The sequence below is a fragment of the Phalacrocorax carbo genome, chromosome 25 (genome assembly GCF_963921805.1).
Source record: "Phalacrocorax carbo chromosome 25, bPhaCar2.1, whole genome shotgun sequence".
NCBI lineage: Eukaryota > Metazoa > Chordata > Aves > Suliformes > Phalacrocoracidae > Phalacrocorax > Phalacrocorax carbo.
This window is the reverse complement of record NC_087537.1, coordinates 2,249,619-2,487,387: the sequence shown is the minus strand read 5'-3', so window position 1 is coordinate 2,487,387 and position 237,769 is coordinate 2,249,619. Positions and strand designations below refer to the sequence as shown.

At 57.0% G+C, this 237,769-nt stretch overlaps 7 protein-coding genes and 1 long non-coding RNA gene across 16 annotated transcripts; 3 read left to right on the top strand and 5 right to left on the bottom strand.

Annotated features, from left to right (window-relative positions):
• Positions 1-9,904: 9,904 nt before the first annotated feature.
• KPNB1 (karyopherin subunit beta 1) lies at positions 9,905-36,302 on the bottom strand. 2 transcript variants are annotated; one of them, XM_064473600.1, is made up of 22 exons: positions 35,985-36,301; positions 35,626-35,684; positions 32,356-32,538; positions 30,714-30,914; positions 28,950-29,102; positions 27,787-27,846; positions 27,369-27,458; positions 26,834-26,944; positions 25,136-25,237; positions 23,736-23,960; positions 23,122-23,313; positions 21,632-21,762; positions 20,249-20,396; positions 19,158-19,229; positions 16,679-16,823; positions 14,511-14,593; positions 13,774-13,881; positions 13,372-13,515; positions 13,156-13,261; positions 12,687-12,801; positions 11,925-12,086; positions 9,905-11,253 (listed from the first exon to the last, which is right to left on the bottom strand). In XM_064473600.1, coding segments are annotated over exons 1-22 (2,631 nt in total). In that variant the 5' UTR covers positions 36,025-36,301; the 3' UTR covers positions 9,905-11,252. The 2 variants fall into 2 exon arrangements, with proteins under 2 accessions (XP_064329670.1, XP_064329669.1); XM_064473599.1 differs by lacking the exon at positions 9,905-11,253 and having other exon boundaries at positions 11,921-12,086; positions 35,985-36,302.
• A 914-nt stretch (positions 36,303-37,216) lies between these two features.
• Positions 37,217-41,237, bottom strand: LOC135317362 (uncharacterized). 2 transcript variants are annotated; one of them, XR_010376336.1, is made up of 3 exons: positions 40,686-41,237; positions 40,072-40,163; positions 37,217-38,721 (listed from the first exon to the last, which is right to left on the bottom strand). It is a non-coding gene; the product is annotated as an uncharacterized LOC135317362 (long non-coding RNA). The 2 variants fall into 2 exon arrangements; XR_010376335.1 differs by lacking the exon at positions 37,217-38,721 and having other exon boundaries at positions 39,973-40,163.
• Positions 41,238-44,184: 2,947 nt separating this feature from the next.
• NPEPPS (aminopeptidase puromycin sensitive) lies at positions 44,185-83,820 on the bottom strand. Its single transcript, XM_064473601.1, has 23 exons — positions 83,495-83,820; positions 74,502-74,586; positions 65,826-65,903; positions 64,650-64,771; positions 63,615-63,722; positions 62,447-62,647; positions 61,904-62,000; positions 61,765-61,798; positions 60,223-60,337; positions 57,429-57,593; positions 56,235-56,339; positions 55,872-55,932; positions 54,945-55,054; positions 54,239-54,302; positions 53,488-53,627; positions 51,832-51,966; positions 50,237-50,456; positions 49,437-49,579; positions 48,576-48,632; positions 47,981-48,088; positions 47,569-47,724; positions 47,412-47,459; positions 44,185-45,587 (listed from the first exon to the last, which is right to left on the bottom strand). Exons 1-23 carry the CDS (start codon positions 83,615-83,617, stop codon positions 45,435-45,437), a joined length of 2,628 nt encoding a protein of 875 aa, XP_064329671.1. The 5' UTR covers positions 83,618-83,820; the 3' UTR covers positions 44,185-45,434.
• A 5,814-nt stretch (positions 83,821-89,634) lies between these two features.
• On the top strand, positions 89,635-93,898 carry MRPL45 (mitochondrial ribosomal protein L45). Its single transcript, XM_064473082.1, has 8 exons — positions 89,635-89,774; positions 90,064-90,259; positions 90,739-90,856; positions 91,251-91,349; positions 91,986-92,034; positions 92,261-92,410; positions 92,491-92,664; positions 93,175-93,898. The coding sequence occupies exons 1-8, from the start codon at positions 89,718-89,720 to the stop codon at positions 93,232-93,234; spliced, it is 903 nt and encodes a 300-aa protein (XP_064329152.1). The 5' UTR covers positions 89,635-89,717; the 3' UTR covers positions 93,235-93,898.
• A 1,025-nt stretch (positions 93,899-94,923) lies between these two features.
• Positions 94,924-108,122, bottom strand: GPR179 (G protein-coupled receptor 179). Its single transcript, XM_064473084.1, has 11 exons — positions 107,148-108,122; positions 106,205-106,313; positions 105,124-105,226; positions 104,751-104,959; positions 104,481-104,549; positions 103,962-104,071; positions 103,643-103,881; positions 103,068-103,206; positions 102,764-102,869; positions 102,525-102,671; positions 94,924-102,215 (listed from the first exon to the last, which is right to left on the bottom strand). The coding sequence occupies exons 1-11, from the start codon at positions 107,975-107,977 to the stop codon at positions 96,774-96,776; spliced, it is 7,503 nt and encodes a 2,500-aa protein (XP_064329154.1). The 5' UTR covers positions 107,978-108,122; the 3' UTR covers positions 94,924-96,773.
• A 1,235-nt stretch (positions 108,123-109,357) lies between these two features.
• On the top strand, positions 109,358-132,888 carry SOCS7 (suppressor of cytokine signaling 7). Of its 3 annotated transcripts, XM_064473634.1 has the most exons (10): positions 109,358-110,327; positions 115,632-115,696; positions 118,862-118,966; positions 119,798-119,899; positions 120,725-120,855; positions 121,286-121,454; positions 125,211-125,339; positions 128,095-128,230; positions 128,589-128,746; positions 129,038-132,888. In XM_064473634.1, the coding sequence occupies exons 1-9, from the start codon at positions 109,465-109,467 to the stop codon at positions 128,707-128,709; spliced, it is 1,821 nt and encodes a 606-aa protein (XP_064329704.1). In that variant the 5' UTR covers positions 109,358-109,464; the 3' UTR covers positions 128,710-128,746; positions 129,038-132,888. The 3 variants fall into 3 exon arrangements, with proteins under 3 accessions (XP_064329704.1, XP_064329706.1, XP_064329707.1); XM_064473636.1 differs by lacking the exon at positions 119,798-119,899; XM_064473637.1 differs by lacking the exons at positions 118,862-118,966; positions 119,798-119,899.
• Positions 132,889-136,816: 3,928 nt separating this feature from the next.
• Positions 136,817-174,144, top strand: ARHGAP23 (Rho GTPase activating protein 23). 4 transcript variants are annotated; one of them, XM_064473643.1, is made up of 24 exons: positions 136,817-136,909; positions 156,526-156,705; positions 159,942-159,966; positions 160,915-161,007; positions 161,346-161,424; positions 161,606-161,660; positions 162,664-164,116; positions 164,898-165,053; positions 165,190-165,301; positions 165,393-165,450; positions 165,614-165,751; positions 165,851-166,150; positions 167,329-167,390; positions 167,738-167,865; positions 168,040-168,158; positions 168,240-168,395; positions 168,869-168,947; positions 169,370-169,443; positions 169,565-169,654; positions 169,859-169,984; positions 170,121-170,162; positions 170,279-170,372; positions 171,858-171,889; positions 171,983-174,144. In XM_064473643.1, the coding sequence occupies exons 1-24, from the start codon at positions 136,901-136,903 to the stop codon at positions 173,009-173,011; spliced, it is 4,689 nt and encodes a 1,562-aa protein (XP_064329713.1). In that variant the 5' UTR covers positions 136,817-136,900; the 3' UTR covers positions 173,012-174,144. The 4 variants fall into 4 exon arrangements, with proteins under 4 accessions (XP_064329713.1, XP_064329711.1, XP_064329712.1 ...); XM_064473641.1 differs by lacking the exon at positions 136,817-136,909 and adding an exon at positions 138,656-138,859; XM_064473642.1 differs by lacking the exon at positions 136,817-136,909 and adding an exon at positions 142,820-143,112.
• Positions 174,145-174,422: 278 nt separating this feature from the next.
• Positions 174,423-235,281, bottom strand: SRCIN1 (SRC kinase signaling inhibitor 1). 2 transcript variants are annotated; one of them, XM_064473638.1, is made up of 21 exons: positions 235,112-235,281; positions 224,298-224,581; positions 209,978-210,001; positions 194,521-194,713; positions 193,943-194,141; positions 193,672-193,765; positions 192,429-193,258; positions 191,986-192,078; positions 191,742-191,785; positions 191,227-191,405; positions 190,841-191,016; positions 190,437-190,567; positions 189,261-189,408; positions 188,091-188,403; positions 187,307-187,556; positions 186,916-187,070; positions 186,647-186,799; positions 185,782-185,910; positions 182,663-183,940; positions 180,557-180,694; positions 174,423-178,043 (listed from the first exon to the last, which is right to left on the bottom strand). In XM_064473638.1, the coding sequence occupies exons 1-21, from the start codon at positions 235,227-235,229 to the stop codon at positions 177,918-177,920; spliced, it is 5,055 nt and encodes a 1,684-aa protein (XP_064329708.1). In that variant the 5' UTR covers positions 235,230-235,281; the 3' UTR covers positions 174,423-177,917. The 2 variants fall into 2 exon arrangements, with proteins under 2 accessions (XP_064329708.1, XP_064329709.1); XM_064473639.1 differs by lacking the exons at positions 182,663-183,940; positions 185,782-185,910.
• Between the last annotated feature and the right edge of the window lie 2,488 nt (positions 235,282-237,769).

Below are 237,769 nucleotides of genomic sequence, written 5' to 3'. Positions count from 1 at the left end.
CATCCCCCGGGGCGGCGGGGGGACACCGGCCAGGCGATCCCCTCTGCCCTCGCTGGGGGAAGTGGGGGGACGGGGGACCTGGCAGCCCCCCCAGCAGCGGCCATCACCGCCGGGGACCACGGTGGGAGCCGGGATGACAGAGACTGTCCCCGACAGAGCAGCCCTGGGGGGACACAGTGACTTTCCCCATGTCCCCCCGGGAGCAAGCACCAGAAATAGCGGCCGGTGCCGCTGCCTCCCGCCCCGCGCCGCACGCGAGCTGCTTCCCGCCCTCCCACGCCTCCGCGGCGGCACGCAGCCCGCGCCGTGCCCTATATACCGGCGCTGCCGCTCACCCCCCGGGGAGCCACCTGCCTCATGGCACAGCCCCCCAGCTGGCACCAGTGGGGGCCCGATCCTGCCCATCCCGCTCTACCGCGCCGCCCGCACCGCAGGATTTGTTCCCGGTTGAGGATTTTGAGTGGTCGAGGCTCTCAAAAGCTGCTGCCGCTGGCAGCTCTCCCGCAGCTCCCGGGCCGTTCGGCACAGCTGGCCCGGTGGGGAAAACGCGCCTCGAGCCGGTGAGGAGGCCGTGACTGGGGTGCTGAGCCCCGGCACCCGCACGCGGTGCTCTGGCACCATCCCTCCATCCCGGCCGGGCACCCTGCGGGCACTGGGGCGGCCGCCGGCCGTGCGCAGCCTCGCCGGCTCGGGCAGACATCTGGGAGCTGCTGCTGCCCAAATAATTCATAGCACAAAGCCGGGAGAGGGAGGCGATATCTGCAGGGTGACGCAGGGGGGGACAGCCTGAGCCCCCCCACGCCACTGCCAGAACTGGGGGCCAGCCCAGCCACGCTGGCACCCCGGTCCTGCTCTTCCCCAGGGGGCAAAGCCCCTCCTGGCTGCGGGGGCAGCCCCAGCCCAGCCGGGGTCAGGCCGTTGTGGGTTGCTGCAGCTGCGCATTTTGCAGCCTCCGCTGGGACAAGGAGCACGAAATGCAGACAGACCCTCCAGCACCGCGACCCCTCCTCTGTTCCCCCCGAGAGGGCTTTAAATCCACCCCCACAGGGCAGCGATGGAGGGGACAGGGCACCCAGGAACCACCTCTGCTCAGGCGGGGAGGGCACCATCATCAACCCCCATGGGGAAACTGAGGCACCCTCATAAGCCAAAATAAGACTCCCCAAACCTCTGGTGACCCCCTCAAAGAAAGACCCCAGAAGTCCTGGGTCATGGGGCTGGTGTGTGTCCAGAGCCCTGCCTGGGGGTCCTGAGGGCACCACACATGGTGGAGGGGGAGCTCCCTGTGCCGAGCGGGGATGGGACCCTCTCCCTCCCTGACACACAAGGCCTGGCAGCAGCTCTGCACCCGCAGCCTGGCCTCGAGACCCCTGGCCTGGCCCTGCTGCTCCCCAAACCGTGCCTCAGTTTCCCCATCTGTATCACACCGTGACACCTGCCTTGCAGCGGGCCCCGGGCGCGGGGCGAGGCGGTGCGGGCTGGGCAGGGCTGCGGCGCAGGCACGCGTGTCTCAGGCGTCGGCGGCGCAGGCAGGGAGCCACGGCGGGCAGGCGCTCGGGAGATCAGCCACGAGAGGGTCAGCGGGAGATGGCGGTGCCGTCATTAGGCTCCAGGGGCAACGGCGGAGGTCCCCACGGCACCGCACCAGCGATGCTCCTTTCACGTTCCCAGCAGTCGGCCCCTCCTTGAGGCCTACAAATACCTTTAAAGAGAGCAAAAACGGGGCTGCAGCTCCCCAGCACTGGGATGCTGCGGGAGGGCTCGGCCGGCGAGCGGCAGCTCACCGCCCCGGTGCACCGGCAGGGATGAGAACGGGCTGTGCCGGGCAGTGGGTACCACCGGGCTGCCGGCCCCCAGCTGGCATTCGGGGAGAGGCACCGCGCAGCTGCCTGGCCCCCCAGTATGGCCCCACTGGGGGTTCTGGGAGGAGGTGCTCAGTGGGACTGAGCTCCCACGCAGCCCCCAGCCACACGCCCCCTGTCCCGAGCCTTGGGGGGGGGGTGCAACCGGTACAAGCCCCCTCCCCATCGCTGTAACCTCCCTGGATGCTTTCCCCACCGCCAAGGTGGGAGTTGCGGGGGGACCTGGGGGGCTCTGGGGGGCTGCGGGGATGGGGCTGGTGGAGGCCAGGACGTGGTACCACTGCTACGGCCCCGAGTGAACGTGGCCAGGCTGCAAAACTGCGTGTAAACCTTGCGTGCAAGGGGGGGCCGGGAGCGAGCGTGCCCCCCGACCCCGGGAGCGGGGCCCGGGCAGGCGGGTGAGCCCGGGCGGGGGTCGCGGGCACCGGCGGGCGGGGCTGGGCGGGGGGGGCGGCCTGCAGCGGCCCCGGCGCCTCCGGTAAAGCCTCCCCGAGCGCCCCCGGCCCGGTCCGGTGCCGCCCGCCCCTCCCCTGCGCCCAGCCCGGTGCCGCGCCGCGCCGGGGGTCGCCGGGCAGGGGACGGGGTCGGGGGCGCAGGAGGGGTGCGGGGCGGAGCCGGGGGTGGGGATGGAGCCGGGGATGGAGCCGGGGATGGAGCCGGAGCCGGAGCCGGGGCTGGGGCCGAGGATGGAGCCGGGGATGGAGCCGGAGCCGGGGATGGAGCCGCGGGCGGCGCGGGGAGATGGGGCCGGGGGAGGCCGGGAGCCGCCGGGCAGCGGGGGCGGGGGCAGCCCGGTTCCCCCCCCCCCGGCCCTGGCCCAGGCCCCGCACTCACCGGCGGTGCGATGCGGTGATGCGGCAGCGCCCGCCGGGATGCGGCTCCTTCCCCGCCCCGGTCGGTGCCGGTGTCGGTGCCAGCCCGGTCCCGGCCGCCCCCGCCGCAGCCCCGGCCCCGCCGCCGTTTCTTCCGCTCCGGAGACACCGAAAAAAACCACGTGGGCACCGGGCGGCCGCCAGCCCCTCCCCCCGCCACGCGCCGGTGCCGCCCCCGGGGCTGCCCCCCCCCCATCCCCCTCCAACCCACCCCCCCGGGGCACGGCGGGTCCCCGGGATGCTCCCGGGGGGACACACGGGACGGACACACGGACACACGCAGCTCCGGACCCCCGCCCCACTGCAGCTCCCCCCCACCCGCAGCCGGCCCCCCCCCCCGCCCTGCCCCGGGGCGGGGGGACCGGACCCCCCACCCCCCCCGTGGGGGTGACACCGGGGATGGGGGGCTTCTCCCTTCCCGGGCAGCCCCGGGGGCGACGGCAGAGCAGAGCCGCAGGCACAGGCTGTGGGGGCTGGGCTCGGCCCCCCCCCCCCCCCCCCCGAGAACATTTTATTCCCTGAATTGTTCTCTCGGAGCCGCTTCCATTATGGAATTACATTTTCTCTCCCTTTGCTGCGCAGGGTTATTAATAGCTGCTCTCCTTTCGCCGCTGCCGCCGCCGCCGCACGCTCCACCAGTGAGTCCTGTGCTTGGGGGACAGACCCCTGCAGCCCCCCCGGGCGGGGGGACCACCGCCACCTGGTACCCGCAGACCCCAAGGACTGGACGGACAAACCCACGGCGCTGGCTGACCCCAACGGCACGAGCATTCCTGCCAGGGCCTCGTCCCAGCCCACCCGAGGACCTGTGGGGGGAAGCGGAGCCCCATGGATGGGGACTGGGACGGGGGGCTTCGCTCCTGCCCAGGCACCGGCAGCAGAGGCGACCCGGGAGGCGTCAGCACGGGGCGATCCTGCGTCCCAGCCATCTGCCTCCATCACACGACGGCTCGTGCCGCGCTGGGGGAAAGGGCGTCAGCACAAAACCGATGAAAGATGGGGCTTGTCTTCACCCAGCCCTTGACCCCCCCTTCAGAGACCCAAAGGGACCAAAGCCCCCGGCCGAGGAGCTCTCATGGGGCCCCCAGCCCAGACCCCCCCCTTCCCGGCGCTATGTTTAGCGCAGCTGTATCATCGCTTGGATGGAGCCTGGGCTGCGCCGGGAGAGCGCGGCGGTGATTCAGCGTGCGGAGCCTCGCCGCCGGAGCAGGAGCGAGGCCGGCGGCGGCGCGGCCGGACCCCCGCCAGCCCCACGTTGGCATCGGTGGGTACCGCTCGTGGGATGTCCCACCACTGCCTGACTTCCGTGGCTGGAGCAGGAGCCGGGCACCGCACCAGGGGTTTCTGAGCCGAAAAGGCAACGTGAGGCCCATGAGGTTTTGGGAGGCCGACGCCAGGCGGGCACCGGCTGCTCCAAGGCTTCAGCAAGCAAAGCATGGCCGTTTCCATCTGAATTCCTGCCAGGGAATCAGCGCGTTGCCTTCAGCGCATGGCCTGGAGAAATCAACAGCTCTTGGGGGCTGGGGAGGGGGGGGTCGAGATGCTGGACTAAAAGGCGAGAGCACCAACAACCCCGGGGGAATCAAACGGGTGCAGGCAGGAGCTGCGGGGCCAGGCTCTGCCGCAAACAGGGCCCCGGAAAAATCCTGAGTGCCAGCTCTGGCTTTGCTCACGCTGGCAGATTGCTGCAAAGCACTTTGAAGTGCAAATTAAGGTTTTCCATCAGGTTTGAAGTTAATTTTGATGCAAAGAAAACAGCACGGCCTCAGCCCCGTGTGCGCGCGATGGAGGCAGGCGGGGTGCGGGGGACGGGCAGCCCGGCGGGGAGTGGCGGGCAGGGGGATGCAGCCCAACGCCCCCCGCGAGGGGCTGCACGCAGGGCACGGGGCACAGAAGTTCGTGCGTGAAGGAAAAGCCTTGCAGCCACCCTGGGAGCTGTTGCAGCGTCAGCTGTGGAGAGGAGGAAGGCAGAGGGAGACTTTAGAGGCAGGACAAGCGATCCAGGCTCCTGTGATCGTCGCCCATGTAAGCCAGGCCCCAGGATTTGGGGTCCCCATTGCACCTCCACAGCCAATGCACCATCCGGGACTGCGGGTACGGGCAGAGCCGCATCCAGCCGGGCCGCCCCAAGGGATGCTCTGCTCTTCCCAAGGCTGCAGCCTGTCCCCTGCGGTTTCCCCAGCATCCGACCCACCGCCCCGGTGCAGGAGGGATGCCGGCGGCAGGAGCCGAGGGGAGCAGAGGGCATCCCCCCCTGCAGCCTTTTCTCCTCCTCCCAATAATTTCTGCAAAGTTTTAAGCCGAGAGCAGCGTCAGGAAAGGTCCCCAACTGGCGGAGGTCCCTCGCCCACCCTCACTGCTGCCTCTGGGGCGCTGGGGACCAGCTTAATCCTGCAAAGGGAAGATCACCCAATGGCAAGGGCAGGCTTGCAGCACCCCCAGACATTTGGGGTGCAGTGGTTGAGAGATGCAATGCCCAGAGTGATGGGAATGGCTCTAAAGGCGCTTCCACAGCCAGCTTTCACAGTAATTATCACAAAGCCAGGTAAAATCCCTACTTCCCAGCAGCGTCTGTGCATGGGAATGCACCAGGCAACCACAGTTTGTGTGGTCTGCAGGGGTCCTGCTCACCGGCTGCCCCGGGCAGCCGAGCCTGAAAGCAAAGGCACCTGCCCAGGCTGTGCCACGGGCAGGGATGCTGGCAGGGCTCCACGTGCTCACCCCATCAGCCTTCGCCTTCATCTCCCGGCTTTGCAAGGAGCAGAGGAAACACCAGCGCCCACGTCCCTGCCCAGGAGCTCTGCCGGCTTCTCAGCTGCTTCAAAATCTTGCTTAAAACCACATTTTTCCATCCCTTCCAATACGATGCGTGCCTCCGCTGCCTGCCCGGGTCAGACCCTCGGGCTCCCTTCCCCGCTGCCCGGCCGTGCTTTCGCCCTGCAGCTGGGGCTGCCTCCCCTGCCTCTCCAAGCATCTCTCACACCCGCCTCTCCCCCAGACCCCCACGTTAACGCCGTAAATGAATTATTTAACTCTGATACATCTCAGGTACGCTCAAAGTCTCGGCTAACTGGTGAGCTCCCACAGTGCCCATGGCAGGGAAATGGTGGGGAGCAGGGGAAGAGCAGGGGAAGGCGGGAGGGGAAGAGCAGGGGAAGAGCAGGGGAAGAGCAGGGGAAGGCAGGAGAGGAAGAGCAAGCTCTCCTGACCCCAGCCTGCATCTCCTCCCGTGTTCAAGCTGTAAACTCCCTGAGTTCACACGAGGCCTGAGGTGTGCTAGAAACATCAGTTGAACCCCCAAAACATCGCCTTCATCATCCTCAGGGACTGCCTTTCATTTGTGACCCCCATTAACCACATTCAGAAGGAACAAAGGAGCCCGCCAGATCCCTCGATGCCTACACAAAATTATTTAGTGCATTTGGGGTGGAGGCAGCGTTGGGCTCTTTGGTTATTACCAAAGGAAAAAATTAGCCCGGCTGCCTTTTGGCAGGGGACGCTTAAAATCCCCGCCGGTGACGCCCGGCAGCGTTAGCCTGCAGCCGGCCGAGGTTTTCCCTTCCACCCCCCTCAGCTCTGGCCGCCACCGGGCCGAGCAGTCAATTCATCCATCGGTTCCTGCTCACAAACAGGGTCTAACGGGGAACACCACACTCCATTCCCACCCGCAGACACGGCTGTGGAAGTGCTGTTGTGAGCAGAGGGGTTAGAGCAGCACAGAGACGCCTTCACGGAGAGAACCTCATCCCCCTGCCACGCAGGGTGGAAAACCCCAGACCATTTTCCACTTGGCTCCTCTGGCCCCGCTGTGGAACAGCGCTGGCTTGGAAGAATGAGTCCCGCGTGTTCAAAAAGCCAGCGCTGAGCTCGTCTCCCACCTGCACAAGGCATCCTCGGGCTCCCCGGGGGTGTCCGAGCACCCCGCGCGCCCCCACCGAGGTGTTCCCCCCACCGTGCATTCAGCGCAAAGGCCGCAGCAACGCTCCCAGCCCCGTGCTCGCATCGGCGCCCGGCTGGGGCCGCGACCCAGCAACCAGGACCGGTACGTCACGCTCTCAAGCTCCCCAAAAAGCCGCGGCTCTGAGCACGGAGCGACTTCGCTAAAACAGGGGCAGCTGCACGCACGGGCGAGTGAAACCGTGACGTTAGCCAGCACCGGGGAGCTGCAGCGGTGGAAGCCTGCGCCCGAGCCCTTCCCCGCTGTCGGCTCCAGCTCAGCCTGGCGGGACGCAAGTGAAAGGCTGCGGGTCCTCGCACAACCCTGCGCCTGCCCGATCCCCTGTCCTGGCCCTGGGAGCAGCAAGCGGAGGAGGACACAGCGGAGCATAAGCAGGGGAAAGCTGCGTCCTGTGACCGGAGAGGATAAAGCTCGCTAAGTCCCAGTGCTGGAGCCTGTCCCTGATCAGCACAGCCCTTCCATAATCGCGCTGGTCCCAGCTAAGCGCCTGCGCGGCCCATCCAGCCCCGGGGCGCTCGCAGCAGGGGGGCTGGACGGCTCCCGGCTGGACTGCCCGGGATTTCGGTTGTGGCAGGAAAGCCTGGTGGCCCTGCCGGGTGAGGGTACGCCAGCGACGCCGCTGTAGCCACGCAGCGCCCGGGTTTCGCCGGGGGGGACGCTCCCCATCGCAGGAAAGCGTGGTTTCCTCCGGGGTCCCCCCGGTAGCCGACACGCGGACCATTCACCGCCACGAAGTGCAAGAGCACCCGCTCCGCTCGCGGCCAGCGCCTCAACGACAGGGTTAAGAACAGCTGTAAAATTAAGGTCCCCTCAGCTAGAAAGTTTCATTCCAGAGTGGTGACCCCAGCCCAAGGCCTCGCTGACCACCCTGTCCCCCTGTGCTGCCATCGTGCCACCCCCCCGGGCGGGAAACTGCTGCCTTCAGCAAGTGCCGGCGGTGCCAGACAGCGACTGCGAGCTACAGCAGCCCTTCACAGGAGGGTGCCGAGGCCACGGTATCACCTCTGAGACTAGGAAATTCAAGTTGTTAGTTGTTTTTTTCCCCACACCCCCTCCCAAGGCTTCGGGGAAATTGGGTTTTCTCTCCTCCCCGTAGGGACGCAGCCATCCCAGGGGAGCTCGGCTCATCAGCCCGCTCACCTCGAGCCACCCATCGCCAGAAAGATGCTAAATAATAAAAATCCAGCGTTGGGAGAAGAGACCAAGCTCCTGCTCCCAGAAATAGTTCCGCACGGCCCCGCTATCCTCGGGCGCCGGAGTGGCACATATGGCTGATGACACACTGCTGTCACCTCCGGCTCCCCCAAAGAGGAAACGGGCGATCGTCACTCATTGAGCGCGCACCCACACAGTCTCTCCGAGCCACCACGGCGGGGGAAGATTGCTGGCAGGAGGAGACGCGGCGGGCTCTGGGAAAATGAAGCAGCAAGAAAAAAAAATAAATGGTAAGGAAAACAAAAATAAAGCGGCTTTTATTTTATTTAGAAGGTAAATAAATCGGTCCTACCGATTCGTTAGTAACCGGGTCCTCGGTATTACCGGCGGGGAGGCGGCGGCGCTGGCGTGTCAAAGCCTTTGCTATCAGACGGCGGACGAGCACCGAAGCGCCGGTTCCTTCGCTAGGTACGACCGACAAATCGACAAAACTCAGTTAATAAAGGAACTTGGTTCGGAGCTGTTCGGGATCGCATTAAACGGGCACTTTCAGAGGTTAATCTTTTCCCCCACCTGCACCGAGAGGTTAGTTTAGGAGAGGGCACGCGAGCGCCGGGGAAGCGCCGCTCACCCCCGCGCCTTCGCAGCCCTGCCCGGCGGCGCCGGGCCCAGCCCGGGCTGCCAGCTGAGGCAGGCTCCGATTCTAATGCTGAAATGGTGCTTCAAAAATAAAGAAAAAAAAAAATAATCAAGGATTTAGTCTATTAACTAAATCTGCCAAGCAGTGAAACCAGCTCTTAAAAAAATAGAGTATATAAAATCAGCGTTTGGCCCTCCCTCGCCAGCCAGCGGTGACGGGATTAGGGGTAACAGGCGGCGGGGAGGCGTGGGGCACCTCCTGCTCACGCCGCTCACGTAAAGCCGGCGCCGCTGCAGTTACTTTGGAGAACTGGTTCCCCCGAAACAAACCCCCCCCCCCAAAATGAGAAACCAGAAAAAAAAAAACAACCCCACCCCAACAGAAACAGGACAGACACAAGGTTTGTTTCCACTACTGTCTCAGTGTACTTTATTCTCCTGCTGTCTACAGCTGAACAGCCACACAGGACAGAAACAGGTAGCACTGAGGAATGATCAGATTTCTTCCCTCCACGCCCCCTCCCCAACTTCAGGAATGGCTTTTTCTTTTTTTATAATTTTTTTTTTTTAGGAAATCCCACCCCACCTCGAGAAACAAAATAAAAAGAAAAGGCATTACTAGAAACGTGACCCAGGCCTCTCCCTAGTCCGTGCTCCGGAGCTGGCTGGCTCTCCCAGTTCACAGAGCTCCTCCTCTCCTCTAAACACCTGGGATTTTCTATTTTATTTATTTTTATTTTTTTTATTTTTTTTTTTGTACACTGGTTCAAAGTCGGCACTTCGACTGCAATCTGAACCCAGCACTGAAAGGCACATATCTGATACCCTGTACAAGAGCTATTGTGGATGCTGCAGTGCAGATGGGCAACAAAAGTGGACTCCATTGTAATGGATCCTAGGATCAGACCGGGAAAAGGAAACTGGGGAATAAAGCAGATCCTTGCCTGCTTCTTAGGGGAAAAAAAAAAAAAAAATTAAAAGAAAATAAAAGAAAAAATACTGGCTAAGGTTTTCTACTCTCCCTCCCACAAGCAGCTTTTAAAAATGCCCATGTTAAACTGCAGATTCGAATGCTGGTAGTATCAACAGCTGCATTAATAAAAAATGAAATGAAAAATAGTCTCACAACCCTGCACCTCCTCCGTTTGTTTGTTTTTTTTTTTCCTTGGCTTATTGCTGACAACCTAGGGGTAAGCAAGGGACTATTCCTCAAAAGCAAAAGTCTCATTGGAAGGGACACAGATTCTGATCCTTCACGTGAAAAGAAGACGTTGCGTGGCTGGGGAAGCAGCAAACAGCCAGTTCATTGCCGAGTTGCCCATCAGACTGTTACTACTCTATTGAAAAAAAAAAAAAAAATAAGGTTATCGTTAATGGGTTCCCCTTTTACTGGAAAGACCAAGAATACAAAAAGGAAGTATTGGGGAATGTTTGACACCATTTTATTAATCTTCAACTGCAGTGGAAAAATATAACCTTTTACAAGTGCCGTCTTGTGTAAGCTCAAGTCAGTATATATATATTTTATATAAATTTCTTTTTTCCTTTTTTTTGTTTTTGAAGTGCAGCAAGAGACCAATAACCACATTAAATCTGATCAAATAAAGAGCACAAAAGGCCAAGCAGTTTCCAAATGGCATTTTATCAGATTTTTTTTTTTGTTTGAACATTGAATTTATCCTCATTTTGCAATCCAAAATATTACCTGAAGTTTTCTTTTGTTTTTCAACTCTTTGGCACAATTTTTTGTGGGTGTTCGGGCTGCTACAGTACAAGTCAGGAGAGATCTTTCCCTTTGCGTTCTCACTGCCAATTCGGAGCACTTTAACGTTTGTTATTTATTGTGTTTGGTTTGTTGGTTTGTTTTTTTTTTAAGCCTGAAATCATGTTCGACAATTTATTTCTATTCCCTCTAACGCGAGAGTTTTGTTTTTCCATTTCTACATTCACAGTTGAACAATATTAAGGAAGGAAAGGCGCTTCGATGAAACGAGATCATGAAAAGCGTCACTCGGAACGGGAGCTCTGAACATTCGTCAGTGTTTCCCTAAAATAAGAAGCCCTAAAGAGCGACTTTCCTTTTTTTTTTTTCTTTTTTTTTTTTTTTTTTTCCTCTTTTTTACATCTCTTATGCTGCATCAGTAGACTGAACTTCGGTTAGTTTATGAAATGCAACAGCTAACCCTTTTATTTTTGGGAAAAAGATAAACTGCAATGACTTGAAGTTGAGAATGTGGATACCGCCTCATTCACACACACTCACTCCTAGACTGAAAATCCTTCACCCCTTCCTTTTATCCCAGGCACCGACAGCATCGTGCGGCAAAGGTTACAGCGGGCGGCTGGAGACCCAGGCTCCATCTCTCTCCAGCAGCCAAAGCCAGACCTCAGACAAAGAGCACCACAGTTGAACCCAGTTTCCTCTCCTCCGAACCGGCCGTTCCCCTTCTGCGCCGGCCACGACAGAGAAGCCAGTCCTGGTCTGTCGGAAGAAGAGACTTGCTCGTTACGTGGACAGAAATCGGTCGTTCCCTCTTCCCGAAGATGGCCGATGCCAGGTTTTCTACGCAAGTCAGTGCTCAGCTCGCTAACGGCGCTGCTGCTGTTGCCGTGGCGGGATTTTCAATGTGGTGTGTTTCAAGCCTCACTCACTCATCCTCTCATTCCCAAACATTCAGCATCCGTGCACACTCCTCACTTCCGGGTTTTTTCAAAAGATTGGAGATTTCCAGTGGGGGTCTCAGGTGTCATCCCAATGGTAACAGATCTGCAAGCAAAAAGGGTCCGTCAAAAAGCACCCCCCGACGCCACAAAACCCCATATTTGGGAGATAAAACTAGTAGTAAGGGGAAAAAACTGACTAAGAGAGAAATAATAGGGACGCTAAGGAACCTCAAGGTGGGGTGACAAAGCTGTAACAGACTCATCCTCCCAAGCGCAGATACACCATCACGCCCCCCTCTACAATCTGCTCCTCTGAAAAGGTGTTTCAGTAGATCCACGGGGTATCGCAAAGCCGAAGGGACCCACAAGGATCATCGAGCCCAGCTCCTCGCAGGGCTACCTACCACTAAACCCTACGACTAAAGGCATCGTCCAGACGCTCCTCGAACTCCGAGTAGGACCAAGGAGTCAACGGGCTTCAATGATACCGCGTGCGGAGCGGCGCGGGACCGTCCCCACTAGCGAGGGCGACCGCTTCACGGCGTCAGGGCCCTCCGGCCTGCAGCTGCTCTTGCGAAAGCCAAGCAGCTCGCCCTGTGTCTCGGTTTGGGTTTGTTCTGATAGACAAGACCACAGATGGGGCTTGTTTACAGGAAAAAATGAGAAACAAGCGTCTAGAGAACAAGGCTTTTGTGAAGCATCTCTTTCAGACTCAGGAGTTTAGCCAATTTCGTAATTATGCAACATGAAAAGGAGGTGGGTGTAATCCCTTACCAAGCTTGATTCTTCAGTTTTCTCAGTTCTTTAGTCGCCCAGGTAGCGAGGGTTTTTGTTTTGTTCGTCTTGGATCTTCTTCCTTCAGTTAGCAGTTCATGTATCATGGGTCTAGCTTCTACTAATTTCAGTACATCTTTTCCAAATGCTGTACACAAATCCCTGCAGAAGAAAGAGAGGCTTTGAGGCTGAGTGCCACAAACAGATGTGCCAGTACCACTCCGATCGGCTCTTGCTAGCAAAAAGAAATCTGACTCACAGCTAATGTCCTTTTTAAAACGCTGCATATGGTCACTAATTTCAGCAGGAGGAGAGCTGAACAGTTTTCTGAAATTGTGACTAACCGGAGACGTTCAATCTCCTGTCCAAAGACTGATCTCCCTGATGTTCCCATCGGCTCTCCCGAAACGCAATAGGAAAGACTAAAACACCCCGACCCGCGTTCCTCGCACCCAGGGAACTGAGGGTGCGGTGTTTTGTTTTTAAGCCCAGGTCATCCTTGCAAAATCCTCCATCTAGAATTTCTGTAACACACGCCCAACTTTCACTTCTACCTACTGGTTTTCACCCTGTCAGTTAAAGGATCTCACCTGCCTAACCACTTCACACCTCGGGTTAAACATCCAACACTAGACTGAAAAAACCCAGAACTGACGTTAAATACTTCAGTCACAAAAATGCAGCTTCAAATATGAAGGCTGTGGTACAAAGATTTCTACCTAACAAGCGTGCCGGCGATTGAAATAGGATCGGGAAGCTTACCCTATCAGTCCAGCAGCACATGCCACTACTCCATCAGTGTGATCCTCATCTCCAGCAATGTGGTCAATGTAAGACAGAATAAATTCTACTCTGGGCTGCACCAGCATCACATCAGCTGAAAGAAAACAGCTTTATCACAGCAGGGTGAAACACAGTTCCTGTTTAATAGTCTGTCCTGTAAAAGGGCTTCCAACGTACCCCCCCGCCACCCCAACAGCCAGAACTCGATCCCAGAAGAGCTCGCTGAGATAGGGAGGGGAAACGCTGCCGGAGGAAGAGGAACCACAGCGAAGGGCTCTGAACGCTTTCCCTGCTCACGGCGGCAGAGCGCTCACCCCCACGCAGGCAGGAACGAACACGGATATGCCCACGGAGGTGACAACCACCGCGAAGCAGCTTGTCCAGAGTCCTTCCCATCTCCCTTTGTCGTTTCAGGCACAGAAACACCCCGGCAGGACAGAGTACTCACGGTGCACGTTCTCTTGGTCTCCCTTCAGTCCTTGGATGATGCCAGTGTAAGCTTCCAGGCAGCCCTCCCTCAACTCATTCAGGTAATCCACCATGTCATAGTCAGACTGGAAAGGCAAGGGGAAGGCACACTTCAGCAACGCCCTGATGACGCGTGCACAGCCCTTACTCGGTTGTGATTTTAATGAAGGAACTGGAGTGCGCGCCACCGGCTTACCTTATCGACCTGCGCCTGGGAAGCCTGCTGGAGGGTGTTCAGTACGACATCTAGGTACTTCTTAAATTCTCCTCCAATGGCAAGGGCAATATCGCCAAACACCGAGAGAATCTGCGGCTTCACAGACCTATGGACGTTTTCATTCTGGAAGAGATTTCAGCACCATTACATTCAGTTGCACGTCTTTTTAAGGTGGGAGGAGCTAATAAATCAAGATATTTACTGGAAATGTAAATCCTTACCCCCAATAAGTTTGGATTCCATTCAAATAGCAAGCAAGATAGTTGTCAAACACGAGATCTTCAGGGCATGCCTAACACTTCTGCTTCTCCCACCTCCCACTTTCTTCTCAGTGTGCAAGCCAACTGTTACTAACTGGCTAATGAGAAGGTAAACACTCACCCCCAAGTTCTCCAAGAGCAGCTGCATAACCTCATCACAAAAAGGCAAGATGTTGGATTGCAGGGCTCTGCATAAGTCACCAACCAGGCCCACTGCAGCCAGACAAACCTGCAAATAGAACAGCAAGTAAGACACCCACCCAGTGAGTCAGTCTTCCACACTCTATTCTTACAGCTTCAGCTTATTAAAACACTAAAGTAGTGGTGAGAGTCTGCAGCCATTAAACTACCAAGAATAATGACCCTCATATAGCAGCCGACGAGTCCCTGCTTCGTTAACCACTTCTATCACAAAGCTGCACAGACCTGAGCTTGCTTCACCAAGGGGGAGGGCAAGAGATCCAGATGCCAAAGAGAGGTACTTGGTCTGAACAAACTCTACCAAATTCAGCAGCCGGGTGGTCTAAACCATCCACCCCACGGCGTGTACCACGACGTGACTGTCTAATGGAAATTCACAGCCAGTAGCAACCTCTTTCCTCATCAAGGCCAACTAATATGCAGCCACTGTGAAAACACAGGTGTCAAGTCAATGAAGGCCTTCTGCTGAATTAAACAGAAGAGAGTCCAAATTTGTGCGTGCGGCCAGTAATTAGAGAAAAGTCTACAGGGCTCCAATTTTTGTTTCGTCACCAGAAGCTGCGGTATTTTACAGATGCACACCTGCTGAACTCAGCATCTGTGAGCAGATGAGAATTTAGAGATTGTGAACACAAGGCTGCCTGGTTTGACCTCTACCTGGTACTCAGCATAGTTCTTCAGTCCAATGCCAAGGAACGGTTTGAAGGCATCCATGTACTTCAGAAACTCTCCACCTAAGACTGTGCGCAGAAAATATTCTCGTTAGAGAAAAACATCCCCACCTACGATGTGTTTGCTGGAATGCAACAAAACAGAAACCCACCATTATATTCCACCCAAAACCAGTGCCTGTATGTTCCACAGAAGCACGACAAATTGATTCTCACACAAAAACTGAGCATCAGTGAAATAGGTCCGCCCGGGCTAAACTGAGATTGGAAAAAGCTCAATTCTTCGCAGGCCTTTGAAGACAGACGAGCCCCTCCTGTGCTGAGAAAGGGTGTTAAGATCTGACCGAGCAGACCCATCAGAAGGACGCGGCGGCCCGCTTCAGACAGGGTTCAGCACTGCTACGCTGCTTTGCATCAGCTGAGAACTCTACGCCTTTTCACATCGCTTCACTGCCTTAACGGCTGTAACGGCCTCATTTTGGAAACAGCTGCTCGGCCTCTCCGGAGCCCCGCAGTTCAGGCAGGGCACTCCTCAGTATGTTTATATTTAAACAGTATTTCAGGTAAAACATTTCTGGTCTTCTCCGCTAACTCCTACCTTCCCCGAGTCACTTGCATTACTAAGACTGTGCATGCAGACTTATCGAACCAAAAGTGAGAAGGCCTTTGTCCCAAGAGGTTCCACACTTGCGTTTTTACTTGCTGGTTAGCTTGCAATGATCCCACTCAACCTTCTCATTCGCCTCCCAGCCTCCTCAGGCGATTCCGCTAAACATTCCCAAGACCAGAGGGGCACCCACCAAAGACCTGCTCTCCAAAACACGCTAGTGTAAGAAGGGGCCACTCCAAAAAGCCGAAACTAACTCTGCTGCACTTTGTCATGTGTTCTCAGGGCAATCAGGCTTGTACTTCTGCTAGAACTAGGCCCTGTCGCCTGCTCAGACCCTCAGCAGGCTAGCCAGGGTAGCACCCTCAGGAAAAAGTGAAGACTCAAACAAGCCTCCTTACAAACTGATCTCCCTGAAGACCCATTTCTAAACCACACAAGGCTTCTACTGGAGGTAAGGCAGGGACGTTAGGCAATGAGGTAACACACGGACTTTCATCAGCACCTCAACTTTCACACTCACACGTAGCATTTGACAACAGAGTGTGTTCGTAGAGCTCCAGATGATGCCACAGCCACCGCCTTCTACACCTGAACCACGAAGCTCAAAGTGCCTGGAATACCACAACCCAAATTTGATTTTGCTTCCCCCGTTCTGACCCACTCTAACGCTGATCTTTGCCTCCGTAATTTCTTTTAAACAAGAGCAATGACCTCAAACCCACCACTGACAAAACTCCGCAAGACAACCGTGGGTCACAGGCAGCAGCAAGTACGAATCACAGAATCCCAGGTTGGAAGGGACCTCAGGGATCATCTAGTCCAACCTTTCTAGGAGAGCAGAGTCTAAAGAAGATGGCCCAGCACCCTGTCCAGATGACTCTTGAAGGTGTCCAAGGTGGCCGAGTCAACCACTTCCCTGGGGAGATCCTCACTCGGCCTTCCCCAGGGCCATCGCCAGCAGCTTTAGCAGGGGAGGCAGCTCCTGCCGCAGTAGCCGCTGCCAAAGCCGGAGAGGCCAAAGCCCCCGGAGGAGATGGGCCCTCCCTGAGAGCTGAGGATGCTGCCAACGGCAGCGGAGGTGGAGGATCCCACGGCGGTGCTCTGTGGGAAGGAGCTGAGGATGGGGCCGGGCAGGGTCACCACCACGGGGGAGGGCTGGATGACGACGGTGGAGTCCTGGCACTGCCAAATCATTAAGGTAACATTAGATCTCTTCTGCAGCAGCACGAGGAACCCAGGTTCCCCTTGTGCTGGGCACTGTACGAGAAGCACTAGGGTTTTTTTTCCTGGGAGAATTTGCATGGTAGCTACGTTTCTAAGGGAAAACACACCATTCAGTCACAAAACACAACCTAGCATAACCAGCCAGTCTGAGAGCTTCACAGATAGATGTGGTGAGATGTGTGGTCAAAACCATACCTCAGGCAAAACCAGGAACTAACAATGTTTTTCACTATATAGTCAAACAGAGAAGGAAGCAAACCAGTTCTGTCCCAGCTCTGCCTCCCCCCGAACACAACCCTGTTCTGCAGCGCAAGACTGACCTTCTACCAGGGTGCTGACTGCCATCAAGGCATCCTCCTGCACGCCCCCCGAGCCCGCCGTGCTCTGGAACATTCTCAGCAGGGATGCCATCACCACGTCGGAGATCTGCAAAGCATCCTGGTGCTGGACCTTCCGGAGGACGTTCTGGGTGGGAACGGAGAAAGAGATTGTAATTGCTTCCATCTCTGCAAGGCTGCATCGCGCCTTTACATCTCCTGCGCTAGCTCTGAACACTCGTGACCACATTGGGCTGCTAAAAGGGAAGCCGCTGTTTGAACTCTGTTGCTGCAAAAATATGCTTTGTCAGTGCAAGTGCAGTCTCATTCATTTTAGCTGCATTCAATTTTCCAGCTACAGAACAAACTGAATTTACCTTTCCTGCTGCATAGGCTATTCTCCCAGCTTTCCATTTGTAAGCTGGCATTAAATGTGACCAGCCCAAATTTGGCCCTATAGAAAAAAGCCCTTTTCCATCACAGCAACGTGACTGCAATCTCTTACTGCCAAGTACGGGCTGTCCATAAGCTTTGCTTCTAAACCACAGAATTAAACTTAGAAATCCGACCTAAGAATGTCCTTACTGCTAACTGCAGTCCAACCTCTCCGACCCAGGATGAAGACAGAATAAAGCAAGGTACAACCAATGCAAAACAGGTTTACAGAAACATGCTTAGCACTGAGGTGTTTGAAAAGCAAAACCGATTTCTGGAGAGCAGAGGCAGCCCTGCACACGAGCAGAGCAGGCTGGGGCGCGGACGTGGGCTCTGTGTTACCCAGCACGTTACGGGGAGCAGAGGGGCCAAGGGAACACCCCAGGTAAACACCTGAGCTTCACCGACGCTCTGCTCCCACTGCACAGCTCTGCCCATCCCCTTCAGCGCGTGAACTGCAGAACACGGCTTCGACGTATCCTTATTTAAAATAAATTTGCATTTTCTATGAAAAGAAAAAGGCTGATTCCTTAACCTGCAGAGGAAAACAATTATTTCAAGCCTGATTCGTCAAACTGAGTCACTCCAAAGAGATTGACTTTGACTGTTTAAATAATTGGTCCTGATTTTCTCTTTCCATTTAAATATTAACAGATGTTTTTCCTCTGCTGGATGTTCATAATTGTATTTCCAGCAGAAGCGAAAAGTTATGTAACAAAGTAGTATATTTGACTATGGAACGCTGGAAATCATCTCCCTCCTGATTTTTACTTAGTGGCATTTAAGTATCTGCTGCAACTACTGTAAATACTAAAGGTTCATATTTTGCGATAATGAGGAAACACATGTTCACAAATTAAAACTAGCAGTTTAATTCCACCTGTATTACACTTCCCACAGGCAGAGCTGTCCTGAAAGAGATCAGCGATCACACTGTGCTAAAAGGAGAGAGTCTAGATACTGAATTCTCCCCATTAAGGCCCATCGTAAGGACAGATTATTCCCATCTACCCATTATATGAAAAATTACCCTGAAAATTGGAGAGTGAAAGTAACAGCTGACGCTATGGGCTTTTGAACAAGAAGGATGAAGTTAATGATTTCTCAAAACAACCTGGAGACAACACCCAGGAGACCTCCTAACCTCGCTTAAGAGAGCGAGAAGCTAAAAGCGATAGAAACAGGCTGTTACCTGCGGGCGAGGAAAAGGCTCCCTTCCCTGGGCTAATAGGAGTGGAAGAAACAAGCTGCAGGGAACAGGTAACACCACCCAACGATGGAATAAATCCGAGTACAGACACTCCGCTCTGCTTTTATTTCAGATTAATAGTACTCTGTCACAGCTCCAGAAGAAAACACCCCCTTCTTCCCCAGGCTGCACAGAGCTGCGTTGATGCTGAATCTATGTCTGCAGAGTTTTAAAGCAGCTCCTCGTAACTGTTAATAAGCCAGGAATGACAGCACATACCACCCTTTCCTGCAGGAAAGCTTCAATATCAAACATCACGTATTTCTGAGGATGGTCTGATCAAACTCCTGAGCAGTTCCAGGGGAGAAAAAGTGGCTGTTTTCAGTGGACTTCGTAGGAGTAAGCAAGGAACTGAAATGTGCTAGTACTCCAAGTCACACGGGCTGCTATTACCAGATGTTTAATTTCAAGGACACTCGGTGCATTTTAACTAGTGCCACTTTAAGAACACCAACCACAAGACGCAGATGAACAAATTAAAGCTGTTAGAGTTTTTTGTCTGTACCAACCAAAGCGATTGTTCAGCCTGTAGCTAACATAAGAACCAATCTCAAAGCATACACAATCTTTAACGTGCTGCATGCAGTGTTCTTTATTCATATTGCCCTGAATTTTGTACGTCGTACTCTACTGAAGCCTTCTGAACCTTGTGTCCCAGCTGATATGTGGGAGGTGATACAAGATCCCATTTCCTCACTCAGATCTCATCAACAGGACCAAGTCAGCATCCTCCAGGGCACAGAAATGTCTCTAAAACTGCCTCTTTCCCATAACCACAACGCAGAGACAGGAACTTACCTGTAGAGTAGCACAGAGAAGAGACTGAAGATCATTGAACTGGATTCTATCAGAAGTGCTCTGGATATGAGACTGAAAAAGAACAAAACCCCACACGTGAAAAGCCTGCATCGCAGTCTGTGCAAACCCAGTGGATTTTGACAGCACTACGAGTTGCACGGGTTCAATTTTAAATATTTCACAGAATCCCAGGTTGGAAGAGACCTCAGGGATCATCTAGTCCAACCTTTCTAGACAAGATGGCCCAGCACCCTGTCCAGCCAAATCTTTAAAGTGTCCAACGTGGCCGAGCCAACCCCTTCCCTGGGGAGATTATTCCAACGGTGACTGGCCTCACTGTGAAAAATTTCCCTCTCGTGTCCAATCGGAATCTCCCCAAGAGCAACCTGTGTCCGTTCCCCTTGTCCTCTCCATGGGACTCCGTGTAAAAAGGGAGTCTCCATCTCCTTTGTAGCTGCCCCTTAAGCACTGGTACATGGTGATGAGATCCCCCCTGAGCCTCCTTTTCTCAAGGCTGAACAAACCCAGCTCTCCCAGCCTATCCTCGTATGGCAGCTTCCCAGTCCTCTGATCATCCTGGTGGCCCTTCTCTGGACCCCTTCCAGCCTGGCCACATCCTTTTTGTAGAGCGGGGACCAGAACTGGACACAGGCCTCCAGGTGTGGCCTGACAAGCGCTGAGGAGAGCGGGATGACGACTCCTTTCTCTCTGCTGGCGATGCCCTTTTTGATGCAACCCAGCAGCCTGTTGGCCTTCTCGGCCGCAGCAGCCACTGTTCGCTCATATTGAGCTCCCTGCCCACCAGGACCCCAGGTCCCTTCCCACAGAGCTGCTCTCCAGCCAGGTGGATCCCAGGCTGTGCTGCACTCCCAGAAAATGTGTTTCTTCAAATTTAAGACAAGACGTACAGTTCAGAAGCTTAATATATCTACCTATCTATAAAAATGCATTATACTGTACGATAACGGGTGAGCAACAAACCTCATTTTTATACCTCAGGTGAAGCCACGGCACAACAGCAACACCGCACCTACTGAGCTTCCTTAAACCCCTGACCCGTAACAGCGGGTTTAAACCTCGGCTTTACCTACCTCCATCTGCAGCACTTGCTGAAGTCGTTCCATGATGACCAGAGTTGTCTTCTGCACAGCAGGGTAACAGTCCTTGGCGCTGTTTTTCACTATTTCCATCAGAGATTCATATGCAGAACTCCTCAAGTTGTTCTGGTGTCCATCAGGCCTGTAACAGAAGGAATACATTTGCAGCTCTCAGTGCTCAGGCTTGCTTAGAAGCAGACTTTTTAAAGTAAATTGGTAACAGCTGAACTTCAGTGTTGTGACGAGCAGAAGTACTTGCATTCCTGTATTCCAAGACCTGAAAGTAAATGAAATTTTTGAAGCCACTTTTGGAACATTTTTTAATTCACTATTAATAATGACCTCAAATATCTTCAGTCACTGGCAGCAAGTACAGGAGCAGAAAAAGCCTCAGACCCACATCTTCCAGCGTGCCGTTATCCTGCCTGGGAAGAGACGGTCTCAGGAGGTGGGCAGCATACGTTACCAGCGCTCTAATGTCCTTCTGAGATGTTGGTGAGGGTGTTAAATTTGAAATAAAGACAGCTGAGATCTACGCTAAGATGACTGATGGACTTCAGAGCCTTGAGCTAGACACTACGCTTCTGGTTGGATGTAAATTATACGGGATGAGTTTAGACTTTGAACTGTTCAGACAGGGACACCATTTAAGAAGAAGTCCTGCAGCAAAAGGCTTCACTGACGACCGAACTGATCCAATGATTGAACTCTGAGCTGTCAAGATCTATGCGACCTTCAAGGCAGAATACGACTTCAGCATTACCCTTATTTTTGCATCTGTAGAAGTGAGAAAATATTTTGCCTCGTCTATTTATATTTCAGCTTAGTTGGGGAAAGCACAGTATCTAGCCTAACTGGGTCCTCAGCTCTCCTGGGAGTACCTGGTGCTAATGTGAATGGATGCAACGCTACAGCCACAACCGCAGCATGAAATAATCACAGTAAAACGAACTGTACGATACGCACAGACTTCTAATTATCGCTTGCTGCAACCCTGACTATCCAGTGGCCTTGCAGCCAACCTTGAGGAGTCCTATCACTACCGGAAAGAGATGCGCACGGTCTTCAACTGTGCTCAGAAACTTCAAAGTAAAACATGGAAGAGGCATTCTTGGAGGAAACCCCAGACTTACTAAAAGCAGATATGGACAAAATACTGAGAAATTATTCTGTGTGAATATCTTTCTTCCTGGGGATTAGCATTCTATATTCCACATGGTGCCAAAAAAGCCCAGTTCTGGTAAGAAAAAAGCCTGGTTCTGATAAAAATGCCATTCAGATTTAAGCTGCAAGAAAAGAGCAAACCAGCAGTCTGAAGTAACAACAACAACAGAAAAAGCATCTTTGCAGAGCTTAAGCCAGCCGGTTTAGCGTTACCTATCTGCAGTCTCCAGAAGTTTCTGAACTATTAGCTCAAACGAAGAGGATAAGCAGTAGGTTGCTGGTTCTTCCTGATCATCAGCTACATCTGCAGCTTCATAGGCAGCTTCAGCAAGACTAGAGAAGGCCTGAAACACAGAAGAACCATAGCTATTACACATATGAGCTTACCCTGACAAGTGCAGAAACCTATATTCCAACGGTTTTCATTCTAAAACAGCTCCCCCCCCCCCCCCCCCAAAAAACCCCAAACGTGTGCAGGACTAACAACTCCCTTCATGAACAGCTCATTGTTCAATGCACTGAACTTTAGTGCAACAGTGGTGAAAATTTTAGAGACTTAAAACATAACATTAACATGCAAGGCAGTCACCCCGTCTGCAGTCAAATGTCTGCACAGCACTACTGGTCTCAACAACCGGTAGCTGTCAGGAATCAAAGTGAATAAAGGCAGATTGCTTGAACCTCACGGGGTATTAACAGAGTCTACCCACTATCCAGCATCATCATCACAAGTTAAAATCCTGGTTTAGACAAGGCTGCAGACCACTCAGATTCCCAGCTGCAGAGCAATTGTACTTGCTCTGAGACACAGGTGGATTAGAAGAGTTGAAAGCCTCCTCATTTTCATTTCAGTCTAACAACATACAGCAGCCATCGTCTTCAGAAGGCAAAATCCACAGCTACACGGACTTTTGCCAGAATCAACTGTTGTGGAAAAGCTTCCGTGCTGACTGAAGTCTTCAAACCTCTGGACTATGAAGAGAACTAATCCTGTCATTTCTAAGACTTGTTTTGACGTGCAAATACTCATCTCTAGTGCAATTCTTTTTGAGCAGCTCTCTTAAAAGGCAGTTAAGGGACACATCCTTTTTACAGTGGAAGATCAGATATGCCACTTGGTAGTAGACATGCATCAAGACGATACTACAACTGAAGTTATCAAGGCAACCCAAGGGGCTGCAGCTCTAAGTGAACACAGAAATCTCACACTCCTTAATTTAGTGCTGGAACTGCTGCAGAAGCGGGCTTAGATAATGGGAAACAAGACATCTCGTCTCTCCCTTAAGATTAAGGGGGCAATCCAGCTGCCCTCAAGACAAAAGCTAAATCCCAGCATGTCTTTTCTAAACAGCCACCACACCTGTTAGCAAGGACAGTTTCCACAGCATTTTCAAACCAAAGGCAACTTCTACACTCAGTGAATATGGGCATTTTTTTCTCCTTAGAAATCCATTTCTTCCTTTATTCTTTCCTACCGGAGCCACAAACCAGACTCGAGATAACTTACAGTTAACAACAGTTGGGTGTGCTGGATGACTAAGCCACGAGTCATCTCTGAAATCCATTTAAGTGTGTGAGTATATACATGTATGTGTGTGTATATATATGTCTGTGTGTGTCTATTCATATATACGAATATGAGCTGCGTTCCCCTTGTTGATAGAAACTTAATCATACGTCCAGCAGCGAAGGGGCTGCCTCACCCAGCACACGTTGGAGGCCACTCTGGGCTCAGCGCTCAGGCCCTCCATCAGACACTGCAGCAGTGGAGCGAGGTAAACGTCATTGATGGCAGCTTCGGGAAGCATCTCACAGATCCTGCCCACGGTCCAAGCAGTCGTGTCTCGAACCACAACACTGGGGTCCTTCATTAGTTCTATTAAAGTTGGCATTGCCTAAAACATAATTGCAGTCAGGAGAAAGATGTGATCAAAGGCAATACATGGAAATACGGGTTTGCCACTATTTCTGATTTTAATGTGTTCCCGATGAGATAGTGATAGGCTGGGGAGGACAGTCTAGATCCAGTGCGGCCATTTTTCTCGTATTTTAAGATTGATAAAGTTATTTCCCAGGAGGAAAGACTTGAGAACTGATGCATCTGGAGTCAGGTATTCTGAAGTCCTGCATGTCACTGTGACTCAGAGCTGTGTAACCGAACTGCCTGCCCTGGGCCTTCCAAATCTCTCTAAAACATGATTAAAAGGTAGCATCCGTTTGCTTTTCCTCAGATTAAGGTGCAAAGCAAGCATCCTCCTCCGCATAAATCAGAAAGGTTTTGCTCTACAAGCCTCCAAGAAAACGCAATGAATCTTACCTGTATGACTAGTGGTTTGAGCTGGTTAGGCTCTGGTCCTTCCAAAATGCACCCAAAAGCCATCACAGCTGCATCTCTGTATCGCCAATCTGGATTTTTAATATGTTCTTTAATAAAGGGCAGCACATGAGGAACAATGTCATCTTCACAGCAGGTCGCCAGGAGCATGAGGCAGACTCCTGCTGCTTTGCAGGGGTTCCAGTCGTCGTCGTCATCATTTTCATCCTAGGAGAACAGCACCCCTGGTCAGTCTGGGGGAAAACACCCCTTACCGCTCACTGGCAGTGGCATCTTGCTGGATTTACTGCAAGTAATGTTGTCGTATTACCAGGTGTTATATTTAGAAATTAATTCAGGTCTGGCAGTACCAGCTACATCTCTGGCAGAGAGGCAACCTGAGTTACTTGCATCATCTGTACCTTTCCATCCCGGTGTAAGGCTGCTAGCTCTTTACTGACGCACCTACAGTAGCCTCATACATCTTCCAAACTGCTTCTCTCTCATCTAAGTTGAGATTTAGTTCCTTTGATCCATGCCGTCTCCTTGCAGAGCGGCCGCTGTACCAATTAAATAGCTTCTCCCCACCCCCGCCACCGTTAGCTCAGCCACTCACCAAATTCCTTTGAAGCTGTGTACCTGCGATTCTCTTATCTGTTTTATCTTTCCTGATTTAACAAGCACTTTAGAACCTCCTGCAATTTAACTCTCCGCATCCAAGTGGACAGCGATACAAAACAGAGGAACAACTCCCTGGATTTGCTAAGAGCACCGAGCCTTTCTCCAGTTCACCGCAGTAAGCCAAATGAACTCTGTCCTGTATGGCTTAATTAACAGTTTTATTTTATAATTAGACTTGCTGTAGCAAGTGATTCCATTAATTTTGATTAGACTGTGAAACACAGTCCAAACAAGTCCCTGTAAAGTGCTTAATAGCTGCTAAATAAACATGGACTTCACAGTGCAAAAAGTAAAGCTCAAGAATTCCAGAAATTGGATCTCTAATGACGCAGAGACTGTATATCGGTTTTAACTTCACAAACATTTCGTTAGGAATATGGACAACTATCAAACCTCTTCCAAAACCACAAATATAAGCACGCGTTAATAGAATTCGGCACAAAAATGACTCTGCATGCAGTCTCTCGGTCTCAGCCCTAAAAAACAATGCATCATTCAGTCAGAGTGGTGCATGATGTCTCCTCACAGACCAAGGACTGCCACTACAGGTGCTCTGAATAACTGCACCAGGGGACGTAAAGCACCTTTGGGACCAACCATACCAAGAAGTCACCTACGCAGGGGAGCTTGCTCTTCCACGCCACAGTAGCATCACTGTCCCAGAACTTGAAAGCAGGCAGAGCACATGGTTTCTGACATGCAGCAGGGATTTTGCAACTCACCTGTTTTGTTAACGTTTGTGTTAGAATCGGGACCAAATACTGTAGTGCTCCCTTCGCATAAAATTTGCTAGTGTGCTCTGGAGGCCTTCCTTGCTCTGCTGCCTAGAAAAAAAGGTTACAAAATGATTCTCAGTGGCTATACGGGCATGAGGTCTGAAATATGAACTCCAGGAGACACAAATTCTCTTTGGCATGCTTTCCTCCCCTTCCCAACACAAACTTTAAGTTACCATAACACACAGGAACCTCAAGGACACCTTGCACCAATCCCAGCTAAATATTCAATAAGCCGGTTCAATTTGCCATTCCACACACGCGTAGCATGTACACAAGGTAAAAATATAAATATTTTCAGTTTGCAGCTATGCATAATTAACAAGTGACCCCAAAAAGAAGCAGCAAAAGGTCTTCAGCATATAAACTAAACCTACGTGCTACTGACTGTCCTTTTATCCTTGCTATCCTTGCTTTTTGGGCATTCAACATAAATATATATTTAGCTGCTTTTAAAGATGGATCTGATTCATCTAGAGCCCTTCAAAGTTTAAGCTATTATTGATCTCTGCAGCTAATTTATGCAAACAGCATCTGCATGCAGAACAATACCCCAGATTCATCTCCAGCTCCGTCCATTGTAAGGGATAATGATTACTTTTATTTCATCCCATAATTTTATACTTAACTCATAAATAATGTATTGTATAGAACGTGATCAATCTTTTTGCGCACTGGGGTAGGACTATGTTGCTCGTGCCTGTAACAGGCCCCAAAATCTTACATGTCAGTGTAACAGAGTCCACAAGGCCTCCAAGGCAGCAGGTAATTCAAGAAATGCCCTCTCTTCAATGTGGAACATACACCTCAACGATCCGAGATGGTGGCTTAATGAAGCAACAGCTCAAAGATCTTCATGATACTGAGAATTTTCTGGTATTACACTGTGCCTAGTATACGTGCTTAATGCACATTTAGGTTAACCTTGCACAGGAGCTTGAGTTGACTTTGGAATGCTACAAAGAAATCAGGTAGCTGTCACGAACCGTTTGCAGAAAACTAGCACTTACATGTCACAGCGTGTTCTCATCAAACCTGTCAGAGACTCGTCATCTCAAGTGGTTTCAATTCCCAGCCAGGCCGGCACTAAAACCATTTTGCTCACTTAAAAGCTCGTCCTAATCTAATCTAGTATCAAAAGGGGTTATATTCAAGCTAACCTAAGACCTCTACATTAGGCTACAGAGCCTAGAAAATAACCCAAAAAGCGATTAAAGGGAATTCCAAATGGCAGCCCTGTCAAACTTAGCTACAAGCTTCACATTCACCTTGAACGGCAGAATAAATTAATCAAAGCTGAGCCCTGGGTAAGACAGCTCCTAGTACCCAAGCTCGCAGCTAAAAAACTGAGTATCACAACACTGTGCCGATGCCTGCAGCGCACGTAACACCCGCAGAGTCAACCAGCCTCGCGGGCTTTGTGCAGCCGCAGGTCTCGGCTTGTTACAGACGTGCACCACATCGCATCAGAGCGGCGCGTGATGTCCCATCCTGGACCCACGATTGCTGCACAAGGGGCTCAGACGGGCCCTTCCACGCTATCCCACTCGGGAGGAGGACTTTCAGATGCGGTTCAAAGACAAGTTCAGCGTTCCCGAACACGGTCGCAGGCATGCGCCGCTTTTCAGCGGTCTGCGAGCTCACCTCAGACGCCTCTATAGCCAGGTCCATCTCCTCGTCGCAGACGTTTGACCAGAACTCTATCCCCTGTAGAGCCACCTCGTCTATGTCACTTTTCATTGCTTCAATAGTTATCTTTAGAAACATGAAAGAAAAGGAGGGGAGAAAAAGGGCCTTTCAGCAAGTCATTCCTCCTGAAATACGTGCCCCAACTTTTGGCCAACTGGTACAGGATTCGAGATTGTCTGAAATAGGACGCCACATCAGAGTTACTGTTCTTGAAGACAATCTCCTCATTTAGAAGTTTATCAGCTATCTATCAGCAGCTCGGGAGGACTGCGGAGCAAGTCAAGCAGGCGGCATTGTCCTGACTTTTGGAGTCTCAAGTCTGAAACAGCCGACGCTGGTATTAAAGATTTTGCTATGAGAGAGGGATTCACAGCGTGCAGTCACTGCCAAAGAAAAACAAATCGGGAACCTAGGAAAACAACTCCTCTTGGATTAGGACAAAGGAGTACAGGAAGATCAGACAGCTATATATGAGAAACCCCATACTCACAGCAAAAAGCGCAGGGCCCATATATGTCTCCATATACTGATAATAAAGGGACATTATCTTCACCAAATTCTGTAAGGCAGCCACTCGTACCTGTCAGAGTAGAAAATGGACCAAAGGTGTGACCTTTGAAAACCAAGCACGGCCATAGCCAGATTAACAACCCAGGCTTTCTGCTGATTTAAGTTTACTCCATACCTAACAAGGTCTTTCACAACAAGCGACATAAATCCTCCCAGTAGTTTAATGCTTATCACTTTAAGTATGAAACTCACTTTGCTTGAGTACTTACATACGCGCCAATCATTTAACAGAATACTGTTTCTTTCATGTAACACTTTTCAACTGTTTGTTGGTGCTAGAGGTTCTGGTCAGCTTCCCCAAAAAGGTGCAGACAAATCAAACATTTAATTTCACTCACCCTTGTGTCTGGACACTGCGTTGCTTCACAGACTACTTGCATAATAAAGTGCCTTTCAGACTAGAAGGAGAAATAAAAGAACATTAGAACTGCCTTACAAAAGCATGACAGTCTTTGCAGCCCTTCCTATGGAGGCTGTATTTTGAGTCTGGACTAGTACAGTCACTCATGCACCACTTCTAAAGATCAAGGGACAGTGCAGGTTACTGTTCACTGCAGTATTTTAAATCATTTCTTCTCCAAAACAGGAATCTCAAGCTTCCATTTCAAAAAGTGCTTAACAGGCTGTCCAAAAGAGAAAGATACAGCAGAACTAAAGACACTAGCTTTTCAGGGGGGAGAAAGAAAAACCCCTGCTGTTTTCTGAACTGCCTTTCAGCAATTGCTTCAAGAAACCTCAAAACTCAAGTCAGGACATAAATTTCTTGAGGGGAAGTACCTGCATACTTGCATTTTAGCGGGAAGGAACGGACTTATGCCCAGGCTATTTACGGCACTGAAGCCCAAGAGAAATATGGTCTGAATGGATTGTGCACCTCCCATCTCCAATTCTGAAAGACTTCAGTTGATCCCCATCAACATCAGCCGAATGGGTGACTAGGGAAAGTTTTCAGTAAAAGACCTTCTAAGCTGAAGGTTCAATATTAATTCCATCTTCCGCATACTCTCCCTGGTAGAGACCTAGAGGATAGGCTTAATCCAAGAAGGAAAAGAAAAATCAATAGATTTCTCTGTTCTGAAAAGACTCTCATTCCGAGGCCCCTATTCTGAAGGCTCTTACAGGCCTTCCTCCCCCAACAATTTGCAGAGTTAAATCTGGATTGCTGCCACACCACTTGAAAGAAAGTGCTGATCCAAGCTTGTACTCTTACAGCAGCATTATAGAGTTTGATTAGGAAGCAGATCATCTAACAGGCTAAACTCTAAGGTTAGTTCAAATTTATCCAAAAAAAGCCAACGATGCTTCCTTTCCATTGATGAATCTCTGAAGATTCCCACAGTAGTTTTGCATTACAACAAGAACACACCGGATTTACAGAAACGAATCCAAGTCTCAGTTGCAAGAGAATTATGCATCAAAATTCAGCGTGGTGCATGATTTCTCATCACAGACCGTGGATTCAGCCCTTGCATTTTAGGCCAAGAATCGTTACCCCCCTCACCTCTTTGTCAAAGTTTGCTTTGGTGAATTCCAAAGAGTTCAGGAGTGCATTAGTAGCTGCTAGCTTCACATTGTTGCTGGGCTCTTCCTTTCTCATTCCCTGGATGATGGCTGTCAGGATCTCATTGGATTTGTCCTGAAGCTGCTCTGGATCCTAAAAGAAATATTGATGAAGTTATTTGCCAGCTGAACAACCTTCTCCGTATTTTAAAGCAACCTCAGAGTTCGATCCTGAAGTCTACAAGCAGAATTTTAATGACATTAAGGCCCAGAAGCTCTTTGTTCAATGGGAGGACCAGAACGCAAGTACAAGGACTTCGTACACCATTATGTCTTTTGAGCTTCTGGGACTGGAAGGAGAAGACTGAACCGAGCACAAATACCCCAGATATCCAGGTGATAAACGCCAAATAAACTCCACTGTTTCAAACAGTAGTTCAACAAGCTTCAGACTGCCTGACTTCATTCAATTAGCAAGTCAAAAAACACTGACTGTTTTCCAGTTCCTTTATATAGGGGGGAGAGGTCTACGCCAGCAGTTGAAGTTAATTTCATCGGTAAAATTGCCAATCTTTTTTGGACAAAGGGCAAAAATACACTGCCTGGACCAGTAGCAAGGTCTTACTTAACAGGTTACTTGACAGGTAACTCAAGGCTTAGAGAATAAAGCTGTGAACATAGACTAAAGATTAATTTTTCTTCATGGTTAAATTTAAAGACTGCAAGATCCCCAAGTAACTGTATTAACTGTTAGATCAGAATTTATCCAGCAGCAGATTCCCAAACTAGTCACAAACCGTGTCACAAAGTAACTGACAAACTACAAAACTCCAAAAGGAATTTTGGTTACAAAATACCCGACCAGCAAGCCAGGGCATCCAAAAATCCAGAGGCCAACGACACATGTCACGAAGAAACAACCAACACGCACCCAAGTCTTGCACGGACACGTAACCAACAACGCTTGACCTGGAGCACTCCCCCTACGCGACTGTATGTTCTCTCTTTTATTTCATTGACCCTCCATGAAGCAACTGACCTCCCCAGTAAAACCAATCCCCTGCAGCCTGAGGAAAGCACCAAAGAGAAGATTCCTCTTTCTACCTCGCTATACCGAGGTTCAACCAGCAATGTGCCGCACATACATCCTTGGAGGCATTCAGCGGCACCAAAAAAGCAGCAGCTCATTTTGTTTTTCAGCGGCAGGTCAGACAGTGCGGAGGGTTTTTGCAAGCAGTCCACATCAGCTACCTGATGCAACACGTCGCCATACAGCAAACTGTATCGCTATAACCATGAGACCTTCTGTAGAAGGTGCCTCAAAGAGCTACATACTCTTGCCTGTGCATCAGAAATTCCAAAATCAATAATAAAGGCACTCCTCAGGCAAGAGGAAGGTAGTTGTCAGGTCTCCCCAGCACAGAAAGGAGACAAACGCTTATCATTGCCTATAACATTTTGCACAAAGTTTCATAAGGGCACCCCTCACCACCACGGGACAGCAGCGACATACAGACTTAAATCTGCACCTTACGAGAGGTGACCTGCATTTGTGCTGCAAAAGCAGGTCAGTCCTTTCAGACACCACCCGTGCGTGTTTACTGCCCATCGTTCTGTCAGCACGGAGACATGCTCCGCGCGGGTATTAAAAGACAACCGCAAGGAAGCATTACAGCCTACTAGGCACAGAGGTGTGAGAGAGGGGAGGCTGGAAGAGAAAAGGTGCTGGGCAGAAGCTGGGCAATAATACTTAAAATACACTCACGATATCCTGACAGATGTACCCAATGGCCTCCAACGTCGATTCTTTCATGTGCTCCGTACTGTGCTGATTCGTAACGTTCGCTACCAACTGGGGAATGAGTTCGGGCCACTGGTTCATGGGGATCTCCGCGCATGCGATGCCGGCCACGCACTGAGAGGCTGAGCTGGGCCTGTATGTTTCTGTCCCCAACGTCTGCAAAACCTGCGGGAGAGATTAGCAGGCGATGGTTTGATGTCACCAGAGAGAGCCGGGCGCTGGCTTCCCACCGAAGCCTTGGCGTGATGGTTTTCCAAACACACCCCTTCCCCACTAAAGCCGTTTGCTTGTTCTGCTTTCTCCCGCTGCAAACGAGGCCGTGACCACGGACAAATAATGTTTGAAATGAACTTGGCCATGGCTGCCCCTTTCAGGAAGTGAGATAGAGCTGTGTGATTACACGTACTTCTGCCACATCCTTTAAATCCCATACACAATGCTACGCGCCATAACGCGCAGCAGTGACTCACCGAACAATTCCTCCCGGCTCGTATTAGAAAGTAAAATTGCAAAAGCCAAACAAATTGTGGTTAAACCCCCTCCACCCCCCAAATACCGGACTGTTTATGCCAAGATAATCTGAATAGGATTAAATAATTTTCTTTCGGTTTAACTGCAATCAAAAGAATAATTTTTTTTTTTTTTGTATACTTCAAAACAGTTTCTTTAAAAAAAAGGCACGGATCTGTTTCACCATTTCCAGTTATACATCCACATTTTCCATATACCCACCCAACAAATACTGTATTTCTAAAGGTACTGGACAGAAAAGAGTAATAAACTGGTTTTGCAAGCTCCAGTACATGACAATATGACAGCTCCTGTTCACAGTATATGCTCCCCTTTTGCTTTCATTGATGTAAATAAAAGATTAAAGTTGTATCATCATCACTTGCCCAACCTTGTTCTTCGATTAACACAAACACATTACATGAAGTATGGCCAACTTGTATCATCTACAAAATGCTGTGTACATCCAAGTGCACCTTTGTTCCCGTTACCCAAAAAACGGTAAGCTGCCAGCTCTGCCACTGCAAGTCCTGAACTGTAGCTATCAAAGAACAAAGGAGTCCTCAGGCAAATTCACCAACTGCACAAAAATTTAAGAATATAATTTCCTATTTGGAACTTACAATTTTTTTACCATATTCTACTCTTAAATTTCGCTAGGCCTCGTGTAACCGTATGCGTTCAGACACGGAGAACGCTTCAATGATTGTTGATGCGGATTGTAACACAGTCGAGGCAGCTGTTCAAGTATAAGAAAAAGCAAACCCCAGCCCACCTGCAGTCACCCAGGGGGGAAGCCATGCCCATGAGCTCCTGCAATCACTATTCAGAGGCTCCTTGTAAATGTATTTACAGGTGTGAATTTAAAAGCAGCAGCCTCATACCTGTTTGGATTTTTGCCCTAATAATTCCACCGATTAAATAGTCTACACGCAACAAAGCACCCAAGCGAGCACGATGACGACGCTTGCCTCACGAAAGGGAGCAGCCGGCCAAGAGAAGACTCCCCGGGTGGGAAAGGACGGACAAGACGCCCATCGCCCATCCACCCCCGCGAGAAAACAACAGGCGGAGAACGAAAAGTCACAAAACTTACGTAGTTCTTGACTTCCCTGCGGGCGTTGGCGTCGATCGCGAGCCATCTCTGTTGGTACTGAGCCTTGATGTCGGGGTCCTTGGACGTCAGGGAGTTCTTGATCTGCAAGCCGGCCGCCACACGGGCAACTTGGCTGTTGCCGGGGTTTGCCAGCACTCTGGACAGTTCCACCAGGAAGGTCGGCTGAGGAGAGAGGAGGGCTCAGCACCCACGCCTGCCCCGCCCCGCCAACGAGGGGGGAGACAACAAAAATGGTCCCCATTCACCCAGCAAAACGAGACCACCACTCGCTGAAGCTCCTTCTCTCCCAGGCCGACTGCGGACGGCCACCGCCACGCGACGACGGCGGCTCTACCCCGAGATTACGGGCGTTAAGCTCCTAATTAGAACCGCTGGAAAGTGACGTAAGTAGGCATCGACTCGGCTGGATTTTTTTTTCAGCTTACTTGAGAGACTGTTACCTTCCGTGCTCCTGCCTACTTTATGCGTTCCTTTAAATAAACTACTCAGGTCGTATGCCAAGATACGTATTTTCTGGATGGATATCAAACACGGTGAAGAATAACTCTCTGCTGCTTATTTCCTTGCTTCAAGGCAAACACCCAAACCATAATCTAACACAGGAATTATTAAAATGCAAAATCAGATGCTCCTCTGGTGCGTTACAAATAAGTTTGCAAGATAACAAACTTGCTTCTCTGAAATCAAAGGTACATAGACATATATGAAGACCTCCCCCCGCTCCAAAAGCACGTACACGTGGAGAGAAATACACGGCATTTGCGCCACTTGCTTTTGGTGAGAGCTAGTGAGAAGTGCCTCCGCATTTAAACCCTTTCCTCATTTGACAGCTTTACATTTCAGAGACTTCCGCTGAGTGCTAGATACAGCTAAAGTTTCAGCAGTGAAGCTTTTTCATTTCGCTGGCCTTATGAAGCATTTTGCCTACTAAGAAAACCTTTCTAGGAAACAGTGGAAACAGCTGTGCCGTTTCCGAAACTGTTTCGCACCAAGCAGGACCATGGTTTTCCTGAAAACGTTTAACGTCCAGTTAATGTGTTACCCATCTCTGTAACAGAACTTAGGATACATACAAAGATTTTAGGGCACTAAAAAGCCATTTTTAAAACCGACTTCCCTTTAAAAGTTCAACAGAAACAAATCTTAGACTCCATGTCTTCAGTGACCAAGCGCAGCTCTTCAAAAAAATATTTAGCCGGGCTCCCCAGTGCTCAACAAATTGTGAAATTTGGAAACAGAAACGTGGGACAACTTAAACTGATGAGCGCAAGTCGTTAGAGATACTCTGCAATTTTAATGCAATAGGCAAAACCCCTACGAACACACCACACTAAACCACTTCCCAACCATCGAGACTGCTCACGTTTTATACACCGATTTTATCGAATATGGGAAACCATTCAAAAAAAGTTCACAGAACAAAACAGAAGTGTTGCTGCCACCTTTGAGAAAAAAACTGTACTAAAATTCAAGGATGAAGCAGCACCCTTGGATTTTCCACTCATAAATTAGCAGAAAAAATAAAAAGGTCTTTTCACGGAGCTTTAAGAATAATTCTAGCTCAAAATGAGAAGCGTCACATTAAGCGTTCCAGACTTGAGGCTCAAAGCAAATGCAGATGCGTATGACCTCAGCTCTCACACCTACAGAAGTGTCAATGAAAATCCCAGAAAAGGGTCTAAATTAACTACGGGGAGGAGGGGATGAGGAAGAACAAGCCGCTCTGCGGGTGCATCTCCATTAACTAACTGGGAGATACTCCCAGCTCTGGGTGCTCAGCTGCGGCCCTGGGCACAGAACCTCTCGCTCGACCCCGTGTCTCCTACCCCTTCCCAGACACCCTGTACTGTGATGGGAACAGCCCTCAACCTCTCATCCTCATCCTCCTGCACAGCCGAGCCATTAACTGCCCTCACAGCCTCCGTGGAGCTACTCAACCCCTGCCCTTCCCATGGCCGGACCGTTCCACGTCCCCATCCCACACCAGGGCGCAAACCGCAGCCCTGGCGTAAGCTCCACTTCCCCGACCTGGCTCTCGCAAGGCAGCAAATATAAACAAAATCTTGAAAAACTGGCGTTATCCCTCAGCTGTTGTAAAAGCCTGAAACCCAGGATCGCGAGCAGCTCAAGCACATCGCCCCGAAACACCTCACATAACACAGCCCAGGAAGCTTCAGGCTAATCAAGAAGATCCTAAGATTTAACAAACTGCAATTCAGAGAATTTTGACTCAAAACCGACATTTAGCACAAAGGCTACATCAATTCTGGTTCTGTGGGATGCTTCGCACACCTTAAAATGGAGCAACAGAAATAAAGACTCTGTGGCTTTCCCAGCTCACACCAGTGCAGACCGGTGTCTGTAATTGCTTAAAAGCTGAAAGACGCCGGTTCTGCTCGTGACAGTAACGCGTGCGTGACACCCCACGGCCCCAGCGCCAGGAGCTGACACCCCCCCGTGGCCCAGCGCCACGGCAAACCCGTCCCCTCCCGGGACCGCCGGGCAGCTGCGGCACCACACCTTGACTAAGCAAAAATCCTCATCCGACGTGGGGAGTTCAACTTCCCCGCGCCGCTCCCGTTCCAGCACATGGATGACACACGGGTTGGGTTTTCTCTTTTTTCCCTTTTCTCTCCTTTTATGCCTTTCCTCAGGATTTTTTTTTCCTTCCCCCCCCCCCCCCCCCCGTTTTTTAAGGTCACGGGGAGAACTCCAGGCCCAGCTCCCCGGTGCCCAGCAGCACTCCCCTCCCTTCGCTCGTGGGTGAAGCCACCAGCCCCTCACCCCCCTCCCCGGGCGCCCCCCTCCCCAGGCCGGCGGGGCTCCGGGGCCGCTCCGGCACTCCCGTCCCGCCGCCACCCAGCCTGCGCGGCGGCCACAAGGCCGATGCCGGTACGGGGAGGAGAAGGAAGGGGAGGAGAAAGGCTGCCCGCGGGGCCGGCCGGGGGCCGGGGGCTCGGGGCCGGGCGGCGCCCGGGGCAGCGATGGCCGCGGCCGCACATGGCCCGCGGCCGCTCCCGCAGCCGGCGCCGCCCCCTCCCCGGCGCCGCGCTCCGATTGGCTAGCGGAGGTAGAGGACGCGCTGCCATTGGCCGAAGGCGGCGGCCGGGCGCGGGCAGGGTAGGCTGCGCTCCATGGCGGTTCGGCCTGGCCGGGCGGGGCGGGGGGGGGGAGGGGAGCGCCCGCCGCCGGCCCCGTTCGCGGCCCCACCGCCCTCGCCCGGCCCCGCCGCCGTCCCCGGGCGCTCACCAGGTTCTCGATGGCCGCCTGCTCCAGGAACTTCTGCGCCGCTTCAAGCTCGGAGCGGTCTGCGGAAAGGCGGGGGAGGGGAATGGGGGGGGGGTTTGGGGGAGAACCGGCGTCAGTCAGCGGGCGCGCGGGGCCCAACCGCCCTCCCTCAGGCGCCGCCGCCGGACACCGCGGCCGGGCCTCCCCCGCCGGTTCCCTCCCCGCGGCTTTCCCCGCCGCCGCCCACGCCCTCCCGGGGCCGGGGCCGCCGCCTCGGCCGCCCCAGGGGTGCGCGGCCCCCGCCCTGCCCGGCCCCACCGCGGCCTACCCACCGCCTTCCCCTCCCTCCCGCCCTCCTTCAGGCCGCCGCCGCGCCCTACCCGGTGAGACCGTCTTCTCCAGGATGGTGATGAGCTCCATGGCGGCGGCGTGGCGGCTCCGGCGCCGGCGGAGAGGGGAGGGGAGGGGGGGGGAAAGCGGGGCGGGCCGGGGCCGGAGGAGGGGAGGGAGGGGAAGGGAAGAACGACGGGGCCTGCCCCGCGGAGGCGGCGGAGGGAGGGGTCCCGCGCAGAGGCCTGGCGGGGTGGGGGGCGGCGGGCGGCGGCTCCTGCTGCTGCGGGCGGCGGAGGGAGAAAAGGGCCGCGCGAGCGGGGCGGGCGCGCGCGCGCACACCGAGCGGGGCGGGCGGCGGAGGGATACCGACCGCGGCCCGCCGCCCCGCGCCGCCGCGCTCATTGGTCGGCGGCACCCGGCGGCGCGCTTTTTCATTGGAGGAGGGCACCGGGGAGAGACCATTGGCGGGTAACGGAGAGGAAGGGAGAGGGCGGGGCTTCCGGCGGGGCGCGCGTTCATTGGGCGGTGCCGGGAAGGGCGCCCCGGCGGCGCGCGGGGGGAGGCGGCCACGTGGGGGCCGCGGCCGGGCGGGGGCGACCGCCGGTACCGGTATCGCCATCGTCACGGCCCCGCCGGCCGGTCCCGGCGGCCCCCAGCCCGGGGAGGCGGCGGCCCCGGGGGCGGAGCAGTCGTGGGGGAGCGCCTCTCGCTCCCCCGGAGCCGGCCCGGGGGGAGCCACGTGCTGTGCCCCCACGGGAACCGGCTCCCTCAGAGGGAACCGGCCTCCGCCTCGCTGCCGCCCCCGCCGGAACTGCCGCGAGTTTAACGCTGCACCGTGTAAATGGAAGGCGGGGGGCGGCTGCCCTTCCGCGGCACCGGAACCGGCGCCTTGCAGGAACTGGCGCTGCCGGCCCCGCCTTGGTGCCGGTAGCCGTGAGTCAAGGCTGTAAGGCGGGGACAGGACAGAGCCCCGGCCCGGGCTGATGCTGTAGAGCACCGCCGCGAAGAGCACCGGGCCCGGCCCCAGTTCATGTATTTAGCGGTTCCCCCTGGGCGGCGCCCACCGGGGCGACCCCGCCGCGGCAGCGGGTGCCGACATCCACGTCCTGCCGTGGTCCTTCCCCACGGGACCCGGCGGCCAGTGGGCGCCCTCTGCACCCCGTGTGGCCTGACCAAGGGGGGGACATGGCCGCAGATCCAAGAGCAGGGGGGTGTGGGTGTGTAAAAATAAGGAAAACCTAATACCGGGGGTCAAAAAGGGAAAAATTAATAACTGGGAGGAAAAAAAAAAGGCAGAAGGAAGGTGTAGCTGAATAATTAAAGCCGGGTGAAGGCAGACTCTGTGACTTGCAGGGCTGTAACTTGCTCACCAGGAGAGAGCAATTAGTAACACAATCAGGCTGCATTGTGGGACGAAATAGAAAGGCCACAGGGAGAAGGGACAATTACCTGGCGACCCAGCCCAGTCCGCTCCTGCGGGCGCAGGGAAGAGCGCTGCTGCCCTGGGAGAGGCAAACTCGGCTCTAGGCTCCGCCCTGGCAGTCCATACGCTTCCGTTAATCATTCTTTGCTCTGAATATATTTTGGTTTCCTGGGAAAGGGACACACTCCAGAAACGGGATCTGCTCAAATGTGGCCATCTCTGAGCGGGGGGAAGAGGGGAAGCTTAGCTGACTGCAGCGGGGGAAAACTCTTGAGTTAGGAATCCTTGGGAATAGTTGACGTTATCAGTGTGACAGAGTCCGCACCATGCAGCGTACGCAGAGTCGGTCCTGCAGCTAAGCCTTCAGTTCAGTTCCAAGAACTGCATTTATGAACCCGCCGCAAGAGCTGTACGTCACCTGCGAGCACACCACCACCTTCCAGGCTTCAGCTGCTCCGTCACCGTCTCAAGCCCAGGACACGCAGAGGCGGGGCGGCTTCCAGAGGGCCGCATCACCACCGCTGCTTCCTCCTGTGGGCCGAAGCCCCGGGCAGGTTCTCTCCCCTATCCAGCTGCAAGTGGAAGGTGGGGAAAAGTAGTCTAACTCATCCTTGACGTCCCCAGGCGCTCCTATCCCATGCTACTACTGTTCTTCCTCCCCGTGCCACAAGCCGTTGCCCAAGGAAAAGTCTTATGCTGTGGAGCAAAGCAAGTGCTGGCCCTTGAGGGCTGGTCATACTCATTGCTGAGGAAGCGGACTCGTAGTCACAGCTGTGCAACACAAAAAAGCCTCCTCGTTCCCCTGAAGAAATCCAGGTTTCAGGGACAGACCAGTACTCTGGGGCTCAGGAGACCTAGATACTGGCCCTGCCTTTGCCAGCGGCCTGCAGGAGACTCTCGGAGAACACTGTGCCTGCTTACGCCTTGAGTCCGATTTTAAAATGGGGACAAATCCATATCAGCTTCTTTTCTAAAGTGCTTTGAGATCTCTCTATGAGGAGTACTTAAGTATATATGCCAGCAGGTTTAATGCAGTTACAAGCAAAGAAGAAGGGGCTAAAAACGATGCAGACATCGGGATTTTTTATTTCTCTTTTTGAATTCTTTTGAGTCCTGCTGCCATCATCTTGTTGCGCGTTCTTACGGTGTCTCGCCTGCAACTGTCTCAGCTGCTCCAGCTGGAAAAACAAAGCTGAGACTAACCTCCGGAAGGTGGACGGGGACTGCAAAGCTTTGAGATCCCCGAGATAAGACAGCGAGGGAGCGCAGGATGCGGAGGCACGGACAGTGTGACCGCGGCACGCGGTGCCAGCAGGAGAGAGGGGTGCTGCTCCCTGGTGAATTCGCGCCGGCGGAGGACTCTGGATGGGCAGAGTTGTAAACGGTTCCCGTCATTAACTCGTTTAAGACCAATTACTATTTACAGCTTGACTCACGGAACAGAACGGACACGTTATTCAGCCTGAAGGAATGGAGTTCGCTTCGCGTACAGCCCTCTTCGCTGCTCTGTAGCACGCCTCTGCCAGCAGATAAAAGCCAACTCACTGAGCAGCATTTGGGTTGAAATCGAGTGAAATTCACTCTCTTGCAGCTATTCGCCAGAGCGGAGGAGGGACAAGACAGGAACGGAGGAGCCTCACACAGCTGCGGTTCGCTGCTGGGGTTAGCCGAACGCTGTCCTGCTCCAACATGCTTCTCTGCTCCCCTCCCCACCCCTAAGCTCCAGGACAACCCAGAAGCGCGTGGTGCTACAGCAAGCGCAGTTTCACTGATCGTTACAACCCTTCCGTGCTGCTGATGACTTTCCCTGGGGGATTCCTCCCGAGCGGAAACGAGGGAGAAAAAGAAGGATTAAAGAATTTTGTACAAATCTGGGCTCTGTAGCAACAAGAGCCTGAAAACCCAGTGTAAAATCAGGATAAGTGAGACTGTGGAGTCCGCTCCCCCCGGTAGCGCTTAGGCTGGAGCTATAAACTTGAGCTAGATGCACTGGTTTTCTCCTCATTGCCATAAATGGCGTAATCAGCATTACAGAGGCTTATATCATCTCCTGCTTTCACAAACTGACTATGGAAACTGGGCGAGAAATGCTGAAAAGCTGCTGACCTTTGGAACAGTTCTAGAGACCGGCAGGGCACTTGGGGTTATTGCAGCAAGGGAGATGGGGTTAGAACAGGAACTAGGTGACCAGGTTCCCCTTCCCAAGCCTACCGAGGCTCTCAATACCTTCAGGTTTCTCAGGAAATCCTACATAAATTCCAGGGAACAAGAACTATCTGTGATTTTGTATATACCCAGAGCTTGGAGTTCAGTGGAAGCCTCTAATAAACCACCGTAAATCAAGCAGAGCGTAGATGATGCCAGACTTAAGACGTTAACGCAGGAATCCAGAATAAGGTTATTTACAGGAACGAGCACGTGCGCTGAAAGGGCAACGCCAGGTGCGGCCCATCCTCTGCAGGGAGCAAAACGTTAAAGGGCCGCTTTAACGCTCAGCGTTTCTCTAGCACCGAACTGCAGCAACGTGGTGAGTGTCTGTGCGCTCGGTCCCCCCTTGCCGGAGCAGCCCAAAGGCTGACTTCCGTGCCGCCCAGAGAAGATGCGTTTTTCTAACAGTCAGGTGATGAAATCCAGTTTTGAAAAAAACAACCTGGATGAAATCCAGCCAGCACAGATGACTAAGTTACACAAGGCTGAGCAGAGACACTCACCTGGTCTTCCTTGCTTAGAGGGAATGATTTCCAAGCCCTTTGGTTATGTTCAGTCTTAAAATAACCTCACTTCTCTTTCCTGGTTTGTGTCCCTATAAGAGGAAAGTTAATGAGTCCACGATATCTACTCGGTGATAAAGATTGGAGCGGAGCACAGCACCCTGTCCTCTTTGGCTCTGAGCTTTGGTTGCACGTGTGCATTTGCCCCACACATTTATTTTCACTTGAACGTGAATAATTTTAACCTTACAGCACAAATTTAGAGCAGCAAATTGAGCTCTTCCGTAATAAAAAGAAACTCTGAAGGAGCCCAGGTAGAGGTCACTGAGCCAGCCACGTCTCAGCCTGATTTTTGATCTCTTGTTACTGCTTGGCCCTCCCTTCACTGGGGTGGAAGGATGCTCTTCCTGACATCGTCACCGAGGGACAAGCCACACGTGATCCTCCTTCGCTACCCAGAACCCGCTCGGCAATAAAAGAGGGCTTCACTCAGGCTGTAACAATCCTACAGCTGCCGTGAGCCTTGTTCTGATGCTGGTGGCCAAGGCTCATTTCTCCCTCGCCTGTCACGCAGCATTTTCACTCGTACGGGTATTTCGCATGGGTTAAGGTACCTTTAACAACAGCACATGGGGGTAAAGTCTCTGCAACGCAGCGATATAACGGCTGATCGCAGGGCCAGTCAATGGTGGATGACACCGAGACCTCACTGCATCTCATGGCCCTGTACAGAAACAAGTAGGTACATGTTAGAGAAGGATTTGGGAAGTTCAGGGGTTTGCTGGTTTTTGATGGCTTTTCAGAGAGTTCACAAGTTGTTGGGGTTTTTTTTGCTGTACACCACTTATTTTTACTATAATTTAAAATACGGAACATATTCTCCGTGCGAGTACGTATGGGGAAAGAGCCTGGCATTTAGGAGAGCAAATAATACGTCTTTCCAGATGCTGCAGTTCCACTTACGCTAGAAAAAATTTTGGTCCGGAATCTGGGTGTTTTTGGAGAGTAAGCCGGATTCCGAAACTTTCTTTCCCAGCTAATTCCACATCCGCCTGGCAAGCTTGTGCCTTTTTCCCCGACAGATTAAATATTATTCTATCCCACATCTAAGAGTCTTGCAAATATCAAAGCAAGGCCTATATATAGGAACATATATTTTTGTTATTACGAAACTCGCCTTTTCCAAATCAGAGAGTTCACACGTGCAATTATTAGTTTTTAAACGGAGGGGACACTTTCCGAGCAAACCTGGCTGTTTCAGCGGCAGGACTGGATCTGCATCAGCAGCGGCAGGGCAGGAGGCCACCGGTCCTCCACCCACCGTTCCTAAAACCAATTCAAAAAACCTCCATTTCCAGCTTATTTGAAGCATTTTGGTATCACGGGGCCAAGCACAGTGCAGGTGCCTGACCCTTCCATACTGGCTCGGTATCAAACTGGCTTTTTATCAGGTTCCAGTGGTGACCAACACCGACTAGATTTCAACTGGTTTCATTATTTTCACCGCCCCTGCTATGAAAAGTGAATAAATGAACCCACTGAGATTTCCTTAAAAGTCAAGATTCAATCATCTAAAGCTGATGGGGGAGAAAAAAAGGACAGATCTCCCAGTGAAGATCCACCCGGCCAAGGCTGCGACACCTAATCGTGACCAACGCGGGGTGATAAAAAGAGAACAGCTGAAAAACGAACTATCGCCCAACCGTGCCCCTTCCTCCAGGCCCCCACCGGCCCGCAGCACGGAGTTGTTTCAGAAGTGATTTGAAATATGAATTAACCCTTTAATCTCAAGGCTAAAAGAACATCGCACAAATCACTCGTGCATCCTCTGCTCAAGATCAAGTAATTTACATTATTTCGATACATTTTTCTTCATAAACCGCTGCCTCGGTTCACACGTGAGCAGGAAGCAGCCGCCGCACGAAGGGCAGCGGCCGTCCCAAGCCTGATCACCTGAAATTCAAGCGAGAAGCTCTGGCACAGTTTTGCTCGCTGGGCAAAAGCCTGACTTGCAACCAGGCCCTATCAATCCGTGCCTTACCAACGGTCCACCTTAGCAGGAATCAAGCTCCTACTTCTTTAAAGGGGCATCTTTACGACAAGGCAGTACCTCGGACGCAGCACGGCCAACCTGTCTGCGGCACAAACCAGAAGCAAGGTCTGCAAGAAGTTCTGTTTCTGTAAGTTTACCTGAAACCGCGAAGAACAGGAGAAGGGCAAGGTAACAGCAACACGCATCGTTTATTTTGGAACAACTCTGCTGCCTCCTAGGCAGGGGGATGCTCCGCGAAGAGAGCTTTCTGGGGTTTTGCTGGGGGGGGATAGGGGGAAACAGAAGGCAAAAGGACAAGGTTACTTCACTTCTAAGTGCCAAGATTAAAGCCTAAAAATTACTAGTGCTGCATCAAAAAAAGTAAGTTAAAGGGACAACAAAACATAGACTCGTGGAATACCTCAAGCTGGAAGAGACCCCTAAGGATGAGAGTCCAGCTCCCTGCTCCTCGCAGGACAGCTACCGCTGAACCGTTAATTCAGAGCATCGTCCAGCCCCTCCCCGAGCTCTGGCAGGCCCGGTGCCCGGAGCACCTCCCTCGGAGCCGGCTCCGGTGACCGACCACCCTCTCAGCGAAGGAGCGGGCGCACGCGGTATGTTTAACCGTTGAGCAAACCTTTCTGTTCCAGGCGTTGAAGGAGATTCTCACCCCAATGTTTTTGTGAGCGAGAATCAATGTGTTTTTGTCATCGCTCAATCCCCAGGACCATCTTGCTACGCCCGACAGTGATAGGAGACATGGAGGCAAACTCCTCCTCCTGCTGCTGGACAACTTGTATTGCTTTTATTTCCATTATAAGCCTGTACAGGGAATAAAGGAGCCCACTATCACCTACATAGTTTAGGTCTTTATCTAAGATTTGACACAGAAACCACTGAAACTGCGTGAGAGGGAAGAAAGAATACGTCGAGGTTTCTTCAGACGTGTTTAACTTGAACAGATACAGCGGAGTCCTTGTTAAAAGGGAGCTTCTGCAGCATTTAGGTACCCCCAGCGTCTGCTGGGCCACCGCACCCTCGGCAGCCCTAGCGATCGCACTCAGTTCCTGTGGGCGATGTCCTCATCCACACTAACCCCTGCTGCCCGGGTCCTGGCCCTCTCCTCAGCATCCGCTCGTCTTCAGTAGAGGAAAAAAAAAAATAATCTATATTTCAAATTAAGTGGGCAAATCCCAAACTTACTTTCATGAAGAATTAAAATCTACTTTCTCTGCATGCAGAAGAGACGAGGACTAGTCAGCCTGCTCAGGCTATTCAGTTTGCTCACTGACCACGAGCCTGTTATTTCTGTCACTCTCCTTCAACCGCTTGCACGTCATTTGCATTGTTTAAAGTCAAAACAAAATCACCTCAACTTGCAGCTACAGTATTTCTTGTTTCATACATCACCAGTCATGCTGGAATCACAACTTTGCATGTTATTTTGTCAGTGTGCAAGAAGCAGAAGAGAAATCAGCTTACTCCTCTGAAATTACATCGGCTCTGCAGTGCTGACAGCAGGAAAACACATCCGTCAAGTTAACAGATACGACTGAGGACAAACCGAATTCCTGTTGCAGTCTCGTTTCTGACCATGTAGCCGCACTAGCCCTCGGGCTACCAACCAAAGCGATGACTGCTCAAGAGCATCGCACCCCCGCAGAACTGCCCCTTTCGGGGGCGTATCCCCGCCCCGGCTCATCGCGGCTGGCGTCAGCAGCGTTTGCACAGCGCTATCCCCTCTTGCAGAGTCCCTCAGCTTTGCAGGTGTTTCACAGAGATTTGTTTATTTGCAAATATTTCCCTTTGCCTTCCAAGTTCTGTCCTGGTGAGCTCTTTAGTGCATGACTCCAATCTTTATTCCGATTCCACAAGATCTACTTACGATCGGTATGGAACGTGCTCGTCCAGCTGCCCTAAGAGCTAGCACTGACAGCGGAAGAGGCGGCCGAGAACAAGGGTTTGCTTGGGGCTGTTAAAGGCACCATCGACACGTGCCCTCCGCTGTTCCCTCAGAGGTTTAGGTCCTTTGAAAGCAGCAACGCTCGTTCAAGCTTCAAACAGAACACAAGGTCAGGACGTGAATTTCACATTGACATTTTTATTAACGCCAACTGTTTTAAATTTTTTTTTTTTTTTTTTAAACAATAGCACAAAAAACTTCCAGGGAAGCAGTCTGACAGTTAGTCTGATGACCTTCTGAAATACAGTTAAGCCACACCAAATATGAATTCCTGTTAGAGAAAAAGAAAAAAATATGGAAGTCCAACCTTTGTATTAGAGGGTGTTGTGTCTGGTTAGTAGACCACGCTGCTTTGTGAAGTAAATGATGGCACACAGCTTACGACTTCATCATCACGCCAGTCATCACTAATTTAAGGCTTCTGAATCAAATTACCATCAACATCACAGAAAGGAACGAAAAGCTAGTGTTGCTACGGCCACGAGGAGATTGAACAAGCTGGATCTTTTAGACAAGTAACGGTGTCTTGAATAGAAGAGACCTGCCCTAACAGCAGCCGGGAGAACCAGCCACACAGTAGTCGTCTCCTCATTTGCATGCATTTTGAGGGTGCAATTTAGTAAGAAAAACAAAATAAAATTGCATGAATCTTTCTCTTATTTAATGTGGCTATGAAAGATGTTTCCTTACAATTCCGTTATCTCTAAGAAGGACATCAGCAAGTGGAACCAAGGAGAAAAACCGAAGAGCAACAGAACATTTTTCTTTTTGCTGAGAGGTAACACAAAAGGGAAGGAACCTACTATCCTCGGATTGGGGGGGGGGGGGGGGGGTTGCAGGAACATCTCCCCAAAACCTCGCGCTTAGAATGATGCACAGACTCTACGTTATACCAGCTACTGCCGTTCCGAGTCACCTGTTCCACACAACGCTCAGAGGCGTTAACCCATTCTCGCCCCAGGCTCTCCACAAAATTCCACTGACCTAGAAACCACTGGTTTCCTTTTTTTGGGGAGGGCTGGGGGAGGGTGTAAAAAACAGAACATCTGTCAATAAGAGTGTCAGGAGGGGGGTGTTAAATATTTTAACCACTGACAAGGCTTGAGGAAGATTCACAGTTTTGTTATGCTCTATTTTATTACTATCATATTTACAGATTTTTCTCTCTTTTTTTTTGCTGAATTGCTGATAATTTTAATAGAATTTAAATCTGGAGTGTGAGCAGGAACCAGTTAACTACATTCATTGTCCAATCCCCGTTGGTTTGAGAAAAAGACTCCAAATTCTTGGCATATGAATCAGCTGTTGGGTAGCTCCTCCCTCTCCCCATGAGGCGGCAGCAGGACTGCAGCAGTGGCATGCACAGATTCACACCATGGCTGGTGGGGCCTTGCGCTGCAGAAAATATTGGTGGATGTTCTCGGCGTCCCGCTTCAGCCAAGCTGCATTCAGCAGAATATTTTCACAGCACTGCTGGACAGTGCGTTCTGCCGATGGAGCTGGGTGGCTCTCAAAGAAGGCCTGGATAAAAAGCAGACAACCATCCATAAGGGTATAAACAGGCATAGGCAAGAGCATATTTTTAAGTTGCCCGATTCCCTAGGTCACATAGAAACGCTTTTGTGAATTCCTTGTCTGACTCGAGTTCATGCTACCTGCTCCCACCGACGTTACAGACCCTGAAAAATTTGCAGCGTGCTTGCTGAGTTTGCAGACGCGTCACCCCAAGTACGGAGTGGGAACAGCAAAATGCCTCCGCTTCTCTGCTAAAGGAAAGCCACGGTAGCGTTTCCACGAGCGAGCCCAAATGCTGCCTCCTGTCCCGGCTCGGCCTCGCTGCCAGGGACAGCGAGCGGCACTGGAAGAGATGAATTCAGTCCCTCATTGGGAGGCACCAAATGAGCAGCAAATCAAGTGTGTATTTCTGGACACTTGGAAGAAGACACTAACGGAAGCCTAAGGCCGTTTTGCAAAAGCATTTGTCCAGGTATCAGATTTCTCAGCGTTCTGCCTCGGCCTCTTTCCAAGCTGCGCAACGACCGCCAAGCACCAGCCGCACTCAGGAGTTTTGCTGAATATTCTCACATTTCTTCCTCCAGAATCAACAATATTGATCCACTGCAAATAGCTGAAGCTGAAGCAACTGCACCAGAGGCGACTGTGACTTTGCACTTTACAATTGGTTAAAGGGTAGAATAAGCTGGCATAGCTGGGAGCCATCCCCCGGCTTCACACAAGCAGGCTTTTCCTGGTATTTGGCAGATAACCTCACACTAAAGCACACTACAAGGTGACACCGAGACTCAGACACATTAAGTACTCCAGCTAAAAGCTAGGTAGACTGTCTCAGGAAGTTCTCTTGGAAAGCAGCTATTTAGTTATGGATGATTGTTCTGGTAAATGGGAAGCGTACTCTAAGAAAAAATGAACTATAGTGCAAGATTTCTCTGTAAAATCACTTATGCTACTAAATCTTTTCTGAGAAGAGACCACTAGATGGTAAAAAAGATAGCTAGAGCTCATGGCCTAGCATATCTTTGAAATAAGAATTCCTCCTGAGCGTTTCCCTAACAGGAAAGTGGTAATTAAGGGCCATATCTTTAAGTTTCTTCTTCCAAGAAGTCCTTGTAAAAGCGTGGGCAAAGAGTGAATAATAAAACCTACATGTATTTTTAAAACACTACCAAGACCAGCGCCTACGCTCCCAAGTCAGAGGGGATGCTTGAGCCCAGTAAGGAAACCACACCGCCTTGAGCCACCCACTTCAAGACAGACTCTCTGCGAACACATTCATCTGCCTTGTGTCAAAGCCTTGCTCCTGGTACACAGCGCAATGACCACATAAAACTTGGACCTATAATACGGAATTTAGCCAATTTCTTCCATGTTCATTCCCCCAGGAGTCCCCAGGTGCTCACAGAGTCAGCCCCAAACGGGCCGTATCAGTCTGGGGCGGAACAAAATGCTGGCGTGAGCCTCAGCTTACTATGGAAGTTGCCACAACTACGAATTTTGCTAGAATTATCTTTAAAGGTTGCCTTTTGGGGCATCTCAAAACCACTGCCACGAACAATGCTGGATTTTTTAATAAAATCTTTAAATGACTGAAGCTAACAAAGTAGAAACCGCTAGAAGTTGGACATCACTTTGTTAAAATGCTAATTTAAGACATTTCAATAAGATAACTCAAGCTAAAGCGGTGCGATTCGGGGACCAGGCAACAGTCAAAATAGAGGCAGAGCCACAGTTCAAAACCAAAAACCGCCTAGAAACTCATGGCTCTTCCATCAGGTGCCTACGCGCAATGTTTGTCACAGACTCACTTCTTTAATTAAAATTTCTTACCTTAACTTCTGCAGCCATTTTATCATTTGCAAATCCATCCACTGTTAGCTGAAGGAAAAAAAAAACATTAAGCGAGGGTAAGCGTTCAGCATTTCAGCCAGAACAGTTTCGTTTCAGTCATGTACGCGAGCAGGACTTTTCTCACAGTTGCACATACCTTTATTAGTCTGGATATTAAGAATCCGCCTTGATATCGATTATAAAGTTCCTCCCAGTTGTCCCTTACAAATTTCCAAGCAGCTTTCCTCCCCTGCTTGCTGCCTCCAGCTACTCCGCCAATAACAGATACCGTGTCCTGGGGACGTACCTCTTCCTGAGGATAAAAATGTGGACAAGTATTAAGACTGTTTCAACAAATACAGCACGTTGGCTTTATGCATTTCTACGCTGCATCCATCAGCGTAGCTTCCCCACCCCCGCCCCAAGCTTTAAGACACAACTCAAAGATTTAAGCATTACGGCTATTCCTCCTACTCTACATGTTATATGCGCACAGCGCTCCAGCGAGTGCTCCGAAAGCACTCGTCCTTCTCAGGGGTAAGGAAGAGGCAGCTTTTCCAATAACTTACTGAAAGTGCAAAGGTGAGAACTTTTTGAATCAGTTCTGGCTGAGAGATGGCTCCAAGAACTCGTTCAATTCGGTTCTTCTCCTCCTGCATGTCTGCTTGCTTGTGAAGCTTCAAAGCCAAAGAGAATAACATTAGCATGTGGTATTTAATGCTGACTTCTTACCCAGCACTACTGAACTTGCTGCATTCGCCAGAGCTGCTAGATTAGTCTTCAAGCCTAATATGTGACAAATTGACCCTGTCCATGAATCAGCCTGCAGCTACCCACATTACGGACCTCATTACATGTACATCAGCGGAAAGTACCGTTAGTAATAAACTGATCTTCACCACTGTTTATATAAGGTCAAGTAGGACCGTGCCTCCAAGCAATGAAAAATCATCCTAAAATGAGAGATGCAACAATCCACTAGGTGGCAATTTCACACTACGCACGGACCGAGGAACACCATAATGAAACCCTAGCGTTCACATCATCTGTAAAACATGGGATTGAGCCTGTGGGCACATAAACTACATCTTAGAGGAACATGTAGGGTGCAATATTTAGCTTTTCATTGCATGAGCTGGCAGTATTAACAGAGCGTGCACTTACCTTCAGCATAGTGTCTAAAGTAGTACTATCTCCATGCTTCAAAACAGTTACATATACCTAAGATAGAGCATAAACAAGGAAGGTCCTTCAAAAACCACACTTTTAGAAAGGCAACAATCAATTTCTACATATTTGCGTTAGATTTCAGACAAGTGAACAGATCTGGAAGATACCAGCACTGATCCCTTTTGTGTTTTAAGACTGGATTTTAAAGATGCATCAACTCCTTTACCTCTTCCTCAGTTTCAGCATAATTCTGGCCATTTCAACCACAGCAAAACACCAGAACAAGAAATAGTTGTACCACGCAACGCCGAGCCAGTAAGTGCTTCAAATACACTCAGTCCATGTCCACCATAGTTAGACTTTGTGCTCTGCCGGGCCAAGCTGGCACCTGCAAAGCTCTTCCATGACCCCTGTGGTTTACGACAGTCCTTTTAAACCTGGAGGATGTAGGCTGGTCACGGATGGATTAAATGAGTAGAAGTCAGCTCAGGTTCAGCGCTGCACCTGAACAGTCTTCAAAACCCAAAAAGCAACACAATCTAGAGACCAGAGCTGCTCTGTGGCAGTTAATATGGGTACAGCTGAGCTTATTAGTTATGACTAAGTACTGGCCGCGGCAGATGAGGCTTCCTTGATTCAAGAAACACAAGGATGTTTGTACCCTGCTCCCCTGTATCGTCATCTTCGTAACTGGACTTAACCAAGCTCCCCCCACCTCTGCCAAAAGCAGTTGTTCTCAGACCTCGACACTGGTTTCCTCCAGCCTCTCTATTCTTGGCAATACAAGAGTTCAGTGCACACAACGCTAAGTGAGCGGGAACAGCCTTTTGGGAACCAAAATTTACAGTAACCTACAGGACTCCTCAGATCAGCTGACAGGATATGTTTTCCTTCCACATGGTCCTTAAATCGGCGTCGGGCTTCTTCTAATGTTGCCTTGTGCCCAGCTTTTCCTAGTTTGCCCAAGACCAGACCTCTCAGAAGGGCATCTAGATGACCTAAGGAGCGAGTAGGAGGAAGAAAAATTATTATTTGGAGACACAATTCAGCAATTAAGCGTTCTTCCACCTAGAGTGATCAGGGCAGAGCTGTATAACAATCCTTCCACATGCTTGAAGACATCTAAAGAAACTAGGCCTTTTCCCACTATCCTTGCTGCCAGGTGGAGAACACGTTGGTTTGGGGTTTTGTAATTATTATTATATATTTTTTTACAGCAAGAGGGTCGGGAGAAGATGATTCCGACCCAAATACAAAAGGCTAGGCCTGTTTCCTGAGCTAAGTCAGTAACATTAACCATTTGCGTCCACAAAGGCACTGACTAGGACAAGTAAACATGCACATACATGGCCTCCCATCCTTATAGTCTAACTAAAGTTTCATGCACTCCAATAGATGCAAAGCTAGAGCAGAGAATTTTTATCAGTCAGTGAATAGGTAGGAAAAAGTTTTACCATTTTAACTTGCCCCTGATAACAGAGGGTTGTCTGGGGGTTTTGTGTTTGTCTGTCTGTTTTTAAGTACAGAAGTACCCCTGAATGCCTACCTCAGGCTCCTCTTCCTCCCTTCTCTCCCCTTTCTCCAAATCTTGATCGCTTATTTACACACGAGTTTTCCAAAACCACTACCAGATTTCACAGCATAAAGTTTCCTACCCTCTCCAGGTTTGGGGTCCCATCCCAGTCTCTCCCCTATTGGTGAAAAGACATCTTTCACGAACACCTGGATTTCCTCATAGAAGTCTGTGTGGGACAAGAGAGTTGAGAGGATCCCCAGGTTACAGCTGAGGTCGCTCCACACAGTATAATTGGGCTCATTCACAAAAGCTTCCATGACTCTTAGAACCTCTACAGTGCTAGTGATTCCAGCTCGGGCCTGGGAGAGGAAAAGACACAGATTAATCTTACTGCCAAACAGAATTAAGACATCTAATAGCACATCACATTATTTTTAGAGTTGTCCCTGTTCAATTTGCACAGCTTGCACATAAACTCTATTTTCTCTGTCGTGGGGTTGTGCCAAGGTGAGTTAACACTAGTCAAAGCACCTTAGTTCTCTGCTCATGGCACACAATGCTTTTTATACCCAGGTAAGCACTTTACAAGGAGACACCTATATAATTATAAGCACATTTTGCAAACAAGAAACAGACCAGAAGATTAAGTGATTTCACAAAACTGCGGCAGCGCTGGCAAGAAAAAGCAAATCCCCAGAGTGACTCTCAGCCAGATACTACACCCACCAAAATCTTATTTTAACCAAAAACTGTAAAGATTTAGAGGTTTAATTTTTGCTCTTCATTAAATTGAGAGTGTAAAACTGCAGAAGTCATTTTTGCTTCCTGCTTCCCTGAATTAGTACAAGTAGTACTGCCTTTCCAGCTCTGCCAGGAAAATTTTATGTTAACTGCTTCACAGCATCATGAAAACACGTCTCTACTTAGTGCAGTTGATAATACCTACAGTAGGTATCTCCGACCAGACTGCTCAGATTTCTCTTAATCTGGAACCAGACCAGTAATTTATGGTACAGGAAAAAGAGAAGATCAATTTTTATTATCTAAGCTATATTCACCTACGATAAACCCATGATTAAAACTGAAACCAAAATAGGAGTCTCGCACAATGTTCCTACACGTATTATTTGCTCAGGTTTTTTGTCCCATTAGTCTTGCAATATCTGGGAAATGACTCAAGCTACAGTTTCAAACCCTTCGACTAAGCCATGACAAGAGTTACGAGCTTTGAAGCTAGACAGGCAGGGTATCAAACCCACGTTTTTAAAAGTTTCCATATACTTGCTGGCTAGCAAGAATAAGAAAGTGCAGTCTGAAATAGAGTACAGTAACTAATTGCTCAGAGCTAGCAACACCTGCTTTGGGGGTAATCCCTTGCTTTTACACAGTAAGAATCCCAACAGCCGCGTCCTCCAGTGGGAGGGGGTCATTAAAATATCCTTATTTTCATGACTTAAAGGAAAGCAAGTTCTCAAAACACTTAATTTTGTAAGAAAACCTATAGTATAATACACCCCTACAGAGAACCATACAACAGGAGTTATAGACAGGCTGCTTCCATACGGTTTAAGCCGTACAATACAAGTTAGAACTTGTCAAGCTAATTAATAGCTAGATGTATGCAGTAATCCCAAAGGCACTTGGCCTCCAGAAACTGAGACTGACTCTTCAGACACCGATTTCTGCAGTTACTGTAGCTTTCATTATTAGACAGAACAGTAAAGTGTTGCTTACCAGAGAGAAAAGATCATTCTGCAGGCCAAGCCTGTCCACAGGGGGTAGGGAGAGGTCTTTGATCGCTGGTATTAAACTCTCCAGCATGTCCGGGCTATACTGAGTACGGTAAAACCCTACTGTTCCAAGGTTTAACTGAAATGTACCAAAAGAGTAAAAAAATTAAAAGTAAGGAACAAATAAGGAAATTATTTTTTTTTTTAGTTTTGGACCACTAGAAATTTCTCAAAGCGTCACAGCTCAGAAGTCAGTCACTACCATTTAAAGAAAAAACCAAATCATAAGACTTAATATTTCAGAGCAGAAATGCTCACTAAGAGGTATAGAAGACACGAGGGAGCTGACAAAGAGCCTAGAGCTAAAACTAGGAGCAAGGAGGAAAGGAAAAACTTCTCTTCTAGGCGTAACTCCTAACCAGCGTAAGGGTAGTCACGCACCGAGAAGATAAAAGGCAGGAGACTGCAGGTGCTAGGATCTTAACTTTTGTAGCCTCTCTCCCACAACCTGCTCCGTTCAATTTTGAGAGAGAGAACCATTTTCTTAAGAAAGGAGAGCAAGCACCTCTGCCCCGCGGAAAAGCAAATCATGGTCAGTGAGCTTGACAAACTCCAGTGGCTACTCGCAGCTGCCTACTAGCATTTTGCTGTAGACGGTCAATGCTGTGGTTGGTTGAACAGCAGTACCTGGCATAAACCAAAAACATTGCCGAGCTCATCAGGAAGTCACCCCCTCTGCTGCTGCTGCTGCTGTGATTTCGGTCAGTCCGATTGCCAGTCGTCAGGACTATGGCTTTAACCAAAATCCTTGCAGACTGACCACCTTTGCAGCCAGCAGTCCCACAGATTCACCTTGGACTGAGCTGGGTTGTTACCTTCTCGGGCAGAAATATCAAACTTTACCCTCATTTAGACAGGGCATTTTCAGGGTTGTTCGTTCATTTCATGCCCCTCTCTATTACCAGGGAGGACCCAGAGAGATCTGTTGATTCAAGAGAATACGCAGGCCTGATAGCTGGAATGCCCGTGTTAGTTAAATAGGAAGATTTAATTAATATTTTAAAAAGAGACTAACCCTTAATGTTATTTCAGAGTCACCTTTCAGAGTACAGCTCCAGCTTAAACACAATTACTCTTCAACCTCAGGAGTTCATACAGCAAGAGTCTCAGCCAGTTGCTGGCTTTGAATTTTTAAATTCCGTTTGACTGGTGTCTGCAGGAAGCTGCAACAGTGAATTTTTTCACTTGCAGATTTGTACTTATCTGGCCAGTCAAAAGCCTTCACACTAATGAAAGATAAACAGCACTATTTTTGCTCAGGATGGACTTCGACTAAACTGCGGTTGCCACGGGATACCAGAAAAGCCACCACATTTCAACTCAAAAGCTGCCTCTAATTGCACACTGTTTTTCCGGGCTCAGACTCCTAAAAGGTTCAAGTTTACATTGTCTAGACTACTCTCGGAAGGCAAAGGCCTACACTAAACAAGCATTACAGAGAGGAGCCAAAATTCAATACACAGAGAGGCCCCTCCATAAGAAATACAAGATCACAGGGGGGGAGGGGCGGGGAACTGAAGAGGAAAATGAAATGGAAGGGAACATAACAGCGACGATCAAACCTGTTCCCAGCAAGATGATCTCCTTTGTGACAACTCACCTTCACCCACTGGTCTGGTTTGATGTCTTTCAAAACCACGGTGAGCTCTGGCTTGTCCATCAATATTTGCATTTTGGCACAGGTGGGGTCATCACTTGTACAAATACTTATGGGGATCATCCACATGGGGAAATCCTCCCCTAAAGAAGAAACAATAAAAAGGAAAGCCTAAGGAAAAAAGTATGCACACAACACTGAGGAACTCTGCCTGATGTTCAAACAAGTTTCAGCAGCAGGTTAAGCAAGGTTACTTAAATTTAAAACTAAAAAGGCACAAATCTGAAAGAAAACAGTGGTTTTATGGTTTAAAAAAACCAAGAATCTTGAAATCACCTTTCAAGCCAAATGTTTTAATTGCCATAAGCACGGAGGACGGGTGGAATCTGTCTTAAGACAGAGCTGGCTTCCGTATGAGGCATTTTTATTTCAGCACTACTATAAATCCAGCAGCTTACAGAGCTCCTCTGACGGCAGCACTGGCCTCAAACTGGACGTCAGAAGAGAAGCATCTCAGAATGAAAACTGAACCAAAGACTGCAGATCGATGCCGTTCTCCAGGCAAGGAGGACATGGAAGCCACACGTGTGAGAGCATTCAACCTTAGATTTGCTAAGGTTTTAACAAATTCCTTAACACCTGAATCCACGCAAAGCACCTGCCCGCTTTGCAGTGCGGCTGCTTCACCTCAAAATTGCTGCCATTGCATGAAAAGCAACGAACACTCGGCCCCCACTCTCAGCACTCGTCTTACCAGTATATGGTCCGCTGGCACAGAATTTCTTCTGGACTAGCTTCAACACTTTGTCGTCTTCTTGCTGAAGGGGGGTGGGGGGAAAAGAAAGCAAAAGAAAAAGAAAAGGAGAGAAAAAGGAATTATCAGAACATCTAATCTGAATGTATTGTGATATACAGAAGCTCATGAGCCCTCTGTTAAATGGAGTAACTGGTCTCCTCCAGAAAAAGGAGCTACCTCAAGAATCATTCCAGCGCATTAATCAGTATTACTGTTAAAACCTACACGCCCTATTTCTCATTTGACTTTGTTTGACTTCAGCTTCCAGCCAGTAATCCTCCCTCACCCTGCAATCTTGTAGAATAAGCATAATTAAACTGGAGTGAGAAGCAAAATATGTGGCAAGGGGAGCTAAGTCAGATATTCCCTCCCCCCAGCACACATTTCACACACAAAGAGCAAACGGGCTATGTCAGCAAACTCCAAGCACATGATCTAGAGCGCTTGTGGAATAACTCCCCATCGCTTTGCACCGGGTTCCTCAGCGAGCTGCGCTTCCCCACCTTTAGAAACAGATCTGTCACTAAACAAAGCAACCCACTGTACAGCCCCCCGATCAAAGGGAACTTTTTAAATAATTGGGTACTACTAAATTTGATCCTGAAACACAGTTAAAGGCAGAACTTTTGATCTGAAGTGCTGGAAAACGCACGGTTGTATTTACCTGTTCAGCTTCCACGTAAATGAGCGGAAATCCCATTTGTTTGGTCCATGTATTCATCACAGCAGCAATGGGTTTACCACTAGCTTTTTCCAGGCTTTCCCAGAGGTCCTCTGCAGAAGAAAAGTCTGACTAAGGGCTCCCAGAGCCCTGACATGTCAGATGCCATTAAAGACACTAAATGGGCACTGGATGGGGGGAGGCTGGGTTATTACTCCAGTTTGCCCTTTGTGTTTTGGATTGTGTTTTTATCGAATTGTAACAGATGGTAGGCAAGAAAAAGGAAGCCGTTTAACCCACTCACGGGGGAGAGAGGGGCAAAGAAAGCTTCTTTACTACTAAAAAATGCAATCAATACACGTTGTGATAAAGTATAATAAAAATGAGCATTAAATGTCCAAAATGGTAAATAGAAGAATCTTTTCCTTAAGTTTTTCATATATTATGTCAAAAGAGCTGACCGAACACAGACTGCTTTTGGCCGACAGAGCACGACATGCCGCTTCCACATTTATGCCTGATACGCAAAAAAGGTTTAAGTAGAGGAAGTGCTGTGAGATGTCAGACGAGACTTTGAACTGTTTCATCACACATGCGATCAATACTGCAAAAGGAAGCTTGCAAAAGGCTTACACGGTAAATCAACATACTCTATTTCTAAATTAGATTACTGCACAGATGCCATTATCAGTGGTAAACGCAGCCCTTTCAGATTATCTCAGCCGCGCACTCCTGAGATAGAGAACCCCTAGAGGATCCTAAATTCTGGCTGTGCAGGGGACACATTGTATGGAACTGGAAACAAGGCAATTATTTCCTTGCATTTCAGTTACCTCAGGTGGAAAAAACAGCTGAGAATCCATCACTTTAGCACTACAAATTTTGTCTCCAGAAATCACTTTTCTTAAGGATATAATAACCACCAGTTACCTGTAGCGGCATTCTTCTGCTGGAACTTCGTTAAATACAAGTTCATTCCTTTACGAAAATCCTGGGAACATACAATTGAACATGTAATGGCACCGGAGCAGAGGTCCTTTCTATCCTCCCTCCGCGCTGCATTTACATTCAAGATCAGCTGAGGAATCTTAGGATCAGTATGTACACCTGTAACTCCTTCCATATTTTCCCACTATCTTATTTCTCCTAGGTAAGTTCAAATAGAGCCCAAATACAAATTGGAAGAATGTTTTCAAAATATAGAATATGCAGAGTTAAATTTTTTTGTAAATGGTGTTTTTAACTGTAAAAGGATTTGACAGTCTACATTTGGCCTTTTCACAATTTTTTTACCTCATCACCAATGTAGTCATGCAGCATTCGGATTACAGATGCTCCCTTGCTGTAAGAAATAGCATCGAATATTTCATCTACTTCGGATGGATGGCCAACACTGACCTGCGGTAAACAGAATAATTAACAGTGAGAACAATTTTAACTGCCGTAAGATTTTGATTTTGCTTGTTCTAGTCTGTTAGGAGCTGACTTTCCTCACTAAAGAAAGCACATGCTTATCCATCACTAAAGTGTCTTAGCAGAATCTCTCCACCCAGTCACTAAACTTATTCACATATGGCTGGGTTAGGATTGGTTTATAGGTTAAACATTCTTTAACTAAGCTTTTGGTATTTAATGGAATAGACTTGGGGATCTTGCTTCAGTCCTTTGGGTCAACACTTGCCCAAAAGCAAAAGGACAGTGGAAGCTGTTTAATTCTGGGACAGTGAACACCACATACTCAGGAACTGCACTCCATCACTAAGGCACTCTAAAATGACCTGTTATACAAAGCAAGGTCATGTCCCAACACCTCTTACATCAAACATTCCCTAAGCTATCTGAAACCTCGTCCATGGTGATCTCCAGGAATTACAGGGGAATATTCGTTTAGCACAGGTCCCAGTTTTGCTGTAATTGAGCTCACTGCTGCTGCCTTCTCTTCATCACTGAACTACTGCCTTGTTTCCAAAGCAGCAAGCCTGGCTAGACCCCACTTATTTCAAGACTGACTGCATCACGCTCACAGTTCTGGGAGTACACCGCAGAAACACCTATGGTGGCCTCGGAAGGAAACCAGACCAAGCCCAGCGAAGTTTAGTAGCCTGGGCTCTGGACTATGCTGCACTTTGTCTGGTTAAGCACTGGAGTAAGTCAGTAGCTACTTCACTGTGCTCAAGGGCAGAAGACTACCCACTCTGATCAGAAACCAAAACAAAACAAGTAATGACGACATCCAATCACAACTTTGCCATTTCAAGTCAGTAGAGCAGGAGAAACTCTCGAAGGAGCCATCTTCAGACCCTCAAACCTCACTTCCGAAATACTAATTCAAGTAGAGGAAAATCCACAAAGTGTAAACGCAACCTTAGATTTTCCTTTGCATCGTGAATGACTCCAAAGTTCCCTTTTTTCTTAATCGGGGAAAAAAGCTTAAACCCAGCTGACAAGAAAAAAAGGGAGACAACCAATGGCAAAGGCAGAACTTACTTCGATAGGATGACTGTTGTCTAAGGCATCAAGCTCTTGAGCTCGTGTGTAATCAGCAGAGACAAACTGAGTCCAGATATCGTACTCTGGGAAACAGTGATCTACACACAGGTACTCAATCCAGGAGGCAAACCCTTCATTCAGCCAGAGATGAGTCCACCATTCCTGGAAAGATAAGAAGGCAGAATAAACAACAAAATTCCAAGAGCTTCATTTAATCCACAAGCAGTTTCCAGCAAAGAAAAGCTGTTAATGGACTAGTTTAGTGCAAATCGGAGAAACCGGTAACACTCGTAAGCACAAGTGCCTCTCTATAAAGAAGTCATCAGCCCAAGAAGAGTAATCAGCACCCAATAACCATCTTTCCCCTCTGTCTTAAGTTTTAGCAGCTCTGCATGGAGGAGAACTACATCAGGTACGAACAAAACTCCTGCAGACTAGACTAGAGGCCAGAGCAGAGCCACTGAGGGAACAGCTAAGAATGTTAGCTCAGCTAGGGAGAAGAGTCAGTGACATGCAAGGCAATGCTCAGTAAAGCAGCAGAATTGTGGGCAACGACGACAGTATCTTTTTCAAACTGAATAGCAGCAGCTGCAGAAGGCTGATTTTGTTTGGGTTTGTGCTTGGCTTTTTGCTAAAGATTGTGCTTACATAAAGGAGAAAACCTGGAATCTGAAAAAGTGTTCTAGACTATGGAAACCTGAAATCTAGACAACGGTTACCAGTTGCTTCTCACCAGCCAAAAGTGGATTTGGTTTTTTTTAAGAGAAGAATGTTACATTGACATTTTAAAATCCTTCCTTTCGTTTCAATATTTAACTGAAGCAGGCGAGATAAGGAAACAAGCTGTGGATACTGGGGAAGAAAACACCCTTTTCCATAACTGCACTCACCAACCATTCTTTAAACGTAAATGGGGTGGTTAACCCTGACAAGCATGCCGTGATGAGATGGGCCCTAAGGTAAAAGAAACTGAACAGGATGCAGAATCAGCCCAGTAATCTGTTCTGCAAAGAACTACTGCTGCTACTATGAATGAAACATTTACCCCAGGGAGGGTGGAATTTCAATAAGGAAAGCTGTTACTGAAACTCTATGCAGATAAGCCCCACTTTATTTTTAGAGTGGAGACCATCCCATTTTGTTTTACATTTCTGATCGCATCTGTTTCCAAGACAAGGTTCCAATACATACAGATCGGCGCCAAAGGATTAATGCAACTGCAAAATAGATTCTTGGGCAATTAGGTTGGACTTCTAAATCTTTTCACCTCCCTGTTTTCCTCTCTTGTCCCACTGGCAACCTAATTGCTCACAAATCTATTTTTTCCCCTGGAAGTATTCTGATTTCGTTTATTTTTGCTACCGAAGAACCGGCATATTGTGCTGGCCAATAAGATCTGGTACTGGCAAACTAAGCCAGTGGTGCTACGGAGGCTGCCTGCTGCGCTGTACACACCTCAGATTATAGAGGAGGAAAAGCTAGCTTTCTGGAAATTGAGAAGTAACATTGGAATGTCTTCGTATTTCACAGTTGCATCACAGAAGATAAAATAACCAAAGAGAAAAAAATCTTAAAGAAAATTTTTTGAAGACCTAGATCTTCAGAAGGAAAAAAAAAAAAGCTAATTCACAATATAAATTTTAGAAATTCTTGTAAATGATACTTTCTGAAGCTTGCTGCCCCAGTTCTCACTGGTCAGGAGGACCACGAATGGTTCGTGGGTCACTAATGATCCCCAAGGCACTTGCTGGCATTCTACAGTGTTGTCCAGTCATGTGATGCTGGCTCTCCTTGCTTCCAGCTGCTCAACTGTACTAAAAGCTAAAAATATATTACTTTAGTATTACTTTTCCATGTAAATACTGTGTTGCTCTCCTACCTGTGCTACCACAAACAGGAGCGGACACAGCTGACTAGATTTTAAGAGGCACAGCACTGTGGAAAAATTTGAGAACCTCTGCTTCATGTTATTATAAATATTTACACTGGGGTTTTTCCTCCATTCCCTCACACTTCAGTTAGGCAGCCTAAAAGGTAGAACAATGGGGGTTTGGGGCTCCAGAAGCCACGCTCTTTTTGCCAAACACACTGGTTTCTTGCAACACAAGAAACTTCCTAACCTGTGACATATTTGGATTCAAGCATCTCTTTGCAGGGTTTTGGGGAAAGGAATGTCCGATCTAACTAACAGAGTGAGCCGAAGCCATTCGACAACAGCAGAAGCTCTGACAGATACAGGTTTCAGTTTTTAGCACTAAATGGAATTTTACAGGTTTCAGCCTTGCTGCCTCAGATATGCTTTTATTCCCACCAAAATGACTTAAACACCAAACCATTCAGACAGCTGGCTCCCCATATATCCACAATTATTCATATGAGTTACTACTGAGCAACTTTTCACCTACTGGACTGGAACAATTTACAATGCTGAGCTGGCACTGATACGCCTGCTTGGTATGAAAGCCTGATGAGTGAATCATGCCTACCTGAAAGTAAGACAGTGGATTATTGCTTCTAAGTAATCTGACCAGCCAAAATAATTTCTATGGAACACCTGCTCAACTCTAACTAGGACTATATTCAAACAACTAAACATTACTTCACATAGAAAGGACATGGGAATACTTCTAGAGAACATGCTAGTAAAGGAGAAAGTGGTAATAAAGCACTATTTCATTTTTTCATTGTCTTATTTTAAAACAGCATGCCTGCTATTAAGGGGCACTTGAACACACACATGGTACAAAGCACATGTCAAAGAAAACTAGAAGAATTTGTAACTGTTAGATACCATGGTCACAAGGTTTCCAAACCACTGATGAGCAAGTTCATGTCCTACAACCAGAGCGACCCACTGCCGAGATGAAGAACAGGAATTTTGGGGGTCAATGAGCAATGCAGTCTCCCTGTATTTAAGAGAGAAAGATAACTGAACAGAGTGGTACGTACTTCGGGAAAAAACACAAAAGTAGGTTAAATTACCTAAGCAAGCTAAAAAGCAATCAGTACAACTGAAAAAACCAAAAGCTATTTCAGTTTAGACATTAAATTCTTTTGGTAAGTTCCACAGCTGTTGGAATGCTTTGAAGCAATAATTCCTTATGGCATGCAAGAAGACAAGTGCAAAAACCCAGGCAGGAACAAGAAAGTTTATCCTTTATTTATAAAATAGCTCACCTACGTAATCTAGGAACCTTAACTGTAACTCTCTTTTCGCTGCATGATGTACGCGCAGCAAGTCTTCTCTGCCTCCCTCATCCCCAAAGGAATTCCAACTCTTCCAAGAGCACAACCAGCCGCGTCACACTCGCCACCGCAGATGCACAAGGTCCCCCACACAGGACACGCGCACACACGCAAGCGCTCCCTAGGTCAGGCACGCAACCTCCCGCTATAAACACCCCTGGCATGGTCAGGACTTAGTGGGTCAGTCAGAAAGGACTTCTGGGCTGCTGCAACTCAAAGGGGAAAACGTGCATCTCAAAACACAGACGGTGCCTGCAGGTTATGCCAACCTTCTGTCCCCGAAGGGTTAAAGCAAGCGTGCCAAACTAAGCATAAGCGGGGGCAAAATTAACAGCACAATTAAGAAAGGCTTCCAAAAATTCTACTCATCCAGGACAAATATTTTTTTTTCCCACAGGGAGTAAAATACCAGATTTCATCAGAATTGCGATAAGCAGACAAGTAGATTTTAAACCTGGGCTCAAATCTCCATTTCAATTTTTTTAAGGCCAAATTAAAAGTTTAGCAGAAGAAATTAAAACCCTTGCAGGATTTAAAGTCCAAAGCTTGCAAGACCAATCTTGTACAAAATGAATAAAATCATTTTAACAATGAGCACAGATAACGTAATAATATCAAGCAAAAGTACGAAAGCTTGATCAGATGAACAAAAAGACTGAAAAGGAAGGCAAGTTAATATTTTTGATTTACTCATATCCACATGGTTATACTGTGGTTGCTAAATTTACCAACTTGCCTACAACACAAAATAAGTAACTCTTCCAGCTGTGTCAGTAAATACGTAACTTTTATGGGGAAAAAAGCGGCCAAGAAAGTTCTCTGGCAGAACAGGCAGTGCTGCCAGACACTTAAAAAATCTCACACCCTTGGACGGTAGTTGTAATAGCTCATTCTTGCCTTCCTAAGATTGTACAATAATGCACGCTGCTGCAGAAGTTAAAATTATCCAAACCGAAGCAAGAGTTGAAGGTATTCACTCAGCCTTATTTGGGACGATACCCAATAATTACAGCTCCCTAAAACTAATCCAATTACTTCCAAGAATTAGTGAACAAAGAGGGGGAAAGACAGTATTTTAACAGCATACCTATAAGTAACAAGGCCCCAGTTCTCCATGGCACCTTTATAAAATAAATACAAAGGTTTATTGATATTGATACACACCTCTTCCTAAATGTTTAAAATTCAAATAAAAGACAGTTCATCAATAAAGTGAGTTACTTTACCAGCAGCAAAGTCTGCAATAGCTATGAGATCAATTTTAGGAAGAGGGTAAGGAACATTGAAGTAGTCCTTATAAAAAGGCAGAGTTTTAGCAGCAACCTGTAAGAAACAAAAGGAGAAATGTTAACTTGGAACAATTAGTAAAATTTGAAAATTTATGACTGAAGCTAGCCCAAGAAGGCAGCGTACACCAGATTTCTTCCAGAAGCCCAAATTCCAGCTTCTAGAGCACAATGGTTTGGAAGACTCCCATCCCCTTTTCCTCCCAGGCTGTAGCCCACCCTTCAGTACTTCCCATCATCTTTGGACCAAAGTCTACATCACCAAATCAGAACTGAATTAAACCATATGTTTTTGTCATCATGGACATTAGTTCGTCCACAGCTGAAATTCTGTTTAATATCGAGCCCAGCATCTCCGAGCCATTAAAGCAAAAAAACACCCTCATGAGCTTTGCATGGATTTAGGTGACTGAGCAGAGAGAGCTATCTCCAGCCTGCCGGAGAGTGCCGCAGCAATAACGGGGTCACCCTGAGCACATTTACCTCTAATGCAAACTTTCCTTGTTCCGCTTTGCCAACAGGAGTGTAAACACGCACTAGGACGCCATCAAGGGACCTGGCCTCTACGAAGTCATACTCTCCCACCACAAACGCTACAAGATACGTCGACATTATAGGGGTGCGAGCAAACTTCACTTCCACCAGATTTTCATCATCTGGGTACGGCTTCCGGTCAATGACATTCTTTCAACACAAAAGGGAATCAGTTAATTTCATGGAAGTGAAACCGTATTACGCAATACATCTGACTAACTATTCCATCATTATGAGTCACGCATTTAAAATGAAAGGACTTATTTTATGATTTAAAAAATACAGACCACAATGTAGTTCCTCTCCTAACTAAAAAAGCCCCATCGCACTGGCAGGTGTGCTTTTAATAACGTGTACGGTATATTTCGTCACTGCGAAGGCAGCCGAACACATCACCTATCAGCTGCTGTCCTTCAAGAGGAATATTACCCACATCCCAATAAGGCACCAGGCTCTCACTTTAAATTCTGAAACAGAAACCATAGCCATGTGGTCAGTGGGCAAGGCTAGACTTTACAGGTAACTACAAAAGTTAGCTACTGGAATTCAAAAAAAGTCTATTTTTTAAACCGACATGCTCTTCTCCAGCAACATCTTCTAGAAATATCTGCACCATATTTAGAGTAACAACCTGAAAATACCCACTTGGATCTGTGACAGAGGTACTTCTACTCGCACATTGTACCCCAGTTCTGGTCAAAAATTCTCTAGGGCAGAAAACATGCTTATTTATCTCAAGTGCTATGTCTGCTTATGTAGCTATCACAGCTACATAAACACGCCAAGGCACTTTTTTCCCCCTCAGTCACTCAATCAAGCAGCACGTGGCATGACATATGCTAAGACTTTTTTTTTTTCTTTTTTTTTTCTTTTTTTTTTTTTAAACAAACACCGCTGTGGTTTGTACAACCTGTTTAGGTCTTGTGCTACCATCTGACATCACAATATAATCTTTTAAAAAGTTCTCTCAATTTAGAGCTGCTTCGTAATTGCTAGCAAGACAGCTTATATTCCTAATTCTGTCTGTTACAAAGACACGCTGTTAACTATCAAATAATCAGCTGGCATTCTTACAGTTTTATTTAAAACACTGTTTACTTGCCCATAAAGAACTTACCATATTTGACAAAGCTACTCTGTCTTTAGGAACCACCAAAGAAATATCAAATGTTGCCTTAATAGCAGGCTCATCCCAGCAAGGGAAAGCTCTGCGAGCATCAGTAGCCTGAAGGAAATAAGAGCATTAAACAAATAAAGCACAAGAGATTGCGGCAATAAAACACACACAAAAATTCAGCATAGTTTACAGGCAAGAAGTTGGGTGAATAATGGGTAGTCATCGGTACAGAGTCTCCTCTCTGACACTCCTGACCTCCACATTACTGTGTTTTATTCTTACTGTGATAACTTATTTCCCTCTTGGTTTAAAAAATAAAAAACAACTAGAAGTGCAGCTGAAAAGCACTCGGTGCTCTGATGGAATTCTACAGTCTGAGCAAAATTTAGCAGAGTCATGACAGGAGCAAAGCTCAGTCATGTGAAAGGAGAGAGGGCACCCAGGCGTTCACAGACCGAACACGCAAGACCACCTCTTTACATTCTGTCAGTAGACGGCACCCAAGAAATGCGCTGTTTGTACGAGGTGGGTACTCCATGTTTTTATGTAACCAGGCAGATAACTATGAAATCACAATATGGTATAAAAGTCTGTCGCTGTGTCCAGGGTTTACATAACATTTGAGAGTATCTGGCTCACGTTTTGGATGTCATTAGGATACTAAGATAAAGGCAGAGTATCCTATTAAGAAAATTAATATACTTCATAAAGGAAAGTTATACAGAGGTATTTGACCACACCTAAATAAATGGCTCTTAAACATTGCAGCAACTGTATATATACAATGCATCACACTTCAGCATGATCCTTGGCTGGGAATTTGCCAAATCTAGAACTTACTGACCTTGAAGTTGTAATGTAAAGGCTGCTTTTAGTATTACCCATCCACACTAAGAGCAAGAAGCATATAAATATGGATTTTTGAGATTCACCCAGAGGGTATAGCTAAAGCTAGGAAATCATGGGTTTGCTGCTTCTAAGCGTAAATCCCACATTAAGAATGACATTCCCTAAAAACAAAAATATAGCCCATACCTCAAACTGAGTGACAGCAGCATAGCGTGTGTCTCCAGTAGGGGTGGTATATTTACTTCGGTAAAAACCTTTCATTTTATCATTCAGCTCCCCTACAAAGTCTATCTTTAGCATCCCTGTCCCTGTAACAGAAACAGATGGGGCATTGTTATTTGCGTGTGCCGAACAGAACATTTATTTGGTCTGGACCTTCAGGCCAGGCTATTCAGCTGGCCCACTGCCCTTCTGAAATAAGATGTCCCTTCAACTCATCTCCACCCATTGCTTTTTTGCCAGCCTCCCTCAAACCCTTCACTCTCCTTACAAAAAATAAGCTCCAGCAGAGCAATGCAGGCAAAGCCAGACTCACCACAGCACTTTAGCACTTGATCGGCAAAGGCTGCTGCAGTATTCATTCTCGTCTTCTAAACACAAGGTAGTAACCAGGAGAGACCTACCTTAAGCCATTTGAGAAGTCCGATCTTGCAATCCTTACCTTTGAGTAAAGTTTGCAGAAATATAGGGTGGCTGCTAAGTAAAAACAGCATCCTACAAAATCTACTACAAAAGCCAAGATGGAGCACTGGCTGCGTTCAAGCTTGTAAGTCAATTAGTCTCAGGATTTATTCTGCCCTCAATGTCTCAGTGCAGAAGGGGAAACCTGATCTTGATCGGAGAGGCAGCATGCCAGTACCCCACAGAATGAAACACTGAAGCTTTATCACCCTAGAATCTTTATATTTGTATTTGTCAAGATGAAATAACACTGCTTTATTCGAACTGAGGGGCTGAGTTTCAACCGACAAACTCCTCAGAGCAAAAACCTGTAGCAGTTTCAAAAGAATGAGTACATTCACGCCCAGGAAAATACTGCAGTAATTCAGATTAGCTCATTCTCAGTAAGAGGAAAACAGATCATGAGTAGGTAACATAAACAGCTTCTGAGCCCAAGTCCCAATAGCAGGTAAATAATTAGAGTCACCTCAGGTGTTGAAAGCAAACATCACCATTAGTGGAACAACATTTTCAATTCCAGAGGCTCACAGAGTGACTTACAGTGGACAGACTCCCTAGGGAGCACTACATTCACAGTCAGAAACTTCAGGGAAGACAGAGCTGTCCTACTCCAGCTTTTCCAAGTGCAAATGTCTTGAACACAGGATTGAAGCAAGCAGAAAGCATGAAAATAGCTCTTACCTTTCTGAAGAGTACTGGGAAAGGACAGAGTAACCTTTTCATCCTCATTTTGATAGTTGAACCCTGTGGCATGTACCTCTGAAACAGAAAAACAGACTACTTTGTTTGAAATAAGCCCCAGAGATGTTTTTGTAACATTTAAAATGAACTGAATCAGTTGAATCCAACAACACGCTGCAGTTACTGAACAAATCAACGAAGATTTTGAATAATCCACAGTGATATAAATGCAAGCAACCAAAGAAACGCAACCCATTGTCAGAGTTCCATGTTATATTATCTTGCTTCAGACAAATAAATCTACCACATTTACATCAGAACATACAGCCACAGACTCAAAGCACCACCGCCATGCTCCTTCCACCTCTGCCGTCCATCCCATCCCTCGGAACGCCGCACTCACACACGGCAGGGAAGTCTTCTGCTGTGCCGAGCAATGAGAGCTGAAGCTGTACAGTTAAACTGCAAACTTGCAGTAAGAACAGTATCCTGTACGACACCGGGAATGCTGGAAACAACTACTCCAATCCTGACAAACGGTAAAATATTGCACAAAACTTCCCCTCAATATTAAATGCTTGTATCAGTGCAGCAGGATTCTAATTATTCCAAATAGGGTGCTTATGGTTTAACTAATTTGTGGATCTTGCTTTGAAAAGCACACTAATATCCACAGCAAGGCGGTTTTGTTTGGTTTTAACCACAAAGAAAAACACAGTGTTGATTTTTATTTAAAAACCGTCTTCAGAACCAGGGGATGCTCTTGCTGAATGGTATATAAACTCCAAGAGCATCCACTTTCAACCAGAATATTAAGCAGTAAGGCATTTACACGGCATTGGATCTATTTGTAGATGCAAACAGCCAAACTATGAGGCCAAGCTGGATAGACACAGGGGAAGGAATCGGTATGGAGGAATTAAACTGTCCTGGAGCTTAGAGTTAGCAGAGCTCAGAGAGAACACCTGGTGTTTCTTCTTCCTTCCTAATTCATCAAGTCCCACTCACTGCATCCAAGGTGATGCAACGTCTACACTCCTTCAGCCAAAAATTCTAAAATAGCTATGTAGAACCTCGCTTTGCAAGTCTTGCCACCTGTGTCACTACACTCAACGACTACAATAACTACCTATCTTTAAGGAATTAAAATCTGCACAGAAACGAATGAGCAATGCTTTCTACCACATGTTGGCATCTTGAACTACCAAACTCGGTAAGCCTGGACACAGTAATACAGCTTTCTGTGCAGACATACTGACGTGTAATTCTAGTTTTAAATACGGTAAACATTTGGGAGTTTGGTATAGTTTTGAAAGATACGGGAAAAACACAAACCAGTTTAAAGTAGCAACACTCCCAGTACAAGCTGCCTGTCCCACCCCACTTACATCACTCAAATAGAAGTGAAAACCCACGTAGGATACTGAAATGCTAGTGAGGGTCTAGCAACCTCTTCAGGTATTTTCAAAATTGACCTAGGAAGAAAGACTCAGTAAATAGCTTCAGTTTTCTACTGAAATAGATAGTAGTTCGGAATGGTCACAGAAAAAAGGGGCAAAAAAGAATGCTGGAAAGTGCTGATACATAGAGGTAAATGTCCTAAACTAAAAACATACCGCTAGATCGACTTCCTCGTTATGTGGAATTCTGAATGACAAAGCTTGTGAAACAACAATTTAGTTTACAGAATGACCTGTCTTCCATGCTGAAGTATTGCTACAAGAATCCAGGTATTTGGTTTCAGAGGCAGCCTAAGCACAGTCGCAAGATGTTCAGCTAAGTTGTTCCATATGTGACAAAAGTAACTGGAAACATGTTTTTATTTTTATAAAATTTAAAGTGCTATTTATTTTGGAATAGTATGATTTCAGCCTTAAGTCAGAGTTAATACCAACCTCTGCTCACAAAGAACATAAATGCAGAAACTGCATGAACGCATTAGTCTTAACTACTGGTTTCACAGTGCTCTGCTCAGCGTTTAATCAGAGTTAACTACCACGCTAGGGTACATAATACATAAACACTTACAAGAATTCTAGCTGTAAAAAAAATACAGCGTAGAAACAAATTCAAGAAGAAAAAAATCTTTACAGGATCAAGTAGAAGAACTTTAGACTACTAGTCTGTACTGAGGAGTTCCAAGATTTTTAAAATCAACTGTAAGAGGGATGAGATAGACCCTTTAAACAGGATACGCGCCAAGGACATCTCAGTGCCAGCAAGTGTTGGGCAACAAGCAGCGAAAAGTAAAGGTTTAGCTTTTATTCTTATAACTGCGCAATCCTGAGGCAGAAAAGGAGACATTGTAAGAGAGCTGGGGAGAAGATACTCAGGGGAACAACGCTAATGTACAACACACTAGTCTGAAAGTGGGCTTCCAAGCAGCAGAGCGCGGGGCCGACTGCCGACGACATCGTTTGGATCCAATGAATTTTGACCCCAGCTATCTTCAGAGTCCAACAGACAATAAACGTGTTGTTCTGCGATAGCATGTTAGTGACCTCTGTCAGAGGGAAAGACGGGCTGAATACCTGTCAGAAATTTATGTTAGCCTGCCGGGGAGGAATCCCGCTGCTGGACAACCTGCAGATGCTGAGCTGTCAAGCCTGTGGTCAGAGGCTAAGTGAAAACCTGAGAAGCATCTGATAAAGATCAGTACAAGAATGCAGAAACACTTCCCCCCCACTCCATGTATTTTAAAATGACCACAGCAAACCAAAAACATTTGTATCTTTTTACAACTTCTAATGGAAACGATCTGATACCAAAGACAAACAATACCATGACTTCAGGATCACAGTTCTAACCTACTGAAACTGAGAAATACAAAAGAATGCGTATTATGCAGATCTTCTGCCAAAAGTCGACAATGAATATTAAATTTCCCCCTCCTCCTCTCCCAGATATGAAGTCCTCCTAAGTGGATTGGAATCTGTAGCTCCACTACTTTATAACCTTGTTAACCTGTACTAGGAAAGCCATGGGAAGGGCACAGGCAAACATTGCCAGTGCTAGAAGAAGGTGAAGACCTTCGGAGTTATTTTTACCCCTGCGACAGCCTGGGAAAGCATATTAACACATTGCAGAAAGCAACCTTGTTTCAAAGAGCTTCTCAACCTTAATTTTACGGTGTTAGATCCCAATTACCCTACGGATAGAAACAATGTTTAAACAAGTTATAGCTTAAATAGGCTGGAAGCGGCCATCTCCAGAGCGATGCTGCGCCCTGCCAGCACATACTGATCGCCATCGCCTTGCGGTACCCCAGGGCTGCCCCGCTCCCCTGACAAATGGCCTCTGAGGAGCACTTAGAAGCGAGGGCAAGGGTACATCTGGAACAAAAGGTAACACTCATTTGCAGTTGCACAAGACCTGTACTCATCAAGGAGTTGTTTCCACACCCAACTCCAGCAATTTTTTGTAATTCTCAAGGCAGCTGCTTATATATCAATTTCTGAAACAGCAAAATATAAATGCAAGATTCAAAGTTATATTTTTTTTTAAACTATTCAGCGCTAATAATTTAATCCAGAGCAAAAGAACCATGGAAAACCATCAACAATACTTTTTGTTAGAGTTTAAGAGAACTGCTTATAACAAAGATGTAATTGCAGTAAAAGGCTGTCTGAATTCCTAACAGCGTTGAACACAAAAGCTCCTGAAGAGAACAACACAATTTTGGCAGCCTACTAACTTTGGAGAGTTTGGCACTGCAAGGTTGCAAGTTAATCACTAGCACATTAGCACACAGCCTGGACCAAGTTGCATGAGAAAATAAAAAGCTGCTAGTGCTCCATGTCTTTGGAAAAAAAATGCATAAAAATCAGCTCTAGCAACCCTCCCAACCTCAGAGCACGATGTATCAAGTTTTACAATAGCATTTTAAATAAGTTACAGTCCTTCTACAGAGTACTTCCTGAAATTGCACGGTAACCAGATAGATACATCAATTATGATCCCAATTTCTGTATTACGTGCTTATAAACGTGGATCCTAGCCAAAGGTTTTAAGCAGTGTCAAGCGTGCCTGTATTTCGAAGTGAAGACAAAGCCAAGTGCAAGAACGGAATTTTTTCAAGTAGCCCTCATCCCATGGCATGGAGAAGTCACAGGCAATTAAGGTATGGTGGCTTAATGAACTTGCATTCATCAACCCAGCTGCAGCGACTGTGTGCACTCTGCCTACTCCATCTGCAAATTAAACATGTTAGCTCAAAACATCTACGTGTTGACATAGCACACGCTGTCCTCCTCCAGCATTAGCCACTGAACTCCGCCGATGCAACTCCCGAGAACGCTAACGCTTTCTAGCCCTTTCACATCTTTTCATGTGTTTCAAACCAGCGGCTGTAAAATCCTTTAAAGGAGTCAGAAGTATTCTCATGTATCAGATGTTCCCAAACTGTCCATGCCAACGCAACTCAGGCGTCCTTAAAAAAACCTACCGTTAAAAATGCTGTCACAGAGTCCTCTCCAGAAGAAAGGATGAAGATGAGCTTTTCCAAAACAAAGAAAGGTTTCACAACTGGCTTAAACAGATCCAGTCTGCTACAGGCAGAGACAGTAGTCTTATTTTTCCCACCTGGCCCCAGCTGCATGTTCCCGTTCCCTTCCTTCCACTGGCATTCACACACAGTCATCAGGATCAGGAAGATGATCTGCCTCCAAGCTGCCTTTCTTTTTAGCCCGGCCTTGTAGAGGCAGTTTTCAGCCCGTGCAGTTTCCTGATCCACATGGCTGCTCAACAGTACAAACGTGAATGCCAGCAGAAGGGAGGGAGTGAGGACGAGCGTCATTGCTCCTTTCCCCAGCAGCATCACTTCAGACTGCCTGAGGATCACTGTGAAACGGCAGTGCTCCCAGGCCAAGGAAAAGCACTGCGCGGATACACCTGGGTCACGCTGCTCAGCTCTCCATAGGCACTAGTGATCTTTTGTTGTTGTTTTTAAACATCAGCTGAGGCTCTAACCAGCATCTAGCACTAGCACCCAAGCATGTCCCTACCATACTAGGAAGGAAAAGACTAAAATATTGAGTTCTGGCCTTAAAATCTTTTAAAGGTTGAAGTGCAAATCAAAGTTCACTTGACTATTTCTGCTAAACAAACAACACTATGGTTGCTTGTAATTTCCTATGTGAAATTGCCAACTACTACCCTCTGAGCACCTCTATATTTAAGAAGCTGCTTTAGAACCCCCAGCTAAAGCTTCCCAAGCTAAAGACAAGGTAATTCACTGATTATGCTCATGATTTCACAGCTCCTTAAAGAGAGATTCACAGGAAGCTCAAACCACTCAGCATTCAATAAGTACGAAACTCAATACCCTGAAATTTAACTTAAGAACCAACTTGCTTACGAATGCCTTTTCAGTTCTTTGTTTAGCTGAACAAAGTCAATCCTTTGGACAAAGGTAGTGCAGCATGTGCGCACCGAAACACTAAGCCTGCACGATAAACGTTTGTCTATAAATGCTAAAGAACAGCTTCTGGAAAAAAACAAAAACAATTGCTTGTTATGATTAGTGGGAGGAGCCAGTCATGACTTCAGCAACGGAAAACTCAGTCTTTTGAGTAGCTTTGTTCCATTACAGCGTACCTGGCACAAACAGCAAATCCACAGCCTCCAGTTATAATAACTACACTAGTTTTATGATGAAGCAGAGAATTTTTCTACTCCAAAGTACTGCATAAATCTCTCCTCGTTTATTATTCACTATCACTCAATCATGGATTAGGCAGAAAAATTTTTTTACTTTGACTTTAAAGTTTCAAAGATCCTCCCTCAGCTTCCTGTCAAATATTGGGCAATAATCTGATTTCCCTGCAAATCTGCATTAAAATTCCAAAGACCAAGTTCTACCCTCTGCTGTATCCATCTTTAGAAGAGTGAATAGGAGGGGAGGGAAAGCACAGCCCGCAGTTCTAGCTAAGATTTCTGTTGTACGAGCCACAGTGCAGTGGGCTCTCAAGACTAACAAGAAGTATTAGGAAAAGAATAAACTATTCTGCACAAAAGTTAACAGACCACCTCCATAAACAAGGGAAAGGTATTTGTTGAACAAGAAGGTCTCTTTTTCACACAGCTACTTTTCAGAACAGAACCACACTTGAAAGATAAGTGACCGATTATCTTTTGTCTCACATTTACAGACAAGCGTGAGACAAATTCTTCCCCACTGAGGTACAGAACTAAAAGAGGTAACGATTCTTCACTAGAGCCTTTAAAGGAGAAAACGTCACTAACTTCTCGCTCGTTCTCAAACGTACCGTATAGGCAATTGGTACGAGGCTGAAAGTAACTAACTCCAAATCACCTGGCTGATATTTCTGTTGGTTCATTGGACTATATGTCGTCCTCTGTTTTTGAGGCCAGTTACACAATTACTATCCAGAAGCTGGGCACAATAGAAGCATTACTAAGACTGACTTGATCTGTATCAACAGGTGCCAGCAGATAGCCTGCCAATTGCATGCAATTTTACTTCCAAAGCCATTACACTAGTTGGCAGTTTACCAAACTGAAAAATATGTTTTAACCCCACAAAGCCTGAGTATAATTATAGTAAACAGGCAACAAAACTGCACCTCAAATATTTATGACACAACAGCTTGAGGCGAGTGCCTCTACGATGAGCGCTGTACTCATACTCCTGTGTGTCCAGAGCGCCACATCCGAGGCTATCTGAAAAAACAGAGTGAAGGAATTTAAGCCACAGAAACTCACTTCCAGTGCGCTTGGTTTTAAGTGGGTATTAAGCTCTACTATTAATCCTTTGAAGTTACAAGGAGAGTATATCACTGTTAAATAGGAAAACAGACCTCTATGAGAGGGAAATCAGTTCTGAAAACAACGATAACACTTTAAAATAGAGATCCTCTCTGTTTTATGTATTTTTTCCTATTTTGACTGGAAAGAGACTTTATTCCTAGGTACCTTTTCCATTTATTTTCATTTTCTCAATGACAACATGAAAAATTAATAGGTGGTTTGGGCCTACGACACAGACTCCATACACACTCTGCTATTACTACCACTCTTGTTATCGCCTCATTACTCAATATAAGAAATAGCTCCAGGAGCGCTTAGCAACACAGTGCATCCAATCAACTAAAGATCACTAACGGCAGCGTGTGAAAGGCACGCAGGAATGGAGCGCCAGGGTAAAACCCGGGAGCCCAAATCAAGCATGTAGGAAACGGCGCTTTATTCTTTCGCTATCAAAACTCGGTGGCCAGACTCCAAGCTCTTTGGCAATATTCTTCTCTGCCGCCCTCTCTCGCTGTGACTGCACTTCCTGCAGTGAGCTCTACTTTTCCACAACACACCCACCGAATGCTGCTTCCTTAGGACAGAGTTCCCCATCCACCCAAGTACGGTTGTGAGCAGCCGAGCGGCGCTTAAGCCCTCTGGTTTCTTTAATACTACATTAAAAATAAAGTAAAACCGATTTAAACGTGAAGACTCCTTGCAGACGTTCCACTTGTCACATACAAATCTATTAGCCACAGGATAACGTCACTACAAGAACTGAAACTGTCCCTACCAAACCCAGTCCAGAAAATTGAGTTTTCTTCCCTTCTTTAGGTGTTCCAACACAACCCTTCTCTTTAACTTCCTTCAGCTGTTGCATAAGCATACTAGAGGAGTTTAAACCTAATCAAAGGAACATCTTTCTCCTATCCATCATCAAGATAATTCCTTTAATTCACAATCATGGTTTTAACAAAGTGCTTCATGACATCATTGTGGCATTTTCCTTAAAGAAAGGGAAGCTCCGCAGAGCCTGTTGTCTTCTGAAGGACTTAAACAGTCGTACACAGTGCACCAAACAGCTACTGCGTTTGAGACAGCAAACACTCCATTAGAAAATCCGAAAGGCTCTGCACACTAAGACCATCACTCTGCTTCACTGAGCTTATTTTCCGCACCTCAATCATCTCATGCTTCAGTTGCTACAACTTTTTTTTGTCTCTGCTAAATCTCCTCAAAACGTGATTGGGGAAGATGTCAACTACTTTAACTGTGTCTTCCAAACAGGTACTGCTTCTTTGATTTCTCCAGCAAATTCCAGCCTTTCACTGAACTGGATACAAACCGTCGTCCCCTCCACATAATCACATTTTCCCCTGTTGTCCTACACTCAGAACGTCCTGCTAAATGTCAATTAAGTGTCTTCTGTAGCTTTTCAAATCCTTCCCAATGAGTATTTCCTACTGCAGGCCATTACTGATGCATTCCTTACCTAAGCCCTTGTCACAGACTGTGTCAACACCACGAAGTCCATAGGTACAGACTATGTTCTTACACAGTTATTTGGTGTAAAGATAAACAATAATGTAAAAACACTCAACCATCCTTTTGCCTAAAACACTCAGGCATGACAGAGTAAAATATAGGCTTCATGGAAGCTTGAGGTAACTTTTTTTAAAGATAATGCAAATGGTAGTCATGAAAGAATTTAGATAATTTTTGCTTCCATCTAAAATTATGTATATAATTTTTACATTATTTACATTTAATTTACATTTATATTACAATCATTTACATTATTATTTGCATTTAACAAAATTATTGCATAATTTTTCAATCTAAGTTGTTAACCGTTGGCAACAGCACCTCACATCAGAACTATAATGGATTAACATGTAAAAACTCCAGCAAAAAAAGCAATCCTACCTTCGTCTCCCTCCGGCGCATAGGAAGCTGTAATGATGTCAATGTCAGCACAGTTCATCACTATTTGGTTGGTTGCCTGTTTCACCTGGAAGAGAAATTTTATGAGCATCAGGAAGAAATGGTGCCCCCTACCCCCTTGAGCTCCCTTAGGTAGACGTTCCCACCTCCTTTTAATCTGAAACCCCCTCCGTCATGAAGTATTTGAAATAAAATTCAGTGCTGTAGAGTGGTAAAAAAGGAAAAGATATTCCACTGACTGCTCCCATTTGTTCCAAAACGGCATACTGGAATCATGTTCAAGCCATCTAGGCCTACTTATCAAGACTGTAAATTATTTAAGGAACAGACTGCCTGTTAAAAATTGGTATGTAAGCTTGACAATAGGGCCCTTGTACATGCCTGGGAATCCAAGACCAGTAAAAATAGATAGAGAGCCTGTAAGCTTCCTTTTAGAGATGACCTACAGGAGACTATAGTAAAAGCCTTTGAGCACAAACTTACATCTTTCAGAGGTGACCAGAAATACAGCCTGCGGTACTGTGTTCTAAACTGTCAACACTATAAGAACTTCCTAGGTTAAAAACATCTGCCAAGAAATTTGCCTTTACATTTTCCTGAAAGCTCTCCTTCTGCCAGCTCTTGGCTACACACACTTTGCTTTATTTAACAAGTGGCCTGCTCCCAGCGTAGTAATAAACTGTCTCGCTGTGCCAGCTTTCTATTTGGATGCAAGAGCTTGAATACAGAGGAATTCAAATTAAATATCAATTAATTACAAAGGGGTAAAATATTTGGGAATTAAACTAGGAATTATTTAGAAACTTATGGCTGAAACAACTAGAACCACCACACTGGATCGAGCTGGTAATCCTGCTAGTCCAGGATACAATTTCTAGCAGTAGATAATACCAGTTCTTTAAATAAAAGAGCAAGAATGCCTGTAACAGCCAATTGGAGTTTAACGTACACACAAAGGAACCACTTCCTACCCCAGAGAGTAAGTTCCTTAAAGGACTTTCATCACTTTCTGGGTTTTTCACTATTATAACCTTAAAATGCCCTGTTAACACCTGTGTCCATCACCCTAGCTGTCCATGTTTGAGCACAGCAGAAACCAACTGGACTTATTTGTCTGTGATGGAAGCTCGTTCCCATGAGCCAAGAGCTCCCTCGCCCCGTAGCAAACTCGGCAAAGCGCTCTGCGTGCACACGCCAGCTCACCATTCAAGCACCCGAGTGTAAATGCATTTATTGCGAGTAAGGCCAAAGTAATAAGCTGTGAAGTGTCATAGTTGAAACAGACACTTATCACCCTGCCATAAAGGAGCTGGTATCTACACAAGATGACTAAACGGAAGCAGACATTCAGTCTTAAGCTATTCTACCTAGGCTCACTGAAGAAATGGTTCCTTAGTCATTGTGTACATAAAAAACCAAATTCAAGTCCAGTCAGTGATGAGAGGCTTAAGAAATTTAAATGTATAACTTAATAGGCATACCCCCATTGTAAGAACGGTCCATCGAGCCTAACAATCTGTGAACTGAAGGGCTAATACCAGATACTCCAAGGAAAGCCGACCCTCACAGTGGATGGCCAACACAAGACCAACCTAACTCCGAAGCTTCTTTCCAACCTGAGTCACCAACTTTGCTTCTGAAGCGAATGTCTATGGCTTATTCCTACTAACGGAGTTGTCTGTATAATAAACATTACATAAGGGCTTCTAGTTTTTGACAAGCGTTAACTACTAGTGAATCTTCCCAAATCCTGGCTGTCGGTCACCCTGCAATGCTGTGTCCTACAGCACAGCGCGGAAGAGCTGTGTTGTTTTCACCATGCTGCCTCTTTATGGTAATAAAACCAAAATCAATGTTACCTAATGAACTTAGCCTGATTCTAAAACCAACGTGCTTGCAAAGCATGAAACTAGCAAACGTAACAGCTGAAGTGACACGAGTTAGATTTCAGGTTGTAAATCCGCACTAGAAGCATCGAATCTATTTTATTTTTCAATTTGGTCTGCATGAAACTAAAGGATTACACCACCTCCCAAAACCTAAGATCAAAGCTCAACAGTTTTCATCACAATGTTAGGGTTTGGGGTTTTCCAAGGTCTTCTAAAACACTGAAGAATCAGAATGAGAAAAGCTTTTTATAAATGTCTACTAGAGACCTTTATTCAACCTATAAATCCAAATCTCTCTGGATTAAGAATTCAAGATGCCTAAAGAGCTGTCCAAATTGCAGACAATACCAGGTTTAACAATAGGCTTGATCTTTAAAAAACAACCTCTTCTGAGGCCAGAAGAATTTTCAGCATAGCACTGTGCCTGCAAAATAAGAAAGTTTAGGTTTAAGCGGAGACAAACTTCAGAGGCTCCTTAGAAAGGCAATTACCTATTTTTAGATTTTTTTCTTACCTCCTACAAATATCAAGCCAGTTTCACAAAAGAGCGCAACATACTAGAAAACAATTAGAGGACTGAGTGAATCAGTAGCCTAAACACTGTTTACTCTCCAACTCCTGAAAAGCGAAGGGCAAAATTCCACGAGCAGATATGAATATTGACAGTGTACTGAACAGCACGCTTCTGAGGCTCTCCTAATTTAATTCAGTGGGGGGAAAAAAAAGGTTTCCACCTTGGCACACAGGCTCTAGCACAAGAGCCTCCTCCCTCTGATCCACTAAAAATAATGAAGTACAGAACACACCTGTAAGAACAAAACCAAAACAAAACTATAAACCGCCCAGCATACTTAACTTACGACCATTTTAGCTCACAAGAACCAATAGCCTCACAGGCACCATGTGTATCATGAAGATGAATGTGTTTTACTGTAAGCGATACCTCGAAACTGCTTTTACATTTGTGCTAATGCTGTGCTCTGGAAGACAGATACTCTGTTCGTGCAGTGCTTTTCACCAATGCAATCATATTAAAAGGCAAAAAAGCATCTCACTGCATAAGGTATAGCCCATTACAAAGCCGTACGTATGCTAACTGTCACCCTGCTTCACCTCGCTCTATAATGTAATAAATTTACTCTTCAACAAGGAGAGGCTAATCAAGGCAAGAGCAAGCTACAAATGCCCACAGTGAAAGCACTTTTGCCCTAGGGCTGACATGCTTAAAAGCAGACATGAACTAAGACCAATATCTGGAATGAAGGAATGTTTCAAAACTTTAAACCTGTTGCCTTTGATAAAACTCTAGTAACATTAATCAGAATTCAAATACCTACTGAGATTAGGCAGACATAGATACCACAAAGCAGGTCTGCCCTGCAATAAAACTGCAGACCTTTAAGATGTTTTAACTGTGCCAGTAACCTGTCGCTAGACTAAGATGACACACACTTCCCAACCCCCTACACATCCACACGTGTGCTCAGCACTTGTTTCTGGGAAGGAAAATCTCACCCAAGAGGAGATAACAGCTCAAGTTCCCCACACAACTTTTCCAAGGTAACATCATTTGATGGAAGAAGAGCTAAACAGGCTAATTATTTAGTTTTGAAAATGAAGGCATTTCATTTTCCAGTGAAACTCTGCCAAATAAGACTTGAAGGTGCTGTAAAGCTTTTGATTTTCACCAGTTATCAGAGCAGGAAAGGACTTGGCGCAAAAACCTTTTTCGCACATTAGAAACAAGAATTTGAATGGCTTCAGTGGAGTGCGAGCCTACCCAAAATACAGGATGAGGGGTACCAAAAGACACCTTCTAGAATCGAAACTAATTCTCTAGAGCCATTCATAAGACTAGATAATTAAAATCTTGTCATTCAGCTTCAGAGTCCTTTTCTAAATGCAGCATTATTACAAACATCTATGTTTTTAGCATTTTACTCTCAAAAATAGACAATTAAAATTACCTCACTTCTGTTCTAGGATGTATCTTTAAGAATTTCAAACTTCAATGAAAAAAAGAAATAGTTTTATGCATCTGCATCTCAAGCAAATTACAGGAGCCAAGTAGTAAAATTACCAGTGCCACAACTAATTGACCAACTGGAAAAATTCACTGCATTCCAAAGAGCATCCAACTACATTCATCGGCAGCAGGCACACATACTTCAGGAGTGTCAAATTCACACAGACAAGTAAACCCCTTTGGAACTACGATCAACACAATCATTTTAGCCTTGCGAATCACAGAACTGAGAGGCCTTTCCGCGAGGGACAAGAGCAAAGGCATTCCTGTTTTCAAAGCTGGTGGCGTAAGGGTACCCAGAGCCCCGAGGTCCTGACTTAGAAGCACCAGGCTTGAACACTCAGCACATTACCCCTTAACACTCGGATTCAGACCTAATTTTATGTGCTGGAAATGTAAGTTACAATGCTGGATAACATGACTGTATATTTATACTAGACAACTTCCCCTCCCTGAAAAAATACTGACCACAAATACTACACCCATTAAGCTTAATTTTTCAAGGTTTACATACAAGAGTGTCACAACTAATCTTTAACTGCATGCAGCAGGATCAGAAGACTACTTTAGTCTAGCAGATACTGCATAATTAACGTATAAGAAGCCACAGATACAGGTTAAACATTACTAAATATAACAGAGTATCCTTAAGACATGTTAAGGGGACTAGGAAAGATATTTAAAAGGGCCATCTACCACAGGTTGTAAATTCTTTAAAGTAAAGATAGGTTACCTTGCAACCAAGCAACACCTCAGTGTAGTTTCCAGTTAAAGAAATGAATCACCACACAACAGGCTCCAAAGAAGGCAGTTTATATAGAGGTAAGTACCAGGAAGCTAGACTACAACCACGCACCTTTCTGGAGCTCCGCACCACTACACGCTGCGCCGGCCGCACAGGTGATCGTTTGGAGCCATGACAGCATTAAGAATTTCCATTTAGAAGCTTAAAACAACCACTGAACTTTGGGAGCCAGATGTTTGTTTCTGTTGCTAGTCACTCGTGTTTGCCTTTTCAGCATGATGCTGAAGAACAGAACGGCCACACATCCCCTCTTTGTTCCAGCCCGTGGTTAGGCCTCCCAGGAGTCAAAAGCAGAATGGAAAAAAGTTGACCTAGACACTGAGTAATATGAGTGCGCTGCACTGATAACTGGAGCCTGAGAACCAGGGTTATAATAATTAAATTTCAAGCTAACAGATTAATAAAGTGGATGAAGTATTTCCACCAAAAAAACAAACCTTAATTGTGCTCATTCAGACACATCCCCACACACCCAACAAACGAAGAGTTTAAAATGCTAAAAAATGACATAACTGATGGAGCGATCACAGGATTGTGAGCAGGTGACTATTTCAGCTCCAGGTCTGCTACCGACACACAGTGTCCCATCCTCCCACAACCACGTTCTGTCCTAGCCGTGATAAGGGTTCCTTGTGAAATAGTTCATTTAAGGATTTGGGGATTTTTAACTGTGAAAAATGGCAATTATAAACTGCCAGTTTATATAATTGTTACACAATTCTACAGACTTCGAAAATGTTCACGTGACCACAAATGACATTATTTATTACAATATTTGAAATTACTTAATATATAGGTTACCAGATGCTTAACAAGCGCAGCTTCAAAAGGCTACAAAATTGAATTATCAAGACAGATTTCAGTATCATTCCTTTATCAAGAAACAACAAATCCCAGAGAGAGGGCCAGTTCCCTAACCCGAAAACTAGAAGTGCCACAATAAACTGCAAACACTTACCATTTCCAAGGCTTTGAAATCAACTTGGTCACTGCTGACACTGAAGCAACAGCCTTATCTTTTGAGTCATAAAAGGCTTTATCCTCTGAAGCTTATTTGAAGGAGCCATATATGTGAAACATTTATTATTGTGGCATAAGGACAAAATGTTTTCTCAAGTTATTTAGACGTACAAAAGCCAACACAACTGTACTGCCCCAAAGCCAAGACTTGAAGGTTACTTAACATTTCTTTAGGGCTTGATGCTCAAGTCGAAAGACTTACCAAATTCTACGCAGAGGGCTGCTAAATCCTATTTAATGGCTGTGAGTGAGAAACACAAACTGACTGATCAAGGGTTTACTTTTAATATCTTGACTAAATATCACAGCCGTCACTAATTCCAGTTTGCTGTTAAAGATGCAAAACAACAAAGCACACACTTTTGATGTATGTAATTAAACGTTTTCCTAATTTTGTGATTAATCATGATTTATTCTCATGTCAGAGTTTCAGTACTCACCCCGCAGGTCAGAAAGCCTCGCTGGTTTAAGTACTTGATATGGATTATGGCTTTTCCAGCCATTATCATACTGGAATGGAGCAGAAGGACTAATAATTATACTTCATTGGTTGGAAAAAACAATACCTGGATCCTCAAGAGGGGGCAGTGTATGCATTTCCCTACCCAAAATCTGGAAAATTCAAAGTTTGTGCCTTAATAGAAAATCACTTTTACCTTGATGACTGTACCGTGTATGCCAAAGCTCTCAAGCGCGCTGAAAACAGAATGCCTCCGATGAGTTCCGCTCCACCTTATTACTAGGCGCTAGCAGAAATGGCCAACAGGTCCTTAACTGAACCAATGAGATCCAAAAGCACATAAATGATTTTTTTATTTTCTAGATTCAATCCCAGCTCAATAACAAACAAGTAGGAAATCTTAGCATATTCTTAAGTAAGCCACTCCTTGGTACAAAAAGTATCCTGTCCACCAAGTAACGGAGGTGAGCTGGCTGTCCTTCTCTCCATGAAGGTGCAGAATAGTTACCCTCTAATTTTCTGGAATGTGCCTTTCCCATGCTTTGGACACTGGATTTCTAACTGGAGACAAGCATGTGAATACCCACCCCATACACACTCCTGCACCTCCCCTGTACTTGCTTGCACGCAGCTGGGTTGTGGCCTCATGATTTTTTGGTCTATAGTTCTTCAAAGTTATTTAAAATAAAGATAAATACTTTAGATGTGTTTTAAAAGCCTCGCCCTGTATATATTTTTTTTTTATTCTCTCTACCATAGGAACATCAGATCAGCTCACCATGATGCGCACAAGCGATTTTCACAACCTTGAACCTGCCAGATCAGTGTTCTTCCTTAACACATGCCCTCACTAGTAGGAGAGTCCAGGATTTCACTTTGTCAGGTGGTATCCACATTGCTCTAGGAATTCATTGAGCAATCCCCTCAACAGCAAACAATATTAAAAATATCTCAACAGGACTGAAACCTGCAAAGCAACTCCCATCTCCGCAAGAAGCCTCCAAATCCTCGTCATTCCCGGCTTTAAACTAAGTTTCCAAGGCTGCTGCTCAATACTACTCTCTCCTTAGTAGCAACGCTGGCTTAAAAAGCCACTACTCCCCTCCCCCCGAGTGTTATTTTTAACCTGGATGATTTCAGTGATCCCATTTACAGCACAGCCCCACAGCTGTAACAGAACTGAGGAGCAGCAACTTGGGTGCGAAGACAGGAATAGGTGGCTAGGATTAAGGCGGAAGAGACTGGGAATTTCTCAAGCTAGCATTTTCACCCAGGCTGATGCACCGTCAAACTGAGACACCCCCCCCCCCAAAGACAGCAGCAGCCCCTAGGACTTGAGCTCGGACAAAATCTGCAAGGCGATTTATGTTTTCAGTATTTCTTCCACATGACACAAACTTACTCATCTCTGGTCGTCTTCCTCCAGGTCCCAAGTCACAAGATTCACTATCATCCATGGCCTTTTGCCCTCCCCAACTTCCACGGACACCAGACACTTGCCCAGTGAGGCGCCCGCTCTCTTCTGTACCTGTGCTTCAGATTCAGCAGTTTTATTACCCTGACATTACCTCATTTTAAAACAAGGTTTTAACCACCTCTTTGGACCAATCTGTACACATCTCAGTATTTTAAACCGCCCTCAAATATTTTTGAGCTCTCAACACAGTCATCCTATTTTAAGAAAAAGTCCGGTAAGCCCTTACAAATCTGTACCTATTTCAAATCATTGCACAAGGAAAGACATGAAAGCAAATTTAGGAAATCTTGGCACAGCAGCCTGAGAATGACTATGAGACTTCAGGGCTTTCATCAAACATTCTGGCTTTGAAGAACGAACGTGGGGAAGCTTTTGCCTTTCAGAAAAGGCAGAAGACCTGGCGTTTTTAGTTTGCACACCCCTTCCCACTGTTAACTGAGCCTCTCGCTTCACCGACTTCAAGCTTTTCATGACGCTGAGGCCTACCAGCTCACCGTACTACACCGGGGGAGTTCTCATTTAATTGCATATGTGGTAGTTTGTCTTTCCAGCAAAATCCCGAGCCATCTGAATGGCTGGATATAGATAAAAGCAGCACGCTGGAGACTGAAAACAGGAACAGGGTGCTCACTACGGATTTGGGGGAAGCCGGGGATACCAGCCAGGCAGATATCCGCGGCTCCGACCGCTCCACGCCTAGCCTACATACAGACTTCGGCTGGCGGGGCCGTTCTGGCGGCGGGCAGGCGGGAGAAGGGCCGGGCCGGGCGGGGGAAGCGGGCCGGGTACCCCCGGCGGGGCCCGCGGCGGTGGGGCGAGGCCCCCGGCCCTTCCCGGGCCGCTCCCGCGGCTCTCGGGGGACGAAGCGGGGCAGGGCGGGGCCGGCGGGCTGCCCTCGCCCCTTCCCCGACGCCTGGCCCCGGGGTGGGGGGGTGGGGGAAATATACATATATATGTATAGGCTGAATGGAAAGGGAGGGCGGAGACCGCGGCGGGGCCGGGCGGGGGGCAGCTCCGAGCGGCCTCCCTGCACCTGCCCAGCCGGCTCCGCCGCGCCGAGGGCCGGGGCCCGGCCGGGTGGCGGTGGGGGGAGGCCCGCGGGGCCCGGCGGCGGGGAGGGGAAAAGGGGGGGTCGGGGCCCCGGTGGCTGAGGGAAGGGACTCCTTCAGGGCCCGGGTGAGGGAGGGAAGGGTCCCCTCAGGACCCTGGTAAGGGAGGGAAGGGCTGAGGGAAGGGGCTCCCTCAGGGCCCGGGTGAGGGAGGAGGAGGAGGAGGCGGCGGCGGAGGAAGGGCCCTACCTGCACGGCGGCCTCCAGCTTGCCCTCGAAGGTGAAGTCGATGAGGTCGGGCTTGAGGCAGAGTCCGTAGTTGAGGGGGGACACGTCGGCGGGCAGCCGCTCGAAGGGCCGCTTCTCCGGCATGGCGGGGCGGCGGCAAGGGGCGGGGGGGGAGGGGGGGGTGCGGGGCTGCGCCCCCCCGCGGCGGGGCGGCGGGGGAAGGAGGCGGCGCGGGGGGAGCGGGGAGGTTTCCTGCCGGCGACGCGGCGGCCCCGCACCGACACACCGAGAGAGCGGGCGGCGGCGGCGGCGGAGGAGGAGGTGGTGGTGGAAGAAGAGGAGGAGGAGGAGGAGGAGGAGGGAGGGAGGGAGGGAGGGAGGGAGAGAGAGAGGGGCGGGGGCGCGCGCGCGCTCCCGGCACGAGGTGGCCGGTAGCGCGGGGGGGGGGGGAAGGAGGAGGAGGAGGAACAGCGCGTGCGCGCGCGGCGGCGGCGGCGCCACGCGGCCGCGCACGTCGAGCAACGCGAGCGCTCTTGCGTAAGCGGCGCGGGCAGTGCGCGTGCGTCTCGCGTCGGTCGGCGTCCCGCGCGCTCGGCGGTGAGGGGAGCGGGGCGGCCCGCTGGGCGGGGGTCCTGCAGCACCCGGCCCGGGGGGGGTCTGGCACGGGGCGCCCCGATAGTGGGGGCTCCCGCAGTACCTGGTCCAGGAGGGGCAGGCACGGTGCACCCCATTAACGGGGGTTCCCACAGCACCCAGTCGGGGGGGGGCGCCTGGAACGGTGCACCCCATTAACGGGGGTTCCCACAGCACCCAGTCGGGGGGGGGGGCGCCTGGAACGGTGCACCCCATTAACGGGGGTTCCCACAGCACCCAGTCGGGGGGGGGGGGCGCCTGGAACGGTGCACCCCATTAACGGGGGTTCCCACAGCACCCAGTCGGGGGGGCTGGCATGGCGCACCCCGTTAACGGGTCAGTCGGCTTGCGGGGGCTGGCACGGTGCACGCCATTAACAGGGGCTCCTGTAGCACCTGGTCCGGGGGGGCTGGCACAGTGCACCCCACTAATGGGTCACCCAGCCTGGGGGGGTCTGGCACAGTGCATCCCATTGATGGGTCACCCAGCCTGGGGGGGTCTGGCACAGTGCACCCCTTTAAGGTGCTCTGAGGGGGCTGGGAGGCTGCATGGGGGCTCGCAGCGCTCCTGGGGTGGAGTGGTCTGGCAGCCCCAGGGGGGGACCAGGGTTGCACCGAGGCTCCTCAGCCCAGGGGGTGGTTGGGGGGTGCCCTGCATGGGGGGCTTTCCTGGGCAGGGGGTGGATGGGACTGGGAGATGCGCCCTGCGGCCGGGACAGTCACCGGTGCTCGGGTCCAGCGGGGCCAAGGGCACCGTGTTGGTGGCGGCTCCGTCCCCCAGCAGCGAGGCAGGGCCCCGTCTCCTCGTGGCACCCGTGGGTGCAGCCAAGGCCTGGAGGCTCTCGAGAGCCTGTTGGGTCCCATGTCTTCCAGCAACGCGTGTCCTGCCCAGCCTTGCCCTGCCACGGAGCCAGCAGCAGCGTGGGACTTGTCGCTCCTGCGCCGCGGCAGCTCGAAGCCCCGGGTTGGCTGGCAGCAGTGCCCGGCCGTCCACAGCAGCCCGGATCCGAGCTGGGACTCGCCTCTGCAAATGTTTAATGAGCTCCAATATGTTATCCTGCATTTTTCTATTGGTTTTCCCCCATGGAGTGCTTTTTTTATTGATTACTTTTTCCTAGCACTGAGCGGCAGGCAGGTCCCACGCCAGCCGCACACTGTACACACCGTCCAGGTTTGGGTTTCTGCCGGGCTGCTCGTCACCCTGTCCAATCTTCCGAGCACCCACTCGGCACCATGCAGCGTCTGGCCCTTGTATCTGGAGGGGACAGGTGCTTTTTATCCCGGGTTCAGTCACCTCTGTGCTCCCTGGGTCCAGATAAGGCAGCGCTGCTCACAAAGCTTGGGGTGTACCCCTATCATTAACCTCCAGTGCTAAAAGATCATGAGATCAGCTTAAAACCCCTTGGATTTTGCAGCAAAGACATAGCGATGTGCACGTGTGGAGCAGAGGGAAGGTGTCTCGTCCTCCAGGCTTGCTTTACCTTTGCAGACAGCGACGTGGGGTTGCTCTTCTCCCCACCCTGAACTAACAGCCGCTCTCCTGGTAAAACCCCAGGGCTGCAGGCACGCGTGCCGCCCTTCGTGGCCAGGCTCACGTCCTCGTAAGTAAAAAAATAAACCTTGAGTTCTTACGCAGAAAGAGGCTTCTCTGCCATTTCCCATGGCCAAGCAGCCACTGCTGCCCACCCCGGGGTACCGGTGCAGCGCTTCGGGGCTTTCCCGGCTCGCCCTGGGGTTGGCCATGCTGCGGAGTATCGCTGAGGCTTGTGGAAGATGCTATGTAAGGAATCCGTTTTAAAAAGCTATGTACACAATACAGCGAACAGTATTTACAGGGTAATAAATGTCCCAAGTGGGTGATGTTGGATGGCTATTTGGGTCCGTGACAAACACCAGCAGGAAGTTTAAAAATTCTTAATAAAGACTTTATATGGGAAAAAGAAGGGTGAAAAATTGAATTCCTCTGGAAGAGGGGAGCCTGCGCCGGCTTTCCCCACACCCAGCTTGCGGGGGTGAGAGCTGCAGCCCAGCTCTCGGCCCTGCGACCTGCCCCAGCAATCTCAGATCCAGCAACTCAGCCGCTGCCTCCTGCCTGTATTAAACACAGACCTGATTAAGTCTCAGCCCCCCAAAAGGAAACGTGCTGTGTCTGTGGGTGCCGCAACCTCGCTTGTTTTAAGAAGAAAGCGCAGCTGGCAGAGGCAGGAAATCATTAATTGCTTTCCACCACTAGAAACTGCAATTACTCCTTTTTTTCTTTGCCCCCCCCCCCAAGAGATTTATTTTTGCTGAAAGTGGTACCTTGCTGTTTAAAATACAAGTTGGCGCCGAGCGAGAGGGGGAGCGGTGATTTGCCGAGACCTGGAGGAGCTGTCAGCGCGAACTGGGGCACGGAGAAAGTACAGACAGCTCTTAGCACATCGTTATAAAAACCAAATGGCCGATGAGCCTGGGTTCATCTGGGGTTTCTGCGGGGCCGCATTGTGCTGCAGAGCCCCGAGGAGAGGAAGGGAGACAAGGAAACAGCTGGAGCCGCGTGGGGAGGTCGGGCGGCTGCCACCATCCCCTCCCGCCGCCTTGGTGGGGTGCAAAGCCCCATCGGACGCACGGATGGTGGCGGTGGGGACGTGTCGGTGCTGGGACGCAGGACTGGGGAAAGTTTCGTGGTTGTTCTTGCGAGCTCACTCGTGGCCACGATGCCAGCATGGTGCTGGGGAGAAAGTCCCGTCTCCCCCCATGCAGCGAGGGAAGGGCTGGAGCGGTGACCCCACGGTTCAGCATGGGTTGGGTGGGGAGCCTTTGTGCGTGATTTGCAGCCAGGCTAGGCAGAGGAGGACTCCTCACCAGGGCAAAAAGCCTTTCTCCTCCTGTCTCACCTCTACTTTTGATGCCCTGGTGCAGCTCGCGGCCACCGGTGCCTCTCCCTGGGCAGAGCCGTGGCTGGGCAGGCAGCAAGGTCAGGGGCAGGATAAACCTATTCCTGGAGCAGAGCCACTGGCCGCTGCGGGAGGGAGGCAGAGGGGATTGTCTCCTCTGAGCTCTAATTCCTGCCCCGGCTGGCTACGCGGGTCGCTGGGTGCCCTCCCGGTGGGTGCCCGGTGCTGGGGGCAGCGAGGGGGCTCAGAGGCCGCACCGGCTGCGGAGCTTGTGCTCGGCAAAGGGCTCCGGGTGCCTTCTGCGGCTGCTGGTCCGCGCAGGAGATATTGTTAGATGACAGATGCTGCTGTCAGCAAGAATCCAGAAAGAAAGAAAGGAAGAAAGAGCCTCTGAGGAGAAAGCCGGGGGGAAGCCGCCTCCTCTGCCATGTCCTGACCAAACCGGGTTCTCCTGCAGCGCCAGACTGGGGAGGGCCCAGGGACAAACGGACAGGGTGGAAGCCAGGAGCTGTAATTAGCCCAGAGTCTCTGCAGCCACCAACCGCTGTCAGTGCACCATTTTAATTAGGAAAACAAGGGGAAAAAAGGGGAAGAGAAGAAAAAGAAAGATCCCAAGAGAGGCTTTTCTTTTCTTCTCTCTTTTGCCGGAGTTTTTGCTGTTCCTGCTGAGAGCAGGAGCAGCCGGAGGGCACCGACTAATCCTGCCTCGCAGGTCTGGGCCGGCGGCTTAGGGCAGGAATCTCTGGTATTCGGGAGCACGGGGACAACAGCCCGCTCGAAGCTGCAAAGTGGCTCCCCGGGGCCTCTTGCTCTGCTGGCTGTTTCTGGGGGGTTGGGAGGCGTTTTGCATCGCTTCCCCCTCTCGCTGCATGGCGGTGCGTGCGTGCGGGTCTGCCCGTCGCCCTCCTGCCTCGCCGTGTACCTGGGGCGAGTTGCACAAGGATGTAGGCAAATGCGGCCAAGCCCATGCCTGGAGCTGCCAGGGATAGCTTAGCTTTGGGCGGGTGCTGAGCACATCCCACTTCTGTTGACGCTCAGGTCCCTCCAAACCCCAGCTCTGGTCCTGCTTTCCCATGGGGCAAATCCCAGCGTGGTGGTTTTGCAGGAGGAAGGTCACACATGGGCTGGGGGCCACCGTCAAGTGGCATCCCCAGGGACCATCACTGCTGGGGCAAACTCCTGCCCGAACCGCAGCAGGCAGGGATGCTCCTGGGCTGTGCTCCCCAGCAGCCTCCCACAGCAAGGATGTGGTCCCAGGGGGCTGCCAGAGCCCTGAAATGGCTGCCCACAGTGGTAAAACCAGCCTACATGGCATCACAGGGCAGCCGGGAAAGCCAGACAGGCTGGGAAAATCCAGCCCCACGAGTCCTGAGCTGTGGGAAAGCGCTGGAGCCGTGGAGTGCTGGGGCCAGCGACTCAGCCCTGGCTGCTCCGAGACCAGTTCTGCGGCCCTGGGGCTTCAACCCTGTTTTCTAGAGGGGAAACCTGCCCCAGTTTTCCCATCAGGGCTGCAGCAGGGAGGATCCCCCCTCTCCTATTTTTAAGCCCCCATGAGCATCGTGCTGGACTTTTGGAGCTGCTGCTGGGATGCAGATGCAGTCCCCCTACTGACGGGTGCCCAGCTCCCCCCGCGCCCCCCACGGCTGCCTCGGATCGCCCTGCTCACGCCGGCACAGATAACAGCGTGGGCTGGGATCAACGGTCTCGAGCACAGCAGAGCCGCCACTACACATTAACCAGCTGTCCGATGGAGCAACGCTTCCTCGTAGCCAAGATCAACAGTCCCCAAAGTAAACTGGGAGCATGGCCAGGCGGAGCGAGCGCAGCCTGGAGCCTCCTGATGAGCCCCCCACTCCCACAGGGCCATGCTGGGATCTGTACCCCGATGCTGTGTTTGCCTTTGGAACTGCAGGGTGGGCCAAGACCTCACCCTGCAGCTGTGGGTGGGTGCTGAGCATCCCCAGGGTGTCCCTGGGGTTGCCAGAGCTGGAATAAGGGATGGGGTTTTGGGATAAGTGTGGTTTGCTTTAGAGCATCGGTGCTGCGCCCCCAGAGCTGCTGCATCCTGGCGTGCCAGGCTGTCCCGTGGGACGTTCGGACGGGACCCGAGCCCCCGAGCCCCCCGGTCTGCCGGGCAGCGTGGAGCATCGCTGCGATTTGAAATGCCAAAAGCATCGGGCACCGACTGCTGCTGCCCCCGGAGCCGAACTGAGCTGCCAGGGGGGCTGCACAGGTCCCCGGGGGGCTGCACATGTCCCCTGGGGGCTGCACAGGTCCCCTGGGGGGGTGTACATGTCCCCGGGGGGCTGCACATGTCCCCGAGGGGGGGCACATGTCTGCGGTGGGGGGGGGCTGCATATGTCCGCGGGGGGTTGCACAGGTCCCCGGCGGGGCTGGGGGGCTCTGCAGCTCCGGGGAGGGGGGGGAGGTGGGTCCGACACCCCCAGCCCCCCCTTGCATGAGGGGGTGCGGGGGGGCCCCTCGCCTATGCACGCGGCGGGAAGGGCCGCACCCCCTTCCTCGGAGCACCGGGCCCCGGGGTCCCCCCGCCGCGCGCTCGGGCGGAGCCCCGCCCCTCCCCTCCTCCCCCTTCCCCTCCGCAGCCGATGGAATTTTCCACTCGCCGCCGCGGCGCGGGCTCCCGCTGGCCCCGCCCCCTCCGCGCGCTGCCGTCTCGGCCCCGGCCCCGCCCCGTCTCGGCCCCGCCCACCTCCCGGCGGGCTGCGCGGCGGGAAGATGGCGGCCGCCATGAAGGCGGGCCTGGGCAGGCTGGGCCTGCGGGTGCGCTGGCAGGTGGGATGGAGGGACAGAGGGACAGAGGGACAGAGGGACGCGGGTTGGGGGGCCGGGAGGGGCTGAGCGGCTGGGGGAGGGCTGAGGAGCCACGGCGTAAGGGATGTGGGTAGTCAGGGACGAGGAAATGTGGGCAGGGCCGTGGGACAAGGAGGGCTACAGGTAGTGGCGTTAGGTGTATTTACAGCTGCTCTGTGTTTGGGGTGTGCGAAGGGAGATAAACCGAGATGTCGGTGTTGTTTCTTGGCCGTCAGGCTAACTCCGTGGTTTTGTTATTTCTCTTCTTTAGAATGTGGAGTCTGTGCTCCGTCCTGCTGGAGCGGCTCCAGCCTGTCTTGTTGTCCCAGTGAGAACGAAGAAGAGGCATTTTGTCCCTGAATGGGCCAGAGAACTGTCTCCTAAAGAGAAGGAGAAGAGACTCAAGTCTTTGGGGACAGTATTTCCTGAGGAACGCATAGAACGGACGTTCTACTTGGCCTGCACAGGTGGTAGAAAGCCTGCTTTGGCCTCTTCTCAAGGGCGGAACTAGTGCAAAGTAGCAGCATGGAACAATTAGCCTAAGCAGTATGACCACGCTGACAGAGAGTGCTTGTCCGCAGTAGACCGAATTGTGCACTCTGCCTCCTAGTGAGGGATAGTAGCTGTCCACTTTACCTTAAAAGAGTGTCAAACTGTTGGCCGCTCCATGCCTAGGGATGAGGAATAGCAAGGGAGGTCACATTCCCTGCTGCTGAATGTGCCTTCTCCTATCCTGGACTGTATGGAAAAGAAGTGAGAGCAGGCTCCTGTCACTGCTGACACGCTGTGTTAGACTAGCAATTCTTTGCCTGCTCATATTTCATTTTACAAACATTTTTGGGAGGAATCCTGCCACTCCAGCCCCAGCAGCCACGGTGTTGCCTCCTTGTTTCTTTCATTTTGTTGTTTTTGAGCCTCCTCCTGACCTTTTTTCTCTCTCCTGCAGCTGATATTATAGACCCTTATATCCCTCCTGAGGGCGACGCCCGCTTGACTTCCCTATCCAAAGATGGGCTGAAGCAAAAGATGGAGAAGCTGAAGCAGACTGCCTCCTCCCAGCTAGCGTATGTACCCCCTGGTTAAAAAAAAACAGTCTGTGGTGCAGAAGTTGTGCTCGGTTCTATCTTGCAGTGGTGAGATGGCATGTTATGTCTTCTACCTGCTTCTTCCATTGTTGCTGTTGTACCATTTAACCTGGTGTGAAAATGAACGCTAGGCACCTGTCCTGGCGTGAACAGATACAGTGTGCACTCATTTTCTTGAGGGTTCTCTGGGTTTGCAGCACTATGTTTGTTTTATGAGCACCTAGAGGTTATGTCTTAGTGGGGAGTCTCCAGTTCTCAGCTGCTCCCTGGTAAAAGCTGGGCTTGAACTGGATAAGATCACTGTCACCTCTGAAATGTGCAAGATGGTTCCAAGCTGCCTCTGCTCACTGTAGAGTGTTTCTTGTCTTTTCAGTCTGCGGAAGATCAAAGATCACGAACCGGATTTCAGCACTAAAACCTTCCCACAGAAGGCGCAGGAGATATTTATTGAAGCTCACAATTGCCTGGCAAAGTAAGACCCCTTCTCTGACTGATGCATTATGTGGGACCTGCTTCTTATTGCTTTTATGCTCTGTTTTTCTTCCCTGTCTTTCTAATCCTCGTACCTCCTCTGCAACAAGTACTTCGTCTTGTTCTGCCCCCACCTCTGTGAAGAGTAGGGTGTTGGAGATTTGGTCAGCCCCCTCTTGCTTTCAGTACTGAAAAGCAGGTTGCAGAAAACCCATCTTGACCTGACCTGCAAAGGAGATGAGCTGTTGCAGCACTAGTGTTAACAGGAGATGAGTGGGTGGTTGGTGCTGTTCAGAATCACGCTGCAGGGAATTGTTTGGATATGAAACGATACTCCACTGGCTTGCTCCACTTTCCAGTAATAGAACAGATTTCAAAACTGCATCATTCTTGGTTACAATTCCAAACATCAATAAAAGTTTTAGGTCGTAACTGGCTTCCAAAGGATGTTCTGACTTTCCCTGAAGTCTTGTCAGCCAGCTTGCATTCATGTTCTGGTTTTGTGCTGAATCACAGCTGAGAATTTCTCTTCTTCTGTTTTGCCAGTAGACTCTGTGCCTGCTGGGGAAGCAGGAATTTGTGAGTAAGCCTCTGTACAATACGTGTATTCAAGTAACTGGGTGTGTTTCACTTGCAGTTTTAACAAACAGAAGCTTCACTCCCTGGTGACGGAGCGCTGCTACCCAGTAAGTGTTTATCTGGATGTAGCATGTCCTTGATGTCTTCCATGGTCTCTAAGGCTCTCTAAACCTGATCATCTGTCTCATTTTTTCTGGATACAGTAAGGACAGAGCTGGGAGGGAAAGCGGAAGGCTAAGCAATAGCTAATGAATAAATGTTTCACTATATATAGTAGTTTGCTTGCCATTCAGTTCGCATCCTAATTAAGTTGGTGCTTATTTTTCTTTATAGGAAATGGTCCGTGGGAACAGGTACAAGACCATCCGGTGGAGTTTTGTGGAGTCGCTGGAGCCTCCGAGAGTGGTTCACGTTCGATGCGACAGCTTTGTGAATCGAGGCAACCTGTACGGCCAGGTGACGGTGCGGATGCACACGCGGCAGGTACGTCCCCTCGTGCCCCTTCCCTTTCCCGCCTCCGACCTGCTGCCAGCCCAGCGTAAGTTTCTTGGCTCTGTTTACAGATTCTGGCAATCTATGACCGCTTTGGGCGGCTGATGTATGGTGGGGAGCAGGTGCCCAAGGATGTTTTGGAGTACGTCGTGTTTGAGAGGTACTTGGTCAACCCATACGGCACGTGGAGGATGCACGGCAAGATTGTTCCAGAGTGGGCTCCACCGAAGGAGCCCATTGTTAAGGTAACACCACAAAAAGAAGGCACCGGCAGGGCCGGCGTCTGTGAAATGTAGCTCCCCAGTTAATTCTGGACAAAACCAAAGCTGAGCTTCCTGTAACGGGAAGGTGGTGTGTTAACCTGCAACGAGACCTATTTATTAATGGGGGATTATCAGCCTCTAGCACCTGGACGCTCTAATAGGAGGCTGATGGCATTTGACATGTATCTGATAATTTAGGGGGTTACTGCTCCCTGTGCACAGCCTGGCAAAGTGATGCAGGTGCTCTCTCTTCCTGTGTTACTAAAAATAGGTCCTAGAGAGGAAGGAGGTGAGAACCATAGTGTAGTACGAGGCATGTCATCCCATTCCTGCTCTGTGCCCTCCCCCATGCTGCTGCCATCTGGTCATCTTCCTGTGCAGGCCCTTTGCATTGCCAGAACGCTCTGCTCACCCTTTCTCATCCTCTGTAACATGAAGAATCAGTTCAGAGCTGCTCAGTGTCACGCTGATTTTTGTTCCTTGCTTTTTCAGACTGTGATGATTCCTGGCCCAACCTTGGATCCCTCACAAGAGTATGAAGAAATGAAGTAGGAAGTTCCAGAGCCTGTACAGAGGCAGCCGTTCAAGCAGCCCTGGAGGGGAGAAGTGGAGAATGTCTGCGGAGGTGGTGGGTTGGGTATGGCTGTGCCTTTCCAGAGCAGTCAACAGACAAAGCAGCTTCAGAAATGGACTCCAGTCACTAAGAAGTTGTCTTTAAAGGAGCAAGAGGGGCCTGGGTGGGGGATTCAGATGAGCTCTGAGAAGAGCTTTACTCTGTCCAAGTAGACCTAGTGTGCTGCAGCTCAACCCCCTCTTTGTTTCTGTGAAGAGGAGAGGTGTGTTCCCTTCAGCACTGCTCTCTAGGCTAACCTCTGTCCTGAGCTCGCATCGTGAGAGCCCTTGGCAGCAGAACTCTGTCCAGACATGGGATGTTGGGCACTTCCATGGGAAGTGGCACAGACCTGGCGGGCTTTCATTAAAACTTGCAGCAGTAGGTGCTGGCACTTTCTTTTCCCATCTTCTTTCCTCTGTACTGATTCCCAGGCTGCCTTTTTTTTTTTTCCACAGAAAAGAGGGAAGAGCACACTTTAAATCCAGTTCTCTTGGGTGGGTACTGCAGTTGGACTCCTGCTGAGTGGGTGCTTGTTAATGGCCAGGCTTCCCAAAGGGGCTGCAGCACAGCACTGATAATTTAATAAAACGTTTTGACTCCTAATGTCAGCGTTTGTGTCAACCAAGGCTGCCTTGAAAGGCAGCATTTCTCATAGCTGGTGGGTTTTGGTACGTTTCTTACGGACGCTCGTGAGTTCAGGGATGGGATGTTGTTAGTGAGCGGCTGGCACCATCCTGTGGACACGATGGCATTCGCGTCAGGTCCCCGGGTTTTGCAGGCTGTGTGGGTCGGGAAAACACGTACCCAGAGGTTACCTCTTCCTGTGGCTGGGAGTAAGCCAGCGCTCTGCTGGCTTAGCACTCTGCTAATCTGGTTTTGCTCCGATGAGTTCCATTTACTCCTAGTCACAGAGCAAAATATTCACTAGTCATTAAACAACGAAGCCCCTTTTTCAACCTTGTCTTGCTTTTTAAATCAGCCATTTTCCAGAGCTCGTGAGAGTTAAGTGCATTTTTTTTCTTCCTGTGCAGTGAAGAGAGTTCTAGCTCTTTCTGCTTGCAGAGTTGTTCAGTGTTCCTTGTGAATGACGTTCTTTTGAAAGGGCAGAATATCATCTTTATGCTCTGTTAGGAGAGCAGCCAGCGATGGAATCCCTTTCATCTTTTTGGAAATCAGAGGGGTGTCACAATCTGTCTGCTTTTCCTGAAAGAACCTACTATACTGAGCCTTCTGCCTACGCCTCATTCATGAGCTGAAGTGCTCCAGCGTATGCGAGCTGGGCCAGGAGCTAAAATAAATTAGTGTGAGCTGCCTGGTTTGTGTCTGGTGTGACTCAGGCAGCTTATGAGCAGGTATGGATGTGACCAACAGACAAGGTTCTGGCTCTGAATGAAAAGACGGTGTTTTCCAGTGGAGTGGCTGGTTTTTCTGGGACAAGGGCCCTTCCTTCCAGCCTAGCAGTGCGTGGCTCCCCCATCTCCTTTACCAATATTCAAATATCTGCAACTAAACCACTTCTGTCCCTGGCTTTCTCTCGCAGCCTTGCTGCTTTCTGTTGTATCTCTTCCCTGAGCATTTTTAATATCTTACCCACACCCCGTAAATCAGCCTCGAGGCATGCACTCTGTAGATAACGGCTTTTATTTTCTGTATGTACACTTACTTACACAACTGGATGGCCGTTTGACGTTCAGCGCTGAAGACCACAGACAGCACGCTACAGCAACGCCACTTCCTAAGGAGAGTGGAAGTAAATGGCAAGGGAATGGCGGGACGAGCCCCGAGCCCCCTGCCTTATGTGGAGATGAGAGGGAGAACCAAAACCTTCGCTTTTGCCGTCTCTGGTTTTATTTGCTTCCGAGCGGAGCGGAGGGATGAATGTGGGGAGACCGGAGGCTTTGTTGTTTCCCAGCTTCCCGACCCTGAGGCTTCTCCCCACGCGTTCGGCTCCATCCCCTCCCGTGCGCGTTTGTGAGCGGGTGGGCTCACAACGGCAAACCCGGGAGCCTTGGCTGATGCTCTGGAGATCGTAGCGCCTCCGCCGTGTCGGCATCTTCTCTGTCATACAGGAGTCTATTTACCTCTCTGCCCCAAAGGAATGGGTCTTGCAATTACAGGGAGAAGTTGAAACGTGGGGTGACAAAAGGCATCCAGCGCTTCTACAGATGGGCTGTAAAAGCGAAGGCTTGCTAGTGCCCGTGGAAATGTTGATGGGAAAAACTCCAGTGATGGGAAGGCATGTTTGCACACATGGTGAACGTACACACGTGCACACACGGTACGAGCGAAGAAGAAAGCAGTAATGCCAAAGTGCTTTGAGAAGTTAGTGGCGTTGTTAGTTAAGACAAACACCTTTACAGCTGAGTTGCTGCAAGAATTAGAAGTGTAGCCGTGCCGTAAAGTTAGTCGGAGAGGAGGTTAGTAGCAGGAATACCCATCTCAGCCTGCATGGATGCGGAGGTTTCTAAAAGCAGAGCCGTGGGGCGGCCTGAAGGTTGGTTTTATCCCACCTAGGCTGGGCGATAGGCAAAGGCAGCTGGGAACAGAGCTGGTGGAGGGTATTGCCACAGTGCAGCGTTCAAGCACTGGGCTGGTGTTGCTGGAGCAAAGCAGGGCAGAAAGGTTGCATGGTGTGCATGGACGTCCCGTGGCTGGCTCGGTGACTTCAGAGAATGTTTAAAAATAAATGACGTTGTGTCAAGGAAGCAAAACATGTTGTGGGGTGGCTGGGAGCAAAGGCTCTTTATCCCAGGCTTCAGAACCTGCCTGGTCCTAGCAGTGCTTACAGAAACCACCCTGGATTAAAATGGAGGTGACAGGAGCACTAGGGGAGATCAGCTGGGCTGCAGAAGCCCCGGAAAGCTGATTTCCTCCCCAGTTTGACTCTCCCCTTCTCTTACTTGGCTTCGGTTGGAGAGCTTGCTGCCCGGTCCTCCAAGCGTCCAGCTTGCTGCGGCTGCAGGACGGCGTGTTTCGGGGTGCTAGGCAAGCCGTTCCTCGCTGCGCCAGAGGCACAAACCTCCCCACGTGGCAGGAGGACGTTCAGCTGCCGGAGAGCTTGCGGATGAGCCTCTCCAGCTTAGCAAGCCGCAGCTTTGTGTCTGCTGTGTTGGTGGAAGTCAGCGAGGCCGGCACCACGGGTTTTTTTAATGTATTCAGGTGCCCCGCTTGGGCCAAGGGGGTCCTGCGCTGGGCCAGGTACCCGTGGGGGTATGACGGGTGGTGTCTGCAGGCTACAGCCTGGCTTGAGAGCTTCGATGAAGGCAGGAGATGTTAACCGTCCCCTCGCTGCATTGGTCCCCAAGCCCGGCTGGTTGATGGCCACCACTGGAGCCTGCTGGGAGTGTGGCCGTGCCGTTGGCTTTGGTGGACGCTTCTGTCCCCACCCAGGCTGTGCAGGTAGGCAGCAGCCTTCAGCTCAAGATTTTCCATCCATGAAAGCTGTGTCTGCACCCAGCTGGTGGCCAGATGGAGGGAGCTACTCGTGGTCCCATGGGCAGATGTTGGATTTGGGTTCACCTGCAGACCCGCCTCTGTCCTGGGGGCTCGCCCCGGCTCTGCCCTGCCTGCGGAGGGTCGGGGGAGGATCCACGCTCTCCACCTCCCACGGACACACTTCAGAGGTTTTCCTTGTGTCTGTGCTGGTCTTGTCAGATGCTGATGGAGCCTCTTCTGCTTCCCAGGGACAAACCTCGGCTATGCCTGTGCCCGGGCTGGGGGTGCTGCCCACCGCGGAAGCCGTGCTTGCTCCCAGAGGCAGCGGCTCTGCCTTGGGGCCCCGTGGGAGCTGGATGCCTGGTAAGATGCGGCACAGGGGCTTGTGCTGAGCCTTGCCATCAGCTCTGCCTTTGGATTCTTTCAGCAGGGCTGTGGGAGACACGGCGCTGGCTCCTGCCACCAGCTTTGACTTTCCCATCCCCGCGGGCGATGCTCTGTCAGCTCCCTGTGGGTGCACTCCTGCTTTGAAGCTCTCCTCCTCCAAGCTGGTGGGCTCTGCTGCCTCCCAGGGGCAAATATCAGATTTCCTGCTCTCCGTGCTGTCGGACTTCTTGGATGGTTCTTCACCCATTGCCATTTTCAGGGAGGGCTCCTCTGTGCCCAGGCTCTCCCAGGGGCAGATGGCCTCGCGCTCACTACTCCTCTTCTCCGCTGCTTTGGAGGCACCCGCTTTTTTCAGTGGGGGGCTCACCTTACCCGGGGCTGCTCCGTTCTCCGGCAGAGATGCAGCCACCTCCCAGGGGCAGATTGCTGCTTTGGCAGCGGGTTCGAGCTCCTGAGCCTCCCAAGGACAGACCTCTGCCTTCAGGCTCTCCACGCTCTGGGATTTCTTTGAAGGCGATTGGGGCAGCGCTGGGCTCCCGGTGCAGGGTTTTGCTGGGGTCTGCTTCGGGCCCAGGCTCTCCCAGGGACAGACGGCCTCTCGCTCGCTGCTGCCCTTCTCCAGGGATCTCACGGGGCTGGCTAACGCTGCCTGGCGCGTGATGCGCTTGTCCCCCACTGAACCCCCGCCAGGACCCTGCTTTGCCTTTGGATGATCGGAGGGAGGTGCAGCCACCTCCCAGGGGCAGATTGCTGCTTTGTCACCAGCTTTGACCTCTTCAGCCTCCCAAGGACAGACCTCTGCCTTCAGGCTCTCCACGCTCTGGGATTTCTTTGAAGGCGATTTGGGCCGCGCTGGGCTCCCGGTGCAGGGTTTTGCTGGGGTCTGCTCCGGGCCCAGGCTCTCCCAGGGACAGACCTCCACCTTCGAGCTCCTCGTGGTCACCACTTTCTTGGCAGCGGCTTGCACCAGCTCTGCGCTCCTCGTGCCGTACCCCACGGAGGTTCCCTCCGTGTCTGTGCTCTCCCAGGGGCAGATGGACTCACGGTCTCTGCTTGCTTTCTCCTTCCTTGCAGATGTGCTGTCTCCAGTCTCTTTCGAGAGACCTTGACTTGTAGAAAGGCTTCTGCTCCCTGCGGACAGAGAATCTTTGTCCTTTCTTGATTTCTCTTTACTTGAAGGTGGAGTTGCCACCTCCCAGGGGCAGATTTCTGCTTTGGCAGCGGGTTCGAGCTCCGGAGCCTCCCAAGGACAGACCTCTGCCTTCAGGCTCTCCACGCTCTGGGATTTCTTTGAAGGCGATTGGGGCAGCGCTGGGCTCCCGGTGCAGGGTTTTGCTGGGGTCTGCTTCGGGCCCAGGCTCTCCCAGGGGCAGACGGCCTCTCGCTCGCTGCTGCCCTTCTCCAGGGATCTCACGGGGCTGGCTAACGCTGCCTGGCGTGTGATGCGCTTGTCCCCCACTGAACCCCCGCCAGGACCCTGCTTTGCCTTTGGATGATCGGAGGGAGGTGCAGCCACCTCCCAGGGGCAGATTGCTGCTTTGGCAGTGGGTTCGAGCTCCTGAGCCTCCCAAGGACAGACCTCTGCCTTCAGGCTCTCCACGCTCTGGGATTTCTTTGAAGGCGACTGGGGCAGCGCTGGGCTCCTGGCATGATGTTGTTCTGGGGCCTGCTCTGTGACCAGGCTCTCCCAGGGACAGACCTCCTCCTTTATGCTTTCCACGCTCTGGGATTTCTTGGACTCTGATTTTGAGCACTCCAGGCTTTTCCTAATGAGCCTTGCAAAGATCCCAGTGTCCCTGGGCTCTGGCTGACGGCCGCCCACCTCTGCCAGTTTTGCTTTGATGTCTTCAAGTCCTCTGGATCCTAATTTGTTTTCCCCTTTGGAAGTCCCATATGTGTCCTGACTTGGTCCCTCCTTCCCTGATGGAGCTGCAGGCTCTTCCCAAGGGCAGATTTCTGTTTTAGGAAGTGGCTCATCCTCCACTTCCCACGGACAAATGTCAGCCTTTTTGCTATCGAAGGTTCCTGCTTGCTTAGATGATGTTTTGGGCAGAGCTGGGTGTTTTGCTGGGATCCCTGTGCTGGGCTGTTCCACATCTTCTCCGGGGCTGGGGGATCCTTGCTGGCCGCTCCCCTTGTCTGCAGCCGGAGCCATCTCTCCCGTGCCCCTCAGGGACGCTCTCTGTGGGGAAATCCCATTTTTCACTTGGGAAATTTCACCATCGTGTAATTTTCCTGCATCAGATAAGGCTGTTCCCCTTTCCCAAGGGCAAACTTCTGCTTCGCTGTCAGCTCCAGCCGCTTCCCAGGGACAAACCGAAGCCCGTGTGCTTGCTGGGCTCCTCAAGGTCACTTCTGGCAGCTCAGAGCTTCTGGGAGTAGATTTTGGTGGGGGTCCCTTGCTGCTGGTGCTGCTCCAGGGCTGGCCGGGCACTTGCAGGCTGCTCCCGCTCTCTTGTGCTCTCAGCAAACCCAGCGATTTTGGTGTGATGCTCTTGGCCCACTTGGCCAGCCGCCTCCTCTCTCCCTCCTGCCTTTCTTGCTCCGGCTGAGCCCCCTCCATGTCCCAGGGGCAGATTTCTGCTCTGACGGTCCTTCCCTCTTCCCCAGTCTCCCACGGACAAACCTCAGCCATCCTGCCCTGCGTGCTGCCTGCTGCCTCTGAAGCTGCTTTGGGCAGCGCTGGGGATTTTGCTGGTGGTTTCTCCATGCCTGGCTCTTCCCCGGGGTGTCTGGGATCCCCCTCACTGCCGCCCTTCCCCAGGGCTCTGCCTGGCCCCCAGTGCTCGCTCCTGCTCTCCTCCCAGGGGCAAATTTCTGTTTTACTGCTGGAATCTGCCTGGGTTTCCCCAGGACAAACCTCTGCCCCCCTGCCTGCTGTGCTGCCGGCTTTCCCCGCTGCAGCTGGGGGCACCTCCATGCCTCGGCTCTTCGCAGGGACCCTCTCAGCACCCCAGCTCTCCCCGGGACCGAGGGGCTCTGGCTGGCTGCCCCCCTTCTCCAGCACCTTGGCCGGGCTCTCCCTGCCCAGCGGGACCCCGCTGTCCCCCCGGGAAGCAATCGCCTCCTGGCACAGTAAGGCTCCTTTTCCTACCGGGGCACCCTGAGGACAAACCTCAGCCCCCGGCTTCTCGGCCGCTGCTTTCCACACGCCGGCGGTGGACACGTGGGGGCTGCCTGCGATGGGTTTTGCATAGGGCTGCTCCACCTCCCCGCCGTCCTGGGGTCGGATGGGCCTGCTGCCCTCCTCCAGCCCTTCGGCCAGCCTGGCCACCCCTTCCTTGGCTGTGACCAGCCTCGCAATGGCCGCAGGAGCATCCTTCCCTGGCTCTGCCACGGGAGCCTCGGCCCCTCGCTGGGGATGTATCTCTGCTTTCCTGCTGCCGGCCACCGCTGGGGTTCCACGGGGATGTTCGGCTCCTTCTTGGTGCCCAACACTGGGTGGGATCTCGTGCACCCCTGAGGGTGGCCCTGAGCCACTGCCAGCATCCACGTCCCCCTGGGGAGCACTGGACTCCTCTGCCAGTCTCTCACCATCACCTGCCCCCAGGGCTGGGCTGTCCCACTGTCCTTCTGCTTCTTCCCGGCCTGTGGCTTCCCAGGCGGTGCCGGCGTTGTTGTTGCGCTGGCAGGGGACTGTCTCCCCCTGCCCCGGGTGGGCGGTGGGCTCGCTGCCGGGTCTCTGCCTGCTCCACTCGGGGCTTTTGGCAGTGGGTTGTCGGCTGATCCCCCCAAGGGACACAGCCGACATCTCCGCCAGGCTGGGTCTCTCCCTCCTGCTGCCCCCCTCCCGCCCCCTCTTCCTGAGGCTCCCCTCGCCCTCTCTCTTCCCCTTTAGGATGCTTTTCCCCCTGGAGCGGTTGAAGGCTTTGAGGGCGAGTCCCAGGCCCCGAAGGGAGGTCTTCTGGGAGGGTGGCTTGAGGCTGGGGGGGGTGGCTGCTGCATCACCGGGGGTCCCCGAGTCTGGTTCTTCGGCAGCTTTTTGCTTCCAGCTCAGGATCTCCTCCTGGACCAGCTCCCAGGGGCAGACCTGCGCCGGGACGGAGGCTGCTGTCACCAGCCTGCCCTTCCCTGGCGGGGGGGACGTGTGTCCCGGCTTTTCCTCCACAGGCCCCTCTGGCGTCCTCTCCGGTTCTCCTGCCCATGCCGGGGGGTCCGCTGGCGGCTCCGCTGGCTCCGGGCTGTCCCCGGTGGGTGCGGCACGCTGCACCAGGCTCTGGTAGCGGACAGGGGGTGGCGGCGGGGTCCTCCTCACCGCCACCCGCACCCGCCCTGGGAGGTGGGTGCTGTCGACACTCATGCTCTTGATGGGTGCGTGGGTGATGTGTTTCTGCAGCTTGCCATCACCCAGGGGGGACGTGTACTCCCGGGAGCACCCCTCGGCAAGGCTGGAGCCAGCTGGCGGGAGGGCATCAGCTGCACTGGGGCTTTGGGGCATGCCGGCGTCTTTGGGGGGTCCCTGGCCCACGGAGGGCTCTGAGGATGGGGCAGACAGGTGCTGGTGGATGTGCCGCTCCTCCCGTGCAGCTCGGCTGGCGGCGAGCAGGGCCTCTTCCCGTGCACCAGCGACGACGCTGAGTGACTTCTGCAAGGGGGCTGCGCGGGGCGGGGGGGACTGCCCGTGCCCCACCAGGTTGTGGGCGCTGGCCGACTTGCACACGAGCGGGACGGCGTCGAGGGACTCGCTGTCGGATTGCTCCGAGGCCATCGCTGCCATTGTCTTCCTCCCCGGTGCAAGCTCCCCGGGGGTGCCAGGGTCGGGCGAGCCTCCCCGGGGCTCCCGCGCGGGACCCTCGGTGCTGCGGGACTTGCGGAGGGCTGCGGTGCGGCGTCGGGAGCTGTCATCCCGCATCCGCAGGCTGGCACCGCCGGCGTCGGGGAGCCGCTTGGCCGAGGAGCCGCGGCGTGCCAGGGTGCCCACCCGCTGCCCCCAGCTGCTCCGGCGTGCCACGGCCTCCGGCAGCTCGGCGGCGCGGCGCATGATGGAGCGGCCCAGGCTGCGGCGGGAGCTGCGCTTCTTGGGGAGGTGGGGGTTGTTGGCTGCCATCCTCCACGTCTTGTGCACCTCCAGTTGCGTGTAAAGCTTCTTCAGCTCCTCCTGCGTGCCGTGGGGGACACACACACGTGGCAGAGAGAGGGGAGAGAGGAGAGCACGTACGATGGTACCTCACGGGGGCTGCAGGTGGGATGACCCTGCAAAGCCCCGGCTTTGTGCCCCCCGAGCCCCCGTGCTGCCCGTCCCTCCGACCCAGGTTTCCCCACCCATGGCCAGTGGTGGTTCACCCTGCACCCCCTTCTCCCCCCCGCCCTCTGCTTTGCATCAGAAGAAAGATTGCAAAAGGCACCTCTTACTCTGCGCGGGGCTGCATAGCTAGCGTCAAAAGAAGGTCCTGAGTGTGCCACCCACCCGAATGTCATCGGGGTCGAGACTGTGCTCGCTCCAGGCGGATGCGATGCTGCTGTTCAGGCAGGAGCCCGAGCGCCGTATGTCCAGCTCGTCCTCGTAGACCTCAGCCGCGATCTCCTCCCGCAGCGGCGAGCCGGCGTGCAGGAACTGGGGGTGGCGAGGGGTGAGCTCGCCGAGGGGTCCCTGCAACGCTGGGGGACCCCAGCCCCATCTCCCCGAGTCCCTGGGCCGAGCGTTACCTTCGGGATGAAGAGCAGCGCCAGGGTCATGGTGATGGTGCCGTGGGTGTGAGCGAAGAAGAGCAGCAGGGTCCAGTCGGGGTGCAGCGAGGGGACCATGATGAACCTGGAAGGGGCGAGGAGGGCAGCACCGGGTCCCGCCGAGGCACCCGCAGCCCCTTCCCCACCTCTGGACCCCGCAGCCTCTGCCCTGCCTGGGGACCCAGGCAGCGAACCCGCTGGCTTCAGGGCTTTGCCGTCGGATTTGCCTCATTGCCGAGGGTGGGAATCTCAGCCCCCTGCCCCTTGCGGCCCCTCGCCCTACCTGACCACGTGGAAGGCGGCCGAGATCATGAGCTCGTTGTGGAGTGCGATGCTCATGTAGCGGGGCTCGTGGAAGGCGGAGGGCACGGCACGCGTGGCGTAGCACAGGAAGCTGCCCCACAGCAGGAACAGCATTTCAGCTGTGGGAGAGAGCGGCGGAGCGATGCTGAACGTCCAGCCCCATCACCCTGCTGCCTTTGGCATGTTTTCCTGGGTGGTGCTGATGGGTGCTGAGCTGTGGGGTGGGTGCTGCTGCCCACCAGGACCTCCCTGCCTCGAGGCGCATCCAGCCCAGCACGATCACCCCAGCGGACAGTGGTCAGAGCCGGGTCTGGTGCAGCCTGCCCGAAGGCCACCGGGACTCACCGCCTGCGCTGGGTGATTTACCCTGTGCCAGGGCGAGTCCTAAGGATGCTCAGAGGAGAGGGTGGAAGGCAGTTCGGGCACCCCAGCCCTTCTTGAGGGCTCCAGGCGAATTAAATGGGCAAGGAAATTAAAACCCCACATGCCATGTTTATAGGATGGGGTGCTGGGGCTGTGGGAACCCCCCTGGGACACCACAGGGGCTGCTCTCACCGATGACCATCATGTAGTCCCAGCGGTCGTGGCCGCAGATGTAGAAGTGGAGCCCATGGGGGGTCTGGGTGCGGATCACCAGCGGGATGTTCTTGTCGATGTTCTCCAGCATCCCGATGGTCCAGGCCGCCAGGAACCACAGCACCAGGAGCAGGATCAGCCCCAGCATCTTCAGCACCCGCCCGCTTGACACATAGGGCACCCGCTGGGCCGTGCGGGACAGGAACACCTTCAGCACCCTGCAAGGCGCAGAGGGGTGAGCCCCCAGCTGATCCCCACTGTGGGGGTCCCAAGCGTTTGGCCCCCCGCTCCCGGCTACCTGTACAGCTTGAGGGTGATGGTGCCGTAGACGATGGCGAAGCCGAGCACACGCACCCAGCGCAGGACGATGCAGCGGAAGATGCTTGGCTTGAAGTACAGGATGAACACCTGTGGCGGTGGGAGAGGGGTTGGTGGGCAGCACGGGCCAGATCCTGCCCGCCGGGGCGGGGCAGCAAACACCAGAGACTCCGAAACCACCCGCTTTTGGGCCAGCCTCACCGCCTCCCTTCCCCCTTGGCTCTGCAGCATCCGCCGCAGCTCTTGTGGGAGGGAGAGGGGATTTGGGCAGGGATTAATTCCCACGGCCAAGAGGAGAAAAGGGATTTGGGTTCCTGAGAAGGTTTATACTGCTGGGGGCCATGCCAGCAAAATTAACAATTAGGTGGAGTTGTGCCTGTGCCCATGCCCTGCTTGGGGCCAGCTCAATGGCCTCTCCCTGGGGGCAGCTGCCCAGGCTGCAAACACTCTTAAACCTGAGCCCAGAGGTTTTCAGCCTCGGGGCTGGCTCGATACTCACGGGGAAGTAGAGGAGGAGGGACCCGAAGAGGATCGTCTCCAGGAGGATGACTCCCGACGCCCGGATCCTCTGCAGGGACAGAGGTGTGAGGTCGCAGCCTGGAGCCCAGAGGGGACGGAGCCAGGGCAGGGAGTTCCCCCCAGGAGCATGCCAGGGTGTTTTGGGGCTGTGACATCCCCCCCGTGAGCCCCCCAAGGCTGTGGCACCGGGCATGGGAGGGGAGCAGGGCAGGGGGTGACGGGCAGAGGGGGACACGTGGGGATGCCTTGCCTTGCTCCATCGGAAGTGGTAGGAGACGAGCATGCTGAGGAAGACAGCCAGCATGCAGCAGGCCTGGCAGGAGAGGACGGCTGCCCGCAGCGCCCGGTCCTCCTGGATCAGGCAGGGCGCGTCGTCCTCGCAGGTGGTGCATCCCCGGCGGCAGGGCTGACACGCCAGCCGGGACCCCCTGTCCGCCCCCGCCGTGCTCCCCACCACGCCTGGGGACAGAGAGGCGGCCAGGTCACTGCATCGTGGATGCGGTGCTTTCCTTGCCAGGGCATGTGCTCAGGCTTCCCAAAGTCCGCCCTAGCCCTGGACCCCACTGCTGTAGCCACATGCCACGGGGTGAAAAGGGGACCCCAGGGCCAGGCACGGCACCCACCTGCCTGGGCACTGCTGGCTGCTCCACCGTCCCCGTAAAAGCCCGGCTTGCACCGGCACAGGTACCTCCCAAGGACGAAGCCGCGGCTCTCCTGGGGGACACACTGAAGGAGACAGGCTGAGATGCATGGAAGGGCAGAGGCTCATCCTGCACCCCATATGCTCCCCCTGGCCCCGCACCCCCACCCCTCCCACCGCACCAGTGGCTCTAGCAGCCCCCAGCTCGCAGGAACCCGACCCCACGCCATCCTCCCCCACACCCAGGAGGAATCAGTGGTTAAACATTTAAGAATTAAAAGCCAAAGCTTGGCCCCCAAATCCCTCCCTAAAACCTAAATGGACACCTAATGCAGCAGAGCGCACTAATCCTGCCCGGCCGTGACGGCAGCAGCAGGCAGGGCACTGCTGCCCTAATCCCCGCCTGGCCTCTGCGGGGCGGCGCGGCCGGATCCTGCCCCAAATGGGCTGGGCTGGCAGTTTTTCTGGCTATTGTTGTTTTCTGGAGAGATGCCCTCTGGAGAGAGCCCGTCCCTCCGGAGGGCATCACCCGTGGGGCGCTGGTAGGAAGGAGAAGCTGGTGATGCCTTTCCCACTTGGGAATGGCTCTTTGCCTTCAGGCCGGGACCCTGATCCACTCTGAGCTGGGGGGCTGCGGGGTTTGGCCCGGCTGGGGATGCTGCTGGTTGTGCTGAGCCCTGAAACACGCTTGGGCATCACCGTCTTGCCCGGGTGGGCACCGCCAGAGGGGATGGAGGGCTGCTGGTTGGGGTGCTTCACCGGCCGGCTGCCAGCCCCCGGAGCCCAGGCGTCCCTGCGGTGCCCGGGCAGGGAGCAGCCAGGTCACACGCTGCTGCTGGCAGCGGAGAAGGAAGATTTGCACAATAAACCCCTCGGCTGCAGCGCCGAGAGCAGCTGAACGAAGCAGATGGATCGGCCCGGAGAGGATAAAGCTCGGCCCGGCCGGAGGGACACGCGGTGGGCACAGCCCGGCCGGGGGCACAGGGACGGTTCGGTGCGGGGGAGCCCCAGCCCTGCTGGACTAGGGGATGGGGTGCAGGGTGCCAGGTGCTGGTGGCCGATACCTGGGTGCTGTTGAGGTCGCAGCGGTGCGTATCCGCGAACCAGCCCGGCCCGCTGGCGCACTGGTCGATGGCCACGTCCCGCAGCTCGATGTCCACCCGCACGACTCCCCTGTGCAGGGGGATGGCGTTGGCCCTGGGGGCTGTACAGGGCGTCCCCATGCCCACCTCGTGCCCCCCTACCCAGCGTGGCCGTGCCCCAGGGCCGCAGGGGTGGCTGGTGCCAGTGCATGGACTGGTGGGACAACACGAGGTGTCAGCAGAGTCCCCGGGCCCCCACCCAGGGAGGTCCCCCCTCAGAGCCACATCTGAGGGAGGATGGAGCCGGGACAGAGGCAGGGGCAGCAGCTCCTGGGCGTGAATTCTGCTTCTCAAGAAGGGCTTTATGCAACCGATCACAAAATAGGTGCTGCTGGGGTGGCCCCTGCGTGTCATCCCTTGCCCTGTGGGACCAACCTTCTTCTCTGGGTGCTCCGAGGGGGCTTCCCCCTTGGAAATGGGGCCAAGTCCCCTCTCTGAGGCTAAGCCTGGCTGTCCCCTTCCCTTCCCAGTGCCTCCCACCGTGGCTCCTTGTGCAGTGTGTGCCGGGGGTGCAGCAGGGACCCACCAGCCCAGGGATGCCCCCCAGTTCCCAGGAGGGGCCCCAGCCCCACTCACCACCCTCAGTGTGGCCGCAGCATGGGGCTCTGGGGGTGGCAGCCTGAGGCGGGCAGCATGGGGACAACCAAGGGCGGACAGGAGGCAGCTCTGTGCCAGTGGACGTGCAAATACCCATGCACACACACGTGCACGCACACACACACGCTGTCAGGAGGGCTGGCACACACCTTGCAACCCACAGCCTGCACCCAGGGGTGATGCCTGCAGCTGCATCCCCCAGCATGTACACGGGGCACCCCCGAGCCCCCTTAGACACGCCCCACCAGCCCCTCCGGGTACCACTTACTTGAACTCGGGGCTGAGGTCCGGCTTGAGCCCGTAGAAGGCAGAGGAGAGCGTGACTGCCCAGGTGGGCAGGAACCTGCCGTCCCGGCACTCGAGGAACGGCGGGGACCACCACACGTGGTCCGGCTCCCCCACGTAGCTGTCGCCCCGCTGCCACTTGGGGGTCTCCATGCTGCGCAGGTCATTGCTGAGCACGCGCTTGCGGAGGAGCGGGGTCCGCCGGGACTTGAGGGCATTGAACCACTCGTTGTCCCAGCTGAGGTTGCCGAGGCTGGGGGCAGCAGCAGAGACATCCTGCAGCAGGATCTCGCCGTCCCCCTTGGTGGCCTGCAGCATCAGCCGGGGCTTGGCGGCCAGCGGGTGGGCGTCGAGGGCGAGCACCGCCCGGCGCACCCACGGGTGACCCTCCACCAGGCTGCGGACCAGCGCCTGGTACCACTCCACATCCTCGGCCACGCTGGCTTCACGGATGTCGTTGGTCTGGAAGATCATGTTGAGGAAGTTGGCGGCGTGGGCCAGCGCCTCGGGGGCGGCACGCAGCGCCGGGGGGGGGCCGGGGCCGGGTGCCCCCGCCGGGACGCCCCGGCTGCAGTTGGCCCGGGCCAGCTGCTGCACATCACCCGTCTGCAGGAAAGCCAGCGCCGCCGCCGAGCCCTCGGGGTCCCCCGACACTCCCGGCTCCGGCGTGGGTGCCCAGGAGGATGATGGGGCTGGGGACCATCCTGCCGGCTGGGGGGCCCTCTCCTGCAAGCGCTGGCCCCCCACGAGGATGGTGCCACGGACCAGCACCACATGCAAGCACCAGAGCAGCGGCCACTGCCACGGCCCCATGGCCGGGGCTCAGCGGAGCCCCCCGACCCCCTGCGGCCCCGCCGGCCGGCCCGGGGGGGGCATGGTGGGCACGGTGCCCGAGCCGGCCGGGAGCCTGCTCTGCTCCACAGGGCTGGACTCGCGCTCTACCGCCTGTTTTCCTCCCTCGGTGATGCCAGAGCAGACGTCACCAGCTACAAAACATGTTCATCTGCTGGCGTTGCCTGCCCAGAGCCCCCCCGGCCACCCCCCCGCCTCCGTGCTCCTGCTCGGGCAGACAGCAGTGCCAGGGAGCCCCCCACCCTGAGTCCCGTGGGGACCCCCGCACCCTGGCCCCCTCGGGCTGGCCATGATGCAAGCGCATCCTGATGGGAAGCCATGGCAACGGGGCTGGGAATTTTTCTCCCAGCATCCCCCTCCCCGCGGCCTTCTCTGTAGCCCGGGGGGGCCAAAAGGTTGCCCGCTGCTTCCCCATATGGTCCTGGGCTTCAATCCCGCAGCGCCAGGTGTCCCCCCCGGCCATGGGATGGAAATGGGGAGGATGGCACACACACAGATGTCCCTGCGGGGCTGGGGGTGGCAAGTGCGGTCTGGGGGTCAGCACAGCACGGTCCCCATGGCAGGGCCCGATGCCCAACCCCTCCCCCGGGCTGGGGGATCACGTCCTGGGTCCCACGCAGCACTGCCCTCGTTGTAGAGGGGAAACTGAGGCACGGGAGGCTGCTCAGCCTCCCCACACCCCCCCCGCCTGAAGCAACGGTGACTTCCCTCTTCACCAGCCCCCACGCAGGTGTGGGGAGAGCTGGTCCCCGTCCCCTCTCCTCCGCTGGGGCGTGCTGCCTGCAAGAACCGTGCAAGAGCCGTGCAAGAGCCGTGCTGTGCCTGTGCAAGAGCTGTGCAAGGGCCGTGCTGCAGCTGTGCAAGGGCTGTGCAAGAGCTGTGCAAGGGCTGTGCAAGGGCTGTGCAAGGGCCGTGCTGCAGCTGTGCAAGAGCTGTGCAAGGGCCATGCTGCAGCTGTGCAAGAGCTGTGCAAGAGACGTGCAAGAGACGTGTTGTGCCTGTGCAAGAGCTGTGTAGAGCCGTGCTGCAACTGCGCAAGAGCCGTGCAAAAGCCATGCTGCAGCTGTGCAAGAGCCGTGCAGGGCTCGCAATACAAAGGTGCCGGGCGCTCGTGCCTCAGTTTCCCCTACCACACCCCGCCGTACCGGGAGGAGCGTCCCCCCCGCCCCTCGGCCCCCCCAAACCGTGTCCCCCCCACCCGTGGGTGCCGGCCACCCGCAGCCGGGTCTGGGACTATCGGGAGGCGAGGGGGCGGGACCTGGAGGGCGGGGCGGGGCTACGGCCAGCGGGGAGGCGTGTCCAGGGGCGTGGCCGGCGGCGGAAGTTGGGGGGCGTGGCGGCGCCGGGCCGTCGCCGCGGAGGAGGGAGGGGGCCGTGGCGGCGGCGGCCGTGCGAGGGCGGCGGCCCGGTGCGGCCCGGTCCCGGCGAGCCATGCGGCGGCCGTAGCCATGCAGCGAGCCGAGCTGCGGGAGGGGGAGGCGGCGGCCGCGGCCTCCTACCGGGTGCTGAGCCGCCTGCTGGGCTATGGGGCCGGACCGGAGGCGGGCGCGGCGGGCGGCGCCGTTACCGGCGCGGCGGGAGCGGGGCCGTTGGGCCCCGGCGGCGGGCGGTTGCCGACAACGGCGTTACCGGGCGGCGTGACTCTGCGGGCCCCGCCGCCGCAGCTGATGGTGTTCCGCAACGCGGCGGAGGGGAGGCCCGGCGAGGAGGGCGGCCCGGCGGCGGGAGGCGGCGGCGGCGGCGGGGGGGGCGGCCCGGCGGGCGGCGGAGAGCTGCTCTGCCCGCGGCACCGCTGCGCCCTGGAGCCCAAAGCGGCGGCCCGGTGGGGGGCCGGGCCGGCGGGCGGGCTGGAGCTGCAGCTGGCGGCGCTGGGGCTGCGGCCGGGCGGGCTGGGCGCGAAGGGAGCGGCGGGCTGCCCCTGCCCCTGCCTCGGCCCGCCGCCCCCCGCCGGGCCCGCCGCCGAGGAGACCAGCGACGCTCTGCTGGTGCTGGAGGCCTTGGAACCGGACGAGGCCGGGAGCTGCTCCGAGGAGGAACCGGCTTCCCCCGGCCGCGGAGCCGCCCGCCCCGTCGGGAGAGGAGCCGCCGGCCCCGCGCCGCCGCCCGCCGCCGCCCCCGGGGGAACCGGCGGTAGGAAGGGCTCGCTGAAGATCCGCCTCAGCCGCTTGTTCCGCACCAAGAGCTGCAGCGGCGGCTCGGCTACCGGCGACGCCGCCGCCACCGAGGGTCGGCGTACCGGGGAGCTGCCCGCCTCGGCCGGCAGCCTGACCGACGTCTGCGGGGCCCGCGGCCGGGAGCAGGAGGCGGGCAGGTACGGCAACGGGAGCGGCCCCCCACCCCGGGCTGGGGGTGTCCGGTGGGGTGGGTTTGGGTCCGCAGGAGCAGGTTGTGGGGAGCAGCCGCCCGCCTTGGTGGCAGCCGGGAGACCTTGGGGGTTGTCACCGGTGTGACAGCGATGGTGTGGCCCCGTAGCACGGGGGGAGAAGGGATGCCGGTGCCCTGACTCCTTGCTGGGGGTGGAGAGTGACCGTGAGGGACAGGTGCCATCCCACAGACGGGCACTGTGGCTGTCTGTCGGCTCCGAGCTGGGCTCGGCAGCTGCTGAGGCCTCGTCTTTCCCATGGGGTCAGTGAGCACGGCTGGAGCCCGGGAGAGGCAGGCAGGGGAGGACACGCTGCCCTGGGCCCCCCATCTGCAAAGGGGATGTCGGAAAACCACCCAGGAGCGGGACCGGTGAGGTGGCGGGTGGCTCGGATGAGCCACTGGAGCCCTGGGGTGCTGCGAGTGCCAGCCAAGCGAGGAGGTGGCGTGCCATGGGCACGGGCCCTGGTGACACTGCGCCGAGACCCAGGGAGCTGGTGTTTCCTCTCGCCCTCCCGCGTCTTGCAGAATGATTTCCTGAGGCTCCTGAGCGTCGCGGTCGGGCTCCGGCCTCGGTGGTGGTGGGTGCTGCCACAGGGGCTCTGCTCTCCCGGTGCTCCACGGCAGGAGGTAGCTGGAGGAAGCATTGGCAGCCAGAGGTTGGCTGGGTCATGTGTTGGGTTGGAGGGACAAATCCTGGGACCCCGTGAGCCCTCCCTCTTCCTCAGCCCTGTTCCATCGACTCCGGCACTCCTCGGCTGCTCACCCTGCTCCAGCCTCGTGTTTTAGCAGAAGACATGAGCTGCTCGATACCGGCTGAGGAGGGTAAAGGAAGGGCTGGTCTGTACCTGCTGCCTAGGCTCCGGTCAGGGTGCGTCTCCTGTGCTCCAAAAACCACTTGCTGTAGCATTTCTAGCAGCAGAACTGAAATTTCTCATGGAGGAGGCAGGGAGAACCTGCCCAAGGTCTCTGCAGCCAGCCCGGGAGCAGCATTAAATAATTGAATGGACTGAGTATTACAGCACAGCCCTTTCCCTGTGGGGTTAATTAACCTTGTGTAAGGTTTTTGGGCTGCATTGCCTCCTCAGTGCAGCTGAAGACCTGTTGATGGGCGAGCAGGAAACATTCTCCAGGCTTGCTCGGAAGATGCTGACCTTGGGTCAGTGCAACCCACAGCACTGGGTTGTGGTGACCGGGCACTTCAGCAGCCCAAAAGGCAGCCAGGCTGTAGTGGGGGCCAAAACTACTTCTCCTTTGAAGCAGAGGATGGCTTCTGAGATGGGGCAGCCTCGGCTCCTGTGTCAGCTCCCAGCCCTGCAGCTGGTCAGGGTGTTTGGGTTCTCCCTAGAGCTCGTGTGCCCGCGAGGAGCCTTGCTTTTGCATGTGGGGTGCTGAAGCAGTTTTATACAAGGGCTTAATTCCCCACAAATGACTAAATAAGCCTCAAACGGTAGCGAGTTGCCTGTAATAATGCAATGTTTTGCTAATGGGCTTGTGGTTTATTTGGTCCTCGCACCTGACAAGAGTGAGGAGTCCCCAGGACGTCCCAGCGCTGGGATTAGGAGGTGGAGAGTTGGCAGTCAGGTCTTAGCAGGTCAGGAGCAGAAAAGCACTGTATCGCTGCCTGGGTCTTCCCTCTGGTCAGGGAGTTTAATGGTCACTTCTCGTGCTCCGGCATCGTGCAACTCCGCCGTGCTAATTAGGCGGTATTTTAGCAAAGGTTACTTCAAGGTGCCTGATGCAGCAACTCTTGTGGTTCAGGGACAACTTCGCTGCTTCCAATTCCAGGAGACCCCTCCTGCTGACGAGGGCTGGAGTATTTGAATGATGCTTTTTGCTCCCATGGGCGTGCGTGGTGCTGGCACCTCTCCTGCCGGGAGGCTGCGCCTCGATGGGACGGTCCCTGCCGGCCCCGGAGGTCTGGCCCCGCTCTCGTCAGTGAGGATGAATTGTTTGGGATGCTGAGATGCCCGTGCTTTCGTGAGCAGGTTAGACACAGTTTAGCTAAGCCGGGCTTGCTGGGAAGTGACCATTTGGTGTCAGCAGATGCTGTTTTTCTTTCCCTCTCCTTTCCCAGCTGCCCCGGTCCCTCAGTTCAGAGTTGAGTAGTGCAGCGAGTTGATTTTCTGCTGTGGTCTCTGCTAGACTTAATGCCACACTAAGAAAGCTGTCGGCTACTTTGCACCCGTCTTCATTGTTTGACTGGGCAGGAAAAAAACCTTTCCTTGGTTCTGCTAAGAGCTGGTGGTTGTTGCCTCGCAGTGTGTGGCCCCCACTAACAGGGCATGGGTCTGGTGTTCACCGTGAGTTGCCACTGCAGTCGCTTGTGGCTGACGAGGTGGGCTCAGAGCAATATTTAGGTTAATTCATGGCTCTGCTTGCTGTCAAGCTCTTGTTCCTGACCCTCAGGTCTCTGCGGGGTGGTGGTGAAGGGTGCTCCCTCGGTCTGCGGCGGGCGTTAGCTAGTCTGGCTCTTTGCTTTTTGCAATGCTTAAAAAAAAAGAATTCCTGGTACTTGGAGTTGCTGCCCAAGCTTCCCACCGTGCTGCTGGTCCTGCAGGCAACGCGGTGCAGCTTCGCCTCCCGCCTGCGGCAGCAGTTAGGAAGGAAACCAGCCCCATTATCTAAAATCAATAGCTGGGCTCTGCTGCGCTGCAAGAGGCTAAGAAACTAGATGTGGGGATGCCAATGTGCAGCTTCTCACCCTGGGCCTGAGTGTTGATATTTAAAGGTTGCATCAGTGAAATGGCCTTTTTTTGGAAGCGATTTGTACTGCAGAGGTAGTCGGAGGGAAAGGGGATGGGGTCAGGCACCAGTTCTGCAGGTGGATGGGGGCAGGCATGCCTGGGCTGCAGCCGCTTCTGCTGCAGATCGCGTGCCAGGCTGGCACCCAGCTCTAAGTTAGCTGTACGGATGACCTAGGGTTTTTTAACATGTCTGTACTATTACCTGCATAAAGTAGCCCGTTGCCAGCCTCAGTGGCCGGGTAAGACTTGCCTTAGTGTTACCAGGGCAGTGCTTTGGGATCAGCGAAGGCAGCACGGGGCAGCTAAGGCGGTAGCCGCATCTATTGCAGAACTGGTGGGTAACTGACCCTAAAAACCCTTATTTGCTGGAGCTTGAGGGGTTTCCCAGTTCTGTGCGTGCCCGAATCCGTGCAGAACCTGTCCGCAGCGTTCCTGAATGGCGATGCCCACCTTTGCCAGCTCTGCAGGGCTGCGCTGATCCGATGCAGCAGCGATCAGGTACTGGTCACGCGTAATTACTTCTCTGTGGGTTTCAGCATTATTTGGAGGTGGCTGCAGGAGGAGGAGGAAGTATGGAAGTACGTTATTTTGGTGGAGACTGAGTTGGGAAGTGGAGGATTCAGTCCATGCGAATTGCTTCTTGCTCTCGCCCTGCTGCTGATGTGAGCTTGCTAGATACGAGAAATCTCAGAAATCAATGGCTGTAAAATGTTGGCATAAAATGTAGCTGTTTTGGTAACAGCAAAATGCCAGCAATGCTCCTTTCCGTGTGGCTTAGTGGGTGGGAACGGAGCTGTTACTATATGATAAGGTTAGTTGATATTAGTCCAGAAGTGTAATTTTGTGTGTGTCTGGCTGATAATTGGTGAATTGTTCTTCTTCGGGGGGGAAAAAAGTCAAACCCTCAAATAGGTGCAAGAGCCTTAAAATATAAACACTTCCAAACATTTTAATGGGATTTTATATATCAGGATGATGGGTGCTCTTAGTATTTTTATTTGCAGACTTATAGTATCGAATGTTCATTCACAGCTGTGTGACCTGGTGACGTGTCTGGACACAAACAAGAGAAGCATTTGGTCTGCCCTGGGAGAAGATGAGGGTGCACCCATCTGCTCTGCACTCCCAGGGCTCTTCAGCACGGCAATATGGGACCGGAGCTCGGGTTTCTTCTCCCTGTAGGGCGGCTGAGGTGCATCTGCTCGGTGCAATCCTTCCTGGAGGGTGGCAGTCCTTGCTCAGAGCTGGTTTCATCTGAAGCTTTGTCTGGGTTTCGCAGGAGGCTGCGAGCGGAGCTGGGCTCTGAAGCACAAGACAGGTTTAAGGTTCAGGGTCAGCCGCTCGCTGGGAGGAGGTTGGAGAGTGAGGAAGACATCCAAGAGGAAGAGTGTCAGCCCTGTAACAGCCTGCTTGCAATGGGTGTTCTGGGTGGTGAGTAGAGCTGGTCTCTGAGTTCCTGTAAATCTTGGTGGTGCCGTCGCGTGCCTGGATGCCACAGGACCAGTTTCTCTGGCCAGCACAGTGAAGCTGCACCGTGTAACTCGGAGTAACCCTGTCTGACCCAGCACGGACCTGCAGGCTGATACGGGCTGCCCAGCGCTGGGCTGGGCATTGCACGACGTACGGTGGATGCTGGAAAGGCCTTTGTCAAAGCTGTGGCACGTGAGAGCTGCGCTGGTGCTCAGCTTTGTTCTCGTGCTCCCCTCTTAGGTGGGAGTGGGTTTCTGGCACCGAGGAAGCGTTTCTCTACTCACCTCAACCACAGATTCAAGTCCTGGGGGTGCCATACTCCGTGCCTCAGTTTACTGGCATTTTCTCTGCCTAGATCTGGATAAGGCCCTTCAGCACTGCAGTAGGGAAGGCGCTGGAAGGAGTGGTTTGTGTGGGGAGAGCACAGGGCTGGCTACGGCGTTGTTATAAAACCGCCGGTTTGGAAAGCAGGCTTCACGGGAACTGCTGGTAATGCCGGGTCCTCACCAGAGGTGCGTTTTCAGCTGTTTCCGTACATCTCGCCGGCTCCGGGTTTAGCTCGCCTACCCTTCAGCTGCATTTTGAATCCCTCTGGGGAGACGGCGTCCTCCGAACGCAGCGCGAGGGCATTCGATGCGCTCGCTCTAGGCGCAACCCCTAATTGCGCAGGGACCCAACCTGTTTGTCGAAGGCATTTGGCAATGCCTGGTCTAGAGAAATAGCACGACGTCTGTTGTGAAAGAGCTCCTTGGCTCTGGTTACCGTACTTGCTTGGGGTTTTTCTTTCCAAAGGCTTTAGTAATTACCTAGTTAGAGGTGTGCTTCATAGCAGGACAGAGACCTAGCTTTACTGGTTGACTGCCCTACTTAGGCCAAAGCACTGCTCTAGGAGCCGAATAAACACGCAGCGCTGAGCTGTCTCGCGCTTCTGTAAAGAATGGTGAAGGTTCTCCTTCACCATCAAATGGTGGTTTCTTCTGGTGGGATGTGCCGACTCTCCTTGTCTCTGCTGACTATGTTTTTCTTACTTCCAATAGGAAACACAGACTGACAAGAACTCAAAGTGCCTTTTCCCCGGTTGTGTTCAGCCCCCTCTTCACAGGTAAGGATTTGAAACGTTTACAGTATGGCATTTCATTTTGCTACGAAAAGAGCAGCGTGTGCTCAGCAGATGCTGAGTGTTGCCTCCCCGTGCAAACCGGGACCTCTGGGAAGGGTTCCTCTGTCCTGCTTGGCCTCAAACCCTCAGCAAGAGGAGCTGCAAAGAACGTGGCTGTTGCCCGTCAGCATTTTGCAATTCCTCCTGTTGAAACGCAAGTTTGAGTCGTGCTCTCGGAGGGGAACGTCCCTCCTCTGCGCAGGGCTGTTTGCATCCGAGTTGTTTGGAAAATCCCCTATAGAGCAAGTGCAGTTCGGTGCTTCCCTCCCGTGGTTTGCGAGGGGCTAAGACCAGCCCCGCTTCCCATCTGGACTGCACACCGGTGCCGGCGGCTCCGCTGCACGACAGCTATGGGAATTGAAACCTCTTTTGTGGAGCACGACCTTCTTCTGCATGTTCCCCCCACCCCCTCCCCATGTCCTGCTGGTTTCTGACCTTCCCTTTTCTGCTGGGGTGGGGGGTGGGGCAAGCTGGCTGGTTTATAAATGGTGCGAGGGGGAAGTCCTGCTCTGCTGGTGGCTGAAAGCTGTAGTACTGAAAAGCTCCTCGTCATGGTCATGTGCCTCTTGTGGTGGGCTAATAGTCAAAACAGTTGTAGCCACAGGGCCTGGGGGCTTGCTTGGAAGAATCCTGTCTCAAGACTTGAGAGTAGGAATGTACGGTCGGTCACAAGTTAGTATTTATCAGCTGTGTGGAGCTTTACGTGGCTTGATAGGAAGATCAGGTTCAAAATAAATTCATGTTGAGGGTCTTATTGCAGGGCAAAGGAATCAAAATATGGTTGTATAGCGATAGCTGTGTTAGGAAGAGTCGGTGTGTGGAGCTGAAAGCCGCCTCTTGCTGCTGGTGTAGGTGTTTGAGAGCAGAGAGCGGCTGGAGAGCTCTGTTTGTGTTCCCGAGTAGGGTGAAGCTCTTTGGACAGCAGCAAAGCCTTACTGAGAACTGGTTTAAATGTCAGAGAAGTGACCTTCAGGGCGGAGCGTTAGGGTTACCCAAGACTAGTAACTGGAAGCTGCTGGTCTGTTGCTGTGGTTTCTTGTAGCCCATTGAGCTCCTGCAGAAGTGGAGTCACTCCGGGGTAATTCAGCTGTGGTGCTTCTGGTTCTCTTCTCCATTCCCACACCCCTTCAGCTGATGTCCCGCTAGCGGGGCAGCAAGCGGAGGACGCGCTCCTTGCGTGATGCGACTGGCTTCCTCTAAGCATCGTGTGCGTTTTATTTAGCAAATCAAGGCTGGTGAAGACAAAAGCCGCTTCTGCTGCTTTGTCAGCTGTTGCTAGGGGAAGTTGTGAGTATAAAATCTGTAATTCTGTGGGCTGGTGATGGGGGTACGTGGATGTGTGTGCAGGGCTGCTTTCCTTCAAAAGAAACTAGGCTCCAGAACCTGGAGTTGACAAGTTTTTGCTTTAAATCTGTGAAATTGATTTGATTAACTGCTAGCTTATACTATTAACTGTTTTTAAAATTACTTATGTACATTTTTTCTGGTTGCTGGAATACCAGCAGTGCCCTCGTAGGAGCTTTTCCTTTGCAGAAGACTGTTGAAGTGTCCCCAAAGTGAACGTCTGGATTTTAATTGCTTTGGTTTGTTGTTGACTTCTGCAGTCGTACGCAGCTGAGGACTTGGTTTCCTTAATGGCTGCTGTATAGAGGATTTCCTGTGACTGGGACCACCAAAGTGAGACAGAATTCAAATGTCTGGCCCAGCCTGCATGGTTTTCTTGGTGATTTGCTTTCAGGTTAGCGTGTGGGGTGGGCGAAGGTTTCTGGGACCGCCTTTCCTGACCTCTCCCCGGGCACCTCTCGCAAGCGCTGGCTCCGTAAGTGCACCGCAGCCTGCCCTTGCAGCTCCTGCTGCGTTGGGAAGGCACTGAAAGCTGAGCTACTGCAACCCCTCTTAGTCTGGTCATCTTTTGTTTTTGTTTGTACGAGACGAATGCAGCCCAGCCTACGTGGCCGCTTCATTTTCAGGGTGTGGAAATGAAAGAGTGGCTGTGTGCGTGCGTGTGCGCTCACACCCATAAGTCCCCCAGGGAGCAGGTGCCTTGGATAATAACCAACCCTAAATACCCCTCTTAACATGGCTTATTACTAGATAGGACTTTTAAAAGCAGAAGGAAGCTGAGTCAATATTGTCCTGTGTAATGGACGGTAAATACGTTGTCAGGTACCTACCACGAGGCGAGGGATGCCGCGTGCAGTATCTGGAGCAGAAGAGGAGTTCCCTGCCCACAGGAATTGAAATCTAAGGCAGCCAGATTTCGCTGTCCTTGAGACCATGGTTGAGGTGTTTGGGGTGATTGTGGGGTTGGTGCTTCATCAGAGCCTGGTTAGACTGATTTTTAAAATTTTTTTTAAAATGCCTTGGCTGTGGTAACACCACTCAGGGTCTCTCTTTGGGATTTGGGTGTTTTCCTTCTGACTGTATCTGTCCACTACTGAGGCTGATGCTTTGACCTTGGTTTGATGACTTCATTTCTCTCCCATGATTTAAACTGATTTTAAGCTTTTCCGTTTTTAAGTTAGAAGTCTTTGTGTCATTTTCTCCAAGCTGTATCCTGGACCCAGAGCCTTTAGGAATTCAGTGAATTCCAGCTATTTAATATAAAAGCCTCTCCGGCTCCCTTATATTAATTTTAAGAGCTGGTACCTTCATGGCCTTTAGGGTAAAAGGTACTTCTGTTTGTTCATCTAAGGCGTTGGTAGGCAAACTCAGACTGGCATTAATAGCATTGTCTGAGACCTGTGAAACCACTTCCCAGGACTACATGAAGTGTCAGCGCTGTGCACTGTTGAACTCGGTGCTGAAAAGGTCTCGCAGTGCCTTCCTCATCACGTCCTCCTGGTGCTGGACTCGGGCGGGGTTCAGGCGCCCGTACGGGTACCTGTCGTTCCCGTCTGCCTGACCTCTGGGCTGCGGCAGCAGGGCCGATCGATGCGCTGCTTCTGAGCCAGCAGGGAAACTTGATTTGAAAACAGCTAATGAGATGGTCCTCCAAATCCTGCAGAGGTTACTGCCCCTTCCCCCCTGCCCCTGCCTCCCCGCGCTCGGCCTCTGCATGCCCCGGTGAAGGTGCAACACTAACAGTCTTGCTCCACCAACCTTCAGGTGAAACAGTGTCACTAGTGGACGTGGACATCTCTCAACGAGGACTGACCTCCCCTCACCCTCCGACTCCACCACCTCCACCACGAAGAAGCCTCAGCCTGCTAGGTACCGTCCTGGAGAGCATCCTTTGCCGTGCGTCCCTACGGGAGTCTAGGAACCGTCCTCTGCCCTTGCGGGGACGGAGGAGGAGCATCCCGAGGGCCCCCAGCAAGGGGGCTCACTGCCTGCTCGTCTGGCCCCATAGCGCACCCGCTTGCCCTTCCCTGGCAGAGGATTTCTTGCTGTTCATTGAAATCTTCAGCGTTTCTCTTAGGTCAGCCAGGAGGGGAGGGCGGTGGTGGAGCAGTGCGAGGTGGGACGTAATGTGCTGGTTTCACAGAGTTTCTGCTGCTTTTGGAAACTTCCCCCCCTTCCTACCCATCGCCTAGGGAGGCCAATTCCCTTCTGTGCTCTGTAGTCAGTGGAAGTGGAGGCTCCCTGGGAGGCTGCTGCCCCAGGAGCCTGGCTGAGCTGCTCTACACCCTCCTCTGGAGGAGGTTCCGCTGAGCAGGAGCAGCTTAGGATGGGTGAAGTCAGCCTTAGTGAGCAGCACCTTAAACTGCAAGTCCCGTGTGCCGGGTCTGTGAGATCTCCTGTAAATGCCTGTCTCGTGCCGCAAGCTGCATGCAAGGAGCTAGCTGGGCTGGAAAACGTGCGCCTTCGCTCCCGGAGCGCGTGTGAGCGTGCATGTGTGTGTGCGAGGCTCCGAGCTGGGGCCAAGCGGCAGCAGCCACCCGCGCTCAGAAGCGAGAGGAGGACGGTGAGCTGCCGGTGGGAAGCTCCGTCTTCGCTTCTCCAGGCAGGGCCGAGCGCGGGTTTGCTTGGGCCGTGTTGTCCGGCGCAGAGCTCGCTTGCTTGCCTGTTTTCTGAACCTCTCTTGCCTCTGTTCTCTCCTAGATGATATCAGTGGGACGCTGCCTACGTCTGTCCTAGTGGGTCCAATGGGCTCCTCCCTGCAGTCTTTCCCTCTGCCTCCGCCTCCTCCGCCCCATGCCCCAGGTCAGCTTAGCTTTAGCAGCAAGGCTCTGGCTTCCCCTTCAGGGATCTGGACTTTGGGGGTTTCCTTGGTAAAATTTTCAGCTGCGCTTCAGGCTTGAAGAGCAACGGTGCTGCCCGCATTGCCCACCCAGCGACACGCGCTCGGGCGCTGCTGTGTCAAGGCTCTGGTTTCCGTGTGATGTGGCTCTTGGTGCCCACGGTAGTTTTGCTGAAGTTTGCGGCTGTACTAGCTTTATCCTCAGTTCAACAGCTCCCATTTTCTCTGGTTCCTCTTGGGTTCAGCAGAAGCGCAGCCCACCCCGATTTGCACTGCGTCAGTGCAAATGAATTAAAAACCGTGTTAATGAGTGTCAGCAATGTCAGAAAAGAGCCGTGGGAGCAGGGCTCAGTGCAGGAGCCGCAGCTTTGACAGCCAGCCTGGTGTGCAGTCCAGCTGAACAGCACACGAGGGTGTTTCCTGTGCATTTACCCTTTTGCTTTCGGTTTCCTTCAGGACCCAGGGGGCTTTAACTGCCCCTTTTTCAGGACGTGCATTCATTCCTTCCACTCTGTGCCGCCTGGCACTTCCCTTGCCTTCCCTCCGAGCTAGCGTAAGGAAATAGCAGGTGAAGGCACTGAGTCAGTCACCTTGGAAGAGCCAGGTAGTGCCTCCCGCTGCGTCCTTCGCAGGGACGTTGTCCTTCCATGGGTCAGCCCAGCTTCCTCCTCCACGCCGCAGCTCTGCCCCCCCTGCCCTGACCTCTAGAGCCGTGTGAGGGGGGACGGGGCGGCTCGTCCTTGGGGTGAGCTCCTGGTGGGTGACCACGGCTGTGTCTCCCTCTGCAGATGCCTTCCCACGGATTGTCCCGCTGAGGCCGATGGAGGCTATGCCGGGCCAGCCCGCCCCGCACCTGCAGTGTCCGCTCTACCGCCCGGACTCCAGCAGCTTCGCAGCCAGCTTGCGAGAGCTGGAGAAGGTAACGGTAACGTGTCGGAGGGGGGTGGTGGCAGCCAGAAGGAGGAAGAATTGCGATCTAGGCTCTGGTTTTGGGGACTGACCATCCCTTTTACAGTCTTGAGAGTGTAAGATTAGGGTAGGGCTGAAGAAAACCCTCCTGCCTTTCTCCCAGTGAGGTCTTTGAGTCTAGGAAAGCCTGTTGTACATGGGAGGAGTGTCATGGTCTCGTCTGTTCTTTCTCCACTTCTGGGTGTAAGGGATGTGATGGCGTGCTCTCATCCAGGAGCAACGAGTCGCAGCCATCCATACTCCAGGGTGGATGCAACCAGGTGCTTCCATTTTGGCATTTAAAGGGGATTAAGACCAAGAGCGTATCATATTGTGTTTGGTTGCTAATGAAAATCCATCTTGCTAGTACCTGCTGACGTTCTGGCTGTTTCTTTTCCTAGTGCGGGTGGTACTGGGGACCGATGAACTGGGAGGACGCAGAGATGAAGCTGAAAGGGAAACCGGATGGGTCCTTTCTGGTCCGAGACAGTTCTGACCCCCGTTACATCCTGAGCCTCAGCTTTCGGTCGCAGGGCATCACCCATCACACCAGGATGGAGCACTACAGAGGTAGGAGCCGCGGGCGCTTCTGGGGATGCTGCTGGCAGCGCAGGGCTGTGCCTGGGGACCAGCCTGATCGCGAGGTCCCAACACAGTGCTCTGGGCACAGAGCTGGCGGCAGCAGCGTGTCCTCGTTCTTGCGTTGAGGTTCTGCAAGAGGCTTTAGAAGCTGCGTTGGACTTTGCTTCTTGTGCCTTGAGCAACGACTCTCCTCATAGCTCTGAAAAATTGGGGAATTCAAGAGTTCCCTGTGCCTGTTCTCAGGCCTTGCTTTGGAAAACTGGACTCGAAGAAAACGATGATGGCACAGTCCTTGCAATCCTGTGTCACTGAGACGTGATATACAGCAAGAGCCATCATTCGTAGCTGTCAGTGCTTCCCAAAACGTAGCATGTTTCCCTGCGAGATGAGAAGTGATCTCTTGTTGTCGCAGCTCGTCCCCTTGCTGTGTTCTCCCCTTGTCCGAGGGATGCTCGGCGGTGGTACCGCCTGCAGCCGGTCCCAGGCTGAGCCTTTAGCTCCACCGTGGTGGGTTTTTATTCTGAGAACTCCTGGCACACACTCCACGCCCTTTCTTCCTGCTGGGCTCCCCCTCCCGTGAGGGCTGCTTCTCACTTTGCCCACAAGCTTTGTCTGCTCATCTTCACGCGTGGTTCTCGTTATTGAACCCTCGTACAGACAGCTGTCCTCAGGCTGAAATGCCCGAGAGGCTGAATGCACAGGGCGGGAGGGGGGGAAGCTGCCCTGTAACCAGTGGGCAAGCTTTAATAACAGCTGCCTGTGGAGCCTTGTCATTAAATATGCCTGCAAATAATGGGTTCAGAGTCTTCACAGCCAACCTGCTGGAGAAAAGTGGTTTGCAACCTTTCACAGCAAAGCTCCTCTTTTCTTCCTTTTTGCCCTTGCCCCAGGGATGCTGCTGCTGTTGTCTTCCACCTCTGCTAGCCAAACCCGGCAGCACTTCTGGTCTTGAGCCCCTCTGATGGAAAGATGCCCCAGCATTAATTCTAGCCCAGTTAGAGCCAGTCCCCCCCGTCCCTGACCATTGCATAAGAAGGAAGGATTTTCATCACCCTGTCCTTACAGAAATTACAAGAAGCTCTTGCAGCTGGAGGAGACGTGAGGCTGCCTGTACAGTGGACACCTTTTCATAACTGAGTGTTGGAGCAAACTCCTCTTGCTGCTGCTCTGGTTTCTTATTTCGGGGCCGGGATATGTCCGTTCTCAGAGCTTCCTTAGCCAGGTGTCCTTCCCTTTCCTCAAGCTGCTGCAGGGGTGGAGGTTGGTGCTGCCACCTTCCCTAGAGCAGCACCCCCCAGCCGTGGCACCGCCTCGAGGGCTCTGTTTTTGGGTGCAGCGCTTCAGCCTGTGTCGGCAGCCCCCTGCTCCCCCCCAGGACTGGCTGCCTTGTGCTGCGGCACCGTGGAAAACTGCAGACCTGAGCGCTTTGATAAACCAATGAAGATGACAAATGGTGGGGCTGGGGGAATGGTAGAGAGATAAATGCTTGACCTCCAGGTTTCAGGTAGATAAGAGGAAGAAACCGTAATTTCTTTGTCTCTATTTTCTGTAGGTGAGCTGGGGAGGCTGGTGTTTGTGCTTTGCCCTTTGCATCTCCTGGATGCTTTTAAGGGCTTGTTCAGATCCGAGGTACGCAAGCAGAATTACTTATGCTTGCTGATCCTGGATGTTAGCAGGTGCTAACCCAGATTATTGCTCCCAAACTAGCCCGTGGCAGGGGTGAGAGGTATCTCTCCCAGTAAAGCCTACCAGACTGAGCTGTGGGGAGAGGACACGTGTTTTAAATTTTGTGGACTATATACAGCCCCTGTATTGCTGGTTCCCGTCCACCCTATAAAAAGTCATGAGTGCTGGACATCCTACAGAGCCGCTTCCTCTAGTTTTTCTGTTACAGGTTGGTGCTGCGGAGCCTGTGATGCTGCTGGAGAAGCTGCTCCTCCAAAAGGTCCCTGGCTTGAAATACATGCTTGGGTACCTCTGATTTGGCTACCCCTCCTCCTTAGCACAAATTCTTCATGTGGATGCAGGGTGTTTTCAAGTCAATCCGCTGCTTTTCTAGCTCTGGGTTACAGTGCCTGTGCAGATCAGGGGTGTCACACACCTCCTGCTGGAATCTGCCCCCCTGCAAGCGTGAGCCTGGGTCTGGCTCCTGGTGGGCTCTGTCCTAAACAGAGCCCTTGTTTTCCCATTTTCCTCCTCCTGGTGAAGCTCTGCTCTGTGTTGGCTCTTGCTGGAGCACTGACAAATCTGGAGATAGAGGGGGGACGGAGAGGGATGTAGGCAGCGTTTTGGCAAGTGTGTTTTTGTGCAAGGAGGGGGTGTCTGGTTGCAGCACAAAGACATCATGAGACTGGTCTGGCTTGAGGCTTAAACTTAACCTATTTAGAGATCCGTAAACAGGTTAGAGGGCCTGCTTTCCCTGCGTTGCCCATCTCCAGTTTCATTGTTTGCCACTCGAGCTCGTCGCATACGTCACGTCAGGCAGTGGTAAAGGGAGGCCTGTGTCGGTGTATCGTGACCCTGGTTCTGGCTTGACAGTAATTTGAATTAAGGTGTTTGAAACATCTGGCAAGAACATGAAGCTGCTCCTATGCTTGCTTTGAAATAAGTGATCCTTGGCAGCCCCAGGGCTGGCAAAATAGGACTTCAGCACCTGGATCTTGCTTGACAGCTGGCCGAGCATGAGCCAGCAGTGCCCTGGTGGCCAAGGAGGCCACCAGCCCCCGGGCTTGTGTCAGCACTGGTGTGGCCAGCAGGAGCCGGGCAGGGATGGGGCCCCTGTGCTCGGCCCTGGGGAGGCCCCACCTCGAGTGCTGGGCTCAGGTTTGGGCCCCTCGGGACAAGAAGGGCCTTGAGGGGCTGGAGCGTGTCCAGAGAAGGGCAGCGGGGCTGGGGCAGGGTCTGGAGCACAAGTGTGCTGGGGGGCGGCTGGGGGAGCTGGGGGGGTTTAGCCTGGAGAAGGGGGGGCTGAGGGGAGCCCTTCTCGCTCTCTATGAGGCGGGGGTCGGTCTCTTCTCCCTAGTAACAAGCGATAGGACGAGAGGAAACAGCCTCAAGCTGCGTCAGGGGAGGTTTAGGTTGGATATTAGGAAAAACTTCTTCACCAAAAGGGTTGTCAGGCGTTGGCACAGGCTGCCCAGGGAGGTGGTGGAGTCTCCATCCCTGGAGGCATTTAAAAGAAGGGTGACGTGGTGCTTGAGGATATGGTGCAGTGCTGGACTTGGCAGTGCTGGGTTAGCGGTTGGACTGGATGATCTTAAGGGTCTTCTCCAACCTTAGCGATTCTATGATCACTGTTTTTACATCCCTCTATGTGTGGGCTTAACCGCTCTGATGCGCTGGCTGTCATTGGGAGTGCTGTTAATGGGATACTGCGGAGGAGCAGGGGCATCTGCTAATGCTCTTTTTAAAGTATGTTTTGATGGTTTAAATTTTAGACCCAGCAGTGGTTGCAGGCTGTTTACTAGTTCAGGCAAGCATGACTTGTGGCCATGCTTGGGTTACAGCGGTCACGTCGTGTCGTTCTGCATCTCCTCGGCTCTCAGAGCACTGGTTCCGATGCAGCAGCATCCTTGCAAGCTGGTGCCGCTGGTGTTCCTTCTTAGTGCCCTGCCTTGTCCCAGCTCTACAAGAAGTCAGCCTGGGACATTCACCTGGTCTTTGAGAACATCAGACTCATGACTGAATGTCTCCTCTTGCCACCAGTGCTCCTATAACACAAAACCTTTTCTGTTCTCTTGGAAGGGACCTTCAGCCTGTGGTGCCATCCCAAGTTTGAAGACCGCTGCCAGTCTGTGGTGGAGTTCATAAAGAGAGCAATCATGCACTCTAAAAACGGGAAGTTTCTCTACTTCCTCCGATCCAGGGTTCCAGGTGAGTGTGGGGGATGTTTTGCGCTGTGATTAGCTGCTGGTCTGTCCTAGAGAGCCAGTTTAATGTGGCTTTGGTCTGCTATGCTCAGCGCCCTGCTCTGTATCCTTGTCCACTGACTTCTCAGAAGGATCCTTAGGAGCGGGTCTCTCACTCAGCAGCTGCACCACTTCCACGTGGTGGTAAGGAGGCTTCCCAAACCTTTTCCAGGAGTATGGAACGTAATGCCATCTCACACTATGACAAATGGAGCTGGAGACTGGAACGCTATTCCCTCAGCAAGCAATTATTTGGCTACTAAAACGCTGCTTTCTTCCTTCCCCCAGTCTCAGTACCGCTGTTCTTATGAACCACTCCGTGCTTTGTAGTTTCTCAGTTCTCCCTTAGCTGAGACCCACCTGGGGCTGTTGAGGGGAGAGACATTAAGCTGGAGTGTGTGGGAGTGTTTCCACGTGTGAGCTCAAAGTGAGCCTCAAGTGATAGATACTGTAGATTCAGAGTCCCTGGGGGGGACCGTGATGCCAGAGCCCATCAACAGGCAAGTGCTTGCAAGCAGGGAGGGAGTGTTAGCGCAGCTTTGAAGCGTGTTTGATTGCAGAGTGCTTAGTTCCCCATCCATCAAACTTTGGTTCCTTAAATGGGCTCACATCTCCCTCCTGCTAAATCTGGGCAGGCAACTGGACCAGTATCTTCTGTATCTGTTTTTTTTTTTTCTGGTTTTCACTCATCTGTCCTGGTGGACTGGAAAGCTAGCCAAAAAATCCAATGTGAAAGGAAGGCAAGAGTCTGCCAAACAGGCAGATATGCCACTTGCTTGTGAGAGAGCAACAGTGGGGGACAGAATTTGGAGAGCGGATGAGCGGTGATGCTTTGAACAAAACACAGCAGGAATGGGAGCGCTGCCGTGGTGAGAGGGGTGGCAGCAGTGAAGCAGAGAGGGGCAGGACTGAGGAGAGAGTGAGGATTGTGGTAAATCTGCCAGTGAAATTCTAGTAAATTCGCTCCCTGGCCATGCTGCCATGGTGTCTGCGGGCCCTGGTGGTGACAGCGACCTCTCCGTGGCGCTGCAGCTTGGGGAGGGTTCGGCCCAAAGAGTTTCTGGTCTAGAAGAGGCTGGAGGGGAGGAGGGGTGGGATGTTCCCTCCTAGCAGCGCTGGAGTCACTGCCCAGATCTGTGCAGTGTTGCCCTCTGCTGCAGACAGCGCCAGTAACTGGAAAGCTGATTTATAACGTGGCCATGCTTTGGGGAGGAGAGGGATGTGAAGCTGGTTTTGTAATGTACCCTGCCTTCAAAAAATCCTTTCAACTTAAAGATACTTCACCTTCCTGATCCTGAGATCTCTTCCCTTGAAGAACAGGGCTTTGGGGGGTTTAGGACTCCAGGCGAATACCTTAGAAAGGACTTGCTCTAGAAAAATATCCTCGATAAAGACAATATCCCCCCCAAACAGCGCTGCGCACCTGCTGAGGGATCCCTTGCTGCCTGATCCCCCCTCTGAGCCGCCAGCCAGCTGTGCTGCTGGCTCCGGGTCCTGCACCTCTCCGTCTGGGTGCAGCGTTGGACGTGGGCGCCTCTTAGAGCTTCTGTGCCTTGATCCTTGAAAAACAAAGTCTCGCACTGATGCCTGATCTTTAGTGGGGGAATATTTAGGATCTGCATCTCCCCAGTGTGCTCGTTAGTGCTGTTCTCCTGCTGAAATGTTAACTGCTGCTCAGAGGAGGGGGCTGTTTGCAGCTCGCATCTGGCTCCTGGCAGTGAGGCATGTGGCTAGCACAGCGCGCGGAGCTCGTGCTGCGTCCCTGTAGTCGCTGGCTGAGCTCCCAGAGGCTAATTCCTTTTTGGTAGGAAAATAAGAAGCGGGGGGAGAATCCAGTCTTCAATTGTTTGCTGTTCTTTGCTTTCTCAAAAGCTGGCTCACAGCTTCCTGAGCTGCCTGGAGCAGTTTTGAGCCCATCTTAGTGTGAAGAGCTTTCCCTTTTCCCCTTTCACTCCATTGCCCTCAGAGACAAGCCAGCAGGAGGGGGTTAGAGTGTAACTAGCTTTGAATCTTTCTGTAAAGACAGATAAAACCTTGTGCTGCGAACGAATCCGGCTCCCAAAGATCCTTCCTGGTGCTCCTGCCGATCTCTCGGTTGAGATTGATGCTCCTAACTTTGGGGGGGAGGAGGAGGTTGTGGGGCGGGGGGACGGCTGCATGCAACTCGCTGTCAGCCCTGCCAGGCTGCTCCCTGCGTGGGGAGCTGGCTCGAGCGGGGCTGCCGCCGCCTCTGCCTTTGTGTCCAGCCTCCTGACCCCAAGAATGAGCAGCTCTGGCGTAGCTTCAGCTGACCAAATCCCCCAACTTTTTAATGCCTTGCTTAGAACTACCCAGAGGGTTATGCAGAGCAAAGCCTACGTGCTGGTCACGCTGCCTGGCCTCTCCTTCGGCTTTCTTCTGCATCCTTGCAAAACCCTGTTGCTTCTCTGTATAAAGTGATGCTTCATCTGCTAGTCCTGGGAGAAGGGGGTGGTTAGGAGCTCGCAGAGTCCCAGGGCCTGCTTTTCCACAGAAGGCTGGAGATAATTTGCAGCCAAAGGGGTATCACGCCTGAAGGTTTGCCTCCTCAGTCCCAAATGACTCCAAAGCAGTGGGCTCCTGGGGAGGACTGCTGTCGGGCACAGCCCTGCGGAGATCTCCAGTTCCCAAGAGCCAGCTTTTTCCTTTCTGAATTGGTAGCACTTCCTTTCTATTGTCTCCAATATTGCTTTTTTCCAAAGGTCTCCCTCCAACGCCTGTCCAGCTCCTGTATCCAGTCTCCAGGTTCAGCAATGTCAAATCCCTTCAGCACCTTTGCCGCTTTCGGATCAGGCAGTTGGTCCGAATAGACCACATCCCCGAGCTCCCGCTGCCCAAGTAAGTCTCGAGGACTGGCCTGGGGACGAGTGTCTCTGGTTTCCTCCCTGACCCTCGCCGCAGCAGGCAGCGAGAAGGCCTCTGTACCTGCAGCAAGGGCTTTGGGAGGGAAGAATTGACTTCTTCAGCCTTGGGTCAGCGAGATAAACGTCCTGTAGTGTGTAGGGGTGCCTGCGGGAGTGGTGACCGGCTCAGGAGTGAGGTGTTATCTGCTGGTGCCACAGCCCTGGGGTACAGGCTCCTGTCCCCGCTGGAGGTGACTGCGCAGGGTGGGCTGGGGGAGAGGTTCTGCTCTTCCCTTGCGGAGGTTGGCATGGTTGTAGCTCAGGCTTAAAGCTTCTGCCTGTATCTTCCCCAGGCCCCTCATCTCCTACATCCGCAAGTTCTACTACTACGACCCGCAGGAGGAGGTGTATCTGTCGCTGAAGGAAGCTCAGCTCATCTCCAAACAGAAGCAGGAGCCTGAATCTTCCACGTAGCGAGGCTGCCTCGCCCGCCTTGTTGCTGTCACTGATGGTAGGTGTGTGTGCGCTGTCCCGTGGGGTCAGACGTAAATCACACTGTTCCCTCTGATCGCAAAGAGAGCGCAAAACCCTCCCAAAGAAGTCGTGGCTATTCAATCCGTGGTATTTTACCATTGCCCAGCTCTCCCTGGGGAGGGGAGCAAGGCTTCTGCTGCTTTCTCATGCGTATTTGTGCCCACGCAAGCCCGTGCTCACTCTTGTGCCAAGCCGGCTGCAGTCTGGGGCAGATCCTGCTGTGCCAAGCAGGCTGGCTGATCCCTCTCCCGTCTCTCTTCCCCACTAGGAATGTGATTGTTGCCATCCTGTAGCCCGAGTCAGGCTGTGGTGGGAAGGAGGCATGTGATGGTGAAGCCTGCTTCTGCGGTGCCGCTTCTGCTCTCAAGCTCTTTCGTACAGAGAAGAGGGTTCAAGACTCCTAAGAAGCACAGCAGAACGGGAACAAGAGCCTCGGCTCCTGGCTGAGGAAGGGGGTCTCGGAGGCAGCTGAGCCCAGCTAACAGACTCCTCGCAGAACAAAGAATGTCATGGCACTATGTACAATTTTTTTGAAAGTTTTATTTTTGATGTCTTTTTGTTTTTATTTTCAGCATGAGAAATACTGTCTTATGATCAGCTGAATTTTATTATCCTCCCTTGGAAACTTCAAGGTGGGGAGAGATGGAGAAGGGGACTCTCTAGGAAGATCATCTGCTCCAGGCATTATGGCAAGACTGTTCTTTGGCCCTCACTAAGAGGGGATGCAGCCAGAGAGCTGCTTGGAGGCAGACTGAGCCAGAATCACGTGCAGCTACGTGGAATAACCTCCGGGGAGCATGGAGCTCCGAACAGCGGGCAGCTGCACAGCTCTCCTGCTTCCTAGGGTTTGGGAGAAGAGGACCGGACCTAGTCTTGGGCAGCTGAGCTTTGCAACTGGTTTTGCAGGGTGGTCCTGTGTTTTTAATTCGGGTCCAAGGAAGGAAGAGCACATGAGCCGTTCGGAGGTCCTGGAGCCTTCTGCCAAAGGGAATGGCTGCTGCTGCACTGGGGAGCAAGGAGTCGTCGTTCCCTTAGCAAACACTGGAAGATTTCGCTGAACCCCTGTGATAAGTGGAAGGAAGGTGACAAAGATGTTGCTGTAACTATTGCAGCAGTCCATGGACCAAAGGTACTTGCTGTAGCGATCTCAGTTTTTCAGAGCCGTGGGACACGCACTTCTACCCTTTCTCTGGCTGCGTCCAGAAGCTGTGAACGAAGAGGCTTTCTGTAGAGCTGTGAAGGATCCTGATCAGGAGCCGCTGGGGCATTAAGAGGCATCTTTGGGCTGACTTGGAGCCAGAAAGAGATAACTGAGTGTGATTCTGGAACGGCATCTGATCTCTTCGAGCTTGCTTGCTGCTTCCTTCCCTTCCTGGGGTGTCTGTGGAACCACAGCAGTTCAGAAATACCCGCCCCTGCCTTCAAATCCTGGTCTGCTGTTTTCACCCGTTGCAGCAACTGCAAAGGGTTTGCATTTCATGGTTTAAAGTGATGCTGAGAAGTCTGGAGAAGCATCTTTCCTCCTGCGTTTAAACAAGCAAACCTTCCTGTGCCCTCAACCAGAGTGAAGGAAACGCTCCATCCCGCAGCAGCGCGGTCTGCAGACGCGATGCTGCGTGTGGCCCAGGTAGCCAGATGTGAGGGTGGTGCCCTGTGGCCTGGCTGCAGTCGCTCAGGAGCTGCTCGGACTTTGGTTTGGCCCTGCAGAATGGTCTGTGTCCTTGAATTAGACGCAATTGTGTGGATCTTAAAGCAGCCTGGAAAAATTCTGATTGTCTGCCAAGCGTTGCTACGAAGGGTGCTAATAAATCCTGCCCTCCCTTTCTTCACCCTCGCCTCTGGCCTCAGTTTTGGTCTTGGAGAAAAAGTATGTTTTTTTAAAAAAGGATTTGGCTTCCAGATGAATAACTAAGCTTCAAAATCTGTAGAAATACCTCATCGGACACTACTCGCTACTGACTCTGTGTTGCGTTGTTGGGGCAGCAGAAGGGGGAGCTGCCCCAAGACGTGCTGAACAGCATATCCCGACCCTTGATGAAATTGGAGCTAATCTAGTCTACAGCTACCGTGTCCCCTCTGCGCGGGGACCAGCGCTCATCCCCGCACAGCCGCCGCGGCGTTTCCTCCCCTCTCGGCTGCAGCCCTTCAGCTCGCACCAAGTTATCGGCGGAGCCTGCAAATAAATGCAAACGCTTCGATAACGCACAGCACGTTGGGCAAATGTCGTGGGGGGGGGGGAGCATCTGTACGTGTGCAGGTGAAACTCGAATATCCGCACGCCTGGCCCTGCTGCACCTCGGCTGTCCGTGTGCTTGAAGATTCGAATCTTCCAACTTATCCGCAAGCTGGAAAGGAAAACCTTCTGGTGAGCCAAGCCCGGTCTGATGCCTGAAGTGTCCAACTCCGTGCCAGCGAAGAACAGTGCGCTCAGCGCATGTGTCTCCTGTCCAGCTTCTCTCCAAAAAGAGACCCTGGAGGCAAGGACACGATGACGTGGGCCAGGGCGTGTGGATAGGCGTGAAATGGGGGGGCTGCGAGTCTCCCCTTGCTGAAGCCAGGGAGAAGCCGGTCCTCTCCCTAGTGTGGTGGTAGTGATGGCATTTCCACGCCTTCCTTCCCTGTTCTGAGATGGAGAGGTGCAGGCTGCGTTTGGGAAGGGGAAGCAGCTGACCTGGAGGGCAGACCAGGGAAAACGTGCGCTGGGAATCGGTGCAGACCCCGTCCTGTCGACGGTGGCCTCGGCCTGGGGTGAAAACGCACAACCCTGCTGTGCGGTGGGTCAGGAGAGCCGTCCCGCACCGCTCCATCCCCTGCCCCTCCAGGGAGCTCCCTGCGTACCCCCGGCGCTCCCCGCGAGGGTTGGGGGGGGTGGCTCTGCGGCTTTCGGAGCTGTTGAAGAAGCAGCCAGACTTCAGGGGCAATACTTGAATTACAGGTATTTGGTCGGCTGTCGCTGTCCTCGGGAGGACTTCTCCCAACAGCCTGCTGGTGCTTCTGCTGTTACTTGAACCCTGTGCCCAGCGGGGCCAGCCCCCCCCGGTTTGGGGCCAGCGGCAGCGCTTGGGGTCCGCCTGCAGCAGCTGAAATGAGGGAGGAGTCGTGCTCTGGGGTGTTGGATAGGGGATGGTGGGACACCAGCATGTCAGGCTGATGTGCCTGGTGTCAGCTGTAGCTGCGCGAGACCTATCGATCTGCAACCGCAGGACCCGTGGGGTCAGCTCTGCCGCGAAGGTGGCAGATGCTCTTCAGCCTTCCCAGGGTCCTGCTCCACCTCTCCTTGCCCCAAGACAGCCAGGGGAGCTGGAGCGTGGTCAGTGCCAGCCTGCTGCCTGCGCCCAATAGCGCTGGACAGGATCCCAAGGTTAACTGTAGTTAACAGCCTTCTCTTGAAATCTGTTTAAAATAAAGCTGTTCCTAGAGTTCCTTCACATCTAGGTGTAAGGGGCAGGAGGGGCTTGATCTGCTGTTTGGCCGTGGAAAAGGTCCAGAGCTGCTGTTCCGAGGCTGGGTGTGAGTGGAGCAAGCAGAGCGGTCTCTGCCGAGGGCGTGAAGGTCTCTGTGGACGCGGGTGAGATCTCCAGGAGGTGCCTCGGTCCTCTCTCGCCAGCGAATGAGTCCCCATCCCTGTTTGTATCCTGCTTGGAGTGGTGGTGTAGGTTGGTTCTGGAGGGTGCTCTCATCCTGCTGATTTGGAATTTTTTTTTTTATAGCCTCCTTTGTCCAACCTTGAATTCTGCAGAGGTGGTTGCTGTCTTCCTCCCTCTACCAGGGGCTGGAGGCAGATGAACAATGAAACAGACCATTAAAAACTACCAAAGCGCAGAAAGTACCTATGGAAAAAGCTCCTTTTTCAGCTGGAGATGGTGCTTTCTCAGCTGGATGGGTGCAGCCTTCAGCCGTGCGTTGTACCCGGTCATCAGGTCGGCAAGGTCCCGTGGCGTGGTTTGCTCGGGCTGGCTGCTCTGTGCAGGGCCCCTGCTCCAACCCCTGCCGCCTGTTTCAAGGTGGGGAATGACCTGGTAGTCCTGCAGTGTGAACATATGATAAGCCAGGACAGTTTCCTTGCGTGGCAGCTTTCAGCTCAGCATCGACCTCCTTGGGGCCAAAAGAAGCGGGGGGGGGGGGGGGGGGAAGCATCCTTAGGTTGCTTTGGGTGGGACCGGCTGCGGGAAGGGTGGGAACCACCTGAGCTGCTCGTGTTGAGAGGGAATCAGTGGTTTTGAAAGCACCAGGCGCGTGCTGCTTACATATCTGGCCAGTTTTTAAACCTTAAAAGTGTGTTTAATAGGGACCTGTGTTATTGTGCATGTGCCTGAAGGAGCACGTGTGTGCAGGGAGGCGTGCAGGGCTGCGCAGGCTCTGCTGCGGGCGATGGTTGGGGCTGGTCTTGTCCAGGAGCATTTTGGGGAGGAAACCGCTGGAAAGCAGGGTTTGCAAAAGGAAGGATCTTCCTGCTTCCAGGAGGAAGGGAATTGGCTGTTGTCCTTTGTTCTTTGCGGTTCGGATCTGCCCTCGGGATGAGTTTACCCTTCAGGTTGACCATCAGGTCTGAGCCTGCCCGTTGGAGGGCTCATCGGGGACCCAGGCGCCCGCCCGAGCCCCCTCGGCTTTCAGGGATGGAGGGGTTTATGGGCATGCTCTGAGCAGCCCCCGTAGCGCTCCCCTCCCCGGCCCCTCGCTCCTCATCCAGAGTCTTCCAGGCGAGATGGGGCAGGTGGGACCCCCTCCCCAAACATCCCCTGGGATGAAGGGGGTCCCAGCGGTGCTGCCCCCGCCCGTGCCTCCAGCTGAAAAGCACAACCGGTGCCCAGAAGCGCGGCGGCCTCCTGGGGCGAGCTGCCGGGGCCCCCCGGGGTCGCTCCCCACCCCAGCCAGGGCTTTACTCCCAAAACTGCTGACGGGCCGCGAGTAACACTGGATCCGGACTTGCCTTTAGAGAAGGAACGAGCAGGTGCCGGCAGCTCCGAGTGCAGGACCTCGCGCCGCTCATCGCCAGGACTGTTGAACCACCCTTTGGTAGAAATGCAGCTTTGCTTAATTTTATCCCCTTTTTTTTTTTGGTGTGTGCTTAATTTATTAAAATAGTTGCTGTATAATTTATTTTCATAAACTATATTTAAGAGTTACTAAATGGTAAAAACAGACTTGCAGGCCAATCTTTCAGGAGAGAGAGAGAGAAAAAATGTTTTTGATATAAACACAACAAATGCACTTTTGGGTGCGTTTGGTTATTTTTGGGGGTGGGGTGGGGGAGCCTGGCTGTACCTGTGGGTTTGTCTGTATATATTGTATTAATAGGCATGTTTGGCCTCTCGTGTGGAGACGTTAGTAACTGCTGCAGGTCCTGTTGGGGAAGCTGGCGTGAAGTTCCTGGGGGTTTTTTTTTTTTTGGCTGGATTTTTTTTGTAAGTCCTCAGTGAGGGAGAGCTGACTTCTGTGTTTGTAACTCATTTTTATTGTCGTTCTGACTGATGGTTTGGGGTTTGTTTTTTTTTTCGGTTGGGGTGGGAAGGGAAGAGAAGCAGGGGTTTGAAATAAAATAATTGGAAATTTTATGTGGTGTGTGTTCTCTTGAGTCCCAAGCTGCTGCCTCCTGACCCTGGGGCTCCCAGCATCCCTGTGGGGTGAGGTGGGGACCCAAGGGATGGAGGGGCCTGGGTCCAGCTCCTGCTGCCCGACTTCACCTTGTCCCCCTCCCCAGCCCCTTCCCACCTGCGGGAGCTGCGTACGGTGCCTGCGCCGAGGTGCTTTGCAAACCTCCCCGAGTTTGGCAGATCAAAGGCTGCGGAACGACAGAATGGGGCTGAGGCGGGCGGCACGTGGCCCCCCGACTGCTGGGTGCGTGGGGAGGGGGGGGCTGCAGCCCCAGAGGGAGGGGGCTGCATCTCCTCCTCCTCCATCACTGGGTGTGGGGCAGCAAGGGGGTGTTGGGGTGCGGCAGGACTGGGGACCCCCATTCCTCCCACCGTGGTCCTCGCCCTGGGGTGGGTGCAGGGGTTTGCCCCGCTCTCTGCCCCCCACCCCAGCCATGGGCACGGACCGTGGGACAGGGCTCGGCCGGGGGACAAAGGCCCCATTGACGGGGCCAGACGGCCTCTCCAGGCGCGAGCCGACATCTGGGGCCTCCTCGTGAATTTTTTTTCTCAGCTGCTCCGAGCCCGGGGGCTGGAGCTGGGCTGCCAAGGGCCCCCCTCCACCGCCTGCCTGCGGGCAGCTACGCCCCACGGGCACGATGCTCCTGGCAGGGAGGTTTTGGGGTTCACCCAGCCGCAGGCAGCGATGGCTGCGCCCTGGGTCTCGCCCTCAACAGGGAGGCTGTCCCAGGGCTTTGGGGAGCCACATGCCCAGGGCAGGGATGGGGTGCCCCCTCCGTGCCCCCCACAGTCCCATAAAGCCCCTTTGTCCGGCCGCCTCCGAGCCGCCCTGGAAAAGCCCCAACATGGCTGCGCTGCGCAGAGCTTATTTTTAACATCTCATTAGCATCAGAAAGCAGCAAATTTTCCCCGGCGAGGTTTGGAGCCCCCAGACAAAAGCTGCTTTCTTCCCTCCAGCGCTCCCTGCTCATCTCCCCCCACCCCTGTCCCCGGGTCCCCAGGGCCGGCGGGGTGCTGTGGCCCCAGTGTGTGGGCGCAGGCGAGGTGGGGGGACCTGGGGGGCTGAGCATCACTATCTCCTGGTGCTGCCACCCCTGCACCAGGTCCCAGCCTGGCAGGGTCCCTGGCTGAAAAAAAGCCCTTCGGGGTGTCTCTGTGGTGCTCCCCTAACCCTAACCCCCCTCCTCGGCCAGCCCTGCCCAAACTGTGAGGCCAGACTGACCCGGAGGTGGGGTACGGGGCATCCCGTCCCCCCAGTGCAGCACCAGCTCAGGGCTGGGCCATGTCAAGGGGATGGGGTGGGTACTCTGACCCTCCTCATCCTCACTCGCCCCAATGTGCTGGGGCAGATGTGGGGCCATGGAAGGGAAACTGAGGCACGGTACGGGGCTACGCAGGGGGAGCCGAGGCAGAACGTGAGGCTGCGTGTGGGGAGCCGAGGCCGGGCGTGGGGCTGGGTGCTCCCAGCCGAGGCACGCAGGGTGCTGGCGGTGCCCCAGCGGGTCACCGAGCTGCGCTGGGCCTGGCACCGGAGCTGCCTCCGAGCTAATATTTACCCAGGCTGGAGGGCTTGGCTGCCACGCTGGGAAATGCCGCAGCCGGGCCAGGGGCCGCGAACCCGCCGCTCGCGGGGGGGGCAGCCAACGCCGCCTGCCCGCTGCCCCGGTGCCACCCAAACCCTGGGCACGGCCACCAGCCCCGGCACCCGTGGGACCTCCGCAGCCCCCCGGCGCCTCTGGGAGAAGGGAGCTGGGTGGGCGATGGCTAGAGGGTTGGGGGAAGGAGAGAGGGAGGGTGAGTGGGTGATGAGGAGGGGGTGGGATAGAGGGGAGGGTGGGTGGATGGACGGACAGACAGGTGGATGGGTAAAGGCTAGGGGGATGGGGGAGGGAGGGATGGATGGATGGATGGATGGATGGATGGATGGATGGATGGATGGATGGATGGATGGACGGATGGATGGACGGATGAGGGGGAGGACAGTTGGGGGCTGGATGGAGGGATGAAGGGTTGAGGAGGGGTGGAAGGATGGAGGGAGGGAAGGAAGGAGGATGAGGAGTGGAAGATGGAAAGATGGAGGAAGGAGGGATGGTGGAGGGATGGGTGGGTGGGTGGGTGGGTGGGTGGAGGAGGGAAGGATGGTTGGGGGCTGGATGGAAGGATGAAGGGGTGAGGAGGGGTGGAAGGGTGGAGGGAGGGAAGGAAGGAGGATGAGGAGTGGAAGGGGGTGTGAGGGGAAGGTGGGAGGCAGGATGCGGGGTGTGCTGGAAGAGGGGAGGGAGGGGAGGATGGAGGGGGATTGGGGTGGAGGGGAGGCCGGGGGGGCCCCGGGTGGGGCCGGGCGCGGCCCCCTCCCGCCGCCGCTCACATGACGCCGCTCCCGGGATGCGCCGGGCGGCGCCGGGCGTGGGCGGCGGCGGCGAGAGGCGGCGGCGGCGGCAGCGGGGCCGCACCGGGGCGCGCCGGCTCCGCCACCGGCACCGGGACCGGCCCATGGCCCGCGGCCGGCCCGCCGCGGCGGAGCCCTGAGCGGCCCCATGGAGCAGGTAGGCGCGGCCGGGACCGGGGCCGCCGCGGCGGGGACGGGACGGGTCCAGCACCCCCGGGCACGGCGCCGGAACGGCGGACCCGAGGCTGGGGAAAGCATCCTACCGGCACCCTCGACCGCCCCACCCCGGGGACCCCGGACTCGCCTGCTATCCGTGTGCTCCCCACCTGCTGCTCGGGGACCCCCTTTTTCCCAGGTCCCCACCCATCCTCCCCAGGTCCCCCAGCTGCTGCCCTAGCATCACTCCCTCCCCCCATAACCCCCCCCCAGCCCCCCCACCTCCACATCACCCACCTGCTTCCCCGCCATTGCCCGTGCCCCACCCCAGCATCACCTACCAGCTGCCCCCGGCTCACCCAGCATCACCCACCTGCTTCCACCAGGACCCCCTACCAATGCGTCCCCGCTGCCGGGACGGGCAGCCCTGGGGCTGAGCCCCTGCCCGCCCTGATCCCTCGTGTCCCATCCCTGCCCCACCGACACCGGTGCTCCCACCGGCTGTGGCATGTGCGTGGGCTCCCTGCGTGGGCGCCCATGGGTGCTCGCCCAGGTACCTGCCTCAGGGGTGGTTTCTGGCCCCTCACCCGATGCAGAGGGGATGGGTGGCTGGGAGAGGATGGTCTCCGCTCTGCCACAGGTTTCCATCGCAGCCCAAGGTGTGTCTTGCCTCACTTGCTGCGAGCAGCATGATTTGGGGAAGGGGTTTCTGCTCAGGGAAGGGGCTGGAGCCACCATGGGGCATCTGCTGTGGGGTGTGGAAAAAGCTCGGCGGGGATTTGGGTGAGGCTGTGTCTGTTGGTCTTTCCTCTGTCTCCCCGTCCTGTTATTCACCAGCCAGCACTTCCAGAAGCCATCCTGGCCGCTGTGCCCAGGCCAGGCTGTGATGTCCCTCCCCGGTGCCCACCTGGAGCTGTGGGTGCTCTCGGTCCCCCCACGCCATGGCTCTGCGTGGATGCAGCTTTCCCAGCTCAGCTCCTTGGGGTGGCGGGGTTATTCCCCCTCTGAGCATCTCCCCCCACCCCACCGCTGTGCACCCAGGCGAGGGGTCCAGCTCCTTTCCTGCCTCCTCTGCACCCCTCGGGCTCTGGCTTATGTTTTTGCTACCTGCCCCATCCTTCTGGCTCAGCCCAGGTTTGAAAGCCGGATTTAATGCCTCATGTGTGCCCCCTGGCCCCGGGGCAGGAGGGTCTGGGGCTGCACCAGGGGCCCAGAGCACAGCCACCACTTCAGGGACCACACGTCCCCAGCATGCAGCGAGGTTTCACCGCACGTTGGGGGCTGTGTGCTTGTGAAACCCCCCCGCTCCCCGGCCCGGGGAAGGGCCGTGGCCGGGAGAGGCGGTGCAGGGAAATGCGCGGGTGTACGCGGAGCGTGGGCGAGCACACGCCGGCGCCTTCGCCAGCCCCGCCGGACCCCCGGGAACTCGCGCGCATCCGCCCCGCTGGGGCGGCGAAAGCCAGCGTGGGGGCTGCACGTGATGTGCTGACATCCCCATCCAGGGGCCACATCCCGGGTGCGGCATCCTCCCTGGGGCCGTGAGCGCCCATCCTTCTGCACCCAAAGCCCCCCTGCCTGCCCGCTGCCGCCCGGCATGTTTCAGGGCTTGCTTTCCCGCTAGGAAAATCCCCCCTCATGCACCTCCAGCTGCAATGCAGAGGAGCTCCCGAGCAGCCCGCACGCCTTCCCCGCCGCCCTGATTGGCAGCGATGCCTTTGGAGGAGCCGTGGTAATTTTAGGCCGTGAGCGGCAGCAGGTTGGCATGTGCCTGCCAGCGCCCGGGCAGGACAGGCAGGATCTGGCAGCGGGGGCAGCCCTGGCCAGACGCACTCCCGTCTCCCGCTGCCAGCTGCGATGGGCCCCGGCAGCTGGAGGTGCATGGAGCAGGGGGTCCCAGGGGTACCTCAATTCCCAGCAGGATTTCAGCCCCTCCCTGATGTGGGATAAACATGTAAGTCCACACCAACCCCCCGCACCCCCCCGCCGCGCTGCCCTGCTTTGCTCTGCCTCGCTGCTGGGTTTCCTCCCCGATTCGATCCCAGATCCCCCCGGCCTTGCTCTTGTTTATCCCCCGACAGACCCTCTGGCGAGCAGGGGAAGGAGGGGTTGGGGCCGTAACCCTTTCGTCTCTCCGCCGCTGGCTCAAAATGGCTTCGTGCCACGGTGGCTGCCGAGAGGGGAGAGGAGCTCTTGGCTGAGAGGCATCTGCCTGGGGCCAGGAGGGTGCTGAGCGCCAGGGTGTGTCCTGGCTTTGCTGCCAGCGCCGCGGCAAGCGGGGTCTGCGTGAGACCCCACCCCAATAGGGCACCCAACGCCGGGTGTCCCTGTCCCCCGCCCCGCTGCTACGGGCAGGGCACGGTCCCCCTCCGGCCTCGGGGAAGCTGGGGTCGAGCGGTGCTGCCGCCGTGCCCTGCCACGCCGCCGCTGCCCCTCCGGCCGCGCCAGCCCTGCTCCAGCGCCCTGCTTTTGCTTTCCTTAATTTTAATTCGAAGGATTAAGTTAAAACCCATCGCCCAGCCAGGATTCCCCTCTCACTCCCTTTGTCTGCGGCACGGAAGTGGCTCCGCAGGGAGCGGCAGCTCGGGTGGGCGGGGGGCTCACGGTCCCCCAGCTCAGCTTCTTCGGCTGCTGGGATTTGGGTCAGGGAGGGGTTGAGACGTGATGGATCTGCTCTGCTTAACTGGGCAGGGTGGGCAGCGAGGGGGGGTGCGGCTGCCCTGGCGGCGGGAGCCAGGATGGTGATTTTTGGGTGGATGGTTATGGAATGGGGTGTGGAGCAAGAGGCGATGGCAGCTCCGGGCTCGGGGACGCCCCGCTGAGGCGGTGTGTGCCGTCCTGTCCCTCTGCATGTGGGGACAGAGGAGCCGGGTGTCACGGAGGGGCTGCAAACAGGGTCTCGGTGCTGGGGTGGGGCCGGGGGAGACAAAGAGGGCTGGGAGGAGGGAGGGAGCATCGGCTGGCTGGGTGCATGGTGGCATCCTGCTCCTTGAGGGGACCCCTGTGGAAAAGCTGCTCCAGGAGTGGGGCTGGGGTCTGGGGGCTCTCCTTGAGGCCCCCCCCAGACCATGCACTGAAGAATGGGGGTCACCCCTTGCTGGCGATGGCTGCTTCCCCCTGACCTCACACGAGGGTCCATCCCTGCCTCTGTGCCTCGCACAGAGGTGGGAGTCAGGGCCATGGCAGTCAGCTCTGGTCGCATCACCTCCCCGGTGAGGGTGGCACTGGGGAGGCCACGCGGGGACCCGGGAGTCCTGCGGTCCGTGGCCGGGTCCTGCCAGCGACGGCTCTTCTGCGCTGGGCTCCTGGCTGGCCCACGGGGGCTGCGGGAGGGTTGCAGGCAGGACGGGACCACGCGTCCCCTCGTGGGGGGACGCGACAAGAAGGACCCCCAGGAGTGGTGCTGCCAGGCAGAGAACGGGAGTGGGTGGCTGGGGGCAGCTGGGGGACGGCTCCGCTCCTTCCCACTGACCGGCCACCGGGAAAGGCTGGGTGTTTGTTGGGTTGGCCTTTGGTGCCAGACCCGGCTGGAGGGGACATTTCCTGGAAAGTCTCTCTGGAGGGAGGCCGTGGCGGAGCCGGCCGAGCTGGCAAGCCCTGCTGCGGCCGGGCAGGGCGAGGGCAGCCAGGCAGGCAGAGGGCAGCCGTCCAGCGCATCCCGGAGGGACCCGGAGCCGCTCCGCTCCACCGCGGGCGGGAGGTGGCCAGCGTAGGAGGGCTGGGGACAGAGGGAGCTGCCGCAGGGCCAGGGGATGCTGAGCATGGGCGGAGGGTGGCCGGAGGTGGGATGCAGGCGTCCGGCTGCGCCCTCGTGGAGAGGAAATGTCCCGTCACTTGCATCCGACTGTTTGTTCCCTCCAGCTGCTGGGACGGCTCCCGAGGCCAGGGCAGGGGACAGCGGTGGTGACAGCGTCCCTGCAGGTCTCACTCGGGCATTAGCACCCGCATGTTTCCAGAGCACAGGATCCCCCATCCCACCCCCTCGTTGCTGTACCCCAGGGTGGCACACGCTGCACCCCAGGGCACCTGTTTCAGCGTCGTGGGATGGTCACGACTGTCCACCTGTGGTTGTGTCTGCGGCTGCGTGTGAAGTGTGTGGAGGGTGAGCAGCGCTGCAGTAGCCGTTGGCCAGGCGGGACATGTCCGTAAGCAGGATCAGGCCCTGTGGCCTCCCTCCAGCCCTGAGTTCCCGGCGCTTCCGCGGCGGCAGCCGACAGCTGGGTCATTTATTTTTTCTGGTGGTGCTGAGGTTTCCCCGGGCACCCGGAGGAAGTCGTTGTTGACACAGACTTTCTTAATTGTGTCACGGAAAACTTGCGCTCGGCGGCTGGGTCTGCGCTGCACGGCGTGGGCTGGCATCCCCGGGGCGTGCGGGGCAGCGCGGGCAAACCCTGGGTGCGGGCAGGGAAAGGGTTGCTCAGGAGGGTCTTGGCGAGCACGTGGGGGCCGGCGCAGGGGCATCGTGTGGATGTGCTGGAGCCCCTGGCACGAGCCCAGGCTGCACCATGTGTCCGGTGCTGGCCCGGCACAAGCGGGAGGTCGTGTGGCCCCGGCATCCTCCCTGCGCCCCGGGGCACTCGGCAGATTTATGCCTGCAAGCGGCCAGCCCCCACTGCTCACCCCGTTGCCCCACGCACGGAGCCCTGTCCCCGCTGGGGACCAGGGTGAGGATGGTGACACCCACCAGCAGCGGAGGAGCCATCTCGGAGTGCTGCGAGACTGAGAGACCGTCCCGCTGTGTCTTGGCCTGAACCCCCTTGGGTTCAGCCCCCGCTGTGTTCAGCCCTGTTGGCCCCTGGCCAAACCCCGGCTCCAGCCCCAGCGCTGCCGTGGCTGTCCGTCCTCCCCACCCTGCGTACGTGCGTCCCCGCGGGCCTTGGTCGTCATTCCTGCCCGGTTTCAAGTGCCTCCTCCCGCTTTCCCATCACATGCGGCTCCATTTCCCCTCCGGCGGTGCCCCTCTGCACCCCCGGGCCAGCGCTGAGTCCCGGCCATGCCCGCCCCATGCTGCGTGCCTCGGCCGAGCCCGCGGTGACTCAGGGCTCGTGCCGCAGCGTCGCGGCCGCCTGCCGCCACCGAAGTGCCTTTGAGGTGCTGTTTGCACCCCGAGACTCAGGTGTGGGAGTTAATTTACTTGGTGGCTGCTTAATGACGGCTTCGGGATGCTCTTCTGCAGTCTAAGCGGTCTGAGCCGGGCCAGGCCCTGTCCGGTTGTCCCTGTCCCTCTGTCCACCAGGCCAGGCTCCGTGCGTCTGTCCTGCTGTTTCCCGTCTTCACCGTTTCCTTTCCCTGTGGATCTGTGTCAGCCTTTGTCCCTCCGTCAGCCCCAACCCGCGTGTTTCCGTCCCCGTGTCTGCCTGTGCCAGTCCCCGTCACTCCTGTCCCCCGTCCTGGTGTTTCCTGTCTGTGTGTCCTTCTGCACTCCCCCTCCCACATCGCCTGGCCTCGGCCTCGCCCTGCTGGTCCCTGTCCGGCTGTCCTTGTCTCCCTGTCCTGCCGTCCGTCTGCCTGCTCCCTCTGCGCCCGTCCTCATTGGTTCTGCTTCCGATCCATGTCCCTCTGTCCTGGCTTATCCTGTTCTGGGTGTCCCCTCCCTGTCCCGGTCCCTGGATGTCCCTTGCCTGGTCCTGGTCCCTGGGTGTCCCATCCCTGTCCCTGGGTGTCCCTTGCCTGTTCCTGGTCGTCCCCGACCCACCCCCGGGTATCCCATCCCCGTCCCTGGGTGTCCCATCCCGGCCCCCGGCTGCCCCCGGCCCCCGTCCCGGTGCTCCATCAGCGCCAGCTCCAGGCCGGTGCCGGTGCCGGTGCCGGTGCCGGTGCCGGTGCCGCCGCCGCCCCGCTCCGTGCCCGCCGTCCCTCCCGCCGGGGCGGGCCGAGCCGTGCCGCGCCCCGCCCGCTCCCGCCCGCCGCCGCGGCCGCCCGGAGGAGGCGGAGCCGCAACCGGGGCCGGGGCCGGGGCCGGCCCAGCCCGAACCGAGCCGTGCCGAGCCCAGCCCAGCCGGACCGAATCGTGCGGGACCGGCCGGGGCCGGACCGTGCCTTCCCGAGCTGAGCCGCGCTGATCCGACCTAAGCCGAGCTGAGTTGAGCCGTGCCGAGCTGAGCCCAGCCTTGCTAAGCCGGGCCGGACCGAGCCGAGCCCGGCCTCCGCGTCCCGATGAATGGGATCGCCTTCTGCCTGGTCGGGATCCCGCCAGCCGCCCCCGCGGTGAGCGGCGCTGGGTGGACTGGGGAGGCTGTGGGAGCAGGGACTGGGAGAACTGGGAGATACTGGGAGCGCGGGCGGCAGGGACTGGGGGCGCTGACGGTGCGGGGCTGTGCATGGCGCTGGGGTCTTGCAGCAGGGCTGGGTGCTGGGCGATGCCCGGGCTCCTTGGCACCCACGGGCACCCCGGGGACCGGGACTGGGGCAGAGCCGGCGCCCCGGTGTCGGGGGCAGCAGGGCCGGAGGGGACTGGCCACCCACGCAGCCACGGGCAACGCTGGCAGCGCTGGCTGGTCCCCAGCGCCCAGCCGGGGTGGCGTCGTGGCAGGGCGGTGGGGCTGAGGCGCCTGGCTCCGTCTGCGGAGCTGGAGGCAAGACCCTGGGGCTGGGCTTCCCCTTCTCCGGGACAAGACCTGCGAATGCCCACGCATTTCCTCCGAAACTCCCGGCTGGGCTGTCTCCTTGTGGGTCTGGCTGCTCCATCCCTGCCAGCTCCTGGCACTGGGCAGGCAGCAAACTCCCCCGCCTCAACATGCCCATAGCCCCCTGAGGTTGTGTCCTGCCCCTGTGTCTGGCTCCCCCAGCTCCGAGCAGCCCCCTGGCCTCAAGGCAGCGCGGGTGTTTGCAGCACCACTGACCCATGCTGTGGATGCTCCCCCCATGGCGTGACCACCAGCATCGCCCAGTGGTGCCGGACTGGAGGGCGCTGGGGCGATTCCCTTCTACCCTGGGAGCAGCATGGTGCCAAGGAAGGCCAGCCCGGCCGCTAACTAAAGCCCTGTTTCCTGCCCGTTTTGTGCCAAATCCCATTGGGTGGGGATGGGGATGGTGCTGGGGGACCTGGGTCCGGAGGCGGGGGGCACGCCGGAGTAGTGCCCAGGCGCGGGTGTGCGGGCAGCGGTGGCTGACTGGCACAACGCCTGCTAATTTAAGCAGAGGTTGCACGTCCTCACCCCAGAGCTGAATTTGGCCTCTGTTCCTCAGTTCCTGGTTATTTGAACTCAGCTTTCCTGGCCCGGCGATGGGGCTAATAACCAGCCTCAAAGGATTAATTGGGGTGTGCGAAATGGTTCAGATATGAGGAGTGCTGCTCATTGCAGCGGCTGAGCATTAATCATGGTTTCTCTTCAGATTCCTCCCTGCTTACTCCGTACCGCTGAGCGCTGGCGTTCGGGTTTTCAGGGGGGGTTCAAGTCTTGAAATCTGCTCTTCTGCTGCATTTTGGAATGAAAGGTGCCCTCCTGGGGGGCAGCACCTGGAGCGTGGGAGCTTTGCTGAGTGCCCTCCTCTGCCCCCCCCACTCGCTGGGTGACTTGGGGCACTGGGTGACTTGGGGGGGGGGTTTGTTATTTAACTGCCGCTGCCTCCCCCTGCGCATCCGGGCAGGGCAGTGGTGAGGAAGGCGCTTTGCAATCCTCCGGCGAGGATTTTGTGCTGCGTTAGCAGAAATCCTGTCCGACGGCCGCCCTCGGGGCTGCGTGGCAGGGGCTGTGCCCCACCGTCCCCAAGCCTTGGGCCGGCGGCTGCTGCCCTCGTCCCTGCGTGGCTGCTGCCTCTGTCCCTATTTACTGGCTCTGCTCGGCAAATTGAGTTTCTTAATGCCTTTTTTTTTTTTTTTTCCTTTCTTTCTTTCTGAACCCTGAACTTGAAAGACAGGAAAAGCCTGTGCTCGGGGCTGCTGCTGCAATCCTGCCTTGCAAGCGCGAAACCTGGCACCGGCGCCAGGTTGGGGCACGCGGTGTGATGCCGTGCCGGGGGTCCGGCTGGCCTCACCGGGGGTTTTTGGAGCCCCGGGTCCCCGGCCACGCAGAGCATTCTGACCTCGTCACCGCTGTGGTTTTAACCTTGACGTGTATCACACGCTGTGCCCGGCTGGGAGCTCTGGCACCCGTCTCTCGCGCCGTGGGGCGACTGCTGGGTGATGTGTAGTGTCCTGAGCCCCCCGGGGGCTGGCAGCGACGCCTGGGTGCCGTCATTGGCAGCATCAAATGCCAAGGAACCACCGCCGAGCGTTATTTAGGGCTCAGGGACTGCGGTCTTCAGGGTTTTCGCATTGCAAATGTGGCAGGGGAGGCACGGTGACAGCTCTGGGTTCGGGGTCAGAGTGTTGGGGGCTGGATGGCGTGCCCCTCGCGGGGTGTGGGTGCTGCCGGGGTGCAGGTGGGTGCTGCATGACCAACTCCTGGGAGTGCTGGGAGCCGGTGGCTGGGGCCTCCCCCCGGTTTGTGCAGAGCCACTCGCTGGGAGAAAACACAGGGGGATGGGGGGGTTTTGCTGGGAAGCCACCAAGCCTCAGGGATGGTCTTTTATTCTCATTAAAGGGGGGGAAAAAAAAAAAAAGATTAGGTTTCAAGTTGGGGCCGACCCATTAATAAACCAAGTTTGTCTTCAACATGCAGCAAGACCTGATTTAAAAAGGAATGGAGATAGATGACCTATTTTAAGCTCTCAAGTTGGAAAATATCGACCTGGCTGCCTCTAGGCCGCGAGCGGCGGGGCCGGCTGCGCGAGCTGTGCCGTGCCATGCCGCGCCGCCCGCTCCCAAAACCCGTCTGACTTTCCAGGAGCCGGCCCAGCTTGGGATGCTCCAGGTTGCAAACCACGGTGGCTGCTTTAAACCCGCCGCCGACCTCCTGGCCACGTCCCAAACGTCTCCGGTGCTGGCTCAGAGCACCCGAAGCGTCTGGCTCCTTTTCCGCGGCTGCTTATCCCCAGGATTTCATTAAGTCTTCCCTAATTGCCTTCTCGGGCCGCGCCACAGCGAGCACACCTCTGCCGACGCGGCTGCGTGTCGCAAGACCCGCGGCGTTGCGGTCCGGCGGGTCGGTGCCGCCGCCTCGGTGGCCATCGGCCGCCTGCCCGGTGGGTTTGGCCTTTGCTGTGCGAAGCCCTGTGGGGTCTCCAGTCCCTGGAGCAAGGTGACTTCCCGGGGTGGGTGGGATGAGGGGTCAGTCCCACTCCCCAGCCGTGCTGGAGGGGTGGCTCAGCGGCTGAGCCTGGGGAAATGGGAGCTGGAGGGCAAAGCTGGAGCTGGGCTCTTCGCAGGGAAAGGGGGTGGAAGCCCCCGTTGAGGGTCATCACAAAGTGGCCGAAATGAAATGCCAGTGACTGTGGGGGCTGATCCTGCTCTTTCCCTGTGATCCAGTGGGGCCCCCTGGCCTGCACCTGCAAGCGCTTTGCTTGCTTGAGACCCCGCTGCAGCAGGAGGGGGCTGCGGTGAGCCGTGCCCGGCCCGGGGTAGGGAGTAGGGTCCTGCCATAACGCCTTAGCCCAGCTGCTGGTACAGCCCTGGGGGGCCGGGTCCCCCCACGATGGGCAGCCAGGCGGGTCCTGGCGCTCTGAGGCTCCCCCCTGCCTTGCCACCCATGGGGTAGGACCGGCTCTGCCTTAGTCGGTGGCGTCCCCAGGGCAGCACCTGCAGACCTGCCACCGCGTGCCCCGGGGTGCCGGCGTGGGGGTGCCTGCAGCAGCCGTGCCCCCCAACCCCCCACCAGCCACCCCGACGGCAACAGTGGGTCCCTTGATAGGGCCGAGCGCGTGGGGCAGCCCCGGGGCGGGTGGGACGGAGCCCGGTGGCTCTTGGGGACAATCGTGCTATTGTGGTACATAGTGGGCTCTTTTTCTGCTGTGTGAGGTGGGGGGCCGGGCTGCGGTGCCAGCGCTTTCGGGGTGAAGCGTGGTCCCCGCCGGGGCTGGCAGCGACTGGTGTGGTGCCAGCGGCGGGACACTGATGTCCCTGGGTGTGTGTGGGGGGGGTGTAGGTGGGCTGGCCCTTTTGCTTCTGGATGCGTGTGGGTTGTGGAAAAATGTTGGAAAGAGTCATCGGGTGTTGGTGCTGGGGCTGCAGCGGGGCGGGAGGTGCTGTGGGAGCACGGCTGTCCCCAAATCCATGTCCCCAAAGCTGCCTCCTGCCCTCGCTGCGGCCGGAGGGAGGCTCAGGACCCCGCTTGGCCTTTTATTTTTTACCATCCAGCGAGGGATGCAGGATTTTGCACTTCTGTGCATACCCCCATCCGAGCATCGCCCACCTCTGCGCTCCCTCCTAGCTCTCAGGCTGGCCCTTGTCCACAGGCAGCACCCCACGGAGGTGCGAGGGGGTCCCCCACATGTGCAAGAGGTGCATGGCCACAGCCCCCACCCCGGGCCCCCGGCCTTGGCCAAGGCAGGGGCTGGAAGGAGCAGGCAGCCTTCCCCTGACCTCCCCGGGTAGGATTTTCCGCCACAGAGAAGCGGGAGCGGAGCGCAAGGTGCCTCTCGGAGCCGCCGGAGGAAATGGCTCATTGTTAGCCCTGCTGAAAAAAAAAGAGACCCAAAAAATTGCAATAATGAGGCCAGCTTCTATTTGAGGGTTTCCATGGGAAAAACAGGAAACGGAATCCTGTTACTTTTCTAGGGCTTGTTGCCGATAACACCATTTTTAGGACAGGGCAGAGAATGAAGAGGAGGAGCTGGGGATGAAGGCAGCCCCGGCAGCGAGCCCTTGTTCCCCCTCCTTGGAGGCTTGGTCTTGGTTCCTTGTGGGCTGGGGGATAAAACTCGTCGGTGTCGCTCTGGGTTGGTGTTTCCCAGTGTCTCCGGTGAGCCGGCGCGGGGGCCGTAAGGTGCATCCCCGCTGAGCTTGGACCTGATGCGGCTCTGGTGCGTGTCCCCAGTCCTTGTCCCCTCCTCGGAGCCACCTTCCCCGCTGGCACCGTGTGTTAAGGACGAGCGTGTGGGCTGGGGACGCGGGATGGAGGGCACGGAGAGGGCTGGTGCGGGGGATGCCCTGCGGGAAGAGGCCTCGGGGCTTCGCCACAGGACGGTGGCACTGCCAGCGCCATAGGGAGCCGCTGGGTTAACAAGGGATGCAGCATCCCCAAACCCGCCTCCGGCTGTCCCGGCTGGCAGAGCTGCCCTGGGATGCGGCCCTGGCAAGCCATGAGCATCCCTCGGCCCTGCAGGTCTGTCCCCTGCGGGTGCCTCCGCTCCGCGGCTGGAGGTGCTTCGGTGGGCTCTCGCAGGCGCTGGGTGTTCGGGTGGGCCGAGCTCGAGCCGCGTCCTGCCCTGGCGTCGTGACACGGGGCGGCGAGCGGAGGCGGCTCGTGAGCCGGCAGCGTGGGCAGGCTCCGTGTGTACGTGCTCGCATCGACACGGCAGTATCAGCCCGCATCGTGGCTACTGGTACGGCTGTGAACGGGGATGATCCTGTCCCAGGAGCTCGACCAGGGATGGTCCCAGTGGTGGGGACTAGCATAGGCAGAGCCACGTGGCCCGAGGGCTGCGGTGGGCACCAGGGCTGGCAGCCTGGCGAGGAGAGGTCAGGAAAGGGGATGAGGTTCTCTGGCTGCATTCCCAAATTTCTCTCGGTGTGGCACGAGGGACACCCAGCCAGGCAAGCCGGAACAAGGCGTGGCAGGAACGAGAGCCCCACGGAGCTGGGACTGGTGTCCCCAGCAAAAAGGCTGCCAGGAGGGAGCTCAGTTTGGTCACGATGCAGCCAGAAGGGACGGAGCCAAGCAGGGATGTGGCGCGGGCTGACAACGGGGCTGTGAAGGAGACGGTGTCAAGATAAAAGTTTGCGTTGGGAAGGAACAAGGCGATTTCCTTCCCCGCGTTAACACCCAAACCGGAGCGGGAGGAATGTCAGAGAGCCAGCTTGCGGTTCCTCCGGCCTCCTCTCCACTCCGCTTCTCTTTGGCACATGGCTCGGTGTCACCTTGGCAGCGTCATCCCCCTCCCAGCTGCTTCGGGTGATGGGGATGTGGGTGGGGGTCCCCAGCCGGGCAGGTGGCTCCGATGTGGGGTGGGATTTGGCAGCAGGTCAAGCCGTGGCCTCGGCAGCGCCCATCCAGCCGCTTGGTGCTGCCAACCCAGCGTCTCCCCTGGGACCCCTGTCCCGTCCGTCCCTGGGGCTGGCTGTGAGGACAGGGAGCCCCATTCCTGTGGGTCCCGACAGCCGCCTGCAGCTCCCCCGTGAGGTCTGCAGGGTTTGCCCGGGTGCTGTGAGCGGCTCCGTGGGTGCTGCCGACAGCCGGGAGGTTGGGAGGCCAGTGGGAAAAGAGGAGACTGTTGGGCATCTTACGGATGCTCAGAGCAAACCCTGCTGACATCCCCCGTCCTGGCAGCCGAAAGCCATCTCCAGGATTCCCGCCCTGCCTATGGATGGTGCAGCCATCCCAATAAGTCCCTGCGCAGGCTGGCACGTGGCACGGGGGCTGCTGGCAGCCCAGGGGGTTACTGGGAGGCACACGGGGGTTTCTTTCCAGCACTGAGGTGTTGCTGCCTCCTGTTCTCAGTGCTGCTGCTCCCGCGTGGGAAGTGCATCCACTCCCCAGCGGCTCCCGGCCCACATCCCTCCCGCTCCTTGGGGGATGCAGCCGTGCCATGCCGGAGCAGGGGCACCCCGGGGGATGTGTGCAAGCAAGCACGCCCCCAAATCCCCGCTGAGCTGCAAAGCTCCTCAGCCCTGGTTTGGGTTAAAGAGAATTAAAATGCTTTCTCCTGTGGGGTGGTAATCCTGGAGGCTGGGGCACGGCCAGGTGGGCTGCCCGGCTGCTCCTGGTGTGGTCACCTGGGTTCCGTTCCCTTTTGTCCTGCCACCGTGTCCCCTAGGCCAGGTCGCGCTGCTGGAGCATCCCCGCTTTGCCCAGGGCGCGTGGGTGGGTGCAGGCAGCCTCTGCCCACAGGGAAGTGTCAGCCTCGGCTCCCTTTGGGGGTGCTGCCTCCCCAAATGCTGCCTGAGCTGGCCCAGACTGAGGGCGTGGGTGGGACCCCTGTCCCCCCTTCCCTGCCAGGACCCGCCGCAGGTGGGAGCAGGCAGCGGCTTTGCCATATAAGGTCTGGAAATCGGTTATTGTCTCAACATGGCTTTCTCCTCCCTGAAAATCCTATTAAAACCTCATTTTTCTGACCCTAATCTCAGCTCGCCGTTCGGGAGGGATTAGTGTTTGCCCCCCCAGCCTTGCGTGCCGCCGGCTCCCTGCCAGAGAAACCTCCTTCCCGCGCGGAAAGTGGTGCCGGAGGAGGGAGGTTGGGGCCGAGCCCAGCACGCCGTGGTGGCGGCAGAACCAGCAGCTGCCTGTCCCTCTGTCCTCTGTTCCTGCCTGAAGTGTGACGTTATCCTCGCTGCACGCCAGGGGTTGCGATGGCCCCGCTGGCAGCGACCCACGGCTGCAGCTGGCGGGGCTAGGACATGGTGGGGGGGTGTCACCCCCAGCTGGGACCAGTGGGTCCATCCTGGGGGTGTCACCAGGGTCTGAGCAGGGTGGGAGAGCTCCAGGAGCAGCAGCCGCGGAGGGGGGGGTGGGGGTGGCATCGGTGCAAACCCCTCCCCGGTAAAGGCAGGCAAAGCAAAGGCAGTGCCTTTGCGTGGCTCCTCTGTGCCTCAGTTTCCCAGCAGCTTTGGCTGAGGGTGCGGGCAGGGAGGCGATGCCGGCAGAGGGCCCTGCAGCCCGCCGGCAGCGTGGGCGCGTGCACGCGTGGGCGCGCATCCCCGTGCCCGTGCGCCTGCCTCGGCATGCCGGCAGCGGCGGCGGTGCATGCCGGGAGCGCGCTGCCTTCCCCCTTGCTCCTGTTTGGCTGCGTATTTAGGACACTCCTGTGCAAAACACAAGTATTTTGGAAGGCGTCCAGGCGCTCTTGCATTCCTCCGGGTGGAATCTGCCCCCACGAACGCTGCCTGACCTTTCCCGCTTTGGGATGCGGGAACAATCCTGGGGGCCGTCCTCTGCTCGACACTGCCCAGGGGCCAAGGACCCCTTCTCCAGCCGGCCCCCCTCACCCCCAGGCTGCCAGGGCAGCTCCCGCCTGCTTGCTCAGCGCTGCCAGGAAAGGCGTGAGTGGAGATAGCAGGATCAGACCCACCGTCCCCAGGCCAGCCTGCGCTGCTCCAGCTGCCCCGGGACCCCCGGCCGGAGCCAGCCCGCTGTGGCAGGCTGTTCTTCCCCCCTCCCCCTTTTCAGCTGGAAAGCGAAGCTCCCTGGCACCGCTCGCACCGACAGCTGTCAGCCCCATCTCACTGCCCTGGCAGGGTAGCTCTGCCTGCTGGGACACGCCGGCAGCTCTGCAGGCTCCTTGTCCCCGGGGCGGAGGTGTGGGGCAGCCCCCGGGGCGGCTCCCATGGGAGACCCCTGGCACACGCACCAGGTGACATCAGGTGGCCCAGGGGGTGGCCAGGGGACAAAGGCCAAATGGCAGGGATTTGGCTCCCACGTTTCCCCGTCCCAATTTCTCCCTTGGCTGCCAGTGGGGAGGTACTGGGATGGTGTCATGGGGTGTGCTGGGGGTGCGCAGCCAGGCCCCTGGGGACATGGGTGCCACCAAGCCAGTCGAGCCAGCCCTCGGGCAGGGCTCAGGGCAGGCACTGGGGCTGTTTTGGGGCAGAGCTGTGGCACCTTGGCCAGGGTAGACAGTGGGGACGTGCAGAACGTGCAGGGGGTCCATGTGGCATCGCACCCCGGGGACTGTTCCCTCGCTGGCGTCTAGTGCCAGCCTGGCCAGTGGCTGCGGGAAACTGGTGCATGGCATCAGACTGGCAGGCTGGTCCTGCTGATGGGGTGGAGGGGGGCAAAGGAGGGGAGGGGGCTGTGGTGAGCAGGAGCAGGCTGGCTGGCCGCGAGGCTGCGGGCTGCAATCCCAGCAATGCCCGGCATTTCCCCGGCGCGGCCGCACGTGCCTCTCCTCGGCCTCCAGCACGGCAGGAATGCGGCGCGGGACCCCCTCGTGCGGGGACGGGGACAGGCAGCGTGGGGGTAGCAGGGCAGGGGGACGCTGCCCACCCACAGCCCCTGCTTGGGTTGGGTGTCCGCAGGCACCGGGCTCACCAAGGTGCTGCTGTTTTCCTTATCCTTTTGGCCACCGCCATGGAGAGTGTCTCGGGGGGCATGAAGGGGGCGCGGGGTGGGCTGGGGAAGGGTGATTTGTCCCCCTGGAGTAGCGGGAGCCCCCAAGCACTGGTGACAAGGGCAGTTTGCCATCCCTGCCTGCAGGCGCAACACTGGGGAGCCAGGATTGAACCGTGGGGGCTGGTTGCTCAGTGCCTGGGGGACAGCAAGGACCTGCCATGCCTGCAGCGCTGGGTATCCCCAAAAATGGGAGATGGGGGACTCTTGGTTTGGCTCCTGGTGGGAAGTGTCCTTGGAGCCACCATCCTTTGCCACAGGCACTGAGCAGGGGGGATGGATGGCTGTGTCAGTCCTTGGGGTGCTGTGTCGGTCCCCGGGGTGCTCTGTTGGTCCCTGGGGTGCTTCACCAGCAGAGCGGGGCTGGATACGTGTCTCTGCTGTGTGGACTCTGCTGGGTGCTGGGGACAGACAGGGGACCAGGGGTGTCTCGGAGCTCCCCCCTTGCAGAGCCTGGTGGTGGCTCGTCTCCTGACGGAGCAGGGGGACGCTCGCCACACCCGCAGGCTGTCCCCCTCCCTGTCCCCAGCATCGCCCGCTGCCCTGTGGAGAGCAAGCGGAGGAAGGAAGGAAGGGGCCGGGAGGAGGGAGAGGAGGAAGTGGGGAGGGTGGGATGCTGCCCGGGGTGATGGAGGAAGAAGGGGGTGGATTAAAAAAAAAAACAAAACAGAAGAAAGAAAGAAAAAAGGGAAAGTCCGGGCAAAGTGATACCGCAGGCGGGGGGGGGGCGGTGGGCTGGGCATGGTGATCCCTGCCAGCAGCTGGAGCCCCAGCCCGCCAGTCCAGCCAGGGCGTGTGGCCGCCCTCCCTCTGTCCATCCCACCCCCCCGTCCATCCCTCCGTCCCTCCATCCATCCCACCCTTGCACAGCGCGGGTGGCTGGGTGGGGGCCGGCCGCTGCCAGTTGCGCTGGGGCTGCGTCGCTCGCAGCGGGGCGTGAGCGAGCGTGCGAGTGTGTGCGTGCAGCATCGCCGCGCTGGGAGCACCGCACGTCGCCCGAGCCATGCGAGACGGCACAGCCGGCCCTGCGCTGCCCCTGGCAGCCGGCCCCCGCCGCCGTGCCCCCCAACTCGGGGGCTGAAGCCAGCGAAGGAGGTGGGGAGCCCATGGCTGTGCCAGCCGCCGGCTGAGACACCACGCTGCTGCGCCTCGCCCGCCGAAGCCAGGCCTGGACTGCGGCTGCATGGTGGAGGAGAGCACGGGTGGAGGGGAGTGGGGGTCCCGGCGGGTGCTGGGGGCCCCCCCCCGCGCCCCGCCAGCCCCCAGCCCGGTGGCGGTGGTGAGGAAGGGGCTGTGGAGCGTGGAGCGAGCCGGCAAGGGCTGGCGCTTCGAGCGCGCTGTTGGGGTGGACTGCAGCTCGCCCGAGCCCCGTTGCATCTGGCTGAGCAGCCTGCGCCGGCACGCCGCCGCCCCGGAGCACCGCTGGCCCCCGGCCCCCCGGCCCGGCCGTGCGTCCCCCCGTGCCGACAAGTGCCGTCGGGTGAGAACCGTGTGTTGGAGATGCTGGGTGTCGTGCCTCTTTTTGGTGGAGGGGGTGTGCTTTGCAGGGGAGGGCAAGCGATGGGGGGCTCCCCCAGTGCAGGGGGGCTGGTGGGGCTGGGTGGGGTGTGGCGTGGGGCAGCACTGGGGCTGTCACAGCTCCCGGGCAGTGGTGCTGTCCCCTTCGTCCCCTCCTGTGCTGGAAGAAGGGCTGGGGTCGGGGGTCCGGATACCTGCTGTGCCAGTGGCTGTGCCCAGGTGTTTTGCTCCTGCTGCTCTGCTCACCATGTCCGGGAGGGGGCACAGATCCTTCCCCCCCGCCCCAGGAGGGCTCTGCAGCATGCAGGGAAAACACTCCTTTGTTCTGCAGGAGCGCGACACCAGTGGGAGCTACCTGTCCCATTGTGTCCCCATGGGGGAGCGCGGTGGCACGGTGACACCTGTGCTGGGGGGCAATGGCCCTCGCAGCCATTAGGGCCATGTGAGCGCAGGGGTCCGGGCGGGCAGCGTGCCCAGCCCTGGGCTGTCACAGCCGCTTGCACAAGCCATTCTTGCAAGGAACAAGGTGTTGCCCCCCCTCATCCTCACTGCCAGCAGTCCTTGTGGGATGGGGGCTTGGGGGAACCAGGCTAACTAGCAGGACGCAGCTGGTGGGAGCACGGTGGAAACCACTGGTCTGAGGTTAAAATAAAGCCAAAAAGCCGGGAGGTGACTGGCCCCCTGCGGGGAGGGGGGACGGGGCGCTGAGGGCAAATGGCAGAGGTGACAAATCGGGTGTCAACCCCACTGCTGGGGGAGCTGGAGCATCTGCAGAGCCAGGAGCTGGTGTGGGGGATGTCCAAGCCCACAACTGGTGGGGTTTTGCAGCCCAAAAAGCTCCAAGCTAGGGTGGGTGAAGAGGGAAACTGAGGCACAGCAGTCCGGGATGGTTTGCTCTGCCCACTCCCTTGCAGGGCCCTTCGCAGGGTCTCTGCAGCAGGTGACTTTGCCCGTTGGGCTGGGGGGGACAAGGTGGAGCTGGGATCTGGAGGGGGAGAGGCACCATGCTGAGGCTGTAAAAATCCCAAAGGAGACTTAATCAGGGCAAAGCGAACACCGGTCCTTGGCAGCGGGGTCAGGGTGCTGGGTCCCTACGGGATGGGAGCATTCCCGAGTGATCCCTCCTCCTTGGAATGGAGACGGAAAGCAGCTTGGGAGGGTTGTTTGCGATGCAGGTATGTCCTCTTGCTCGGCTGAAAGGCCAAATTCAGGCTCACGGGACCAGGTCCAGGGGACCACCGATGCTGTAATGGGTACACCGCAGCTGGGGACGTGTCCCTGTGTCACGGGCGCACCGGAGCCGTAGCCACGGCTCCGGTGCGCCCGTGACACAGGGACACATCCCCATCCCTGCGGGTCGGTGCTGCCGTTGGTGTCTCCACCGATCCTATCCTCTCTGAGGCTTGTCTGTGCCGGTTAAAATCAGCAGGGCACATTCAGCTGTCAGCTTAAAAATAATCCGGCGAGCCGGCGGCCGACACAATGGAGGGCGCAGATGGGGACGGGCGCCGCGCCGGGATGCTCGTGGCCCCGGGGCAAAGGGATGGGGTTCCCCGTGGGAGCATGGGGTGCCTGTTGCCATGTGGTTTTGGGTCACTGGCTGGGGTGCGCACGGTGCGGGGAGGGCTTGTGGGCTTGTGGGGAGCTTTGCCCCCCATCTGGTGCTGGTAATCAGGTTTTCTGGCTCTCCTGTGCCGGTGTTCGGAGCATCGCAGCTCTCTTTATGTTTTGGGGTATCTGTGGCGTCCACTAGTGCCTGAACACCTTGTACCCCCCAGGTTTGCTCCAGCAGCGATGGAGTGGGTCTGTGGGTGCCATGCCAGGGCAATGCCTTGTGGGCTGCCTTTCCAGAGCTGAGCCCTCACCACAGGGTCCCCGGGGGGGATGGTACCCCCAGCCCCAGCTGCAGCGGGCCCCGTGTGGGACGTGCCAGCACAGGGGGTGCAGCCCGGCCCTGCTGAGCTGCCATCAGATTTCCCCACCGGCAGCGAAAAGGCCCACTCAGCACAGGCTCAGACAAAGGCTTTTTGTGCCTCGTCCCTTTGTGTGTCCCTCTCCCTCCCTGCTCCCCATCCATCAGTTCAACCGAGACGGCGCCTGAATTTTAACACCCTCGCCCCGGGATGGGCTGATTCCAGCTGCTGCCGCAGGGACGGAGATGGCACTGGGGCAGGACCCTGGTGGATCCCGTCCTGCCCGGCTGCTGCCGCCCCGCCTGTCCCTATCCACTCCCAGGTTGCCAGTTTCTCCGGTTTTAGTGGAGCTTGGCGCTGCCGGGGTGGTGGGCAGGACCCTCAGCAGGGCTGGCAGATGCACAGCCAGATGTGCAGCCATGGAAAGCAGCAGCATCCCTCACCGGGGCTGTACTAAACCCCGCCAAGGTGTCAGGACTCCTGCTGTCTCTCCAAGCTCCCTTGCCTGGGTGCCAGGCGAGATACCCGCGGCTGCTCTGGCTGTACCACGGCCCCGTTCCCCATCCCAACACCGGCACCGGTCCCTCTGGGCCCCATCTGCTGCTCCAGGCAGTGTGCCCTGCCAGTGCCCAGCACGGTGCCAGGTCCCTGCCCCGGCTCGGGAAGCATCACTCATCCAGCCGCCTCCTGGGCGGTTCTTTCCGGCTTGCCCGAGGTTATTACCACAGCGTCATCGGAAGGGGACCTTTTGTCCCCGACTCCCCCCTCCGCCCCCATCTCCCCTCCTGCTGCGTTGCCTCCTGGGTCCCATCCAGACCCCCAGGCACAGCTCATTTCCCCTCCTGCTTTTTTTTTTTTTTTTTTAAATTTCCTTTCCATGCATCTTCTCCCAAAAGGTTCCACACGAGGATTCTCGGGGGATGCAGGTGGTCTTTGGGGGCTGGAATTTACTGCCATGGGACTGGCGGTAGGGAGGGGGTTCCAAGGAGTGGAGTGGCTTTTCCAGCAGATTTCAGCCCCCAGCCCGGGGCTTTGAGGGGGCTGGTTGGGGGCTGACTGCCTACACCCCTCCCCAGACGTGACATCTTCCCCTTCACCCCCTACAGCCGACACCGGGCCGGAGAGATGGGGCGTCCCCGAATGCCAATGCGCCCCCGGAGGGGCCCTTCCCTTGGGTGGGCCCGAAGACGGTGGTGCTGCGGAAGAGCTTGCAGGGGGGGTTCGGCTTCACCCTCCGCCACTTCATTGTCTACCCCCCCGAGTCGGCGGTGCACTCCACCACCAAGGTAGGGCTGGTACCTGGCGGGGGCTGGACTGGGCTGGGCTGGGAGGGGACACAGGGACCCCCAGAGTTGCTGGAGCAGGACTCTGAGGTGCTGTGGCTGGGTGCAGGGTGCTTGTGTATGGGCTGGGGGAGGGCGGGGGGGGGTGTCTGGGGAACCACAGAGTGGACCATCCATTGCCTGCCTTGTTGGGGTGTGTAGGGGCTGCCCCCACCCCTGGGTGGTCCTGGGATGGAGGAGCCCATGGAGGTATTGGGAGACGTGCTCTGAGTGAGAAGCAAGTCAGCAGTGTCTCCGGAGCTGTCCCAGAGCGTTTCTGGCGGGGGACACGGCTGTCTGCAGGAACGGAGAGAATCCCTCAGCTCCAAGGGAAGGCTCTGGCATCCCTGGGAATGGCAGGAAAAGGCACTTCAGAGCCCCTGAGGCCAGGGAGAGGCTCAGCGCAGCGGGACGTCGCTCGAGCCGAAGTGAACCACACATGGCCGCCATGAAGCCGAGCCTGGGAGCAGGTGCTTCGGAGGATGCTGTTCGAGCCCGTCATCACATCCCTCCTCCTCCTCTGACCAGCATCAGCACTGAGAAGTGCCGGCAGCTCCTCACCCAGCGAGGGGCACATGCCCAGCCCCGCCGGTGCTCACTGCCTCCAGAGCAGCAGGTTTTTGGCTCCCAATTTCCCGGCTGTCAGCAGGAGGCTTCGGGCTGGATCTGCCCCAGGACCCGGCAGCTGTGATTGTGTCTTGGCTCAGCTGCAGCCTGGACCCTTCCCAGGTGCTGCTTTTTGGGGGGAATAAAACCCTGGGTTGGCCATCACCTCCTGTGCTCTCTGAGCCATCCAGAAGCCCTGATCCAGGCAGCACCTTTCCCCTCCGGAATGGAGGGACCCTGTGAAACGACCCAGCAGCTTCCAGCATGGCCCCACACCCTCTGCGACGAGCCAGCTCTCCGGCTGTGCCAGCTCCAAGCCCCCGGGGTTCGAAATCCCCCTCTTGCACCATCTTCTGCAGCAGCAACTTCACGCAGATGAAGGGAGAATGTGTCTGGGAGCTGCGTGGTCCATCGCAACCCCTTCCTCGCGGCGGGGTGGGCAGAGCTGGAGGCTCCAGTCACCCCCAGAGCTTCGAAGCTGCCTGCAGCCCCACGGCTCCGGCTGCCCCATGGCCTGGTGCTTGTTGCCTCGTCCCCTCAGGCAGGGAACTGCATTGGGAAATGAGTCACAGGGTGGGGAGAAGCAACTCATTGGAGTCCCCGCTCCGCGTCCTCTGTCACAGCGCTTTTCCCAGGCTCCTTATTCTGTTTCCCCAAATCCTTCCTGCCTACACCTTCCTGCCTGCACTGGGAACACGGGCTTGACCCGTCCTCAGCAGCGTGACTCTGCAAAGGAGCTTTCGTCATGGGGATGGCCTGAACCTGCTCCGAACCGACCCGCTCACTTCCACCTCTCCATCGTCCTCCTAAGGCATCCTCCAGGAGCGAGGGACTGATCCTGCCCCATGGAGCTGGGCACCAAGGGCTGAGCCCCGCCAGGGTGTGAGCACACATGGGGCTGTGTGGGAAGGAGCCAGATCAGCGCCGGGAGGTGGAGATGCTCTTGGAAAGGGCTGGGAATAGCTCCCGGCACCCGTCTGAGCCAACGCCGGCGCTCCCGGGCTGGCGGGGCAGGGTGCGGTGCGGCTGGCTCAGCACCCGCGGGTGCCGGCGGGTGACCAGGTCCGGGGGCTGAGTTTCGGTGGGGTTGACTCAGCAGGGAGGGTGACGGCAGAGCTGTGTTCACCGTGCCATGCTTTGGCACTGCTGCGCCCAGCCTCGGCCCCAGCCCTGGGAGCGGGGCTGCTGGGCTGCCCCGGGGGCTGGGAAGGGCTCTGGGGTGCTGCAGGGCGAGGAGGGGCAGGGAGGTGGGCGAGTCTGTGCCTCTGGGGACCCTCAGTGGCTCCATGCTCCTGCCGTGGCACTGCGACAGCCACTTAGTGCACGGGCAATGGTGGTGGATGTGTGCCGAGGCCCTGGGATGTGGCTTTTCCTTCCCACCGTGCAATGGACACCATGGAGAGATGCCTCCAGCCCCCTCCTCCTCCTCCCCAGCATGTCCCCCGTCACACTGGGATGGAGACTGGTCCATTCCCCACACCCCGGAGGGACCTGGGGATACTGGGGCTGTGTCCCCGCTGCCCTGCACTGGCTCGGGGCTCGGGAGGGAGCTGCAGCTGGTGAAACCTCTTGGCCAGAGCCCAACTCGTGCCTCCCCTGGAGACACCAGGATCTGGCACTTGCAGAGTGAGAAATGCCCTTCCAGGTGCCTGGGTCCCCCCATGGGACCCACGCATGGGGCTGAGCAGCCTGGGGTGCAGCTGGCTCCGTGGCAGGGCTGGGGGCTCGGTGGCGTGGATGCAGCCCCCTGTGGCTGCCAGCACCCTGTGCCCTGCCGCATCTTGGGCACCCCACGGGGAGCGTGGCTCTGCAGCGGGATCCCCACGGGAGGATGTGGGGGACAAGGGCAGGAGCCCACAGACGTGGTTCCCGCCCGAAGGGACAGAGCCACGGGGCTCCCAGGGCTGTCCCCTGCCCGTGGCTGGGAAGGGGGTGCTGGGACCCCTCCGTCATCCCCCCCACAGCACCCATTGCAGCCCCGGCAGCTCGCTTCATGGAGTGGGAAGCTTTAGACATGTTGTCCCCCCCCCACGCAGGGACACAGTTCCCCCACCGAATAATTGCAGGGCTAAATATAGCCCCGCTGTCGGCTGCTGCTCCTCTGAGGACGCCTGCGCAAAGCCGTCCCCTTCCCGCGGGTCCCTGTCACCGGGACCTGCTGCCCGAGCACCGCGGTGGCGTGCGTGCCGGTGGGCACCCCCGTCCCTCCCCCAGGACCCCGCTGCGGGGGCTCGGGCTCTCCCTGGCCCTCCCCGGCCAGTCTCGGTGGTCTGGGAGAAGGGCAAGATGCCACCGCCTGGGCTGGCTGGGCCCCTTCCCGCTCCCCTGCCCCAAAACAGGCCCCTTCCCCAGCAGCTGGGTACTGGGGGCTGTGGCGGGTCCCGCTCCCTGCCCGCTGGCGGGGCTGCGCGGGCGGCCCGGCCGGATCCGGTGTCAGGAGGTAATTTTAGCCAGGGGCGGCGGAGGGCAGAGGGACGTGCAGGTCCTGCGAGGGGCTTCAGGGGGCTGGCACCCCTCCGGTCCCCTCCCGGTCCCCCTGCTGTGCTTGCCCTGGCCTGGCCACCAAATAAGTGTTTTTTCCCTTCTTTTGGCAGGAGGAGGAGAATGGGAACCGAGCAGGTGAGCACCGGTGCTGCGCTGCCATGGGGTCCCCCTGTGCAGGGGGACGTCGCTGCCCGGATCGGTGGGCTCAGGGGTCTGGGGGCGTGTGGCTGTCACAGGTTGCAGTGGGTGCTGTGGCTGGGGGGGACACAGTGCTGTCTCTGCTGGCTAGCACCGCAGCCCTAAATACTAACCGGCGGTGTGAGGCGGCGCGGTGCTTTTGGTGGCACTTGGTGGCACTTGGTGCAGCAGAAGGGCTCGGTGTCCCCAAAGCCCTTGGGAGGTTCGTTGGACCTCGCGCCCCAGGGGGTCTGTCCCGTAGCCAGAGGGGCTGCAGTGTGGGCAGCACCGGTCCCCGCGGCGGGTGGCTCGGCTGAGTGCAGGGTGTTTGGGGACAGGGACACAGCCCCGCTCTCCTCCCGGAGGCTGACAGTGACGTGAGCACATGTGAAGGCGTCAGAACGGATCGGCACGCCGGCAGCGTGACGAGGTGCCGGGGCTGCGGGCCCCGGGGGCCGGGGTGGATGCGAGTGGCGGCAACCAGACCTGGCACCCCGTGCCCATCGGGGCCGGGGGAGCACCGGCCTCGCTCCAGGTGGTCCCCAAGGGATTCAGCATCCCTCATCAGCACCATCCCTCCCCCATCCTTCCACCGCCCGCCCCGGCCCATCCACCCTCTGGTTTCTTGCGGCACCTGGTGGCTTTTGCTCTTGCAAAGGACTGTGGCTGCAGCCACGCCAGGGAACAGCCACGGCTGGGGGGAGATGGGTGCTGGGGGGGCTGTGCTGAGATGGGGGCTTTGCCCAGGGCAGGACCTGTGCTCTGCAGGTCGCAGGTGCAGGCAGGGCTGCCGTGCATGGGCTTGGCAAGATGAGGAGGGTACCGTGAGGGGCCAAGCATGCTTCTTGTCCTGGGACGGGCCCAGCCTTGCTGGCGGCTCCCTGACGCTCTGTCCCCGGGGAGCAGGTCCCTCCCGGAGCCGCCTGGAGCCCATGGACACCATCTTCGTGAAGAACGTGCGGGAGGACGGGCCGGCGCACCAGGCTGGGCTGCGCACCGGTGAGCGGGGGCACGCGGCGTGGCTGGGCTGGCGGGGTCTCGGAGCCGGAGATGGCTCCAGGCTGCTCGCGGGATGTGCGCAACACTCTCCCTCCTCTGCTGGGGACTTTCTTGCTTCTTTTGCTCTCTTTCTTGCATGCCTTCTTTTCTTCCTCCCCTTCCCTCTGTTCCCTGGTGCTATGGGGGATCTGCTCTCTCGTCCCTGGGCTGGGATACCCAGAGCAGCATCAGGGTCCCGTCTGTGTTCAAACCCTGCTGTGTGCGATCCTGGGGACAGCCGAGTGCCACCACCTCCCCACTGACTTGTGGTGACACTGTCTTCTCCCCCTTCTGTGCAGGGGACCGGCTGGTCAAGGTGAATGGGGAGAGCATCATCGGGAAAACGTACTCGCAGGTCATCGCACTGATCCAGAACAGGTGAGCCCCCTTCCCCCTTGCCGCAAGGGAGGGACAGGCAGTGGTGTGCTGTGACCGTCATGTGGGGACAGGGACATTTGTCCCCTTGTGGGGGATACAGCTGAACATGAGATTGGCCTCCCTGGGGGCAGGTAGGGACCGACCCCGGCCGCCCTGACCCCTCCGTCCCCTCTCCCCGCAGTGACGATGTGCTGGAGCTCTCCATCATGCCCAAGGATGAGGACATCCTCCAGCTGGTGAGTTTGCTGGGCGGGAACCAGGGGCTGGGCTGGTTCCAGGGCTTGGGGTCCCTGGCGTGGCTTTTCCAGGCTGTGCTGGTGTTGCTGCCCCACCAAACCCGAGGGGCTGGTCTGTCCCTGCCCACACTCCTCCCACTCCTTGGTCAGGGGGGGACACTTGGGGGACAGGGCCCCACCAGCATCCCTGGAGCAGCAGCAGTGGGCACAGAAACGGAGGTAACGGGGGGTTTGGGGCAGGAAGGATGGGGGACATGGCCCCTGGGGTTTTTTGGGGGGGCATCCTCAGACATAGTTGGGGGTGAGTTGCTCTGGGTCTCAGGGTCTGGCTTATTCTTGGAGCACCCCAAGCAGCTCTGCTGCTGGTGAGCTGGGTTCCAGGGGCAGCGGTGGCTCCAGCAGGGTCTCCCAAGCTGGTGGATGTGCGTGGGGCTTCACCTGTGCTCCTCCAGTCCCGGCTGTCTCCCGGGGCTCTCCCGGCAGTGCTGCCACCAAAGCTGCCAGCACCCACCCCAGGTTTGGCTATTAGGTGGCACCAGTGCTTGACCTCAGCCTGGGGGACCAGCTCCTTTTGGGCTGGGGGGTTTTACAGCCCTGGCAAGGCGGGGATCTCACATCTGTGCCTGTCCTGGGCTCTGAGGATCCCCCAGGCGTGAAGTTGGAGGCGCCTGTGAAAAGTGAGAAGGGAGAGCCGGGCTCGGCCAGCTGTGCTGGAGTATTTTAGGAAGGAGGGAAGGGGAAGGGAGGGCGGCTGGGCGGTGGAAAGAGCGGAAGGGCTGGTGTTGGTGGCGGCGTCGCTCAGTGCCGGGGGGGCCCCGTGGGAAAGTGGGACTGGGGGAGGCTGCAGCCAGCCCTGCCCAGCTCACCCCAACAGGGAGGTTTGCTTGCAGGTTGGGGGGGAGCAGAGAGCATCCCCGTGGCACCTTGCCTGTGGTGAGAGTGGGGTGTTGTGGCCCCGGCACTCCCCCCCACCCCAACCCTGACCCCCCTCATCCCTCCGCAGGCGTATTCGCAGGATGCCTACCTGAAGGGCAATGAGCCGTACTCCGGCGGGGCGCAGAGCATCCCTGAGCCCCCTCCCATCTGCTACCCGCGGAAGACATACCCCTTCCAGGCGCGGGGTGCTGAGCCCCCCCCGGGACAGCCACCAGATGCCCGCACCCACCGCCCCACCACTGTGGGCCCCTCATCCCCACTCGGCACGGCCACGCTTGCCAGCACCCGGAGTGAGGCGGGCGGCAGCCCCGCACACCGCCCCGACGAGCCACAGCCTGGGGGTCCCCCGCCACGTTCCACCGCACCCCACGGCCACCCCAGCTCCTTCTCCCGCACCGGCTACCCCAGCAACGTCGCATCCTCTCTGCCTGATCGCTACGGGATCCCCCCCGCCACCTCCTCCTGCTACGGGGTCCCCAAGCACCTCCCAGAGCATCGGACTCATTGCGGCTTCAAGGAGGGCGTCGGGGGGCTGGCAGGGGCCGGGCGGCCCCCCCGGGAGGCAGCAGTCAGCCAGCGGGCTCCGGGTCGGCAGGAGTGCCAGCAAGCTCTGTCCCGCTGGTTTTGCAGCCAGGAGACGCGGCGGAGCGCCTCGGAGGAGCGGCGGCACGCCATGCCGCCCCGCTACCGCAGCGTGTCCCAGGACCGGCTGGGGGGCTCGGCGGCAGCCCACCGGGGCTGGCCCCACAGCGCCTCGCACGACACCCTGCTGCAGCCCTCCCGCGAAGGCTGGGCGCCCCGCGCCCGCTCCGACCACGTCCTGGGCAGGTACGGGCGCTCCATGGAGGCGCTGGAGCCCAGCGCCCTGCTCTCCCCTCACCTCGACCGCTCCGCGTGGCCGCCTGAGAGGGTCTCCAGGGCCACCGTCGCCGCCGTCGGGCAGCCCATCCCACATGGCTCCTTTGCGCCTTCCTCCTCCTCCTCGCGGGAGCCGGCGCCCGTGCAGAAGCACCCGTCGCAGCCCAACCTGCAAAGCGCGGACGATTCGGGCTACATCGGCTACCGGAGCTACAGCCCATCCTTCCAGCGCCGCACCGGGCTGCTGCACGCCCTCTCCTTCCGTGACCCGGCTTTTGGCGGCTTGCCCACCTTCAGCATCTCGCAGCGGTCGGCCGCCCCGCTCCCAGAGAGGGTGGTCCCCGCTGTCCCACCGCCCACCGGTCCCCCGCCGGTCCCTACCGCAGCCAGGGAGCAGCGGCCGGAGAGCAGCCGTGTGCCCGAGCAGCCGGAGGAGCGGAGGGAAGAGGTGGTTTTGCGGCAGAAGCCGCCCACGGGCCGCAAGATGCAGCCCCCGCTGCGGCAGATGAACTTTGTCTTTCCTGAGGGGGTGAAGGAGACGGACATTTGTGACCCCCCACCAGCCAGCGGCAAAGGGGAGAGGCCAGCAGCCGAGCGGCAAGGCCGGCACGTGCCTCCTTTGGCGGCCCCCGAGGACTCGCTGGCATCCATCCCCTTCATCGGTGAGTCGGGGCCGCTCACCAGCGGTGGGGTGACTGCCTTCAGGGGGGGTTTAGCAAGTCCTGTGCCAGGGAGGGCGTGTCTGGGGGACAGGGTGCATTGCACAATTTCAGAGCATCCATCTGTGGCCGGCGTGGAGATGGGAAGGGGCCATGCCAGCAGCACCCGCAGTGCCCAGCACCCCGCAGTGTCCCACGCCCCTCGGCATGCTGTCCCTGAGCAAGGCTGCGTGCGTTGGCGATTGGGTGCCAGGGTTTGGGCTCAAGGAGCCTCGTTCCTCCCTCTATCTTCCTGCACCCGCTGCCCAGCCCCTGGTATCTCTTTCTGGGCACAGCTGGGTGTGAACTGGAGCCCTGCATGCTCCTGCCCTGCTCTGAAGTGGGGACAGGGATGTGCCTGGGATGACCTGATCCCTGTCTCACTTGGGACCTCCCTGCCCAGCCAGCTCTGCCCGTGGGGACCCGTGTGGGTCTGGGGGAGCCGCCAGCTCTGCCCCCTCCCACACCACAACCTGCACCGTGCCTGCTCCCAGGGAGAGTCCCTGGGGCCAGACGGGGAGGGAGGGGATGGCGTGGGGATGGGGGGACCACAGTGTTGCTCTGTTCAAGGGTCCAGGTGCACCGGTGGCTCCTGGCTTTGCCTGGGGTGGGAGTGTGTCCCCCAGCCCAGCCTGGGCACCTGCAAACCCACCGCCTGCCAGGAGTACCGGGGGGGTCCCAGCAGGGACTTCCCCGCCTCGTCCTGCCCCAGCCCCTCCTGCAACACTGCCCACCCCTCTTGCAGATGAACCCACCAGCCCCAGCATCGACCTGAAGGCCAAGCACATCCCCGCCTCCTCGGTGGTCTCCAGCGCCATGAACTCCGCGCCCGCCGTCGCCACCAGCCCCGCCTCGCCCACCTTCGCCTTTGCCCTGAGCCGGCACTACTCCCAGGACTGCAGTAAGCGCTGGGGTGGGGGAGAACCGTCCTGGGGGCCATGGTGGGGGGCAGGACGGGGAGGAGCAGCCCCCTGCCCTGGAGCTTTGCCCTGTGCCCGCTGGGCTGAGCAGTGTGTGCTTTTTCGCCCTTCTCACAGGCAGCATCAAAGCCGGCCGCCGCTCCTCCTACCTCCTGGCCATCACCACCGAGCGCTCCAAGTCCTGCGACGATGGTCTGAACACATTTCGGGATGAGGGGAAGATCCTAAGGTAGGGCTGGACTCCCCCCTCCCAGTCCCACCACCGCGTGGCTCCCATCTCCTCCCCACCATCCTGCTCACGGGGGCTGCTCTCCCCCCAGGAGGATGCCCAGCCGGGTCCCCAGCCTCCGCATGCTGAGGAGCTTCTTCACCGACGGGGTGAGTGTCGTGTGACGGCGAGGGTTGGGGGTCCTGGGGGTGCCCCTGCCTGGGTACCTCTATAGGAAGGTAGCCTGGGGTTGCTCTGCCTGGCTGGGACACCGGTGGAGCAGGGGGGTGCCGATGGCATCACCCCAACGGTGCCCTCCGGTCCCCCCCGTAGTCTCTGGACAGCCTTGGCACGTCCGAAGACGCCCGCTCCAAAAGACACTCAACCTCCGACCTCTCGGACGTCCCGTTCAGCGCCGTGAGGAAGGAGGGCTGGCTCCACTGCAAGCAGATCCTCACCAAAAAGGGGAAGGTAGGCGGGTGCCCGCCCTGAGCCCAGGCAGCGATGCCGGGGGGACGCTCCCCGCCGCGAGCATCCCTGAGGTCCGTGCCCCGTCCCTTCTCCCCGCAGAAGGTCGGTGGAGGCATCCGGCAGTGGAAGCGCGTCTTCGCCGTGCTGCGCACCCACTCGCTGTACCTGTGCAAAGACAGGCGGGAGGCGGTGACCTGCGCCCCGGCCCCAGGTGAGGAGGAGCCGCCGATCAGCATCCGAGCGTGCCTGGTGGACATCTCCTACAGCGAGACCAAGAGGAAGCACGTCTTCCGGCTGACGACCGCTGACTTCTGTGAATATCTCTTTCAGGCAGAGGATCGGGAAGACATGCTGGCCTGGATCAAAGTCATCAGGGAGAACAGCAAGGCTGAGGGCGAGGTGAGAGCCACATGGGGCTCCCGGCTGCCTCTGGCTCTCCCGGCACTAACCGCCTCGGCTCTCTCCAGCTCTTTGCCTTGTGCTGCTTCCCCAGGCCACGGCCGGCCCCTGCGCGGCCGGCCGGTGTGGAGCTCGCCCGTCCCGTGCTCCCAGGGGTGCACGGGGGCTCGCGGGCACCGCGGCGTCCAAGAAGAGCGCGGCTCCGCCAGCCTCGGCCGGGGCAGGGTGCGCCGGGGCGTTCAGCGGGGGCGGCGTGGCTCTCCGCGCGCTGCAGCGGTGCTGGTAGGCAGGGTTGGCACCGGATCCGCCGGCGGCATTTGGTCGCGCGGTGGGAGAGGAGCGTGCGTGGCTCTGCCGTGGTGTGTTGTGTCTCCTTTGGTGGAGAGAGATCTGGCAGGGAGCTCCCTGCCTGCGCTGGGTACGGAGCCTGCACGGTGCTGCCGGCTGGCGGGGCTGCCGATGGGTCGGGAATGAGCCCCTTGCCGTGCAGCCGTGGTCTGTGCAATGGGTCGCTCGGGTCTGAGATGGGGAGAGCTGCTCCCCGGGGCCGCCGGCTCCAGTGGAGGATCCACAGGACTGGACGTGCCAGTGCTGGGCTGGCCGTGCGTCTCCCCGCGGTGCCGGGACCGCCTCATTTGGTTGCAGCGTTCGTGCCAGGGTAGTGGCAGGCTCCGGCCCTGGAGGGTGCGTTGAGCTCAGAGTGGTCTGTTTTCTGCGGGACGGCCCCGCTCCGGAGGGCGCAGGGGTCTCGGAGGGGCTGGTGGCGCTGGCACAGGGAAGGTGCTGCCAGGTTGGAGCACGCAGAGCCGTCTGGGCACCCGCCGGGGTGGGGGTGCTGCCGGATGGGCAGCATCCCGCAGGGGTGGGCGCGTGTCTTTGGCAGCTGCGGGATGCAGCGGGTGCGCGTGGCGCGGGCAGATGGAGGTGCGCGAGCTGCCTCTGCGTCCAGCTCGGAGCCCGCGTGCCGCGCCGTGCCGCGGCAAGGAGCGCCGCAGACCGCAGCGGGGCGGCCAGCGCTGGCAGGCGCCAGCTGTTTCGGGGCAGCGGGGACCCGGTTCCTGCCCTCGCCTGGTCCTGCCTGGCCCCGCGCGGTGTCTGGCAGAGCGTGGACTTGCCTGGGGCCTCTGACAGACGCATTGCTCAAGCTCTCCCTTCCCCTCTTCTCTCTGCCTCCCCAGGACCCCGGTTTTGCCAGCCAAGCACTTATCAACAAGAAGTTAAACGACTACCGGAAAGTGAGGTATGGACCTGGGGGTGGTGGGCACTGAGACCCCCGAGTGCTTTATTCACCATCAGTTTTAAAGTGATGGAGCAAAGCCAGTGTCTCCTTTGATGGGGCAGCGCTGGAGGTGCTGGCAGCACCCGTCTTCGCTCGGGGGGACGGCGGGGTCTGGGTCAGCCAAATCGGCACCAAGCAAAGGGCTCGGTGCTCCCCAGGGTTCCCCGTTACCCAGCGTGGGGTGCAGCCCCGTGGGCATGGGTAGGGTGCTGGGCAGGCCAGGAGAGACGCTGGTGCTTGCTGGGAGGTTTTGTGCCGGGCTGGTGCCCCTGGCCGTGCCTCACCTGAGCCCCCTGCTCCTCCTGCAGCCCCGCGGGTGCCAAGCCTGACTCCTCACCCAAGGGCTCTCGTGGGCTGGGGATCCGAGCCGAGTTCCTGAAGCAGACGGGAACCAGCGCGCCCCGGTCCCCCAGGCAGGATGCGGCCGTCACAAAAGGTACATCCCAATCCTGTAACGTGGGGCACCCTGGCACGGCAAACCCGGGGGCTTTGCAAGGAGGGGCGCCTCTCCCCAGGGCTGCCATCATGCTCATCCCCATGGGGCAGCAGGGATGCTCTTCCCATTTGTCCTGGCTCGTTAGCAAATGATCCTGTGGGTTTTTCTCCCCAGATGAGAGCGGCTCCCAAAAAGCCCCATGGGGCATCAACATCATGAAGAAGAACAAGAAATCTGCCCCCCGGGCCTTCGGCGTGAGGCTGGAGGACTGTCAGCCTGCCCCAGACAACAAGGTACGGCCGCACTGGTGGTGCCAGCCCTCGGGGACCCTGCATGGCCCTGTCACCTTTGTCACCCCCTCCCTGTCCCTGCAGAACATCCCCCTGATCGTTGAAGCCTGCTGCAAGGTGGTGGAGGACCGAGGGCTGGAGTACATGGGCATCTACCGCGTGCCCGGGAACAATGCGGTGGTGTCCAGCCTTCAGGAGCAGCTCAACAAGGGAGCCACCGAGATCAACCTGCAGGACGAGGTGAGGACAGGGCGGGCTGCATGTCCCTGTCCCCATCCCTCTCCCCATCCTTATCCCTCTCCCCAAGCCTCTGGGATGCTCTTGGGGCCGTTGTCCTGGTCCATGGCTCTGTCACCATCCCTGTCTCCATCATCATCCCTGTCTCCATCACGATCATCGTCCCCGTCTCCATCGCCGTGACCTTCCCTGGAGTGGCAGGGCCGCCTAGCGGTCGGTGGCAGCAGCGTAGGTGGCAGCTTGGGGACACATGTGTCCCCTCACATCTCGCCACGGTGCTGCAGAGGCACGGAGCTTTCCCTGCCAGATGCAGGGTGGAGACAGCCTTTCTGCTGCCCTGACGGCCGTGGCGCTGGTGGCTGGTGGCCCCCTCGGTGTCGGTGATCTGCGACACCCCCAGCTTGGGGACTTTCTCCTGCTGGTGCCTGGCTTCGCCCAGCGTGGTCGCTCTGAGCAGCCTCTTCTCTCCCCCGCAGCGGTGGCAGGATCTGAACGTCATCAGCAGCCTGTTAAAATCCTTCTTCCGAAAGCTGCCTGAGCCCCTCTTCACTGACGGTGAGTCGCTGCGCCGCGGCCGTGCGGTTCCCCCAGCGCTGTCGGGGCCCCCAGAGTGGCCGCAGATGACCCTGTGTCCCCACGGCCGTGTGTCGGTGGCTGCTACTGGACTGACTGGCAGCCCCGGAGCCCGTCCCCCCCGTCCCCGTGCTGGGGGCAGGTCCCCAGACCCTGTGACAGAATGAGCCAGCTTCCACGCAAGGCGAGGGGCTCTGTAGACCCCCTCCTCACTGAGCCCCCTTGGCCAGCCCTTGTCCTTGTCTCTCCTTGCCCTTCTGTGCCCTGTCCCAGTGCGGGGACAGAATCAGCACCCACAGCCCCCTCCCTAGCATCTCTGGCTGGTGTATCCAGGGGGTCTCTGGCCCCGGGGGGTGCCCTCTCCCCTCTACCTGGCTCTGACCCCCGCTCTGCCCCGCATTCAGATAAGTACAATGACTTCATCGAGGCCAACCGGATAGAGGATGCCAGTGAGAGGATGAGGACGCTGCGGAAGCTGGTAGGGAGAGGGGGCTCGATCTGGGGTGGGGGGCACAGCCCTGGACCCCCACCTCGGGTGCTGGTGTGGGTGGGAAAGGCAGGGTGGGTGAGCAGAGGGGTGACCCGGTGCCTTCCCGCAGATTCGGGACCTTCCAGGTCACTACTACGAGACGCTCAAGTTCCTGGTGGGTCACCTGAAGACCATCGCGGACCACTCAGAAAAGAACAAGGTACCGTCTGCCCACCCCGGGCGTCCAGTCCCGGGCACCGTCCCAGGGCCCAGCAGGCCCTCCCGGACCCCTACCCCACCTCGAGCCCCCCAACTTGGGCTGAGCTGCAGCTCGTGGTGGGGCGGGAAGGGAGACGGTGCCTGACGGAGCAGCGAACACTGAGGGGTGGCCACAGGCAGGGACTAACCCCAGCTCCGGTTGCAGATGGAGCCCCGAAACCTGGCGCTGGTGTTCGGCCCCACGCTGGTGCGGACATCCGAGGACAACATGACCGACATGGTGACGCACATGCCCGACCGCTACAAAATTGTGGAGACCCTCATCCAGCACGTAAGTGACATCGGCGGGCATCGGCGGGGCTGGAGGAAGGGGCTGATCTGCATCCCAGGGGATGCTGCTCCCCGGCCAGGCTGAGCTCCCATCGCTCCTTGCCGGTCCCTAACCCTTCTCCCATCTCCCCCCACAGTCAGACTGGTTCTTCAGCGACAAGGAGGACAAGGGCGAGAAGGTGAGTCCCGTCCCCCCCGGGGGGTCTCACTGTGGGGCAGGGAGGGCGCAGAGCCCTGGGTGGGAGCCGGAGTGCCATCGGCAGCCGCCTGACCGATGCACCCCCTCCTCTTGCAGACCCCCGTGGATGAGAAGGAGGCTCAGTCCGTGCCCAACATCGAGTACCTGCTCCCCAACATCGGCAGGACCGCGGCGCCCGGCGATGCCGCAGGTGAGGAGCAGTGCCCGTGGCACCAGCCCCTGCGGCCCTGGCACTGGGGCACCCCGGGGCGCCTCTCCAGCGGTTCCGTCCCCCCACGCTCACACCGCTGCGGACAGCCAGCGCCGCTCGCCGTGGCCGTGGCAAACCCACGCGTGTCAGAGCGGGACATCCCGGCACCCTCCTCACTGGAAAGTGGGGACATCCCCCCTGGGGGTGCCAGCAGAGCCCCCTTCCTGCCCTCTCCCATCACCCTCCTCTCCGGTGGCTGCTCCTCATCCCTCTGCAAACCCGGCAGCCCACGGGACCCCTACCCACACCCGCTCCCCCCTGGCCCACGCTGCCGACCTGGAGACCGGGAGACTTTGATGTTCAACTGATTTCTTACGTTCTTTCCTTGAACTTCTCTGTGCTGTCCTCTTCCTCCTCCTCCTCCTCTTCCTCCTCCAGCGGACCTCCTCGAGAGCTAGAGCGGGTACAGTGTTGATCCTGGGTGCATTGCTCACGCACTAACTCCTCCGGGTGACCACGAGAGAGCGGGAGCAGGGGGATGCAGTGGGAGGGGGCCCTGTCGTGCCTGGCCACTGTCCCCAGGGTCCCCAGCATCAGGAGTGGTGGCCGAGCCCCTGGGGAGCCCCAAATCCTTTAACCCTGGTTCTCCCACATCGTTGGCCGGTGCCTGCGGCGGCACTGGGGCTGCTGTGGGCATCCCCTGGCAGGGATGGGTGCTGGGTGTCCTGAGCCTGGCACACGCAGACACTGGGATATAGGGGTTCTGATGCACTGGGGAGGGTCAGCACCCCCTTTCTGCCTCCCCCTCTCTCGTCGTCAGCAGCTGCTAACCCCATACTGGGGCGTGTGGGGTGGGTGAGGGTGTCTGTCGTCTTGTCCTTGTTCTTCAGGGCAGCAGGGCCAGGGCTGCCTGTCACCCCCATGTCCCCTCCTGCCCTCTAACCCCCCTGGAGCCGGGGCAGCCCCACAGCCTGTCGCAGCCCCCTCCGACACAGCCCGTCCCAGACCCCGCTCCGAGGCTGGATGTGGTGTCGAGCCGGCTCCCCATGCCCCATCCCGGTGACGTGGCGGCGGCAGCACCGTGCCCAGCCCTGGTCCCCTCTGTGCCCCATGGCCGTGGGAGGGTTGGGGTCCCGCCGCCGGGGTTCTGGCTGTGTTTCCCATCTGTGTGTGCCTGCGTGTCCCGCCCCCCTCATCCCCACTCCTCACCTTGGGGCTCTGCAATGGGTGAGCAGTGCCGGGGACCCCCGTGCACCACCACAGCCCCCCACAACCTCCCGGCATCTCCTGCAGCTGCCGGCACACAAACCCCCTCGGCGCTGGCGTCCCTGCCAGGGGCCGGCCGGTCCGATGGCCCTGGCATGTCCCCATCCTGGTTTGGGGGAACGGAGCAGCATCCCCCCAGCTCTACCCACCGAACCCCCTCCCCAGGACGTACCCACCTCCAGGGCCTGGCTAACCCCCGCTCTCTGCTCTGCTTTACAGGCTCAACCCGCAGCGGCTCCGCCAAACCGAAGGTAAGAGGGTCCCGGGGCTGGGGGCTGGCAGGGAGGGACATGGTGGCTGGGGCACGGAGCCCGTCCCTCACCCTGGTGTCACCATCTTCCCAGGGCACGTGGCCGTCGCGGAAGGCGCCGCCGCACCGGGAGCTCCTCGCCATCCCCTTCGTCTCGGCCGCCGCCCGCAAGAGGAGGAAGAGGAGAGAGGCCGAGGGTGTCGGGAGCAGCACCGATGACGACGTGGAGCACAGAGACGCCCCGGGCCGGGAGCAGGAGGATGAGGGCACCACAGCCACCCCGCTGGGACCTGGCAAAGCCCCCCGCAGCACTGGCACCGAGCCGGCAGCCCCCAGCCCTGCTGGGATGGAGCGGGAGAGCTCCCTGGAGCCCGGGGGTGCTGGGTCTGAGCTGGCGCCGGACGCCCGCTCCATCGTGTCGGGCTACTCCACCCTGTCCACCATGGACCGCAGCCTGTGCTCCGAGGTGCAGTCGGTGGCCGGGAGCCGCGGGGAGGAGGCGGACGATGAGCGCAGCGAGCTCAGCCACATGGAGACGGACACGGAGAGCCGGGAGGGCGCCCGACCCCAGCTGGGGCAGGCGGATGGGGGCACTGGGGATGAGGACAAGGGACCCTCCGGCCGCCCCTCCTTCAACTCCCACCATCTGATCCAGTGTGACACTCTGGCTCGCAGGAAGCTGGGGCGGCCCCGGCTGGCCGGCGAGACCCCAGCACCCACCGGGGAGGACCAGGGCTGGGCCCCCTCCGGGCGACCCTCGTTGCGGGAGCAGCTCCGGCAGCGCTTGCGAGCCTCTGCCGACGACATGGGGGTCCGCCTGCGCCGAGCCCACTCCCCCGAGACCCGCCGCAAGAAGAGCAGCTGGCGCCGGCACACCGTGGTGGTGCCTGGTGGCCTCAAGGACCTCAATTTCAACGAGTGGAAGGAGCCGCGGGGGCTGGAGATGTCCCCGGGACCCTGCCGTGACAAGGACTCGGGGCTCAGCAGCCTGGAGTCCACCAAAGCCCGGCCCCCAGCACCCTCCCCGGCACAGCCCGGTGCTGCCGGCGAGGGGCCGGGCACCAAGAGCCCCCCGGGCAGCCCCGGCCCCTTGGCCCCCCTGCGCTTCCCCCAGCGTCTCTGACCCCCCGAGGTGCCCCCGCCGCAGCTCCCTGCCCCCCGCCGGTGTTTAATTTAAGGACTCACCTTCGTTCTTGTATTTAATTGTGCTCTGGACAAGCTGCTGTTATTTAACGAGTCTCCGTGGCCCCCGCGCCACCGATGGGACAAAGCCACCTCGTCCCCCTTGCTTTGGGGAAGGGTCCCGTGGCGGTCCCATGCCGCAGCCTGGCCCCATCCCATGGTGCCCCGGCCCCCGGGCAGTGCCGGGAGGGTTGGAGGGTGGGGGGGGGGGTCTCATGGCGACTGTCCCCACCCCAGGTGCGGTGGCCCCGGCCGCGGCGGTGCGAAGTGCGGGCGCTTCCCTGGGTGCTGCGGCTGCCCTCGCCGGTGCTGGGGACCCGGGGTCCCCTGGGCTGGGTGGTCGCGTGGGAGCGGGGCGTGACGGGGGGGGCGTTGGCACAGAGGGACACCCTGCAATGGTGTGTGGGGGGGACACACTGCTGTCCCTGCACCGCCACGAGCCGCAGCCACGATCCTGGCACGGCATGGCGTGGCACGGCCCCCCCCCAGCCCCACTCCCCTTCCTACTCCCCCCCCCCCTTCCCCAGGCCAGAAGCACTTTAGGAAGGGGGTGCAGTGGGGGGCCGCTGGTCGGGGCGCGGGGACCCCCAGCCGCGCTGGCACACACGTGCCACGGGCTTGGGTGGCCGCTGCCGGGGCCGTGAGGGGGTGTCAAGTCACTGTTTCTCCGTGTTGTTCTCATACGTTATGCAAATATTTGCTGTAAAGTTGTTTTTTTTCTTTTTTTTCTTTTTTTTTTTTGTAAATATTGTCTCTGACTGTGTAACATATTACAAAGGATTTATAAGGATTTTTTAAGAAGTTTTGCTCAGCTGAAAGGCCAGCCCCGACCAGGGGACGTGCTGGACCAGTGTTGACTTTTTAAACCCTCCTGCATGTGCCCCCCCCCGTCCCCGCCCCGGTGTGTTGTACAAGTCGGCTGCGGAGCCGGTGTATGCAAAACTGCAAAAAAAAGGACAAAACAACCCCAAAACCCCCCAACCAGACCCCAATGAAACACCCCCGCTTCGGATGCTGCCCGCCCCCCCCACCCATCCCAGTCTATATATTGGAAATAAACTGGTTATTCGAGGAGGTGGTTTCCTGCCGTTATTGCTTCCCCTGCTCGGGGGGGCTCAGCACATGGACCCCGTTTTCCCGTGCTGCAGAGCCTGGTCCTGGAGCACCGGTGGCGTCCGGGGAGGGATTTATCCTGGCTTCTCCGTGAGCCTGGGGGGAAGGAGCTGGACCCCCCCAGCCCTTCCCAGGGGATGCGGGACCGGGGTGGTCTCGGGCTCAGGGATGTCCCACCCCACCACCAGCAGCGACACGCCAAGAGACCAAACCTGGGGGGAAAAAAGTGCCATAGAGGGAAAAAAAAACCAAAGTAATTTTATTAAAGCCAGACACTCTGATAGAAAAGAAAAGTAATAAAGGGAAAAGAAAAAATAAAGAGCAACCCTTTGTCATCGGAGTTTGCAAGTTACAATGGTCACGTTGCGCACAGAACTACCCATGGCATCCACAGCGACACAGGGAGAGCGATGGGCGCAGGGCGGGGGGGCGGGGGGCCAGCCCCCCCCGCCCCCGCCCCCGCCCCCTGCAAGGCCTGTTTGTTTCGGGTTTTTTTTTTGTTCTTGTTTTTTTTTTTTTTTAATTATTTTTTTTTCTTTTAAAACAGTTCACAAGAAAAGTCATGCTAAGAGACACACAACGTTGTAGAAACCCCAAAACAGCCTCTAAAGAGTATCAGGATTTTTTTTTTTTCCTCTTTTTTTCTTTTTTTTTTTTTTTTTAATCTTTTAAAAGTCGTAGCCTTTTTTAAACAACATCCAGACGAGTAAAGCGGGGTGCGCATGCAGCGGGCGCCTCCGACACATGCACGATGCAGGCAGCGCTTTTTTTTTTTTTTCCTTTTTTCCTTTTTTTTTTTGCCTTTTTTTGGACTGTTTTTGCAACATTTCCCTTTTTTTTTTTGCCTTTTTTTTGACTGTTTTTGCAACATTTCCCTTTTTTTTTTTCTTTTTTTTTTTTTTTCCCCTGGTTTAAACCAGAATCAAGTTTTTATTTGTGTGTTTTATTCTTATTTTATATAATTTTATTTTATTTTTATCCTCTTGCTTCAGCGAAGGCACCGGGGTTGGTGCAGACGGGCAGTTTGCATGATGCCATGAAAGGACGGACGCACACGCACGCAGAGACACACGCTCACGGAGGAACCAGCCTGATGGGCAGCGGGGCAGGGTGGGGGGGGGGGGAAGAAATGGGTGCAAGCCAGCGCCGTGCACCCCCTCACCCAGCGCCACCCTCCCGGTCTGGGGGTGGGGGGTCCCACAGCGTGGCACCCCGCAGCGGCGATGCCTGGGAGGGGGCTCCCGGGACAACGCTGGGGTGCAGCAGAGGGAATGGTATGACCCTCCCCCCCCCCTTGCCCCCCAACAGCTGGAGCTTGCTGCCAGCAGGATGGGTGCCCTGGCACACCCATGGGTGCCACTGGGATGGGGCTGCCCTAAATCCAGGCCTCCCTGCCCCGACCCCTTTGCACCCGCATGTCTAAGTCCCCGGGGGGGGCCACGGGGGGGATGGTGGCACTTGTCCCCCTCGCACCCCCAGGACAGCAAGGTGGGGTGGGGGGAGGCCGTAAGAACCCCTCCATGGGTGCTGACAGGATGGAGGGTGGCACGTCCAGCCCCACGGGAGCACCGGGATGGGTGTGGGTCGGGGGGGGGGGGGCTGTGGAGAGGGGCTGGGGGGGTGGTGGTGGGGGGTGTGCCCCCCCCAACCCCATCCTGGCCATAAGAAGCTGCTGCTTTGCTACAGTGTTTCACTTTGGTACCAAGAAAAAAAATAATTAAAATTAAATAAAATGCATCAGGTGACTGCTATTGCTGCCGGGAGGGAGGTGGGGGCTGTCCCGGCCCCGGGGCCATCACCCATGGGCGTCAGCGCCCCTGGGGGCACCTGGCCCCCTTCCACCCCCTGCTCCGGCAAGGGGCAGGGACGGGACAAGGAAGGTGCTGGACGGAGGATGCGAACTCAGCACGAGGGCTAACAAGCCGCTAGGAACTGACCCTCTCAAAAATCACAAGGAGCTATAGTCTAACCAGGGAAGAAAATCCACCCCCTAATATACCAGACGTGAAGAGATTTATTTCTTTTCTTTTTCTTTTTAAATATTTATATATATATTTATATTACGTATATTATATATATATAATATGTAAATATATTTTTTTAAAACAATATAAAATGTTAAGACACTTCACTTAAATGTAAAGAGTTGCTTTTTGCAATCCAAAGAAATTGCATCATGATTTTTTTTTGTTTTTTTTTTTTTTGTTTTTCTCTTTGTTATTCAAAAAAGGCTCGTTCTTCTGTACAAAAATGATTGATATACAAAAAAAGAGGGGGGGAAAAGAAGAAAAATAAGAAAAAAAAAAAAAATCCAACCCAAGGACGAACTAGCCAACGAAAGGAGTGATTCGATCTCGTGCTGCGCTGCGGGTGGGCTGCGCCCACGGCAGCGCTGGGTACAGGCGCACGCACACGCACGCACACACACACACCCCGTGCACACCCCGTGCACACCCCGTGCACACCCGGCTCGGCTGCGCTGACGGGAGGTGGACGCGGGCAGGCGTCGCCTGGCCACGCGCCCTGGGGACACCCCGGGCCCCCCAGGCTCGGCAGGGCTGGGGCTGCTCCCGTGGGGAAGGACCGCGGGGTCGCCGGCCGCGGCGTGGGGCCAGCACCTTTGCCGGAGCAGGGGGCTCCGGGGACCCGTCCCGCCTGCTTGTCCCCACGGGCGTTCGGCGCCTGGGAAGGGGACAGAGGCCCAGCGGGGTGTCCCCGTGCGGTCAGTCCCCCCACCCCGAGCATCACAGCGTCCCCCTGCCCCAGCCTCTGTGCCCACCCAGGCGACCCTTTAAAGTGCTACGTTCCGACCCGCGGGCGACGGGCAGCCCGACTCGACCCGTTTCCGCCCCCCTCCCCATTTTACACCCCCAGCTTTCGGCCCCTCCGGCACGCCCGGGTGCCCCGCGGCACCTCTCCCGGCTCCCTCCTCCCCAGCCCTCGCACCGCTCCCCGTCCCCGGGGAGAGCCGGGGCTGGCGGCCGGCGGGCGGCCGGCGGCAGCGTCACCCCCTCGGGCTGGCACCGAGCCCTCGGCCAGCGAAGGACGCAGCCTGGCCGCGGCGCCGCCCGCCGCCCACCGCCGAGACCTGGCTGGAGCGCCGAGCATCCTCTCCTCCGGGCGGGTCGGCGTCGTGGATGCCGGGATGCTCGGCGGCGGCGGGCAGCGAGCGCTCAGGTTGGGGGGTGTCGGGGGCGTCTTCGGCAGCCGCTGTTTCCCACCTTTCCGCGGTGGGATGGGTGCTGCCCCCGCGGGCAGCGGGGTCGGGCGCTGCCCGGCGTCCTCCTTGCTTGAAGCTGGTGAAACTGGTGGAGTGAAGCTCTGAGAGCTCTTAAATAAACAGAAAACGGCAGGGTGGGAGAGGGAGGGAGGGAGAAAAACCAAACCAACAGCAACCCAAATGAACGGAAAGGAAAAGGAAAAAGGAATGAAAAAAGGGAGGAGAAAGAGAGAGAAAGAGAAAGTGGCTGGTTGGCCATTGCGGAGCGAGATGGGAGACAGAAGTCGGGCCGTGGCGGAGCAGAGGCGAGACACAAGTCGGGCCGTGGCGGAGCAGAGGCGAGACACGAGGTCGGCCACATTGGAGCAAGACAGTGAAAAAACAGAAAGAGAGGGACGGGTGGCGATCCCTCCAGGTGCCTCAAGAAGACAAGTCCCAGGGAGGAGGAGCCCAAGGAAGAGAGAAGCCCGGCCCCAGGAGCAGGAGAGCGCTTGGGTGGAGCTGGCAAGGATGCTCAGAATGAGATGGAGGAGTTCCTTGCCCCAAAGGAAGTCAATACGGGGATGGATGTTCTGCCAGATGCGGGTTTTTCTGAGACTGCGGGGGAAGTCTCACTAGCCTCTTTAGATGGTCTAGCGGCCTAGAAAGAAAAGCAAGATTCAAGGAGGAGGAGGAGGAGGAGAAAGGGGAGGAAAGTCAAACGGCTTCTTAAAAAAAAGACAAAAGAAAGGAAAAAAGAAATTAAAAAGAAAAAAAAAAAAAAAGGAAAGGAAAAGAAAAACCACAACCAAGAACCAAACAGGAGTTTGTTCAGAAGCAGCATTGAGTTAGGCCTGAGGTCAAGCAGCTGGAAAAGGTCCACCACAAACAGAGCACGAGATGAGCTGGTCCCACGCATTACTGGATGGGAAGGGGACGTCCCCGAGAGGAGGAGGAGAGAGACGAGAGAGCGACAGACGGACACGTGGACAGACAGGCACACACAGAGGCGGGTGGGCGGAGGGGAGAGGGGAGAAAGGCGGGGAGGGGGGACAAGAAGGGCAGCGTTAGACCGGGCGTGCACGCCGCGCGGCACAGCACCCAGCTCCGCCGGCCGGCGCCGGGGCTGCCGCGGAGGTGCCCTTCAGCCGAGCGGGGCAGAGCCTCGGCCGCCCCGTGCCGGCCCCGGCTCCTCTGAGAGGTGTCGGTGCCCACCCCGGCCCCCTGCGCCCACCGCGCTGCTGCAAGCGCCACCAGCAGCGACGTGACCCAACCCTACTCATGCAAAAACTGATCCAAAGGGAGCCGGGGTGCCGGGAAGGAAGGATGCTCACAAACCCTCCTGGAATGGGGAGAGGGCTCCTCCAGCCCCCGTCCCCCCGCCCACCGCAGCGGGGTGGGCTGATGGGTGGGGGCACAGGCCAAATCCTGCACAGGGAGGACAAAAATGCCGCGGAAAACTCCTGGTCCGGCCACCCCAGCGAAGACACCGGTGGGTGCCAGGGGCCGGGTGACCGATACTGCCACGGGGCACCCCAAGGTGGGGGCAAGGGGGAGGACGGTGACACTGCACAGCCGGGACTGTGCTGCTGCGTGGCCTCCAGGGAAGGGGGCTTGGTGGCCTCCGTGGGGCCAGGAGATGCTTCCCAGTCCTCCGAGCTCCCGGCACAGCCCTCTTGGCTGGTGTTTCTCTGCTCCCACGGGGAAGCCCTGGGAGGGGGGCAGAAGGCAACCCCCCCCATCTCTCCTTGATGCTGCAGGGGTATGAAAACCCGTGTGCACCCAGGTATGCTGGCGGGGGGCTGGCAGGGAGACCCCAACCTTGAGGACAGACCCTGGCCGGGGGTGTGCTGCCACCAACCTGGGACCACCCTGGTTGTGGTCACAACAAAGAGCACCCGTGAGGCTCCGACCTGGTGCTGGAGCAGCTGAGGGGGGGCTGGGGGGCTGAGCCCTCTTGCCAGAGCTGGGGGGGGAGCGACGTGCCTGTTTTGCTCATGCAACATTTGCCTAAATTGTATGAAATCACCCCCAACCAAGCTACGGCTCCAGGGAGGTGGGGAAAACCTCCGGTTTGTCCAACAGGGTTTATGGATCCAACAGAATGAGCAAAATCGGGTTTATTGGGTGGTTTGTTAACACCAGGCCCAGGGAAGGGGACCGAGACACAGAGCGGGAGGACAGGATGGGGTGAACCCGCCCGTGGTGCTGCTGCCCACCGCGGGGGCAGGAGGCAGGAGGGGAGGGCTGGGAGGGGGAAGAGGAGAAGCGAGGGGGGTCGGAGGGCAGCGAACTGGCTGTGGTTACCTTGCCTGTGGCCTGAGCAAGCCACCGCCAGCACCGGGGTGTCAGCAAGAACAGAGGGGAGTGAGCCCCGCCGCCCGCGGCAGGAGCGGTCCCCGGGGACAAGAGAGGGGTGGGTGCTGGGCTCGGGGGGGGAGACGCACCATCCCATCCCAAAGCGCTCCCCTTCCAGCTGCTGTGGCCCCCCGAACCCTCTCCCCACACTGCCGGGCCCCCCGGTATCATCACCCTGCCCACAACACCCCCCTCCCGGGAGGAGCTGCTTCTGCGGACACAGCATCACGGGGCATGGAGGGTCCCGGCTCTCCGAAACCTGCCGGGACAGGTTGGGCAGCCCCAGCCCCGGTAAGTGAAGCCCCTTGGAGCCCGTGTCAAGCACACGGCTCTGCAGCGCTCACCGCTGCGGCCAAAATGTTCTGCACGGAGGTCTCAGGGTCCCTGAGGGCGAGGGGACCAGTGCTGCGGCTCAGCCCTGTCCACCAGGGCAGTGGCAGCACACAGGGCTGGGGGACAAGCGACTCTGGCTTCAGCCTCACACCACACTTGTGACGAGTTTGCCACTCTCAGCACAAAGTCGCGTCTCAGCAGCCAGCTATGCAAACCACCATGCCAGGCACAGACGGGGGCAAAAGCCCCTCCTGCACCCAACAGCCAGGTCCCTGCACCCCGACACCCACCAGGCTGAGCCAAGGCGAAAGGAGACACCAAGAGAGCCCAGTCCCCAAAAGCAGCACCCACAGGGTGTTCCCTGATCACCACCCACACCCTTGCCCTGTACAAGGCAGCGAGGGAGACGCCGGGGCCATGGGCAGCCTGTGGCTCACCCTGCTGCCACGAGAGCTGGCTGGGACGGCGCTAGAGATAGTCTACCTGCTGCTGGCCCTGGATCCGCATGTACTCCATCCGCTGCTTTATGTGCTTGCTTTTGTCGGGGCTGCCCTGCGGGGTCTGCTTCAGCCGGGATGCCGGGTTCACCACCTTCATGGCCGGGATGGAAACGCCACCGCTCTGTCAGGACAGAGAATTTGGGGATGGAGGGGTTAAAAACCAGCAGGTGAAAAGCCCACACCAGCACCGTTGGCAGCTGGGCACTGCCAGCGCTGGGCATTGGATGCCTGGAGCTGTGCCGAGCCCCTGCGGCATCACCGTGCTGTCCCTGCCCGAACAGCCCACGGCTGCAAACCCAGGCAAGGACAGGGACACCGGCCCCACGTGCCAAAGCAGCACTCATCGGGCAGCGCTTTGGCGAGCTCAGAAACCAGCCAGGACTTACCAACAGCCACGGCTGCAAGGCAAAGAGGGAGGTAGGGGCAGACACCGGGAGACCGAGGGCAGGAGGAGAGCATCCCTGCCAGGGCAGGGGCGCGTGGCCAAGAGAAAGGAAAAGAGGCGACGGCGGGCAGAAGCAGATTCCAGGTGGAAACGGTGGCAGTGGGAATACAGAGGTTTTTATTAACCAGCTGTGCATGGGTGGAGATACAAAGACTTGCAAGAGCAGCAGCGAGGGAAGCGGTACCTGTACGCACACGCCCTGGCACTGCAGGTCCCTAAAGCGGTGCCCGCACAGGAGCCTGGGCAATGCCACGCACCGCAGGCTCGCCACGCGTCCCCCCACTGCCTAGGGCACCCCAAATCCTCTCCCTGCCATCACTGCTGCCTCCTGCCTGCCCCGTGCCGGGCCTGGACCAGCTGCTGCAGGCAGCAAAACCGGCAGCGCCGATGCTGCTCCAGAGGTGTGCGATTGCTGCCCAGCTTGCGCCTCCGACGGGAGAGGGCCCACAGGTTATTGCAGCGGGGCCGGGCTAATAAATCAATGCAGGCACGGCTCTCTGTGCTGCCTGTCCTGCTCTGTGACCCTGTGGTCCCATGGATGGGGTGTAGGGACTCCCGTACCCCACAGCACAAGGAAATCCAGTTCCTGCCTGCACCGCACCTTCCCCAGTGCCCCAGCACCCCGGCCACAAGCAGGCACTGGATCTCAGCGCTCACAACCAACTCGCAGCACCCTTGAAAGGTGGTGCGAGACCTGCCCTCTCCCGCTTTGCTTTTGGGACCAACTGAGCTGGTCCCGGCCACGCAGCCCCCTCCTGCTGAACCCTGAGCTGAGCTTTGCTTTGTGTGTACCCGCGCGGGTGCCAGCCACGGCCATAAATCCATCCCGCAGCTCCGCTTCTAGTTTGTCGGGCTCCGGCGGCGCAGCGGGAGCTGACAACAGGAGAAATTGCAGCTACACCTACTCCACGGCCCGTTCACCCAGCCAGAGCACCGCAACGGGGCCGTGGCGCTGCTGAGAGCTGGGGCTGAGATAATTGCTGCAAATGAAAAAGGAGATTTATTCCCCAGCGCTGACTGTTAATAAAGGAGCAGGCTGACATCCGAGCGGCTGAGGGCGTTTTCCCCCTTTTCCCAGCTATTCAACCGGCCGAGCAGCTGCTGCGGATTCCAGCAGAAACCAATTTGGATGGCTTCGGGGAGCCTGCGCTGTGATTTAATTAGGAGAAACAGCTGCCACGCTCAAACTGCAGTTTGTTAGAAAAGTGCTTATGCAAAACGAGGGACGCTGCTTCGTCACCCAGTGCACCCAGCCCTCACCGGCCCCGTGGGATGCTCATCGCCAGCCGTGTGCTCAGCCCCAAAACCTGCCAGGACAGAAGATACCAGACAGCCAGGGTGTAACTTGGTGCTGTGCACAGCACGGGATCGGCACCGGGTGGCACCGGCACCAGCGAGGGGCAGACGCGGCCCTGCCTGGCACCGCCTGCCTTCACGCTGCCGCCTCCGCTGCCTGCAGTCTCGCTCCTGCTTGCCTGCGCTTCCCAAACCTGTCCAAGTGACAGGGAGTAAAGGAGATTTGTTTTCCACCTTGGCTCTGCCTGGAGGTAGAGTCACAGAGAGGGAGCAGGTAGAGGTGGAGGAAGAGAGACATCAGAGTGAGTCCGGGGCAGAGCACAGCAAGAGGGATAACAGAAAATAAACCTGCGGAGCGTCAAGGGGGAGCTGCGGCTTGGGGAGCAGAGGCGGCTTGGTCTTGCTTGGAGATGGACCCTCGGGAGCATCATCTTTGGCCTGACTGAGGTCCAGGGCACTCCTATTGTCACAGCCACTGTGTTTGAGATCCCCCAGACCTTCCTCGGTCTCCTTGCCGGCATCCTTAGGTCCTGTTTGTCCTAGCAGTTCTTTAGGGAATGCAAATTCAACCGAGGGATGGCTGCTGATCTCAGTGATGGTTATTTCCAGTTCACGGATAGTCTCTTCCAGGCTATCCAGTCTCTGATACGTGCCTTCATAAATCTCCTTGCTGCGCAGAGTCATGGAACGGCAAGGGGACAGCTGCCCTTTGCAGAGCTCCTCCAACACCGTCCCCCCGGCCCTGGTGTCCTCCGTGCCGCCTTCGCCCCCGGCACCCGGAGCCACGCCGCCCCGGCCTCGTGATGCTGCGCAATGGCTTGGCCTTGAGAAAACAGCGACCTGCTCCTGGGGATGCTGAGCCTGGGACCGTCCTCTTCCCCCCAGGGCTGCATCCCTGCCCGGGACAGCTCCGGGATTTCGCGCTGGGCAGGCTGGGGCTGGCGCCCTGTCCTCCCTCTGCGCTTGTTTGCAAGCCCCAGCAGAATCTCCAGGAGGAAGCGATGCCTCCCGCATGCTCTGCCTGGCTCCTCCTTGGGGGTCCCCATCACCGGGAAGCCGGGGTACGGCGCCGGGCCCTCTGTTGCCTGCACCAGTGCAGGGGAGCGCTGCCTCTCCAGCTCTGGGACCCTTGGCTTCCCTCTGGGGAGGAGGCGGCTGTGCAGCCAAGGAACCTCGGTGTGAAGTCTTGCTGCTGCCTTCTTGCCTGCCAGCAGTGTTCGGAGCAGCGTCCCCTCCTCCTCCCCCTGTGGGACAGCTCATTTTGTGCTTTGAGAGAGACGGGACCTTGCTGGCTGCTAAAGGGAACCTCCAGGTCTCTGCTGCTGCATGGGCACAGCCCCGGGATGGGCTGCTCGGGGGCTGCAGGGCTGAAGCTGGAGGGCACCCAGGTGCGGACGGAGACTTTTCGGAGCTGCCAGGAGACACACGGCATTTCCTTCCCGCCTCGGGCGCGAGCGCCCCTCCTGCTCCTCCGCTGCCGGCCCATTCCCCGTGCTCCGAGCAGCCTGTTTCCACCCACACCTCCGCTTCGGCTTCGGGGGACGGCGGTTCAGACACCCACTCGGTGAGCACAATCTGTGGGAGGGAGAGAGCCCTGCTCCCCGGGGCTGCCAGGGCCAACGGCTCCTAGGTAGAGAATTCAGACATATTAAGAGCCGGGGAGGGTGGTGGGAGGAAGCGGGGAGCTGCCGGGGAGCACTACGTGTCCGCACACACTACTTGGGTCGCCCATCGCTGGTGCCTCTGGGCACCGTAGTGCTGCAGGGAGGCGTTTGGCCAGGATGGGAGATGCTCGGCTCCCTCCTGCCCAGCCCTGACGTCCCACCGGTACCCATGGACACGGACAAGGACTGGTTTTCTCCTGTGCTTAAGGCAACCTGGGTCTGTGAGATTTTGGCAATAACCTGCCTGGATTTTTTAGCACAAATGAGTCGGTGTTGCTGCACCTCTTGACTGCCTTTGGAAACCTGACTGCCACAGTCCAGCCTGGATTTGTCCCGTGCTGGTATAAACTGGCACGGCACTGGTGCAAGAGCAGAGCCCAGCCCTCGCGGGCTGCTCGGCCCCACAGGACACCGCTGCTCCCAGCAGCGCTGAAGGCAGGGGACGAGCCACCACAAACGAGCTGCCAAGGGGCAGCAGACCCTTAAAATCCTGAGCGGCAAGAAGTCACCGTCCTTCCTCCCCCACCTCTCTGCTCCTGCGCCGGGGGGGGATGCAACGAGCCACGCAATGCCTGCGGGACCGTGCCCTCCGCAGAGGTGAGGGAAAGGGAGCTGGAGAGATGCTCTGGAAGAAGAGGTGCCCCCCTGCAGCTGCACCCCCAGGGCCCCTGCCCTGTGCCCGAGCGCTGCCCTGGCGAGGGGGCTGCCCCCTCCGCAGGGGCTCCGTGCGCTGCCGGCACCGGCGCTGTGGCCTCAGGGCGGAGCAGGGCAACGCGGCGGCTACGCCACACTGCCCGTGGGCACGGGATGGGCAGCGGGGACGCACGCCCCGCCATGCCATGCCTCTCTCCTGCCCCAGCCCTGGGGGTCTGTGTAGCACCCAGGGCAGAGAGGGAAGGAGACACAGGTGCTGGGATGGCTACAGAGCTCTGGGTCCGGAGCCGGACCCATCTGAGCCCTGGGGAGAGCGGTCCTTGCCCGCAGGGACAGCAGATGCTGCTCTGGGGCAGCCACGTTGGATCCAGCCCTGGTGCTGGGTCTCCCAGGAGAGGGGAGGGACCCAGCAGGACCCCTGCAACATACCCAGACCCCCACCGGCAGCCGAGCTGCCCGGGATGAGGTAGGGCTCCCCTCACTAGACGCCTTCTGGCAAGGGGCTCAGTGGCATCCTCTGTCCTGCTCTCTGCCCCTTTGCTCCCCCACCCCAGGCATCCACCCTCCTGGAACCTTCCTTTCCCCCTGCTCTCCCCACCCTGGAGCCCAGGGCAGGAGGGCTGGGAGGGAGCCGGGCTGCACCTGATCCAGCAGCCAGGAGGGGTGATGGGGCCAAGCCCGAGGGGGTCCCAGCAGCCTCCGGCCCAGCCCTTCCCCTTCTGCTTGCATCATGCACGCGGAGCGGGGTGTCCCTGCACAGGGCACCACATGCATCGCCCGCCACGGCCCCCTTCCAGTGACACCCTCCCCGGGCACCCGGTGCGGCGTGAGAGCGGCGAGCCCTCCCCGTGCCCGGCCCGGTGCGGGGCTGGGGTGGCCCCTTCCTTCCTCCCATCTATGTAGCTGCAGGATCTGGCCCTCAGGGGAGCTGCAGCAGCCCCGGTGCTGCTGTTGCATGGGTTAGTGCTCGGTCCTGTGCCGTGTCAGTGCCGTACACGCAGTGGCAGTGAGCGAGGGAGTGGAGAGAAGCCATTAGTTTGTTAAATCAGAGAAAGAAGCAGAAGTGAGTTAAAAAGAGGCGGGAGAGGAGGTGGTTAAAGTGCAGCCCGTCGGCAGGAGAAGGGATCGTCGCTCAGAGCGAGCCGTTACCTTCCATCCTTCGGCTGCAACGGAGGCTCCGTTGGGCCACAAGTCTGCGTGCCCAGGGGAGACGGCAGCCGCGAGCAGATCGTAACGGAGCTTGGGAAGGAAAGGGGAGGCAGAGCTTCTCTGAAACACCTGGGGAGTCAAACACGGGGGGTTGGAGGAGGGAGGCTTGAGGGTAACGACGACGCAGCCCGTGCCTGCAGGGATGCTTGCCAGGGTCAGCCAGGACCGGGGCTCGGCAGCCGTTGACAGCAAGTGAAACATCGGCTGGTCTCATCAGCCACGGAGGCATCCCCGTCCCTCTGCTGCCTGCAGCATCGCCGGTCCCCCTGCCTCCTGGGGGAAAACCAGTGGGAAAAACCATCCAGGACCCACTTGGGCACCTTGACCGCAACAAACAGGGAAGGACATGGGGCACAGCCAGCTTGGGGGGGTTCAGAGCCTCAGGACGGCGTCTCGGGTGGTATCTCTGCAGGGCGCCCTGTGCACAAAACCCATCGAACCTCTAAGCTGAAGCTGCGTAGCGTTAAAAAACAAATGAGTTTGGCTTAAAGCCCAAGACGGGGTGGAATTGCTGAAGAAAGTGAACCAGGCACGCAGCACCTGGACCCGGCGAGGGGTCCAGCAGGGTGCAACCGCTCCATTGCTGCCCACCCCCACGGCACCGTGCTCCTGCTGGGAGACAGGCGAGGAGGGGGAAGCCCACTGCTGTGCTGGTGCTTGGGATGTCATTCCCCGGACCTGATCCCAAGGTGTTCCCCGCAGGTGCTGGGAGCCGGGCGCAGCCACGTGTGAGCGGACGGAGCAGGGTGGGCATCGCCTCCTGTGCGGGTAAGCTGGGGCATCCCACAGCCCCTCCCACGCTCACCTCCAGCTCCGCAATGATGCGGTCCTCATCATCATCATCTTTGATGGCAGAGGCGATGATGGGGGGGGTGGACGCCGGCCTGACCACCTCCGACACCGTCCGTCTCAGCTTCACCTGGGGCTTCTGGGTCTCCAGCTCCTCCGACTCGGCCTTCTGCAAGGGGGGAGCAGGACGGTGAGGGGTGGGGGGCACTGGGAGCCGGGTCTGGTCCTGCCAGCAGTGACCCTCTCAGTCCAGCCCTGCAACCATCCCACGGCCCCACTCCCTACCTTCATAAAACCGGGCTCCTTCTTGCTGGTGACGATGACTTCGCCACTGCGGGTTGTGGTCAGCCCGTGGGACGAGGGGAAGCTCCGGCGCGGAGGAGGAGGTGGCGGCGATTTGGAGGGTTTCTCGGTCCGGTACCGTGGCACCGTCAGTTCGTCTGGGCACAAACGATGCTGTGAGGGCACGAGACCTTTCCCTGCCCCTCTAATACAACACCCGAGGCTCTCCCACAGCCTCCCCGGGCATAAACCTCCCTTCGGGGCAGCATCGCTCAGCCCAGGGAGCCCCACTGGCGACAGCACGGTCAGGGCACCCCCAGGATCGGGCACCCCCAGGATCAGGCACCCCCAGCCCCAGGACGCAGAGGTGACCCCTGCCCTCCCCACGCCATACCTGAGCCCCTGCGGCCATTGGGGTCCCCCTTGCCCCCCGACTTCGGCGCATGCTGCGGCTTGGAGGGCTTGTGCTCAGGCGTGGAGGCGGCGCTGCTGCTGCCCGTGCCTTGCTTGTGCTTGGCAGCGAACTCCAGGTCGGGGATGGCCTTCATCAGCTCGGCTTGCGTCTCCTCCAGGAGGCGGTTGATGTCCTTGGCACTGTACTGGGTCAGCGCTGCCCGCTTCTCCTCCCAGTCGCGCTCGGCAGCCTGCGGACAGCAGGCAGAGCCCCCTGCAGCCCCCGTCCATGCGGCAGCTCCTCCTGCCCTTACAGGCAGGATGTGACCCCTGGCCCTGCTGCTGCCCCCCAACCTGCTGCCGAGCCTGAGAGGAGTGGGGGTGGAGGGGGCCAGCGATGCCCCCTTCCCCAAGCTGCACACCCCCCAACATGCAACTGGGGGGGTGCTCCCACGGCTGCCAGCATCATGCGGGGCTCTGCACCCTCCAGATGTCCCACTGGCTACAAATCATAGAATCATTAAGGTTGGAAAAGACCTCTAGGATCACCAAGTCCAACCCCCAGCCCGACACCCCCAGGGCCTCCTGAACCTGAAGTCCCACATCTGCACAGTTTTTGAACCGCCCCCAGGGATGGTGACTCCCCCACCTCTGTGGGCAGCCTGTGCCAGTGCCCAGCAAGGAGGAGGATGGACCCAGTTCCTGTTCCCAGTTTCAGCTGGCAGACATAGGGATAGACCCTCTAGGAGAACCCCCCAGCTGAGAAACCCATCCCAGGCTCTCACCTCGACGGACACGGCTTTGTCCGCACTCTTCTTACTGGGGGTCTCTGGGCCCGTCTGGGTCTTGGCGGGTACCATCTCCGGAGCTCGGGAAGGGTTATTGCTCTTGGAGGGATGGGTCTGGGTCTGGGGGGGGCTGTGCCCGAAGCTGGGCATGCCCAGGGTCTCGGTGACAGCCGTCAGGTGGTGGAGGCTCACTGGGGGGCTGGTGGGCATCTCCAGATCCAGCCCTTTGCTGACGTCTGTCTCGGGGGCCACCTTCTTGGGGGACTGGCTGAGGTTGCTGGGGGAGGTCCACACGCCCTCGTCCACTTGCCTGCCAGGGACAGAGTGAAGGTGCTGGGTGGCTGCACGGCACGGCGGGGTTACTGCCAAGCCACGCCACCAAAAGCTTGCTCTCCTGCAACTGTGCATTATATGGCTGAGGGTTTAGGTTCTCTGATGTCTAGGAAGGGGTTGGAGTTGATGCTACAGCCTCTCTTGGGGGAGCACACGAACGAGCTCCTCTCCCTGGCTGTCCATTTTCATAAACCTTGTAGGAAACTGGATCTCTCCGAATCCTGCCGCTCTGTCAGATCTGGCTGAAATTGCCCTTTGGGTTCAGGAGTTACTGGGGCCGGGGAATGACAGGTAGGCAGATTCAGACACTGCGTGATCATACAAGCTCATTTCCGTAGCAAACCAGGCTAGCAACGAGCCCGAGGGGCGGCCGGTGCCGGAGAACTCCTCCTGCGGCGTGGCCGAGCCGTAAGCCGCCCTGAAAGGCCTCGTAATGGGAAGAGGCGGGTGGGCTCAGCCACGGTGCTGCTGCTATCATTACATCTGGAAGAGGATTTTTCTCCGGCAGAACGTTTATCTGCTCCTCAGGAAAGAGATTTCTGATCACGCCAAGAGTTGCCTTTCTATCTGGATACACGACCACGCTTTTTTCAAGGTGATAAGGAAACGTCAGTTTAGAAAGAAGGGGGTTGCTACATACACACCGGAAAGGACAGAGGGTGTTTATAAAGTTCCTTAGTGCAAAAATCAGTCTTTTTTCAACAGTCCTTTGGATTTGCATCCATTACACAGAGAGGACACCGGCATACATGTGGCGGGGCACAGGGACGACTGAAGGGACTGGTTGTGTCCTCCAAGGTGCTCAAGGGGCCGGGGTCAGGGCTTGGTGCTCACCTGCGGATCTGGGCGAGGGTGTCTGTCACCGTCTTGCAGCGCTTGAGCAGACCGTCGAGGCGGTTCGGCTCCTCCTTGAGGAACTTGACGGCTTCCACCTCCACCCGCAGCACCACCCGCATCTTGCTCTGCAGGCTGGGGAATTGGGCTGGGGTGGGAGACCAGGGGGGTCACCAGGGCCCCGCTGTGCCGGGGAGCCCCTCCTGGGACCCGGCTGGCAGTGCCAGGGCACCCCACACCCACCAAGACCACCACGGCCGTCATACCCATGGCAAGGGCACCCTGCCAGACAGAGTGGGATGAACCCCGGGGTGTCTGGGCTGCTGTCTCTCCTGCTCCCCATGCCCACCATCCCTCCTCTGTCCACCCGAAGGCACCAATCGTAGCCGCTGGTGGTGTCCCCTCCACACCCACGGGCACCAAACGCTGGCCCGCGGCTGGGGGCTCGGTAGCCAGGACCCTGGGGCTCGGTGGCAGGGGCTGACATGGAGCAGGTTGCTCCTGGCTCCCTGACCAGTGCTCTGCTCACCATCCCAGCTGCTCAGCATCAGCCTGGCCTTATGGAAAAGCTGTAGGAAAGCAGAGCCGCTCCTACCTCTGCTCTGTGCCGCCCAGCCCTCCCCACGGACCCCCTTCTCGCAATCTCAGCGACTGCTGCCAAATCACCGTTCGTTGTCTGCCTGGGCTCTGGCAGGGAGGAGCTCTGCCCCTCTGAATCGAGGTGCAGGGCGTCTGTTTGCGACAGGCAGGATGGGGACGGCCCAGGGATGGGGGGGCCACAGGAGCAGCAAGATGAAGGGCAGCATGCCCAGGGGTGGGCAAGCGCAAGGTCCCGCAGGACGGGGCAGGCAGCAGCTCCGAGCAAGAATGTCGGGGGGACTCGGGCAGAGGTTGCAGGACTGACTTGGACAGCTAGCAGAGCAAACAGGGACGGGCAGCAGGAGTGTGGGGTGCAGCCCTCACCCCTGCAGCAGCCCACAGCCTGCAGGACACACGCAATGCCGACGGGCACCGGGAGAACCTGCCCTGGGGACGCAGGTGAACACGCCGGCGGCTGCAAACACGCAAACCCGGAGGCAACGGGCAACCTGGAGCATCCCGCGTGTGAGGATGGAGCTGGGAGGGGCAGGCAGGCTCCTGCTTGCCACCCAGCCCCAGACACGGCCACCTCCTCACCCTTGAGATCTGTCAGCGTCTCCCCCAGCTGCTTGAGCACCACCGCCTTCTCCTCCAGCTCCTGCACAGGGATGAGCCGGTGGTTGTGCGCCAAATCCTTCTGGATCTTCTCCACCGACTTCTCCAGGTCACTGTGAGCACAGAGGCAGGGCAGGGGTGTTACTGCTGCTCCGGGGTGCTGCAGAGCCCCGGGGGTGGCCAGCCTGGCAGGTCCCCGCAGAGCAGAGGGGAGAGGACAACTGGGCTGGGGACCCCTCCCCATGCTAGACATGCCGTCAAAGATGTGACCTGGCACTTTGCAGAGCTGCTGATTTACACCCATGGAGGATCTGGCCCATCGAGGTCAGCATGCAAGCACCCCCTCCCCACCCGCCCGCCTAGCCCTGCGGCCAACCCTGGCTCACTTGAGCTGCTGGGTGATCAGCTCCTCCTCGTTGAGGTAGCGGAGCCGCTCCTCTTCCACCAAGCTGCGCTGGCGCTGCAGGGGGTCCTCGTGCTTGCGCATGGTGTCCGTCACCCGCACGCTGATCTCCGTCTCCGTCCGCCGCAGCATCGTCTTCACCGTCTCCTGGTTCTGCAGCTGCGGGGACGAGGAGCGGGGGGGATTCAGGCTGGGCAAGATCCCCCGGATGGGGACCAGTGTGGGTGCAGGGCTGGCCATTTGTAGGGATCCATCCCTGGAGAGGAACTCCCTCGCTCTCCCACGCCCAGCCCCATAAAAGTCACCAGGAAAGGGGGATTTTCCTGCTCTGGGGCTGGGCCGGGTGGGGGTCACCCCCCCAGTACCCACCTGCAGCTTCTTGAGCTGCTGCAGCTGGTTGCGGAGGTCGCTGGCATTCTGCTGCAGGTCGTGGAGGTGCAGCTGCATGTGCAAGCGGGTGATGGCAGTGGGCTGCCCCGCCGGCGTGCTGGTGGCGGAGGGCGGCGGGGGCGCAGGCACCGGTGTCCCCATCCCGCTGCGGCTGGTTGCTGCGGGGAGGGCAAGCAGAGGCTGCTCAGGGAAGATACCCCACCCCGGGGGAGGCTGCAGACGCCGCTCCTCTGCTTTCCCAGGAAAGACCTCCCTTTCCCCACCCCGTCCTTTGGGCCAGTGGTTCTGGGTGGTCTACCCACCACCCCCACGCTGGCTCTGGGGAGATGCCACCCCAGAGCTGCCCCTCAGCAGGGTGGGGGGGTCCCACTGGCTGCCAGCATGTGGTGGGAGCTGCAAAGACCCTGCTCCTGTGGCCACCCTGGGACTCCCAGCAGCCGTGGGTGGATGGAAGGGGTGCTGCAGGGTGAGGGGCTCACTCTCCGGTCACTTACATGCTGATGGAGGGGTCCCGCCGTTGGTGGCTTCTGTCTTCTCGCTGCATTGAAAGAGAAGGGAGCGAGCGTGGACCAGGCACCTCTGTCCTCACGGCCTGGGGTCCACAGGGGCATGGCGGGGCCTGGCATCCCCTGGGAAGGGGGTAGGAGCCCCCAGCCTCAGCAGCAAACAGCCCAGCTGGAGGCATCCCCCTCCCCGCAGCAGACCCCGGGCTCCCACACCTGCCCTCCCGCTCCTTACCTGGGGGTCTCAGCCTCGGAGCCGCGGAGCAGGGCGCTCTGCACCAGCCCCGTCAGGCTGGCGATCTGCTTCTCCATCGCCTCCATCCGCTCTCTGCCACGGGGAAGGGAGAGGGGCTGGGTGAGGAGCCGGCTCCGGCAGCACGGACACCCTCCCGCTTGTCCTGGCCTCACGTGCACCCACCCACGGGGTCCCTGCAAGTCCCAGAAGGGACGTCGCGGAGGCGGCAGCGCTGCTACATCCACCCCCTCCATTCCCTCTCTCTTCTTGCCTCCAGCTACCCCCAGTTGGTCCCCTGCCCAATTTGGTGCTTCATTACCCATCCCGGCACCTCTGCCACGGCACCTCCGCCCTTCCTCTACCTCCCCAGCTGCACCAGCGGGCGACTATCTGAGCAGCAAAGCTCATATCCACGGGGGCGCTCCTCCCACACCCCATCTCACCTCGTTTCTGTGTCCTTGGCTGGTCCAGGGGAGCCGAACCCCGAGAGCGGACGATCACCGGGGCCAGGAAAGAGCTCCGGAGGGCCGGAGGAGCTGGGGTTGCGCGGCTTGTTGACGGGGCTATCCATGAAGACGGAGGAGCAGGAGTCCTTGCGGAAGGACTGACGGACGGGCGAGGAGCGGCTGGGGGGTCCCGAGTAGGGGCTGTGCGGGCTCTGCCCTGGCTGCACGTCCACCAGCCGGCCATCAGCCATCTTCTGCGGGGAGGAGGGGGGCATGCGGAAACCCAAGCCGGGTCCGTACGTGTCGCTGTAAATGGGGGCGTTGGGCTTGTACAGGCTGTCCTCCAGCTCCGTCTGCAAGGCGGCTGCCGAGTAGGTGCTGAGGGATCGAACGGACCCCCGCTTGTAGAGCCCCCCCGAGTAGCCGAAAGGGTCTCCCATGCCAGCCAGGGACTGGGTGGAGGTGATGCTGAGCCGGCCCTCGTGCACCATGCCGTAGGGATCGGCATACAGCCCCTCGTTCTTCACCAGCACCACGTTCTTCCCGGCCAGGTCCTCATCTGGCTTCACATCCCGGCGCTCCAGGATGGCGCTGGGGCTGGGCGAGACGCCCTGGGCGGGCGGCAGGTTGGAGAGACGCTCGCTGTGATGGACGGGGCTGCCGGCGTAGGAGGGCGGGCGGCCCCCGCTGTAGGACATGCGGGAGCGGGACGGGGAGGAGGACTGGAGCACCGGCGGAGGGGAGCCCGAGGTGAGGTGGGAAGCCGGGGACATGTTGTTCAGCCGGCGGGTGGGAGATGACTCCCTGGAGGTGTACACCATCTCCCTCTGCGGAAAGGGGCAGTGGGGGGTCAGCACCACGTCCCTGCGGGCTGGACCCTGCCCTTGCTCTGCCTGGCTGGGACCCTCCCTCACTGCCCCTCTCCAAGGACTGAGATCTGCAGCTCCTTCGCCTTCACCTGGCCTTGGCAAAAGGCAGCTCCCCCATTCCCATCCAGGAGAGGGATGATTTATGCCGATGAATCCCCTAATTATCATGTTTATTACCCTGCCGTCAGGCCCCAAACATCCATTCTCTTAAAGTAACACTTAATGCTGGAACCGGGCAAGACGAATTGCGGTCATTACTCCTTCCACAAACACATGCAATTACCAGTCCCTATCTCCATCGCTTTCCCTCTTTACTGGTCCCAGCCCGCTGGGCGCACCCGCACCGCAGGCTCTGCCCGTTTCCCCCTTACCCTCAGGTCGCCGTTGGTGATGTGCGAGGCTGGGAATGAGGCATAGAGTGGCTCTTTCCGGTAGATTTTAATGATACTCCTGTCCTGGATATCGCTGAAAGGAGAGGCAGAGCCCTGAGCATCCCGGACAGGCAGCCGCCACGCAAGTCCCAGCTGCAAGACTGCACCCACACCCACCCTTCTGCTCTCATCCCGCTAATTTCCTTGCTTGTGGTGCCCTTAAGGAAAGGAAAATCAATCTGTGGTGGATTTCTGAGCCCCCCACCCTCACCGGACATCCTCCAGCTCATAGAAGACATTGCGTGACTCGTCCTTGATGAGGATGGCAGTGTTTGGAGACTTCAGCATCCCCATGGTGAGCTTCTGGGGGAACATGTGGACAATGAGGGCGTGCAGGGTGTCCATGCTGCTGATCTCGTGGGTGATGTGGACGCGCCTCGTCTCATCCCCAAACTGCAGGAAAAGGACCCCTGGAAGCAGAGGGAGCGGGAAGCGGTGAGGTGTGCCCACGCCCCTTCTCCACGCAACGCCGAAGACGTGCCGAGGCCAGCGATGCAGCTTTGCCCACCTGCTCGGAGGTCTCAGTGCGCGCCCGATCGAAGGCTCGCGAGCCTCTGTGCCACCCACCCTCACCCTGGAGCAGCGAGGCTGAAGGCAGCTCATCCCCCTCAGCCACCCCACAAAGCGTGCCGCATCCCCCAGCTCCTCCTGGGGTTATGGGGGCAGATACGAAGCAATCCCACACCCGGCACACGCCGGCACCTGCCCGCAGAGGCGGGCAGAGATGTTTGGTGGTGTCCCGGCAGGTACGTGCTGCCCATCCCGGGGGATGCCGAGCCCCGAGGGTACCTGGCGATCGCAGCTTCGTCTGGCTGGTGGACCGGGACAAGGGCAAGCTCTGGCGGAACCGGTTCATCCTATTGAACCCCAGGGGCAGCTCCGCTTCCGACATGGTTTCCAGGGATTCGGCCGAGGCGAAGGAGAGTTTGGCTTGATCGGCCAAGCCGGGTTGGGAGCCCTGGGAGTGCCGGGAGCTCCTTGTCTGGAAGGAGAGAGGGGAGAGGTCGGGGGAAAGCTGTGCTGGGCACCCCAGCCCCGCTCTGCTCCCCGGGACGCAGCGGTGTGCTGCTCCCGCGTCTCCTCCGCAGCCCGGTGCCGAGATGGAGAGGCTCGGCTGAGGCTGAGCTCAGGGATGCTCGGTCCCGGATCCCGGCCTGAGTCAGCACGCTGAAGCGCTCCAGACGCAGTGCCAGCTCGAGGTCTCCTCCACCTCCTGCTCTAGGCATGTACAGCCATTTACCGTCTCCTTGTCTCCTGCAATTGTTTGCTCGTGTTTTCTGCTTCAGGCTGGCAGCACTCTCCATTTCAAAGCCTCCTGGTGCCCGTTCCAGGCGCCTTTGAGTCCCCCCACCAGCAACCCGCTCGAAATAAAACCAGCGCTAGCTAGCTGGTGACAGAGCCAGGGCTCGCATGCAAGCACTGGAATAACCTTAGCAATTACAGGAGGTTACACATCCATTACGCCAATGAACCAGCTCCCGGGAAACATAAATGCCCGGCTTATTCTGGAAGCAAAGCAGCGGCAAGGTTTATGGCTGCCTGAGCCAGGGGAAAGTAATGGGTTTGGGTTTATAGCAGTAAAAATTTAATATGCCAGGAGTCCAATTTCACATGGCCAAGCGTATATCCACTGCATAAAAGTTCAGGCTACAGACATGGCCTTTGCGCACAGCCACCTTCAAACACGCAGCCGGGTCCCCTTGCCACAGGTACCCGGCCGGCGGCGGAGCGAACGCTGCCCGTCGTACCCCAAAATACAAGGCTTGATTTTCCAGACGCATGTTTAACATTGGCAAATCAAGCAGAGAGAACAAACAGCTCCTGGGGTGTGGAAAAGGCGGCATGGAAGGGACAACAGCTCTATATTGAGACCAAAAAGAAAAATCAATATGAAATTATAACAGCCATCATCATCATTTAAATTAGACATTAATTGGAAGATTTAATTAATCCTGCAGGGCGGGGTTTTCTAGGACTTGAAATGTTCTCGCTGTAGCTAATTGCTGGAAAATTGACTGCTTCGTTTTGTTGTTGTTGTTTTAGCACAAAGCACGCTGGCAGCACAGATGCTTAAAATCTTACATCAAGGAAGGGAAGCGGGGCTGGACCGAACCCGGGCCAGCGCATCCACCAGCACCATCCACGGGGGGCCACGGGGGGCTTCGTGGCAGGTAAGGACGCTGCGGTGAGCAGGAGGCGATGGAAAGCCCTGGTCTCCTCTCCCCTGTGCTCACGGGGTGCAGGTTTTTGGGGTGTGGCAGCTGGGTTTTGGGGCTCCCTGCCCTTGTACGGCCCCGGGAAACCCTCAGGGCTTGTGGTCCCCCATCTCCGGCTGCCTTGCTCTGGGTTTGCGGTGCTCCCGGCCCAGGACAGGTCCTTGGCCACCGGGAAGGGCAGGGATGGGGATGGCCAGGATGCGACCCACGCTGCCAGGGCTGCGCCTTACGCTGGCTTTGCCCCCCTGGCAGCCCTCTCCTCTCTGCCCCTTCCCCTGCTCCGTGCCAGCAGAGTCTCACCCTGCCCCGTCTCCGTCCATCCCTCTCCGCTCCCCCCACCCAAACACCCCCCCAACCAGAGCCCACGTCTGGGCTGGACTTTAAAAGCTGCCGAGCTTTCACGGGAGACGGCACAAGGCCAGTGGCTCACACGCCCCTTCCCCAGGAGGTGTTTTGTCTGGAGAAAATAATCGTAAGAAAAAATTGATTTAGCCGAGGGGGGAGTGTGGCTGCCTCCCCCTCCCCGTGGCACGACAGGACGGCTGAGACCGCGTTGCCACGTAGCATCCTCGTTGCTAAGGGCTGCTGCGGTGTGCATGCCTCGGCTCATCACCCCAACGCACCACAGCCCCTACAGCCCCTAGAGAGCAACACCCAACACCCCGGAGCCCCTACAGCCCATATAGCCCAACACCCCAATGCACCACAGCCCCTACAGCCCCTAGAGAGCAACACCCAACACCCTGCAGCCCCTACAGCCCATATAGCCCAACACCCCAATGCACCACAGCCCCTACAGCCCCTAGAGAGCAACACCCAACACCCCGCAGCCCCTACAGCCCATATAGCCCAACACCCCAATGCACCACAGCCCCTACAGCCCCTAGACAGCAACACCCAACACCCCGCAGCCCCTACAGCCCGTACAGCACAACACCCAATGCACCACAGCCCCTACAGCCCCTAGAGAGCAACACCCAACACCCTGCAGCCCCTGCAGCCCCCACAGCCCAACACCCAACACCCTGCAGCCCCTGCAGCCCCCACAGCCCAACACCCCGCAGCCCCTGCAGCCCCCACAGCCCAACACCCTGCAGCCCCTACAGCCCCCAGAGCACAACACCCAACACCCCAGAGCCCCTACAGCCCCCACAGCCCAACACCCAACACCCTGCAGCCCCTGCAGCCCCCACAGCCCAACACCCAACACCCCAGAGCCCCTGCAGCCCCCAGAGCCCAACACCCAACACCCCAGAGCCCCTGCAGCCCCCACAGCCCAACACCCAACACCCTGCAGCCCCTGCAGCCCCCACAGCCCAACACCCAACACCCCAGAGCCCCTGCAGCCCCCAGAGCCCAACACCCAACACCCTGCAGCCCCTGCAGCCCCCACAGCCCAACACCCAACACCCCAGAGCCCCTGCAGCCCCCAGAGCCCAACACCCAACACCCCAGAGCCCCTACAGCCCCCAGAGCCCAACACCCAACACCCCAGAGCCCCTACAGCCCCCAGAGCCCAACACCCAACACCCCAGAGCCCCTGCAGCCCCCAGAGCCCAACACCCAACACCCTGCAGCCCCTGCAGCCCCCAGAGCCCAACACCCAACACCCCAGAGCCCCTGCAGCCCCCAGAGCCCAACACCCAACACCCTGCAGCCCCTGCAGCCCCCAGAGCCCAACACCCCGCAGCCCATGGGATGGCTGTGGGAGTGGGGCGGCTGCGAGCACTGCCCTGCTCCAGGTGAGCCCGGACCCCTCCTGCCTCCTGCCTCTGCCCCAGGGCTTGCAGCTGACCTCAAGTAATGAAGCCCATCTGATGGAGCCAATTATGGCATCAGCCAAAGAAAAAAAAAGGAAAGAAAGGGCAAGATGGAAATTAATGGATTTTTAGCCCGGAAGGGACTGTTCTGGCCTGATGCTCAGCACAACGTGCTCCGGGAACGGCTCCCCCACAGCGGCCCCACAAACCCTCGCTGGCACCAGGGCAAGAGCCCCCTCCCCAGCGCCCCTCGCCGCAGGGCACCTCCGCGGGCACGGGACCCTCCGCTGCTGCGCACGGGACCCCCACGTACCCCGGCCAACGCAGGACGCCGGCGAGCTGGAAAGGACAGACCCTGCGATGTGCCGGGGGGGGACACACAGACTCCGAGTGCTACGGGGAGGGGTCTCTGCCATTTCTTGCTTGCGGGCATTTCAGCCCCAGCAGCTTTGCCCGGGGGTGCAGCCACGGGAGCAGGGTGCCCGTGGAGCCTTGCAGCGGCAGCAGGGAGCCGAGATGCCCGGCAAGGTGGGGGGGGGAGCGCGGCGGCTGCTCCGTCCTTGGCCTCCAGCAGACCATTAATGAGCCGACTCTGAGAGAATTGTTTTTTATTGCTCTGCCTCGCTAATGACTTACCCTGCTATAAGATAATACGTTAACTGACAACTCAGCCCCCACACGATCCTGCCTCCCGCCCCTGCCACCGGCTGGTGCAGCACGGCAGCCCCCCGCAGCCCCCGGGGCGGCGCCGCTCCCCGCCCCCAGCCCCATTCACAGCACTCCCAGCCCTCTCGGAGTAGGTGAGACCTGATCATAGCCACCGAGGCCGCGGCTCACCCCGAGCGTGGCCGGACCTGACACTTTCACACAGCTTCATCCGTCACTGTGGAGTCTAAAATGGGTGCCCAGATCCCCGTGTTGCTAGAGATGCTGGGGGGGCCCGATCCTGCCTTCCTGGGTGCCACCCTGAGATAAACCTGCCTGTGCCAATGTCTGCATCAACAGGATGGATATCCCCTGCTGTCACGGGGGAACATGTCACCCCGCTGAGCCACTGCCCTGCTGCCAATCTGGAGGAGGGGGAGATGCGGGGCTGCAGGCGCTGCCCCAGTCCTGGGGGCACGTAAGGCTCCGGCTCCCCGGGCCCCTGCCAGAGCCCATGCTCTGGGTGCGTGGGCTGAGCTTTCAACCCGATGCAGGATGAAAATAAACATCAAACCCTCGCCACCATCTCCGGAAGGGAAAAGGTATTCTCCATCTGGCCCAGACCGTATCGCACACCGCAGCCGAGGAGGAGATATCTAAGGCTACAACAGCCAAATACTGAGCGCACACGAATGGTCCTAATATCCTCCTGCTTCGGGAGCACCGTCCATCCCAAAGGCCTCACCTTCCCGCCTGCCTGCTGTGTATCGAAGCCCCGCGGCCAGACCGCGGCGAGGATCGATGCTGGCACCCAGCCCCGATGCTGCTCTGCACGCCGCAGGCTCTGGCCACGCAGGATCGCACCCCACGCGGCTCCCGGCTCTCGGGGTGCGGGGTAAATCCCAGCTGCTGCAGCAGCGCTTTGCAGGGAGGTGACCAAAACCCCAGCCTGGGAGCAAAGGCGTTTTGCCCCCTGCTTCTAGGTTATACCCCCCACCCCAGGGGCAGTTTTGCCTGAGCCCAGACCCCCACACAAAGGGCTTGGTCTCCTGCAGCTTCAGAAGAGCCCGATGTCCCCTGTGGGCGCCGAGATCTTTCCCTGCAGCGTCTGAAACCCACCCACGGCGACAGCGAGGGGCTGCAGGGGAGGGGACGCAGCTCTCCCCCTTGCTGTCCCTGCGCCACGGCAGTGCCACGCTGGGAGATGACCCATTTCTTGCTGACCCAGCGTCGCGGCACAGGGTTAATACAGCGCCGGGCTGATTTCTGCCACGGCAGCATGTGCTGGGAGCTGTCAGGGCAGGGCTGGCTCAGCCCCCAGCTCGGGGGGCAGCGGTGGCAGCAGCATCTCCCCCGAGCCCAGGGTCCCGGTGCCTGCGACGCACTACGGCTCGGAGCGTGGGAAGCAGCAGGTCATGGGCAGAGCGGGAAGGGAAGGCGAAGGAGCGCAGCCACCCAAAAGCAAAACAAAAGCCGCCCAAGGCCGCGGGGAAGCGGTGTGGGAGCTCCGGCCCCAGCTGGCACTGCAGGCGGGGAAGGTGTCGAGCAGCTCGCTTTTGGGAGGGCAGAGCTGCGGCGGATGGGGTGACGGGCAGCAAGGTCAGGGTGACCGCAGCCTGCCCTGGGGAAGAAACCTGCTTGCTATCTGTGGTTTAAAGCTCCTGGGAGCCTCCTGTGCGCTAGAGCAGAGGAAATCGTGCTGGTGCAGAAGCATCAGCAAAGCTTTCCACGCTGGGAGTGCATCATGGGTGCTATTTTGGTGATTCTCCCAGTGAAAACCCACTCACAAAGCGCGCAGCTCCCCCAGGCCCCTCCTGGGGAAGGCAGCAGGAACATCCCCCCACGCCGGCGGGGACCAGAGCATCCTCAGCCTGTCTGCGCCTCCCTGGGAGTCTTATATAAAAGAGGTGGGACGGGGAACAGGAGGAGAATTGGGGGCTTTTGTCTTTTATCTCCCCAGAGCTAAAAAAAGATACAATTAAGTGATTCTTTTAGCTCCTAAAACTCCCAACAATCCCTCTACTGTCAGTGCTGAAGCAGCTTCATTATATCTGCCTGGCTAGATAAGGATGCTTCTCCTCTCCTTCTCTCCCCTCCCTTCTTCTTGTCCCCATCCCTCCCTCCCTTCTTCCACACCCCTCTCCCCTCTCTGATATTACCTTCCCCAGCTTTGCAGGCTGAAGGATCAGGGCTGGAGGGAGGGAGGGAAGGAGCCGAGGTGCCAGCAGTGTTTGGGGGACCCGGGCAAGGAGCGGGGCTGTCCCTCCGGACCCGGCGGTGATGAGCACCACCGTTATCCCAGTTATCCCGCTGGAGCTGGGGCAAGCAGCGGAGCTGCTCGGTCTCGGCGGAGAGTTGAGGGAAGAGGGGGAGAGTTTAGGAGAGGCGCGGAGGGAGCAGTGACACAGAGGAGGGTGGCAGAAGGAGTTTGGAGGGAGTGGGGCTGGGAGAGCTGGGGCAGAGGAGCAGGTCTGGACCTCCCACAGGGCACTTAAAAGGAGAAAGGGAAAAAAAAACCAAACAAACAAGAAAAAAAAGTGTGGGGAAAGGATCACGCCCCAGGACAGAGCAGGGCACTCTGCAGCTGTTCCCGTGCAAAACTCAAAGCCACCGGAGCTGGTTGAGCTCATTAATATTTCCACTCACTTCCTAAGACAGGCAGCAAGCCTGACCTGCAAAGGGACCCTCGGAGACGGAGCAGAGGGTTTGTCACAGCGGAGGCAGTCAAGCCTCCGCCAGCACCTCGCTCCTACCCACGCCGGGCTCCGAGGGCAGTGTCGGACTCGACCTGAGAAGAAAGCAGCCATTTCAGGCTCGTTCCTGCCTGACCCCTCTGTACATCACACGCACCGGCGCTCAGCGACCTGCAGCGCTCGGGGGTGTTCAGCCATGGTAAGAATATTATGTGCAACAAGGAGCCTGGGCAGTAGAAGGGGGGGTCCCTGAGCACCGTGCTGAGATGTGCGCAGGACTCCTCTTCCCTCTCAGCCTCGCGCCCAGCCCAGCTCAGCCCAAGCTCTGCAGCCTGTCCTGGTACAGAGGCCAGCCCTTCTTCCCCCAAAAACCCCGCCGGGACAGCCAGAACACAGCCCACAAGCACCGATACAGACCTGTACCCGCAGCTGGGATGGATAAGCCCTCGCTGTACTAATGTCACAAGCAGCACCGGCCCCCGAGCTCAGCCTCTCCCCAGGACCCCATCATCACCAGGCGAAGCAGCCTGGGCTGTGCTGGGCAGCTGCTGCAGGGCTGGGTCCGCCGGCAGCCCCCAGACCCTCCCCAGCTCACGCTCCATCCTGCTCCATTTGCAGGGACGATGCTGCACTGGAGCGCGTTCAGGCCAGCCGGGCATCGCCCTTGCCTGGGTGGACGGAGCCCTGCAAAGGTCCCGGGCAGCCGCGTTGCTCTGACAAGCTGCCACCTTCCCAGCTCCCGTCTGTTTGCAGCTCCTCTGCTGCGCCACATGATGGGGATAAAGGCGAGGGCCCCCTAAAATCCACTCCGGCCAGCTTGGGAAACAGCTGGCATGGAGCTGGCAAGCCCAGCCCTGGGCAAAGCAACGCAACCGGGTATTTACCGAGTACATAAACCCCCAGCTCCAGCCCCTGGTTGGACACCGATGCGGGTTAATCCCTCATAATCCCCCTCTCATCATTTAATCCAGCCTCTGACTACAGGTCCCATCTGGTGGTGTGCTGAGCTCTGGGGATGGGCACTGGAGCTCAGCACCCTGATGGTCCGGGCTGTGCTGGGGATGAGGAGACCCCGCCCAGCCTCCCACTGCAATGCTGGGAGAGGGGAAGGACGTTTTGGGTATCCCTGCTGTGAGGATGCTCGAGCCATTGCTGAGCTGTGCTGGGGGTCACCCCGGGCTCTTGCTGCGGGACCAGGGGAAGCCACCGCACCTTTCTGTGCCACCTCCTGTCACAGCATCCCCTGGAGCTGGTGCTGGGAAGAGCCATGGGAGAGGGTAATGGGACCCCTCACGTGGGGTCTCACCTGTTGCCTTTTGGACCCTTGCTCTCCTTCACTCTTCGCCATCCCTGCCTGCCTCCCTGTCTATAAAAAAAATAATAAAAATAAAAATACCTATAAAAATAATAAAAATATCTATTTCTCTCAGGCATTACCTGCAGCCCTACCCCTGCCTGCATGCACACCCCCTCGCACTGGTGCTCAAGGCCTCCTGCCCTGAATTCCCAGACTTTGGGTCACTGGAGCTAGAGGGGACCCCCGCTCCCGGCAGCGTGGGGACCCCGACACCGCAGCGCACCCTCCGCAGGGCAGGGCCGGCTTGCCAGCAGCTGGACGGGACAGTCAATATGTGCAAGCTAGAGCTGAAGGGGAGCATCTCTGAAAGCCTGGCCCAGACCACTTCTCCCAGCCTACACCAATCCCTGGATCTCAAAAAGAAAGGGATGGGGAAAAAAACTGTGGACACGGTCCCTTTGCCCCGCCCTGCACCTGGAAAAGCCTTTCCATGGACATTACAGGTGTAGCCCCCATCCCCAAACACACCGGCTCGGTGCTGCTTCACTGGGCTGCTCCAGGACAGAGCTGAGCCTCCTCCATCCCATCCTTTAGAAAAATGTGTCTGTGCTAGGGGAGCTTGACAGGGAAAGCCTCTCCCTGGGGTGTGGGGAGGTGCTCTCAATGCCCAGAGGAGGGGGCTGGGGACCCTCCCCTGGGCGAGCCGTCCCTTAGGGTGCTGGAGCCTTGGCCACTCGTCTCTGTGCTGCCAGCGAGGGTCAGCAGAGAATAAAGCTGTTAGCAAAGCTGGGAGAAAAACAACATCTGTCCCTCCTGCAGCTCTGCTTCTGTCAACATTTCCAAGGAAAATTTTAATTGAAATTTGAAACTTTTTTTTGAAGCAGGTCTAAGAGCTGTTAAAGAAACAGAGGGAGGGAGGGATTTCCAGATACCTGTCCTGCAATGTTCCCCCCCGCTGTGTCTCTGCCTGCCTGACCCCATCACACCATCACTGGGGGGTTTCAGTCTAGTCCCACCCGTTTGCTTGGCGGTGATTCAGCCCCGGTCTCAGCAAAGCGGTACCTGCCCTTCCCTCCCTCTGAGATGCCGGGATGAGAGCCCAGCACCTCGGTCCCCTCCTGGGCCCCAGTAATAGCTGGAGGGGCTCTGGCGGGGAGGCAGGCTGTGCCTTAGTGCCCTGGGGTGTGGGACAGTGGAGCTTTCCAGAAATGAACACCAGCTGGTGTCTGGAGAATTCCTGAGACTCCCCAGCCTGCCCAGCTCTCACCATCAGGAGCCTGGTCACCACCCAGCGCACCCCTCCGCAAACCAGCCGACGCCAGCGCATCGCAAACCGCTCCATTCATTCGTTCCTAACGAACTCTGCTCATCCTTAATTATTGATGCTCCCAGAGAGTGAGTCAGCAATGAGCTGCCAGCTGTTTTGTAAGAGGAGCAGAGCCCAGGTAACGGGACACTTCCCCAGCAGACACCTCCTCATCTCGAGTCTGGCTGCAAATCCCTCCTCGGGAGCATCCCCGACCGGGATGAAGCATCCCAGGCACATGGGCATCACCCTGCCGTCGCCCCCCAGCCCAGGCATCAGCTTTCATGTTTCAAACCAGTTTCAGACAGGGCAGCCAACTGTCCCAGTAGGGCATGCACAGGGCTGTGGTGCCACCCTCCTCCTGCACGTCCCAGCTCAGGCTCTTGATCCCAGCACAAAGGGGCCGAGCGGATGCAACTGAACCCCTCTGCATCCTTGTGCAGCGATTCACACCGGCTCCACCAGCCAGGAGCGCTGAACTCCAGCAAAAACTCTGTGTGGGGGGGACTTAGAGCAGCCCAGCTCCTGCCGCCGGAGACGGAGGAGCCCGGAGGTGACGGCTGGGAAGAAAAGGAGGAAAAACTGGAGGTAACTGGAGCTGCAGCAGCAGGTGAAAGGTGGAAGAAATGGGAGGCCCAGGGCCAGTCTCCCCCATCCTAGGGGGTTGTGGCCTCTCCATCCCCCTCCATCGGCCCCCACCCCTCTCACCCCGCCTTGGTCTCGCCGCCAAATTAAAAGCGTACCGCTCACATCAGCAATAATTCATCCAACGTCTAATGCTCAACATTTTGTCAGGATTATCCCGATTAACCCAGAATTAATCCTGATCTCAATGTTAACAGGATTAGCGTTAAAATCGGATTAGTTTTTTAAATCGGACCCCTTGACTAAAGAAAGGGGCCTTCCCCGCCAGATGTGCACAGCCTGCTACCGGCAGCCAGATGTGAGCGGGAGCTCGCTACCCTGTGACGGGCCCCAGCGCACGGGTGAAGCGGGGTACCCCTACAGCATCTCCGTGACACCAGCATCTGCCGCGCCTGCCCTGCAAAGCGCACGAGCTGCCCAGCCCTCAGAAGGTGACGAGCAGGAGCCTGACACTCGGATGTCGAGTTTCCAAGCAGAAAACACCCTTTTGCCCTCGGACATGGCCCAGGTGGCTCCGCAGGGGACATGGGCGGCTGCTTGCCCCCTCTCTGCATTTTTTTCCCCTTCCTGCTGGCACCAACAGCCTCCCGCCTTCGCCTGCCTGATGAATATTTAAAAGCCTGGATCCTCTGCAGCCTCATGAATATTGACGGCTGCTCACGGCGGTGGTCCCTCGCCGGGCATGGGCAGCAGGGTCGGCAGCGGCGGGGGGGTCGGCAGCACCTGCCCGGCCATCGGGGTCGGGGTGCCTGCACAGAAGGCAGCTCCAAGGGCTGTCCCCGCCGCACTGCACCCAGCTCCAGCCATGCCGAGGACGCTGCATTCAGTCCCCAAAACACTCCCTTTCTTCCCAGAAGCACAAGGGGTGGAGCGGTCTCACTGCTACTGCAGGGCAGCGGAAGGTCCTGGCACCCAGCGCAAGGCTGGAGCTGGGAACACCCACGGGTGGGGGGATACGCCGTGCCCACTCATCCTCGTCTCCGGGCGCTGGGTGCAGCCTTGGCTCCCGCGGGGAGGGTAATCATTAACCTCCCAGCAAAGGCAGCCGTGCTTTTGTTCCTGGAGTTGTTTTCCCAGTGCCTCAAGCCTGGCATCCGTGGGGAGAGGAGCATCCCTTCCATGGGACCCTGTACAAATTGCGGGGGGGTGTCCAGAAATAGGCCTGATCCAGCACCTCCCCCGGGGCTGAGGCTGTCCCAGGAGATGGATTATGGAGGGGTATGTGGCAGGAGATACTTTTGGGGGTGAGGGTGCCAGTCCTGCCTCCATCCCTGCTACCTTGACCCCATGTGGACGTTCACCCCAGCCATCCCCTTCCTCGCTGGAGCTGAGCGGCGGCCGCATTCAATCCCTGCTCTCTGGCAACGCTGCCTTGTGTGACAGCATCTTCCAAAAATAAGCAAATTACTGCATCCTTCAGGGACGCTGGCGGATGGGAAGCAAAGCCAAGTGTGAGAAAGCAGCAGAAAGGGGATGGGAGGAGAAGGGACAAGCCCCTGCTGGGGATCGCAGGGCTGCAGCCACCGAGGGAGGGGAGCCGGTCCGGGCTGCAAACCAGCGGTGACACTTGGGTTAGCAGCAGTAGTGACAGGGACTTCACAGTGACAGGTGACAAGGCTCAGCTCTTTGGCATCTGAAGCATGATTTGCTTTAACAGCTGTACACAGGGAGGCCAGGCTCTGGTTAACATGTGCGGGTGCCCCTCGGGGAAAAACGCTCAGAGGGGCTGGTTTGAAGTGCAAAATAAAAGGAAGAAAACCAACTTCAGCAGCAACAGCTGTAGGTAAAGAGAGCCCCAAGTTTGGGATGCTGGCCCAGGCGCTGCTGCGGGGTCGTGCTGATGCATCTCCCCCGGGGACCCTCAGGCAAGTCACCTAGACCCACTGCCCCTCAGTTCCTGCACTAGCAGCGCTCCTCTCCTCCCTGCTGCGATAATAAATAGTGACAACACCCAGGATCAACAGATAATGCAGCACTGGAGAGCAGCTCCCACGGACCGCCAGAAAACCAGCAAATGCCCCAAAAGCCGAGAGCAAGGGGGAGCCGGGGGCGGGCGCTCAGCAGCTGCTCTCCCCTCCTAGGTACACCCCAATGCCCTCCTCCTGAGAGCAACTACATATTACGCAGTGAACACGGTCCCCGAGGAGCGCGGCGGACGCCAAGGCCACGGGGAGGGCGCGGGGAGGAGGGCTGGTGCAGGAGCGGCAGGATTACAGGAGCTAAGCCTGCCTGGTATTTGCTCATCTCCTGCAAGTAAATACCGCTGCCTGCCTGTAATAGCGGCTCGAGTCCCCGGCCCGGCGGCGGGATGGAAATGGCTTCCCGCTGACGAGACGAGGCGCTCCCAGGGAGCCCCGTGCCCTGGCCGTGCTGGAGGAATGGAGGAAGAGGAGCCGCAGCCCGAAGCACCGAGCGAGCCACCGACTGCCGCTGGGGCGGGAGCTGTGCACTTACAGCACGGAGCGGGTGACTCAGCCTCGGACACTTGTTTTTAAGACAAAAGCATCCTGTTCCCCCCTCCTCCTTTCTCCTTTCCACATCCTAGTAATTCTTTTTTCCCCACGAGTTTTTGCTTTAGTCCCTTTGATGTTCTTTTAAAGTCCTGGCACCAAAGGAGCTCCTCCGAGGCTCTGCCTTCAGTTCTTCCCATTCCTTCTCCAGCCGACGAGCAAGGGGCCAGCCCACCCCCTGCATTAGCACAGCGGGACTCCCCAGCCCTCGATATTGCTTTGCCACCCTCCGCGGCGCAGCCCCCCTCCCCACTGTGTCCCTGCGGAGAGAGATTTGCTGCCCCCCCTCCCCCAGCCAGATCCAGGGCTCCGTCTCTGGATCCCCCAAGCAAATCACGGTGCTGAGATGCTCCTGCCCTGGAAAGGCTGACACCCAGAATACGGTTTTGAGTAACCCCAAAGCAGCAGGGATGGTGGCTGTGAGCTGGGATGAGGTTTTAGGTGATGGAGAGGCGGGTGGGTACCAGGCTGCCCCAGCCGAGGGACGCGGGTGCCTGCCTGGGGACTCGGGGACCGGCAGCAGCGTGACGGTGGCTGCAGGGCAGCTGGATCAATGGCTCTGTGCGAGCACGCAGCCGAACCCAGCTGGTGGGAAGGGACATCCGTGAGCTGAGCGGGGCTGGCTCAATCGAGAAGCGAGTGCAGAAATCCCAGGGATGCGCGGGGGCACGGGGCAGGAGGACGGAGGGCAGCGGCAGGACCTGCAGACACGAGGGGATGCAGAGGATGAATCGGCTGGGGACAGCGTCATCTCCTGGACCCCTCACCTCAATGACGGCACTGCCACCGACATACAAGAGCATCTGCTCATCTCCAGCACCGAGACCGACAAACACAGCAATGCAGGGTCCCTCTTCCCCCAAAGCCCACGCCTGGAGAGCCCCAAATCGCAGCCAGCACCTGCCATCGCCTGTCCCCAGGCAGATGGGGGATGCCAGGGCAGGAGGAGAGCAGGTCCTGCCCCGGGCACCCAGCAGCAGCAGCAGCAGCACCCCGCGTCCCTGGGTGTCCCTAGGAATTTGGCACAGCCCTTCCCACCATCCGATCCCCTCCGTCCCCCATCAGCTGGGGCTCTGGCCACAGCACCCCCTCTTTGGCCAAGGGACGGAGAAGGGCTGGCTCTGCACCCGCAGGAGCGGAGGGTGGCAGCTGAACACAGTCAGGGAACCTAAAGGGTCAGGAAAGTTTTATTCTGGGGAGAGAGTGGGGTGGGGGAGGCAGCTTTCCCAGCTGAAAGCCAAGCCTGCAGCTACAGAAGACCCCAGGGGACGCAGGTGGCTGCAGTGGCCTCGAGGAAGCCCCCAGCACCTGCTTGCTGGGATCAGCCTCCCCGCAGGGCTCTCCCCGTGACAAGCCATCCCCAGCTGCCTCTGGCTCATGCCCCACTTGGTAGCAGGGTCAGGCAGCTGGGAGCCTCCCTCGGCCGGGAAGCAGAGGGTGGTTTAACCCGTAACACGTTTCCACAGCGGATACAGCCAGGGAAGATGCTCCCCTTGCAACGCAAAGTGCTTCTGTGGCTGCAAAACCCCAGCTGCTGCTGAGAAGGACCCCTCTGGGGTGGGTGGACCCCTGAAGTTTGCCCCCGTTTTATTTTTTAACTCACAAAAAATGGAAAAAAGAAAAAAAAAAAAAGGCTTTTATGTCTTCCCCCTCCCAGTCCCAGGAATGTACCCGAGAGCACGTGGCTGAAACGGGCTGGTGAGAACTCAAACAGCTGAATATTCGGGGAGCCGCTGTTCGCACGCGTTTTACGCCGCAAGTACTTCAAGAATGAAAACTCGGAACAAGTGCACATATTATGCATTTTACGACTCCTCTGCTCTCCGCTGCCAACCAAGGAACGCGCCTGTTTTTTCCACAGGAAGAGCAAACCCACCGGGGACAACACGCCAAGGTCATCCAGCAACACGCCTGACCTTGAAGTGTTGCCACCGCATCCCTGGGCGAGGAGGAGGAGGGAGGAAGGGGTGTTGCAATGACATGCGTACTTCACCCTGCCAGACAATAGGGCAACTGTTTGCAAGGTGCTGGCAGGAATCACCGGGCAGGCACAGACCCTCGGCACTGCCAGGAGGCTCCCGTCGGGGTTCCCTTTGTGTCGCCTGGAAGAGGTGGGTTTAGGCACAAAGATCCCGGTGCAATAAAGCAAACACTTAACGCTTTCTCTACTCTGCAGCTCCTGCAGCAGCCTCCTGACAAACAGGCTGGTACCGTAACGCCCAAGCGACAGAGCGGAGGATGGAGAGAGGTGCGATGGCCAGCGCAGGACAGAGCCGCCCCCTCCCCTCCGCAGGGCTCAGCGCCACCAGCCGAACAAGTAACTTTGCTGTCCGGTCTAGAGATCCCCCGACACGCCACACGCAAGCCGGTCTCTGGGCTCCGGCACGGCATTTGTGTTAGAAAGCCCGTTCCTCCTCTCTCTCCATCAACCCCACCTCCTGCACAGATTCCTGCACGGTGCAGGCACAGCCCAGCTTTAGGGAGCAGCACGCCAGCACCCCCCATCCCCAGCCCCCCCCCCGAGCTCGCCTCCTGCCCATCGCGCGGGGTCGGCCTGGGCTCTCCGCGGAACGAGGGGCTCAGGAGGGGGAGAGGAAGAGCCCGAAGGGGGAAGCGGCGCTGGTCAAACGGTCAAGCGCGGATAAACGACCGACGCACCGTGTGGTGGGAAGCACGGCGGGTCCCGGCGCTCGGCAGGGACAGGCTCCGCTCGCAGCCCCCCGACAGCGACGGGGAGGAGGAGGCTGGAAACCAGGGCAATCCTTGTATCTCTGCCCGGGAGCGGGCACCGGGATGGAGCTCCGCAGGTGGATTTCTGAGCTATCTGGAACAGGCTCTTTCCCATCCTTTTCCCGGAATTAAGTTCTCTGCTGCAATGACATAACTCTACAGCAGCAGGATTTGGCTACGGGGTGATAGTGGTCTAACTGAGGGCAGAACACAGGTTCATCCCTCTCAAAGAACAGGTTTGTATCCGCACAACAACTCGGCCCAAAAGCATAAGATCCTTCTCACGCGCTTAAACTGCTGCTGAGCCGAGAACAAACTGCTTTGGCCCAGGAATCCTCAAGAGAAAACCCGAGCTCCCACCCCCTGACACAGACACAGAGATGAGGCAAGGGTGGAAAAGTGCATGCATTTCAAACAGAGGCATGAAAAATCAGAAATACTGACCTTAAAGCTCCAGTAGTTGGGTTGCTAACAAAAAAATAAAACAAGAAAACAAAAGAAAACAAAAAAAATACCATTAAGATTCTGGTTTTACTTTTGTTTTCCTTTTGAGAATTGTTGACTTTAAACTGTGACATTAAACCTGCTCTCGTTTCTGCTTAAAGTCCCCTCCCAACGGGTTGCTTAAGTTTCATGCTGCTAAGGGCCGGCCAAGGGGAAGCAGGATCATGCAAGCAGGCAGGGAAGGGGGTTGAATGCAGACCGGGGTGCCAGGTAGCGGGAGCAGAGCGAAGCGGGGAGCGGGACGGCAGCCCAGCATCACTGCTGGAGTCACTGGTACGCTCACACCACCCCGCACGTGCCGGTCGGCCTGCTGCCCGGGGAGGCGGTGCTGGAAGCCAGAATAATTTCAATTTTTAAACAGATCTTCCAATCCCCCCCCTCTTTGCCCCTGCTACCTCCCTCTGTTGCTTCTTTGCAGCGCTTCCACCGGTGTCAAGCCAATGCGCTACAGCGAATGACAGGAGCTGGCATCGCTTACAGCCCAGCAAGCTGGAGAGCTTGGGAGCTTTCTTCTCCCAAGCCACCCACCGATAACCACCAGTGGGAGATTGCACCGAACGCCCCACGGAGGCTCGGAGCTGCGATACCCACCGTCGGGCAGCGGAGCGGCACGGGGGTTGGAGACTCGAGCCCCGCTCCCAGGGCAGCACCGGGCTCGCGCAGCCAGGACGGGGCCGCAGGAGCCCGGCAAGTCCTCAGCGGACAAGGCGGGGACCGAGAGCACGCCAGGGCCGAGCATCCCCAGCACGGGCACAGGCGAGCTCCCCGCCGCCGCGGGCGAAGCGGAGCCCCTCAGAGCAGGGCACGCGCTTGCCACAGCAGCGTCGCAAGCAGCTTCATCCCGCCCCGGGGCTGGTCCCCTGATGCCCACGCAGCCCAGCCCGGGCAGCAGCACCCCGGCTCCAGCGGTACCCTGAGACCGCGTCTGAGAAAGCCGCGCACGCAGCGGGGGGGGAATTAGATCTGGAAATTAGAAATTAGACAAGGAGCGTGATCCACCTTGCTGGAAGGGGAAGCATTTTGTTATCACCGAGATGTGCAGCTGATGGGCGGGGTGGGACAAACGGGTGCAGAACAGTTTTTTTATTGGGATCAAAGTTCTTGACTGCTCTTTTCTCCCCTCTCGCACCCACCCACTGCCTTGATTTTTTACAGCATTTATTTCCCCACCACAATCACCATGGCTGCAAACCTACTTTGTTACTTAGAGGATGATTATGATGATGATGGTGATGATGATGATGACGATGATGATGATTTCATATGGAAAGCAAGCTCCCGCACCAAGCTCCCAGTCCCCACCAGCCCCTGCAATGCCGAGAGGCTGCCAAGGAGTGGCTGCCTATCGCAGTGATCTGGGAGCAGAGGAAGACGTTGCCATAAGGTTAGACCATCAGGGAGTATTTATCCAAGGACTTTAACAATCCACTAGCAGATTTGCTGCTGGGGTATTAACCTTTCTGCTGACAAGGTAAACAGAAGCCTAGTCTATGTGTATAAGCCCAAATTCACTTGTTAGACTCATCTCGGCCACCAGCAGGATGCTCTTATTCCAATTCAAGATGCAGTCCACATTAATATTCCATAAGATATCAGTAGACTCAGACCAAGTTCTGCCTCAAACAAACCAAAACTCTTTTAAAAGTGATTTAAGTCAAACAAGCGCAGTGTTTTCATGCAGACAAACCTCAAGGCACAAAGGTCTTTTCCAAGGGCACACCGTGACTCAGAAGCAGAACCAGAAATAGAAGTCCAGAGCCGTGATTACCAGGCACTATTAGATAACAACCAGCAGGATCCAAGCCTATGCCGGGCACGTAAAGCTTTTCCAAAACACCAGGAGCTTGAAAGAAGGAAACTGCCTCAGAATGCCTTTCGGGACCAAACGAAGCCATCCGTCGTGTCTAGGAATTAACATGCCAGCTGCACCCGCAGCCCGAGCTCTCGGTGCGAGATGCCGGGCGCAGGATGCCGGGGACCAGGCGAGGCTGGCAGCGTTGGTACCTGCCCGCCGTGCACGGGGGCAAAGCCCAAACTGCAGCGTTGCCATGTGTCAAGGCAAAGCATCTGACCCCGGGTAGAAGCTCGGGCTGCTGCAGCCGCGCGCCCGCCAGCACGCTCCTCCTCGGCCAGAGGAGCCGCGGGAAACAGCAGCCCATCTCGCTGCCTCCGAGAGGTGAGCAGGATTGCATCAGCTCCTGAAGGGTTTGACGTGCCGTGCCTTGATTCGGAAATGTCTCGAGTTAAGCTGAGCAGGACAGCAGTTTTGTAACTGTGCTTCTGCTTGGCAGCCCTCATCCAAACTCCGCGAGGCCAGACTCGGATGCCACCCCCTAGGAAAGGCTGCGCGAGGGACCCTTAATAAATCACAGCCGATTTCAAATGGGCAGGAGTAAATTCTTCATCCCCTTCCCGTGCCAGACTCGCCCCCTCCAGCAGCTGGTTCTCCCCACCTCCCCACCACTACACCCAGGCAAGGGAGGGGGACAAGAGACCCCCCCCACCCGGGGAGGGCAGCGCCAGAGGTGCCTGGTCCCTGGAGGCATGGATACGCTGCCTTTGAGGGGATGCTCACCCCAATCTTAACTCCTTTGTGCTCTCAATGGCTGCAATGGGCCTCCATAATGGGACTGGATATTTTGGCCAAATACTCCAAGCACCGCTGGGGAGAGTTCTGGCCAAACCAGACTGTCCCAGTCCCCAAAGGGCCCCGAGCCAGTCTGTGGCCGGAGATGGATGATCCTGACTTTTTCCTTCTGCAACTCTTTTTTTTTTCCCCTCCGTGCTCTTTATTTTGCTGTTGAAGAGTCTCAGTAATTTTCTTCAGACCCTGATATTACTGATCCTATCTCATGCCAGCCCTTGGTATGTATTTTATTTATTATTTTAGGATGACTGGACAGGCTTATCACAAAGTCCATAAATTACATCCCCACCGCACACAACCACTCCACATCAAACCGGCGATGAGCTTGTCCGAAGCCCAAGTGCCGTGGGAGGGAATCAAGAATATTCTGGAAGAGATTTGGGCTGGGTAGCGTGACCCAGAGCACGAGCCAGGACGGCACAGCACGGCACCCACCCTCTCCCAGGTCCCTGGATCTGGCCCCAGAAAAGCCCCTTCACTGGCAGCCGCAGGAGCGGTGCGGGACCCCCAAGCAGGGCTGGATGGGGCGCAGGGGATGCGCTGCCTGCGCTGCCCGTACCCTGCCGAGAGGCAGGACTGTCCAGGGCCGACAATCTGGTGCCGTCTGCCAGGGCCAAGTGGGCGATGGACACCACCAGGAGACCTTTCGGGAGCTCCATCTGTCCTCGCAGGCACTGCTGCCGCACCGGGCTTGGCAGGAGCAGGGCTCAGCGCCGGCGCTTTGCCCAGCCCGTCCTGCCGTTTGCTCATCCTCCACCCTCCCCAAATCTCCCGAAGCAACGAGGACGCGTTCCCCCGGCACAGGTACCCCGCTCCGGGCACAGGCTGCGCCCCACGAGATGGCAGTGACCGGGGACAAGGGCAGCACAAGCAGCCACAGCCTGAAATGCGGCCACCTCCCCCCAGCCCCCCCCAAAGCCAGGGGACAGAGCAGGGAGCGCCCGAGCGCTGCGCCCAGCTCCCCTGCAAGCATCGCGGCAGCCAGCCAGGCTGGCAAGGGTGGATTTGTACAAAGAGAAGGGAAGAGAAGAGGGCCAAGCTAGAATTAACATATCGCTGGCTCTTCAAAAGCATCAAGGGGAGATAATGGTCTGAGAGAGGATTTGAAGCGACAGCCTTGTTACAACCGATAAAACAGGCGGCTCGCTTGCAGCAGAGCTGTGCAGAAGGTATGAAGAATTACAAAGGCTGAGATTATAATTACAATGAAAGTCATGTCCATGATGCTGCAAAATGATGGACTAACGAGGACTGGGGGCCCCCCAAAGCACAGACGTGCACACGTGTGTGCTCTTAGGAGCCGAGGCACGCGTGCAAGCACAAAAGGGGGGGTTGAGATGCTCCTGTGAGCCCACGGCCATGAGGGAACCCATGCACGCACGAATGCTCAGAGAGATGCGCCCGCATGCACACACACACACACGCTGCAGAGCAGAGGGAAACCAGGGCTGGGGGAACGTGGAGAAGAACATTTTGTAGTTAAGTTAAAGAAAAAGTCTTTGTGATTGTCCCAGGAGAAGACCAGGAGGTAAATTAAATCCAAGTGAGTCACTGCCTTGACCAAGGCAGACTTCCCCTGGTTAGCAATTATAACCCAAATCTGTTAGTGATTAACAAGGCAGGGCCGAATGCGTCCCTCTGAAATGGACAGCAGCAGCATCCCCAGCACGCTCCACTGAAGGGAGGGACAGAAGCAGTTTCATTGGCTTTTTAATTAACTCATTTTCAGGAGTTCCAGTTTCTGATAGAGCCCCCCTCAGGCGCAACGTCTTGACAAACAAAAATCTCCTTGAAAAATAACAGTAAAGTGAATTTAATCTCTTTCTCCGTATTAAAGTTTTTTAATGCTTTTTCAGCACAACAGAAACTAAATTGAAGTGGAAATAGCCAAATGACAAGATAGTTGAATGCGAAGAGTAACCAGATAGAGTGAAGAGCGACACCGACACCGTGCATTGCAGATATTGTCACCTGAGGGCTCGCAATGGTTGCTAAAGGACCTCTCGAACCCGAGCGTCCCAGCACGCAGGAGAGAGGCCAGCGCCAGCCAAGGCGGGATGCAGGAGCGCTGGGTCTGCTTCCCATCACAGCCGGGCTCCTAAGGGGCCTTGGTGAGTCACCCAACCCAGACCCCACCATGAACAGGGCACCAAGGCGCTTGCTTTGCCCCTTCTCTTTCAGGCACAGGCATCTTTAGGCTGAGGCTTGGCTTTTCCTACACGCCTCCCCAGCCTCCAGCCCAAAGAGGCTCTGATGTTCATCAAGAGACATGGCATCAGAGATGCCATAGCAGGTTGTCACAGCGACCTGGTGGCAGGCATCACCGCCAGGCCCCTGGCCCGGCTGCACTGCTCAAAGTTTGCCTGCAGGACCGCACCGTCCCTCCGTCTGCCCACACATCAGCCCACTCTCCAGGAGAGGTGCGTCAGGTCTCCAGCAGCAATCACAGCCTTGACCCGCAAGGCAGCATCTCCGAGGCAGCCCAGGCGATATTAGAGCACAAATGCCCTTGGACATCAATGGATTTGCACCCCTGACCCTTACTCAAGCCCCCTCCTTTCCTGACGCCAATACAAAGCAAATCAGCATCAACATCTGTCTGTAGCAATGCACCCCGGAGTAGTGATGCATCAGGACAAATGCTCTGCTGAGGATCAGCCATGCAACTGTCAGTTTGGGCTTTAAAATCTCCCTTCTGTGCCCTCCACATCCAAGGTCAGGGATGCCTCTTGTGCTCCAGGTTCCCTGGGGTCCAGGCTTGGCGCTCAGCACATCCTCAACCTGCTCATGACAGGGACGGGGGGTCTCTGCCCCGTCACCGCCTGGCCCCCATGCCGGCAGGGGCAGGAGCCGTGCCCCCCAGCATGGGGACTGAGGTCTCCCCCACCCTCCATCCTGCTCCCAGGGTGTGGGGAGGGTGGCCAGGGAGCAGGGCCAAAGGTTTTGGGGGGAAGGCAGGGAAAGCAGGCAGAAGTTGGGCAGATCAGATTGCAGAGTAGCTATGGCAACGGCACGGCGTAGGTGGACCAACACAATAGGGACGTGCAAGGTAAACCCGGCAGCGAGCAGGCAGCGAGCAGGCAGCGAGCATCCATCCACTCCCCGAGCATCCATCCACTCCCCGCTGCCAGCGACAGCCCCAGGATTCCACCCCCGAGAGCTTTGGGGTGACCTTCCACCCTCCGTCAGGTGCCTCCAAACCCAGGGAAGCTCATCCCTGCAGGACCCCACGCCAAGGACGAGCAGGGCTGGATCCTCCGCAGGGTCCCCTGGACCTCAAGGACCTGCAGATCTGTCAGCACTGCAACCGCCTCCCGATGGGGTTACAGCAGTCCCACAGCCCTGCCTCCCACCGCAGCACCCCTGGGGGGTACCAGCACCGGGGGGTGCAGCGGAGGGTGCGGCCCCCACCCTGCCCGGCCAGCAGAAAAGCAAGGGGGGAGAGGCAGAGGGCACTGACACACGGCCGCGGATGGAGACCGACTTCTTTGCTCCCTGCCTAACGCTGCCAGCACCGCTGGAGCCAGGTCTGCATCACCAGCGGGGACAGAAGAGCTGCCTTTCTGGCTGCTGCAGCTTCTTGGCGTTCTCTCTCCCAACGCCGCTCAGCGCCAGCCCAGCGCCGTGCCACCGGGGGAGGCAGCAGCCCGAGGCCGTCTCGCAAAGACCCCCCCGAGGCCACCGGCAGAAGGAGCCCGAATTTGGGTTAGGAACAACAGGAAACTTTGGGCGGCGGGGCAGGGATGGACGCTCGCATTCCCATCGTCACCTCCGCGCGTGCCGGAGAGGCAGGAATACGCACGCCCCTTCCAGGCTGGCGGCCCCGACGGCCGTGCCGGCACCGCGGCGAGGAACGGGGGAGCGCTGGGAGCCCAAACGCGCCGAGGGGAGCGAGCCAGGCACATCCCACCTGCCGCCGGGACGGGGTCGGATCCAATTCCTGATGGGAGTCCACTGGGAATCTCCCTGCCGGACTACACCACAGGCTCATTAATGTCCTCCCCAGGGGTGCCATCGCTGTCATCAGCGTGGCCGGATTTATTACCCACTTCTCAGGGACTTCAAGATCCGCTTCCTCCCTGCTGCGTGCATAAAGCCCAAGGAGAAGCGGGGTGACCCACAGACCTTTGCATGACTCGCACCTCCCAGGGACCTGATTCCCAGCCAAACCTTGGGCCAGGTCTCTTTTAATCAGCCAGGAACTGCTCCCAGTAGGGGAAAAATAAGAGAATCAATAGAGACAGCTCTGGCTGCAGGCATAGGGACACACACACACACACACACACACACACACACGCTTGTTCATGTTGCTCCTGACAGCCACGCACGCTCTCCTCCACCATTACAGCAGTTTGCAGTGGTTCACAACGCACTCCACCTCTGGAGGCCAAGATCAGACACCGGGAAGAGCAACGAAGGGTCCCGCTTCTCGCTCCCATTGACCCAGCGAGCGCCCACCGACCGCTTTGCTTCAGGCAGCGTTCGCAACCCACCATCACCACCGGTTTTGCAAAAGCAAAGTGCCCAGGTACCCCATGTCCTGCCTGCACAGGGGCACCCCCAGCCTGGCCAGGCACCCCATAAGGACAAGACGATGCCAACCTCACGCCAAGGCCACGGGTACCTCTCCACGTGCCCAGCTCCGGTGCCTCCCGGGGGGCTGGAGCGAGACACTGTCAAACCGCTCCTCCCATCGTGGTGGTCCCGCTGCCTGGCCGGGTTGGGTACACACTGCGGGGGGGGGTCTTCGTGGCACCGGCAGGTCCCCCGCGGGAAGGATGCTCGGCCAAGCGAGCTGGAGGCAAGACAAGCTCCCACATGGCGCGGGGATGCTGCGTGCCCAGGCCACCATCTGCCCCTCTCCGGCTGCCCGCGCTGCAGCCCAAGAAGGGGAGAGGGGAGCAGTGTCCCCTGCAGAGGGCTGGGGACACGGGTGACACCACGGCGCTGCCCTGGGAAGATGGGGGGCTGAACAGTGGGGCTGGCAGGGGCACCGCTGGGGGTTTTGCACAGCCCCATGTGCACCCGGGGGGGGCAGGGTGAGCCCCCCCCCGACCCAGCTGCTGCAAAGGGCAACACAGGGTCGGTGGCACCCACAAACGGCCACCCCCTCCCAGCCGCGAGCCTGGGAGTGGGGGGACCCCCAGGAAAGGGGAAGGTAGGGGGGCTGAGGGGGCAAGGCGGGGGCTGGAGAGCAAAGGGGGAGATGGAAAGCAAGGGGGGGGGCTGTAGGTCAAAGGGGGGGGGCTGGAGAGGAAGGGGGGTCTGGAGGACAAGGGGGGCTGTCCCCGCCCTGGGGCTCAGCCCCGCGGCCAGGGGAAGGGCACGATCGGGGCCATCGGGTGGTGATGGGGGTGGGAGAGCGGGACCGGGATCTCGGGTGGGGGCCGGGATGTTTGGGGAGGGGGATGCTAAGATGGGGGGGTGGCAGGGACGCCAGGATACCTGGGGAAGGGGCGGTCGGGGGACGGCGGTACGGGCAGCCGGACACCGGGGACAGGAGGAAATCGCGACACCGGACCCGCACCCACCCCGGGGGACGCGCCCCGCTCCACCCCACCGACCCCCCCCTCCCGCCCCGGTACCTGCGGCAGGTGAGCCCGGCCCGCGATCCGCAGCGCCGATGAGCTCGGCTCGGCTCGGCTCGGCTCGGCTCGGCTCGGCTCGGCTCGGCTCGGCTCGGCTCGGCTCGGCTCGGCTCGGCTCGGCTCGGCTCGGCTCGGCTCGAGGGGGCGGGGCCTGTGCGCACCTCCCGCCGCTGCGGCCGCCGGCCCCGCGCGCCCGCCCTCACAGGGGCGCGGTCGCCATGGCAACGGCGACTCCACCTGCCGCCGCGCGGCGCCGGGCCGCCAGGGGGGGCGCGCGCTCTCGGGGGGGGGGTGATGGGAGGAACTAGGGGTGCAATGGGACAGGGTGGGTGCTGGGGGGAACTGGGGGTGCAATGGGACAGGGTGGGTGCTGGGGGAAATTGGGGGTGCAATGGGACAGGGTGGGTGCTGGGAGGAATTGGTGCAATGAGGTAGGGTGGGTGCTGGGAGGAACTGGGGGTGCAATGGGACAGGGTGGGTGCTGGGGGAAATTGGGGGTGCAATGGGACAGGGTGGGTGCTGGGAGGAACTGGGGGTGCAATGGGACAGGGTGGGTGCTGGGGGAAATTGGGGGTGCAATGGGACAGGGTGGGTGCTGGGGGAAATTGGGGGTGCAATGGGACAGGGTGAGTGCTGGGAGGAATTGGTGCAATGAGGTAGGGTGGGTGCTGGGAGGAACTGGGGGTGCAATGGGACAGGGTGGGTGCTGGGAGGAACTGGGGGTGCAATGGGACAGGGTGGGTGCTGGGGGAAATTGGGGGTGCAATGGGGCAGGGGTGGGTGCTGGGGGGAACTGGGGGTGCAATGGGACAGGGTGGGTGCTGGGGGAAATTGGGGGTGCAATGGGACAGGGTGGGTGCTGGGAGGAATTGGTGCAATGAGGTAGGGTGGGTGCTGGGAGGAACTGGGGGTGCAATGGGACAGGGTGGGTGCTGGGGGAAATTGGGGGTGCAATGGGGCAGGGGTGGGTGCTGGGGGGAACTGGGGGTGCAATGGGACAGGGTGGGTGCTGGGGGAAATTGGGGGTGCAATGGGACAGGTTGGGTGCTGGGAAGAACTGGGGGTGCAATGGGACAGGGTGGGTGCTGCGGGCAGTGAGGGTGCCATGTGGCAGTTGGAGCACGGGTGGGTGCCAGGGGACAATGGGGGCAGAGTCCAAGGGGTGCAGGGGTGGGAGAGCCCTGCAGGCCCAGCAGCTTTGCGGTGTTTGCCCCCCACGCACCCTGTCAGAGCCATAGAAGGTGGGCTCAGGACAAGCTGTGGGGTGGGCGCAGGCAGCACGGTGCATGCACACACATGCACGCACACGTTGCATGTGCACACCCCCCCCGTAAGATGCTGCTGCAGCACAGGGTGCTGCCAGGGGCCCCCCACCCCGGCACCCCCAGGGGTTTTGTAGCCTGTGCAGGAGCTGCGCAAGCCCTGGTGTCACCCTGCACCCAGCCTGCAAGGGCTTGGCATGGCTTTTATCAACTCCCCCAGCTCCCCAGGGTCCTGGGACCCCGAATTCCCCAGGAGCTTTTCCTTCCTACAGTTTTGCAGAAGTGCATCAGCACATGCTCCCCAAAAGGCTCAACAACTGCAAGTTCATTAAAAATACCTGGGGTTTTTTAAAAAACTCTTTTTAATGAGGGGGAGCGGGGTCTGAGCATCCATGGGCAGGAGCGGGGGGCTGCACGCCCAGCCCAGCCCACCGGCATAAGCAGTGCTTGCAAACCCCGGGAGCTGCTGAGCCGACAGCGTTATGGAGAAGGGCGAAGTTCTACTGAGAATAACCAATGCAAAAAAAAATTGCTCCTAGCTGGGAGAGCAGAATCGCCGCTCCCCCTGCCCGCAGACGCAGCCACACGCAGCCCCAGCCCCAAACTTCAGCCCCCCACACGTCCCCGACGTGGCAGCGCACCCCACCGCAGAGCAGGGAGAAAGCCAAGACCCCACCCCCCCCAATTTATTTGGGGAAACTGAGGCACAAAGCCAGCTGCAGCAAACCAGCACCTCCCCAACCTGCCTGCACCCCTGCCTGCACCCCCTGCCTGCACCCCCTGCCTGCAGGGTGCTCCTGCCCCACACCCCACCAACGCACCCCACGGCGATGCTGGCGAGGCCCCTTGGCGAGGCAGGAAAGAGCAGGGCCTGGCTTTGTGGGTACGTACATCTGCGCTGGCTGTTATTTATTTATTCCAAAGTCGGATTTATTCTGGGCAGCTGCAAATCTGCTGCTGTCAGGCAGCCACCGGCACGTTAACGCTCAGCGCGAGCCTTTTCCTTTTCTTTTTTTTTCCTTCCCCCTGCAGCAGAACTGGACAAGCTTAAATCCAAGCTTTTAGATACTTTTATTTAGACCTGAAAGAAGCCTGTTTCTGCTCCAGCTCTGCTGCGGTATTTAACCCTATGCTGCAGCTTATGAGCTGCAAGGTACCGGAGCAGACAGGGCTTGATTGCCGTACAGCTGGCGTGCATGCGTTTCACTGGGTACGGGTGAGGAAGGGTTTGTAATCCCTTATTTTCTGGGGTTTATAATTTGTCTGCATAAAACCATGCGTTCCCGCTCATACGCAGCCCCGGGCAGAAAAGCCCAGCCAAAAGCGATGTGGCTATTAGTGAGAAACGGGGAGGGGGCGCCGGGGTGACCCCCTCAAACCATCATATTATTATTTTTCAAGATGTTCCTCGCTTCCTAAACGTTCAGCATCGGGCACCGCGGGGCTGGCCCCGGCCAAACCGCGCACCCCAGAGCATCGATGCACACGGAGGTGGGAAACCCGCGCCACCCCTCTCCCGCGGGCTCTGCCCCACGCTGGGGCAGGATTTACCCCAAACGCAGCCCCGAAGCCCAGCAGCCGCCGGCAGCCGTCTCGTCCCGATTCCCTTTCCTCCCTTTATTGTTAACATGCCCATTTAACACGTCCTCCCATCTGGGTTTTAAATTAGCTAGCTGCCACCTTGGACTTATCCGCAGCTTTGCTAGCAGTCTGTTGGGTGTTGGTACAATTATTTGCCTGTTCTTTTTTTTCCCCCCGCTCTGTTATATATACATATGATTAAAATTAATATTGCACTCGCTTTCCAATTCCTATGCATGAGTACAATGGCGTTTTGCTGCAGGCTTTGCCACGCTGAAAGGGATGTTGACATTTATGAAATGTTTCTATTCACCTCTGATTTTGTAAACTCTCTCATATGTAATTTTTTAAAAAAAAAAAAAAAGACAAAATAGCAAAGCCTGTGATCTGAAGTACCTGCCAGGCTCCCCTAGAATAGCAAAGCAAGTTTCAAACGTTTCAGGCAGGCCCAGAGTGTTGTATCCCAATGTCATTTAAAGGTTGGCACCCAGGGTTTCCAGTGTTTCTAGTTTCATTTTCTCCCCATTATTATTTACCACCTGCAGGGAAAATGAAGAAAAAGATAAAAAAATTAAAAAGAGAAAAAAAAAAAAAAGGATCGGGGCGGGGGGTTGCGGGTTTTTCTGTTTCTTTCCCCACCAGTTACAAACAGGTGATCGGGGCCGGGCGGATGGAGGGGGCTGCGCCCCTGCCCAGCGCCCTGCCCGGGGAGGGAGGGAGCCAGCCCGGGGCACCCACCAGCGGCGCTGCACGGTCACGCAAGGGGAGCCCGAGCCCCTCTGCCACCGAGCCCCAAAAAGCCAGGCTGCGTTTGACTGGTGCCAACAGATCCCCAGATGCCCTGGTCCCACTGGGCACCCACAGCCCCAGGCGAGGGGGGTCAGGAATAAAGACGATAATTCCAGAATCCAGATCATCTTTCCTTCACCTTATAAAAATCCTCCAAAGCTTATCAGATCCCAAGTCAACACGAGATGGATTTTTTTTCATAGCTACTGCTTAAAAAAAAAAAAGTCTTTACATCATTGTAATAATAAGGGAAAGACTCCTCGTTATTTACTGAGATATATCGCTCTGCGGCTAGAAATGTCACTGCTCCGTCCCACGAGCGGCAGCGCAGATACGGACCCTGCACCGCGTGCGGCTCCCGGCCCCGCTGGGGCCGATGCGATGGCAAAACCACCGTCAATAACCGACCCTTAGCCAAAACCCGGGATGCTGGGCTGGCGCAAATCACCGCAGCCCCCCCGCAGCTGTGCGGGATGTGGCCTCTCCCCTTTGCCTCCAGCCACAGCCTTTTCGCGAGGAGAGGGGCTGCGGAGCGGGGACACCCCCCCCCAGCGCTCCCCGGAGGAGCCCCGCCGGGCGAGGGAGGGTGCAAGACGGGGCGGCAGCTCGGAGGAGGCAGCGATGCTGCCGCCGCCGCCTCGGCGCGGGCGGCACACCGGAGCCCCGCCAGTTTTCCTTACAAAGCTGGATTTCTTTCCGCCGCGCTAGGTCTGGGAGCCGTTGCCTCCGTCCCCCGGGGAGGCGTCTAGTTGGAGATGATATAAGATTTCTTTCCAGCCACTTCCTCAGCTGCTCCGCGCTCACCCTCCCCTGTGCCTTTTTATAAAAGTGCTGCTTTAGGTGGGGATTTATTGCTGCCCTGACAGCATCGCTGGGGCATCGCTGTCACCCGGAGCAGGAGCGGTCTGTGCTCCCCAGCACCCTGGGGTGCTGCCTGGCCCTGGGAGGCACCCGCTGGGCACGAGGGATGGATCGTGCCCCCAGGAACCGTTCAACGCTTGGGCTCTGCTGCTTTCAGCAAGGGGGCCCAGGCACGTCACCCACCGTCCTGCTCCGAGGACCAGCTGGTCCCTGGGCGACGACTGAGTCCCTGGGAAGAGGCAAGCAAAGGAAATGCGATGGCAAAACCACCGTCAATAACCGACCCTTAGCCAAAAACTGGGATGCTCGGCTGGCGCAAATCACCGCAGCCCCCCCCGCAGCTGTGCGGGATGTGGCCTCTCCCCTTTGCATCCAACCACAGCCTTTTTGCGAGGAGAGGGGCTGCGGAGCGGGGACCCCCGCAGTGCTCCCCAGTGCAGCCCCACCGGGTGAGGGAGGGGAATCCCTGGGGAATGGGCAAGCAAGCGAAATGCCCACACGGACGTGGGTACCAAACCCAGGGCACCCCTTGCCCGTCCGCACCCCGTCCTGCACCCCACGCTGGGGCAGAGCCGTGGCCCCTCGCTGCCTCTGCTCGTCCTGCCCCACAGACCCCCGAGCTCGCCGGCCTCCCTGGCACCTTGCTGGGCAGCCGGGGGGGAGGTATCTGCCCCAGGAGCTGCACCGAACAGCCCTGGCTCAGAGAGCATCCCTGACCCGGCGTTTGTGCCGCTCAGGCCAGGGCTGACCGCGGTTTTGCACTAGTGGGTCCGTAACACAGAGGAGAGCGCTGGGGCTCGGCGGCCAGCCTGGGATTTAAGCCTGTGCTCACAGCAACAGCCTGTCCAAACAACGATTAATGCTAAATCCTCACCCCCAGCACAAGTGCACAGACACGTGGGGACAGGCTGTGCCGGGGCACCGCAGAGCTGCAGCCAGACCGGGGGCGACGGCTGGGGCGAAGCTTTGCCTCGGCAAAAACTATTTATTTAAGCTTTTTGTACCATGCAAGCTACGGCGGGGAGCAACAGCTTCAGAACCAGGGGGCTGCAGAGAGGTGGGGAGCCCAGACAAGGTTTGCAGGGCCGTGCGGTGCCGGGCATGCAGCGGGGTTTGCAGAGAGTCCAGCCCAGCCAAGACCCGCTGAGACCTGGGCTGGGCATCACCCTTCTGTGGGTTAAATCCAGGTGCCAGCTGCCCCTCGTGGCCATCACAGCCACGGCTCTGCATGTCCATGCATGGAGAAACATCCCTCTCCTCCCCATGGCTGCTGACAGCCAGTGGGATTGAATCCACCCATATGGCAGGGGAAATCCACCTGGGACCCCCCCAGAGCTGGGGAATGTTCCCCCCTGGGGCTGGGGGATGCTTTTCCTCAGACCTGAGCGATGCTCCCCTCACCGGACCTGCTGCAAGCGGCCACCCATTTCGTGAACAGTCCAGGCCCCCGGTGAGCCTCTTCTCCAGACAGCCCAAAAGGCAAGATGGGGTCCCCATGTCCATCCCCCCCACCCCAAGAAGACATCCCTTACCTGGTCCCGCATGCGCTCCTGCTGTCCCCGGAGCGCCAGTGCGTGCTGCGGGTACTTGTTCTTCAGGTGGTCCATGAAGGCGTCCCGCTTGCGCTCCATCTCCGACTTCTGGAGGCCGGTGAGGGCTTCCAGGCTCTGGGCGGCGATGACGGTGTGCCGCCGCTCCGAGGTGTGCACCAGCCCTACGTTGGAGAAGCGCCGGGTGCCGTTGCCCAAGGTCCGGTATTCCCGCGGGTACTCGGCATCGTCCGCCGAGATCATGTGGGTGCTCGTCCTTTCGGGATCTGCACGGGTGGGGGGAGAGCAGAGAGGGGTCAGGGCCGGCGCCAGGGTGGCCCCGCTGCTATGGGGCAGAGGTGGGGTGCTAAAATTTGAGGATGGGGAGGGGGCTTTAAGCCAGAAGTGATAGCTGAGCCTAGCTGGGAGCGGAGTCATCCCTCAATGGGATACAACCAGAGGGTTGGTGGGTGCAGGATTTATCCCCCTGCGATGGCAGAGGTGTCCCCGCTCCCGGGCACGGGGCCGGTGGTGGCAGGAGGTGGATGGGGCAGGGGGCGGCAGGAGGGATGGAGGGGCTGGGATGCCACTGACACCACCACATTCAGACCGAAACATGAATAAAACAGTGTTGGGTCATTACAACGGCACAGACGAGACACAGGAGCTGGGCACCGCTCCGGAGCACAGACAGACAGTGGGACACAGACACACAGACAAACCAAAAAGAAAATTAAATGCGGGCCAGGGCAGAGGGAAGCTTGTGTCTGCCTGTCAGCACCTGCACTGTGCTGCTGCCCACGGGGGCTGGCAGGACCCCCCCATGCCCTATCTGCCAGGCTCTGCCGGAGACCCCCACCGGAGGGTCAGCCCCCCCATCCTGCAGCCGCTGCTCCCAGGAGCCAGCCCAGCCCTTGGGCACCAAACCCGGCACCGCCGCCGGGCATCGCGGGGATGCTCTGCCCCATCCCAGCCCCCTCGCAGAGCTCACCCCATCGCGGGGGGGGGCAGAGAGGGCAGCGAGGGCGGGCTGGCGGTCACGCGTGCGGTGAGGCCGAAGGGACTCGTCCCTTTGCTAATAATTCATTAGCTGCACGCTGTGATTTTCATTTCCAGGGAAGCTGTGCCGAGCGCACACAACGCGAGCGGCAATGAATGCCTGGAAGTCCCCGCACGCTGCCAGCGCCTGGCACCTCCTCGGTGGCTGCAGGACGAGGCCACCCCGTGGCCCCCAGCCCCTTCCCAGCCCCATGCCCGCTCCAGAGCAGCACTGGGGCACCGGCCCCCACCCCAAGAAGCCATTTTTGAGGGTCTCGTGCCCGTGTCGCACAGCCCTGGGCTGGTCCCAGCCACCACCACGTGCCTGCGCCGAGGTCACGAGCTGCCTGTGCCACCACTAACTAGTCTGGCCACCTGCAGCACGCGTCTTGCAGGGATTCACCGCGTTCAGGCTTTCCTTTTTTGCTCACTGTTTAACCTTGATACATTATTCATCTCCTTCCTTGTCCTTTTCTTTCCCTCTACCTTCCTTCCCAAGCTCTCGTTAAGCAAATCATAGAGGGTTTTTCCTTTTCCCTTAATTATTTATCAGCCCAATGTATTAGCTTTATATCAACTGATTGTGTTATTAATGTAGGACAGGACTCCAGCACGTGCTACAGACACAACTCCTCTGCTCAAGGTCAGGCAAGGGGTTTGCTATGAGCCAGGCAGGGACATCCTTACCCCCGCCAAAGCTTCACACCTCCCTTTCCTCCTCCAAGAAACCACCAGTCCAGCTCTCTTCCCCCATGGCTCCATCACCAAGCGTGACCTCAGCCACGGGACTGTCACCCCCGTACCCAGCAGACGGCGGCAGAATCTGAGCAAGAGCTAAAGCTCCCGGTCCCTCCCCACCTCGCCGCTTCGCTCAGCCGGGTGCCCGCAGCACCCCTGCACAGGGGAGGTCGTGGCGGCGCATCGCTCACGCACGAAACACCCCGCGATCCCCCAGGGAAAGCGGCACAGGAGGGACGTCAGCCGGGACACCTCGGTCCTTCTGCTGGCAGAGGAGAAGGCAGCACAGCGTGGGGCTGAAAGCGTCGTCCCGGGGCCCCCGGGCGCCACCGGCTGCCGCGCCTCGGCTAAACTCCAGCACCGATGGGAAATGCAGATGGAGCGATTTCTCCTGTACCGCCCCGCTGAGCCCCAGGAGCTGCCTTCCCACCTCTCCCTTCACGTAACAGCCCCACATAACACACGCTTCTCAACGAGGCTTTGCTACCAGGCAGAAGGCTCCTTCCTGCCCTCGGCCGGTCACTCAAGCACTTGCTCTACGATGGCAAAGCAGTGGAGATGTGCTGGGGGTCTGCATCCAGCACCCAGCCCAGCCCCAGCCTTGGGTGCCCGTTGGCAGCACCGTGGAGCATCCTCGAGGGGACCTGGAGCTCAGGGGAAGAGGGAGTGGGACCGCGCGCATCCCCCCGGCGCAGGCAATGTGCCCAGTGTGGTCCGGCCCCACCAAACCAGCCCCTCTGCAGTGCCAGATCCTGAACGCCACTGGGACCCTCAGCCTTGTCGTGTCCCATCGGAATGGCGTGTCGGGGAAGGCTGTGCAGGAGGGATGAAGGGGCACCCCGAAAGCCTGCAGCTGCAGCAGCGACAGGGCCGGCAGGAAGGAGCTGCATCTCCTCTCCCTTTCTGGGGATACTGGCAGTGAGGGAGCCTCGAGCTGGAGGAAGGTGCAGGGACAAGGGCTTTGTAGGGTGCAAGAGGGGATAGTTCCCTGCAGCCACCTCCCCGGTGCCTCCCCCAGCCCCATGTTTGGTGCCCTGGAGTGAGGCTGCGTTCCTGGCTCCTTCCCACCCTCCTCCTCTTCCTCTCGCTGCCAAGCCGCGCATCAGCATGCAGCTCCCCGCTCCCTAATTACATGCTCCGAGAGCGGAACGCGCCAGCTCGCTGTCTCTCTGCCGACTACTAAAAAGGATGATTTGAAAAGCCCTGCACAATCTGCACAGGGGTCAGAGCAAAGCTGGATGCCGTCAAGGGCTCTCCCGCCCCCCGCTGCACCACATCCGCTCCCGCATCCCTGTCAGGCTCCAGAGCAAGCGGAGGGGAGGCAGCCCCAGCACCGCGAACCCCGTGATCCACAAACCCCACTAAGGGGAGAGGAGGGAAAGCCACCAGAGACACACGTGTACCGGTTCCCACATCGGCCACCTTCCCCTTACAGATATTCCAGACCAGAGCGGGCAGAGATCGTTTGATAAGGGAACAGCCAGCGGCTAGGGCTCATTTGGAAAGGGACCTTAAACCACCCACGACCGTGCTTCCCTGGCACTATGCCTGAGAAAAGGGTGTTAATCCTTCCCTCCTGGCATCACCCCCAAGGGGATAATGACATCCTGTCACCCAAAATCCCCCCACCAAATTGTTTCTCTTCCTCTTTTGCAGGTACCGTGCATGGATGCTGGAGCAGCGGTACCCACACAGGGGCTGCCCCGGTGACGGCAGCAGCAGATCCCTGGAAAGTGCTTCCCGGGGCTGCTTCCAAGTAGGTCACTGGGGTAGGAGAGCTGGTGGCCAGAGCCTGCTCAGGGTCCCCATCTCGGCGCTGCCCCAGCCCAGCCAAGCGGGGTGACCCTCTGGGACATCTCCCCCCGCACAGGGGCCACCCCATCGCTTACCCATGGGCACAGGACAGCTTCCGCAGCGGCCGGCAAACTGCTTCGGCGGGACGGGGGAGGCAGCCCCCAGCTCTCCAGGGGCTGAAGGCGGCTCCTTGGCTGGGCGCAGGGCTCCCACGACAGCCAAAACCCCGCGGTAAATCCTGGCAAGCCCCTCTCCGAGCAGCGGGGGGTTAAGGGAGCGCGGCTTTCTTTGCCGATTCATCCATCCATCTTCCTTACCTACCAGCAGAGGTGTCACCCACGCCAGGGCCACAGCCTGGGCTCCTAGCAGGATGCGGCCATCGCCTCTCTCCCGGGAAAGCAGCAGCACTGGCGGCACCGGAGCCCAACCGTGCTTTGGGTGATGCTTTCCAGGACTGGTGCTTTGCAACCCAGGTAGCTGCTCTCCCTCGCTGGGAGACAGGAGTGGGAGAGGCCCCCAGAAACCTGCCCTGTGCTGTGGCTGCTGCCCCACGAGAGCCACGCCGGGTCAGAGCGGCCACAGGGTCGCTGGCACGGTCCGCTCGGATCCCCCTGGCAGGAGCTTGGCAGGGCTTTATCATAAAGAGGATCTTTCAGACACAGTTTATTACTGCAGTTTCATAAATCTTCATGAGGCAGCAAGGCTCATGCGGGCCGTGAAAGCAGTGGCAGTTAGCAGAGCATGAAAAATAGTCCAAGAAAGCAATTGTACAAAAAGGGGTGAGGGGAGGGGAAGGAGAGAGTACATTTGGGGAGAAAGGGAAGCAAAAGAATAGAAGCCCCTCGGAGCGATGCCGCTCCCCCGCACCCGGCATTAAGGCAGCGGGAAGAGCAGGATGCTCTCGCCCTCCTCGCAAAGGCGGCAGCTGCTGCACTGCCAGCTCCCTGCCTGCACAGCACCCGCGGAGGCTGCCCAGCACCCAGAGCCCTGCTCGGTGCTAACCCCTTCACCGCCGCGCTGCTGCCAGGCCCCCGGGCCGATAGCTGGGAGGGCAGGGAGAGCCTGCACGGCTCCTGCTCCGGCTGCGCTGAGCTCCTGTTGTGCTGCGTGGCCAACCTCGGGGCAGAGCCCAGAAATTACCCCCCGGCCCGAGCCAGGACCTGCTGGGGTAAAGGGACCTTCAGAGGCATTGCTGCCCAGGCTCAGCCATGCTCTGTTTCAACTCGTTTCGGGGGGGGGGGGCACAGTGGTCAAGTGCCCTCTGGGACCAGCCCCAGGCTCCCATCTCGCCCCCACCACGACGGAGTCAGCAAACACAGCCACAAAGTGCTGGGCGCTGCACAGCGGCCCGTGTTCTCCTACCAAAGCCGTGCCCAGCCAACATGCTGGGGGGGACACAAGCACCCTTCGCCCATGCCACTGCCACGTGCCAAACGGGTCCAACCATCACCAGTACTTCCCGCAGCCAGAGCTGGTCGTTTAAAATCAGTCTGCAGAGAAGCGCATCCCTGTTTCGGGCCGAGCCCGTGGGCTGTGGATGCCCCCGGCCCGTGGGGATGCTGGGAGCAGGAGGATAGATCCAGGGTCCATCCCAGCACGTGAGTGTCAAGGCGAGAGCGCCTGCACGCCCTGCCCATGCCTTGCACGGTGCCAGGCAATAAGAAGAGCGAAAGCTGATGGGCGGCTGGGCTGAGGCTTCCCTGCCATCCTCTTCCTCCCAGGCTGATGGAGACATAGCACCGAACCTCCTGGGAAAAGCCAGGCGATGCCAAGGCCACCCACAAGGGACCATTAACATCTGTCCCGGCACAAACCTCCCCCGTGCCTGTGCTATGCCCGGCAGCCCCCCGGGAGGTGAGGGATGCAGCTCTCCCACCTCCTCTCCCCGTTCCCAAGGGTCCCACCCACAGCACCGAGCTGTGGCTTAGCCCAGGCTCAGCAGCAGGCTCCCCGCCATGCTTTTCACTCCCAAATTCAAGCGGAACCAAGGAAAATAAAACACCACCCGCTGACTATTTCATCGGGAACTTCCCAGCCGGGTTAGCGCAGACCCCACGGCCCCACGCTACCCGCACCGCAGCCAGGACACTCTTGGCTCCTTGAAGGCAGGCAGGGGCACGGTGCCCGCGCGCGGTGGCAGTCCGGATGCAGCTCTGCAGACCCGGCCCTGCCTGTCCCCAGCTGCTACGTGCCCTGGACGCTGCCTGCGCCCCGCTAGCGCCAGCCCAGCTGATGCTGCTGGAGCTGCAGGGCGATGAGGAGCCGGCCCGAAGCCATGCGCTGTGTTGGTGCACACTGGTTCCTCCCCAGCTGGAGCTCGGGGCGGTCCAGCTGTCATCTCTCCCCGACACTGCCCTGACAAGCAGCTCCTTTACTTTGGAAGTAGAGAAACAACCGGATAAATTCCTATGTCATTGTCAAAACCCAAATGGAAGGAGAAATCCCATCTGGCCAGCCCTGTGAAAAGCGGCAGCTACTTCCCACCTCACCAGGTGTTATCGCACCCACGCGTGCACATGGAAATGAGAGACGAGCTCACCTCCTAACTCCCATGGGCAGCAGTGCCAAGCGCAGGGCCAGCACACCCAGCTGCTCACTTTGCACTCAGGATCCGGACCAGCACTCACCTGCCCAGAGCCCCATCCCCACATGCCTCCTCTGAGACGGGGCGCATGGGCCAGGCTGACCCCCACGCTCTGACCCAGGGAAAGGGGACCCGCCGCCCCAAGGAGCTCCTCCAGCCTTGCCCTCCTCAGCCTGCAGCTGCTTTCGCAGGCAGGGCTCCCTGCCACCACGCTGCCCGTCCCCTGCCCGCGCGCAGTGCGGGCTTTCCACTGAAGCAGCAGCTGAAAAGCATGAACTGGCCCTTGTCCTTCCTGCTCCTCACATTGCCTCCTTGGCTCAGCATCTCCCCGGGATCTCCTGCCAGCTCCAAGCTGGGAGCCACCCCTACCCTTCCTGGCAGATGGGCGTGCGGGTCGGAAGGCGGCCGTGATGCTGAAGAGCAAGAGCCCAGTGGGGTGGGCTCTGCTTGCAAGGCAAACAGGGGGTCTGTAAGTGGCTGAGCCTTGTGTGACTGATCATATGGTGACTAAGCAGCTCCACTTTCCCCTCGCAGCACCGAGCTCAGCAGCTGGTGGAGCTACAGATGCCAGGGCGAGGTCTGGGGCTCATGGGCAGAGCGGACCCCCCTCCTCTGGTGGCAGGAGCCGGGTTGCTCTGGATGCCTGCAGCAGCACAGATGTGACATGACTTGTGCCACGGGCCAGGTAAATAGAGCTTGGTAGCACCAGGGGATGCTCCAGAGGCAGCCAGTGGGCAGCGATGCCCCCATTGCCCTGCAGGAAGGGCAGCACCCAAGCGAGGGTTTATTCCCACCCATTCAGGCCCCCCAGGATGGATTGGGGATTTCCTGGGACAGCAGTGGGAAGCATTGACCCCAGAGCAGCGGGAAGGCAGGAAGGAGCAGCCCTCACTCAGGCAAGGGAAAAGAAGATGGACAGAGGGCGAGCTCGTGAAGGGCAAGGCAGCACGGGAACGATGGCGCACAGCTGGGAGAGCTAGGGCTAACCTTTCCCCTGCCATCAGCTTCCTCCCCAGCCTTTGGCAGGAGACCAAAGCCCGCAGCATCCTCTGCACATGGAGAGCATCCCTGCCTGGGGCAGCGCCTTCCGTGCCGGGGACCAGAGGGGAACGGAGCCCCGCGTGCCCTGGCAAGAGGCCGCATCCTCAGCTGGCAGGGATGGCACAGGGGCTGGGGAGATGCCAGTGGCTCGGGAACGTCAGATAAAAATAAAGGAGAGGAGAGGATGGAAGGGGCCAGGCTCTTCACAGCATAAACACAAGCCACATTGTGGTCTCTTCTCCCACCCACGCAGCAGCAGCTATTCAAGGCAGTGCAGCCGGCGGCCTGGCAACTGGCATGCGATTATCCCGGGCAGCGCCAGCCAGGTCCAAGCCTGGGGATCCCCCCTTGGCCCCCGGATGGGAGAGGGAAACTGAGGCATGGGGCTGGGGGAGGAAGGAGCCTGCCCCAGAGTGCCTGAGTCTGGCTGCAGGTGGGGATGCTGAGGCATGAGGGGGTTGAACCCAGTGTCAGAGCAGGGGAGACGCACAGGCAGAGCCGCATGCCGCCTTCGTGCCCAGCGCGGTGCCCTCGCTGGATCAGCATTTAGCATCTCACCAGAGGACCCGGAGTTTTCCCAGCATCTTGGCAGCGCCCGCTGACTCCCACCACCACGCTGAGACACTCGAGCGCAGCGTCTGCCTCCGTGCAGGGTGTGCCTGGACACGGGGCAGTGACTCACCCTCAGTCGTGCGGCGAAGCGGAGCCAAGTCTCCCTGTGAATCCAGGTCCTCCCTCACGCTCAGCCCAGGGGGAGAAGCCTTTGGGATGAGCCCAGGATGGTGGCACGACCTGGGACCCCGGAGCCCCCATCACCCGCAAAGCTGCCGTCTCCATCCCCCTTACCCTGCAGACAGGTGAATTCATGCTGCTCCGAGAAGCCACCCTGCCCCGCGGGTCTCCCTGGAGGATTCCCAGCACCGACCAGTGCCTCAATTCAAGAACAGCCCCAGAGATGCAGCCGCGCCCACCGCGCTCCTGCAAAGCTGGGTCGCGGTACGGGGGTCCCAGGAGCTCCCGCCTTGAGCTGCCCAGGCAAATTGCTCTGGAAATCAATTCCAATCTATGAGGCATCAGGAAAGCAATAAACTGCCCTTCAAGACACCAAATTGATGGGTCTTTTTAGCCCATAGCAGAGGGAGGGAGATGGGGAGAGGCGCTGTGTGGGAGGACAGGGAGCATGGGGAGGTGATGGCGGGGGGCCAGGGTCCTGCTGCAAGCAAGAACTGGGTCCAATTAGAAGGAAATGGCCCCAAAACCAGCTTTTGATGTAGCAGAGTGCAGGGAAGATGAGTGTCCGCATGCCCTGCAAAACTGCTCCAGGGATGGATGGACAGGGAAAGCCTGGGAGAGCGGCTGCCGGCCCCCCGGGAGCGGGAGGCTCAGGCTCCAGCCTTCACCGATAACCTGCGGCTGCGCGTATTTCCTCGGTTGGAGGCAGGACCTCGTCTGAGCCTGCGATCAGGGCTTTGGATTTGTTTCTTATTGTCATCTCTCTGCCAAGCAGAGCAAGAGGGCAGAGGCGCGGGGAGGCCACGGAGCCAGCCAGGGGGCAAGGGGGAGGCTTGCAGAGAGGAGGAAGAGGAGGGTGGGCTGCAGGGGACACACAGCATGATCAAAAAAATCAATTCCTGGCAGGACTATTCCTCCCTCTAATGAGACACTGAGGGAAGTCACTAAACAGAGCAAGGCCACCTCAACCGCTTCCATGACAGGAGAGATGCGAAGGAGCAGCACGGTGAGGCAGCGGGAGGGGGCTTTGGCGGCAGGACCCTCCGGCCTGGCCCGTGGCCACAGGCAACTGCAAGATAAGAGCCAAGAGCCAGGCACGAGGCTGTTTGCAGGCTGCGTCCCGCTCTCGGGGACAGCCACGGGGGATGCACGCCGGCAGCCCAGGCGTTACCACGCCAGCTTGGAAACACAGGCGAGCTTTGCTTCGGAGAGCTTGCAATCAAAAGGCAGAGACAAAAAGCAACAAGTCGATGGCGAGGAAGGCTAAAGGATGAAACAAAAAAGCTCCCGTGCAGGGGAAAGCAGGCGGGCAGAGCGGGTTCGGGGCAGAGTGGGTGATGCCCCTGCCTGGCACGCAGCAACGCACCGCGCCAGCGCTGCGGTTCTGCTAAATGCACTTGGTGCAGTTTTTCAAGCAAGCTAATCACTTCCTCTCATCTCCTGCCATTAGTGCAGCCACGCTCACCGCTCGCTCGCCGGCAGGAGGCCGAAGCTGCCTGACAGGAGCTTCGACTATGAGCTGCACCTCATTAAAAGCAAATTCATCAGAAAGAGCACGGCAGGGCCAAGGGTGGGAACCACCTCTCCAGCATCCCTGCAGGGAGGGGGGCTCGCAAGAAAGGCACTAAGGGAAGAATTCAAGCCAAACCCGTGGCTTTTCCAGCCCTTGCCCTGCAACCTGGGATTAGAGCCTCCACCTGGAGTCACCAAAGAGCTCAGCTCCACGAGAAATCACCTGGGAGGGGGATTTTCCCCAGCTTGGCATGCCAGGGACCGCGGCGATGCTGGCTGCTGCAGGCAGAGCTGCGCTGTGCTCAGCCCGGCACAACACTTGGCCCGTCTCTGCTTTGGCACAGGAGGACCCAACTCTTTCGAAGACTTGGCTCCCGCCGCCATCGCGACGTGCTTGGACGCACAGCCCAGAGCTCAGCGGCTCCGGCCACAGCACCGAGCCCGGCTCCCGCAGCCTCCGGGCTGGAACTGGGGGGGCACTGCCTTTTTGGGTGACTCCTGCCAGGAGACGGGGTGATGCTACGCTCCAGCAGCTGCGGGGGAGAGGCTGGAAGAAGCAGTTTTCTTGTTATGGGGGGGCTCAGGAGCCCAGGAATGCTCCAAATGGGGTGTGGAGAACAGACCCTATTTATAAGCGCACAGGTAGCACGTAGGTGGTTGGTCACAGCCTGCTGTGCCAGCCTGGTTAGTCACAGCTAGTTAAAAATCAAAAATGCTGAAAAAAAATTGCTCTGATCCCCGTCCAAAGCTTCTTTGATGCAGGAAAATGCATTCACAATTTGAAACATGGGGTAAGATCCTCCCGGGCTTTGCTGTCAGCCCGATCGGAGACCCTGGCACACAGACCCTGGCACAGGGATGCAGCTGGGATGCGGGTCCCCCCGTCCGCAGGGCAGGAGGACACCAAGGTGCCCAGTCCACCCCATCCCCCGATACATCCCACCTCGAAAGGGCCCCGCGTCCTGTGGTGGGTGGCATGAGGACAAGGCCACTGCAGCATCCCCAGGGGCAGATGCCATCCCTCCCCATCCCTGCCAGCGCTGAGCAAACCCTCGCGCTGCTTCCCACCTTTCCCAACCCCGCCGGGGCCCGCCGGAGGGAAAGCTACAGCCCTTCCACCCCGCAGCCCTTCCACCAGCACCAGTCAGAAGCTGTCCAGGCAGCGAGGTTTATTCAAGCAAAAGGAGGGCAGCAGCAGCTGCCTGCAGCCCTGCCTGCCTCCTCCCACCAGCGCCGGGCATCCAGCCCAGCCTGCGCCATCGCCTCCCAGGGCAGAGCCCACCTGCGTGGGGCTGGGACCGTCCCCGAGGGGCCAGCATCACCCGGCGCCCCCGGAGCCCGCGTTTCCCTCCCACGTACCCCCCCCCAAAGTCCATACCCACGAGCAACGGAGTCAGCCTGTAGTCCCCGGGCTCGGCGGGTCTCTCCTGCTCCCGCAGCCTCGGTGCGGCTCTGGGGGAAGCGCCAAAGGGATGCTTTGCCCAGCGAGGAAGCATGGTCGCACCCAGGCAGCCAGGAGGAACCAGGAGACGGCTCAGAGCACGGCTCCAAAATCTGTGCGACAAACACATGCATCTTATCGCATATGTTTAAACCAAATTAAATATGGTTTTACTAATCACTTGGCATTTAAAGCAACACACCGTCTCTGTCAAGTTAAATCTAAGGAGACGTATCCAGTTGCATTAGCTGTTCATGTTAATTAAATACAGAATCGGTTCATTATTAAACATGTATGCAGCCAAAGTGAGCAACTAGGTGGATTGTTACCGACCTTATTACACGGCACTGACCTCGAGGAAGCCCGCGTGCAGCGATCGGTCGGCGCTCAACCCTTCGGTGGCTGTCGCCTTACATCCAGAGCCGAGTCCTCTGCACGGGGAAGCGGAGCCAGAGCGGTGCCGGTGCACGGGGCGGAGGGATGCAGGAGCTCCCGAGCCGGTGGTCTGCCGTCGCCCAGCTCCCGGCGCCCGCCGGTGCCCCCTCCCGTCCCCGAGCTAGCGAGGGGCGCTCGGCCGGCGGGCAGGCGGTGGGGCTGTCTCCGTGGCTGGCAGTCGCTGCCCCAGTTTCTCTGCCAGCGGCCATCGCATCCTCCCGGCTCCAAGCCAACGCTTTTGCTCACATCCTTTCCCTACCCCAGCAACTTTTCCCCCCCTGCCCGGTTTTATTCCTCTCCTCCGTGCGGATGTCTGTCTCTCTTGGTCTCTTTTCTGGCTCAGGCGTTTCAGAGCTCCCCGTGGGTCTCTGGGTATTATTTTTTTTCTTCCTCTTGAAATGTCAGCGTGCCCCCTCAAACACATCACATGGGCTGGCAGCCAGGAGCCAGTGCACAGCCATGCACAGCCGTCAGCGCCTGCAGACTGCCGCGCTACCCCCTCCCTGCCCGGCCAAAGCCAGGGCCCGCCGGCGGCGTGCCGCGGGCTGCCGGCGTGCCGCGGGCTGCCGGGGCCGCGCACGGAGCCCGTCACGTGCTCCCAGCCCCCCTGGGTGAGCCGGTACACACGTACGGGGGACCAGGGCTGCTGGGTGCTGGGGATGTGAGGGCCTGTTTGCCCCCACCCGCCCACCCGGTGCCACCAACCTGCCCAGCCCCGGGCACGGCCACCCCGAGTCCTGCCCAGCCTGCAAGAGCTGGCCCACGGCTGATCCCACGCCAGCCCCGGGGGAGCTCAGGTAAAGCAAACCTGCAGCCGCCTCCCAGGGCTCACAGGAGAGCCCCTCCACAAAGGTCTTGGTCCCCAGGACACGACACTGGATGCAGCAAAGACCTGAGAGGTGCCAGAGGCACAAACCAGCTCCTCTTGGACCATCCAAGCTAATCAAGACCATCGCTGCGCCTGCATTTCAGAGGGTGTTTGCACACCTCTTCCCCCAAGGTCCTGGGGCAGATGCTGACCCAGCCACAGGTACCCCAAAGCTCAGTCTTATCCCAATCCAAGGCAGCCCGGCAGGACCACGACCCCCAGCACAGCCCCGACCCGTCCTGTGAGGGTACCCTTCAGCTGAGCTGCCACCCAACAGGCCCGAAATGCATTTAAGAGCAAACCCCAGCAGCATCCTGAAACCACCTGCACATGCACTTAGGGGGACACTGGCACCCTGGCCCCCGGTCACAGTCATGGGAGAGCCAAGAGCTGCATTTCTACCTGTCAAAAGTATTAAATATCCAGGTGAAACCACCACGGCCTCAGCATTGCTCCGAGAAACCTGATCTACACAGAGTTAAAAAGCCACCAAAGGGCACTTTGCTGATCAACTAGACAGAAGCCAATTAAACCACCTTGCTTGCAGAAAAAAAATCGACTCACCTGTGCAGGAGACGGCCCTCTGCTGCCTGCACGCTGCCTGCACGCTGCCTGTCTGCAAGGGGAGTTTCTCCTGACATCTGTGGCAGAGCAATCCCAGCTAATGGCTGACGATGGCACGTGCTCTGCCCAGCTCCGGCCTCTCCTGCCATAGAGCCCCACCTGCCTCAGTCCTTCCCACCTTTCCAGGTCTCTCCCCTCTTTTTCAGTGCTGGGAAGAGGCTTTGCAAACGCACCCCTTTTCCCTCCATCCTCCATTCCCAGTGCTTCTCCCCAGCCAGCTGCACCAGCTCATTTTGGCATCCTAAAAGCTATCTCGTGGACTTCCAACCTCTCGAGCCTTAAAACCGCAGCCCAGACAGCCCCGGGTAGGAAGGGGCTGTAGAGCCCAGAAAACCTCACGCCAAAGACCTGCAGGCAGGATTTATCTCCATTTTTGCAGATGGGGAAACTGAGGCACAGATGGACGGGGACAGCAGTGCTCCTGGCTCGGAGCCCAGCAGCCGCAGGGCAAGAAGGGAGAAACTCAGGAGTGCTGATCTCCTGGCTGGAGCCCTTCCAGGCTCTCCTACAGCCGCAGCCGTGAGTCACGGCTGGCACAAGCAGGCAGGATTCATTGCACGCTCTGCCATTGACGATCCCCCCAAAAAATCCTGCTCCTCTTTGCCGAGCACTTCTGGAAAGCGCTGAGCGGGGCGGCTGGGCTGGCTCCCGCACACCACACGCGCAGG

What these genes read in the sequence shown, in the direction of transcription:
- KPNB1 (XM_064473599.1), bottom strand. Translation starts at nt 36,024, where the DNA reads ATGGAGCTCATCACCATCCTGGAGAAGACGGTCTCACCGG. An exon ending in AAGCAAACTTTGACAAAGAG is followed by an intron (nt 27,847 to 28,949) that starts GTGAGGGGGGTA and finishes TTCTCCTTCTAG; the next exon opens with TCTGAAAGGCACTTTATTAT. An exon ending in TGGCCTCCAACGTGTGCTGG is followed by an intron (nt 21,763 to 23,121) that starts GTGAGGCAGCCC and finishes TCTGTGTTTCAG; the next exon opens with GCCTTCTCTAGTCTTGCTGA.
- NPEPPS (XM_064473601.1), bottom strand. Translation starts at nt 83,617, where the DNA reads ATGCCGGAGAAGCGGCCCTTCGAGCGGCTGCCCGCCGACGTGTCCCCC. An exon ending in GAGTAGCTTTGTCAAATATG is followed by an intron (nt 62,648 to 63,614) that starts GTAAGTTCTTTA and finishes TTGTGTTGAAAG; the next exon opens with AATGTCATTGACCGGAAGCC. An exon ending in CAGCTGATCTGAGGAGTCCT is followed by an intron (nt 48,633 to 49,436) that starts GTAGGTTACTGT and finishes GCTCTATCTTAG; the next exon opens with GTATATGTAACTGTTTTGAA.
- MRPL45 (XM_064473082.1), top strand. Translation starts at nt 89,718, where the DNA reads ATGGCGGCCGCCATGAAGGCGGGCCTGGGCAGGCTGGGCCTGCGGGTG. An exon ending in GCCTGCGGGTGCGCTGGCAG is followed by an intron (nt 89,775 to 90,063) that starts GTGGGATGGAGG and finishes TCTCTTCTTTAG; the next exon opens with AATGTGGAGTCTGTGCTCCG. An exon ending in ACTGCCTCCTCCCAGCTAGC is followed by an intron (nt 90,857 to 91,250) that starts GTATGTACCCCC and finishes TTGTCTTTTCAG; the next exon opens with TCTGCGGAAGATCAAAGATC.
- GPR179 (XM_064473084.1), bottom strand. Translation starts at nt 107,977, where the DNA reads ATGGGGCCGTGGCAGTGGCCGCTGCTCTGGTGCTTGCATGTGGTGCTG. An exon ending in GACCTCAGCCCCGAGTTCAA is followed by an intron (nt 106,314 to 107,147) that starts GTAAGTGGTACC and finishes CCCCCTGCACAG; the next exon opens with GGGAGTCGTGCGGGTGGACA. An exon ending in CCCTCCTCCTCTACTTCCCC is followed by an intron (nt 104,072 to 104,480) that starts GTGAGTATCGAG and finishes CCACCGCCACAG; the next exon opens with GTGTTCATCCTGTACTTCAA.
- SOCS7 (XM_064473634.1), top strand. Translation starts at nt 109,465, where the DNA reads ATGCAGCGAGCCGAGCTGCGGGAGGGGGAGGCGGCGGCCGCGGCCTCC. An exon ending in GTTCAGCCCCCTCTTCACAG is followed by an intron (nt 115,697 to 118,861) that starts GTAAGGATTTGA and finishes ACCAACCTTCAG; the next exon opens with GTGAAACAGTGTCACTAGTG. An exon ending in CCTCCGATCCAGGGTTCCAG is followed by an intron (nt 125,340 to 128,094) that starts GTGAGTGTGGGG and finishes TTTTTTCCAAAG; the next exon opens with GTCTCCCTCCAACGCCTGTC.
- ARHGAP23 (XM_064473640.1), top strand. Translation starts at nt 153,172, where the DNA reads ATGGTGGAGGAGAGCACGGGTGGAGGGGAGTGGGGGTCCCGGCGGGTG. An exon ending in CGGTGCACTCCACCACCAAG is followed by an intron (nt 156,706 to 159,941) that starts GTAGGGCTGGTA and finishes TTCTTTTGGCAG; the next exon opens with GAGGAGGAGAATGGGAACCG. An exon ending in TGGAGACCCTCATCCAGCAC is followed by an intron (nt 169,985 to 170,120) that starts GTAAGTGACATC and finishes CTCCCCCCACAG; the next exon opens with TCAGACTGGTTCTTCAGCGA.
- SRCIN1 (XM_064473638.1), bottom strand. Translation starts at nt 235,229, where the DNA reads ATGCTTCCTCGCTGGGCAAAGCATCCCTTTGGCGCTTCCCCCAGAGCC. An exon ending in CCAACTACTGGAGCTTTAAG is followed by an intron (nt 194,714 to 209,977) that starts GTCAGTATTTCT and finishes CTCTCCTTCCAG; the next exon opens with ACAAGGAGCTCCCGGCACTC. An exon ending in TCCGAGGCTGAGACCCCCAG is followed by an intron (nt 191,786 to 191,985) that starts GTAAGGAGCGGG and finishes CTTTCAATGCAG; the next exon opens with CGAGAAGACAGAAGCCACCA.